Below are 288,358 nucleotides of genomic sequence, written 5' to 3'. Positions count from 1 at the left end.
TTTTTTTGCCATTTTTTAAAGTAATTTTCTTGGTCATTTCTTCATTTGTTGCTCATTGCTATTTTTTTTAAAAAATAAATGAATGAATAAATAAAGCCAATTTGCCCAAGTTTCAAAAAAGTAAAAATAAATAATTTTATTGTATTTACCATTTTTGCTAAGCAACAGTTTTGTATGAAAGGAAATAAAAGCCTGTCCCATAAAGATGCTTGTCCCAAATATAAGCCTGTTGAGGTCAGTGATTTGAGCAATGAATAGCTCAGGCTATTAATTTAAGTTTTATGGTAAAAATATTGATTACTGCTGCTTTAAACATTATATAATATAAATCTTTCCCGGAACAAGCAAGTAAAGCTGACACCACACTAAGCATGTTCATCTACAATTTCTTTATCTCTCTGCCGTCTTACCCATCAGTTTCCCTCCTCCTTCCATCCATTTCATCCATCTTTCCCCCCTCTCCATGTGAGGGCTGTGATTTGCATTCATAACATGCTTAGAGGCTGTTGTAGCTTATGTGTGACACCTGTCGTCTGAGGGAGAAGCTTTTTTTATCCCATCAATCTTCCATATTGGTATGGAAACCACGTTATATCCTCAGTAGGTGCACAGAGCTGATGTATTAAACATACAGTCATTGATTACAGATGGTAAGCCCACATTTCACCAAGATCCCAGTTCAAACCTCTAGCTGGTGTTTTGTGTTGAACAATTAGCTGTATTGTTTATTTTGGTGTACAATGGGCATGGAGAATAGTTGGTTCTGAGTCATCTAGAAGTTTAAAGAAAAAGAAAAAGAAAGAAAGAAAGAAAAAGAAAGAAAGAACAGGAAATGACCCAGGACACTACTCAGAAATTATGTTAAATTAAATCAAATCTTTTTTCCCTAGATGTTTTTCTCTAGCTTTTGTTAAAAAAATCTTGCAATTTGTGGAACATTTCTTTTCACATTGCTCATTTCCTTTTTTGCTTATGTTTTGCAAAACAAAGAAAAGAAAATTCACAGAGCTGTGCCTTAAAAAAATCTGCCTCCAGCGAACATCTAGATTTGACAAACAGCTTCATGTTAAGCCTAAATTAATCTTTACATTGAGCTCTCAGAGTCACAACTGCTTCATGAAAGACACACACTTCAGTATCATGAGAAGTCTACGGTGATAGCAAAGTACTGATGGCACATTATTTATCCCAGAGGCTTTTCTCTTTATCTCTCAAGGAAATGCAGATGATTTGTCCACCAAGGTCATCTCTGATACTCATCTAGCAGCTCTAATCAGCTGTATCAAATGTGCCGGAAAGGCCGACTGAGAACACATTCACAAAAACACACCACAACTTACACACAACTCTTCATTGAGCTTAAAGTACACACACACACATACACAGAAGAAATGAGCTTTGAAACACACACATGGATGCTGCTTGTTAAGAATTTCCAAGTGTGTATTGGATTTCTCCCCAAGTCAGATTGTCTTCATGGATTTTTCCAAAGGTCGCATTTACACCGTGACTGCTGCAGCCCCATGTATTAAAAATCCAGTTTAATAGCATGCCTCAGTTTGTTTACAACTCAGTAAAATATCATTATAGAAAACGTGAAACATAATGAACAAATGTTCATAGATGTTAACATATGCCGGCAGAAAGGCATGCATCTACACTGCAGACAGACATAACCTCCAAGAGATGTCTCCTTTAATGAGACCAGGGGGTACAAAACCCTTTTAGTTAAGGTTTTGGGGATTTTGTGGTCTTGACCTTGCTGTCACTATAAAGGGCTCTGGACAGGATTTGTGTAGCTGGCAGAGCCAATAAACTATTGATAGACTCCATTGTTTTGTTTTTTTCAACACAAAGAAACTTTCTTTGACCTCCACAATCTGCCATTGTCTGGCACTTTCCGTGTGCCAGAGCCAGCCGACTGTACAAGCAGAGGACATCAATGAGAAGTCACACACACACACACACACACACACACACACACACACACACACACACACACAGACACACACACTGAATTCTTAGTATTCTCTAGAGGACAGTGATCGGCCTCACTGTGTCCCTAAGACGCCAGCTAGACCCAAGGAAGCACAAAATGTCCCTTTAACACACTGAAGTCCACTGCCATTAGTCACACTGATAACGCAGGAATATGTGTTAAAGTGCATGATCCGGTCCACAGAGGTTATCTTGAATTAGAAGTGTTTTCATTATCACTGGATACTGGAACTTCTTTGATGAGGTGAAGTACTGTGGAAGCTAAATAAACTCCCAGCAGGGGGGAAGCAGTAGAAATAAACGATCTATTGTCATTAGATGTGCAATATACGATTGTTTTCTTGATTATTTTCTCTACTAAGTCAAGGAACGGTAAAAACTTCTGATCACATTTTCCCAGAAGCCCAGGTTATGTCCTCAGATGAACTGTTTTGTCCAACTTACAAACCAAAACCGAAAGATATTCAATGCCAGTTATATAAAAATAGAAAAAAGCTGCAAATTCTCACATTTGAAAGGCTAGGACTGGGAGATATTTGGCATTTTTGGTGCTGATTAATTTTCTTCTGATCAGCTAATGGAATGATTGACTATTTCCACCCCGATGGCCAGAAACTTGTGTTTTGGGCTGTATTCACATTTGTTTCAAGGAAAACCTGAGGAGATAACTGAAGCAAGACAACATATCCTCATGTATTATCCCCCAAGTATTTGTTTAATATAAAATATTTGTGACATGGTCTGCCCTCAGTTATGTCTTATATTTGTCTAACTGCAAAGACAAAATGAAAAATTAAAGGAATTTAAAAAGAAAAAAGAAAACACGAACAGTATGAGGATATGAATAAATAAAGACTGAGCTGGGGACTAAAGATCTTTAATTAGAACACATACTCGTCTGTTGCTGGAGCTGTCCTCGAGCACAGTTTAAAGATCACCCTACCCTGCCCCAAATTCATAACTTCATAAGGCTAAAATATTTCAGTCTGTCCTGAGATCAGAATGGGAGTTAATTTTACTTTTCATATCCCTCACTGTTGTTAAAATGAAGCCTGTGGGCTGTGTGTCTGCAGTTATTACAAAAATGATTTGATTTCTTCCATGGCATAAAACCAGGCTTCTAACAATCCTTGTGCAATATTTAGACTATTTCTTTGACCATAAAATAGATTCTTTATAGTTAAGCATCAAAACCATGAAAGACCGGGCTTTATCCCTCTTTAACCCTTTGAAACCTAAATGATTTTTCCAAAAAATGGGAGAAAACAAGAAATGACACAAAATAATGATAAGAAATGTATTAAAATTACAAGAAAATTACCTAAAAATTTGCAAAACAGATAAAGAAAGGTAAAAAACAAACAAACGAGACATGACTACAACATAAATTCAAATATATATAATTATGAACACCATTTTCTGGATTTTTTTTTGCTAGTTTTTTGTTAATTTTTTAAATAATATTCTGTCTCTCTTTCCTTTTTCAGGTCATTTTTCTTGTCACCTTTTTCCTAATTTCTTGCAAATCTCAGGACATGTCTTGCTGACTTGCTGATTGCCTGTTTTTAACTGTGTTTTTAAAGTAAAAACAAACCATTGTGCTGCAGTTTAAAGGTTTAAATGCTTGTTAAATGCATCCAAATGCAACACAAGAACGCTGATGTCGATCCAGGTTTCAAAAGGTATGGGAGATACATTTTGTGTCATGCAGCATCACGGCATTAGCATACAGCTGTCTTGAATAACTCTGAAGGTCAGAATAATGGAGTATGTATATCAAGTGTTGAGGATATACATCTTCAAAAAATGTGACAATCTAAAACAATCATTCTATATAAAAACATGACAATACACTGACTTCAGAGTGGAAGAAGTAGCCGTGTAGGCTTTTATGTCGCCGGGGTAAAAGTAAAGGTGGTAAGAATAGCAAGTAGAGTCAAGGTCAAATATGTTATTAAGGCGATGTTGCCTGTGCTAGCGGGATTGAGCCGAGCTGGGGAGGGGGCTTCATCACAGGCAGGACCGCTCAGGAAATTATGTTTCCTTGGGCTCAGAGTTTGCTGATTGTTTCTATATTTAGGAAATTCCTGGGGATCATACAGAGGCAAAGATGTGGGGGAATGTTGTGCTAAAGTCGGAGCACAACAATAACCCCCTCCATCCATTGGACACCTTAGATGTCAAACTAAGATAAGTCATTGTCGCCCTTTCTGTGTCAAACTGTGTCAAAGGTGAGTCTACTCAAGTTTGTGGAAACTTTGTAGGATGTTGATGTAATCTGTTCTTTGTTTGAGAAGGGTGGGATAGAAACGAATAAACCAGATGCTTTTAAGGAGAATATGGGTCTTATTTTGTGGTTTTGGCAGCTCTGTATCCCTAGGAATAATGATCATATAGGACAATTCTGTACCTAATGATTAATGTCCAAGGCCAACATCCAGTAACAACCATTGACTATATAAAAATAATGTACATGACCGCTGTAATGTCACCCATTGGTTTTTGGACATTTTGGCTGTTGCCAGCTTGGATTTTCGGAGTCAAAAGTGACTTGAGGTGACCACACTTGGACGAGAGTCTATAGGGATTGACTCTCTTCTGGAGCAGGCCTCTAGTGGTCATTAAAACAGTGTTTCCCAGCTGGTGGGTGACTTACGAACATGTCAAGTTTGTAAAAAGCACACTTTATTTTGAGGTACAGTGAATTTCCGGCAGTGAGCTTTTACTTTTAAGTGCTGTTTTCTTTTGTAGAGTGAGATAGTTTCTAACACGCCGTGCCTTTACAGCATTTTTTAGACTGTTTTTTAGGCAATATGCACTTCTTTTTTGGTTGCAGTGCTATTCATTTAGCAAGTTTTAAGTTTTTTTCTTAATTCTTGCAATATGTTTTATTTCATTGTGTTCTAAGCCCCTGTGTTGTTTACATGTTGTGAAATAAAATTGACTATGTGGTAATTCCTCTTATGTACAGACCTTGTACTAATGACTAAGGAGAAATTTGTTCACCGTGACTGGATCAGTTGGGAACCACTGCATTTGAACTGACACTTCCACATTCATATTCAGCTCAAGAGATAGCAGCTTGGTGCAAATACAGCAAGTAGTTTACCAAATAAGTAGCTTTGTGGAAAAGGTCTGGAGAAAACTACCAAACAACACCCAAGTTGTAACAAATTAGAATTAGCTATTTAAGTTAAGTAATTTTTATTCATAGTAGTAGTAAGCAATTTGTTTTAGAGCTAAAAAAAAAAGGTCTATATCAGCATTTTAAATGTAGTTACATTAGGTCTAAAAATAGTGCTTCAAAACAGCTGTATTCAGATGTTTACCAGCTTACAGCTTGTGTGTATGTGCACATACAGGCGTGTAAAAAAGCCTGCATATGTAATATTCAGCATCAGTTTGCACAACTCTTGTTTCCCAGTGTCCGCAGCACTGGCTGATCTCCGCTAATGAACAATTTGCTCGGTGAGGTGTGACCACAGGCATTGTGACGGGAGCCACACAGTGGACTACTGATGCAGTGAGCGAGGGAGGTAGAGAGAAACAGAGAGAGAGAGAGAGAGAGAGAGAGAGAGAGAGTGGGAGAGAGAGAGGGAGGGAGGGAGACTGGAACTCAATTCCACACAGACGAACCTCAACTGGCTCAGAAAGACGGTCGCTCCTGCAGCACACACACAAACACACACACTGCTGGCTCTGGATTCATCTTCTTCCATACATCTGTAGGTAAGACACGTTTTCATCTGTGTGTACACAGAGCTCTTCCTCTCTCTCTGCATGTGTGTGTTAATCAGCTGCTCTGCATCTAGGAACAGGGATGTGTGGGTCCAATATGCATGCTGTTACACGCTGAGAAACACACTCTAGCTGCAGCTATAGGTAAACATACACACACATATTGTATTTCCTTTGACACATGTAGGGGGCTTGTGGTTGATCTGGGTGCTTTGATGCTAATTAAAATCAGGATTAAAGAGATCAGAGGGAGTTATTGAGTGTAAATATATAGGCACAGAAGAAATGTTGGCAGGTGTATTTATTTTAGGAGTGTCATCTGAAAAAAAACTGATATATATCATAAGGGTTAACATCTGTAATTTTCATGAGAATCTGGCTTGGATTATGCAATCCATGTTTACAGAACACATGCATGTGTGTGTTTTGATGTTTGCAAACCGGCAAATGCTCCTGCAAGCATGGATTGTGTTTGTGTGTGTGTGTGACTGGCCATTTGCATGTGAGCACAGCACACTCCCACAAGCGGAACAGCGGAGTCCAAAAGGTGCTCAAATCCCAGGGATTAGCAAGACGTCTTTGGCTTCAGCTGTCACCATGGCAAAGGCAGCCGGTGGAACGCCTGCATTTGAGAGCCTCCTTTGTAATCGGCAGGTTCGCCGCATTCATCAGCTTCGGGGCTAACACAAGCATTAGCCCGGCCACAATTAATGTCAGTCTGAAGCATGGGCAATATGTTTCATGAGTGGTCAGAGTGGTGGGTTTAAAGAGGTGGATTATAAGAGGCGTGGAAGTAGTGCGGGGAGTCAAACTAATCTGAGAAAAAGGAAAAATTGACTCAAGTTTTCATTAAGAAATGAAAATCCAGAAAATGTTATTAACAGAGCTCGGGCTTCTGCATGTGGAAACTGGGTTCTTAAAATGGCATGTCAAAGAATCACCCGAGGGAACCCCACCGATTAAGATAGCGAGGCTTTAATCTTGTTTTTAAATAGCATGACTCAGGATGTTGTTTGGTTGTAAAGCCTTCAGGACATACGTAACCTGTTCGAGTCCTGCCTGTGATGCTGCTCATTTGACCAGAGGTGTGTCTATTCCTGGACATCAGGGCGTCTCTCTTTATGGTCAATAATGTCCAGGGACTATTGACTGGAGCTGTTTGCACCATTTCTATCTGGATCTGTCACAAGTGGGAGAACCAACTTGAAAACGATGTCAAATGAGGAATACAGTTACTGAAACAGGAACTGATAAATCAAAAACACTCGTATCTACACAGGTCTGTGTACTTTTTGCATTTTATGCTTAAAGTTTGACATTTTTGGACAATGATTTGCTCTTTGGATTAGGGTTATATGAGAACATCCTTCAGGTAAACATAAGACTACAGCCATTTGCCAATTAACACGTCATTTAGCACATTTTATCTTTATAACTATACTGGGCACTTTTAAACTGTTTTATTATTTTATGATTATTATTTTAGTATTCTTTTGGACTGTGGTTTGTTTTAAGTCTTTTTATTGCTAATATCTATTTTTATAGTAGTTTTTTAGTGTTTTTTTTTTTTTTTTTAGTGTACAGTGTCTTCTCATGATGATATTTATTCTTTGTTTTGCACCTTAGATCTCTCATTCTGCTCTGCACAACAAACGTATGCTGAAATGACAATAAAGCTGAATTCAATTGAATTAGTTTACAATGAAGACTGAAAACAGCTAGCTTGGCCCTGTTCAAAGGTAACAAAGTCTGCCTGCCTGCATCTCTGAACATCACTAATAACACAATATATTGCGTTTATTTAGTATGTACTCAAATAAACAACAGTTTTAGGGACTACCTGAAGGGTACTGCCCACTGGGGATCTCTTTCGAGAACTACAAGGGCTTTTTGTCTCTTTGAATTTGTGCCGGCAATAGGAATGCTAAAGTGACGTACTGTAAGCAAGCCAGTGGTTTGTTTAGCAACGATACTTTTGCTTTGACGAGTCAAATTTTAAACAAAATATATGCTTAGTAAAGTCTGGACTTCACGGTCAATCCATTTGTTTTGGGTTTTATTTCCATCTTTTTTTTGTTACAAGCAGAATTTACTGTTGTCTTTTGTTTACACGGCTAATAGAGTTTTAAAAATTACAGTTGCTGGTGCTGCATTGGCTATGTTCGACCAATCAATGTGATGTGGACACAAAAAGAGGTGCTCTTTGAAATTTGAAACATTTCCTCCGTTTGGAAAATGCCCAAGATTGTAAAAACGAGTTCTTGGCTGGAAGCCGTAACTTCCCAGAGACAATGATACAGAGCCAGCTCGCTGTTTCAACCTGTTTCAAGTCTTTATGCTAAGCGAAGCTAACCAGCTGCTGTATGTAGCTCAAATTTACCAAACAGATATGATGGAGGTACAACTTATTTTATATATCTTTCAGCAAGAGAGCAAAAAAAATGTTTTTATCCTAAAATTTGAACTTTAAAATTTGTTTGCATTAAAATGGACAACTTATGTCTGTGTCTTCGTATTAATCAACAAACTGAGCGGTAGCAGCGCATAAAATATACAGGCATACCATAAAAACATGGTACTCTAGAATACTAATAACATGAGTGATTCATTTTAATGTACAGTATTGATATAGCATATCATATCCAATCAATATTTATTGATATTAGTATTGTGGTGTTGTAAATAACGATAAAGTGAATCAACCGTAAAATGAATGCTGAAACATGGAAGGAGATAAATAAGGTCATAAACAGCAAACGGGTCTTTATGTGTGTGTCGAATGAAGACATAAATCATCTAAAACTGTAGTTTTTTTTCTTGGTTGTTTACCTTCTTTCTCAGACTGTCACAAGAATTTGCCACGATAACGACAACAGATTGATATATGGAAAGTCAGACTCTCGTTCGCTACGTTAAGCTCCCTTACGCTTTATAAAGCCCTTCAAATGTACTGCTTTATGCAGAATAAATCCCTGCTGGCTTAAAGGGGCCAGTCAGATTGAATCTGTGCAGTATTGACATCCCGGCGTGGCGTCAAAGTCAGGAGAGGACAACAGGAAAAAGCCATATGTTGACTCCTTAGATGGGAGATGGGACCTGCGTGGTGTTAAAAGCCTGCATTTGAAAACGCAGAACACAGCAGCACGTGGGAGGATGCACATGTAAATAACAAGGCATATAACCATGGAAATAATAGTAGGAACTAGTGCTTGTAAATAATATGCACGCCCACACAGCGGACTCAGAAAACTGTCACCCACAACAGTAGCCATTTGCAGGGAGGTAAATTACTCCATTATCCTGCACTGTGGCATTGATCCACACGCCTTCCCGTGCTCATAGCAAGTTTGTTAAGTAGTAATGACACGGGTTGCAGTCAATTCGTCTCCATTTGTGACTCCCCCTCAGTGCAGAGCCTCTCCATTTCAATCAGGAGACACACAAACACCTCTAATTCAGTCTTTTTATCTTTCCCTCTCCTTTCTACTCCTCTTCATCCCTCGTGTCACCAAAGTGACCTTGACGTGATCACAGAGGGGCTTGTAATTCTGTCATATTGGCGTCAGATTTATTTAGAATAGAGCATTTTCCCTACAAACTGGCCCCTTCCACATGGGCTAGGAGACATTTTTTTAAAAATCAAGTCCTCAATAGGACATCTCCTGCCTATAAGGCTCTGGGGGCGACCAAAAGTTGGACAGACTATTCAGATAGAAGACACACAACCTTAAAGAATAAAAATAATATTATAAGAGCTACTACAACATAAATACCATATGGAAACTGCAGTTGTAACAACAAAAACTTTTAGCCCAAACTTCATACCAACAACTACAAAATGAAACAATAACCTGGTTGACCCTGCTGCACTCTCCCTGCTGACCAATTCTGCAGTTCCCTATCGGAGCCCTGATCCTGCTTTAGCGCCGGCGGATGGGAGGGACACTCCCCCTGACGTTATTATTATTATCATTATTATTATTATTTTATTATTATTATTATTATTAGTAGTAGTAGTAGTAGTATTGTGATGTGATTATTATTTTATTTTTTTGCATAAACAATGTCACTTTTGGTTAACAAGCCAAATTATTCCAACAACAGTAATAATAATAATAGTAATAATCACCATTATCATCACAATCATAATTATATGAATCATCACCATCATAAATAAACAAAGATTCTTTTTTAACTTATTATTATTATCATTATTTATTTATATATATATATATATATATATATATATATATTTTGTTTGTAACAAAGTAAAGGCGAGATTAATATAAGTCTACTTTTTTTCTGATAGAGCCTTTCTAGATAAACTGTCCAGAGGGCAGGGTATAGGCCTACACACACACGAACGAACAAACACACACACACACACATACACACACACACACACACACACACACACACACACACACACACACACACACACACACACACACACACACACACACACACACAAACCTACCCAATCTTTGTTACCCCCTGACTAAACTTAATTTGTTGGCCTGTATCTAGTTTTATATTCATCGTTCTTGTTGTCTTTGTGTTGTTTTGTGTTTTATTTTGTCTTGCAATTAAAAAAAGAATAAAGCGTTTTCCACAGAGAAATACGTTAGAGCAGGTTGGGGGCTGACTAACATCAAGAATGGCTGATGGAGAAGCGAGCGAGCGGGGGCTTCTTAGACTTAATTGAAAGACAAGAGTCTGTTTACAGAGTTAATAAAAGAGGCTCCGGCAACAAACCAAAATGAGCATCAGGGAGGCTGCAGCACAGTTTACGCTCCTGGACTACAAATGCCACAACTGAATGTCAATATAGTGTCTTTGTCTCTCTCTCCCTCTTTCTCCTCTATCGCCCTTGTCTTTTGCACTCTGCCCTTCTCTCCTGCCTCTCCGTCTCTGCTCCATTGAGCACGCTACAGTGGCAGGGCCCGTCTTTGTCAGGAGCAGCAAGACAAAACGCCAGCAAAATAATAGCAGGGACTTGTAAATTCCCCACAGACACTTTTTATAGTTCCTTTCCACTCGCTCTGTTGCCTGTCAAGCCAGACAATGCCTTCGCTAACAGGCATGTATTTGATGTGGTGACAAGAAAGTTAAAGGCCCACTGTGGAGTGAGAGTAAAGCACAAGCTGTGGTGTGGTTTTTGATTTATTAGTGGCGACTGTTGAAGATAATTTGTTTGCTCGGTGGTTGTTAAAAAATGCAATTGGTTAATGGAGTGCTCGAGAGGCTAAACAAGCTCTGCATTGCTTACAAAAAGTGTTTTGTTTACAGTGCTTAACGATATTCAGAGTTCATTTGTGATTCACGGCTCTCAACATGGAGGTGGCTGCGTTGGCGACTAACAACTAATGCTAACAGTATAAACAGTGCTAACAATAACAACAGTGCTGAAAGAGCTTACAGTGTGAACCAAAGGGAAACCGGAGGGTGGATGCTACATGTCTACAGTAACTCAATTCTAATATCAGAGGTAACCGCTGTGTGAGTGCAGAGCAGAGCGGTGGCTAGACACACAAACTGCAGGAATGGATGGTAATAGTCAGAAATTCAAGAAGGAGCGGGCATTTGGAATAATAAAAAACCATCTACCACAACAACAAACATAGAAGCTCAAACTACAACACACACAGAGGGAGCGTGGTATCATCTTTTCTCAGGATGCTTTTCTCATTATTATGCAATTATTATGGAGAGTCTTAGTGTTTTGGGCTTTTGGGCTGCAGCTTTGAAGTTTTGAGTCACTCTTATTGATCTCACTGTCCTGTTTCAGCTGCAGTGGGCAGCTATTCTGAGCAAAAAGCTTTTGTAAACCCACTGTACACTACCAACCCGGCAACAAAACGGCACACAGACACAGTTAGTGACTTGCTGATGAACATAGTGGAGCATTTAGCAGCTAAACCTCAAAAGATACACTCAGAAGGAGGGAGTTTTTGACCTAAATTCAGGTGACTAGAAAAATGACTACAAAATAAGCTAATAATACAACTAATTGTTGACAAGTTCATTTTATTCACCCAAAGGTTGCCAAAAAAACCCATCCACTTATTGCAGGTTGTAGAGCAACATTACAGTGTACTGGGAGCTACAGTGGGATCTAGGAATAATGTGTAATGTGTAAATGTCCATGTTAGATCAACTAAAAACATTCCCCTTTGGGGCTTTAAAAATGGTAGATAATTGCAATGTGGTGATCAATCCGAGGCTGCAGTGAATTCAGCTATGTTTTCTGGAGGTGGAAAATTGAAACGATCTATCTTCAAGCATCTAAAGCCGTCTGCATGTGTGCCATGACAAGATGAGTCAGCCATCAACAAAATACCATCTGCTATGCTACTTGAGTCAAATCAAACAAAGTAAGACTGGAAAAGTCTTCTGCTTGCCTCAGTGATTGGAAAGAACGGGAGGGCGAACACTCAACTCTGCCTAAAACTGCTCCTGTGGTGCAAGATATAAGGAGATACTGTGCCTGTGAAAATATTTTTGATTGAGTGGTTTTAAAATCGTAAACTTTAAAACACGCTGGAAGATATACTGAAGTGAAGTAAGCGTTTTGTGCGCTACACGAGTTTCCTTTTATCATGAAACTGAGCCACAGTGAAGTGAAATGTGAGAATGTTAGCCAAAATAAATTATACATATCCCCTACTGTCTAAATAATTGATCAGCTATGCATCAAATCAACAAAAAGGCAATCAAGGATGGAAGATAATTTGCCCCAAGCTTCAAAACTAATTAAAACGTCTCTATACTGAATAATAAAGTTTTCAACAATACATCTTTCTCTTTCTCTTTCGTGGCAGCATTATTGGCCTTTATGTGAGCATTTAGAAATAGCTGATAAAATAACTTGAAGAAGGCAACAAAGTGTGCATGCGTGGGTGTGTGTTGCTACTACAGAACAGTAAATGTGGGCGAGCAAGTACACAATTGCGCTAACATGCAGTCAGATCCGAAGTCATCTACAATCACATCTCTGCATGCATGAAATGTGACCGTGTGTGGGCTGGCTGGTGCACGCCGGAGCTCACAGGCATCTATAAACAACCTCACTTCATTGGAAACTGATTTTCACACCGCTCAGTCAAAATGCTAAAACTAGAGAGTGTGTGGGAAGCTCTATGTTTGACCTCCCACCAGTAGTCAGTCTTCAAATCTCTGCATCTGAGTGAGTATATAGGCTGGTTTCATCCCTTCAGGTGGGAACGGAGGGGGAGACGGCAGGCAAAGTCCCTGCTCTCCTGATCAGTGAGAGCAAGTCTGAGACTCACATGGCAGTGGCTAATTGATTTTGAGTGTGGGCACGAAAGAAAAAAGCAAAAACTTGAGAGAATAGACAGATGATCAGGTCACCAGAAGAAAAGGTTTGCGTCACACTGCAAACCATGGAAATGTTACATTTGTTTGTTTCATGTGTATCATATCAACATTTCCAAAGAGACGTAATTCTGATTACATGTATATTAAGGAATGACAGATTATCGGCCTGGCTGATTATGGGAGCTTCTTCTGTATCTGCGTTTTATTTTAATTATGAAAATTACAACACTCAATCAGTACCAGTTGATTTTTGTGCCACAAAACCTGGATGTTTTTCAGCGACACCGCGATTTTGACATCAAATTTGGGTGTTTTTGGGTGTTTTTTAGAAACACTTCACCGTGTTTTCTGCAGCAACTTCTCCACCAAACCTGGGTGTTTTTTTTTTTTTTGTAACACATCACAGAATTTCCAGCAAAAATTGTGTGCCCAATAATAATGCAATGTTAACCAGAGAACATAAAGTTTTAATGTATCTGCTACATAATAATGAGCAAATTTATATTTCCATGGTCTGCAAAAACATGCGGTGCCAACATTTGTTCTGATGATTAGGAAAAGACAGAAGATTAAGGAAAAAAGTAGGCTGTAAATAGATTTGTCAAAGAAAAGAACAGGCTGACAAAGAAGAGAAGGTGTGAAATAACACTCATGAAGAGAATGAAAGCATGGTAGAGAAGCTGGAAAGATCTTTACTGTGATAGCGGATTTCTGTGAATATTGATGGGTTTTTTTTCTCTCCCACACAAACCCACAGATCGTCCTTGCTCTGCTTTAAAGAACAAATAAATCTGAGATTGAAAGGGAGCAAGGCCAAAGCTGGGGGGGAGTTAAGTACAGCTAAAGCATACAGGTTGTTGTTCACAGGGGAAATTCTTTTGGTGCTCCAGTCTTTTCACTGAGGCAACAGGCTAGTGACTTTGAACCACTCGGCGCTCCACAAAAGAAAAAGAGGTCCCTCCATTCTTATGTTGGGCCCTAATTCTTCACGAGCCTCCCCCAACCCTCCTCACACACATTATGTCTTGACCAAATAGAGTACACATGGATCGGAGTTCTTTACGTTCTGTAATTGGTCAGCCCATGTAGCTGCCCAACCGCTGCGACACAGCATGCATGTCAGCAACAGCGTGACATAAATACTGACCACCACATCTAACGGGACACCACTAATTGTGGGGTGTCCATAATACTTAAGTTCTTGTTGTGATTTGTGGCGGCTGACATATTTTTTTAGCCTGCTAACTTCAGCAGACACTTGTAATGGGTGGCATAGTTTCTATACTTGATTCACGGTCTGGAAAAACAGCTAAAAAGCAGGTCACACTGTGAGAAACTGACCCTCTCCTTCCAAAAAAGTTTGTTGAAAAGAAAAACCAACAGATGCAAATTCCATCAAGTTTTCGTCAACTCAAATTTAGCCGACCGAGAGAGTGGATGAAAAGTGTGTCACTTTGTGTCCTGTGTGCTCTTGTCTTTTAGGCCATTTTGCCAGAGAGCCCTGCCAAACCCGCCCCAGGGAGCAGGAGAATGGAGAACAACATGTGACCGATCCGTGCGCCACCGTCGACAGCATGCTTCGCCTCCTCCAGACCTTGGCTCTCTGCTTCTGGTGTTTTTTACTACTTCACAGGCAGGCTGTGGCTGACGAAGAGGCGCTCTGGGGACCGACGCCACCAAGAGAAAACACACCTGAAAACAGAAGAAGCTCTTACTGGTGGACCCCGTCTCTGCCAAAGCTCCCTTCGCTTCCCTCGCTATCGCTCGGTATCCTGTTTTATGGGAGCTCGGACGAGAAGGAAGTGGCTGCTGCTTTGACCACAACAGCTAAAGGGTTGATAGAACCAATCAATCGTTTGCAAGAACACTCGGGTTCAGGGGAAGAGAGCATTACTGAAGTTTCTGAACCACCCACTGCTTTGACTCAGGGGCTCGTAGCCAGCGTGACGACGATAAGAACAGCATCACTTCCCACAGCGACATCAGATTCTCCACACAGCAGCGCAGCACAGAGCGACAATGATACTCTTGTTTCAGACTCCTACACTCCCACAAGCAGAAACACTCTGTTCGCCAACAGTCCCACCAGCACAAGCACTCCTGAACAAAACGCAACACATACCCACCCACCGAGGGGCACCGCAGGAGCAGACGGGCCTAGCACGGGTGCCACTACACAACACCTCCCGGAGGAACACGCTGCTAACGAGGAAGCTTTTACAGCAAAGATTTCTTTGACGATAGCACCAGAAACTACAGTTCCCACTGCCTTGACATTGGCCGCAGCCCAAACCACAACAACAACACCAGGACTGGTAAAGACCACTCTGATCAGCAGACACACTCGCCCAACGTCCTCACAAACCACGTTCGGCAGAAAACCACCAGACTCGACTATTACCCTCCATGCTGGAGAGGCCACAATCACAGCAACTCACCCCACTCAGAGTGACCCGGGCTTCTCCGAGGCCAGGTCAGGGCCCGTGGAGGAACAGCCGGGGGGAATCACCACTGCCATGGAGTTCGATCGCAAAGGAGTGCTGGAATCCATAACGAGCACAACTCAAAGGGTTAACTTTCCAATAACAAGAGGTAAGCAAAGTAGAAGCAATCAATAGTGGTTGGATTGACGCTATAGATGTGATCAATCATGTGCCGGCAGGTCTGAAGGGTTCAATAGACGGCTGTCAAAAGGCTGCAGACAGTTCGGCTCGATCGATGATATTTCCGACATTATGAGCGGTCAACGGTCTGATATTAGCATAAATCCTCATCTTGTTAAAAGCCTTTCAACACTCATTAAGAACAAGTTGGGAGTGATTGAAATGAAGGGCTATGTGTTGAAATTTCTGTTCACCTTGCTCAGAAAGTTTATCTTAAACCTTTGAAATCTGAGCAAATTGGATTTTTTCTTTCAAGTACATGGGAGGAAGGTAATGAGCAACTTCACAAGAAATGGCCAAAAAGCTGCAATAAAGAAAATTACAAGACACATATTTTCTCTAAGAATTAAAAATGTAATTTTCTGGATATTGTCCCTAGGCTTTTGATCATATCTACTCGTAATATCCCAGCAAAGCTAATTTTTGCTCTCTTTTTTGCCCCATAGAATCTAAAAATATCTGCAATTTACTTTGGGTTTTAGTTTGATTTTGCCATTTTTACACCCTATTTTCTCTAGAACACACAAGATTGAACCTGCAAATGTTGTCACAAGATAGAACAGATATTCAAAGGTTTAATTTCAGTCACAACTAAATTTTGGTGGTAAACCTTTGTAGGGCTGTAATAATCCACTAGATAAATACAACATGACAGCTTTTAGAAACTGGACTTGCTCCACAATACAAACCATCTAAAACAGAATGAAACATCTTTATTGCATTTCCAATGCTTCCTTCCCACATATTATGAACCAAAATACTCCCATGACACAGAGAAGATGGAATAAAGCATCAAATTCTGTTCAAATTCTGTACAATCTGCTGTGGATAGTTAAAAAGCTTTTTGAGTGATGTGCTGTCATTATTGTTGTTATTGCATAATTCAATTTTATTGCTTAAGTTAATTTTGCATTTTGCAATTGCTGCCAGTGAGTAATTGGTAAAAAGCAACAACTTAACTATCCCTTTAACAGTCTATAATGAGTTTTCAATCAGCAATTCCTCTCCAACATTGCATAAGCCATTACCTCAGTGAATGGAAGGAAAGAGTATTAGATTGAATGCTGTGCGATGGGGGTTTTGCTTCCACAGAGCATGAAAAGGGAAAAATGATGAGCTAAAACTGCTTCTGGTAGCCAGTAGGCTTCAAGAGACTTTGACTCGACATTGAGGCAATAGCTCCGTCTTCAAGGCCCATCCCCCAACTCTGATGGCAGACTGGTGTCTGTATTCTTAATGAGACTTCAGAGGAAGGTCCTCGTCCAGGTACAGACACATTCATCATGTTGGGTCAAAGGTCGGGCCAGAAAATGATGAGCTGATTATTCTCAGCCAGGGAGGTTCAGTCTCCATCTGATAAAAGCATGATTGTTTGGTTGATGTATTCACACAGCAGTATGTGTAATATGTTGGACATAATGATATTCTGCAAGTGCATATTGATTAGCTTTTATAATTAAATGCTGCCATTCCAATACATGTGTATTAATATCGGTACAAATACAAGTACTTTTTTTTTTATTTGAAATTTTAATTAGTCCAGAGATAATTGCACAAATTATTATGCAAAAACAATAACAGAGCAATTAAAATTGTAACACTTTTTACAATAATCTTTTTGGTCTTAAAAATCCTTATTGTACTAACACCAAAATACTATTTATGCTCACATATTTTTTTTTTTTTTTTACATTTGTTAACATTTTTAATACAAGTTTTCTAATCCTTCTTACACCTGTTCCATATATTTCCCTCTTAATATACACTGTATATCTTTTTAAATGTTAGTACTTGCCCTTTGTTTTTAAAAAATGCTGACTTATATCAGATTTTTATAGCTTTCTGTTACTTTACTCTTAGCAGTAGCTGCTCTTGAGATTCAGTCATACAGTGTGATTTCATCTTTTCCTGTGAAAGTGTGTCAAGATGTTACAGAAAAATAGGTGTTAAAAGTCTCTTTTTCTATTATGATTCATCCTACCTGTAGTGCTATTTATCAGCCTAGATATATATTTTGGCGTGAGCTGCCGAGTGTCAGAGACGTCTGCCTTCTCTCCAGTATAATGGAAGTAAATGGCACTCAGCTTGTGGTGCTCAAAACACCAAAAAAAAAATATATTTTTAAAACTCAACAGCAATGTCTCTTTCCAGAAATAATGACCCAGTTACTCAAGATAATCTATAGGCCTTGTTGTGAGCAGTTTCATGTAGGAACTGCTTTCTCAATATAGATTAATATATAACACTACAGGTAAGAGAAAAAAACACTTTTTTTGTAAATTTGGGGATGAGCTAACCCTTAATGCTCCTCTCTGTTAGGTGTGATAAGATTAAAATCGACCAAATTGACCTTGAGATCAGATTGTTTCATCAACTGAGGTCAAAAATGGACTTTGAGATTAGGATTTTAGATACTTATAGATAACAATGTATCCCGCACAATGTCAAAAAGTGCATCAACAGTTCCCTATTTGGATATGAAGGCTGAACGTGATTTTTTTGGGGGGGTTTTGAAGGCAACTATTGCAGATTTTGTTATTTCCCACACTGCTTTGTGCTGCTTCCATTCAAACTAGTCATGTTGTGTTTTGTCTGCAGTGCCCTGGGTGTTGTGTCTGCACTTGTTCGGCTGTGCATCGTGTGTCCGCATACAGAAAAGAAAGGGGCCTTGGCCCCGGTGGGGAGGGCTGCTGTGACCGTGTATCAGTATTCCAAGCGCACACTCAGCGAAACCACCTCCTCCCCACTGGGACCATCCGCTCGCCAGTCGCTGTTCGTGGATGCTGAACATGCTTCTTGCCATTTTGCCCCCCCTCCCCCTCCCAAACCTGCTCCCCTCCTCCTTTTGCAATCTTTTTGCCTCTGTACAAACACAAATCCCTGTCACTTTTTTCTCATGGACAGACATGTCAGCTGTGGCAGCTTTGAAGGGTGAAAATATCCTGACAGGGATCAGAGAAGCTTCTAGTCATCCATGGAGAAATGAAAAACAATATTTTTGCACCCTAGCAGTGCTTGGTGCGGTATTGCAACAGAGTCCAGCTGTGTTTAACCCTTTGGAACCTGAGCAAATTGGCTTGATTTCTTTGAAAAACAAGGGAAGCAGGTAACGAGCAATGAAAGAACAAATGACCCAAAACTAGCAAGAAATTAAAAACAAAACAAAAAAAGAAAATAATCTGGAAGAAGTGCTTAAAAATTTGAATTCTAATATTTTTTTAACATAATATTAAATATCTTATTATAGTAGTTATAAATTTCCATGGCATTTTTTTTTATCCTGTAGACATTTTTCCCTAGCATTTAAAAAATAATTTTCTAAATCTACTCATTTCTTGCACTTTGTAGAAGTCTAACCCTTTAACATCTGAGCAAATTGGCTTGATTTCTTTCAAATGACCAAAAAATAGTACAAGAAAATTACCTGAAAATTAGTTTAAAAAGAAGAAAAAGGGAAAAAAAGTGATTAAAAATTATAATAATCGTGAAACATAATGTTAAGTATGTAATTATCATAAATATAAATATATCCATTTTCCCTAGACATTATTCCCTTGCTTTTTCAAAACATTTTTCTTAATCTACTAATTTCTTGCAGTTTGTGGAGCGTTTCTTACCAATATCCTCATTGCCTTTGTTTCCCATGTTTTTGAAAGAAATTGCACAAATCTGCTCAAAGTTCAAAGGTTTAAATGCTTGTGAAAGGCGACTAAAAGCAGCATGTGCCAGGTTTCAAAGGGTTAAAAGATGACACCTTGACAAAGGACACGGGAGGAGACTTAAAGATAAATTTAAACATAGCACCTGAACATTATCATACATTATGCCACTCTATCTGTGTGCTGTAATGTATTTTTAAGCTTCACCGCGGCTGGAGGTGTGGAACATGAATGAGCGGGTTCTCATTGATCGAGAGAGCGTTTGCTTTGTGGCGTTGCCCTTGAGGAGGCTTTCAGGTATAAAAAAAAGCTCTGCATCTGTGTCAAATCCTCGACTAAGGGACACTCCGACATCCGATAGCAAGGGCAATTATGAGAAGAGAGAGCAGGAGAGGAAGGGATGAGATGTGGGGGCTGAAAATATAGTTTTGTTAAATGATCCCAGATAGCCACTGCTGCAAATTTTCCTGTAAAAGGTTTTTCTTCATCCTGCTCCTTCCTTCCCCTCCTCCCACCTTTTCCATTTCTGTACGCTTCACTAATAGGCGTCGCGACACCAGACCCTCAACACACTCCATTAATACCTGCGAGGATATATTGTCTCTGTGATCCCAGTGCTACCAAACAGCTAAAGCTAAAGCCATTGACAGATTAATTGATTAAGGAAATGGATTTTAAATGCAGAGCATGTGACATGAATATCTAATGCTACTATATAGAAAAGGGGCTTTAACATTTTGAAACCTGAGAAACTGGTTTGATTTCTTTTAAAAACCTGAGAAGGCAATGGTCAACTTAGCTAGAAATGGCCCTAAAATTAGCAAAAAAATAGTATGAACATTACAAGAAAATTACCTGAAAATAAGTACAATTAAATAACAGACTACCTTAAAAATTGGTTAAAATATATTTATATGTATATATATATATATATATATATATATATATATATATATATATATATATATTTTTTTTTTTTTTTATTTTATTTCCTTGTCACATTTTACTAGTTTCTTGCAATTTGTGGGACATTTCTTGCCAAGTTGTCCATTACCATTGTTATTGAAAAAAGGGTTTCAAAGGGTTAAACAGCTTGTAAAAGTCATCTGACTGCGGCACAAAACTAGTGCAGATCCTGGTTTCAAAGGGTTAATGCAAATCGAAAACTGTGCTGACTTTAATATTATGTTAATCTTCCCATAATGACTCCTTTAACCCAGAAAGAGTTCACCAATTTTAAAAAACTGCATGGATTAGGCCTGTTTGCTTTCAGGATTTTAGAACCACAGCTCTCTGTGGCTCGCAAATATGCAATTAAAGAACAATCTGGATTATTTCTCACCTTCATTCAGACTTATTTCAAAAGTAAGAGACTGAAAAGCTTAGTAACTGTCTTAAGAAAGGGCCAAATTTGAAACAACGTGATGCAATTTTGTGCAAGTACATTTCAGATGAGCTATCTCAGTCATAATGTCCTATTTTTATGCATCTGATTATGCGACTCTCTGCTGCACTGCTATCCAACCCGCTCCCTTTCTGTCTTATCACTCTGAGCTCAGTGTGTTAGTTACAAGCCTGTGTATTCTTTCACAAACTCACTCGGGGGCTTACGGAGATAAAGCAGAGTGTAATGGAGTGCAGCATCATCTTTTGTTTATTATTTCTGGAAGCTGGAGATAATGAGGAGAAACACTAGACACTGTGAATAACTGCTACGTCAAACTGGCCATCAATGCCGCAAAGATTTTGCCCACTGTGGGCGCTACTTTAAATTCAATTTAGGCTATATCACTGGATGAAACCTAAATGAGAGAAACATCCCGTTACAGCCTGAAGAGGGAAGGATTGTTCTGTGAAACACAATGGGTACAACATTTTACTTTAAGGTCAGACCAATAGGAATGATACATGCACTAATTAGGTGACCAAGAATGATGCAGCCAGCCCCATCGGTAGGAAAACTGTTAGCATTTTATATTTCTGCAAACCATGGATACCTAACGTTTTTACGCTATTATGTAGCTGACAGAATTAAGATTTATTTGCATGAAACAACAGAAATACAATAATAAAAGAAGATACGTTTGTGCAGGTGAGATTAAGAAACCCCTCAGGGCTTCAGAGGAACTTTACCTCAAGAAATAAATACAGGCGTCGTGTAATCTAGAGAAGTTAGTTAGAGTTAGTTTGTTAGAGAAGTTAAACAAAATCAATAAATAAACAAACATAGAGCAAGCAATGCAAATTGCAAAACCAACAGCTATTATTAATACAAACGTTTTGACTTGTTGAGAATATGAAACATGAGCTATGGTTCATGTATGGTTATGTTTAGGCACAAAAATCACTTGGCTATGGTTAGGAAAAGATCATGTTTTGGATTAAAATACATGATCAGGGAGGCACTGTCCAGCAGGAGACACAGTAATGTATTGGTAAAAAAACAACTGCTTTTCTTGCCGCTGTCCTGGGAGGAAATGCAGCAATGTCCCATTAAAAACAACTGCTTCTTATTGCACTATTCTGGCAAAAAATTAAGTAATGACTTGGGAAACACGCAACCACTTTTGTGGTACTATCCTCGGTGAAAACACACCGGCAGACTGCTAAAAACACCCACAATTGGTGGCCAAAAACCTGCAGGAATGCAGTGATGACCTGGCAAAACACAATGGCTTTTTCAAGGCACAAACCCAGCTGGAAACACAGCAACGGGTCCTTGAAAACACCCATGATTGGTGGTTAAAAATCCGCTGTAAATGCAGTGAAGACTATGTTTTGTCGTTTGTTAGTCTCAAACAAGCAGTCTGGTGTCATGCCGTCCACCATCCCCTCAACCTTTCAGTGACAATGTCAGTTCATGTACTACGTCACCTTGGAGATGATGATATATGTACAAAATGTACGAAGCCGACATTTTTTCCGGCGACTGGGATGATTCAGCAGATGTGCAGTGCTGCTCAATTAGTAAAATCTCTCTCATCTCTTTTTGCTTTCATTTTGCCGTGTCAGCATAGTCTCTGTAAACAGCCGGTCATCAGTAATTTTGCTTGTGATGTGCTAAAGAGATGAAGACCACTGTTTGTACTGTGTGTGTGTGTGTGTGCGTGTGTGTGTGTGTGTGTGTGCAGCTGATCTCGTTAGATGTTTTAATTGAATCAGATCTGAGATGCTGCAGTGATCGGGCTCAGATGTTCAGTGTCTCCTTACAATTCACTCGACACGCTGAACAAACACCTTGACTGCAAAAACTTAACACTTGTGACAACAAAAAAGATTGAGGAAACTGGCTTTTTTTCCAGTTAAAAAATTTAAAGCAGCTGACAAGTGAATATATGAATCTTAACTTTTGAGCAAACTACAAAAAAATCTGCAAGCTAGTCATTTTTTGTTCCCCAACTGAGAACTGAATGTCTTTCTCAAATTTATGTGCAAACTGAAACTTAAAGATACCCTGTGGAGTTTTCTTGTAAACTGTAATTGTTCAAAGTTTTGCCCAGGGCTCAATGGTGGCCCCTTAGAAACATTTTGTGGAACCTCCTCAATGTGATTTAAAATGCATGCACTATATTTTAAACATCCAGTGTCAGGCTAGGACAGACAAACTGTAGAAAGATACTGGCTGCGTGGCAACTACTGGCACCTTGCAAGTGTTAAATGTTGACATTGGTTTTGTTGTGCTGCGTTCAGATGCCTTTCAAGCATTAAGATCTATGGGAGATGAGAAAATTGGTTTTTTTTTCTGAGAAAAAAGCAAAAAAAAAAGTAGGAGGTGAAAAAAGGGGGGAAAAATCCAGAAATATATTTGGAATTCTCATGATTATAATTGAAATTGTATTACAAAAATATATATTTGCTTATTTTCAGGTAATTTTTGTATTTCTTGACAATTTTGGTGGTCAGTTCTTGTTAAGTAGCTAATTGCCTTCTTTCATTGATTTTTGTTGCTGTTTTTTTTAAAGAAATCAAGCCAATTTGCTGAGGTTTCAAAGAGTTAATTTGGTGCTCAAAGAATTCAGTGTTATACTATAATACTATGAGAACAATCACAAATCCTACAACAAATTCTTGGATAAAGTGTTTCAATGAGACTCATTTGCCCCCATTTCATTTGTCAGTTTTCAAAAATCTTACGAAAAGTAGTGAAGGTGTAACACTATCGATCAGCTAAGTAGAGTGAAACTGTGGAGTGTGTATTGCGAACTGCATTCTCGCGTGCAGAAAAAAAGGTCAAAAACTCCACTGGGAGCCTTTAAAAGCTCAAGTTTTGCATCTGTGAAAGGCTGCAAACTAACAATGCACAAAACAATAAATCTGTCAATTGTTATATCTTTGTATACTGGTATGTAGCTCAAAATATAACAAACCTGTGGTGTGTCATGTGCGCATGTCAGTATTTTTTTCTCATCACTCTTTCCTCTTTTGTCTGAGACGTCTCCAGCTGTGTGCGGGTCGACGGTGCAATAAAGCAGATTTCACTTTGGAGACTTTTAAAACTTACAATTAACTCGGGTGCTGTGAGCATGACCTAGATTATACTATACGATAGTGACTCGCATCGCCTCGTAGCTGTTTTATTTTCTAACTCATTATTCCTCCCACTAGCCTTATGCCTCAGCATCTTTTATTAATATGAATTCTGAAGCTATAAACTCGCAGTGTACCTGCTATCCCCGGCTTCATCACCGAGTCGGCTCATCTGTTTCTCCCAACAGATTCACTCGCTGAATATTGTCCCAAATCTCAGCTGGTCCATCATTCATTTATAACTGCCGCGCTGTGCTGTAAAACATACAAACGCTGTGCAGAGGGCTGAGTGTGAACACATATTTTGAGAGTGAACCAAAGGGAAAATAGAATAATAATTACTTTCTCATTCTCTCCGTCTCTTTCTCTCTGTGCTCTTTATGGTCTGGATGTCGGACCAGGACGTAACACACACTCACAAACATGCACACACACTGTAAAATCAGACAAGCTGATCTGACTTAAAACAATCTTGGAAACTGACTGCCTCAAAAAAATGAGTAAAAAATAAAAACTAATCTTAATCCTAAAAAATAACTAAATTCTCATTGATTTTAACTTTGTATCTAGTAAAGCAGATTAGTCTGACTTAACTTGATCATCACAAAGTGTTTTGCAGATGATGAAGTGACGAAATCTGCGAGATCTGTTTAGTTAAGTTTAATAAAAAATACAAATATGACTGACCAGTTGCCAACCTGCAGAACACAGATATACAGCACAGTATACTTAACCCTAACTTAGACACGTTGATTAAATTAAACTTGGCATTTTTAAGTTACATTAACTTAAGTAAATATATAGCTACATTTTTAGTACACCTAATAATTAAATATTTAGTACACATAAATAAAGATTAAGCTGCATTTGATTACATTTTTCAAGGCAATAGTTTTCTAGATTTTTAAAGTATAACCCCCTTGTAATTTTTTCAGTGTTTATAGCATTTAAAAATACAAACAAAAGACAACATGGATCAAGATTAATATTTAATTAACTTGCACTTTTCAAGGCAATTGGTTTCCTAGATTTTTTAAAGTAAAATCAACTTTTCAGATTTTACAGTGCACACATCAGGATGTCAATGTAATTAGACTACAGAGGGCCAGACTACTGCTATGGATGACTGGCTACAACTAAGTGGGCAATAGACTGTCCTATTTGACAGAACTGGGTTAAGACATATAGTCCTTCCATGTCCTGCTGTCTCAGATGTGCTGCGAGCAGAGAACAGAGAGGGTTAAACTTTCTTTACGCAGGCACCAGATTTGCTAATCTGTTTTTCCCAGACTATTTGGAGCTACAATGTCCTTTATATCGCACTTCTGATTGCTTTGAGATCACCCAGAGGTTAAATTGCGTGTGTCTTCCCAGAGCTGCCAGGCAAAGAGGATAAGGAGGCTGAGGAAGGTGTGGCTCCTCCAGCAGACAGCGATGGCGACACCAGGCTGGCAGACGTTTCCACGCCGTCCACTAAGCTTCTAACTGCGTCCCTGCCACACAGCACAGGTGAGCAAACAAATCCCTTGAGGTGTAAACAAACATTTGAAAATCCCATCCATTTTAAGCATGTGTTTGTGCGAGAAAACTGCTCTCTGGACTACTAAAAGGACTGCAGGCTGTTTGTTTCATGAGCCGTCCCGTCGCTGTTTCAATTTCTGTCAATCTGTCAGAGGACTGGGAGAAACAGTTACCCTGCATCCTTTGCCTGGAGTCACTAATTGCTTCCAACGGGAGGAGAAAACTGCTCATTCAAGCTGTGATTTTTGGAGAACTCCAGAGAACAGAAGAGGCAAGGAACGATGCCACTCGATAAACAAATACGTCTCTCAGATAGATAATCATTGATCCAGTGACTACAGCTGCACACACACACACACACACACACACACACACACACACACACACACACACACACACAAGCATTGATTAAATGTCAGCCAACGACAGCAGAGTATTTTAGAATAAATAGTTGCTGAACACGTCGTCCTGTTTCTGAATCTATTCATTAAAGCAGGCTGTCAAGTTGCTCTGATTATAGATGTCTGATTTAGTAACAGATAGAAATCAAACAAACAAAAACATTAGAAGGGGTTATCTCAAGCTCCGAAAAGTGAAGCCAATGCAAAGTACCTTAAACCTGCTGTCCTCCTAATGGCCATCAGGGGGCGACTCCACTAGTTCTTAAAAGAAGTCTGACTATATTGAACTGAATGCAATAATGGCCAACTTTTCACTTTTTTTTTTAACCTCAGAACACATTTTTCTCAATGAGTTCATGGTCTCAATCCTTACCTCCAAGTCGTCTTGGATTAAGCGTCATGTTTATACAGTAAATTACAGTCCCATCTAAAAAAAACAGACAACAAAGCAAGGTATGATTTAGGGCGTGGCTACTTTGTGACTGACAGCTCACTACCATGGCAACCTGTCATTCATGACAGAGGCAACCAGGTGAACCTCAAGATATTTTAAGGTACTTTGTCACCATATTTCGATCCCTAACCCTAAACCTAAACTATGTACCTTTACATTAACTATGTAACTTCATGCTTACTACGTAAGGTGACAGCGCCTTTCGTGGGGCATTAATTTGTTAGATATCATATGAACTGCATTGGTTGTGGGATTGAATCAAAATAAATGACTGTTTATGAAAATGAACTGGCTCTTCAATAAACCAATTTTGCTGTTCACTGCTTTTAGTGTTTTGGCAACAATTGAAAAGAACAATAAGCTACACAACAAGCATTATTTTGCTGCAGGGACAATACAAGAAAGTAGGATCAATCCATTGTTGGCTTTTGGGCTCCTTAAGGGAGTTATTGACAAAGAGAAAATATCAGATATCACCAGACATACCCCTAAGCAAAATTTTTAAAAACACTGCTAAATCTGGTATAATATCAATCTAAAGATTCTTATGGCATTTAGTATATTATAGCTTATTAATCCATCAGAATTAACTTGACTTCTGGTAAAATATGCTTATTAAAAGACTCACTTTGAGCCCAGTTCACAGGAGCAGCTGTAACCCACATTACCTCGCCCAGAATAGCAGTTGTTGTCAAGTGATTTTCAAAAATAGAGCTGTCAAATGTGCCACTCGCTGATGATGGGGCGCTACAGGGCTCTCTATCTTGGTGTGTCACAAGTGAGTGAGTGAGTGAAACAATAGTCTGTCTGCCTGCCATCTGAATGTGTCCTGCCTAAAGCAAAAAATCTGCTGTTGCTGCACATAAACAAATTTATGGTTTTCATACAAGCCCTGCCATTTGCTTTAATGGACCCACAGCAGGTGATTTAGCATGAAGTGCAAGTGTTTGGGAAACAGATAAACCCTCAGCCTCGCACTCCCCAACACACACAACGGGCTCCTCCTCAGTATGCATGATCTAACTTCTCTACATGCTCCGGCTAAATTGCTTTTACGAAGGTGAGCCAAATTGAAAATGAAGGCAATCAGATGAAAACTACACAGCGCTCTCACTTTCATGATGCAGAATCAACACACAGCCAATTAAAAATGAGCGCGTGAGGTTGTTGCCCGTTTAACACCAGAAGAATCCTTCACCTTTATTAGCACGGCTGGTCTGCAGATTAAGGTGCCTGAGGTGAGACCTTTTGAGATTTACTAGCAAAAGCCAAAGAAATTAGGACATAAATAAAGCCCCTGTGCACTAATGGTGCCTCCACTGAGACCTAAATGAAACCACTGCTCGCAATAAATGATCTCAGAAGCAAGTCGTGCAATGTGGGTTTGCTGATTTTCAGAAAATCAGTGTTCGTTTATCTTTTCAGACTGTGCTATTGGTCTGTTAATAATTAAAAGAATCATCTTAAGACAGCTCTGGGAGCCTGAGTTCTTTTGATTTATACTGAATGTTACATCAAATATTCCCACTAATCGTCACTAATCAGCCGCAGGCCTTATGAAAGAAGGGCTAAAAGTAAGATATTGCCAAATATAACATTTTAAGCCATGCTGTCATAGCCTAGCATGCTACAAATGGAAGTGCAAGTCATCTTTGGGTTGGTTGGTCCACCATTATGCACCAAAGTGAAATATCTCGACAACTAGAGGATGGATTGATAAAACATTTTATGAAGACATTCATGTTTCCCAGAGGATGAACCCTACTGACTTTAATGAAACCCTGACACGTCCCATAGCACAATAATCCAGTGGCACCTCAAAAAGGGTGGCCAAAGGGGGCCATGGCAATAATGGCAGAAATAATCCAAAATAACTGGAGGCAGACATTACTGTCTTAAAGAGGCTGAGGTGCACATATTTCTTAACCTTACATGAACAGCATTAAGTCTCTTTTGGTAGTTTTTGGTCGACCAACTCCTGAGGGAAATATCTGTTTTTATTAGCTGCTAAATGCTTCGCGATGTTGACCGGCTAATCACTAATTGTGTCTGTCTGTGGAATTTATATTTTAAGTCTTTAAAGGATTACACTTAGACATTTTAATTAGTTAAAATGACCCCTCAGTTGCTGTCCACACAGGCAGCTTGATTTTAGTCCGTCTGTCTACTGCAGATGTGTCTACTTCCCCGAGCATGGGAGGCTTGTTCCCACAGGAATGTGTCAGATGACCGAGCGGCATGCAGTGGAACGTAACGCTCTGATCCATCCTTGTACTGTAGCCACCACATACCAAACCCTGTCCAGGCTGCTCAGGCTGGCCCGGCAGCTCAGATGTGACATTTATCGACATGAGCGAGGCAGCAAAACATGGCATTAATTCAATACCCGTCACGTTTTCCACTCGGCCTAACTGGCATCCAAATCATCACCATCGCCCTGGAAAGTAAACAAATGGACGGACAAGTCATTGGAACAACACTGTACTGAACTCCACCCACTTTATCAGCGGCCCCCACATTCAGAGCGCCTGCAGCTGTGTGTTTGTTTTACACTCCGGCCACATTTCCCACACTGCTACTTTCTGTTGTGATAGGATGACATTGTCAGTGTAGTCACAGCGCAGGTTTATTAACTTTCAACAAGATTAAATTTAACTCCAAGTTTCATCAAAATGACACCGGAGTATTAATGACACGGCTTTCATGCATTCTGGACTTCAGTGTGGAGTGGACACATTATTATGTCAGCGTAGTGCTACAAGTAATGATTATTGTTATCATTGATTAATCTGTCGATTATAAGCCACGCCTGTGACACAGCCCCAGGGACGGCGATGTTGGTCAGTTGGTGAGTCAACCACTATGTTCTGCACTAAAATGACATTTGTTACAGACATTCATGGTTCCCAGAGGATGAATCCTAATGAATTTGATGATCCGCTGACTTTTTTGTTAATGCACCTTGAGGTTGGCATTTGTGTTTCTTAACTATTTGATGTTTTGTTATGAAATTGTGTCCACGTTTTCTTTTTGGTTTAACAGTGCTGTGTATTTAATTCTAATTAGCAAATATTAAAATGTTAACACATTAAATTAAGATAGTGAACATGCTAAATGTTGCCGGCAAAATATCCTAACTAAATAGTGCTGAACTCAAAGCAATATAACTAAGAAAATTGTTAATTTGTAATGGAGAACCAACACATATTGGGTATTTTTGCTTTGTAAATAACTTAAAAACATCCTTTCGTTTAATTTGATTAATAAAAATTGTTTCCAGAGTGTTTCAAATAAAAAATAAAAAAGCATAGTTAAAGTTCTAGTGTGTAGGATTTAGTGGCATCTAGTGGTGATATTGTAGATCGCCATGTGGGAATACTTTGGTGGCAGATGCAGAAATACAAACGGCCCTATCTACAGCTTGTGTTTAGTTTGTCTGTTCTGGGCTACTGTAAAACAACATGGTGGGCTCTGTGGAAAATGACTTGCTCTGCATGTCAATAAATATGGCTCATTCTAAGGTAGCAAAAACAAAAGGTTAATTAATTTCACATGATTATACACTAGTGAAAACATAGTTATGAATATTATATTCCACTTGTGCTATTTTTTCCCCCACAATCCTACACACTGGACCTTTAATGCTCCAGACACCTCAGATGTGATTCTAAATCGACCACTGTGTTTATAATTCAGTCATTCCCTCCTGGCAGATTAAACATCAATATGGAACAGGATGTTTAGTCCAGTTGCTAAACAGACTTAATGTCTGCACTGCTTGTACTTTCCTGGCAGAACAGCAGCAGTGTGTGAATGTGTGGCACATGTACTGACTGATGTTCACACATCTGGCTAATTCTCTTGCCTGCCACATTTGCTCTTAACAATATCATCCAGTGCGACGCTGAAGGCTCATTATGAGAGTAATGCACAAGGGAGCCATCTTAACAGCATTTCACTTTTTGCTATCGAAGATTCACTAGGGTTTAATTAAAAAAAAACAGCCCATCAGTGCAAAAACAAAGCCTTCCAAAAACTCATCCATCCTTGTTTTTTCTCTTGGTGACGACGCGATTAAGCTTCTACAGACAGCGCAGGATGTCTGAGATAAATCTGCTGTGTCGTGCTACAGTAAAAGACGCACATGCATCTGGCAGTGTGGTCATATTTCCTCGAGCTTGACGTTTTCATCAGAGCCTGGCACAGTGATTCAGCTCTGGGGTCTGGAGACGAATGAGGAAAAATGATAAAGACTTTGTCAACAACACGCAGACAGCAGGGCAATGCTGAAGCTTATTCTAAAGCACTTGTGAAAATCCGCCACCACTCTGAAGGATCTGCGGTAGAAAAAAAGAGCAGGGCTTTGTTCACCAGGGGTGCTTGACTACACCAAGTGTCAACATTACAAACAAATGCAAATACACCGGTAGACACTGCAACACGAGCACACATAAGAGAGATTGCGCTATGACAAACAACAGAGTCCCTTTTTCATGCTGCCTTTACATTTTTACACAGAACGAAATGACGGTGGCATCATGCCACTCCAGCGTGCTATTATAGATAGCATGCCAGCATCATGGAATTAAAAGAGGCGTGAACAGGGCTCAAGGTTTCATGCAGAGATGGAGACAGATGGAGTCTTCTGTCCACTCTGTTCATTTTGTCTGTTTATGTGCATGTTTTCTTCAGACAAAACGGAGCATAACCACCTGAGATTGTGGGGGAAGTTTAGCGTAGTTCAACAAAAATACGACTGTAGGAGATGACAAGGAAATGTAAACAATGGCGAAACAGAACAAGTATATAATATAAATAATACATAATATTATGATTGTTGTGTTCATTATTCTTTTAAGTTTGTATTTAATTAGTTCTTTTGATGCTAGAAAATTGAGTTTTCTGTCATAATTGACAGCTGTGCGTGCTCACAGTTGGTCAGAGATGTGTACTGGCAGGAGCTCTGGATTGCTACTATGCAGACTCTAGCTGCAAATTATGTCACCAGCACAAAATGGACACGTTTTAAATCTTTATATAAAGTTGCAATTGTACCTTCTATACAGAACAGTGAAGCGGCATAACAGTGCGATATTCCTGCCTTGAACAGGCAGTGTACAAACGGTTATGGACACAAACTGCACAAGAAAGACATTAGCATAAATCCAAGTGAAAGGGCTTCAGGCTGTTTGCATCCCAGTATCACCACTGTAATGTTTAAGTTCTAAAAGCAGACACACACACTGTCAACAATTTCCCCATAGAGCTGCAGACCTACACATGTTAAACATAATGGAAGCAGCAGCTGCCATGCATTGGATCCATACAACTCCGGGGAGAAAGCAGCAGAAGCAAAAAACATCAAACATGAGAAGAGACCTGTAAAAATCAGGGCAGTCTACAAGAACAGAAAACTGTCCCAGTTTAAAAATAACAAACCCACCTATGGGAGTTTCCCCCTTTTTGAAGGCGGGTGTTGAAAGGAAATCATAAACAAAAGAGCAAATTAACGGACCAGGACAGGGTGGGATGGGAAACGCAAGAATACAACCCATAAAAGTACATTAAAAGGCAGATGAGAAAGACTTGAAACAAAAATTCTACGCCACACAGATTCCACTTTTAGTTTTACATCGGAAACGAATTAGACATCTTCAACCTATACGCAAACATTTAGGGGTTTTGCGGTGCTGGTGTCTGCATATTTAAGTTCTCAAACCGGCGTGTAACATTACCACCCCATGTAATGTATTCCCCAGGCATCACTGAACATATTTAAACCCCTTTTTCCCCACTGTTTTATGACTTTTTGGCTCTATTTACCACCATTTTTCACAAGAAATAAGTCTCTAATCTCACAGAAATTATGGCAAAATAATTAATGGGCGCACACTTCACTAAACCTGCCTGCTGTGTGATTTACTGTGCTGTCAGTTTATCAAGTTCATTTGTCCCCGCTGTCTCTGTGGTCCATTATAGCACCTGGCTCTTTATGGAGGAGTGATTGTCTCTAATCTGCAGCAAAATGACTGATGAGCCTGTGCGTGCAAATGACGGAGATGCAGTTCTCTTCTGCTGCATTTGACTACCTTTTCCAGGGCTGTGCGCTGCCATTATTAAGTCTCAGTGTGTTCTCTTCTGTGGTGGAAAGATAGTATGTGCGTGGCGGTAGTTATGTTTTATGGAAAAGAAGGTCTATTACGTGAAGCGCAGTGATGTGGAGACGAAGAAGCTGAACAAATGTTTGTCTTTTTGTCCATCTGTGAGGCATTATGCTGCATGAAGTAACTTGTCCCATTCAAGCCAGTAATTGAACTACAGAAACATGTACAGGCGCAGATGAGCTTTGCAGGCGTCTCCTTAATGTTCACGCAAACACATATACACATGGTTACTCCTTAATTTCCAAAGCTAAACCATTTCCTTCGCAGTGCTAAAACACGTCTAACACAATCATAATTAACTGCATGGAAACTCCAGATGGCTTACGTAATGCGAGAGAAAACTGGCTATGTGGTTCTGAGTGGGCTGATCTCTATCGCGTGTGCGCTCACACACACACACACACACACACACACACACACACACACACACACACACACACACACACACACACACACACACACACACACACACACACACACACACACACACATCTCTGATTTGGGCCCAGCTCAATTTGAAGTTGCCTTCCTACAAGCTTTTAAACAGGATTAGCACATTAGGAGGAAAGCTCGCTTTTACCATCATGGATCTGTGCCAATTTGTTCTCTGGCTTAGATAGTTTGAACGTTGCTTAAATGCTTCTGTGTGTTCTCATGAGTGGACGATTTGTATGCTTTTAAGTTAATTAAAAGTGGATGTTTACAGCTGTTACAAGTTTTTGGATTTTCTTGTTCTCTTTTCAATGATTCATTCAAATATTAATCTTGTTTTTCCTAAAAACTATTTAAAGCAAATTTAATCTGACTGAATTTATACTTTCTTTCCAGGCATTCCACCAGAAACGACCCATGGTCCTCTGTACACTGAAGACTGGATGTCTGACCTGGGGCACAGCGACGTCACCTTCCTTCCAGACTGCAATCAAGAACACTTGGGGATCTGCAACCTCTCCGACATCTGGGAACCCACAACTATCTCGGACGTCAGGCCCACACAAAACACCACTGCCACAAACCAATCCGTGAACCCCTTCCTGATCCCGGCTCCCCCCATGTTAGTGCCGCTGTACACCGACTGGAACAGTGCCATGGCGGCTTGGGGCCTGGCCTGGGAAGCGCATGTTTACGGTGCTGGTTGCGTCTTTGCGATGCTAACGATAGCATCTGCGCTCAATCTGCTCTGCTTGCCTCTACGATGCCCATCTGGATGTGGCTACTTTGCCCTGGTCAGCTTGTTTCTACTTGCTGCTGGTTGCACCAGGTCTTTCTCGCTCCTGTACGATGCTTACGGTCACCAGGACCGCCTGCCCTCCACAGAGGCTTCGCTGATGCTCTATGAAGCACCGTTTCCCTGCTTGACTGCGGCTTTCGGCCTAGTTTTCCTTCTACTCTCCATGCGCTCAAGAATGCAGCTCTCCTACTCAGCGTTCCAGAGACCCTGTTTCCTGGCCTGCCTGGTTGTCCTGCACTTTGGTGCTGCATTTGGACCGGTGACACTGCTGAAGCTCTACCAGCAAAAGCCTCCCCTTTGCCTCTTTCTTTCACTCATCTCCCGTGGAGCCTTCGTAGCACTGGCCACATTTCTCTCAGCTGCCTATTTTGTGTTCTACATCTACGTGCGGGCAGACTCAAAGCACATCTACCACCTGAACAACACGTCTCCAACACCTGCTGAACGCTACAACCGCTGCCCCTTTGCTGAGAGCCGGGACTGGGACCGTGCAGCTGTTACTGTTTGTGTTTCAGCATTGTTTTGTTTAGCATGCGCAGGACTGCAGTTATATGCAATGCTGAATGCCATGGGTGTTGCAGGAGGAGAGGAGGTCTTCCATCCTTGGCCCTGGTGGGCGTTTCAGTTCAGCTGCAGACTGTGTGAGCTTGGGGTTTGTCTCACCTTAGCCTTGGTGGTCGCACAACCAGTCTACTGCTCTGACCACCTTCCAGATGCAGGGAGCTGCTGGACTGAGCTGTTGGCAACCAAGTCGCCCATCCTGCCTGGGAGCTACCAGTGGAGCCTGAGCCAGCAAGAGAAGCTTGCAATCGTGGATACAGTTGGGCTTGGAGAGACGGAGAGCCTTCCTCTTTACACACTGGTGGATGAGAGGCTTGGTAGCAGTTTGAACGGCTTGGACCTCCTCTACCACAGCAACCGGGCCTTGGCATACCGAGACCTAGATCTGGATTTGGACTTGCAGGGTTCTGAAAAACCTAAAGATGGAGGAGGCGAAGAGCCCTCAGGTGGATCCTCGTTTACCAGCGACTCTACCACAGACCTGCGGCCACCATCACCCATCAACCTGCGCCGCAGCATCGATGAGGCACTCTTCAGTGAGGCCCTCTTTCCCATGAGCCTCTTTAGCCCAACTCGGCCTATTCGCTGCAGTGATCTATCAATAAACAACCACTGTGCACTTCAAAGCAATGGCTTCTGTGATCCCCTTACAAGTGAACCTGGACTTTATCGGACCTCTTCCTGCGTGGAGATGGCCTCTCTACCCCAGCCCCCTTGCACTCAAACTCAAGGTGACTCTGTTGCACCACCATCTCCCTCTCTGTCCTCTTCTTCCAGTAATTCATCTGCTGAACGTTGGAGAGGCAGCTCCTCCTCCTGTTCCCTCTATCGAGAGTCTTTCGGAGGCTCCTCGCTGGTCCTCTGCCCAAGCCCAGAGAGACATGCTCAGCAGCTTCTCCAGCAAGGAGGTACAGGCCACGCCGACCCACAGAGGCACTATCAAACACTGGGTGCTGCCTCACAAGAGAGCCTGGACCTGGATATGTCATCCGAGGCAGACCGATCCGTGCAGGAGGAGTTCATCAGTGTTTGCAGACAAATCGATGCTTTAAGCATCTGCAGCGAGACTATTGATTTATAAAAGGACAGTCTGGTCAAACAAGGGTTGCACAGAGGACTTAAGAAGGATGTCAGAAGGGTGACTGTCTTGGGTTTTGGTTGTGCACGGTAGCTTTTGTGCAAAAGACCTTTAGCTGCCAACAAAGTTTTTGCAAGTTTGATGAGCTTTCTCATGTGGTCATTAGTGAATGTCTGAGGGTCTAAGTGCCAAGAATGTCAAAAGCCAAAAGGTAATTTGTAACTTTTACATGTTTGATAAAGGCTGGTGAAGTTTGATACAGTCAAAAGAGTAGTAACATTTTACTGAGTGGAAATAAGAATTTATTTGTACAAATGTTTTTATTGCATTCCAACATTCCAATAGTTAGTACTGTGACTAAAATTAAGCACTTATTAAATACTACTGAAGTCATATGCTTTCAAATTCAGCAAAATATCACTGTCATTAAATCTCATGTTGGAGAAATGGGATTAAAATTAAGACTTTCAAACTATAAACACTCCATAGCAACATGCTACACATCTCACTTGCAGTTATGGTGCAGCAGTGCCCCCTACTGGTGAAATGCACACTATGTTACCTTAATGTCCTACATTTATCATCAATGGACTGTGCTTCTAGATACACTGACAGCATCTTCTATGACCGGCTTACTAATTTATTTATGTTCAATCATAACTTGCTGAACAATTTGTTTAATAAAGTTTGTTTTATAACGTTTGGCTTCTTTTACTTGAGGTTCTGCAGGTCATGGGAAGATTATGATACAATAGACTTCAGCACCTCTCCTACATAGACACAAGACACACAGACTTTGTGGTGTGTCTGGCTCTTATTTGGTTGCTATTTTTTCATTGGGGTCATTATGCATATTTTTGTGTGTTTTTCTTTTTGTCTCTGTATGGTCATCAGTCTCCTTGTGGTTATTTTCTGTCTTTATTGGTCATTTTGTGTGTCTTTGTGGTTGATTTGCCACTTTTTATACTTATTTTTGCATCTCTTATTTTTGCACTCTTTTCCAACAACATGGCACAGGATACCCCTACAGTCTTTGTTCCTAACTTTAAAACAAAACCATTTCAACCAAAAATAAATTGGCTTGGGAACGAAAAAGTTAGTTCCCAGCTGGAACCAACCAGGTTTTCCTTGATCAGAAGTGTGAACCTTGACAGCATCAGTGGGCATGTAATATTCCATAAGGTTGGAAAAAGAGGATGAAGAGAGCAAATATCAGTAATACCACAACAGAAGTCCCCAGGTAATCGATGTTGGGGGGGGGGGGTCAATAAGACAATAGTCCATACACAGTTTGATTTATTTATTTCGTTTTTCCAATACTGAAAGCAAAAGCGAACTTTCCTTTGTTGAGTGTTTTACTGTAAACATGTTCTGAAGTGATATTCCTCAAAAATCCCTAATGGATTAATTCAATACTGAGTCTTTTCAATCCATCTAAAAAGCCCTTGTTTATTGTTTTGGTTGTTGGTTGCAGCTACCACTTTGTTATTTCAAAGCAGCTACAGTCGCCAGAACAAAGCTGAAATCATACAAAAGTGCAACTCTTTAAAAAAAAAAAAAGAAAGACAGAAAAGGAAAAAAAGAAAAAGTAAACCTTATACCTCACTTACCATGACAGGTTTGTGCTTTTTAGATGGACTTACAGGACTCTGTATTTTACAAATAAGACATAAAAACCTGAATTCTCTCTTTAGATGGGAAACTGAAAACAAGCAGCAGTCATTTCCAACGGGATATAGGTATATATTTCTCCATATATTTTCCATGTACATTTTTTTGCAATTAAGTCTAATTGCAAAGCTATTGTTAGTCAAGTGAACCCTGTGCAGGGTAAAGTACATTAGCACGTTAGAGAAAGCAACTCAACTCTTACAATCTGAGGCATTTTATTTAAAAATAAAAATTAAAAAAAAAATACATCTGGCCAAACGGACATCCATTATGAAAATGTTAGAAAAGCCTACTTCTAAATAAGCTGAATGATAACAAACACAGCTGTTTGAAAGTAAGAAAAAAGAGGCGAGAGGGTGTGTAGCACTACGCTTTTTCACTGAGCTGTCGTGTTCAGCATTTATCCATCTGCATTTCAAGGCATATCTCTGGTAAAAATAAATCAAAAATAAAACAAACCTATCACAGAGAACCTATGCTGCACTGTGAGAACGCAGGAACGGACAAGAAACGAGGGTAACGAGCGACTTCTTGCGCAAATTTTGGTTTTGAAATTACAAAAGAAAAGTGTCCAAAGAAGTGTAAAGACACTTGGCAGTATGTATGCAATTACAACAAAGCAGAATATAAATACAGCCAGGTTCGGCTTCGTGAAAAAACAAACATGCATATCAAAAACACTTCATGCTCAGTTCAAAGCCCCCCGAGACTATACAGGTTTAATATAAAGTTTGCTTTTATCTAAAAGTATTCAAATTTCGGCCAGAGAAATAGTCCTTATTACGAGCTATTTCTGATTTTTATAGATTTTAGGTCTTTCAAACATACCTGATCTTCAGCTTTTGGTCCCTTCCATGCTCAACATATGAACAATATGTAGTGAGATGGGACACTGATTGTTTGTCAAGATGTCGTTGAAGGGGGAAATAAATGTCCACAGCCGTAAAGACTGTGGGACTGGGTCCTGTCTACTGATTGTAGGGGAGAATGAAAAGCAGACAGGATACTTGTCTCGTACCTCAGGATCCGTACTAAAGAAAGTAAACAGTTTGCGTTAAAATATAAGCAAAGTAGCTTATACTTGTAATAATGCAAAAAAAAGTAAGAATGCCAGAATACACCGACACACTGCACATATAGAAGTGCTTTCTCTGCACGTACAAGTGTGTTAAAGAGCTGGGATGTGAGAGGCTTCAGACAGGGAGCGTGCTGGTAAGCGTGGATCCCACCAGAGCCAGATAAGATGCTGATGTGATCCGCACCACGGCTGTTTTAGACTCACTAACATTTACAGGACAAATAAACACAGTGCACCTTCACTTTGTTTGTCCCGAGACACATTTTAAACTACATCACACAGGCGCACACACGCTACCCTTAATTCGCCAAACACGCACGCGTTCATTCACTATCAGCACACATGCTAAATTGGGATCAGCTGCATACTCAAGATACAGGTGTGTATGCTGTTCGGAAAACCCTGATGCGCCGCTTCTTGAGTGCAAAAATCCCAGGTGTCAGTTTGAAGATTCTCACGTTGCTACTACGCCTCTTTCCTCCCAGGAGCAGCTGGCTGGGATCAGAGAAAGAGGGAGTAACGGTGGAATACGACGGAGGAGAGGGCAGAGAGGGCGTAGTGGGTGGTGCGTATTTTTAGCAGAAGTGGCGATTTTTAACATTTGGTCACTGTTAGATTGGGTATGTCACGTGCACCGATGGTCTGCGATCCATCCCCCCCGCTCAGTAAAGCCGCTTCTCGTAACTGTGGAGGCAGAGAAAGATCGGAGAGAAATCAGCGCCTGATTGGATGTAAATAAAAGTATTGCTGCTCAACTGCGCTTACTGCCACTCGCTTTATTTCAGCAAACTGCATCAACTGGTTCAACATGTTTTCTGAATGCAATCGGCAGAAAACTGCTAAATTGCATTTGCACAAGAGTCGCTATGGAACATGCGGGTACAAAATCAAAAAGCTTGCTGTTCGTCAAGCTAATAATAAAAATAATATTAGCAAAACATAGCAAGACTCTGTTCTGTATTGTCCCTTCTTCCATGCAGCTAAAAAGCAGGTATATTTTCCACTGCAGCATTTGCTGATGCCAACACCTAACAGGAAGTACAGTAGTGTTGGTGCCAGGCTGTTTCTCAGCAATGCTGAAATCATTTGAAGAGTCAACAAAGAAACCACAGTTCCCATTCCTGCTTGTGGGACTGCGGGATCACAAAACCTGCTCTCACTGTAGAGACAGCCTCCACAATTCATTCAAACTTTCATTTAAAAAGGAGACTGCGAAAAATGGGACACTGCAACAAACTTTGTGCATGATCCCTACAGAGGACAAAGTAAAGCCTCATATCTATGTCCAGTAAACAAAACGGATTACGTTTTGTTTTCACACAGGATAATGTGCTCTTGTACTTATAAGCAGTACAGGGTTTTGTGTGGTTTTTTTTTGTACTTACGAGTGAAGTCCATGGACTCCTCCCTCGACCTGTGCAGACATGGTCCTCTTTTCAAACTTCAGCTCTCCAGAGTACATCATGTAGCTGAGAAAGACAGAGGAAAGTAAAAAATAACAAAAGTTGGAAACACACGCCGGCTCTGTATTATACGTTTCTCTTTAACCGCGTTTCTGCCAAATACTTTCAGTACAGTAACCTTAGAACGGGTGCAACATAAGCTGCGGATCATTTCGGCGTTTCCATTAGAGGAGGCCGACAGGACTAATTTTGGGATCAGTGTGCTAGGTACCTCACCAAAAAGATGATGAAAAACATGACAGTATGGAGCGGTTCCATTGGTGCCATCAAAAACTTTTGAAAATGAAAACACAAAAATAACTGTTCTAATAACTGTGCTACCAAATGACCCGGACTGCTTGGTGGAAACGAACATCGAGAAAGTAAAATATAATACGCATCAAAGTTAAAGGGTGACTACACCCATTTTCAAATCCACACATGCCGTTCCAAAGCCAAACACTTATGTGCCACATTTCAAATTTGTGATGCCATAAGGTCTGAAGTGTGGAGCTGCTCTGTAGGCAATAAATTGGGAAAAATGTCCTACATGACACTGGGGCACCCAGGGGAATGCACTGAATATATGAGTACTTTTTCTGCCCAAGAACTGAGAACACTGTAATAAAATAAAGCTAATTTTAAAACAAACACTCCCATTCACTTACTACAGAGCAGCTCCAGACTTCATATCCTATGATGACGCAAGTTTGAGTCTTACTTCTCTTGTTTTAGCTTTAAAAAGACAGTGGCTCATGTCCCCTAGGTACTGAACGAACTTTCCTTGGCTGTGACACAACATGTCAGAATTATTCATTTATACTGTGTTCCCCTTTAACCTGTGTATCATCACCGGTAATTTACATGCTACTTACCGGAGAACAGACAGACTCTTTGCCCCGATGTCCTGGCAGCCATGCTGGATACCAGCTATCAGGTAAGGGACGAACTTGTGGATGGAGCCCTTGTCCTGGACCGAGCCTGACACACCCTGGGCTACCTTCACGTTGTCGCCCTCACTGTGGAAAAGACATAACTCAATATTTCTCCAACATTATTTGGAATTTGTTTTTCACTACTTTTAGCCTCCCACATACCTAAAATAGCGTTTCTGGCTGCTGGTGCTCTTCTCCATAGCGTCCAGCGAGCCCATGCCACGGTACTTCTTCAGCCGCACACCGTCTGAGAAGAAGTACTCCCCTGGAGCCTCAGTGGTCGCCGCTAGCAATGAGCCCATCATAACTGGAGTGGTAGACACAAAAAGTTGTCTATGTTCTTTGATGAACGAATCTCGCATCACTGATGCGATGATTTTTCTGGTGATTTTGAGATAAGGCCTAACGTTCTCTGGGCCATAGTCTGTGAAATCTCACCCGTCGATGCTCCCAGAGACAGAGCCTTCACCACATGGCCCACAGTCTGAATGCCTCCGTCAGCGATGACTGGCACGCCGAAGCGCCTGGCGTACTCTGCTACCTTGTACACCGAGGTCCCCTGGGGTCGCCCGCATGCCATGACTACAAGGTAGAAAAACAAATCTAACATCACTGCCATGGCAACAGATCAGACCTTGGAACAAACACTAATCAGTTTGTGAAATAAAAAGCAGCAACCGTTTTATTTTTTTGGCCTTTTTGCTGCGACACATCTGTACTGTTCTTGTCGGTGAACGTGACCCAGTCTGAGCATGAGAGGCCAGTCCCCATGGCAACCCAGAATGGGGCCTTGGCAGATCACCATGACAACTAGGAGGGTCTCGGGATATTTTGTTCCGTTAGCAACTGATAGCCTTTTTCTTCTCACTGTAGCTCACAGGAAGAATAAGAACAGGTACAGCTAAAACTGATCTGATGAAGATGAAGTATGCTTCTTTAGCCCGTATCATTCTTTTCAATATATTTCAGGTCGTTTTTTTTTTTGTATTAACTTATTCATTACTAACGAAACATCTCCACATAATTCCGTTTTTGCATTTCTGGTGCTCTTACACTGAAAAAATATGTTATAATTTGGTTCAAGAGATGCATGCACAGGTTGAGGTAGCTTTCTGATTTGTTTATGATTTATTTTAACCGTGTTGTATCACATGTATGATTTTGTTTTCCGTGTTCTTTAGAAGAAAACCTAATAAAAAGCAAACAGCAACAACAGAAAAAGAAAAACAAGGCTGCATACCTTCCTGTGTGATGCAGATGGAGCCACAGCCCATGCCGACTCTCAGCGCGTCGACACCAGTATCGATCAGGTTCTTGGCCTGGGCTGCTGTAACCACTGTAGCGATGGGGAAAACAACAAAAGTAGTCAGGAAATATGTGCAGAATATTATATTTTGTCAAAATTATAAGAAAGCTTTACAGATGGCTGTGAGTACAAAATCAAAGTCTGTTGACCAACATTTTATTCCCACTGATATGTTCATTTTTAAAGGTATTGCATGTAGGATTTTTCTAGAACCAGTGCATAGACTCGTACAAAAGTAATTTCTTTCAATCATCACTTCAGACTAACTTAGTGGTGTGTTACCATGTATTTATCTGCCCTGACGTTCAAGACATTTATGGGTGTCTACCCCGACAGCACTCTGGTGAGGTCAGCGCTTTATAAAAAGGCAGCAATAAGTGCCAAGACCCACAGCACCCTAAAAAATGCAACTTTAGCAAGGCAAAAGACCATGAAAAGTGATCTGGATTTGGCTTTTACTTTCACTTTTGCTGTGACAGACATGTTTAGAAACAGTAACAGACAATCCTGTTATGTATAACTTTCTGCTGTTGAGGCAACAACAGGAAACAAGCGTTTCTTCTTTTTTCTAACTCACCATTTCCTCCCACCACTTGCAAGTCTGGATACTTCTGTTTAATATAATTTATCATGTTGATCTGATACACCGAGTTGCCTTGCGAAGAGTCCTGAAAAAGCAAAAAATATTCATGAGTTAGAACAATGCACTGGACCTGAGGATTCAGAAATACAGGCTGAAGAATACATACAGTGTGCATATTATAAACACGGTTCTTACATATATTCCATTTAAAAATCCACACTTTTCCAAAATTCAAATTTTCAGACTTTAATAGATTTTTCAGACCACATCTGACATGTGAGTACAAATAGCTGCATGTTTTTTAGGTAAATTATGCAATTTATTTTTAAAATTCAAATACTGATATGTATGTTGCACTCTGAATAAGTATTCTATCATGTTTTTTTATAAAGCTTTTATGAATAAGAACTAAAATTGAGATGGAAAAAAAGGTAAGAATTTTATTTTCATGGCATTAAGCTGCTCTGGCCCACACTCTCTCACCACAACTGGAAACTTTTGGACTGTGCTGGCTGCCAGCAAAATCATTCTTTGTATGATTAATTTATTTTTTTTAGAAGTTCTGAATTTATGGTAGAAAACAGAATAGAGCAACAGTCTGGAGACATTTTTTCCATACTTATCCAGACCTGGACATAACTAAATTATAATTTCATACTTTTCCACACCACGGAGGAACCCTGTATACAGGAAACATTATTTTCTTCATATTTTAAATTAAGACAACCCTTTAACATCTGTGTTTGACGTTCATTTCCAGATGTGAGTGTGTGTATATACTTCACTATATTAAAACACAATGTTTCCAGTAACGTTCCACCATATTTGTGCCATGGTTCTGTTATTTTACATTGTCCCCGAGTATGAGTTGTAATGCTCTGTCCTTCTGTTGGTCTTGCATAACACCTCTTCCACACTTCCTCTTAATCGGTTAAACTTATCAAGAACACAGTGTATTTTTAGGAACTTCTCCTAAAACAATGCCCTAACTTTGCTCTAAGTCGTCTCTCACATTTATGGCCGCCTCACACCAGTGATAAGATGTTCACTGGCCACGATTCAACTACAAAAACACCCACCAGTACGACAACATCCACTCCGGCCTGCACCAACAGGTCCAGTCTGTATTTGTCGTCCTCCCTGGTTCCGATGGCAGCGCCGCACAGCAGCTGTTTGCGTGAGTCTTTGGAGGCCAGAGGATAGTCCCTGTTCTTCTTCAGATCCGTCCTGGCGATAATGGCCACCAGCTCGTCGTTATTATTAACAATGGGAAGCTTGCCTGGTTACAGAGAAAGGGAGGTTATTAAATGACATTTAAATGACCAAAATCAGAAAAGAAAAGTAGAAAAAGCTGCTGTCACACATCAACTTTTACTCACCTTTTTTACTGCGCTGCAGAATATCATTGGCTTCTTTGAGTGTAACACCAGCTGGAGCCACCACCAATTCATCCCTCTTTGTCATGGCCTTGGAGATGATTGCATCATTTCAGTGTAAAAACAATTCAATAAATGATGCCAATACAAACATTTTAAACCATAAAAATGCACACCTCCTCCAGAGGTTTGCCGTGGTCTTTCTCGGAGAGGAAGTCGATATCTCGGGAGGTGACGATGCCCACCAGTTTGCTGCCCATTTTGCCCGTCTCCGTGATAGGAATACCAGAGAAGCCATGTCTTACTTTGGCCTCAAACACATCCCCGACTGTGTGGCGCGGACTCATCACAACAGGGTCTGTGATGAAACCCTGCTCAAACCTCTGGAAACAAAGAGAAAGCAAACAGAATTATAATAACTTTTATCATTTTCTCTTTCTTTGTGCAAAGCTAGCCTGACATCGCCGGGCCAAATCGCAAATGAGTTAAGTCTGAAACCTCTCAGTTCATTTTTGATTTCCAAATGTCGTTACCGATGGCCTTTTAATAAAATCCCCACGGATACAACAGGGAAGACCTGCAGCTTATCTAAAAGACAAAACGTGATGTAGCGCTAAATAAAGGACAAATGTAAACATATCACCGCAGGGAGATCAGCTTTGACGGTGTAGCATCAATACGCCTGTGAGCGAGTGAAAATAACAGAAAGTTCCCCACCAGCTGCAGCTAGGTCTCCAGCTAACTGGAGAGTTTGAACAAGGTATGGTGGGATGTTCAGGGCAGTGTTCCTGCAGCCTAAGGGAAGTTAGATTTAACGCTTTTTAAGACGTCTGTTTATGCCATTTGGAATGAAATTTAATTTGACACCAACCAAATTGGATTTAAAAAAGAATGATCCAACACCAATAATCAAACATGAATAGGAATTTAAATTGTCAGTCATCGCCTTAAACACATCCCATATTGGGTAAATGGTTATAATCAGCCCGAAGCACACAAGGCCACCTGGAAATCTCTCTGAATGAGAGGGGGACCAGACGCATCTGCCTGAGCAAATAAAACAAAAACCTACAGATCCGTCTGGTTCCTACGGTAACGCAAAACAGCAAAAGCAGCGCAAAACCAAACACCACACACAAGAAGACACACAATAGTAAATACACATTAATATGTAAAAACAATAACAAACAAAACAAACACACAGAAAAAAACAGACTGAAGACAATTACCATAACCTATATAGGGACAAAACGAAACAAGAAAGGTCAATGGTACAGTTCATGTAAGAGCTCAGTTAGGCTGGTTGACGTATTTTAGTCCTTTTGGTGTGTATGCAACTTTGTACAGGCACATGAATGTGTAATGGTGATGACAACAGAGACAGAGATAGAGTAACATGCACGACACAGAAGATATTTCTTTGTACATATGAGTTAAAATCACAGTTTACCTTGACCTTGCGCACTTCGTTGGCTTGGAACTCTGGCGTGCAGTTGTGGTGAATGATGCCGATGCCTCCCATAAGCTGGCACATTCAAAAACAAGAGCCATTTTAGAATGAAGCAGTAAATTCAAATCTGTGCTTTTTCATTTCAGCAGTTTTGGCAGAGCAGTGTCTCACCGCCATAGCGATGGCCATCGCTGACTCTGTGACAGTGTCCATGGGGGAGGAGATGAGAGGGGTCTTCAGTGTGATTTTCCTGGTGAGTGCTGATGTCAGGTCCTGAGACACAAAAAGAGGAGAACAAACATGTTGGTGTCTTCATGAAGTTTGTTATTTTGCACATGAGCCAGCAGGGGGCAGACTGAACTAGGCAGATTCAGGACAGAGGACTTGTGTCCTCAACCGGTTCATGTCTTTAAAATTGCTTCACTGACACCAAATGACATGGCCTCATTGTTGTCCTGTCACTTTAAGTTACTGGTTCTTTAATTTTTTAATTTAATGTACATTAAAGATTTTTAAATATGTTTTTATCCAGGGTGTCTGCAGGTACTTGAATTCAATGATTTCTAAGACCTTTTCAAGGTCATTTTTAACCAAATTCAAGACTGTTTTTTGGACAAATCGTTGTTTTCTTACTCAGACATTGCAGGTAAGTATAAAAGTACGTAGTATATATGCAGTAGAGGTTGGTTTTATGTAGGAATATGTTAATTTGAATGTGTTGGGCTCATCTACATTTTGCCAACAGGAAACTGCAAATATAAAGTAAAAAGACTGCAGTTCAGTGATAGATTTAAAGATTTCTAACATCAGATCTAACATGTTTGTTGTTTTATTCCAGTGATGCTTTAAAGTGCCATTATCTCAGAATTTTGTGTCAAGATACTTTTTTGATCTATTGTGCTTTTGAATTACTGATAAAAAAAAATCGAATCAAATGTCTGTGGCAACTGACACATCTCAATTTCAAATTCAAGACCTTTAATGAATTTTACAGCCCAATATTTATAAAATTGAATTTAAAGGTTCAGTGTGTAGCATTTAGTAGCATCTGGTGGTGAGGTTACAAAAATGAAACTTCTTTGTGTGCAAAAATGCAAATGGCCCCAGACAGAGTCAGTTTTCTGTGTTTCCATACTGAGCTACGATACGTCGCACTCTGTGAAAGAGGACTCGCTACGTATGTGGATCTGATCGGCTCATTCTAAGGTAACAAAAACACAATGATTCTTATTTTCAGGTGATCATACACAAATAAAAACATAGTTATGAATATCATGTATCAATTTCTGCCAATAGATGCCCCTAAATCTTCCACACTGGACCTTTAAGACTTTTTAAGGGTCTGCAGGCTCCTTATTGCCAAGTGTCAAGTGTTGGTCGGTGATATGAGACGTCTGCAAACAAATTAAAATGCATTTCCCATCAAAAGCAGTCTGTCCTCTCAGGGACGGAAACCTGACACTGGAAAAATGGAAATGAGCCGTACCACTTCATCTCCCAAAGCCACATTCAACTATGACATCTCACGGGTTCCCACACCAGCTTTTGTTATCTTCAGCTGTGTGAGTGAAAACAACGACATTTTTTGCACATGGGAAAACCACCAAATGAGCTCTATGGTGTCCAAGCTTTGACTGCTTATCTGTGACAGACATAAACTACGGGAGGCTTTTCTCAGGAGTTCACGGTGAAGGCAGGAGAAATCACCTAACACCACTTCTCCATTTAGAGAGCTCTACCGCACTAACCTGCTAAATTCAACTGAGAGTTAGGAGAACATGTCAAGAACATCACGGCCCCAAAGAATTTCCCACAATAGCTCAACGCACACGCAGCCCCTTCTTAATGTTTCCACACCTTACGCAGCTCTCAAAAGCTAAAAAAAGTATCATATTACTAATTTCAGCACGATCTACTGGGACACTGTGAGAAGAACATGATTCAACGTTGTGACTGAAGCCAAATGTGGAAGCATTTGTGTTATTCACGCTTGAATAGGCTCAGTGTCCAGTGGAAAACTAGGGCAAGACAAAGACCCTGTAGGGACGAACTTGCCCATGACAACATGGCGAGGCGGACAAACATCTCGCGCAGCAGCCGGAGCTCTCTGTAAGTCTGAAGGAAAAGACTGGAGATATTAATTAAATTAAAATCTGCTGAGATGGACAAAGCAGAAAAGCGGGATTTCATCTAAAGCCCGGAGATTAACTCCACCGTCATCTGCTGAGAGAGGCGGATGAGCGGCCGAGCGGGCACAAATGTAAACACAAGGGTGAGGGAGCAGTCAGTGGGTGACCACATCAGGCAAAAATAGCAGGGCGGCAGGGAGGGAAGCCATGATGCAGACGTTTTTTATAAAATGGGCAAAAACAAGAGTACTTTTGTGAGAGCTGCCATTATAAAACAACGCTGAGGTCTGGAGTAGAGAGGTTTGTTTTAAAAAAATGAAAGTGACTCCTCTGTAATAACGCTGATGGTTTAGGAAGTGGCTCTGCCAAACACGGTCTGTCTGCTGACACGGCTACATTATCACGAGGGGCGTGGAAGAGACTGAAGAAGTGATTGGCTGCTCCTTTCAAATACCCACAAAAATCTCCTTTAAGATGTGACACATACTTGCAACAATCTTCAGAAACTTCAAGATCTCACACCACCTTTTGTATTCTCATACATGTACTTCACACATGGGTGTACTCACCACGTCGTCTGAGGTAAAGTCGATGAACCCGGGTAATATCAGGAAGTCACTGAAAGACATAAACAAAATGTAAAAGAATAAAGTAACTGCCGAATTAATCTATAATATGCCAGTCATTGCGTATTAATTAGTGTGTCCATTAAGTGTGTTGCTGAAACATATTTTTTTTCCACAATGAAAAGAACCTCAGTTTTTTCTTTAAGCTGTTGCTAAGAAAAAATGTGCAACGCCTGATCAAGTTTAAGACCGACTTAACATTAAAAAACACAAGATAAGGATGATAGCTTAAGTATTCGAAGAAATATCCTAAGGGCATTGACCAGTTGCGTTAAACATTAAGCTTTCTTTGGAAGTATGACACTTATGGCTCAATTTCTCCTTAGCTGAAGGACTTAGTTAAGGGCATTGCATAGAGTCCCTTAAAAGAGTCCCTTACTAAATTTCCCTCCGGGGATCAATAAAGTCGTCTAAGTCTAAAAAGTCTAAAAAAAAAGTCTAAGTCTAAAAAAAGTCTAAAAAGTTTCCTTCTATAGGGAAAAATGCTAATTAAAACAGTTTGTTTGTGTGCATTTACACTTGAGATGCCTTTCGTGCAACAGTTTTACAAATGTTAAGGGATTCCTTAATTATATACCAAGAAAAGAAGAAAACCTTAAATATTATAGTTAACAATTTCAGGAAAGCTTCAAGGAGAAAGTTTTAAATTAAGGTGTTTTGTGCAACCAATCTCTTGATCTCTTTCTACTCACATCCTTTTGTATAATAATTTCAACTAGGTCAAAGCCACAGTTCAGAGCCTGCAACGTATTGTTGGATCCTCTTTTGTGTCTCCCTTTGCTTCCCAGAATATTGCTAAGTGCCGCAGTGGCTGAGCACAGACACTGAGTACAGCTGGGTGCGTCCTGTACTTGGTAAAAAGCTACAGTTGATCTCTTTCAGCTCTTGGACTGTACAAACACAAAGAGAGGTAGAATGGGATGAGTGGGAGTGCGAGAGCTAGACGCAGGAATGGAGTTTGTTTTTCTACCAGAGTCTGTATGTATTTTGTGGTTTTTTGCAGATGGGTGTGAAAACAGAGCAGGAGGGGACAGAGGGAGAGATGGGAGGAATAAGGGAGACTTTGTACGCCGTGTGGATGTTGGAGGGGGAGCTACAGAGCGAGGGGATGTGAAAAAGGTTGATCTCTGCTGCCTACAGTGCTGGTGAAGGAAAAGTTAGAAACAGTCGCACAAGATGGGACCCCGCAAGGGAGGAGCCTTGTTTGTTTGTTTCCCCTCATTTTAGAACCCAAACACCCACAAACTTCATCATGAGGACAAGCAGGAAGTCCAGGAAAACATCTGCTAGCATTTAGCAGCCACCACAAACCTCAGCTGTGGAATACAGCCTGCAAAGACCGACTCTGGGTCAGCGCTACAGCAGAACTCATTGAGCTGGATTTTAATCTGAAAGACAACACTGGCTGGCTTTATTATGGTTTTAATTTCAATGTTCGATGTAGACAAAATGCACAATGCTGAGCGGGAGTGTTTCAAAATACAACCGTAACTGATATTTCCATGCTTGGGCATAAAAGAGAATCATCGCACACCCAAAAAACCATCAAAAGCAGCCGAGGGCATGGCAGCGAGTGTTTTGGAAATGTAGCAGCAGGTTTAAAAGGGGTGAATCTAAATGAGTAACATCTGTGCGTGTGACTCACTTTGATTTCACCGGTTTGTGTGACGAGACGCTGACAGAGGACTATTATTAAACGAGAGTCAGGATTTGCTACAGAAGCTCTGTCAGGAGTATTACAACAATCAGAAATATGTGTTTTTATGACAGCCCTACGTTTGAGGTAAACAACTGCGGTTCAAATTTAATTAGGATTCAAAAGGAGTCAGTGTGAGTTTGCCAAGTGTTTTGCCTATAAGGCATTAAAAATTTGAGACAGATTGTACTAGAGTCTGTAATTGGTGAATGCTCTAAAAATAATTTTAAATCCAAAAGCCCACAAATGTTACTGCAAAGCATATAGTTTTGTAGTATATGAAGTAGAATTACAAGGTTGAGCTGACGCTCTTATGTGTCTGGTCTTGTGTAAATGGCAGTGACCCAGTATTTAACAGCCTGGGGCTTGTGAGGGAGAGACGTATAGCCAGGCACGCCTTAACTTGATTTTTAATTTGATTACAGAGTTTTTTGCAAATCTATTTCAGTGTCTACACGTATGAGGTACAGTCCTTCACTTTGCCTTATAATGTAAAACTAGCAGCTAAGAACTCTTAGCATTTGCACACCTTGGTCAGGCTGTCTCAGGTATCACACACTCACATTGGAGAGCTTTCTAAGACATTTTTGAGAAAAAATCAACAAGGGATGCACCATATTTGATTTTGCTGACGTCATGGTGATTTTTTTCGAATTTATATTGGTCGATTGATGATGCCAGAACATGCAGATGTGTTTTTCCACCAAACTGCAGAGAATATCAAGTCTCTCCTATTACTACTTTAACCCTGGTTATATAACAAAACTTTAAATTCATCCCACTTTAACAGGCTTGGCTGATGCTGTCCCTAAGACAATCCCGACTTTAATCCAAACCAGGAAAAATTGCACCTATTAAAATACATTTTAAGACTTTATAAGGCCCTTCAGACACCACATTGGGCAAAAACACTGGTGCACCTTCACTTTCTGGGCTGTTTCCGGGGTAGCTGACAGAATAATTGAGTTTGAAAGTAGCTTTTATTGAAAGAACATGTTCACAATCACGCCCAGGACATGATCTATGTGCCTCGGTAAAGGTCACAATACTGCAGGAAGCCGTTTCTCTCTGACAATGCCGATTTGGTCTTCCTGTATCTCAAATTCTCTGGGTGGCTTACTTCCTTTTCCATAAAAACAAAAATAAACTTGTACCTTTACCTGTGATAGGAATGCATAAATGCTGACTGATTAAGATTTGTATCACAGATATACAGGGAAAGTGATCAAAAATTCTGAATTAGCTTCAAAGGAATTTAGCAACACAAGGAGAAACCCTTCCACTATTATCTGTCACACTTGAGTTGTAAGGGGTGAGACAGAGAACAAAGGGCTTAAAAAAGCTTGATGTAGAACCTTTTTATACGTTCACTTGGATTCATCCTGCAGTCCACATGATGCTAATTCAGGGCATCATGTGCATAAACCTTCCTTTGGTCGTGATGCACTTCATTACAATGTGCAAAGGTTGCGCAATCACGCGCGGACACACTTAAACATCATTATGTTTTCTATTCAATTAGCTTCTGTAAAGCAGGAGCAGCGTGATCACGGCAAAGAATTGGTGGATTTTCAACTGTTAAAACTTTGCGACTTGGATTACTTAAAGGAACAGTGTGTAAGATTGAAGACATCTACTGCAATTCAGTTGCAGAACACTTCTTTTCGTAATTAAAGATTACATCATGCCAATAAAGCCATTTGAATTAAATACAAGGAAAATCAGTTCAGTCAAATGCATGACGACTTCAAATAAAAAGCATTTCTCTCGATTTTTAACAGCACAGTTTCAGAACAGTTTGAAGATGACTGTTTTACTCACTTGTAAGTCAACCCATCTCCTTTAGAGCATAGCTCTTCGGCCGTATGACCATCGGAGTCAACGCACTGTTGGTCAGATCTGCTGGTTCAAAATGTGTTGGCCATTACAAAGCACTGCTGGGTACACTTCACCCACCTCTGCGCGCAGGTGAGGTTTTAAAATCATTCAGGAGACCTTACTTTGAATTCATTTAATTACTTTACTGAGATGTTGTCGGAAAATCAAATCAAAAGTTTGTGATGCAGGGAAAACTCACTTGTATGTGAGGCCGTCTCCGATCGAGAAGAGCTGCTGAGCCGAGAGTCCATCCTCAGGGACGTAGCCGGTACCACCGCTGATTAAGTAATCCGCCATGCTGCCAAATGATAAGGAGAGACAATCAGCTAACTGTGCAGCCCACATAAAGATGTGTATCTAAAGACAGCAAAAGGATGCTCTGCAGGAACACTAGACATCCACTTTGCAGGCAGAGCTTTAGTGACCTTCTCATAGGAAGACATAACCATAGCAACATCAACATCCCCCCAGTTAGACTCAGGTCAGTGCGCCTGCGTGGCAGCTGCAAGATGCAAGGCTTCCTCTGTTTGCAAAAACAAGCCATTAATTACCTGGTAGTAAACTTGCAACAATGTTTGACACATTTAATAGAGGCATTGTTTTTATGACTGCTGTGTGACATACCATGAGGTATCCTCACACAAATAACCATACATGTATGTCACAATATAAACACCACTGTAAGTGAGTGCTGAGCAAATTTCTGTCTCTACATCTGCATTATTTATACCGTTACTATTTTAATGCGCACTAGGTAAACGACAACAGTGCAGCAGACCCCACGTGACCGCGTGTGAAAGCAAATATGGCCGGGTGACCCACTAACATTTATTCGAGCCACTCTGGCAAGCACCGCACGATTTTAAAAGGTAATAGTAAAAGCATATTGATTAAAATACTGCCCAAAGAACAACACGATGTCCTCAAAATGTCTTGTTGTCTAGACTCGAGCGGTGAGGTCTGGCCGGGTGACCTACATTACGTTATCACTAGCTAGCAAACATTAGCGGCTCGCAATGCACACCCACAATATTATGCTGCTTGGGACCTATCTTTGTTGTTTACACAGTATGGACGCAACATCCTTGCTAGCTACGCGTTGCAATATTACCCATGCTAGCATCCATGTTTGCCATTCACATCTCTCACCTCAGACGCCCTTGTTAACCATACAGTGTTTTGGAAAGTGACACATCTACTACGCAGCACTGGAGTCAATAAAATCTCGTTTTTACGATTGGTTTATATTTCTAGTCATCGCCCATTACGGTCGAGCAGATGCAATAAAAGCTAGAATTTTATTATAATGAGTGGTATTTTAAGAGTTCAGTGCACGCCGAATTGGAGAATGGCTCTTTCTATAAATGATACGATATTTAATATTTTCTAGCTCTTGTAAAACCCTTTTGAAAATAGGGGCGAAACTATTTTGGTAGAATTTTGAATTGAGTTTGGTCCTGTCTTTAGACATAACGCACTTCAGCCCTAAGGAATGTGTGTGCTAGCAGGTTGACATAACTATATCAAAAAATGCACGGACTGACGTTATATCTGTCATTTTCAGAAATACAAAGCAGATGATTTATAACATTAAATTACTTTGAATTCACTTAAAATAAACGGCAATAGTAACGTTAGCCTGCCGTTATAATTAATTAACATAACCAGGTTTATAACATGGCGCAAGTATCCGTTAACGTCGTCACAACTAGATATTATACTTTCGCTTGTACTGATATAAAGGAGAGGATAATACATCGTTTTTGGGAGTTATCCAGCGCAAAATTGCCTGAAATGTTAGCAAAACGTTAGCCGGAGGATTAGACACACCGGCTTAACAACTAGCTTGCAACGTGGCTAACAAACATCCAGTGATGTAAATGAAAAATTAACAAGAGGGAGTTGAGTAAGTTGAGTAAAACATTAGTTTACATTTGCAACAAAAATGTTACGTTGCCGTAAGGACAAACGTTACCTCGTTTATCTCATTTAACCAAATGTCGTCGATGCAATTTGATATTATCTAATATTATATTAATATTAGCATAAATAAGTGGGTAAACTATGTCCCATTTGAGCTACTTAACTGTCCCAACTGGTGCTAATATGTTAATAATCCACTAATGTGCATGAAAGTGAACTTTTGCCACACCAGACATGAGTCCAGACTAACGTTACGTTACACTTGCAGACATGTGGGAGCAGCCGTTAGCATTTAGCATTAGCGGCTTGGTTATTTTTTGTCTTTGCCAACGGAAAACGCTACCCAGATATTAAAATAAGCCTTTCTACCATTGCATAAGTATTCGCGTGGTTTAAAATATGAAGCTCCGGAGCTAACATACACTCGAGCATCTTTTTCACCGAGTCAGCTAGCTAACCTTTTTGCGGCTGATGCCCACGTTGACCACGGGGACGCAACTTTCCAGCTGTGGATCTGCAGGAGTGAGGCTGAAAAAAGGCGATGATGGAGGCAGTCTTCCGTCTGCCACGAAGAACAAACTCGATGAAAAAAGCTGGTCGTGGCTCTAAGGTGTTAAAGAAGTACTGTGTGTCTGTAAAGTGAATCAGAAGTGATTGCCTGTCGCTGCAGACAGTGCGTGTTGGTGTTACGTACAGGCGGCAGCGTCACATCCCCTCTCCTCCTCACAGAGGCGTGTTCTGCGTTTAGCTGCTGCTGAGGAAGCAGGACCGACGACTGGCACCAGAAGGGTTAAAAATGCCACGAGAGTGTTTCACGTGAAACTTTTGCTGCAAAAATGCCGGCAGACCAGTTTATGAGACTACTCAAGTTCAGTCAAATGATCCATTCTGAGACACCTTTGGGGGTTACAGCAAAAAAAGGTCGAAAGTTAATATTTAGGCTACTTTTACTCAGGTTTGATTGTTTACATAATGCTTCTTTAACCTTCCACTACATTTAAAGTAAGGTTTTATTGTTTTTATTCCACTGCACATAGAATACTCTTTAGTAGTAGCTTTTCATGTTGTGCATTTATCTACTAGCCTGGTCTTCATGTTATTCAGTACTATGCATTATCTTACACTTTCCAACAGTATAAGTAATCAAAAGAAGTTCAGACTGAAGCACTTTTAAAATTATGCTTATCACATTGTTTACAGGATGAGGACCCCCCCACACACACACACACCTATTGTAATATTTATATTATTATTATTACTATAATAATAAGAATAATAATAATAATGATAATAATGACTCCCACCAACTGGACTTACACAAAAAGTACAATTTTTACTTTTAAGTCCAATTATCCTCTATGTGCAATTTGTGTATATATTGTTCGCACATATTATATATATATAGAAATATATAGAACTAGAAATATATATATATATATATATATATATATATATATATATATATATATATATTTCTAGTTGTTGGCACCTTGTAACTTTATGTTACTATTTTGCACCTTGTTTTCTTATTTACTTGGCACCTTGGTTTTGTGTGTGTGTGTGTGTGTGTGTGTGGGGGGGGGTATTGTTCAATACTTTTACTTTTACTTTTAATGGAGTACTTTTGTACTGGTATTGCTAACTTTACTAAAGTCTACTATTTAGTATTTCATTGTCCTTTGGCAGTTTCAGTTCTTCTTTCACTTGGTTTAGTATTGTTGGTAAAATCCACTTTTAGTATAATCACAAAGAGTCAGAGAAGTGAATAGTGACAGTGTATGGGCATAACTTTAAACACTTTGAAATATTACATTGTGTGACTAAGCAGCTCTCTCAGATATTGTCAAATGTGTATGGGCGCACTGATTACCTTCCCCAAACTGAAAACTGTCATGCCTTAATTTCCCTCGACTTTAAAAAATGTCCTGCTGAATTTTAGCAGCCCTCTCTGAACTCTGGTCACATGTAAGTCATCCTTACTGCATTAAGTGTACTGAAAAGCCAGTGCTGATCACATTTTATTTACATGAGAACAATTGGAGGAAGTGCACGGATGAGCTGCACATTGAGGAACAAAAAATCTTGATGTGGATCAAATTCACTGTCTCTAGTTTCCCTAATAGCTTATATTTAAAAATATATACATGTCATATATAGCATAAACATGGATATAACAAACAAACTAGACTTTCTGCCTCACGTTTATGAATGTAAACCAGTCAAAGTGCACTCATAGTTTGCATCCATGTGAATGAAAACATGAATGTTCTCACCCTTGGCACAGAAGATAAACAATCAGCATAATTTCAAGGTGGACATGCAAACTTTGTACATATTTGTCTAAACAAATGTCTCCCCTTCTGATTCTGAGTTATGGCGTTATGAAATGGCTGGAAAAGTGTTTTTTTATAGAACATTTTAATGCCATAATGAAGCTGACCTTTGACCTTTTGCATTTAAAGTGTCATCACTTCATCATTTTATTCTATTAGACATTTGTGTGAAATCTTTTCACGTTTAGCATATGAACTATAGCCAAAAATACATTTTGTGAGTTCACAGTGACCTTGACCTTTGACACTCAACCACCAAATTCAAATAGTTTTTTTCTTTAGTTCATGTGGACGTTTGTGCCAAATATGAGAAAATTCCCTTCCCCCTCCCCCTTCCCTTCATAAGAATTTGACAGACAGGGTCACAGTGAACTTTTACCACCAAATTCTTATCAGTTCAGATAATTAGTTAATGAGTCCAAATGAATGTTTGTGCCAAATTTGAAGAAATTCAATGAAGGTTTTCTTGAGATATTGCATTCACAAGATGGAGACGGACAAGGTCACAGTGACCTATGACCACCAAAATCTAATCACCTCATCACTGAGTCCATGTGGACATTTGTGCAAAATTTGAAGAAATTTCCTCAAGGTGTGCTTGAGCTACTGCAGTCACAAGAGCGGGGGAAAAAAAAGTACATAAAAAACAAGTCCAACCAGTATGAGAGGGAGGAGTTCTAGTTAGGGCTATACCAGGAACACAGGGTCACTGAGGAGAATAAAAACACATCTTGTAAAGCTTTATTCATGAGGGACTGTTAAATTGAATGAATATAGTTTGATTTGCTGAAAAGTAGTCTTTTATGAAGAAATCTAAAAGCTAGACTTCCTGTTATGCTATGCAGGAAATAAGTGTTGGTCAGTCATGTCAATCTTTGTCAAAGAGAGGTAACATGAAATTGTCCATACAGGTCACGTGCACATTCACATAACTCGACAGAACGTCAGCATGCTGCGCTCGTCATCGAGCTGTCATCGCATAAATTGTTGGCGCGAGTTGCAGACAGACAATCATTTTTGCTTTATTGCAACTAAAAATATGACTGTCACTTTCTTTTATCGCCTCTTCTGCAGCGTTATGGAGCAGAAGATCAGAGTAAAACTGTTTCACCGCCAATAAAGGTTTTGTATTGTCTGCTGACAAAAAAAGGAGGGACAGATTTGTTACACTGACTTTCACCCTCTGAAACGTTGATCGACATCAGTTTTCTTGTGCTGCGTTCAGACGCCTTTCACAAGCTTTTACATTTCGAAATCTAACCAAATTGGTTCGAATTCTTTCAAAAACATGGGGAAAAGGCAATAAGCAACTTGTCATGAAATGTCTTTGCAAAATGCAAAAAAAAATAGTGAAAGGTGACAAGAAATTTACTTGAAACTTCCCTTTTAAAAAAAGAGAATTAACAAATAACTAGGAACAATATCAATTTTCTTTTTTTGTGCAAATTTCAGGTGAATTCCTTGTAACTTTTCACCTTTTATTGAGCTAATTTTCCAGTCATTTTGTTAAGTTGCTCATTGCCTTCTTTCCATGTTTTCATAGAAATCAAGCCAGTTTTCTCAGGTTTCAAAGGGTTAACTAAAAGCTGTTGTTACATAAATTACATGCAATTAACTATTCATGGGGCTGGCATTTCCAATATATTGATTATTCCTTGCAGAGACGTTTCACTGATTACATCTCAGATAGTGAATACAATAGAGAACCACATGGTCTTCCCTGTAACCTAATATGCTTCACACTTGTCTCTTGTTCTATATTAATCTTAGGTCGGTCTGCCAAGGTAAGGGAAGGGGGGGTCTATTTCAAACTCTGCATTTGTGTCAAATTAAATGTAGGTCATTTCAGATATGGGTCAGTGGTTCCTTTATGTACTGTAGCTATTCTGAGCGGTTGATTCAGTCTTGTTTATCCCCCCTGCAGCATGCTGCTCACTCCTGCCTTGATGTTGCATCACAGAATTGTCTGTGTGCACAAGGGGCAGGGGAGCAATGTTAAAAATAGCACCTGACAACTCAAGATAAGCCGTTTTCTGTTGTTTTAGCATCTACTCATAAGCCATAAATATGATCTACATGGCCTTCAAACAAGTCAAAAATGAAGCCCAAAGCTAGGGGTTTAACCCCAAGGGCATTTGCAAACTAAATGATACATGTAAACTGACCCGACGGCATGCAATTCATTTACATGTGCAGCCTTGTGAAGGCGCAGCCAGTGAAAGCAGAGCATGATAGCCAGAAGAAATCACATTGTCGTGTTATTTCACATTAGATATTGTCATGAAAGGTTGAAATTGTTGTATGTATTTAGTTTGCACTTCCTTCAAGAATCGATACTAATCATCAAGTTGTAAATTCTGGATAAACGTTTTCTAGAAATCTTTTGTTGCCAAGTAACTTTGTGCCTACAAGGAAATTGAACTGGTGATGATTTGGTGTATAACATTAAAAAACAGTGCCAAAATATAAAGACGTAATATAAAATAAAATGAAAATAAAATAGGATATGAAAAAATAAAACATATGTATATATTAGAAAATATGTAGATATTAAAGTGAGTGTTTTTAAATGTAGACAGTTGTGCGCTATTTTAACATGTCAGGAGTGTCTCATTTTAGAAATGTTTTTGCAGGATTCTGCAGGAAGCAAGTTTGCAATTAAAAAAGCTACAAAAAAACATGTATGACGTGTTCTTTGAAATAAAAGAGACATATTTTCACCTAAATACTATTTGAGTTGCACCTAAACGTTCATTCACCACACACTGTCTCAGCAACTCACCTCTCTGGGCCTAGACCGGCCTGGATGCGCGTGGCACTGTATCGCTGGGCCGCAGTTTCATGTGAGGTTTGCCGCACATAAAGTTCACCTTGCCGGGTTGAAACGCCAGACTGTGGGAGCTGAGTGTCTCCGACAATTCTCCGATAATCCACCTCCTGGCTCTCCCCAGCTCCGAAGTTCTCAAAACTATACCCCTCCATGGTCCGTCCAAGGTCAAGCTCTGAATCCAGTGGGCCCTTGTTGTACAGCTTGCTTGCTTTTAAATAGAGTCTAAAAAGTTAGTAAGAGTATCCAGCAGCTGAAAAGTTACATCTTTATCAAACTGGAGACTTCTTGGCACCCTTGAACTTCATAATCCAAGTTTGGATTAAAAGTTACAATTTACAAAACAAATGCAAACTCTGCTTTTGTTTCTAAATATTCTTCTCTGGATTCCAGTGTCTGCTCTTTTTACTCTGGTTGCCTTCTAGACCAGATATGAAGCATCCCACAGAGAGAAAAACAGAAAAAAAATAAAGACCAGTGTCAGGCTACTCCGTCTGCCCCTGCACAGGATGCACCTGCTTACAAAAAGGCACCAGCCACCTCTAGGCGTGTCAATAGAGGGCGTCACCTAGGAGATTCTCCCACTGAGAGGGTGTCACCGTGGAAATGATGCCAGCAGCAGCAGCAGAGCGTTGTTGTGGAAAGGCTGTTGATGTCTTCGAAATCTTGGAGTATTTCTTCTCTGTCATGAAGGCTAATGGAAGGGGGAAAGCCGAGCCTTGTACTGTACTCTCATGTAGGAGAAAGTAGTCATCGCCCTGAGCGTTTCTCTCCTTGTTGAATGGAGTGCCGTCCTGCTGAGTGCTCCATGAAGCTCTCTCTACGTCTTGCTCCCTCTCTATGTATGGGTTAATCCTGCTTTCTATCGGTGGCACCACGTCACTTTCACAAAGAGGATTTCAGAATTAAAATGGATAGGACAGCTCTGCAAAGAGAGCAACACGTTTTTACGGATCACCGCCGTGGTGTGTTGTTTTTATTTGTCTCAGTGAGCTCCACTAAAACCAAACAGCAAACATTTCTTTATGTTTTGTGTTGCTTGTCATTCTTAGTGCAGGCCTCATGGAAAATTTTGGTTTCCAATCCAGAGCAAAACTGGGGCTACACAAAATGAGTATGTATAAAAATAAGCTCTGGCAAAACTAAAAAAAAGTGGCCCGAGGTTAAACCCACAAGCTAACACAACATGTTTTTGTACCTTGACGCTGCTGAGTGGAGCTTGCACCAAAGAGTCAGTGTTACACAGCCACTCTCAAGCATTTTCAATAGAATCCACCCTATGTGCTGCATGTATGTTTTCACATGCAGCACCACCCTTTCACGTGTCAAATTGCAGTGTTCGGGATGCATGTGTTGACTGATCTATCGTTCTTTTGGTTTTGTATAAAGCTTGTGCACAGTTTAGCCAGCAGAAAGGATTCCCCTCCACACAAGTGTACTGTCACTCTTCTCAATGGGATCACCTCCAGGTGACGGTGACAGTTGGTGAGACGTTAAGATGGAAAATCCTCTTAGCCCTTCCTCTGAGGTTTCCCAGTCAGAGCTCACATACATCTTCAACACATGGTAACGGAAACCCCTCACCCACACAATGAAGACAACGAATCAGGAAATGACTTTTGAGGCCAAAGATACATTCTGAATATATACCATTGCTGCTGTTGTACCTAAAATGGAAAGTGCAGCCAAAAATCAAACACACATTTTTTCTCCTAACTGTAGAGTTTTTAATCCAGATTGTTTAAGTGTGAGTTGCTGAGTGCTGGAAATATTAGCCATAGAGATGTCTGCCTTCTCTCCAAAATACTGAAATGAGATGGCACTTGGCTTGTGGTGTTCAAAGTGTCAAAAAATACATTTAAAAACTCAACAGCAATATCTCTAGCAGTATGGTCTGCAGTATTAGGTGTCAGTTTCTTCAGTAGCTTGGAAGCTGTTTGTGTCAAAAGTTAAACAGTCCAACATTGTTTAATAAAACAAGGTAGTAGGTGAATTACAGCACTTACGTGAAAAACTGACGTTAAGAGGTAAAACCTCTTGAGCTTGTGTTTACTTACAGTCAGTATGTTTACATACTAGTCCGACTAAAACTTGACTTTCAAAATACAAATAAACATATGTTAGTCTGACTGAAATCGAATTGAATTTCCCAAAGTCGGATCTACACACCTAGATAATGTAGTCAGGGGTTGATTTACTCTTTAATGTTTATGCCTCAACTGGATTTGCACTGGCCTACCCAAGCCAGGCTTTGACACAGAAGTCGAACAGCATTAATTTGTGGAAGAAAGACGGGAAAAACACAGAAGTCAAAGAAGGGAAGAAAACGAAACAAGACGAAGGTATTAACAAAAAGTTGTATGCGCAAAATGTACAGTGCTGGGAAGTTATCGATTTTTCATTTTATGACATACAAACAGTTTCCTGTTTGCTAACTTGTTTGGTTTGTGTCGTAAAAGGTCAACCAGAAGACGGTCCAGTAGCAACTAGCTGAAAGGGGGCATATTGCCACCTACTGTGGCAGAGTCGGACATACTTCCATCAATAAATCGACCCCCCCCCCCCAATTATACAGCCTAACCGAGCTGCAATGGTGGCTCGCCTTAACCGTGCATGTAAATGTACTAAATCATAATGAATAACTGTAACTGTAGTGTGCTTCATTACTAAAAGGGGCCACAGAAGGGTAACAACATGCCATGAGAACCTCTGGTCACATACTGTTGATTGTGTTTTATTATGTTTTGGGGTTTTTTTTTCTTTTCTTTTCTTGACTGTTGTGTGCTAAAATGTATGTCTGGTAGACTGCAAAACTGAATTGCCCTTTGGGATAAATAAAGTTTTCTGAATATGAATCTGAATCTTGGGTAAAAAGACAATAGTTCCTATATGGAAGTGCTCACAATGAGATCTGTGTATTGTCTTGAGTAACTGAGTTATGATTTCTGGAGAGAGACATTGCTTTTTAGCTTTTAAATTTATTATTTATGTATTCATTTTTTGGTGCTTTAAGCACCACAAGCCGAGTGCCATCTAGTTCTATTATATTAAAGAGAAGGCAAACATCTCAACAGCCGACATCTCTAACACTTAACATCTCACACCAAAACTGATTGATAAACAGCCCTGCAGGTAAGAGAAAAGATATTTATTTTTGACTTGGGGGTGAACTGCACCTTAAAATCCTGCTATCTATGCCATTAAAGGTTTTGTGTTTCATGCGCTAACTGAAAAAAAAGGGAGCACAGTCTTAATTTCACATGTGCACGTCCTCAGGACGTCTCTCCACTCATTCGATTACATTCATCATGATGGACGTCATGTGCAGAGTGTGGACACTCATTGACTGGCTGAGGCAAATCAGAGTCATATGATTCAACACAAGGACAACAATTCCTGAGAAGAGAGTGCTCCTTGTGTGTGAATGACTACATCAGATGATCTGAATCTACAGAGGAGTTGTAACTGATTTGACATGACAAGACTTTGATACATCACAGAATTTCACTTTCTGCAGTGAAAGTGACATTTTGACAGCGTTAGTTTACTGTAATTGCTCAGGTCTTCTCGGGATGCTAAAAAAAAAATGCTGTAGCCTAGACAGAAGTAGCAGCTGTATAGTTTTGCAGTATGTGGAGAAACAGTAACAATATTCCACCAATTTTACACATTAAGATCAATTTACTAACCACGGAAAGTACTACGCAGCCTGTAAAAACAGTTGTGTGATGTATTCTGTGGTGGTGGTGAGAGCTTTCTAAAGCCAGAGAAAGTAAAAAGACTGCCTGAGAAACAAACAAAAAACACCGGGGGCAAAAATTTGCAGTTGGTCCACTGCCACCTAACATCCCCTGTGAATGTGCATGTGCCCTGTCACATGCACATTCACCATTACGTGCAAAGCTCACTAAAGACTATGACTTCATTATATTCCCAAAGACCAACCACTACTCCAGTGTGTGTGGCTATTTGATTAAACACAATATATATATATCGACTAAATGTGCGCAAATTAAAATAGTAAACATTTACAATTACATTAACAACAACAACAACAACTCTTAAAGAGGAATGGCTTAACTCAGTTTCACAAGCGGGATTAAATCCAAATTCCTGCTTCTGTATGGTGCATGCACAATTGTGCATACGAGCCAGGTTAACTCTGATTCTCTGCCTGAGACAACAGATTACTGAATTAACAAGAAAGAGAAGAAAGAGAAAACATTTCAGCCTAGCTCACTGTCACACTGTCTTGGCTTATTGGGACACTCGAATACAGCAAGTCATTGTTCAAAAATGACCTGTTTTCTGGGAAAAGCTCTATTATGATACTGTGTAATATTATAAGACTAAATACAATACTGAACTTCAGTAATGTAAGTCTTGACTCTGAAGCCTTGAGCCTGTTTTGAGCTCTTATCTGTCATACACTGACATCTAGTGGACGCATTGTTTTATTGCCCCAAACAGCATCATTATGTTCTGAGTAAGGGATTCTTTAAATGCAGTTTCTTATTATTCTGCACAAATGTACTGTAATTATCAACTCTATCCTTTCAGAGAGAAAATATGTTTCAAACCAGTGCATAGAAACTGTAAAACGCTCTAAGTGACTAATGTGCAGTGTTAATTACTTACTCATTCTGACATATAAATCACCATAATGTGCTCATTTCTTCACTCTCAATGACTTCACAAGAGTTGCGTGGATGATTGATGACTTCCTGTGATTCGTAGTCTTGTGCTCTCTCTCTGTCCCATTGTTCGCCTGTTTTACTGCCTCTACAAACCTGTCAGTGAACATATAGCTTGTACTAATAGCGTCTGATTAATTCTAATGAAATATACCTTTGTTTTTCCATGTGACTCGGCTATTTAAGGTCAAGGAAAGAAACACAAAAGGATTTAATGCCTGTGTGCAGATGAGTAATCTGAACTGTTGGCTGCTTGTCAACTTCTGGCAGTGAAAACTGCAGAGTAGTCCCAGACGCTCAAAGCTGATTACACAACTCCACAGGAAATCATAAGACTTGATTCTCTGTAAAGAAACCATACAGACCGAAGTATCAAGAAATCCACTGAGGCGAATATTTGGAAGAATCTGTGCACGGTTGTGTGAGTGAAATGTTGCAGCAGCTTTTTTGACTCATCTTACAGTAATGTCTTGAAAGTTTAGATCATGCCAAGTTTTGAGACAAAAAAAGATTGAAGTGGGCTGCTACTGCTTAGTCATACTCTGATTTTTAGGACTCAGCCCTTCATCCGTGTGGATATACTTCCAGTAAACCATGCTGGAGTTTCCTCAGAGACAGTGTCAAGCCTCCGAGGAAGTGAAATCATGACTATGATTTATATGAAAAAAATAGAACAGCTGTGCTCTGCTGGTTTTTCTGAATGTGGGAATTTTCCAGAGTAAATGTCTGGAATCTCCACTCTGCCTTGTGAGTATAGTGGAAATTCCTAGATTTTAAATATTTTTGTGATAAAATACAGTTTCTAACAAGTTTACACAATACAAATCCCGGGAACAGGTCTGAGCGAGCCCTTCAAGGTGTGTGTGTGTGTGTGTGTGTGTGTGTGTGATGGAAGTGGAATACAGATGAAGCACCTCGCTTCATGCTCACTCACTCTTTGGCTGTGAGTCACTGAGAACATGCTCCAGCTGCATTACTCAACAGTTAATTTATTTTAAATGTCAACCTAACCTTTAAACAAGGGCCTCGCTGTCTTATAATCACATGCAAATACGAGTGAAAACATCTATTTCATAAGAAATTTTCATGCTTTAATCCACTTTAGTGGAACATATTAAAAAATATATTTTGTATTATGGTTTGTTACGTAATGTATATCATGAGATAGCCTACATGCCCCAAGGTTTTAATTGAAACCCAAGTAAAATATTTTGATTCCTTTCAAAAACACTGGAAGAAGGCAATAAGCAACAAAGGAAATTACTCCCAAATGAGCAAGATATTAGTAAAAAAAAAGACCCGAAAACTACTGAAAATAACAATTTTTAAAAAAAGAATAAAAAAAGAAAATGATCAGGAAAACCGCTTAAAAATATAATAATTCTGTAACATAATTTTACATATTTAATTATGGTAATTAGCTATAAATGTAGTTTTTTCCTGGCTTTTTTTCTTTTTTTCCCCTCAACAAATTGATCAATGCAACAGTTAACTGAATGCTGCGACAATGCTACACTGTAGTGAACAAATATGAGATGCTCACTTCCACTTCAGCCTACAGAAAAAGCACAAAATATCAACCCTAAGTTGAAGCAATTTTCCTATTTTGCACAATGAAATAATATTACATACACTGAAAAGCATTGTGTTTTATGTCTCCATCGATGTCAATCTATGTACAACACTATGTCCATTTCACTACGCTTTTTTTATTACTAATATTATTTTTATCGTCTTTTATTGCATTTTTTCTTAGATTTTCTAAAACTTCTTTCACTTACTACTTTAACTGCTTTTTTAAACTAACCTTTTGTATACACATTTTGTTCTTGCCTTTTTGTTTGACTGTTCTAAACCTTCCTCTGTTTAATGTTTGTTGATTTTTATTTTTATTATTCTCTGAGTTCATACCTTTGCTTTGTTTGTCAAAGCACTTTGTAAACAACTGTTTTTAAAGGTGATATAAAAATAAAGTTCTCCTTCTTCTTCTTATTATTATTATCATTATTATTACATTAAAGAGTTGAAAGAATATTGCACCTGTGAATAATGGCACAAAGGATTGCTGTAGTGGAAATACTGCACCAAATATTGCAGTTAAGACTGTTAAGACATATCGCTTTTCAGCCAAATTTCTTGTTTTTATATTGGGATATGGAAAAAACATCCAATATCGTGCATCCCTAGTCCCAAAACCTATTATCCCACATTACCTGACTTGACTCTCAAACAGTACCCTGCTTGGGTTCATATCTTAAACATGAACTCCAACCTCAAACAAACAAGTGTCTCTTTCCCAGTAGTCTTCATCAATGACTCTACCCAAGTAAAAACCAAAAACAAACAAAAAAAAAACACAAACTAAGAGCTTATGAGAGAAATGAAATTATGAAACCTCATTAAAGTGTGCAATGAGCGTAACAAAGTCAGGGGAAAGTCTCGAGCTCTCCAGGAAATCGCTCGCCGCGGCTGAAAAGCGTGATGTCACCGCTGCGCATTATAACGAAGCGGCGCAGCGGCGCAGACGGACGCAGACGGACGCAGACAGCAGCTCACTGCTCTCAGCGACGGTCCGGTGAAGACTGTCTCCGCGAATTAACAAGAAAATAATCATCATTGACGGTCAAATAACAGCGGGACTCTGCTGAGGCTGTTTGTTACACAGCAACGAGAGAGAGGAGGAAAGAAACGCCGCCGATCAGTCGAGCCTCTGGTAAGTTATTTTACAAAGTGACTTTAGTGGTTTAAAGGGCGAGTATTCTCGCTTTGTGGTGTTGTGTTTTATCGTGTACAAAGCCATGTGCTCTATCGGGCGGCACTTCTGCATTTTAGTGTCGTTTGTGCAGAACTGTGGGGTTTAGTAGCTTTTATTTTGAAGGAGAAAGAAAATAGAGCTTCAGGGGTGAAAGCCAAATAAAGACGGGAAATGAAAATAATCGCGTGCATCACTTTGACATGCTTGAGTATTTTCTACTTTCCTCGAATCAATTTCGGCGTCAAAATAAATAAAAAAATAAAATAAAACCGTTTTTTTTTTTGCTTATCTCTTACCTAAACTTGGTTCTTCCTGTTGGTGAAGTTTGATAATTATTACTTCCTTGCAGACAAGCTTTCTCCAAACAGAAGTCCTTTCTACCTGATCCTCTGTGCCTAATCCTGCACCAAATGCAATGTGCACCGCAATAATTCATTTAACATGTATACTGTAGTTTGAGATTGGCCAAAAGTATTGTCCAAAAATGTATTTGTGCATGTAAGAACTCAGAAAATGTGCAAAAACATTTTTACTTGTGTTCCTCCCAGTAAAAATATATTCTTCTATCCATTAAAGGAACAGTGTGTAGAATTTAGTGGTCTCTGGCAGTGAGGATTTCAGATTGCTGCTAACTGAAACTTCTGCCGCTTCATTCAGTGTTCATTGTTTAGGAGGTTTTTAGCAAGAGTCGAATTATCTGCAGAGATCTCTTTCTCACCAAAACAAACAGACCAGGTAATTAAAAGCAGTTAATACGCTGAATAAAGCATTTTTACTTCACAAATTAGTGTTTTTGTTTAATGCTGTTTGGTATGTTAAAGAGACCGGCACCTGCTAATGTGTTCTCAACTTATTCCCTAATAACTTCAGATCCAGACTTTCAGGAGGTTTTTTGGTGTAAGCCGAATTATCCACAAAGGTCTTAACAGATCCAGTGATTTAAGTCGATAAAACCACTGAAAAAAGCAGTTTCTTGTTAAAGTTAAAGTTATTTCTGACGCTGCTCATTGCATGGACGAGTATTCGCTCCCTTTGTGGATGTAAATAACTCATTCTAACGCCATAAAAACACAACCATTCTTATTTTAAGGGGATAATACACTAAAGTAAACATACTTGATATTTTATATTTAATTTTTGACAATATATCCCCTTATATCCTACAAACTAGCAAACATATCCAAAAATCAGCTTATATCTTTAAGAACAAATATTTAACTGTGACTAGTTTTTAAAACTGATCTTTTTCTTTCGCAGCCTCTCGTCCTGAACCACAGGAACCATGGTGCCTGCAGTCCTGAAACTGTATTTTATTGGAACGGCTCTGAGCGTCCTCGCAGTCATTTACGGAATAGTAGACTCCTTTGGCGGTTTGATGTATGTCCAGGACCATCACTACATTTTGGACCTGAACCAGCAAACGCAGATCCCCTCGAGCGACCACAAGAGAGGATCAGCGGTGACTAAAAACATCGGCTCATGAGGGAAACATCTGGTTTACACAGAAATGGCAGCTGGATGAATGAACTGGCTACTGTGGGAACTAATCAACAGTGACTCTTTATCATCACTGGAAATAACAACAGTCCTGGTTCCATAGTTGAGCCTGGACGTCATTGTAATGTCTAACTTGCTGGACGTGTTCTGCACTGGACAGTTTGTTGACACTGATGCAGGATCCCACTGCGTGTGTTTGTGTTTGATCCACTTTAGATCATCTGCTGTCAAACACTGTAGCAGTTAGCAACTACACACCTGATGAGAAATGTAACAGCACTACTGAACTCTGATTTGCACTAAAAATGTTTTGTCTTTTTAATATGTATATTTTGATTTTTTTTCTTTTCTTTAAATAAAAGGAAGTTAAAGCCTAAAGTGTTGCAATGGGTACTACTAAGTATTCATACAGCAGCGTCTTCCAAGAAACAGAAGTCACACGGTGTTCGTTCACTGGAGAGTCAGGCTGACTCAAAAGGATCAGCTGTAGTGGAAAAATACAGAAACCATTTCAGAAGTAATTGAGCCTTGCATTATTGCTTAACCCTTTAAACCCTGAGCTAGCTGATTTGATTTCTTTATAAAAACATGGGGAGAAGGCAACAAGCAACTTAACAAGACATGGCCTAAAAAAAGAAAATTATCTGGAAAAATAGGCAAAAAAAAATTACCTTAACAGGACTAAAAATACAAAAATATTTGTATTTATTTTATATATTTTATTTTTTTCTGCAACATATTTTTAAATAAAAAAAATATTATGAATATAGTTTTCTGGACATTTTCCCCTATTTTTGGATTTAAAAACAGAATCCTCCCCTCTTTTTAAAACGTTTTTTTGTGGTAATTTTCTTGTCACCTTTTACAAATTTCTTGCCAAGTTACTCATTGCCTTTTTCCTCCGTTTTTTTGAAAGAAATCACATCAATTTGCTAATGTTTCAACTGGTCAAATAGCTCGTAAAAGGCACCCAAACAAAGCAAAAGAAAATTGATGTTGAATCCAGTTTTCAAAAGGTAAAGTGCTGCCAAAGACTCAAATAAAACAAGTAAAACGTGGTCTTTTTTGTCTGAATAGAATAAAGACATGATCCTTTCCACAAACTACTATATAGTTCAATGCATGGGTGCAAGAAATACAGCAGTGAAACTAGTCCGGTCATTCCAGTTTTATTTGTTTTGATGTAACCGATATCAACAATATAGCTCTTCAAAACAAAAACAGAGAGCTTGCTCAAACTTCCAGTGTTTGGCAGTTGTTCAACAGGAGTACTGATTACAGTCTGGATGGTAGCTGCGCTCACTGACTACACTGTTTTAACAATGAATCACGAATACGATGAATACGGGTCAAAAGAATTCATGAACGCTTCGTACTGACATTTTTTTGAGATTTATTTACTCTCTGTTTCCTCAGACAATTCAAACACTGTGAAAACTACTACAAAAATAAATAGTTTTAAAAACACACAATCTCACTCTGGTGTTTATCATTAAGCAGCCCAATTAGCACAACAAGAAATGTGCTGAAATAAAACAAAATGACCAAAAAATGCTCCACCAATGTCCATGGCAGACACATCAACAACATCATACACAAATAAAGGAATAATTACCGTGTGCGCCTTTAGGACCACGCATAGAGTATTGTTACTCTGGAATTGTTTGTTTGTCGTCTGCAGCCATGTTGCTCTTACCCACAATGCTACTGACCTACGACCTCAGCACACGACATCACATTTCCCACAATGCACACTGGCACGGTGCTACTCTCTGCATAAAGACCTTAAATTTTAAGCCAAAACATTGTTTGTAACAAACTTTTTTTTCAAACACATCAATAAAACTGTCTCTGAGACAGTTACACTGGTCCATGTGAAAGGGATTGCTCAAAAAGATGAAGACACGCAATTATTTGATATCTGGCCATGCAACTGATTCGCCACAAAAGACGTTGCCTTTTTACATTTCTGCAAACCAGTCATATGTTACATTTGTATGTTAGTACAGCAGATATGTTGAAACTTTATGTAAGTACTACGTCATGGTTAGAGAATGTTTTGGCTTAAAATATCTGGTTTGGTGGCGCTATCCTGGCAGGAAAGCAGCGATGTCGTAGTAAAAAAACTTTTTATTGGCATTATTTTTAGCAGGAAATGAAGTGATGTTCTGTAAAAAAAACAAAAAAAAAAAACACAACTGCTTTTCATTGTCATTATCACATAGCATCCATGATCCCCTCCATCTCTCACTGACAAATTCAGCTTATATATTCTATCACTTTAGAAACGTTCATATGATATTTATATAACGTCCAAATGTAACGCAATCATGGTTTGCAAAAATGTGCTTTGGCATTTGGCATTGGGCTCTGTTGTGCAATTTATCCACTTTTAGCTCATTAGTGTTATGGGATCAGTCTCACGGCTCTCGCCAGAATCAGATATTTTTCTCATGAATCGAAAGAGACATAAAAACAGCACATTCATCTGATAGAGTTGTTTGCCTCAAACAAATCTTTACCACAGAATCTTAAAGTTAAATTGTCTGAATCACAGCTGAGGTGCAGCAGCGGAGTTCCCCTCACTGATGACTGAAAGTGAGCTGTGAAATACATCATGACATTTCCTGTTTAAAAGCTCATTAAAAGACCTTGAATTCCCCAGAAATGAACACAATGTGCAACCTGAATCTGCAACAGACTGAATTTACAACCAAAAAGAAGACAATGACAAGCAGCGCAGCAGCTTTATGAACAGCAATGTCTTACTGATGTAAGAGAAGACAAGGTAAGCTTTCAGCGTTGCAACAGCACAAGACGGAATGACTTAGAAATTAAAAGCAGTGAAAAATAAAATGAATAAAAAAGTATTAGTACATATATATATATATATATATATATATATATATATATATATATAAACTATAGTTAAGCACATAGACTCAGAATTATAATGCAAGCAGTGCACAAACAGTCCCCTTAGTAGTTTATTTTGCAATACCGCCTCAAGCAAAGCGACATGTGGTGTGATAACCAGCAGAGTAGTTTACATGGAGTCAAATGACACATCCTATTTTCAGTCACATTATGTTCCATCTGCCCATTTCATTTGTTAAAATGTTTGTGTTTCTTTATATTGTGACAGCACTGTAGGTAACACAAACTTGCGTTTGGGTAAAAAAAAAATCATGAATTCTCATTAAAAATACTCGCTTTTGTCGCCACAAATACAGATGGAAATGTCTCAAATTCTGGCTCTAAAATACTTGTTTTGTAGGTACAAACAAACTTTTGGTAAAAATACCCTCTTCTGGGGCGTTGGCGGCTCAGTGGATAGAGCGGGCGCCCCATGTACAGAGGCTGAGTCCTCGCCACAGTGGTCGCAGGTTTGAGTTTGACTTTGCTGCATGACTTCCCCTCTCTCTCCCCCTTTCACACGCACACGTCCTATCAAATAAAGCCGAAAAAAGCCCCAAAATATCTTGAAAATAGATAAATAAATAAATAAACACCCTCTATTATCACGACAAATACAGCTGGAAATATCCTGAACTCTTGCAAAAAATACATGCTTCTGTCAGTGAAAAATGGCTCAAAATGTCCCAAACTCTCGTTAAAAACTTCTTTTGTCCCTACAAAGTAATCAGAGACTGCAAATCTTTGGACTAAATGATTTGAATCAGAACAAATGATGTGTAATTTCCCCATCTATCATCACATGAGCAGAAACATGACCCAAATGAATGCTAATGTTGCGTTATATCTGCCTGGTGTGTAAATAGTACCATGTTTTTCACATTAAATAACAAAATCCGCTGCTTGTTGTTGCCTTCACGGCAGTCTCTCTGCTTGGTTTGCTCTGCTGTTGCTGTGTGTTTTCTGTCTCTAAGCCTGCAGGGCAGCTTTAGCAACAGTCAGCACACCTGGAGCCAGTGTGTCCCATGTTCACAGGCCGCAGCAACAGCCAGCCCATTACACACACCGCTGTGTTGTGGGTTTTTGTGCAAATTTCTGTGGTTTTACGGCACAAGACCTATGCAGACCACTTCAACAACAACCTGGACTCATTCAGTCTCTACACTACTCACTTTGAAGATTGCTTTTGTTTTTATATGCTTTTGATTAAGTCCAAGAGTCGGTATAACACCAAAAACAACTCATAAGCGTTTTCCAGTTGAAAGCCCTTATTGGCAGGATGACAGTGTTTGTCAGTGCCTTCCAAAACTGTAACGTATGACTCGTCAAGAAATATTTCATCAGACTGTTTTTGAAAAGTCACAAGCCTGTTAGAAAGTGAGGGCATTATGGGAAGAGTAGGATTCAGCATTTTTTGAGGTTGACCCATATGGGCAATATGTCAGGTCTTTGCAGGCTTGTTTTGGGGTTTTAGTGCCCTCAAGTTGTCAAAAACAAAAAACAGCAGGGCTTTAGCAGCCATTAAGCCCTCTGCAGTGGACATGTTTCTTTGTTTTGTTTCTAATTTTCCATCTACCCCAAGGGCGGGCATGTGTACCAGCTTGCTTTTAGGTTTTTTTTCTGTTGGTTACAGTGGTAAGGATAGCACTTACGCACACAACAGCAGTCATTGGGTCATTGGAGGTGAGTCATTGACAAGGCAGTGTTTTATGTCTTGAAATGATGTAAAAAAACAACCTTGAGTTCTCAGAAGTTAATACTTGCCTGATTTGACCTCTTCTCCTTTATGTGTGCTTCCCCTTCCTCTACACAGCATGTAGCCAATACAGCCAATTGGTTTTAATTATGTGTTTTGTATCTTTTGGGATCTCATGTACTTTTTCAGGAATTAAACATCTGGATGAGATTAAAATGTATAAAATGTAAACATGAGCTGAAGGACAAAGAAACCAGATCAAAAAACAAAATCTGAGGATATTTTTTCTTGCTGTTCTCTTCAAACTGTTCAATAAAACATTTTCAGTTGCTATCTCACCACCAAATATATTATATTACAGTGTACAAGTGTTAAATAAAAGATGTAAACCCAACATTTGTCCTATTCATTTTCCATGGAAATTTGGAAAAGGGGCCCCTGGTGGCCACTCATATTGCCAAATTTCTGCAATGTCAGCTGTAAACCCCTTAAACATCCAAGACCACAATGACACACAGAAAGACCACAAAGGGATTCAAATGAACTGCAAAGAGACACAAAATGACTCCAAAATGGGCAAAACAACCACAGAGCGACCAATAAAGACACAAATTGACCACAAAGACATTAAACCACAAAAAGATGCATGCAACTGCAAAGAGGTGCAAAACACCCACAAAGAGTCTCAAAAAGATACGAAATGACAACGAAGACAAAAAGATGCATAGCGATTACAAAGAGATGCACAACAACCACAAAGTGACAAAAATGACCTCAAAGAGACACAAAATGACTACAAAGAGACACACAAATTGACCTCAAAGAGACAAAAAGGATGCATACTACAAAGAGATGCAAAACAACCACAGACACACACAAAATGACCCCAAAGACACACACAATGAAAAGAAGACAAGAAGCACAAAACAACCACAAAGAAACATGTGTAACAACTACAAAGAGATACAAAACAACCACAAAATGACTTCAAAGAAGCACAAAACAACTACAGAGACAAAAAACAATCATACAAAGACACAAAACAACCCAAACGGGACAAAAAAACAATAACATAGACACACAAAACACAAAAAAGCCACCCCAAAGTCTGCATTTCGAAACAAAAGACAAAACAAACAAACAAACAAAAAACAAACAATCGAATTATAACAAAAGCCATCACAAGCAGTTTTGCAGTTTTGGGGGGTCTGGGTGGACTTCCTTGCCTGGAGCCCCCCAGACTCTAGGACTGCCACTGGTCACAGCTGTTTTGCAAGATCAGTCTGCAGCAAAATAGCTGTACTCCATCCGCGGTACATCGCTGTGTGTCTTCACATTTATTGGTAAGAGCTGTCTTGAAACACACATGTAACATGAAAAAATAATAAAACGAAAACATACATTCATGGTGCGTAAAAGCGCAAACGCTATCCTGAGACACTTTGGCACCTGACTGAGAGCTGGAGTCATGAAAGGTGAATACATGACGTCCTCTTGCGTTTAGACGAGCCCACTGCAAATAAAACACGGAGAAAACTCTCCTGTGTTGCTGCATTATCGCCTTTCACCGTCGCAAAAACGTGCCCATGCCGGCTATTACGCGTCATGCTCTGCACCATACATCACAAGATTCCCACATTTTCCTTTCTTGCATTGGTTGCAAACAGCCACAAGGTGCTTTTCCATCACTTGAAATGTAAATCCTCCCAGCAGCTCAGGTCACCTGGATGCGGGCAGAAACACCTGCTGGTGGAGGACGCACCACTTCACACAGCACTTTTTTATGTTAAGCACCGTCCGAGCACGTCCCACCCCCATTTGCTCTCAGAGCTCAATAGAGTGAGTATCGGCAGGCATCTCGGTCACTAAGGCACTTATTGTTAGTGAGATCTACTTATTTTCGATATGATCTGGAGACTCGTGGTCCTCAGTGGGGTTTACCTTCTTCTTCTGGGTGCTGAAGGGAGCAGGACGGTGACTTTCCACCGGACTCAGCAGGATGGGAGCCAGAGCAGAGCACGCGCGCGTCCCAGGAGGGATACGAGCAGCTCCTCTGGCACCTCCAGGCCTGTTCATGGTCCTCCCTTCACCTCCTGCCGGACCCCCCTCACCCCCCTCGAGCACAAGGTTCTGGATTATAACACACATGAGGTGAGCTTTGTTGAACAGGTAGGAGCGTCTTTATAAATGGTCAGTTATGAGTTTTATTACACATAAAAATGATTTCAGAACAGATAAACTGGTTTCTTGTACGAGAAGTCATATTTTTCCTACTTTATCTTTTTCTAGGTACATTTCTTAAAAACAGGCTACAAAAAAGGTGAAACTACAACACCAAAAATAGTTTTAACCATGATTATGATAATAAATGACATTTTTGCAAACTGGTGATGTAGTTAGCATTGTGGTTATCAGTTGCTGAACTTTTTGGTCATATTTATCAGCCTGTTAACCCAGTTGGGCAAGAAGTGCATGTAAAATCCCCTAAAAAAGATTGGGCATTCTGCAAAACATAAAGATGGAGTGTAATGATTTTCAGCTCCTTCTTTGACCTTTATTTAATTGAATACAATACAAAGACAAGATATCTTATGTTCAAACTGATTAACTTTATCTATTAATTTTTAAATAATAAAAAAATATGTACTTATTCTGAATTTGAAAGCCTGCAACATGTTCCAAAAAGTTGGGACACTGGTATATTCCCCATTGTGTTACATCTGTTCTTTTAACAACGCTCAGTAAGCGTTTGGGAACTGAGGACAATAATTTTTGAAGTTTTGAAAGTGAAATTCTCTTCCATTCTTGTTTGATATCACGACTTCAGTTGCCCAACAGTTTGGAGTCTCTGTTGTTGTATTTTGTGCACCATAATGTGCCACAAATTTTTAGTTTGAATGAGACTGCAGGCAGTCAGTCTAGTACCTGCACTCTTTTACTATGAAGCCACGCTGTTGTAACACGTGCAGAATATGGCTTGGCATTGTCTTGCTGGAATAAGCAGAGATGCCCTAAAAAGACGTCATGTGGAAGGCGGCATATGTTGCTCCAAAGCCTGTGTGTAACTTTCATCATTCGCGCACCCCTCAGTATTTAAAATATGTGCATTTTTCTCATTTACACTATAAATTGGTGCAGAAAAATCACTTAAAAAAATAAACACAATGCAGAAAATGACAGAAAATGTCTGATGCTCAAAATGTTCTGGCTGAGGACCCCCAAGCCCCTTGTTTCAAATGTGTCCCCCTCCCCAAATATTGAAATTAAACACCCTTGGTCACATGTGTGAGTATCTCTCTCTCTCTTTCTCCTAGACAGGGTTTAACGGTGATGATGGCTCCTATGTCATTCTCACATGGGTGGGCGATGGGACCGGGGTGAGTATCTTACTACAGCACCACAAGATCACATCTCTCTCATCAACACAATATGCTTTCTACGTGCGTCTTCAGAGCATCATGTTTATGTTTATGTTTTATTCAGACTTAATAACCTGAGGCGGTGCATGCAGTTTCTTTATACCAAAATATTGTATTTTTTTGTTTTTTCCCAGGTCGTCCTAGTGCTGTCAACGTTTAGTGCTCCAATAGATTCTTTTCTAGAAGGCGGCTCCTCACGACTCTATCGAAGGTACATTTTGATTTATAACCAGAAATAAACACAAGCACGCACTCATTTCACCCTGAGGAGAAACATATTTTTCTTTCCTCTCTCCCCAGCACGGATTATGCAAAATCCTTCCATGATATTTCCCATCGGATCAACAACACCTTCATAAGGGAGGAGTTTGGAGTCAGTGTTGGACCAGGAAGCTCTGTGAGTTCAGCAGGAGGGCAGCGTGTAGTGAGTTAGCAGTGCGGGTTTGGGGAAGCATGTTGCATGTTGCTTCCCAGTAAAAAGTGTGTGATGTTGCCTCACAAAAAGTGTGAAGACATCTCTCATGTTGCTCAGCTGACTGATCAACTCAAGCCACATCTTCACTGTCTTGTGGCTGACATTTTCAAAAAATACCGCCTTAAATGCATTAACCACCAGAAACAGCATCATTAAACTAGAAAATATCCCAAAAATTTTTGGTGCTTGCTCCTGTGCCAAGACCTTAATATTGCAATGCAAATGTTTAATATGACAGCAGTGTTAAAAAATGGAAAATATTTTTTTATCTTAAATTGAAGTTGATATTTCTGCACAGATCCAGAAAGAGTGAAGCTTTTTGCTGCTAAATGTGCAGAAACATGCAATGTAATGTTTGTGCTTTTTTTTTGTTAACTTATGTTTCATAAACCGTTCATCAACTTTGCCAACCGTGTGGGATTAAGGGGGATATATTGGCAGTAATGCCATATAATATTCATAACTATGTTTTCAATCATGTATAATCACCTGAAACTAAGGATAGTTTTGCCTTTGTTTTGCCGTTTATATCTACATGTGGATGTGGGTCCTCTTCGCCATGTTATTTCTATATGAGTCCAGAATGGACAAATTAAAACATGGCTCTAGAAAAGGCCATTAGGATTTTTGCGTTTTTTTAATGTTTTTTTGCGTCGGTCACCGTAGTTCTCCTACACGTTTGGCACATGGAAAAACTTTCAGTTGATTGATATCTGTACCTCACTGCTAGCTGCCACTAAATCCTTCACACTGGATCTTTAATTAACAGGTGATACTGACAGCAGACATCCCGGTGGTGGACCACCCAGGCGGGATCATCTTCACCTCCACGGACGCCGGGGCGACCTTCAAGTTCATCCAACTGCCCTTCCACCTGGCTCAGCCAATCACGTACCACTTCCTTAACCCTGACTATCTTGTGGCTCTCAGCATCGATGTGAGTCTCACTGCTTAAAATGTTTCTCTTACTTTTTTGATTTTCTTTCACACGTAGACACACATCCAGCACACACCTTAAAGTAAAGGTAAACATTCCTCTGTTCCTTCCTGACTGGCAGGGCGGTCTGTGGCTCTCTCTGGACTTTGGCGCCAAGTGGACAAAAGTTCATGATGGAGTGCATTCTTTCTCATGGTGAGAATAAACAGGAAACAAAACCACACACTGAATCCCAGAACATCTAACAGAAAGCACATGTTCGATAAAACATATTTTGTAAAGCTGGAGAACAGTATTACCATTTTACTTGAAAGTCATCTTATTTTTTGTGACTTTTTAAAATCTTCCTCAGGGGAGCCAGCATCAATTTGTTCTTCAGCTACAGTCGAACAGACACAGGTAATATGAAACGCACTGTCATCAGTTTTAACCTCTGTGGTGCTGAATAAAGATAGCATGCCCCTAAACACAAACCTCAAATCCCAGAATTTTGTTCCATTATGTATGTTAAAAAGGGCTGCAAGAAAATAATTCTAAATAAATCTGACAATAAACATACAATATGTAATTGTCTGCTAATTTTCTCTCAATCAAAACAATAACAACAGATGATACAATGCTGTTATTCAGTTGCTCCCTGTTAGAATTCCCTCTACGTGAATTGTTCAGCAGGTTTTCACCAGGAGCCGAATTATACGCAGAAGTCTCTTCTTATCCAAAACAAACAGACGAGGAGATTTATTCAGATTAAAACTGAGTAAAGCAGTTTCATGTTAAAAATCAGTGTTTCTACAATGTTGTTTGGCTAATCGCAGAGGGGCTGCTCGCCCAACTCCTGCTAATGTGTGCCAACTTTTTTCTCTGATTACTTAAGATCCAGACATTCAGAAAGATTTATCGGAGAGCCGAATTATCTGCAGATGTCTCTTCTGTTGCAAAGCAATGGACCTGGTGATTTAAAACTGTAAGAAAGACTAAATAAATCAGCTTCACGTTAAAAATCAGTGTTTCTCCTATGTTGTTTGGCATGGCAGGGACTAGAGCTGAACAAACGTTTGCTCATATCAACTCCTTTCTGCAACAGGCCGAAATAAAAAAATAAAAGTGTGACTGCAGTTTACACAAACTAAAACACAATAAAATTGGGTAAAATGTCATAAGAATAAGGAAGATATTGCAGGGGGGATTCAATGGCATTAATTACACATAGAACAACTTAAAGTTTGAGTTTGTTGCCCCTAATTTTCCGACACCTACGTCTCTGACCAGAGGGGAGCACGTCAAACTTAAAAGATGCAGCAGCTAAAATACAAGGCTTAAAATCAGAAGGAAAAATCAATCAATTAAGAGTCCTTAATATCTCATATTCCTGTCACCTGTCTCCTTTTCATCACAGTTGAGGCAGATGAGCGGGGGGATTTAGTGCTGAAGAGGACCAAAGATCTGGGGAAGACCTTCACCATAATCCACGAGGACGTTTACAGCTTTGGCTACATAGGAGCCTTTCTCTTCTTCTCTGTGATGGAGGATTCGGTAAGCCTCTGTTTTACATGACGGACCAATAATGTTAAACTAATACATGAAAATGAGAAGAACACGCAATAACAACACCGTGATGAACTGTTTTGCTCCCAGAGATCCCCGCGTGTCATGTATTTCTCATCAGACCAAGGAGATACTTTCAGTCGAGCACTGCTCCCCTCTGCCTCCACGGAGCAGGTGAGAAACACATATTTAACTGATAGCTTGGTATTGATGAAACACATATTATCAAAAACTGTCTAGTACCAAAGTTAAAATGTAGTGTCTGTCATTTTTAGAAGGTGGTTTGTGGAGTCAGCATCAAGTGGCCGTCAGGGGTCGATACCAATACCAATACAGATACAGATACAGATACAGCTTATTAGTACTTTATGAGACCGATAACCAATATTTGGAACCGATATGCATTTACAATAAAAATATAAATATTTCTTTCAAAATTTAGAATTTGGAATATAAAATTCCAACACAAAACTTGGTTTTAATGCTTTTAGCAAATGTTTAATCAAAATGAACCTTTCAACAACATATACAGCAAGTTCCCTGCAACCTTTTTGCAAATTTAAATTAAAAAAAAAAGAATGAATAAAAACATCTCCCTGATGTTTTACAAAGTAAAAGTTCCTCCCATGTTGACACTTTCTTTGCATATATTGCAGACTGCCTTCCCTGGTGTTGGTTGAGCGTAATACTCAAACCTTGATGCAAACACACGCAAACCAACGATCTGTCGACCCCTAATTATGACTTAAAACTGCTCGCAACAAGGTCTCTGGAAAGAGACATTGCTGTTGAATTTTAGGTGCTTTGAGTACCACAAGCTAAGTGTCATGTAGTTGCATTATATAGGAGAAATGCAGAAATCTCTATGGTCGATATCTATGGAAAAATGTGTATTTTTGATTTCGGGTTGAACTGACCCTTTAAATATGAGTATCCCCTTTGTCACATGTTTCTGTCACACTGTGACTCAGATTATAAACTCATATTTTTGAAGGCATGATAGAAGTTTGTTGTCCTTATGTCAAAACATCGATGGCAACATTTCCTTTTTCAACACCGACTGAACACACATCTGTTCTGGCGACATACCCACCCACATACACACCTTGTTGACAGCACAAACACACACTCTCTCTCACGACGATTAGACAAGCTTTATAGCAAAGATTAAATTAGTCATCACAAAGTTTGTTTATTTTTTGAAGTTAATTTTTTTTATTGCAATTCCAGACTTTCTCACCCACGTGTCTTCTCTATCTCTTGATATATGTGTGTGTTTGCAGTTCTACTCCATCCTGGACGGAGATGAAGATATGCTCTTCATGCACGTTGACAACCCAGGAGGTGATACACAAAAACACACACAGAGTCAATATTTTCCACTCTGAAGACATATTAGAAAACTACCTTAAAAACAAACTTGACACCTATTTGCCCATGTGGCGAGGACAGCATGACAGAATTTATAGCTCTCTCAGCCCCTTTTGCTGTAATGGAAAAGCTAAACCGTAACTGGTTTCACAAGTTCTCAGCGCTGCTGACAAATCATTCAGTCATACTGAGAGTGTTTGTGCATACGAGTCCAGCTGCCCGGTCTTTGTTCCTTTCTCTCCCTCCCTCCCCCCTCCAGTTTCTCTTTCTCATTCACATCTATTTCTGTATCCTCACACATTATTATTTTTTTTCCCTGGCGAGTGCTCCAGTTAGTGCTGTGTGGGTTAGTTGATGGGACTTTTGTACTGCTGAGATAAATAGGGGAGATATGGGGGAGAGAGGGGCTTTATCTTTTGTTGGCTGGAGGGAAGGAGATTTAGTTTACACTGCAAAAGCTGACAAACATATCTTGGGATCAGGGTGTAGCACAAGCACACACACACACACACACACACACACACACACACACACACACACACACACACACACACACACACAAACGCGAAACGTAAACCATCACCTCTCTGGGCTGAGCTTGTCCTTCATGGCTTTAGCTTACACGTGTGTGTGTGTGCGTGTGTGAGCTTCACACAGTAAAAATTTGATTGATGATGACTTGTTGTTATTATGCTGATGTTGAAAGGTTTGTGTCAGCGTTGCATCACTTGTTCCCAGGTGCTGATTCTCTTTGAAGGTGATGCGCGGAAATTATGATGATGGAAGCCCAAAAGGAAAAATGACTTTTTGTAGTTGTTATTTCTCAAATACATGTTAAAAAAAGCAAAACAAGTAATGAATATTAAAATCCTCTTTGCACTAGAAAGGAGGTTGCCTTTATTAGCACCGTTTGCACGTCTATGTGTACCTGTTGAAAAGCACGTGCAGACGATCCCACCTCACTCTCTGAGTCATAGATACGCTCTGCGTGTTTCAGACAGTCATTGACTTTAGAAGAGTAATCGTGGCGGTCTGTGGTGAGTGGCTAAAATTGTCTTTGTGTCCTTGTGTCTTTGTGTCGTCCTGTTGTCTGGTGTTTCACCACAGACACCTTCTTTGGGACCATGTACACGTCGGATGATCGCGGTATCTTGTTCTCCAAATCTCTGGAGCGCCACCTGTTTGACGGGCAGAGGAAGAGCGATTTCACCAACATAACGTCACTGAGAGGAGTCTACCTCACTAATAAACTAGACGAGGGTAGGGCTTTACTGTGTAATTGTAGCACTTTTTGCTAAATTTCTACCACTGCAATGAGTGTACATTGAACCTTTGTTTTCTGGACGATATGCTTCTTTATCATGATGAACGTGGGCACTGTAGTTTATTTCATATCTATTCAATATGTAAGATTCTGCTGCCATAAACACTCACAAATGTGCATTATTCCACCGCTGAAAATAGTTCCAAACAAAAGCACTCTACGAATGTTTGAGTTATTTTGCTAAAAACTAAAGTGCCCAGCAGTTTCAGGAGATTACTAAGCCTTTTTTTAAAGATTTGCACATTGTTTATTTCTGTCTTTTAATGGGATTTTTGGGCAATAAATAACAGAACATCAGCCTAAGCCTTTGTATCCACATAGCCACTGTGCCATCCAGCCATTTGGTCATCTTCATTTTGATAAAACACCAAGGTATGACTTTAATGATGCATTTCGTTGCAGATGGCCGTATAAGATCCGTCATTTCATTTAACAGAGGTGGGAAGTGGAGACCACTTAAGAAACCTGAGAATGTGCAATGTGGAGAGCAAGTCAAGAACGTATGTTATATTTGGAAAAATCTAATCCCAGTCTGCACATGCACACTTACGTTATACTCTACAAGTAAGTCTGTGTTTACTAAAACATCATTTGTGTATTTTTTAATCAGTGCAACCTTCATATTCATGGAGAGCACAGTCGCAACATTCGCATCGTTCCCATGCTGGCTCTGTCTGAACCAACTGCTATCGGTTTGGTTATTGCACATGGTAAGAGAATGACAATGTACCCATATTTACTTCTGAAATAATATCAAAATTTAGATGTATACCGTTATCCTTTACACCTTTAAAAATGTATTTTCCTGTATTTTCTATATTTTTCATAAATTGTCTTAAATCTCATGTAATGATGACTTAAACGTGATCTCTCTGTTCCAGGTACTGTTGGTGACTCTCTGTCATCGTCGCAGCACCCAGACGTGTTTGTCTCTTCAGACGGGGGTTATACCTGGAGGGGGACACTGAGGGGTCCTCACCACTACAGCATATTGGACTCTGGGGGCCTCATTGTGGCCGTGGAGGCCCAGTGGGAGGGACAAGTCAAGACTATCAAGTACTGAGCCGATATTTTTACTTCATGCACAATGTAACTTTAGTATTACTTGGAATGTTCTTGTATTATTATACAATACTTTTGCTCCCGTTTCTCATCACCAGGTTCTCCACAGACGAGGGTCAGTGCTGGAAGTCCTATAACTTCACCGAGCAGCCCTTCTTCTTTGCAGGCCTGGCTTCTGAGCCGGGGACCAAGGCCTTGAACGTGAGCGTGTGGGGCTTCAGGCCTGAGGATGACGGCCAGCCCATGTGGGTTGCCGTCACCATTGATTTCCAGAGCCTCATTACAAGAGAGTGTAAGTCAACAGATTGTAATTCTGTCTACTACCAAATCATTTCTTCCGCGGGCCTGTTAGCACCTGGTGATGCGTGTTTCTTCAAATTTGGCACAAACGTCCACTTTGCTTCAACAATGAACTGATTAGATTCTGGTGGTCGAAAGTCAGGGTCATTGGGACCTTGCATCCGTCTCATTCTCGTGATATCAATATCTCAAGAGCAATGAATTTCTTGAAATTTGTCACAAATGTTCCTTTGGACTTAACAATGAAGTGATTAGAGTTTGGTTGTCAAAGGTTAAAGTTCAAGGTCATAACTCATGACTTAATACAGTAGTAAAGACAAAATTTCACACAAATGTTATAGGATACAATGATAGTGTCCAAAATTTCAAAGGTCAGCTTCACTGTGACATCATAATGTAAACAACTGTTTTTTGAAGCCAAAACAGTGGTTGTCGTTGCAGATTTTAAGGTAAAGTGACGGTTACTGTTTTGTGTTTGCAGTGCTAATCTTTGTTGTGATGTGACAGCACATTTGCTTGACAAGTACAACATGACAGCAATAGGAAACTTGGATTTGGTCTCATCTCCTGTGTGGGGCTTAAATTTCGGGGAAATGGCCACACTTTGGTTTGTAATGTTAAATAGCAATTATATTGGCTTACCAACTGGAAACCCACTAGATGGAGGATGACACCAAACTAGATTTTTAACAATATTGAGCTGTTTTCTTTTTGGTCATCAGGTAACGATCAGGACTATGAGGAGTGGTTGGCTCATGCTACAGATGGAGGGGACTCACAGAGAAACGGCTGTCTTTTGGGTGTCAAAGAGACGTACAGGAGGCTAAAGAAAGACTCAGTGTGCAGAAATGGGCGAGGCTTTGTGGTGAGCAAGAAGCAAAGTCCCTGCTCCTGCACCAGAGAAGATTACTTATGGTACGTGAAATTCTTTTTCCCTAGCTATGTAGATTTTATGCCAAATTCAAGTCCCATATTGTAAAACTTGGCCTCTTAAGCAGTATTATCAACACTTGTTGTTGCTGTAGTTGGTAACTTTTATTAAATTCATTTGTCGTATTTGATGAAACTATCACTATATCCTAACAACAGTACATGACACACATAATCTGTAAAAGAAAATTTAAAAATCAAGTTCTTCGCATTTCAATTGTCCACCCACAAACGTCCACTTGGACTCAGCAATGAACTATTAGATTTTGGTGGTCAAAGGTCAAGGTCATTGTGATCCGAATTATCTCATTCTTGTGATATTTCAAGTATATCAAGGGATATTTTAAAAACACCTTGAGGGAATTTCTTCAAATTTGGCACAAACTTTCCGTTGGACTCAACAATGAACTATTAGATTTTGGCAGCTCAACACTGACCCACAGCCGACGGTCGGTTTGGTGTGTCAGGGCCTTAAGCATGGAAAATATTCTCGTGCGTAGCCTCAACCTCTGTCCTTTCCAACAGCGACTACGGTTTCTACAGTGATGTGAACACCTCCGAGTGTGTGAGACAACCCAGCGCTGCAAATAAAACCCTGGAGCTCTGTCTGAATGGAGAAGAGGACGAGCTCCTGACTGCAGGGTAATTACAGCCACTCCTTTTTTAAAATGCAGACACACACACCTGCTGTGCATGCTCACACACTTCTGACTCTTCCTGTAGGTACCGTAAGCTGCCGAGTGATCGGTGTGAGGGAGGATTCAACCCTCAGCATGCAGTGCAGACAGTCATCAGACCCTGTGGGGTTAAACCCAGTCCAGGTCCTCCTGCCAGGTCCTCCTTTCCAGTCACACACTTTGACACACCGGTTAGTAGATTTTATAGTTTCTCTTATTTGTGTGTCAGCGTGTACGTCCATATAACAGCTGTTGTGTGTAATTTACAGCGAGAGAGGCTGGTGTTGATTCTGGTGTGTGCAGGAGCAGGAGTCATCGTCCTGTTAGCTGTTGTTTCGGCCGTCTTAGCTGTCAAGAGGGTGGTTTACAGAGACAGGTGAGCTACACACACACACACACACACACACACACACACACACACACACACACACACAACTGTGCCACATTCACATTTTCCCACTATCATGTAATTCCTGTAAAAGTTATGAAATTAGAGAAACTGTTTTCCAGGCCTGGAAATGGTTTGGAATTGATATGTGTAATGTTTTGGTAAAGTTTGAATATACATGTTTTGGCTTTTGTCTTAAACACGTTCCCTGAAGTACGCTCCTAATGTTACTAATTTAAAATCTAGTGCCGCAGTGCATAATCGTTCAAATGCTGTTCACGTATCACATGGTACTAATTGTTGTGTGCAGCTTGTTGGCGGCGGCATTGTTTAACATGCAAGTCAAGTTTGCACGCCTTAGCTGCTTGCTCATCCTCAAATGCCTGAGAAGTGCATGTTTAATAATGTACAAACGACCAGCATAATACATACCAAGAGAGGAGACCCATGCTGTGCTGGATGGGGGCTCTGTGCCAAAAAATTTTAGTGCTCAGTCTCCACATTTGGAAATGCACCCCATTTCAAACTGCTTGTTGTCTCAGCAGGGTGTTTTAAACAGCTTAAAGTCAGTGAAATTGAGTAAAATATTATGTATAGAGTAGGGAAATGTTGTGTCTCATTTTAATGCACCCAATAGTAGCTGATCAGTCTGGTTTGATGTCGCCCTCTACAGGTCACCGACATATCGTTTCTCCAACCTCCGGATTCAAGATGATGATAACGGCATGACAACTGATCTTGAAAGCGCCACCAGCAGCAATGGCACAGCCTGTCAGCAGGACTCAGATGATGTAATAATCACTTTTGTCATTGCATTACATTTGAAGATAATGTTTTGAGGTAAAAATGTATTTAAAATTGAGTGAATTACATGTTTACTAATGCTTTGTGTTGTTGTTTCGCTAGGATCTTATTGAATGACACAAGACACACACCTTTATGGATACAATTAATGTCCAAGATTGACACCAGCTGTGCTGAAAAAGACTGCCAACGGCATTTTGTTGGACTTAAACGTAAATATTTTGATGGGACGTCCTTCATGTCAAGTTTGGACGATCTGAAGGACAAGCATGAGAATGTCTTAATTTATTGACCTTGCTTATTTTTACTGCTTTACTCTGATTTGTACAGTGTTTTTATTGAGTTTGAATTTCACTTTGTGTTGCACCACCTTTTTACTTTCTGTTAATCGTGAAAACAAACAAAAAAACATGCTTTTTTTTTAAAAAAAAAAAAAAAGAGACAAAACAAAAACTACAGAATATTATGTGTTTGTTACAGTTTAAAATATGCAATGATCGGAATATAACCACAATAACCAAAGCTACTGTCCAGCAGAGGACACTGGTGGCGCTGTAACGCCTCACATTTGTTTCGAAGTCAACAGAGAAGAAGAAAAAGGAGGAAGTCAGTGTGACGGAAACAAAGATGAATTCATAAGAGCATGTCTCACTCCTACGAAAAAAAAAAAAAAAAATCCCCATACAGCATGATGGTTCATAAATGGCATAAAATATAAAGAGAGCAAGCCACACTACTTTGTAATGGTTTTACCTGTCTTTTATGTCATTATGCACATTTTTGTGATTTTGTGTCTTTTTGAAGTCAGTCTGTCTGTTTGAGGTAATTGTCTTTTTTAGGTTGTTTTGTATCTCTTTGTAGTCATCTTGTGGCTCTTTTTGGTTTTGTGCCCATTTTTGTAGTTATTTAGTGTCTATTTACGATTGTTTTGTCTTTATTTGTAATTAATTTGTGTTTCTTTGTAATTCATTTGCATCTTTTTGTGATCATTTTGACTCCCCTTCTTGTTAGTATGTGGTAGTTTAAGTGACATTTTGCAGGTGAAGGCCTGGGGAGTCCCTGACACTTTGGGCCTGTGGCCCTCTAGGCCTGTACAATATTCCATACATGTTTCTAGGAATCTTTTTGGCTTAGATTTAACTTGGAGTTAATAACTGCCCTTCTGTAAACTTCTGAATGTTTTTTTTTCCACAGTTGTATCCTATATTAGAAAATGTGGTCATACATTTAAAATTGGCTTCATTCTGAAAGCAAAAATAATTTTAACAATAAATTGGGATTATAGTTGAGGACAAAGAAACTGATAATTTTATATGTGATATATTTCATGCACAGGTGCACTGGTTTAGACCCCTAAATACTTAGAACGTGCATAATTTGTCAAAAAATAAAAAATACAAAAGTTGCAGAGGACTTCACAAAATTTAAGACATTTACATTAGAAAATGATGAAGAAAAGGCACAAATTGGTGCATAAACATTTAGAATGCAATATGTTAAAAAGAACCCTACGCCCTTGCACAGATGTAAATATAAAACTACAAAACGAGGTTGAATAAAATATTCCAACTATTTATTGAATGCGACAATGTTGGACATGTGTGGTTTTCATTTATTTATGTTTTATTATTTTATTTTTACAGTTTTGTTGATGGTCTTGTCTATATAAATGTAATCTCTTAACAAATCTTTTTTTTTTTTTTTTACAAGGGTTTGTACTTCATTTATCAGGGTAGTGGTGTGGTTGGGGTTTGACTTTATTTTTCTATTTTTTTTTTATCTATATTTTTTTCTATTTTTCTTTTCTTTTTTTGACCATACATGAAACTACTAATATTTTTCCTGGAGCCTCCCTGAGCAACTTGTGGAAAAATACATGAGCCATGTTTTCTTCAGCATGTTTGAATCATATGTCAGTTTGAGTGTTTCTGTCTGATTTTGAATTTGTGTTCGGGGGTCCATGGGAGGGGCCACAGGTGGAAAGGCGGCACAAAGGACAGGTTTTAGTCACCCTGCCCATTTAGGAACTCTTTTTCGCAGTCCAGTGAGGATGCACTTGGGCTGGTTAGCTTAGGTATGGTTGTATGCGCCTCCCCAAAACTTAAAAAAAACAACAAAAAAACCCACAAGTCACTCCCCAGTGCTTAAGAAATTATTTCACATGCCTCCCCCTTTTTGTACCACCCCTCTAATAAATAACAAACAGTCCCTTATGATCTTGTCTTCATTCATGGTCATGATTTGACCTGTAGGCTATAAATGTGTTATTACATGCAAAGATTAATTTTTTTTATATAACTTCTTTTTTGTTTCTTGCTAGTTGGACTCTGTGCTACAAAACAATAATACTACAAAAACGAAACAAAAATAAACCAATCCAGCAACAACAACGAAATTACAGGTCTGCCCCCTTTGTGGTATTTGTTTCTTCGACAGAGTGACGCATCTGTCTGCGTCGTTTCCCCCTCACGATCTTAGCTGTCATTACACGAATCACTGTTATCGCTTTATAAAGCGCGAGACAACCGGGGCCAGCGCCGTTACCGTGGCGATTGAACAGGTAAGCAAAGGTGTTAACATCCATCCATTGGATAATATCTTAACATTACTTCCATATTATTATTATTATTGTTATCATCGCTGGAGTTTTTACGGTGTCAGTTTGCAAAACGTAGGCAGTAAAGAGGAAGTTACACAGCAGACGAGTCAACGTAACGTCAGTTTAAACGCTACAGTTGACGCCAGTTAGCTTTACATGTAGCTTCAATGCTAAATACAGCATGAAACAGTCAACTAAAGCTGTGCGACAGCGTTATAAGCGCTTACTGCATTGTAATAACTACTCGAGTGAAGCTAAAGAGACTTCAAAATGCCCAAAATAACTTTGTGTGGCATTATCCGTGTGTCTAATTTCAACTATTAGCAGCCAAACAGCTAAAGTTACCGCTGTTGCTGTCATTAACCCCATGTTTACCTCCTGCAGGGTCACACATTTACAGTTAGAAATGAAAATAAAATACTCTGTGTTGTCACTACAGGTTGTTGGCTGTGGATAAAGTAGCCGGAGCGTCGCGATGATGTTCAGGGCTGGCGGTAAGTGTAAAGGCTTTGCGTTACACAACAGTAACACAGTGGTAATATATTGCGTGATGTTATCTTAAATGTTTATTTAAATGTCTATTTGTCACCTTTTCAGGTGTTTTGAAGCTAGCAGCGCTCATCTTTGCATTCCTCTTGGCTGTTTTTCTGGCTTTTCAGCTGCTGGAGATCAACCTGGATTTCAAACTAGGAAGTGTGATTTGTGAGTTTTATTTCTTGCACTCGTCACTGTGTATGGAGGACAAAAAAGAACAAAAAAGTCAATAAATAAATTTATGAGTAAATAAGTAAATACAGGAAGAAACAATAGAATGAATAAATGTTTAAATAAATACAGAAATATGAAAAAAGCATAAATAAAGAAATAAATCAGTAACCCACAGACACACAAATGCAGAAAAAAATAAATGTAGCTGTACAAAATGTAGCAATTAATTCAGGATATTCATTTATATATATATGTTTACTTATGCATTATGCATACTTACACCAATTTAGTTGTTTTAACATTTATTTTTTCATTCAGTTTTTCATTTATTTAGACATTTATAAATTTAATTCTGTATATATTTATGTATTTATTTATATGTTGTTTTATTTAAATGTTTATTTATGTATTAATGCTTATGTTTTTCCATATTTTTTATGTACTCCAGTATTTATTTGTTCATTCCTGTATTTATATATTCACAATTATGTATTTTCGTATGCTTTACACATTTATTTTTGTATTTATGAAGTTGCAGCTGCAGCTGTATAAAGAGAGTGGGAGAGTATCATTTGTAAGGGAAACCTGACACGTGTGTAAATTAGTTATTGTGAAGGAGCATTTTGGAGTAATGATAGTTGCCCTTTTGTGGCCTGAAGGTTGTGTTCACATTACCGAAACCAAATATGCTTATTCTCTACTTTTTGTAGAGGTACAACATATTTGCTCAGGGTATTGGATTTTTCCCACAAAGGTGCATTTAAACAAGCAACATTGAGATGTCCACAGAAAATCTCCTGAAACTTTTTTTCTTGCTTTACAGCACAATCTATGCCGGCGAATGAAGGCTGTAAGTATGCTTTAATTATTGTTATTTCATTGTTTTTTTCCTCAGTGACTGAAACCATTGATACTCTTTTTTCTTTTTTAAAACTCGCTATACCAGTCGACACAAGAGTGGTGATAATGAGCTTGTCACACAGACAATAGAAACACAGTTGAAGGTTTGTGTGAAGCTCGGTGTTGGAATTTAGAGTGTAAATAGATTGCTCTGGGTAGAGTTCAGGTCGAATCGTTTTTGTTCTGTGTGTGCACCTGTTTGTGAATAAGCTCATGTGATTGGACCACGTCGCCTGATACTGTGCTACGTACTTCTTGTCATGTAAATGGAGTTTTCTGTTCACAGCGACAAAGCCAGTCAGGTACAAGTGTGGGCTGTCTAAATCATGTCCGGTTGGACACTTCGCCTTCAAGATGGCGAGCGGAGCGGCCAGTGTGGTGGGGCCCAGAATCTGCCTGGAGGACAAATTGTAAGTGATGTGGCATCTCAAAATCTTTGTGACCACAGGGGCACATATTTTCATTAATGCTGTTCACCTTTTTGATGTCGCAGCTTTGTGGCTGATGCGGGACGCCGAGATGTTACTACACAAACCTGTTACGTTAGCTTGTCAACTCTGTTGTGTTTTATTTGTTTTAATTAGTTGCTTTTGCGATGTGATGTTGTTTATATAGATGTAGATTAACATGTAAACAAAACTCATTGAAGCAGTGTAGTTCATCAAGAGATGCAGCGTCTTTAATCGCCTGGAAAAACGTGAGGTCGGGCGCTCTTGTGCAAACTTTGTGCCATTTTTTGGTAGGTTGCGCTAGATGTTTCTATGCGACCAAAATCAGCATTTTATCATGGCCTACAACAGGAATCCTGAGTTAGGCGCTGATTTTTTAATTTGTTATTTTCTTAAGTTTGTATTAGGCCAAAACTATTGTTCATAGGGCAGATGTAAAGCTTTGGGTGGAATAAAATAATCAGCGTCCTCATGTTAACTTTAGACTGATACTAATGAAAGAAAGGAAAGACATCTGCTGCCTGTTATTGGTTGTTCTTACATTTACTGGGTAGCACTTTACTTTAAGTCCTCCTTCAAAGCATTTATAGGCATTAACATTTAGCTAATGGTTTATAAACACTATAATGCAGCTATAAGGACTTTTTAAGTGTTTATTAATGTTCAGTAGTTGTCAACAACGATTACTTCTTCTGTGAACACCTGTGCTTTACTGTATGGTCATTAACTGTTTTTACAGCAGTCAGTCAAAGGGGATGTTATAATTGTTAACAAATATATTACATATACTTTATGGTGATTTAAAACAATTTTTAAAAAATGTTTATACATGTTAAATTAAGAACTTAAACTAAAGTGTGGGCTTACATATCGATACAACTCACTAGGAAGTGTTTTAATGTAATGATAATAATAATAAAATAGATAATAACTTTATTTGTATGGCAACTATCCAAACAAAGTTACTAAGTGCATCCAAAAGCGCATAAGAATATAAAAAGAAATACACAATTGCAGTAAATAAAACACTGTTAAGAGCATGTGAAAATATCAAGCTGGTCATCCCATCAACGTCCTCCTTTGTCTGTTTCCAGTTTGATGAGCAGCGTGAAGAACAATGTTGGGAGAGGCATCAACATCGCCCTGGTTAATGGTAACGTTATCATAACTACTCTGTTTTAAAACCAAAATATTTTATTCCTGGAGGTGAAACTACATTTAATCACTAATATTGTGAACTTGTGGGTAATATAAGTTTTGCATGTTGTTGTTAATTAATGGAATTAAAAACTATACATTTCCTTCACAGGGAGAACAGGGGAAGTTGTCAAGACAGACTTTTATGATATGTGGGCAGGAGGTGAGTATAATTCAGAATATTTTGTGTTTTTCTTCTTAAAAACACACATACATTGTGTTAACGGTGTGTAACTGTGTGCAGATGTGGTTCCCCTCATTAAATTCCTGAAAGAAATCGAAGAAGGGACTATTGTGATGATGGCGTCATTTGATGATCCCTCGACAAAGTAAGAACTTTTTCCACAATATGCCCTCAGTTAATGACACACCGATACATATTTGCTGCATGAAATAACATCTGTATTTGCTCTTTAGACTCAACGATGAAGCCAGGAAGATCATCGCTGATCTGGGAAGCTCAGCTGTCAGTAATTTGGGCTTCCGGGATAACTGGATCTTTGTCGGAGGAAAAGGCATCAAGACCAAGAGTCCATTTGAGCAGGTAACAAATGTTTACAAATGTTTACATGTTTACATCTACTCCTTCACATGAAGTATTGAAGTATTGCACAGTTTGTAAGGAACAGAAACAACAGTATCTGTGTCCGTCTGGAAAATTAATTTTACAGTCAGTCTCACATTTATGGAGGCCCTGAGGGGCAAGTGAGATTTTCTTTTTTCTGGTGATCCATTTCCAAGTTCCAAAAAAAAAAATTTTCATGTGTAAATTTTTTTCTTTTTGCAAGATTTTTTTTTCACTTGTTTTTGCAAGAAAAATTGTTTTGGGCGAGAAAAATATTTTTTTTTTTTGCGAGAATTTTATTTATTTATTTATTTTTTAGAGGAAAAAGGTTTTTCTATGTGAGGAAGATTTTTTTTCTGCATGTGTGGAATCCATTGAAAAAAAAATTCAATAAGGCTCATTTTTTTGTTTTTTTTCTCACAATTTTTTTTCACTTCATTATTTGCCTGAAATCAGACAAAATTTTAAATTCGTTACACTTTATTTCCATCTTCAGTCTGACTTTCGTTCCACTATAATCAATTTTCACGGGGGAGGGGGGATTTAAATTTCCCTATCCACTCATAGAAATCAATGCATTCACCTGAATCTTATGTCATTTTTAAGTTTACTCTGATGTTTAGCAATAGCAAAAATACCGGTTTTCGAGGGTTTTAAGGGTGGAGTGAAGTGAAGGAAAACAAACTACAATAATGGGCAATTTTGGGTCACCTCTTGACAGCAGCTTGAGAGCTGCCTGTGGCTCTGATCTGTTATTGCTACGGCAAATTTCTTTTCTGTAGTTGACAAAATAACATAGCACTAACGTGTGGATGTAGAAAAAACGTGTTTACTATCCTTCATTTCCTCCCCTCGTTCTGTCTCTCCCGTCATGTTCGCCAGCTCGCTGAAATTATGTGAAGAGAGTTTGAATCTGAATCTTTTTTTATTTATATGGGAAAAGTCATAGAAAGTTTTCAAATTTTGTCCATGAAAATGAGTGAGGACCCTGTAAATGCAGCACAAATTTAGCCGAGCTGACAGAGGCAGCTGGAAGCGTGCACACCTGATGTCATCTCATAGATTATGATCGTGTTAGATAAACAGCCCAACCCTGTTCACGTCACTTTTTGGTTGTTATCATTTTTACTTCCTGTAAGAATGGCACAGCCTGCCTCTCAGGCCTCTCCCACCAGGATACTGTTCTACATCACATATAACGCAGGATACTATGTGATTTCATATTGAACACCATGTGTGTGTGTTTCCATCCTCAGCATATAAAAAACAGCGCAGACACCAACAAATTTGACGGATGGCCCGAGGTTTTGGAGATGGAAGGCTGCGTCCCACAGAGGCAGGACTGATCTGAGATCTCGCTGAACACCCAAACTCCTCATCCTAAACAACTTTTCCTCCTGACATTCCTGCCTTCCTGAGACTTCTTGGTAGTTACACTTGTTTGGGCTGAGAAATGTCTTTTTTTTTTTTTTTTACAGCTCTCACTCCCTTGTTTTAAATTTACAGAGTAAAACAAAATCTCTCCAGATGTGAGAGGAAAGAGGAGCCATTATGAAGCAGAGCAGGAAGTAGATTCTCTCACATTTCCTGTGTTGGACACCAAGACATAGATGCTTCTTGGGGCTTGTAATTGGAAGTAGAAGGTAGAGCGCACTGATTAAAAGGGACCTTTGATTATCGGCATATCAATACACTTTCTATCTGTACGGCCCGCAGATTTAAGCTGTGATTGCACTATTGCAGTTGGAAATGGAAGTCATAGCCCAGATTTATTTGGGAAGGGAAAAGTTTCCATTCCCTGTTTCCTGCCTTAATCCCAATTATCCTTATTCCTGTTTTGTTTTTTTTATTATCAACATGACTGTGTGATTCCGTTTGTTCATTTCAGAGTTTATTTTGAGAAAATTATTATGAACAGGTTTGGAAGACGCTTCTGATCCTGATATTGTAACCAAATGTACCAAATTCACTGTGAAAATCTGTAAATATTTGTTTAGAGGAGGATTTCAGAATTCAAAGATCCTAATTTAATGAACATTGTATTAATATAATTTCTTAAATGATATTAGTGATGCGTGTGAGTGGATTAAAAAGCATTTTGTTATATCTTTTGTGCTGAGTGATATTTGTACTGCGACGTAGTTCTTGTCACTGTGTGCACTGCACGCTCAGTATCAGTACCAGCCATGGTGTTAATCATTAGCTTGTTAAACACACACTTTCAAAGAAGTTATTGTCCGTTAGCTTATTGGCCTTAGGCAGGTGCATTTCTTGTGGTTAAGTAAAAGGAAACATGCACAAAAATTTAATTTGTAATGATACTTCTGCACACCACCTGTGACCGCCCGTCTCGATTTCAGTTCACAGTTTCTATGGAAGTCTAAAAACAGTTATTATTTTGCTTTTAAGAAGCTACTCTTTTAGGTGAACAGGGTTCCCACAGTCATGACAAACATGGAACACGTTCATTAGGCCTGGGAAAGTCATGGAATAAGTTAAAATTATGAATGTCATTTATTGTCAGATTTGCTCATTGCCTTCTTCCCATATTCTTTTCAAAGAAATCAAGCCAATATGCTTAAAGAGTTAAATAAACCAATAAACAAAACCACTTTATAAAGCCTGCAGCTGTTAGGTGATAGTGAGACAAATAAACCTCTTGCATGCAAACACTACTACATGTTTTTTTTAAATATTCCCTCCAGTCAGGTTTTAAAAAGCACAAAATTCTCCTAAAACTGAACAGCAAAAGACAGCACTCAAGTCTCAGAAGAGACCAGAGACCAGAGTTTCTGTCTGACATCTGCTAACATGAGGTCTGCATTTGATTGGGGGAAGATCAGAATTCCCAGAGTGTGTGTTTCCTCGCCTCTTTAAGCTCTCAGAAAGGGCGTTGTCACATCCTGACTGACCCAGAGGGGAAATGCACCAAGCTGCTCTCAATTCTTAGTCAGGATTTTGTCCCCACACCCTGCACAACAGGTGATCTGAATTACCCTCCAGTCAGCTCAGGGCAACTGTGACATCCAGCTAAAATGAACTGAAAAAAGAGAAATGACAGCAAATACGAAAATACTAAATAACAATACTAATATGTTTTGCATCTTAGAGCATCAACTGTTTCACAACAACACAAAACCTTTAGTCAAAAGCCAAAACCATAATACAAACACTACAAAACACATTAAACACTACGAAAAGTGGATGCAGTGCGACAAATTAATTACTCTTAAAATAAAGTATTTGATCCTGGTACACTGAGGCTACTTAGGAGCCAAAACCACAAAAGATGTATTACCATCACTGTAAGAGGCTAAACAACAATGAAGTGTTTGTGTCTTGCTCCTGTTGCGAAATGTCACTCAAATTAACACATACTGGCCAGAGAGAGATTGAAAATAACTAAAAAGAGAGATACAAAGGAACTGCAAAGAGACGCAAAGTAAAAACAAAAAGCACAAAACACCTACAAAGAGACAAAAAAATGACAAAAAAAAGGTACAAAGTTACACCAAAGAGACACAAGATGTCTCCAAAGAGACACAAAACGACTGAGAAAGACACAATATTACCACGAACAGACACAAATGCAAAAATTTGCTCTACGAGATACAAAATGACCAAAGAAGACACAAAATGACCTCAAAGAGACACAAAACAACTACAAAGAGACACAAAATGACCAAAAAAGACAAAAAAAATACCTGTAAGAGACACAAAACAACCAAAAAAGACACAGAATTGGCACAAAGATACATAAAATGACTACAAAGAGACAATAGATAACTGAGGACACAAAATTACCTCAAAGAGACAAAACAGCTACAAAGAGACCAAACATATTCAAAAAAGACACAAAATTACCTCAAAGAAATACAAAACAACAACAAAGACACACAAAACGACCAAAAAAGACCCAAAATAACCTTAAAGAGACACAAGATTATCGCAAAGAGACACAAAACCCACAAAAGAACACATTATGACTGCAAAGTAATGTAAAACAATGACACAAAAAGAGGCTAAACCACTATAAAGTTTGAGTGTGTGTGTTGCTCCTATGTAGGAGAGGTGATGGGGGGCCTTTTTTCATATTTGTGCCCAGGGCCCGACTGTCTGATAATCCGCCCTTGCTGCTACAAAAGTTAATGGATATTTTGCACAATTTCTTACTTTTCCAGCTCTTCTGCAGACATTATTAATCAGCGACTTAACAATTAATGCAACTGGAGCATGAACTGCATACGCACCAGCTTCCCTCCCCTCATCGCATTACCCTCCCAGCGTTCTCTGCTTGTTTTAATAAGCTTCAAACGAAAATCCCAATGGCTCATTTCCAATGCATCTCGATTATGCTGACATATTGTGCAAGAAAGTGATATTTTGTAGCAACAGCTGCTGTTTTTAGAATTGCAGTCTTTGAGTTGATAAGCAGAGGGCGCCATTGACCTATTCAACTTTGTGTGCTGTGGTTTGTAGTACAGTATGTGCAGTATTTGTTGTGCTATGGTCATACAGTAGATTATATGTCAGTGGCCTGTCTTCCATTGAAATCTGTGAACAACATTATGGCCTGCTTAGGTTCTGCGGGGGATTTTAGCAGCATGTCATGGGTGTGAAATCAGCAAAAATGTGGCTTCTATTGAATCAGAATTTAGTGTAATTTAAAGTAACATTTGATGTCAACCTAATGCATAATTTATATGGCAGACATGATTAAAATACAGGCTGTGTGTGATTGGTGAGCATGTAAATGTGCAAGATTTGATGCAGAGTTTGTTTACAGTTTGTACATTTAACTGGTTCTGCCACTGTAACAGGATGAACTCGACCTACGCATCAACCTCACATGATGTTATGGAAATTTTCCGTCCTCCTACTCAAAGCATAATGCGATACCTTGTAGTTTCTATTTATCTGCACACATGCACTTTTATTCTTTGAAACCTGAGCAAATAGGCCTAATTAAAAAAAAATGGAAAGAAGTTACAAGTTACAAGAAAATTACCTGAAATCTAGCAACAAAAAAAGACGCCCAAAAAGGGTAAAAACAAAAACAAAACCCCCAAATAATAAAAACAAATAAATAAATAACATAAACATTAATAATAATAATAATACAATTTGTGTTGTCACATTTACCCCTATATTTTAAAATTATGTTAATTGTTATCTTCTAATATTTTCTCCCTCTAAACAAAATTTTAAGTCATTTAATTTCTTGCATTTTAAAGGACACTTTTGCCAAGTTGCTCATCACCTTTTTAATCATGCTTTCAAAAAAATTCAAACCAATTTGCTCAGCTTTTAAACGGGTGTGAAAGACGTGTGAGTGCAGAACAAGAAAACTGATGTTGCTTCAGGTTTCAAAGGGTTAACCAGTCTTGCTCGTCACACATTCATGTATGTTGCGCATGACTCCTCTCATGGTCTGCCAGCGGAGTGACCGTCCCCTCACAGAGCTCTTTCTTATTCCCACTAAATGAAAAAATGCCGCTCTGATCTCATCTGAGCCCCATGCACGACATCCCTCTGACATCTCATATCCCCGTGTGTGTTTGCGTCAAGGGGAGCAATTGTTTGGCAGCTGTTCCAGCGCTTACATTGTTTATGCTTCACAGTATAGATTCTTGCATGTATGGGCCTTGCATATGAAGTCATGTTATTGTCTGAGTTGCCCTCAAAAGTTGTTCGGCGTTCGTGTAGGCTGAACCTCCTCTGAGCGGCCCCGTGTTTCCGTGCTGAGAGATGAGGTGTGGGAGTGAATCGTCTCCGGCTCGCTTTATGTAAGACACGCTATATGATACATTATGTATGAACATATCTCCCATATAAACCTCTAATGATGAGACATCTCGCGGGAGCCGGAGGGCAAAGCTGCATAAACACAGGAGGAATATGAGGATAACATGCTCTCACGAAACACCAGTTGTTGTATAGACCATGTTCTTTTCTTTCTCCCCCCCCTCTGCATGCTTCCCAAAATAAATCTGTCTGCTAAACAAAAGCGCTCCCCTTTCAAAGAAGCTCAACTTTCCTATTCCCGGCCGCCTCAGAAAGACCTCTGACCCCTCACCTCTGCCCTTTCAACCCAAGCCACTCTTTGCTCCAAAACAAGCTTCAAAACAACTTCACTCGCCAAGAACCTTTAAATGCATTTCCTGTTAACTTTGTTGCCCAAACAGTCACGGCCTTAATTACATGGCACAGCTAACCATGTCTCTCACAGTGACTGTAAAGCAAATAATATCACCCGCACTGCTGACCATGTACACACATCTACATCCAACACCTGCCTCCATGTCCTCTATCCTGTGAGTCAGCTGACCAAAAATCCCTCAGTGTGTGCTGACCTTTTCAAAACACACACTTCTCTGTGCACAACTCACACACTTAACTCCGAAGAGGCACTTTATCTGTTTCTGCACCTCAAAATTTAAACTGACCTAAATGACTTTTCAAGCAGTTTCACTGCTGCAGATAAATTTACAATGTCTGAATAAAATTTTGACAGTATTGCACGCTCATAAAACTCAGTCTGAGCAGTCTGAAGTTAGTCTTTTCCCTATTTTGATGTTCCGATTAAATCAACCCCAGCTTCTTATTGACAAAATGTCACTCAAATGAACAAAAACTAACCAGATTCAAATGACCACGAAGAGATGCAAAACAACCACAACTACTACTTTTGCATCTGTGCCCAGGGGCACAAAAACACAAAAACAAGTCTTGGTTCTCTTGTTTTGTGGAAAAGAGGAAGAAACTGGTGGAGTTATGGAGTAAACATGAGTCTGTGTTTAATTTCTTGTATATCTGATCCACCAACATGCACTTAATTTCCTGAGAAATCTTTATTTTGTAATGGTCAGCCTCTCATTTTCACAGTCTCCTACTGCTAAAATAGAGCATGTAACCAGTGGAGGCTGGTGGTCAGTTGAGTACATCCAAAATGTAAAGTTCGTACACAAATACAATTTATCTTTATATATTATATTGATGCTGAATTGACAAGAATACTCCTGACATATGCGATCTTTCATCTTGAGTGTTTAGACTTAAAGGTTTTTGTGGATGTGAAGATTTCTTAAAATGTCATATATTTTAAATGGAGTTTGGTGTAATACTTTCCACCAGTAAACTGGATGGGAATAATCTCAAAGGAAATCTAGTTGTAGTCTTGTAAATAGTAACCCTGCAAGATCTATGTAAAATCTCAGTGAATAAAAACTAATTGTTTTTAGATGTGAGAAGGTGTCACACTTTTATCTTTTTAAAGTCTTTTAAAAGTCTTACAGTGTATAACAGGCATTGCACCAGTGAAACACCCAAAACTTACGGCATATCATGACCACTGGTGGTCAGAGGTTATATTACCGCAGACTGTGCTCCTACATATTTGTTTTTGCAATATACTTTCTGTCCAGCAGAGACAGAGCGGAGCACGAAGCTGCTTCTTCACTTCAGTCACTGAGTGAGGAGGAAACTTCTTATGCTGTTGCACTGAATTACAAGGTGGAAAACACTGTTTTTACACATAAACATGACTTGTAGTGCTGAGTCAGTCTGTGCAAACAATTTTATATACATGTGGCTGTGGACTGGGCTTTGCCAAATGTGAAAATAATAAACACTTAACATTACATGTCGGCTATTAGGTGGACGGTTTTGTCCACAGCCTGGGAGGACTTTCAGTTTTGACGAATGGCAGCTGTAAGTCTAAAAAATATGTCTGATACAGATATAGACTTTATTATATTCATGTTGCACCCTTAAGGATAACTCAGAAACTGGGCCCAGGTTGAAAAATACCACTTTTTTTGTGTCTAAATGACAAATAGAAACAACAATTTAAAAAATTGGTCCAGTCTTCAGCGAGAGCGCTGCAGCTGAGAAAGAGGTTGCAATGTAACCATTCTGGGCATGTTTGTGCTGTCCATTTAGGTACACTAAAAGTGCTTGTTTTTTCCCACTGACAGGCTCAGATTGCTATTTTAGGCATCTGACAAAATTAAGAAGAATCCTACTGATATAGATGTTTCTGGTAAAGAGGGCCACCCTTTTTGTTAGCAAAACCAGCCCAGAAACAGCTATCAAAAATACCAGACTCCATGTAGCAATTTTATCATTGTGAAACACACTTCATTCAAAGGCGACAGAAACAAGTTAAAACTCACAAACGGCATATTGGTTTGTCTTTTAACTGTTCAGACAATCACCAGCTCTGGTTTGGTTGAATTAAACCCTTAATTCACCCAGTTATATGTAAAATATGCGGGCTCCATACATGCTTAAATGACTGTTTATTTAAATAGAGTCTGGTGACTTTTTAAGAAGATTCTTGTGAGTTTTTTTTTTCTTTAAACTTTGTGAAAATGTGTCTTCACAATCCTCAGTTTCCCTCTTATATCCACTCAGGCCATATGTAACTGTACTGGATCAGGGCTCCTGCTTTCCCAACATAAACATGTTTTTTTGTGAGTTCCTATATCGTCTGTTGGCTGTAACCACTCCCCCTAATCTGTCTCTTATCTGATACTGAACCCAAAACACAGCCCAACCCTCTTGTTTACACCCATCTCTGCGCATTAGCCCTTTGCCTTCCTCAACACTTTTCCCATAGCTGTTTCTTTCAGGTTCCTAAACCACCTAAAATTAATTTTAGTCACTTATAGCCTGTTATCATACATTTTTTCCTCATTGGGGCTTTACAATGAGCGTCCAAGGACCCAAACAGCCTCTATCCTTAGACCCTTCAAACTCTTCTATATTGAAAACTCGAAAATGTGATAAAGCTAGAGTGGATAGTGCCAGTTGTAAATAAAAAAATAACAATATTCGACATTGTAGGTCCCAGAAATGACCAGTAAATCTAAAGTTTACCTGGTTGAGGGTCAAGAAGGCAGGCAGTTAATTAAGATGCCAGAACAGATATTGTCAGAGATGAGATCTTAAAATGTATGAGAAAAGAAACTAACTGGGAATTAAGATATACATATTGCACTGTAGAATTTGCAGAAGTAGCTGGAGATTAGGAAGTAATTTTGCACTTAATTTAATCTATTTTTCTGCCCCCCCCAAAAAAATCTAAAAATCATGAGCCATAAATGGTGAGCACCCAACAGATGGCTGCTTTGGAGTAAGTTTGGCTACTGTGTCACAAAGACATCTAGGATTGTGTTTATTGTTTCCGATTAAGCGACAGAAATATGCTGCCTTGGCAGCCGACAGAGCAGCTTGTAACTCAATACACAAAACCTTCAGTTTTCATTTCTGCCATTTGTGTTCGAATCTCATGCAGGCCTGCCATCATTTAGACCTGTTTGACCACTTTGTTTTGGTAGAAAAATGTGCAGCTGAATCCAGCAGACTGGATAGGACTGTGTTTTAGAAAAATTGTCAACATGGCCTGTCAGTGCAGTGAAGGGAGCCCAAGCAACCACCAGCAGGGCTAGAAAATGAAGCCAGCACAGAAAGTAGCCGACCTAAAACTGCAGCTCCTCTAATGGCCTCTAGAGGCTGGCTCCATAAACAATCCCTCAAAACACCGATGAACTTAACAGCAGAAATAAACATGTTTAGAGCCTGACACAAAAACAGTTTTGCTCTCTATTTCTAATTTCCCCTGTCATGACAACTGTTCAGGGGGTGCATTTTTATGCAACTCAGCTCTTTACATAATAAAGGGCATGGCCACCTTGAGTGACAGGTAGGTACCATCTGTTGACAACGATGTAACCACGGCGTAACTCCAGATTCACAGAGTATAGGCGCAATTTCAGTGTGTTTTCAGTTCAAAAAAAGTTTTGCCGAAAAAAGTTTTTTTAAGCATTTGTACTAAAAGACTCCTTGAAGGAGTTGCATGTTCAGTTTTTACATGAAGTAGAAACAGCTAGTATTAGGGTTAGCTCCACCGTTTTTGACGAAATATGGTCACTTCTGGCTCCAAAAATCCAACATTGTGACAGCAAAAATGCCAAACTCTAGGCTTCTATTCTGGGGGTACATAAAGCAGGTGATGTCATGGTGGCTACCTCCAGTAGGCCCATTTTATACAATTTAAGAAGAAACCAGGACCACAAACCGTCATAACACGGTTCGTGAGTTTGCATCGGTTGATAACTAGAGGTTCAGTAAGTTTGGAGCTAAGCTAGTAGGTGTTGTAGGTCATCTTCTTTTGCAGCTGCTATTCTATGCATTAAACCAATGAGTACACAGTAAAACTATAATCAAATAAAACACAGAAGAGGATCTGACCACTTGTGTGGATTTATTGCAGAATTGATAGGTGACGGTGAAGCTGGGTTTGCTGGCTGGATGGAAAGAAAGAAGATTGTTAAGAAAATAAAAAAGTTGCAAGTCTGTTTTGATATGGACTTTGCACACAGAGAGTAATAAAGCAAATAAGTAGAAGAGTGTAGATTTAGGAGAGTGAAGAGATAAAGAAAATTAGGCAGCTTTGCAAAGACGCAGCAAACCCTTCCCCCCTCGATCTCAGCAGTGACCTCACTAACCTTGTTTTCCACCACCACCAATCCCATAATTGCCTCTCTGACACACACGCACGCACGCGCGCGCGCATGCACACACACACACACACACACACACACACATACACACACACACACACACACACACATATCCAGACAGCTGTGTTTACACTCAATGGGTCTGTGGGAACTTCCTGCTGACCTCAGCACAGACTGACAAACACCACGCAGGCTGCAGACCCTGAACTGGATCAATAGCTGATCATATGGATCTTTTCACACAATCACAATATTTCTAAGTGGACAGACACAATCAATTGTGCATGGCAGTATATCTCTGAAGTGCCTCACAGACATTTTCTTTGTTGTTATGACGGCACACGTGTTGTTTTTCTCACCAAGATTTTTTCTAGAAATCCTTAAAACTCAGTGAGTTTATACACTTTGACATGCTGAGCACTGAAGCAGCACTAACCTTTTCACCCTAATAGTTAACATGGCTCATAACACAAATACACAACATGGCCCCTCTGGTCTGTAAAACAAAGGTCTCATTCACAGTCGACATTCTGACTTTCTGCTACTTCGAGCTCAGGGTCGGGAAGTTGAGGTGGATCAGATCACTGCAAAGACATTGAAAAAACACGTCCAGCTGGACCAACTCCCTCATCTTTTCATTTATTTTAAAATGCAAACTTGTTCTATTGCCCTCATTCAGAGGATCATTTGTGACATGGTAAAAGCTGGAGCTTTTTCATATCGTGTAGAAATCAGTGTCAGCTGTGTTCTATTTAAGATCAAGTTTTTCTCCTTAATGTTTGTAACAGTGTTTAAGCAATTGAGCTGTGGGTGTTCAGCCAGATGAACTGTATATATACGATGTTGTTTAATTACATGTCAGAGCATAATGAATGGTCTTTGTTGTGGCCTAATTGTGGGACCTCTGCGTAAAAAGAACTGTTGACTTTTAGTGGTAGGGCATCCCTCGTGATTACATTTGGGAAAAAGCTCATTTTCAGACCTTTTCTTTTACAGTATAAACCCCAGTTTGTAAGCCGTGCATTCAGACATCGGAGCATATAAAAGCTGTCTGGCAGGGTCCTGTTAATGTGGCTGATGGACTTTCACTCTTGTGACCACAAAATCTGCTTCATTCATTATGCAACAGTGCGTCTACAGTCACAGACAACACCCTCCTCTGCTTTCCCTGATCGAGCACTATCACTCTGTGAGCGGTGATTTCTTCTCAGAGTAACGCACGGTGCTGTAGGGCATCTTGCACTTGCCCTTCCAATGACTATCTTGATTGCGTCACCAGTATTAAGTGGCTGAAATGATAATATACATTAATGTTCTGTTTATTCTAATAGCCTATAAAGGAAATAGGGTGAGAGATTAACTTCATGAAGGAGAGTTGGGTGACTTTTTGTCTGTCAACAACCCCACTGAAGTCAAAAAGTAGAGTTACTGCTCAGACCAAATCAATGACTTAAACACCAGTTATTACACTGTTATATATATATATACATATATATATATATATATATATATGTGCCATAACAAGTATTGGAATGATTACATGCTTACTCACACTGTCATAACATCGCCAGCTGGTATCGAGAAAGCAGTGAGAGCAGAAAATCACACTATATTTTTGTGGCAAGCCCATGCAGCCTTTCCCCATAAATACAGCCACCTCATAAATTTCACTGCATCAATTTGCATCTCGCATGCCCTTCGCATCACAACACATACTTAAGAATAGCATACCATAAAAACGGATGCAGATATAAACAGCAACACTCAGAGCCGCTTGGATGTCATTCCAGTGAGCCACTGCTGTCACAGTGCACTGGAGCCAAGAAATGCATTTCTTCACAGTTTCAGAGCTGACTGTATGGCCTTAGGCGAGGTAAAAATGAAAGTGTTTTTTGGTGCTGGCCCTAAACGGTAAATAATTGTCCTAATGACTGAGTTGTCCAACACTTTCAAATTAAAGGGGACCTATTTTTCCTTAGTTTCTGTAATATATAATGTTACCGTGTCAGATGTTCACATTAAATGTGGCCAAAGTTTCAAATAATGAGGTTAACGCTGTGAAAGTTATCTCTGAGCAACAATCTCAGGCTACATAGTACCACACTTAACAAAAAGTGATGATTTACCTCAGAGAAAGTGAAATTTAACTTGGTTTCACATCGGACACAAACACTGGTCTCACGGGTAGTTTCCTGTGTTTGTTAGAACCATGCCATCCCAACTGTGATGCATTACTTTGCATAGGTACGTACCTACGAACAGTGCATGCATGAGAGCAGTCTAACAGCATGTCTCAGACAGAGGGTGGATACAGGTGCTCTGGCACTGACAGTATGAGGAAAATAGTGTTTTTTAACATTAAAGCATGTTAACATGTACCAGCGGAGACCCAAAATACAAGCATGAACCTGATAATATGAACAATGAGTCCCCTTTTAGTCAAAAATGTTTTTTAAATGCCCAACAAGAAAGCATACACATGAACTTCAAAACCAAACAACGATACAACAAAATTATTACAGCTTAGTAAAGTAAATGATAGTTCAACTAAATCAGGGAAAATAAGGATGCAGATAACACGAGCTACGCTTTCAAGAAGATTTGAAGAATAAAAACAAAGTCAATTCTTTATTAGCTACTTTTCCAGCATTTCGTTGGACCTTTTTTCCAGAAATGTGTTGTTATTTACTGACTCTTATGACCTTAACTGCAGTGAGATCGGTGGAATATATTTTCTGCATGCTCACCAGTGGCATTGCATCATAAAAGGTATACTGCATGTTAACTGTCATGATTGGCACAGGAAATAACAAGAATGAAAAACTGCTCAGCCATAGATAAGAGCTGGTGGTTTAAAGATGAAAACACCCTACAGAGTTAGTCTGCATGCATGTACAGCTGGATATTGTTCAACTTTGCACCAGTTTCTGCACAAGCAGCCTTGCATGCAACCTCAGAAACACAACCATGTGGACTACGAAGGAGATGTGTGCAGGGGAGACCCCAGACGAGGGTGGGGTCCTTCTCCACGGCCCTGCTCTGTGGTTTTATTGTAAACGATGTGTTGATGATGTCCATATGTGGAGAGAGAGGTAGTATATTGTCCATTGTAGGTTTGAAACATCCTTGAAACATAATCAGCATATTGAATGATGGATAATTGGTAAGTTTGACTCTTTTTCAAATATGTTGTAAATGTAAAACAAGTCAGCCGATTTTTCATTTAAAGCCACCCTTAAAACTTAACATTTAAACTCATTTACACCAAATTTGAGAGTGATGTCCACTCTGTACAATGATGTGTAGATTCCCATCACAACCGTGGAAAATCATCTTCTCTGAGGGCTTGTAAAAATGTGAAATCTCGCTGCACTGCTTTTGACATGGTTTTCTCTGAAGTGTGGTAACTCATACCTTGTGACCATCTTCGTCAGCTCTGTACCGAGTTCAACAAGAAACTATTTTGAATTCATAACTTCGAAAACAATAAACTTCTAACATTTTAAAGGCTACATAACTTGCATTGCATAAGAACCTAAGAATTTGAGCCTCGAGTCAGAACTGTGTACAACTTTGTTAGGTTGTTATTATCACGTAATTCTTTACTATATTTCAGGGCGGAGGTACTTTCATTCTCTTTTGCCCTTTAAAAATGTTTTTAGGAGTTAAAATACGATATAGATAGATAGAGTGCAGATCTCTGCCAGGTGGCCGCCCAAACTGATCGTGACCACGCTAGAAAATGTTGCGCACTTCTCAGAGGCATCCAAGAAGCTAAGAAAAAAAATGTGCTTCGTGTATTTTTTGGGAAGCCCCAGTGTATTTTACAGAGTATATCTATTTCTCCTGCTAACAGTCACTGTATGGGAAATACAGATAAATGTAATAATGAGGATCAATGTATTTTTAATCACGAAAATACAGCCACAAATCTTCGATCAATTTAATTCATAACTTGACTTTTAGCAGAACAAATGGGAAATGACAACAGTAAAGTTAAAAAAACAGACAAAGACAGAATCAATTTAACTACTTTGCATGTGTATGTATATATATATATATATATATAGATAGATAGATAGATAGATAGATAGATAGATAGATAATGTGGTGTTGCTCCCATGGCAGTTTTATTTTGTTCAAAGCAATTTTCTAGTAGACAAAATTAAATTTCCACACAAGAGCTGTTTTGACTGGAAGCCCCCTTAGAGTTGAGAGCAGACTGAGCAAACAAAGTCAACTAATGGCAGCCATGCTGCTTTACCATTTGTGTGTGCATACTTTGAGATCCTGCCAAGCCAACTGTATACGCTGCAGGTGACGGTATTTCACAGTTTCCTCCTGCTGTACAAACGCTGGGCTGTCTGCCGTGTGTTTTTACTTCCATAAAAAGGATGCAGGTGTGTGGGGTTAGCCTGCACCTTCACCTCATGGTATACCCCAATATACACACACCTACGGACACACACAACTCCTCTGAGGGTTGTGTTGCCTCACACTCCCAGGTGAATCCTGGTAAAAATAACTTCAGGCTGTTCTTTCAGCCTCGAGGGCATTTGGAGTGTCAACAGAGCTTCACACCTCCATCACTCAAAAAAAAAAAAAAAACAGCTCTCAAAAACAAGAAAAAAAAAGCCATAAAATAGGAGTAATATTATTATTATAATATTATTATAATATATTATTTAAACAGGCAAAAGTGTTCCCCAACAGAACAGGACAATTTCACTTGTAAAGGTTTTTCAAATTTAAGAATAATATTTGGACTCAATGAACCCACAAGTACCTAAAAACTTGTGCGGCCAGACAAAAAACAAAAGGCATTTATTAAGGTACAAAGAAAAGATTTAAGAATTAATGTGAAGGAAAATGTGCTTACATTTAGCAAATGCTGGCGCCACCTTTTTCAAATAAGGGTATACGTTCAGGAATTATATCTTCAAACCAGACTAGTGACACTAAAACCATCCCAAAAGGCCAAAAAAAAGCCTGAAACAAGTGAAATGCTCAAACATATAAACAGCCCCATATCTTGTTATGAAAAAACAAGCATAAATTGCCTTGATTTAAGAAATTTAACAGATTTCACTTTTTGCAGCGTAGCCTAGAGTTGTTTTTATCGCATGGGTTTGTATCTAAGTGCATGCAAAAACACACTCATTCACACACTTGTGCACGCTTTGTTTTGCAAAATGATTTTCACATGCTCATGGAACTGAAAGTCAAATAAGTTGCAGAACTTGCAGTCTTGTTTAAAAACGGAGCAGTCGACCTCATATATCTGCACGGTGTGTGTCTGTGTGTGTATCTGCACTCCAGGTGAAGCTTTCATTTGTCAGATGTTTTGGAGCAACACTGCGATGTTGAGGTCACTGAACCCTCAGAGGGTGTTGCAATCTCGCTCCTCAGGTGACCAATGAGAAACCAGAAATACCTGGTGATAGAGGAGCAGGAGGAGGGGCCGCAACACTCGGCCGAGCAAAACAACTTGTTATTGTGTGTGTCAGAATGTGTGCCAGAGGGTGTGGTGAAGGAAGGGGCGGTTGTTAACAGGATTGATAAGGTGATTGGACAGTTGATGGGGGCACGTCAAACTGGTGCCAAATGTTTTTCATGAATGTGTTTTTTGTTTTTTTTTCTACATATATGTGTCAACCCGTGTTTGGTTTCATTGTCTGCACGATTGCTTGATATCCACCACCACAGGGCCATATGTGTTTCATTTCAGCACCAACACAATCCCTCTCAGATCATTTTTCATAACATCTCTGATCTCTCGCCCCTCGCCGTGTTACATGAGCCGGGTGGAAACACGGCACCATTTGGCCCAAAGCTGTCCAAATATGGCCCGCAGCCCATTTGGTCACGCCTGCCCATAGCCTTGAAGGCTAAAAAAAATCATTCATCATGTTTCTAATTCAATCACTAGCAATTTCATTAGCACAACAGAGACAGACAACGACGGTTCTCATTTTCACTGCTCTGTCTTTTCAAACCATCCAAGTGTTTTCCAATGGCGAATGTAATTACCAGCAGCACATCTTGTGCTAAATGCTAATAGCAGCCACGGACAAAACCCCCTCTGTCTCCATTGGCCAGGCACGGGGAATGTTTTGTGCATCACAGAATCAACTCATTTAGGCTCTATTTGCCTTTATTATGTGACCTCAATATCAAGCCTATCATTTTCTCAGCCATTGTTCGAAACCCCCTCGCCGCCGTTTCTCCCGCTCTCTCCCTCCTCCAGTAATCTGCGTCAGTTTGGTGATAATTATAGCTTACTGGAAGAGATGTGGCTGGCTCTGAGCGCTGTCCCTCGGGTAGGAAGAAACAGCAGGAAACATGAGGAGACTTCCATTTTTTCCTGTCTCCTTTGGGAGACAGGACTGTGTGGGTGACTTTAGGTTGCAAACAATACAGCTGCTGCTTTTCTCTCCTCTGATTTTCACTCCCTGCCAAAAAAAGTGGGCTGCAGGGGTGGAAACCTGCTGCTGTCATAATGTTATCCCCTTTCTTCCTTCTCACTCCAGTAGTGAGACATTAACATCAACACAGTCTCACCCCCAACTTGCCAAATAGCGACACCTGATCAGTGGCCCTACATGTCAAACTATGACACTCTAGGTACTTCTCCAGTGTCAGTTTTGGACGTTCAGGGGCGGCTTGTCAATTTACGCTAACTTCATGCATTCTGGGTTTTCACAGGAAATGTACAGTTTCTGCATGTAAATGCATACAGTCTCTTTTCACATTCAATAAACTTAGAACAGGATAAGAAAACTTCCTTAGGTTCAGGCAACTAAAGAACATGATTAGGTTTGAAAAAATCATCATGGTTTGGCTTTTAAATAGTACATTTCTTAATGGCATAAACACTACGTTGTTATTAAAACTGACATTTGGTTTCACATGGGACACAAACACCTGGTGAAAGTCCGTAGTCTTTTTGACCCATCCACCTCCTCTCCTACACGCCCTACGAGGACTTCCTTACTCTTTGTACCACAGTAGCTGCTTAAAATGTCAAAAAATGCTTCTGGCTGATGCATCTCATATTGACGCTAAAGGGTGCTTCAGTGCATCAGTATCTGATGCCAGAGTCTTATAGAGAAGAATTGAGAATTGTCAAATTGAGAAGTTCGTTGTTCATATACTTTTTCCATGGACAATATTGAGCGTAGCCACAGTGATGTTTCAAAGACTTGATTTTGGCATTCTGACTCTCACCATCTTGGATTTTCAGAGCCAGAAATGACCATATTTGGCTGAGAGGGTGGAGTTAACCATTAGGGTTAATCAGCAGCTAGCTTGGTTAATGTGGTGCATTTACATTCTTTAGTTAACTGTGATAATGCTAATGCTAACTTCTGTTTGGAAAAAAAATAAAAGCTTTAAAGCCTTAAAACAAAATGCACATACTATAAAAACTGAACTAAATTGATACACATTAGGCCACAGACCCCCATTTGATAAGATTTCACTTCAGAGACCTTAATCTGAAAAGATTTTGATTGTTAAATTTGAGACCAAAACTTTATATTTGTCAACTATAACCATGGAGGAAATGAAACCAATAATCATAATAGTCAATCTTATGACACTTAAACACTTTATAAATCAATTAGAGGAAATAAACAATTCCCCATTTTCTAGGCACCTCCCAGGAACTCCCTTAAGGACTGGTACTGGAAACCCTTTCTTAGTGTCTTTTGGTACAAACTACAACGACTTTTTTCCGCAACCAAAGTGTTACAATTAACTTTGGTGAACTAAAACCACATTGAAATAGCCAATCTGGGGTTTAACCATATTTACGTTACCCCAAATTGTCGACTTGATGGGCATTTTAACATGGCAGTCATGGGGATTGACTCTGTTTTGGAGCCAGGCTCAAGTGGCCATTAGAGGAACTGCAGTTTTTGGCACTTTTGTGTTGGCTTCATTTTTCAGCTCTTGAGGTTTCCACTTCTCTCTCTCTCTCTCTCACACACACACACACATATACAAAATAACTAACTGCCCACTTGCCTACTGCGAGGGAGCACTGATAATGGTTTCCAATATCTCTCTGAGTGTGTGTGTGTGTGTGTGTGTGTGCCTCTTCAGACTGGGTGAACGTCTGCAGCACGTCAGTCTCTGAGGTTCTCAATGGTCTGATCCTGTTACACTAATGGCTGCAGTCTTGCCATCCTTTAATGGCAGCTCACCAGGGACAGATGGATGACACAGGAGAGAATGAGACGAACACACACTTGCACACAAGCATGTCGCAGGCGTACACACAGTGTATACACACAAATTGTATGAAGCAACAAAGGAACACATCTCCATTACTGAAGACTGTTACTAAGAGGGGCATTTAATCGTAGAGATAACATGTCTTTTACCAAACAAGGTCTGGCGGTTTAAAATCCCTCTTCATATCTTCCTGCCCTCATCGTGCAGGACCACTTAAGACTAAGACAATTTAAGACTGTGGATTTCTACAAATGGTACCTTCACTACTGAACAATATATACCAGTGCTTCCCAACTGGTCCAGTCAATGGGTGCAGATTTCTCCTTGTCATTAGATCAAGGTCCGCACGAGAAAGTAACACATATTCCACTTTATTTCACAACTTAATAATAATACGTGGGCTTAAAACAGAATTGAATAAAATATACTGCAAGAATTAAGTACAATTAGTCAAAACCAGGGGCTACGACATGAGGACATTTGAGGCTTAGACCGGACCTCTTCTGGGAAAAAAAACAAAAATCACCAAAACTTTTTAAAGAAAATATGCCTTCCAAACCGTGTTATTTTATGCATTTTTTACTTTATTTTAATTTTTTTTGTGATTTTTAAAAACTTTTGGCGATTTATTTATTTATTTTTTAAATTTTTTCTTTAAACGTTTTTTGTAGCGATTTGTTATCCGTAAAGTTTTTTTTTTTTAATTTCTTTTTCTCTAAAAATTTTGCAGAATTTTTTTTGTTATTTTAAAATTTTGGATTATTGAAGTATACATGCCTTTTCAATTTGTGATTGTCCTTGAACACATCACGTGGGACAATCACTTCATGCCTCTCACTCTACAGAAGGAGACTGTGCTTCAAAATAAAAACTGTGTACTTAAAATTCACTCTATTTCAAATTTTTCACAAACATGACATGGTCACAAGTCATTTAGAATAGACCCACTAGTTAAGAACCACTGGTAACATATATATTACAGTATATTCCTAGTTTTAAAACATTAGGATCTCCTTTTATTTTGATTAAGATCTCCTTCTTTTAACCACAGAATCCACTTGAAGTGAAGATGCAGATAATGCAGAGCATATATACTCCTTATATAAGAGTGTTTTCCTAATGTTTTGCACAATGTGCTCTCTTGGTTGCAGTTGTACACTTCCCCTATATCCCTATTTATAGCTCTTTTTGCCTTAGAGGAAGAGAAGTACATTGTTGTTGTTTATTTGTACAAGACTCCAAATGCTCACATACAGTATTCCTGTCATAAGGGAGCGGCTGTAGCCTAGAGGTTAAAGAATGGGGGATTATGGTTAGAAATATACTGGCTGGTATCCAAGGATGAGCTTGGGAAGAAATAATGGTCTTCATTCCTTCAGTAAATAATCTTAAAATCCACTTGGATAACACATATAATCCCCAACTGCTTAATTGCAAACACTAGTCTACCAAATTTCTTCTTTCTTTTCTTACTCTTAAATGTAAAAAACACCCTCCAGGCTAAGAACCGTGTCCAGTTTAATTGTTGACAGTAAACTCTGACCTATGACCCGTGTTGTTAGACAGAAGGCGCTCCTCCCTTGGTGATAGAGAAACCATTGAGTTGTGTTTTGCAAATGTTGACATAGGTAAGAGTTTTAACACAGAGCCTGCAGAGAGGGGAACGGCTCCACTGTGGTCATAAAACACAGCTCACACTGAAGAGAGGCCTACCAGCACTTGGGCTAATACATTTTTGGTATTTGGTTGGTTTTGTGTGTGTCCCAGACTGTGAGTAGGTGTTTCTCCACCGAGAAGTTGCAGCACATATGAAAATGCACTGCAGCACGTCTATAGGAGTAGCCCCATGTCCGAGCCTTTGCCTGCTAAGGAGCGGAGTTTATCAGGTGTCAGCGAGCCAGAACTGCATGATTACGAGCCGTATAAAAAGCCCAGACTCAGCTTCCTCGGCAGGAGCTCATTGTTACTGCGCTCAGATCTTGGCTCACAGCATTACAGCAGACTTCACAGGAACAAGTCAGGAACAGAAGACAACAGAAAGTAACAGAATATGACGCAAAGAAATCAGGAAAAAAACTGGCATGTCTCCCAGAATTTGCATTTATGAACTAATTTGTTTTGCCAGTAATGCTAGCAGCTTGAGACTACATTATCTACTTCTAGCATAACATACGTGAATCTCAGACAGAGCTTTAATTTCACTGTGGGAAATGTATGTGCCAGGTTTTCCATAAGTAAGAAGAATGCCTGGAATAAAAACAGGCTCCCAGGTATGCTCTTCAGCTTTCAGTCCAATTTTTCCCAGAGGCCAACTGTGAGACTGCAGTGAAAAAAATCAATTGCACCCCAAAAAGCATTTCCCCAAAGACCACTATAATAAGAAAGATGTCTATAAAACTATTGGTGGGACACCTTGAACTGCAAACAAGGTGTATTATGAATTTTTGATCCATCGAGGAGATATATTTGTTAAAATTTCCTTTTGTGATTGAATTACATGTGACTAGATACTCCTCGACATTGGTGTGATATACGGGTCATTTTTTTAAGACATGGTTGCAGAAAAAATGTTTGTATTTGTATTCCTCTGCGAAGCTCGGCCACGATTATGACATTGTTTCCTCCATGTGAATTACTTTAACTTTCTTTTCCCATCAGCATATTTTCAATAGATGCCAACACCTTGTTCTGTGCTTTGACGGTAAAAAAAAAAATCACAATACTGCAAGTTTCCTGGAAATATGAAACATCTGCAGCAGTGAGTCATAACATATTGAGCCAGTTATTTCATCTGAATTGTCATGCCAAAGAAGGTGACCTTTTAAAGAGCACAATCACTCTAAAAAGGTGATACACACACGGACAAATGGTGGCGGACGAGCAGCTGCGGCATGCAGTGATTGTTACCTTTGACCGGACCGAGCGTGCTTTCTAATTCTGAACCTCTTCACAGTCTAAAGTGTGGATGGCCACAAAAGGTCTGGTTTGTTTATCGGCTCCAAGTTTCCATTTCTAAACAGATACGCCTTCGCCGTCAGCCCACTTAAGCTCATCCAGGAGTCTTAAACACAGATCCTATATCTGTCTGTCACTCACTCAACACACACATTATTTGAAACCCCGACGCCATCACAGCTGTGGCGTGTCGAAAGGCCTCCTGCTAATCCAGCTCCATTGCTGATCATCTTCTTTTATCCCTGTGACACTTTCCAAAACACCCCACACCTCTCTCATGAGCCCATTCATAATTAACCCTTCGTCATCACACGTATGTCCTTTTGAGAGGCATCAGCTTGAGTGTTGCTTTGTAGATCAAGTTCTGCACGTCATATTTGCGTCTTTCATAGCCTCCACTTCACACAGTGTGTAACGGGTGGGGTGGGTGCTGGAAGAACAAACAGTGTATCTAATTTGTTTAGGGAAAATGGCCTGGCCTTCTGAGCAGATAGTGTTTATTTTGTGTGAGCTGTGGAAAAGTGCAGGTGGATTATTCTCACTCTTTGATCCGAGTCTAGACATGAGCGGTCACACTCCAGCGCACATAGACTGAATGTGCGAGACAGTATGTAATGTACTGATAGCAAGCTATTAATGCATTGCTTTGTGTGTCAGTCACATGACGCCAGTTTAAGCTCACAAAACATGTAGCCACTATCTTAAAGAGGCTGTAGAGTTTTGACCCAAAGGAATCCATTGAAGGGGGGCTAAATAACTCTCCTGTAACGGTTTACTGTGATTTTACAGTGGACCCAAGAGTAAGGGGGAAAAGGGGGGTAAAAAAAAAGTTAACTGAGTTTTGAAAAAAAAAAAAAAAATTCAGAAAAATATGAAAAAACAGACAGAATCCATACCACCACATCTCCAGAAATATGCTATATTTTGGCGAGGGAAAAACTGCCGTGGTCATTCTTACAGGGTTGTCTCTCTTCACAAGATATCTGTATGATGATTATGCTTCTATAGGTACGATCTCATTTTCCCTCCTAATGCTAGCCCCACGCAGTTATGGGCAAAAACCATGAAGCTTCTGGCATGCAGTACAAATATTTCTGCATACACCAATATTTCACATATGTTACTCTCCATAACAGCCGTTTTATTGTAGTGAGACCATTTTTTAAAATGGACCTCACTGTATAAAATGACCTAAAGTGGATGATCACAGCCTCGTGAAACTTTACAACCACAAACAAATTAAATTCTTACAAAAATCTATCTTCAAATGTTAAAAGTTTTTCGAACCAAATGACAGCATGTAATTTTCTGCTGTGTTCCTTAACATCTTGATGTCTTAATGTGGTATTTTGGAGGGATTTTTGACCACTTTTAATCAATTTTTGAGTAGTAAAAAGTGCTTAAATTGAGCAAAAAAACCCAAAAAACTGTGTAACAAATGGCATCAACCTCAAAATTGCTGAAACAATTTATGAAACATCACTGATCATGGGAATGGCCATGATACTGCCATCATAATGTTCTAACACCCCTATACACACTGAACATACAAAGTCTGATCAAAACAATGTTTTGTTTTACAGATTTATGACAAGAAAACTTGTCACACAGTGCTGAGGTGCATCTTAAATTAATCTCCAGGTTCTGTTCTTTCAGATGATGTGAACCACTTCCATGATTATACACCACTAATCTGCTATCTCCCCCTAAAAAAAGACACAAATGGGTTTATGATGGGTCTCGGAGGGTTAACGGAAGACAAAGTGACAATCTCTGTGTTTTATTAATGCAGTTTGTGGGAAGAGTTCAGCTTGAAATAATAGCTTTTGGTTGTTGTTTATACTCTGCTTTTTATCTTCTTCTTCTCAACCAGCCCCCATTCACATTCTCTGCCTGTAATGAAATTGCTCTCTTTCATTCATCAACTCCAGAGTCCCGGAGAGTAATGGTAACGAGGTAATGGGTGATGTCTGCTTCTCCTTCCCATGCCTTTCCCAACACTCCCCCGTTATCCATCTTCCTCCTCCCTGCCTCCTATTACACACCAGTCACTGCCTCTTTAATGGAGTGAATCGCACTGCTGTTAATTACCTTCTTTGCCATTTTTGTCCTCTTTCACTCTTTGCAGACTTTAACAGATAAAGCTGTTTTATGGAGGTTTGTATTTTTTTCCTCATTCATGTAACCACAACAGGTCTTTCACTTGTGAAGCTGCTGCCAGGAATCTATATCCTTTCAACAGGGACTTGATATCAATATAATAAAATATAAATACAGGTATTTGTAAATACTGGCTTACATTTTCTTCTTTTGCTTGATGAATTGCAACTTGTGGGAGCATTATCGCAAACATTTGATATATGATATGCCAAAATATATGCTTGCTATAGGCTTGTTTGTTCACTTGACCTCTTCTATATTTATTCATCAATTTATTCATTTGACTAAAAACCTGTTTGCTGTTCGAGTTGTCCTGTCAACAGATTTCTCAGATGTATCGTTTATAATGGTGGTCTATGGCTTTTTGGGTCACAGGAGATTGTTTCACAACAATACAGCGAGCGGCAACCAGGAAACATTCAAATCAAAGCTCTTCTAAACTTTAAAAATGTTATCAGACTAAATCGATAAAATCCCAACAGTGAAATGAGTTTCACTGGAGTTGTGAAAAACACATTTTTTAATGTGTTCCATACATTTTTTTAACGTATTTTTTGTTTTGGGGGTAATCCAAAAAAAAAAATCACCCTTGACTTCTTCATCTTGATCATCCATATCTTGCACACACAGCACTGCGTCACTGAGGACATGACGAAAGGCGAAGCAAAGAAGCATTGTAAGACTTCTGGATGCTTCTGCATCTATTTAACAGCTGTAACATTTGAATTTGGAAGAAGCTGCATGGTTCCATTCGTTTTTATGAAGCGATGTTAAGTGCAGCCTGGATGTTTTTTCCTTGGCATAAATGAGAACAAGAACAACTGCTACTGGCTGCAAACGACTCCAAGTTGAAGTCACAGTACATCGATGGCAGCCATCGCGGGGACAAAATGAGGCTTCGAGGAAAAGGTCTGGCTCAGAGGTTTATAACATTGTCAGTCCGTGCTCATTACACTGAATTTTATATTCCCAAAGTAAGCATAGAAATACACAAAAGGCTTTTGTGGAGCCTCTGTGTTTAGCTGAGGTGTTTTTTCCAAATAAAGGAATTAGTATAGAAAATAAGGTACTTTATTATACATCAAAATTTAATCAAGTGCTGATCTAAAAGAGGAATCCACTTATTCAGCACATAATCACTGGAAAAAAACAGTCCTCATATAGACGCAAAAACACTAAAAATATTCAGTACTTTGTATGCAACACGTTTCTCAAAAGATACTTCCCATCCCCCTGAAAAAGCCTCCTGGGTTTCTCTCTTTTTTGGTCCTGAACAGTATCTTTAGGGGACAAATGCAAATATGATCCATAAGGCATTGTGTGGCAAAGAAAGACACAACACACCCAATCACAGACAATGCATTTGACTGACACGCTGTTCTCGTACGATCATGTTTCAGCCGCTTTCATAACCAAAGATGTTAAGCTATGAGGCGTTTCGTATTCTAATGTATGTAAAACCTTTCGGGTTCTTACAGAGAGCGTCCTTGCAGCAAGGTGAGGAAGTGTAAATTGTGTTACGGTGCGTCTGTATGAAATCATGCTATTATTGAGATTGGAGCGGGGGGTGCAATCATGGGGCTGATTGCCAAGTGGAAGTGAAGAGGGGCGCAGATTGATCACAAATGAAATTTTCGACATATGTGTTGAGAGCAGGGAGAGCTGTTCTGAATAAGTCCAATCAGGTTATGCTGACCCGATCGCTCATTTCTCCATTTGTAAGTGTGATTTCTGAAATGTGTGCATGTGCACGTGGGCTTTGTGGGTGTAAGAGCAAGTGTAAGTGTTATTTCTGGACACACCAGTTCAATTTCCTGTTTCAACATGTCATTATTTGTGGCATAATGAAAGGTGTTGTAAAGCTTGAGTGCTCTTTCTGGTTCCTAATCCCAAGAAACCTCAATGTACGCTGAAAAAAGTGCACACATTTGTCTCAAGGATCCTTTATAAATCCATCAATTAATGATGTTAAATGTTAGTTTCTCAAAATAATTGTGTGTGGACCAATGAAAAAAGCAATGTAACATAAGACAACATCTTCTGAATGAGTAAATCATTAAACTACAGGTTCTAAAAGTAACTACATTAATCAAATATCACAAACCCATTAACTAGAAAATATTACAATTAAATCACACCATAATATCACCATTGGGCAGCACATTTTCACAATAAAATGATTTTTCTTTCTTTGTATAAAATTGAAAAATAAAACCAATTTTAACCTCCAAACTTCAAATTTTCACTGGATATCATTTTGAAAACTTTCTTTTAAATGACCAGAGGGGAGTCTTCTGGTCTCCTAGCTAGGGGGACGGGACAAAAACACGTTTCACACCCAACTCGTCAAACTCAGATGCTTGTTAGTGGCCCTGCAAGTCAAAATATGATGTGTAAGCTACCCCTTCTGGGTCAATTTTGGATAGTGTATAAATTTACTAACATGCATGGTCTCTTCTTAAAATAAACTTGGCATCCAACGCATACTGACCAAGCATCAGTATCTGACAAATTTGGAGTGAGACCAGGGTGCATTAAAAGAATCACGAGACAGACCGTCTTGATTAACAAGATACAAAAGAGAGATAATCCTTTTTTCCCTTCTGGCTTTGTGATTTATTGTCTTCTCTGTCATTTGTAAAATGTGAAACTCCTTATGAGGTTCATCTGCCAATTTCTACATAAGAAACATAGAGAATCTTTCTTATTGTTCTTCCTTTCCTATTTATTACCAGTTTTAATTACTTTTTGTTTGTGTGTTTTATTTATTATATTCTAGTTTTGTGTGTGTGTTACATTTCTGTCTGGAATGCTTGGGAGAGTTTGGGACGGGTGGATAAGGAAGGTTTTGTTTTATTTCTCTGTCTAAACACACTCAAAAAAGTGGAAAACTATTTTGGAAGCCAGATTTGTACTTTGCATCTGTCATTTGAGTAATACTTGTTTCCAGTGAAATATATGGAAAAAATCCCCTTTTCCACCGAACTTTTCACTAATCTTTTAGTGGCCGTTCTCTAAAAGAAACCATCTGAGAAAGTTACATGTATGAGGGGAAATCACTGGTGGAACTGCTCATAATTTGCTGACATGATGAACATGTAAGGATGTATAAGTAGATTTTTTGTCATTTTAAAGGGTCATAAAGGACGGGAAGCGCTGCTTTAAAGTCCCCCAAAGACGGAAAACCCCTCTGGTACATATGATGTATTTTCTCTTCCTCTTTTCTTTTGTTCCTCACTCTATACATTAACCCCGTTCCTCCCGGGCTCTGTCTAATTAGTGGTCAGATTAATAGCGTGGGTAACAGACGAAGCACAGTCCCATATCAGCCTCCCTGTGTTGTCATTTCGCACTCTAAAAGGCCCTTGAGGAGGCTCTTGCAAAGCTTATCTAAAGTATGAGAGGATGGTTGCATATACTTATCAAAGTATGAACTTTTCCATTTCGTAAGCATAAAAAAAAAACTGACTTGGCCTAGTTGTTTTCATCTCCAGAGCAATCGCAGTGAGGCAGTCAAAACAGAAGTAGCTTCCTCTTTCAGGGAAATGTGGGGATTTTTGTTTCAGTGATCCCTGCTATGGTTTGTGGTATAAATGCATTTATAGAAAGCAGAGGGGAGTTTGGGTAACGCGGGATGTAGACAGAAAAGGGAAACAGAAATAACAGAAGTTGATTTGCAGCACCACACAATGACAAAATAACACCTTATTGACGGACATAAGCTCATATTCTTTTACTTCTAGTAACAAACACATATTATTACCTCTCGCTAAGATCTTGTTTTTTCTCTGACAGTAAACTTGTGCAAGAGGAAAATGTTTTTGGCAGCCAAACAGTAACACGCAGCATTCTGCTGATTTCTCTTCACAGCGCAAAGGTCGGTCAGTGTGCAACAGATGTTTAAAGGCCAAATCACAAGTGGCTGTGAGCGTCCCGGTTCTGAATGAGCTCCTGTGTTCCTCCTCCGTGTCTGTCGTCAGCTGAATTTGGATCAGCTCACATGTGGACCAGCAGCCTGTTTAACATCAGACAAACAGATTCACAAATTTACTTTTAAGCCGGCTTTGTTGTCGCATCCTGACAGTGCGCTTGTTGTTTGTGGCGAACAATTAGAAATGGTCAATTGTTCAAATTTATGTGAACGCCTTGAGGCTTTCTCCGTGAACACACCTTAACTTTGCTTTGTTTCAGCACGCAGGATGATTGAAGCACGGCCCTGTTTCTCCTGTCCTCACACAGAGGTTGAAAACAGCACTAAAGCGAGATAAAGGCTGAGAAATCACCAACACGTGAGTTGGTGTACTTTCATGTGATTTAGGAGAACTGCATAAGTGAAACTTCCATCGTAGAGTTGTCTATGGCTCTCAGGGCCTAAAGGTCATGTAGCCACTGATTTAGGAATAGAGGCAGAACCAGTTTGGGACAATATGGCCTCCAGGCTTACAGCTGCTCATCACCAGATGCTTGGCATCTCACATTTTAAGCTTTATAAACAATAATTTCATCATATGGGAGAAAGCGGCAAGCAGCTATGTTTGGCTGAGTGAAATCTGTCAGAGCATCAAACTAAGTTACACAGTACAACTTAATTATCAACAGTCTTCATTTATTTATTCATTTCAGTTTACAAAACTGTGACTAAATATGTTTATCACTGGCCTTTTTTTTTTCCATGACTAAGACGAGACGAAGGGGCGGCGCTGACATCATTAAACACTAAGTGCGACTACATCAACGTGCAATAAACATAGTCCTTTGCTGCACGTAACATGTCTGTTCACAATGAGCACAGTCAGAAGGAATCAGAGTAACTTAAATATAACAGTAAAAGAAATGAGAAGCAGGAATTATGCACATTACAACATATTCCCTATTTGGACGGATTCCTGAAGAGACCAGACACTTTCTGCAAAGCTGCATCCTTAAATCAGTCAACCAAAAAACAGGATGAGGCTGACTAAATATGATAAAAAAAACAGGACGTTTTACCAACAGGACATTTTTCTTAGCCCTGTGTCAAGACATTTGACACAGGGCTAAGACCAAAATAATTAAAAAAATTCTGACAGAATGATCAATCGCTCTTGAATGGCGTGTTTAAACTTTAAAGTTCCAGTGAAGGCGTGAGTCACGTTTGTTTCAGGATTGAAGCCACTCCTCGAGGAGGTTACACACTACTCAAGCTCAATTAACTGACCCAAGAGCTCTGCCCTTTTATAAACCTTACCTTTGTGGTTGCATTTAGTAATAGCTTACGTATTTGTGCTGCCAAACAATAACCTGCAGGCTGCGGGTTGTTTTCTATGTCATCATATTAACCCTTTAACTCCTGGACTGACTTAAGTTTTCTTGTGCTGCATTCAGACACATTTATTCATGTTACAATGAATAAATATATATATATATTTTTATTATTATTATTTATTTATTTTATTGTTCATTTATCTATTTTTTCTAGCAATTTTCACAGTTATTTTCTTGTTGGTTTATTTTTTTCTTACTTTTGTTGATGCTAATTTAAAGGAAATTTTCTTGAAACTTTTTTACTCATTTTTTGCTCATTTTCGGGCCATATTTTGTTTTAGTTGCTCATTTTCTTCCTCTTGTGTTTTTGAAAAAAATATGCCAATTTCCTCAGGTTTCAAAGGGCTAAAAACCAACACACAAAAACTGATCCACATCTGTGAGAGGGTTGAATATGAGCATACATGTTAACAGTCATGTTAGCACTCTCACAAGCAGCCTATCAAAAAAAAGAGAATTCACAGCAGAACACACGTACACAGACACACACTCGTACAAAAGCAGGATCCATAGGAGGCATTCAGCTTCTGGTTCTCCAGTCAGAGGACCTACCAGGCTGCACGGCTCATTACAGCTCCTTAGCCCTGTAATTATAAATCCCCTGACAACCCATCCACACAAAGCCTTTCATTAGCATACAGAAGCACAGGAAAGTATGAGTTCATCACTGTCCGGAGATTTCCATCAGGCTTCCTCTGGAGTTTTAAATTTGCACATGCAAAAAAAAGGCCTGTTTGTTGACAGTGCAGCCAAAAGGGGAAGTTAGGACTGGTTCAGATCTGTTCTGTTTGAAGTGTTTACATATCACATGCCTGTGCAGGGGCTGCTCGAGTGTTTCTGCATGTTTATGTGTGTGTGTGTGTGTGTTGCAGCAAGAGGGGGCAAGACTGATTCGGTTGGAGAAGGAGATGTAATCAGCGTAGGCAAATGCTACAGTCTGAGAGGACTGTTTACGCTTATCAGCCACACACACAAATACACAATCCATTTTGCACACACCCATACAGACACACATTCAAACACACACTTGGTCGTCATTAGCGCGGGGATTATCGGACGAAGTTGTTATGGTACACACAGGGCACTTTGGCAGATAAGAAACTGAAGTAGTGCCAGCAAATCCACACATCATCTGCTGTCATCATTCTGTCTTTGTTGAGTTACAGACGAGTTCTTGGTGAAACCGTCAAATGTGAGTGGTTTTTTTTTTCTCCCTTGGGCTGTTTTGTTCCACAGCATGCCCCAAAGACATGCAAACACAGCAGATACTATCTCTCACTCACTGTGGATCCTCATGTGACTCCATTATTTGCATCCCAAACAGTCGGCCATTTTGTGACAGTGGTGTGGATTACAGCTTGACCTCATTCAAATGTTTGCTGTGTTTTTTTTAAGGAGCTGAGAGCACTAGCGCTGTAGCTAACATTAGATAATCAAGCATTTCACTTCACAAAGGCAGGACTATCATACAGTTTGTATACCTGCATCGAGCAGGAACTATGCAGGCAGAACTGATGTGTTTTCACAAATAAACAGCAAATAAGAAAATGGAGCGGTTACCTAACAGCAGACGTTTCCTGTTGGTAGCAGACGTCCACATCAACGAGGCGTAAATTTGACAGTGACGACAGCCGCTTTCAGGATTGGCGGAAACAGTTTGTCTCATTTGTTTTTTTCTTTTGATGAATTACATATTTGATGCGAGAAGCAGCTAGCCCCCAAGTAATTTTTACATTTACATTTTACTAATATGGCCCCCGTTCCAAAAACGTTTGGACACTCCTGCTCTAGGAAATAGGTCAGTCTGTGGTCCACCACTTTGGACCGGAGGAAAATATTCCAACAACGTCCAAATTTTGTGGATTGTCATGCGGTTCGTTGCAAACATTCATTGTTACTTCTCTCAGTTTTTCAATGGCGCCATCAGCAGGTCAAACTTTCCGCTTGTCCTACACAGCACTAGAAATAAAGATGTCAACTCGAGCCAAATGGGTTTTTTTTGGCTTGTCCCCATAGAAGACCCCTTTTTTGATTCCTGCTATTCTTTGACAGGTTGCCAGCAGTGCAGCCAATAATTTAAGTAAAAGAAGAAAAAAAAACCCGTTGGGAACCTGTCATATGTAAACAGGTTAACTGGTGACAGAAATTAAAGGAGCATTCTAGTAGGTAGTAAACATGACCCCGTCTCAACTTTTTTGGAATTTGTTGTAGCTATCAAATTCAGAATGAGTGTATATTTATAAAAAACAAAGTTTATACGTTGTAACATTAAATGTATTGTCTTTTTATTGTATTCAATTGAATTTAGGCCAAAAGGGATTTGAAAATCATTTGACTCTGTTTACACAGCTTCTTACCCTTTTTGGAATTGGGCTTGTGCAATACACATGTTAGTACAGTGCTGTGTGAAGTGGCAACACGTTACACGTCTGGGGGCCACCCCTTAAAAGTTTAGGGCCAGCCTTGTTCATGTTACAGGTGTTCACATACTAATGTTTTTATTTAGCATGTGGTAAATTTTCTCTCTTTTTCTTCGATCCATTGAACAATTTTGCTCTCTGGTGTGAAATGAGCATCATGTGACCCTGAAGTGTGGCTATAGACTTTCACTCTTATTCCGTCTATGTTTTGTTTTCTGTCTGCCAGCTTCCCCATTTAAAACTTATTGTGTTGGATCACGAGACGAGCCGCGTATTGCCCATGCTTTTCCCACGTGCCCACGCTGTTCCCTCTCTGTGCCAGTCTTGTTTGGCACTGCGTTGTTTCTCTCCAGGGATATAAGAGGCCCATTGAACTGACGAGGCCTCTGCAGATAGTTCTGCGGGGGTCGGGACAGCTTGCTAATAACAAGCCGCCTATTATGACTCTGAGACAGATGCAGGTTGTGGTGTAGTATGTTTGCTGGAAAGTGATAGTAGGCTCGTTTGTGTGCATGCAAGAGTTGTTGTGGAGATTCATGAAATGACCTTTGTTGATTATGTCTGTGATGCAGGTCAATGGAGTCTCTGCCCGCCCCTACTCACTGGACTTTTTGACCTCGTGCTTTGTGAGAGGCTCCTTTTAGAGCCACTGGCCTGTGGAGAGGGCGGCCCAGGAGGGGTTTGTGTGTGTGTATTGCCCTGCTGAGAGAATGAATGATGTCACCGATCCCTGTAGTACAATCGGCCCCGTTGATGTCTCCTGGCAGACTGAGAAGAAAGGCGGTATTCATTGTCCCGCCCTGTGGCTACACTACACTGTTATTGAACACTCTGGTCAGCACCCAGGATTAAGATACACTACAAACTGTATTTATCTCTTCATAGCAGCAGACAATGCTGAATTAACCTGAGAGGAATACAATCCCTTAGTAGGGCAGTAAAGCAGGTCATTAACTATCATGAACCATCATGGAACACCTGTATTCACTCTCTGTCTGAAACGCTCAGTTTTAGCACCTGTTTCTTTCTTCCCCTTCCGAAAAAAGCCAAGACAGCTCTTGTCGGTCAGCGTTTATTTTTCACACTGCATCATTCAGAACCGTCTGAAACCGGAGGTTTTTGCCCCCAAGGATTATTTTTACATTATCATTTGAATTTCAATTAATATGAGCATTGTAACTTTATGAAAATAAGGAAAATCAAAAAAGGTTCCCTTTAAGTTACTCAACTGAATAAATAAGCTGCCGTTACCCAGAAGGGGAAACATCTAATCAGATTCATATTAGGAGAACTTTGTCCCCGAGGGGATATTGGGAGAGGATACAGTTGCTCAAATAGGCATGAAGAAATTATAAGAACATAAAAATAGAAATGCATGTATACAAGACAAGAAGTGTATTACTCTACAATATATTACACAACATATGCATATGAATATATAGAAAAATAGAAAGAATATAAAAATATAAGAAGATTTGGTGAGACATAGAACTATTCGCACAAGAAATATGATAAATATGTAAAAATATGCAAATCCTACTAGAAGTGTGCAAAATATAATAGTGACACTAGAATAGGTAAAAAATAAAATTTAGATTGTATTGAGTATGGTACAGGTGAAATATTGCACTGCTTATTGCAAAAAAATCTAAAAGGACTTCAAGTCAGTAATAGCTGTTGAAATAGTAGAGCACTACACAGCTGAAAATAAATACAAAGATAAATAAATACATAAATAAAAAATAAGGAGGGTAAAAAAATTACATATTGAAGAAATTTAGCTTCTGTAAATAATAAACAAATAAAAAATGTAAATAACAGCTAATTAAAAAAGGTCGCTCAACTGTTTTTTGCAAAAACAAACAATTGCAACAAAAAAAAACAAAAAAACAAACACATCTGACATCCTCTTACATAGCGACTGGCTTCTATCATCACGTGATACCTGAAGCTAATGAGAACGGCCTGAGGGGAGGTTTGTCCCCAGGTACCCCGTGTTTACTCCGTAAAAGCTACCATCAACATACCGCATCACACTAAACTGATTTATGGGCTGTAACATAGTGGCCACTTGTGTGCAAACACACCAGTGTGCATAAATCAGGTTTGTGTGTTTATGTATGCTACTCCATGTACGTCGGCATGTGTTTGTGGTCAAGGAGACCGACTCGCTGTGAAGGACGTTTTTGCTTCCAAACGGCTGTCCTATGTGTAATTAGGCTTGATGAGGTGTGACACATTCTGCATTATACTGTGAAAGGTCATATGGAACAAGGTAAAGCAACAAACCCGATGACCTCTGTGCATCAGGAATAACAACACACACAGGATAGACACGTACGCAGGGCAGTTTTATACCACTGAAGTCTTCAGCTGGTCTTTCATGGCAGGTCATGGCCACCTCCTATCACCTCTATTACTGCAAATCCCATATTCCTCGAACCAGACCCCCCTTTATCCCTGTAGCTAAGAGACGCTGGGTGACATTGGGATGTGGTTAGTTGTGGATCTGACTAATCTCTGGGCATTTTGACCCTATGGCCAGCCTCCAGTCGTGACTTCATTGTCAAAATCCTCCATAGATTCACTTTATCCGCTCCCGCATAGTTACATAAGTGCATAAATCCCAAGCAAGTGTGCCTTGACACTGCACACCAACACACATTTAAAATGCAAATACAGCACATGGTGTATGAGCAAGCCCTTGTGAAATTTATGAACACACTGAAAACCTCCGCACACACTTTATGGATAGATTTCTTTCCAGTTTTGGCTGGGCATGGTCATTTATGAGGCAATATAATCATCATAACATTCCTCTCCCTCACTCTCTTACTCCCTCCGCTCTCTTTTCTTTTATCAGAGTTCAGACCAGCCCATCAAATATTCAACATAATGACCAGCTGTACACTTTTCTCTGTTTATTTCTGATTTTTTCCCCCCATTATGTTTTTGTGAACATTTTTATAGCTGATTTGTGACTGCAAGTATGATTCTGTCTAAAGGTAAACAAGACAAAGAGTCTAAAGGAACAGCTCTGTGAGGCCGTACTCAGCACAGTGCTGCTAAATTACAACCATAAGCAAAGCAACATACATGCAATGACAATGCTAACATGCTGATGTTTAGTAAGTGTAGTGCTCACTATGTTGAACATTTTAGTTTTGGGTCCATCTTCTAGGAAGCATCGATATTTTGCACCAAATGTCTTTTGACTACCCTTAGAGGTGTTTCCATAGGTGTTTGTGGCACCAAACCTCAGTTTTTTTGTTCTTTTTAGCAGGACAGCTGAACCTGGGCGATTTTCACCGACACAATGTGGCATTTCCCAGCAGCTTTAGAGCCACCGGACATGGATGCTTTAGGCCGAAACATGATCTTTTTCTAGTTTCAACATATCAGCTACAAAAAAACACAAGAATGTAACAAATCCCAGATCTGAAAAAATGTTAAATACATTTTTTTCTCTGATGATTGGGTTTCTTAGGGACAGGCTCATGCATTTATATCTTCGAGCAGACAAAATAAATTGACCAAAAATGTTGGGCTTTGTTGTTCAAAGGAAATATTTTGCTGATTTTGCAGAAATAGAACTTCTAAACAAGTGATGTCATTAGCTTTTTCTACACAGGCTGTACTGAAAGAGGCCCGAGCGATAGCCTTGCTAAACATAAATACTCCATTAGAATTAGAATCTCGAATACCACATGGTTTGACCATTTGGTGAATTTTACACTGCTAAAAATGACTTAATGTGCATATACTTTTTTTGATCTGGCTTATTTAGTTGGCGACCTGCAGGCCACATTTGTCCCAGAAACAACCTTGGAGTGGCTCAGCATTCAGAAATCTCAGAAATGACAAAATATGTAAACTAAAAAAAGTGTTTGAAAGTAGCTAATGAGTGAGACGTCTTACTTCCTCCTCATCTCTGATCTCTGTTGAGAATACACATGTGACACAGTTCCCACAATGCTTAGTAGCTTTTCAAAACATCTGGGCTGCAGGCGAACAGTCAAAAAGTATATCCTATGTTTTTTTTCTAAGGACTTTTCCTTGACCTTGATGGAAAACATCATGAAGTGAGCTGTGCGTTTGTATGTGTGTAAGGGAGTTACTGGTAGAGAGAGATAGTGTGTTATTGCTTACTGTCATTGCTACTTGTTATGGCTCTGTGCATTGACAGCCAGTTTTTTTCTTTGTAAATTTGTGACGAAAAATATTTATTAGTGAAGCAATAAACACTGATATTTTAACAACATTCATTTGCATTTGTTTAAAATTTGTCAAGCTGTATCAAAAGCTTAAAAAAGGGTTTAAATAGGCTTCTGAAAATGTTTGCTGGTTTTAAAATCTGGCCCTCCTGACTCTGAGTAGCTCTGTCTCCCATCACAGTTTGCACTATTTGAGCAGGAAGGCAAAGCTGACTGGCTCCAAGATCTAAATGTTTACAATGAGCGTACACAACCGCAAAACCCTATAAACACACAATAATTATAATAAGCATATTCACGTATGCCAGGACTGACGCAGAGCCGGATGCTCACAATGCATTTGTATCATTCACACACACGTTTTTTTGGCCATTTTTTAAGAGCGATACACAGACAAACAATGAGCTCACATGGATCCTCTCCTCCCACTGGTCCCAGGCTGTTGATAGCTGCCCTCCCTCCTGCCTCCTCTGAAGTATCTAATGGGTTTATCTCTTATTTATAAGACTTGAGGGTCAGCACCAGTGAGACACAGAGAACATTGAGTTCCCATGAGAAGAGAGCTGTGATGAAGTATCTTTTTACTTTCTTATATTTTAATTTTGATGAGCATTTGGTCCTACAGTAAGAGATTGCCTGATGTTGATTTCTATATGGCCACGTAATAACAGCATGTGACAATCCATCAGTATATTGACACTGGCTGACGTACCACGGCTTCTATTAGAGGAGTGCGTAGATGTGTGTGTGGAGGAGAATCAACCCCCCCTTGCTGCCACTCGCTTTCACCCCAGAGGCTCCTGTGGTGTATGATGCTAATAAATTTAGCAGAAATCACATCAGGTTGACTCGCTGCTCCATCGATTGTAAGGATGACATCATCCCCCCTCTCGTCTCGGCCTTTTATTACCCCGAGAGCAAAGTAGGCGAGAGAATCTTTAACGCGGAGAGATCCTCTTTCAGGAGGAGGGGGGTGGTGTCGATGCTTCACCTGTTTTCTCCCTAACACAACCGCGCTCTGAGGGGGATTTTTCTCTGGCATAGAAGTTTCCATATTAGTCTGCTCGAGACAGGGTAGACAATCTATGAGACAATTACATTAGAGCGCCAAGAGCGTGTGGAAAAGCTTCTCACACACTTAGGGCGAGCTAATGAATATGAGCCTGTGGGTGTGTGTTGGAAAAAGATTGGTTAAGGGTGAGCAAGTGTGCAGCTGTGCTTATTTTCAGCCTTATAAATGTTCTTGTTCCATATGAAGTTTTGCAACATATGGACATTTAAAGCTAATTGGTTTGGAGCACTAATGAAAGAAGGGTGTTTTAAAAGGTTGCAGGGGCTTTCTGGCTGCTTGGAGACTTAAAATATTTTCATTGTGCTTTAGACTCGGACTGAAGAACCAATTTTTGTGTCTTTTAATGAAAGAAACTCAATGAAGAACATGCAAAGTAGCCATTAAATGGTAAATCACACAACAGATTGCTCTTGGAAGGGAAGATGCAAGTTAAATTTAGTGTATAGTGAGAATTTACAGCCTGTGATTTTAACAGAAGATTGTATCACCAGTGCTATATTCTCTGTGTGGTTCCTGTTTCATTCTGTGCAGTTGTATTTGTCTTTGTGTGTTTGTTGGGTGACTCATCCAGGAGCAGCTTGCCCTATGCTATTCACATCAATCCTGGGCTCATCTCTTTTCTGTGCCCCCGGGGGAGCTGGTGAGATCTTCTGCCAAACTGGGCACCTGCACTGTGCAGATACTCATCAAAGGTTTGATCGGCAGCATACTCGAAAACCACCTCAGGTTATTGTTGAAGGTGTTGTAAACACCAGCACAAAGAAACATTTTGACTTGCGAAGCATCAGATCATCAGAGTCTTGTTTGATGTTTAGACCAAGACCACTTTCTGAAGGCCTTGGCCTCGTGTGGGACTGGGCCGCATTTTTACTCGATTCTGTCTTGCCTTCAGACATAGAGAACTCTGGATTTTATTCCAAAACCGATCATGACTGTGGGGATATCACTGCCTCCTTAGCTCCAGCCCCTTAGTTTGTTTTGTATTTGTTTGGTTATAGAAAACAAAAAGAAAATTCCCATTCATAAAATTGCAACTCGTCAATTGTTGCGACTCTGTCAGTGGACTGCATCTACATATTATGAGTTAGGTATCCTGCGTCTGTTTACGCTCAGGGATGCCACTACTGTGATGCACATGGTGGGATGACGTGATACATGATTGTGTTTAGGCAACAACAGCACGGATGATTAGGATTAGGGGCAGGGAGGCACATGGTAAGGTGAAGAAAAAAAACATCAGATTCACATTCAGGGAACACTAAACTCCCGTTTCAAAGTCTGGGTTTATGGGACCCATCCACTGCCCCCCCTGCATGCCCTATAGGCGACCTTGCACACTTTATATTTCATCATTACTGGCAGTGTTACAACTTGATGCCATACTGATGCATTTCAAGTGACACCACCTGTGCACGTGTCGGGTGGACGCGGTAGGTGCCATCCAGTCGTCCACCAGTGTATGATAACACGGTGAGTGGTTCTATCCAGCTGCGTTCTCGGCCTTTGTTGTCCAGCGGCGTTTCATGTGGATGTGCAAGGTGACTTTTGGCGTCATGCACTTGCTACGAAAGCACCGACAAAACGGTATTTGACAAGTTCTGAATGCGAACGGGCTGCAGCAACACAAAAGCTTTGAGCAAAGAGCTTTACTCACAACGAAAACAATTACAAAAGCCTCCCAAGGCAGCTAAAAAGTGCTCTGTCTGATCAGGGCCTTAATCTTCTTATTAGTTTTTCTAACCACGCATAAACCCAAAAGCATCACGGTGCTATTTTTGGCTGAAACACCCACTAATAAGACAACTGTCACATAAAGAATTTCAAAACTGCAGTCCTATAATAATTAAGAGTCTTTCATAGTCAAAGTTCTGGTAGACAGTAGCACAAAACAGTTATTTTTAATGGTGAGGAATATGTGTGTGAATCATATTATTGTGTGTCATTGTAACAAGAAGGTAATCCTGTAATTCCTTTGTTCTCACTACCTGAAAACATGTGTGGCTCTACTGCGGTGTGACATGTTTGCACCAATCTGTATGCATAACTATGATTCTTACCCGTGTGCACTCAGGAAAATTGTCTTTCGTGTGTGCGTAGCTGGGTATTTGAAGTGGAAATTCCTTCTATAGGAATCTCCAGAACAGTGTGTATATCTGTGTGTGTTTACCCATACTGAACCTTTAGATTAAAATGCTCTGTTCATTCATCTCTCTGTCATTTCTATCAAATCTAACAAAGACACACAATCCCTCCTCTCGGTCCCTGTGGCTTTCCCACATGTCCGTTGGCGTTCTTATGGTCAATATTTGTGCCTGCCATCTCTCACCGTCCCGTTTATTAATCTCCCGTCCTTTAAAATATATGACATTTAATTATAAATGGATTAAGAATTCAGGTTCTGACTATGGGGTATAGGGGAGGAAACAAAACAGATCGAGGGCATCAAACATAGCGTGACACAAGACGAATGGGGTTTATGTGGGTTGGTTCCATTAAAGCCTAATGCAGACAAATTATGAAGAAAGATTGATTAGCTCTGGTCCGAATAGCAGGAATGGGAATTCAATGGAGCTGGATAATTTCGCAAAAGAGACGCAGCGAGACAAAGGCCTGTGTAGGACAGCCGAGTCCTCTGTGGTAGAATTACAGCCTGGTTTAAATTTGCTGGAGGAGCCTCTGGTAGCAAGAAGCCTCTATCATCTCGTTCTTCTTTTCATTTCCTCCTTTTTTTCTCCCCTTCGCTGATTCAGATGCCGAATTCCCGTTCAAAGTAGGTCAGCGCCCCCTCTCTCTCCCTCTCCTGCCCCATTCTCTCTCAATGTCTCTCTACCTTGCTCCGTCTCTCTGGCACTGTTCCCTATGTAATCCCTATCCAAAGCGAGAGATGAGACTCTGGTTCTTTGATTCTCCTTACTCCGCTTCAAGCTAATTTCTTCTTTCCCTTTGTGACTTTCTTCTCGGTCCTCCTCTTGATGTCTGCTTTGCTTTTCATATCTCCCTGAAACCTTTCTGTCTCAGTCCGTTTTCTCCTCTTTACCCTCTCCTTGGGAAATCCATCACTGTCGCCGCACTCCCCTCCAGAGCTACTGAAATTATACATCAAGGTTGACCCCAGCCTACATCTCTCTGATAGCTCCCGTACAGCAGTTCAGACAGTTTAGCTAATGCGTTTATTAATGGGGCTCTGAAGGACACTTTGACAGTGCAGATGGCTGTAGCAGAGATTGAAAGTTAGATCATTTAGTTATGGGACAATGTTTCTAACCACCAGGCCATCTTGTCATCCAAAGCATAGCTCTATTGTATGTATAATTAGATGAGTCAGGCAACTTTTACAGTGACCAGGGACACGTCAAGGCCAGTGTTGGGCAGCAACACTACAGTAATGTGGTGCAGCAAATCCTTAAAGACAGCTCCTCTGATGGTAGCGCCGTGGTAGTAGAAGTTAACTGGCTGTAGCTTAGTATTTATCATGTGAGTGTGGTGTCAAGTTTCCAATGGCAAAAAGGCAAATATGTATATTACCCAAAATGTCACAACTTTCTTTTAAGGGGACAGTTTTAAGTAGACTTTTCCACAGGAAGTGAAAAACAACAAAACAACAAATGAACAAACGAAAAGAAACAGAATGCAGGTAGATAAAGAGAAGGAGGTGTGCATCTATTAAAATGTTCAGCTCAGCCAAGAAGGATGCCATCAATGTTTACATCTCACGCTGTCGCAAGCACAAGCCTCTCGTCCATGGGTAGATGCACTCTTCCTTCTGTGCAGTGATACACTTGGCAGGTGTAGTTTGCCACAAATAAAAAAGTTCTGACATGCAACAGCTCACAACAAGGTCTGTAGATTATCTTGATCTTATTGATCATGATTTTTGGAAAGAGACATTGCTGTTGCTTTGAGCCTCACAAGCTGAGAGCCATCTAATTTTCAACTCACACCAAAACAATTTTGATGGATAAATAGAGCTTCAGGTAAGAGGAAAAACATGTGTGTTTGATTCTGGGATGAACTGTCCCTTTAAGCTATTTGCATTGAACAAACTGTGCATCTTTAAACTTTCCATCCTGCTTGTGTTTTAAGGTTAAAGGGACATTATGGATTATGACACTTTCTGCTGATAATCAATTAGTCATTAGTCTGTCTGTCTCTCCTCTTCTTTAATTGTTCCACTCAAAGCCCTCTGCAAACACTGGAGGAGGAGAATGTATGTGTAAAAGCATTGCAGGGGGGAAAACCCCCCCGATAATCCATTTTAATTACCAAGAACAAAAGCAAAACAGTCACTTGAAGGTGACGCTGGGATGTTCTTCAAAGGGCCTGTCGCCATGGTAATAGCCGTGGGCAGGACAGACCCCTGTGGCACACATCAGCCTGTTCATGGTGAGCCACTGTCCTGGTCTTAGGAGCGCTTAAGAGCTTCATAGATGCCATCAAATTCTGTCGTTTAAAAATAGCTGCAGGCTGCTGTAGAGATGTACTGTAACTTAGACTACTCAGACGCACACATATCCATAAAGAAATACAAATGCATTTGTTCCATTGTTTGATGACATTTTTTTTCTTCACGGCCCTCTCTTTGATGGTGGGCACAAATTACAGAGTGTTCCCTGAAGGCAGCAGCAACACAAAACTAAGCTTTATCTTTTACAAACACATGCTGTCGTGTCTGTTGCCTGCTGCCACATATGGTTGGATTTTCTTGGCTGGCCAGACTGGTGAATAGGCTGCTACTAATGAAGGGTTGTGTGTCTGTGTGTGTGGTAATGTGTACAGGTGATATCATGCTCCCTTTATTATATGATCCATAAAAGAGCAGGTTTCTGTCCGAGAGTCGTACGCCCATATCATTACATAGAGCAGTTTGAGGAGTCTGTACAGTACTTTATTGTAAAATGTCTTGTAAATGTAAAACTAAAAACAGCTCATTAATGAATACAAATTCCGAGCAATATCATTTTATCAACTATTAAGTTGTATCTTTGTCTTTATTGGGTAATTCCAGACAAACTAAATTATTTTGAATCGCTGGACTGTTGACCCCGGGGGACTGTCCCACAGGTAAACATTCATTGCAGCCAGACGACAGGTTAATGGTTGTTTTTCCAACAAAGTTAAACTCTTTACCACATAATGACTGCAATCATTTTTTTATGTATTATTTTATAACAAGTAATAAATCCAAAGGGGTCAGAAGTACACATGATAAGCTCTTCTCTATGATATGCTTCTCTTTTTTGGGAACACCAAAGACCGAGCTGCTAATAGAGATTAAATGGCTCTAATTATATCACAGTACAGAGAATTTGAGGTTAAAGTGCCAGTAAAGAACTTAATAACGTCTGAATTTCTGTAGCTGGGTTGTCTTGAGGCCTCTACACAATGTCAATATATTTTTTCAATCAGTTTTTGTCATGAGTACTTTCACACAGAATGAAAATATTATGAGGCAAAAACAATGTAATTTGTTTTTGCAACAAGTTAGATTTTTTTGAGCTTTTGTACCACAAATAGAGGTATCAACAAATCACATTGCGCCTGTACTTATGATTATAAAACAATCAAGACGGTGACTTTATTACTACTTTCATCTTTGGCTAAGGGAGTGCATACCAGATCCACTCCTTCTGATCTCAACCTTTCACAATTAAAGCCCTATATACATAAACACTGCTTAACTGTTTACTCAAATTCACATTTTAAAACTGATAATTAAAACTTAATTTTAAATTTTTAAAGTTTTTGATTATGATTGATGAAGACGTGTTAGAAGTCATTGTGTAAATGCTCCATACACACATAGCTGTTAGCGTATAAACACCGTATTACTTCCCCAATTAATTAATTGTTTCAAAATGTCTGATTTTGTAGTTAATTTTGATTTACTGGGCATGCTAGGTGTGGATGAGTGATTAATTTTAATTTTTTGGATGTTTTTTGTTTTGTTTTGTTTTAGAAATCATATGGAGTAACCACTGTCAGACACTCCTACATGCCTAACAACGCCCCTTAACTGTCCTAAAATCATTGTAAACCATGGAATTTTGTGGCTTACGCTTAATTTTGATAACAGGAAACTGCTCTGGGTCCATAGAAAACCAGCAGTGTTGCAAATTCATATTACTGCCACTAAATCTATTTGCATAAAAACCTTTTATTGAAATTGTTGCAACTATTGCAAATACTGAATTGCCACCTCTATAAATCCATTCATCCATTTTTGTGCTATTTGTTTGTCACACCCCTGACGTGTAAAGGCCTTTAAAAGTAACACACAGATTCTTTGTTTACTATTATTTCAATCTTAGTATTAAATAATGTCAAGACATTTATGTTCTTGGTTAATTAGCTGTTCCATAATGAATAACACTGTGAACTCAATGGTTATATTTAAGACATTCCTTTTATAGTCTCTCTAGGGGATTATTTAGGTTACACTTTAGGTTACACTTTAACTCGGCCTTGTGGGAAAATAGATTCAGACTGGAAAATATCTCTCCAGTCAAAGAGGTAGTGTTTTCCAGGGTGAAAATATTTAAACACACTTGATTTCCCACAATCAAAGCACTTCTCGAGTCGAGGCACTGGAATGCTGCTGCCTCAGCCAATTACAATCAGCTGTCCCTCTTTTTCTCCACTTTAATCATCTGCGTCTTGACACACATGCTAAACCACACACACGTGCAACCTCGCGCTGACACAAACACACACTCTTATTAGGGACAGCATGAACTTTTGGCTGTATAATTTTGCTAATTTCAGTAGTGGGCCTAAATTCAAGTCCAGCAACAAACAGTATGCTAATCTTCAAAGAACAGCTTTGTTATAGATGAAGGGGGCATTTTTTTACGCTCCACTAACCTGTTCCTGCCTTTACTTAATACGGCGTGGTCGGAAATACCCTCATAAATACAGAGGGCTCAGCTCTGGCTGGACCAGGAACAAGGAACCCTGTTCTTGTGGGGCGAGGAGGGCTTTAGTCTAGACTGAGGTTGTGTCTGCATGCTGAGGCAGGTGTGTTTATATTGCATATGCAGTAAATGTAACGGTGTGTGTGTGCAAGTGAGATTTTTTACGCAGCAAGTTTACAAATCAAGTTGTTGGAGGCTGCAGAAACTCCACCAACCAATGAACGATAACAAAACCCACTCGATAAGCCACTAAACCGTGGCTAGACGCTCACACGCTCGTGTATTACAGTGCTCAGTCATACCAACACAATAACTACACGGTTACTGAGGGAATCTGGCTCTTAGATCATTGTTTTCCAGAGCAGAAATGGTCATTGAGATAAGTATTAAGGGTATCATCTTCAATAAAACGCACACTTGTGGTGTGTGTCAAACTGTGGAGAGTGTTAATATGATGCTGACTGCGCAGGAAGGGGTCATTTTAAGAGTGTTAAGAGTGTTACATGGGTGTGTTTTGGGCCTTAATCAAAGCTGACCTGATTTTGATCACAGCCTTATGAGATAATTACCCTGAGAGTCTCACAAACCAACCTTCAACCCTGTTTCTAACGACTCTTGGGACAAACACAGATAGAGTGGATAGATACACACAAAAAAACATGCATAAACACATGCTATACAAAGGCAAATACCTACACGGAACATGCACATAAAGTATCACATATACATGTACATTAAACAATAAACTCCAAGCTTAAACATGCGGAAAATCAGCCCACAGCAGAATAAATATTGGTATTTGACATTTCTGCAAATCACAGATGTGTTATATTTGCACTTTATTATGTAGCAGATATGCTGACACTTTCTTAACATTTTAGCATTCATTTACACATATAAAAATGCAAATGCAACCACTTTTAGTTGCACTACCCAGCATTGTCTCTGTAAAAAACAAGTGCTTTTTGTGGTGCTATCCCCGCTGGAAAAACATCAGTGTTCCTAAAAGTGTTGGCTAAAAAGCTGCTGCAAAAAGGGTGACGAGTCACTACAAAGCCACCCGCTCTGTCACCCGCTCGCCTAGGTGTCACGCCATCCACCCTCCCATTTACCTCCAGATGACAAAGTCAGCTCACATACTTCATCATTTTAGAAACAGTGACATGATAATGTGATGTATGACAATGTACAAATGTAATGTACCCAACGTTTGCAGAATCTTACAATGCCAATATTCCCCTTTGGTGACTGGGTTGGTACATGCAATAAAGTGTATAAACATGCAAAATACACACACACACACACACACACAACACAATACACCCAATCATAGCCTACACATGTCCACTGGCTCCCTGTGTCCACTCAGTGCTGTTTTGCTACGGGGTCAGAGATCATCAATTAATGCAAATGATGCTTGTCGACTGGAACAGGACAGAAATATGAACACCGTTCAGACAGCTGCTGTAACAAGAGCAGGGTGGCACGACACTGACTGCCAGGCACCGACCTGGACAGGATACTCTGTGCCAACTGGCCTGTGTTCCCTTTTATTTATAACTTTACTGCCATTTATATTGTTTATGTTATCTGCTAACCATGAGGCTATTATGTCCCCTCTCTGCTCTCCATCTCTGCCTCCATTACAAGGCTACTATTAGACTTTGATTTCACCTTTTTCCTTTGCTGTTCTCCTCTAGAATATGGTTATAAAGCCACTTATGTCCTTGCAATTGTTTTTGCCGCTGTGCATATCACCTTTCACATCTAATGCCCTTTTCGTTTTTTTTGCTATTTAGAATTAGCAACCTTGACATTTAATCATTTCTTTTGTCCACTGACTGCTACTCTTTTCAGATGCATTGCATTAAAACGGAATAAATTACATTAACATGCTGCATCTTTTGTGTTGTATATCTTATCTGATGATCGACCACCAATAACAATAGCAGAGGGTGGCCTGATGGGATACCATCAGCAAATCCTCTCAAAGCGCGAATACGTCTTGCCTCCCAGGGTGCGCAGCATGCCAACGCTTGATCAACAGCCTTGCCGCTGCAAGTAAAGAAGCCAATTAACTTCCTCTGTCACCTTCCAGCTAAGTGGAACCATCGCTGAAGGGTGTACAAATTGCAGCCAGGAATCTAATTTCAGATGAACACACACCTCAGGCCCTCTAGAACAGCAAAAAATCCAATCTGGAGAAACATGATGACTTGCACTTGCTACTCGGTTTTGGCTTGGCCCATCAAAGTGATGCAGGCTGGGCAGCAGCTCACAGGAGAAAGTCTCAACCCAAAGCAGGTACAGTCATTTTAACATTTCGGAAGTTATATATCAAGTGCAGAAGTTGGTCCGTGAAGTGTTTAGCTTAGCATAAAACTTAAACTGCCAGCCCAGCTCCATCAAAACTAAAAAGAAATACCTTCCTGCAACTCTTGTCATTAGCTACCAAGCAAAGCTACTGAACTTAGACAAATAGCTCAACCTTTTTTGTGTCAGGGACCCCTGAATTTATATAAATTAGGTCACAGACCACATTGATAACATTTCAGTAGTTAGATATGATTAATAGCAGAATAGCAGAAGTGAAAACATAATCAGAATAGTCACTCTTATGAGTAAACTGGGCTCACTTCTACAGAAAATTTAAGTGGGTCAGTAAACTATTCACCATTTTTCTACTGACCCCCTGGAACTCTGTCAAGGACCCTCCTGGTTCTGGACCCCTGGTTGCAAACTTTTGACTTACAGAACTCTGTAAATAGTCCTTTGACTTTTGTTCATGGTAGAGTTAAGAGATTTCACAAGCACAGACCACAAGGACAGGACTTGGTGGTTGTTCGACAAGAAATAGCACAAACAAATAATGCTGCTCTTCAAACCACAATTTCTGTTCCTTTAAATGTGTCAAAGCAATAATTTGACAATTTAGGAAATAGTCCATGTTTTAGATAAGATAAACACCATTTCATGTTTTTTATTTATTTCATTTTCTTATTAGGTCTTTAAAAAAAAACACAACGTACAGGTTAGGCTAAAGGGAATGTCATTTGTTTTGCAATTTATGAACCAAATCATTGGACAAGTTACAATTGTTGAGTATCAGAGTTTAAACTCCTAACCTTGATTTTAACATTCTTTTTCTATCTTATTGTTCTTGTCATGTCCCCAGTGCTGGGCAAATGTATATCCTCTTGTTTTTGTTCAGAATTTTTTTCAGCATGTACAGCAAATCCCTCTGCATGAGATCCAGGGTAACTAAAAACTTTTACAACTGTTTGAAGGTGTAATTTTATGTACAAATGTTTCAAAATGTTGAACTATACCTTTAGGACATCCTCACAATATTTACTGCAGAAGAGTTCAGAGGTGATAATTGGTTCTAGCATTTATTTTACTGCATGTTTTTACAATTGCGTTTCCCGCAGCTACATACCATCACTGTCTGACTCTTCAAGGCCGCACTCGCTGTCACCTTGACACAATATCACTTTCTCCTCTGCAGTTGTCTCACTAATTCTGCAATGACACCGGGTCCTTCTCACCATAACACAAACCTCAGCCTCGTCCTCAAAGCGCAAATTGACACGAGTGTGGAAACACACCACACGAGGCTCTCGCCAGCCGGGAAATTACATCACCCCAATATTCTTGTTAATGTTAAGTGGGAGGGAGCGAGGAGGGATGCTGTGACATTCGCACTTCCTCCGCTCATTTCCTCTCTAATCTTGACGGACATTTCCCTCGAGCTCTTTGTCTCTCGATCCAAATTGTCTCTCGATTTGTCACTTTCCGCCACATCACCTTGTTTACATTCTCTCATTTCTCTCCTCGTCCTCACATTCACTCTGTTTTCTACCTCACCGTCGCCCTCTCTGTCTCCGCTACCTGTACCGGCCTCCTGAAAGCCCTGACAGCAGAGACAGAAGCTGCACAGGGCCAATTTCCTGAGTGCTGCTCACCACTGGTACTCATTTAATTACTGCAGAGACAGAGGTGGGAGGTAGGGCCTGTCAGAGCTTAAGCCCAGATCAGTGTGGTCCCTCACAACTCCTGCTGTCCTCAGGGACGGCAGTGGTGGGGCGGTACCTGTCATATTCTATAGCTGCTATATGGGGCCGAGCTGACAACTACAGATTACCTTCCTTTGTTGCAGTCCTGAGAGGCTCGGCAGCCATATGGTCAGAAAAGAGAGAGAATGCCTTTGAGTTTTTCTCTCTTTTAGCCCACTCTCTCATATCTGAACCATTTTTTGTGAGCATCTACTGGGATTAAAATGGTGTGAAAAAGGAAGAGAAATGTGCTTCAATCGTCCCTGATTCGCTCTGGATCTGTGTATTTCTGATTTACTGCAACTGAAACTCTTTTAATTGGATAAATAATCACTTTATTCAGTTTACCTAAACAAAACAACCTATTATAACCTACAATAGGCCCCACATTCAGTTTAATACCAACATTTGGTCTTTGATGTGACACCTTAGCCCGGTCCACTGCAGTTTCAAATGGGTCTATTGTGTTTTTCCTTATTTTCTTTTATAATTGTGCCAGATGTTCATTATCAAGTGCTGCAGTGGATGGGTTTGCATTGGAGTTAGCTGAAAGCCTAGTGCGTGTCATAAAGATGCTAAAGGCTGCCTTTAGTGTCGATATCATACGCCAAGGGGACAGGACAAAGCATCAGCATTTGACAACGTGTGAATGAGAACGGGCTGTGATCCAGGTGTTCCAGTAGAGATAGTAAGTGTGTGTGTATGTGTGTGTGTGTATTCTTTGATAAATAAAGCAAAAAGAAAATTATGAAACCCGAAAATGCGCATAACAGATACTCTTTAAAGAGTTTTTTAAAATTTCAATAGCATATCAATCAGTGTTAGCATTTAGCTTAATGCACCACCATACTGTCCATAACCTAAAGCTAGCATGCCACATAGTTATTTTTACTTGTTATGATGTAGTTTCTGATGAATTTGTGCTTGTACAAAGTTTCCACTGATTTAGACTAAAACAACAAGACAGTGGGGAGATGAGAGTAAGCAAATAAAAAAATGAGAAGAAAGCTTTACACAGACAGAAGCTTATTAAAAAGCAGTTGTGGGGCTTTTTCAGGATTTTTCAATCAACTTTTCGGTCTCAGGGGCCACATGACATTCACGATAATGGCACCACATCCCTTTGTTGAGTCTGTACGTGATGACATTCATTCGCTCTGTTTGGTTTAATTTGTCCTCCCCCAGGAATGCTCGCTGTGACTGTTCCTGTGTGTTTCAGCCAGTCGTTTCTGATGTTTGGATTGAACCCACTGCGAGGATGGGAGCACGATCTGTGGACATCACCATGGCAACTGAGACCACATGTTCTCCCTCCGAAAACACGAAATAACATTGTTTGTTTCCTCTTTTTAAACATAAATACAATAATTTCCAAGCACGCTGATGTTGAGCAGAGGTTTGACGGAGAGACTGAAGCTCCTGCTGGGTCTCTTTTTCTTGTGAACTCTGTAACCTGACATCAGAGTGGCCTGTTTTCCTTAAACATGTCAGGGTTGGATCCAGCCTGTCAAGTCTTCACAGTATCGTGTCTGGGATGTTTCAAGCTTGTTGCTTTGTGAGCCCTGAGAAATTAGACAGGTTGAAGAAACTAAAGAGCCGGTAACGCCTCCTCTGCAGACGTGCACACTCCCACCCAAACCTCAGAGTTCCTGATGGGCCAAGTCCCAGATTTAGCTCAACATGTCCTCACATAACTTACAAACATCCTATCAACTCAGAGCACACTTTAAACTTGGTTTGGAGTTCAGTTCTTCATACACACACACACACATGCTATCGACTTAAAACTGAAGAATATGACAAGATTTTACTTTTTTATCTCCCAGAATCCTCTTATCTCTCCTTTTAGACTCTAAGATCACAGTGCTTTCACGACCACAGACATGAAAGTGAAATTTGAGCTGATTATTCATGTTCACCACCCATTTTAACCTAAGCCGCCACACAGACTAACCAGCGGTCTGGCAGGTCCTCAACATGTCCTGGCATGCCTCCTGTCTCTCAGCCAGAAATAGCCTCAACTTTCATATGATCTGAATGTTTGTCACCAAAATAAGACAGAAGGGTGCAGTACACTGCAGTGTACATTACTGGTAAAGTTAAGACAGCTTGTTTGGCTGTTTTTTTCCCTTTAAAAGGATGAAACTGTATTAATATAAATCAACCTAACAACATGGAGCCATACACAAAGAGAGCCAGAGCTCTCATATTCAGCCCTCTAGTAATTAGCAGGAGCAATCAGGAGGAATGGACTCAACTGTGGCTCAACCTCCTCACATACCTCTGCCACTGTGACTGTCTCCTAAACTGAAACAATGGAAATACATGAAAAAAAACACACACTCACAAAAAAGCCATAAACAGAATGTGAGGGGCATTTTCATCTTTAGAAAAGTAATTTCCTGAATCATTTAGGAATTGTAGTTTGTAGGAAATTGTGGCTTTGACAAACCAGCACAGATGCATATTTCTATGCATGAACACTACAACACGGCATTTAGCTCAACTTGCTGACGTTGCAGGAGCGGCTGCAACTTTAGAGTTCCTGTTAAATCAGGTATATCTCCCTCTTATCATGCTTCCTTGCTGACGCTGGAGCTTTCACTTCCTTGATCCAAGTTAATGTTTGCCTGTCTCAGCTAGCTGGCAAAGACATGGGGGGAATACCGCAATCAATAACTTGCTTTTTTTTCCCCATGTCATTATTTAAAGTGCAGTCCGATATGCTGTGACTGGCAGTCGCTAGTTTACCAGCACAGAAAAGGGTCAAAAAGGTGAAGTGAACATATGCAGCTTTAATTGTATGCTGTCATAATTATAGGTGAGGAAAGCCAACTTCTCACTGTTGTGGTTTTTAGGTGATTGACACGACTGCTCGAAATCGAATTTAAAGTGAAATGCACTGAATGCTATTAATGCACTGATATTTATTTTGTGTATGATCTAGCATTTCATAAATAATCAAGTGTTTGAATTTAATTTTAATCCTGGCACCTTGTGACCCATCTGTCATGGGATTATACAACACCTTTACAAAACATCAGTGCTTACAGTAACAATATAGGTTACAGCCCCTATGCAGGTCATATCAGTCCATGTGATTGTGCCAAAACAAATACAAGTGATTAGAAATCACAGTTGCGTCAGCCACTCCTTACTGATAAAAGGTTTTTGTTCTTTATTCACATCCACTCACTGAACAACTACTTTTATTGTGTGTCACTGATGTCCATCAGCTCACTTGTATCTTTTATTGTTTGTGTCCTTATTTAATTTCACAGAATATAGTTTATTACAGATCTCATTCATCTAATTTTTGCCCTTGTGAAACAAATTCTTATTAATGCTGTGTTCACACTACGAGTGACAATGCGACACTGTGACCAGCTAAATTATTCCTAAGTTGCCATTGAAGCTTTGTTTAAGCACTCTTTAATGTTGTTAGCTTATTATTATTATTATTATTATTACTGTTATAATTACTGTTATTGTTATCATTAAAAGGTGGGATAACTTGAACAGACAGGACAACAGAGTACACAGGGAACAAAATAAACTAGAGGAGGTAAAATATATTCAGTGCAAAGAAAAGTGAACTCCAGAGATGTATAATTGTGTGCCTTAATGGAGGAACTATATCTTGAATTTGTGTGTTTGTGTGCATATGTAGGCTTTTCTACATGTGCTGATGGGAAATATTAGATTATAATGAAATAAAAGAAACATAAAACTATTAATTCAAACAACATTTTTTAAAATATTTTAACAGATCATTGCAGACAGGAAATTTACAATACATGGTATTATTAGGGGAAACATACAAGTGCCGTGCATGCATGACCGATACTACAAGTGTATGAGAGCCTCAACGGACAAACTTGACCTTTGTGACAACAGCAGCACAGATACAACATGGAAAATCCAACAAACTCGAACCTGTGAGTCATAATGAGGTATTTTAGCCCCTGGTCATGACACTGTCTGCTGCATGTTGGAGTCTCTGCCGTGCTTATATCTCTGCAGATCTGAAGCAAAGTGCTTTACACTTTGGGTTCAGCTTGTCTGCACTGATTGCAGTGCCCTGTGAAACTATAGCTTGTGTCATGAATAGCAGCTGGCGATGAAATGACAGCTTGCGTGGGCCCAGACTGGATATGATCCCAAGCTGTTTGAGGCTGTTTAAAGTGTGAGTCATGTTGAGGGGTAGCACCGTCATTGACTTTCGCTCACACATGTATACTCGTGCTTTCTCTCTCTCTTTTGCTCCGTCTGTCTCTTTTTTAGCTCGGAGAGAGGGTGGATCTGGTGTGGCAATGTTTCCTTCAAGTTGAGACACAGTATACTAACGGGAGTCAGTGATAAAACCTGTCTGTTTGCATGTGTTTCTTCTTATCCACCCGAATGATAAGATTATCGTACACTTTCCATGGGTCTTTGAAGTTACACTGAGAGTAATACTGTTATATGGCAGACAGATAGGCTTCCTGAGTACACATGGCAGTAAAAATTGAACATGGCGATTCTGAATATGTTGATTTTGTTGTGCAGCACTTAAGAGATCTTGTGATAAATGTTTTTTCATTTAAAAAAAAAAAAAAAAAAAAGCAAATGAGACTTAAATAAGGTGATTGACGTTAATTTCATATCTGTAAACTGAACATAAAGTAGCAGCCAGTGGATGTATATGGAGAACTGGAGAAAGCTTTGGGAGTGTGACCCGGTTCATTCCTATGAAAAGTTGCTCTGTGTGTATGACGCCTAAAAAGCTTGATTTCTGTGGTATTATATTACCTGGATCTTCTGCATCTTGGGGCCCACAGTGCAAATTCACTAAAGACTTACAGCGGCCGAGCAGTTAACTTCTGGTTTAGCGTTGCGCTATATCTTGAATGGGTGTAAACATGATATAATCTTCTCTTGAATTTCCAAATGTTATTTGACCAAGACCAGGGTTGTGATCCTCAAAAAATGTATATACTGATTTACAGACATATCTTTCACAAATTAAGTAGATGGGAAAAAGTCCTTTTGAGTCTCATGACATCATGTGACGGACCCTGAAGTTGTAATTCCACATTTTACGACAGTGCATGTAAATTGCTATATACATAATATAGCTGTATACTGTCCTGTGTTTGGTTGCTGATGTAGTCCGTTTGTCCCACTGTTTGTTGCAAAATATCGGGGATGAAAATCCCTGCATGACATGAAGCTCACTAATAAACACGACATTGTTTGTTTGGTGTGCTTAATTCATGGCCTCTATACTTTCTTTTCACTGCCTTGTGTACTCAGTAAGCCTATCTGTCTGTCATATAACAGTATTGCCCACAGGAGGTCTATAAGCAGTATAAGCTTATTTCCCAAAATGTCCAACTATTTCCTTCAAATAATTTGTTATCCAATTTTGCTGCCATTGACATTAGAAACCTTGTTTTCTGTGGCCTTAGTTTTACATTGAGCATAAAAGGAACCTGGAAACACAGTTAGTCAAGGTAAATTATGCCAGTGTAAAACATGGCAACAAAATACTTGAAAAACTTTCCTGTCTTACTCACTGTGGAAAGGCAGTCAAATACTACCTTTGTAAGTGCCCAGTTCAGTGAGACTTAAAAATAACAACGTCCCTTCAACCAATCAGACTGAAATATTAACTAAGGGCATAACATATATGATATCATTAAACTGAGCTGAGCTGCAGCACATGGGATGCTATCGTCTAGCTCCTCACACAGCAGAGTTACAGTCAGTATGTGTGGAGACACTGTCCCAGATAAAGTGAGAAGAACATGTATGTAATATTCATCGAAATGTTACATATTTATATCTCACAGAAGCATGCTGCATTCAGACACTGTGCTATGTGGCCTGCTCGGGCTGTCTGTGTCGCTGTGTGTGTGTGTGTGTGTGTGTGTGTGTGTGTGTGTGTGTGTGTGTGTGTATAATGAGTCAGCCGTAGGGCATTGAAACTTGGCCATTTCACCAGGGAAAGTCAGTAAGTCACTGCACGAGACCAGTAACGTGCCACATGCAATATGCCACATACACACCAGCCAGTTGGCATGTGTGCTCCCTCTGCACTAAGCCACACACAGCACATAGCTACAAACTTCACAGAAACGATACAGCCTTTAAATGGGGTTACATCTGTTTAAACAATAAGGCAGAAGACAGAAGAAGTCACAGACTGTGGTGCTAACAAACACTGCCACATCCTGCCAAGAATAAATGGAGATTTTCAAACAATCTTATGGCATGCTCCACTAAAAATCTGTGTTTGAGTATCAAGCCTATGATCATGCTAGCAGCTCTGTGAGACTGCACAGTGCTGCTTTGAGTTAAATGCCAGTGTCAGCAAGTTAACACTTTACAGTCTGAAATCCAAAAAGAGCTTTGAGACCAAAACACTCACCAAAGGCAAAGTGCTCACTTTGTCGATCCATCTATGATCTGACTCTCACCTACAGTCATGAACTTTGGGTAGTGATCAAAAGAATAAGATTGCAAATACAAGTGGCCAAAATAAGTCTACATTGTTAAATGGCTGGTCTCAGTCTTAAGGCTGTGGCACACCAAGCTGACAATCAGCGAATGTCTGAGGCCCTCATCTCTGCAATGTGTCCTGCACCATTGACCCTTGTCGACCGTTGTCTGATACTCTTCAGCAATTCAGCAAGTTCCTCTCACACATGTGCAGGACGTACACATTTGTTAGCCGTCAATTTGGTGTGTTCATGTGCAACTTTTTGGCCGAGACATGGTGACATGAGGCGACACAATGGGGGTCTAGTTCTCATCGATTCGGTGTGTGACAGCCTTTACAGATAGGGTGATGAGGTCAGACATCCACCAATAGCTTGGAATAGAGCCACTGCTTCTTCTCATTGAAAGGGGTCAGTTAAGGCAATTCTGGCATCTGATCTGAATGCATCGTGAGCACCTCCTTTTAGAGGTTTTGTGGGCAAATACAACTTGTACATTCTGGGGTAGACCCAGAACACGGTGGAGGGATTATATATCCTGTCTGGCCTGGGGACACTTTGGGATCCCCAGGAGGAGTTGAAAAATGTGGCTGGCGTGAGGGAAGTAAACCTACAGAGTGATAAATTTCATGGCTAAAAAAGAGTTTGAAAATTTCTAAGCATGTTTTTGTGACTCTGGATTGTCATTTGATTGTATTCTGACTTGAGCTGCAGTACAAACTTTTCAGAGACACCTTTCAAGGTTACAAGCAGTGAGTATTTACTACTCAGTAGATCAGTTTCCAGTGGAGTATTTAAGGGCACCATGTTCAGTGTCTGGATCTAGTTTAGGTGGTACAGGAGAAATAAGTCCTCTATTATTATGCAATGCCTCAAGCTGAACATCCTTATAAGGCAATGCAGGTCATCAGCAAATAAGTTATATACAGCTAAGGTGTATCTTACATCACGGTCTTGCAGTTTGGAGCCCACAGCATTGGAATATGGTATGGTTTGAATGTACAGTAACTGCTGGTAGGATACTTATTATAGTTTGTGAAAAACCAATGAAACTATGACACTCACTCTTTGGGGCTTAGATTTGAAGTTTGAGAATTGGTTTGAATTGACATATTGTCAAATCAAATGATGAATGACATCAAATGAGTTCAGTTTATTACAGTGCTACCTGTGATTAACAAACACATAAAGGTGCTGAAGGGAACATTCAGGAATCAGCTTTCAAAACTGGACTTGACTGGTCTTGGCAGGCCCCTCACTATCTCAAATGTCCTTGCTATAAATACACACAGAGGCATACACACTCACACATGCTATACAGGGTTTATATTGTTAAACTCATGGACTGGTAAAGTGTATGACTTCTCTCTTCTTGTGCGTGGTTTCAAAATACTGAAGGACTGAGTCACTTGGCATGGAGAGCTTCATGTATGAGTGGAAAAGGAACTGAATAATTTGTACATCAATATGGACAGCCACTGACAAGTTTAATCCTTCCAACTAAAAGCCGGTGCACATATTGTTTTGCCAAGCAGGGAACATGAATAACTCAAAAGCTGTAGAGCTGTAAGTGTGAACAAGAATAATGGAATACACTGTAGCTACAGGCGAAAAAAAGACCATATAGTGCTCACTTTAGGGCAGCTTTTCCTGGAGGATTTATCTGGTTTAAACCGAAAATGAATTAAGTAAATACAGAGTTAAGCTGAATCAGATGTAGGGAAAAATACATTACAGTAAAGTACGGGGAAAAATGCACGTTGCTCCATTTTTGCGAACCAGTCAAGGCCAAGCCACAGCACATGGAGCAACAGTCCAGCGGTAAGACAGGCCGGGACAGCTTCCTGCTTGAATCAACGAGACAATCAGCAGCTAGAGCGAGTCAGAGAGAGAGAGAGCAAGAGAGAGAGCATCATGGAAAGTTTGTGGTTTCCTCAGATGAGTCGCTTCCCGGTGACAGAGGATGAAAGTGGGAAGGGCGTACAGAGTTTCTCCAACTTGTTTTTCTGAAAGGTGATTACCCCGTCTGAGCCACACCCAGACACTCACAGCACGGTGACATCACTCAGCCATACACTTAGTATGCCGTTTTACATTCTTGAAGTGACAATCCACATTTTGTTCTGTGCAAGAGCAAGCAATGTTGACTTTGGTGATAAGCACATCACCAGACAGCTGCTCTTTGCTCCCCCAAACAAACAGGAATATGCTGTTCCAGTGAGGACATCATGATGGTAGCTTAAAATGCTGATGCTACGTTTTTTTTATAACTTAAATGTAGTCTTTTATTCTGTACTGTGGAAGAAAAAGTGTTGAGCTTTTACTTTATAGATATGCCACTATGTACAAATACTCCATTAGATCCCACATAAGCATTTATATGGATGCATTTACAACATTTAATCACACAAGTATCAAGAACATTTACTTAAATTAGGATGAGGTAACTTTGACTGAAGAGGGGCCAATGTGGTCAGAAATGGCAATTATAGGATAACAATAAATGCTAAAACATGTAACAGCAAAAGTAAAGAGGAGTCAAAGTCCTGAAACAATGGGCCAATGTAAATTATACCACATCATCTACTTAAAGTTTTGTAATGTTAGTGAAAATAAACCATCATTCCAAATAGAGCCAAAGTCCTTATTAAGCAATGTCTTCTACATCTATCCACAGTTTGCTAACATTAACCACCAATAAAGGGATACGCCATATTGCTTACCATGTAAAAATGGAAAAACTTGCATTTCGTCACCCACCGGTGGCGGCGTTAATTGGTGCAGTGCAGCACAGTGCATTCTTGTAGTAGTAGCTTTTATACTGCTTAGTGCCACAGTCATTTTTCTCTGTTTTCTCTTGTCACGTAGCATGAATTTCATAAGTATTTGTGTCTTTTTACTGCATAGATAGCCCAAAATCTTTCAAACAGTGAAATATTCCTTTTAATGCCATTTAAACAACTTTATTCTTAAGTTTGGTATCGCTAGCGAGCATCATACCAGACCAATAAGAATTTAACATAAAACCTCAGAGGGAATTGACTTGAACTTGTTTATTTTATTGCTTATCCACTTTTTTATTTGAAAGAATAGTTTTATTTCTTTGTGTCAAGTATTTTTGCCCTCATTTTTTAAATGTTATTTAATATTTCCACCAGACTCGAGCACAAGTATAAAGTAGAAAATCAAAACACCAAAAAACTGTAGTTTTCTGGAGCAGTTGCTCCTAATTTTCACTGCTAGCACTCTATAACTGATGGTTGAAGGATTATGAGTTTTCACATTTACGCACAGTTGACGCAAATATGCTATGTGAGTCTAGTAGTGAGAAATACTGAACAAAAAGACACATCTATGTACACTGAATCTGCACTCGGATGATCCTGCCCAAAGAGATAAATATCTGTGGATGTTGAAGGAATGTTATTCAGGTCTCTTTTTCGTGTTTGTTTGTACGAGGAATGCCAGGGGCGTTGTTTTGTCTCTTGTCTGGATGAATACAGCCCATGTTGGTTTAGCTTTGGTTTGACCCGCAAATGATGGCGTCTTTTCCGGTGTGTACCATCATGTACATCCACTCATGCACATACACACCGTGTGTGTTCACCACCATGTTTGGAAAACTCTACCCACGCCAGCGAGCAGCCAAGGTCTCTCTCTTCGTTCCCGACCTGACATTCTTTCCTCCACTGTAGCTCACGTGCGGTTTCAAGATAAAAGCCTCCATTCATTAGTCTGACTGAGGGCCCAACGTAACGACAGGATACCCCACCCTCGGCTGGCAACAACCAGGGCCATATTTTATCCGGTGCTGGTGGCCCTCACATTAAAAACAACCACTTGTGCAGGACATTTTCTACAGCCTGTGTGTGTCTGTTTTAGGTGTCCACAGTCTTTCTTCTGCTCCATATATCAAAAAAGCAGAAAAGTTAGGGGCTTTCCAGGTTTAATTACCCTTCACAAGCTCCCTCTGTTATTGCATGTACTTTCTTTCTCTTTCTCTTTTATCCTGTCTCACTTTTATCTCCCCTGCCGTGCTGCCAAATCTCAACCACACACACCTACACGCTGTCAGTAATGAGGCAGTTGGCTGTTGTGTGTGTGTGGTACAGATGTGTGCTTTGGGGCTTGCTTGCAAATCTCCTGCTTGCTGCTGCACTCCCTGGGGGGAAATCCTGCAGGAGTAATGGGGACAGAAGCTGATTTCCTTCAGCTTCTACTACTGTGTGATGAATCATCTACACACACTGGTGCCAACTTATGTCACCTGAATCCATCGCCTCTAAAACCACACCTGCAGCGATAAATATCTCCGCTGTCTCTCACTATGCCAAAAAGTTGATATTTTACCGTAAACAACAAAAGAAATTTAAAACATGTTTAACTTTTGCTTCAAGGTTACACACATTACGCACATCGGTCTCAACCACTCAATCCAGTATCCAGCCTGACGGTGCACTTCTGGTTCTTTCATTTCTCCTAGTTGCCGTTTAAATCTGGGGTAGGCAGAAATCCTGAAAAAAGCACCAAGAAAAAGGGTAGAATTTGAAAATACACCCTCCTGTCTAATGCCCCTGCCACCAGACGACCACAGTTATATATACATGTACTTCAGACCACAAATGAGACAAAAATTAGCTAGCTTCCTTCAGCTGGTGACTGTAGCAGTTTGATTTCAGCAATTTCCGGCAATTTCGCAGGGGGCTGGTGGCCAGCGGCAGACCAGGTCTAACCTGAGTAATGGCAGCAACAGAAAGTTTGTTGATCCAGCTGGGAGTAGGCTAAGAGCTGTCCAGTTGCCTGGAACTGGATTTGGGTTGCTTTGCACACTGACTGGGGGTCGCTCCCAGCAAAGTGGTCGGTGGTAGCGAAGGACAAACTGTGATTCAAGCTATGGCTCTCTGCTGGGTGCCTTACTTAAACTACCTATTTCCTTGTATAAACAGTAGAATTCTATTTATGCTACTCACGAGCTTCACAGTGATGATAATAGAAATTTTGCAGTTTTTCTAGTCATGTTTTGGCTGTTTTTCACACTATGAAATGGTTTATATTTTTAGAATTTGGTCAGCATCTTTGCTTAAAACATTAAAAAATAACTCCCCAAAGGCAGACACACAAACTGTATATCCTCATATGGCAGCTAAAACTCACTTGGACGCTACACTATACTGGGTCGATGTAAACGGTTGAAGATATTTTACTCTGAGAGGAATGTGGGAGTAATGTGAAAAGTCACATCATACATGTGAAGATCTCGAGAAACACTTAAACTGAAATGAAGTGGAAAATGAAATTCTATTTCAACCAACAAGTGGGAGTATGTGATAGTTTACATCCATTAAACAGAAATGTCCAGGCCTTCTTTAACACACCGAAACTTGCCACTTTTTCAGAAAATAGCATGGCGGTGTGTAACTGTGGGCGAAACTGTGACTATGAATGTGTGTGGTGAAAAGCTGGGAGTTTACACATGTGTGAACTTGTATGTGATTGGAGGATTTTGTTGCACACATGGGAAGACCTCATATGACGGGGAAGTGAGTCAGTATTTGTGGCAGCGGTTATGAAGAGGCCAGTGAAGGGTGAGACATTTTAATTTTGCACACTAGTGCATTAATGCCAAATGTCACAACTGTTGACGGAGGAATTTGAGGAAATCCTATTCTGAAGAAATGTTTGTCATTTTTTAGCATTGGATGGACCAAAACTGAAATTTAGTGATGAATAAACCTTTGAAATGTTCCAATTCTCTTCCAATATCAAAGAATTTAATGTTGTATATCTTTTTATATTGTGACTGATTTTTGTTGAAAATACATATGTACTTTTAAATAAAAAATAACAATGTAATCATCATCTCATTAGAATTTAAAAAATTACAAGTCATGATCATAGACTATATAAATTGATGGACAAAGCTACCTTAACATCACCAATGGATTTGTGGACTGCTGTTTTAAAACTTCAGTTTGGCATTTTGACCATCTACATCATTGTTTGTTTGTTTGTTTTTGTTGGGGGGGGGGTATGGGACTCTAAGTATACAGCAGGTAAAAACTGGAGAGTATTCAAGTCTGTAGCATGAATAAATCACCACAACACTTGTGGTTATTCTGTGTGTTTTTGTGTTTTGGGCACACATGCATATACACACGTCCACATTTCATGTGCATTTGAGGCAGTGGTTGAACCAATCAATGTGGTGCGGGTCCGTTTGATTGCATCATGATTGGAGCACTCAGCAGGTCATCGTGACTGTCTCTGCAACAAACAAAGCACAGCAGCCTGTACTTTTCCACTGATTTTAATGAGCATGTGGGGACCGGACTCTGAAAAGAACACAGGTTTATCTGCTTCCTGGCACAGGGCTGCCTCTTCTGTGTTAGACGGGGTCACACAAGATGTGCTTTTTCAGTTGATCAAGACTCTTCCTGTTTCATATGTGGACAAACACCCACAACACACACTGAGAAAGAGAGAAAAAAAGAACCGCTGAGGTGACAGGATGAACTTAGATAATGTGAACTGTCTTCCTGTCTTCGTCTTAGACAGAAACACGCACCTGTTCTCTAGCCTCTAGCAATAAAACCATAACCATAACCCATATACTGACTATAAACCTGTTGGGCTCAAATGTTGTTTACAAACTGAATTTTATTCCAAACTAAGATTTTGCAGATTAAATTGAAATAGTATTCAGATTTGTGCTGCTTTTAGATGAATAATATCTTTAGGCCTAACTTGTCGCAAGGTAAATATTGGAATTTTTGGCACAGTTTTATTAAACATACATAGAGACATAGTGTCTTTATTTTGTGGTAAAAGACGCTGGGTGCAGCACCTTTTCTCGAGGCGGACGCATTCATTTTCTCTTTTTTGGGAACAACTGAAAAAAAGCAGCTGGCAAAACAAAGAAACCCCACGTAGACAAATGCCCTCACCCTCTATTAATTTGGATTATTGGCACATGAAAGACTGGAGAATTGTTGAAGGGAAAACTGCATTTCGCCAAAATGAAGAATAATGGGGTTCTTCTATCTAAAAAAAAAAGAAGGGCGAAAACATGAAAAAGCTGAAAACAGCTCATGATAACATAAAGTTTTGGAAATACATGGATGTCACAGGGCAGCAACAACAAGGTATGCTAGTGTGATTTTACACTCACTGCCTATTACATGAGTTTCTATTTTGGGGAGCTTTATTGCCTTTATTAGATGCAGTAAAGGGGGTGGGGGGAGTTGGGGGATGGCATGAAACAAAGGCAGCTGGTCAGCATGTTTAACTCCTGCAGGCCACCAAGACGACCTGTTGGAATGTTTTTTTTTGTCATGGAGAGTGGAAAAGGAGGAAGGCTTCTTGCCATTCAAGAAAGTCAAGCTATATCTATGCCTGAACAATTCAATACTTATTTACTTTAACACATATATAAACTGTTTTGTTTTTTTTGATTATATCTACATTGGTATACCAGATTTTATGCAAGCCAAACTGATCTTTTTAGAGCATTACAAACACGAAAGGCAGGTCAAACAAGATATATGAAAACAAAAATCTAATTTTTAAAAGCAAAGAACTTACTAGATAGGTAAAAATAACCGAATAAAAGTATCTACTGAAAAATAAAAGTGCAGGAGTTGCATTAAAGGGGACTTCTTTGCAGCCCTATAGTATGATGTCTGTGTAAAAGTGGTTAATGTAACTGCCTACAAAAAAACCTACATTTTCTGTTAGCCCTATTTCATACTAAATTTCAATAGCCTACACGAGTAAAGTGGCATAGCTTTGAGTTCAGATTCCGACTTCTTCAACCAATATCATGTGATTTTTTTGTGTGTGTGCGCTTTGCTTTTGTTTCCTTTTTTTCCTGCCTCCTTTATTTCCGACAGCCCGTGAAAGCAGCACGGCTTCATGCTGTGTATGCCCCTCTGTTTATTTTCAGAGCGGTGACGCGGCCGCAGCACTCCTCCTATATGTGGCTCGTCAGACGGAGGCCGGGCCGCGGATTGGTCCGCTGTTGTTGCTGTAGCAGCTTGTGACGAAGCCGTGGAGAGGGAGGGGGCGCTATAAAAATCCGCTCCCTCGTACCGAGAGCTTCACTCTGGAGGAGGAAAGTGAGAGCGGAGGGTTGGTCAACGTGGCATCAAGGGACCCCCCAACCCCCCTGTATTTACCAACAACAGGCGTCTGTTTCCCAACACTGTACCGTCCTGGCGCACGGACCCGCTCTGAATAAAAACTCCCCTCTACCTCGAAAAATAAATGCCAAGAGAAACACAAGAGCCAACCGATAAGGACCGCTGCTTGGAAGAAGTGGAGCGAAAGAGTCGGACAAACACGTAGAGAGAAAAAACTAACAAAAGCGCACGGATCGTCGCCGTTGCCTTTCTCAATGCATACCCTTTGTGCCCGGGGAACGATGAAACCAGAGATCAACGCCGCCGTCGGATTTCTGTCGAGATTTCTGCGGGTAAAAGGACACGTAAACGATCGACAGGTCCAAACATTCAGCCAAAGCTTACAGGACATTTTGGCAGGTAAGGAAACCAAAAAATACTCGTAATTACCACTTAATAGCACATCACATGATACACTAAAACCATATGTGTTTAGTTTAGGGTTTGTTTGATCTTTTAATGTCAAAATTCTGGTTTTAATTGGGTTGAGAATGATTCAGAAGAAGGCTTTCTTTGTTCTCGCAAGTATCACTATCAGCGCTCCCAGCGCGCACCACTGTTTGCGCACGTCGGAGATGGATAAAAAACAACCAATTATAAACAAAACGCGCGATCTTAAACAATCTGTCGACGATTGTTTTGAAACATCTGAATATTATTATCACAAAGATAGAAAATAAGACTGTAAACTGGGTTACTTTGTTTAGAAGAAGAGTAGTAGGAGGAGGGGGGGATGGAAAGACTCAAACAAGGAAGTGCGCCTCGGTCGATAAAGCTCTCACAGAACTGAGCAAAACAGCCCCCAGTGATGCTGCTCAATTACGTAATGCATTGGACAAAATGGATTATTAATGAAAACACATCAATTGGCAAACCAGAATTTACTACGCGCCCCATAATGCTAAAAATGTTGAGTTTTTATACCATATCCCTAATAGATAAGAGCACATTATGCGCTTGTTTGCTATAATTGCAAATAAATGCCCTTTGTATATATATATATATATATATATATATATATATATATATAAAAGATTATATTTTTGGTATTTGCATTTTGACCATGTAGTTATACCATAATATTTTTGGTATTTAGTGGTAGTTACACAATAATATACCACATCTCCCATTCATCATAATGTCAGAACATTCTCAATTTATTGTGAATGCAAGCCACGTTTCTTCTCACATATTTTGCAGGAAATTCAGCAGTTAGGTTCTCTAAGTTTTACCTGCTTTGAGTATTTGAAGTGTTTTAGAGAACAGTGCTGTTCGGGGATTGTGTGTCATTTCCTGCTGTAAACACATTCCAGACTCGGAGCTCTAAAGCTGCTATACATCTGCTCGCTCCATGTACTAAGCAGATGACCCACATTTTCCTACATGAGGAGCTCACTCAGAAAACACTCGCAGATTGTTGCTTTAGATCCCTGCACTAACTAGCTGTAGTATTATGATAGTTGGAAGTGAGTATACCTATTTTTCTTATAAGAATTCAACTGATTTCTTTACAGGAGGTCAACAAGAACAATACAGTACCATCTGGTGCCAAAACCAAACTGTAATTCATCATAGGAGGCCTTTTAATTGCCTGTTTTAAATTATGTTGTTTTAAGAGGAGTTGTTGAGGGAAATTTTAAGTTATTTCACTCCAAAAAAATGCCTGTTCGAGCTCAATTCGACGACGGTGTTTGTAAACAAGACAAAAGTTGGAGTTGAATGGAGTCGGCTGCGCGGCCTGTGAGTGGGGGATGGGTTGTTTTTTTCTGGTGGGCGCCTATAGGAAGACATTAAAGGCGGAGGCGGTGTAATCGGGGAGGAAATGGGGGGGGAAATCCACTGGAAACAATGTTACCCTCCCTATATTTAGTGGATATAAACAATAATTATATTAAAGTGAGGTAAATTATATGGTTTAATACATCATTTGCAAGATTCAGGAGATTTTAGAGCATTTTGAAACTGCTGTGGTGTAACTCTCATGTAACGGATTATAACTGAATTACAGAAAAAAGGTCTTATTTTGAGCACGAGGCAGAAACAAAAGTGTTGTATCCTGTGAGGCTCGTTGCTGCCTAACTAGGCCAGCCAGAGCTCTTTTGTGCCTGAAAACATCGCAGTCACTCACTATTGTGTCTGCGTGCTGAAAATATTTGTGCTGATCGAAGGGAAGTTAGTCCCAGTGACCAGATTGAAACCACGATAGTTGCGTAATTGTAGAAAGCAGAGCATCGATTCTCCCTGCTTATCAGCGTGATTTGATGCTCATCCAGAAAACGGCTTCAAATGGAAAAACACCCACCAGCAGAGAGGGCCAAAACAGAATCTCGCTTTTTTTTCAAGTGTCCGAGGTCAGCTAAACAACCCACTTTCGTTAAACTCTTTATGTTAAGCGCACACTCGTCTGCTTATTTTTCCGTTGCCTTCCCCCTCCTCTTCCTCTCGTGTGCCCTCGTTTTTAAGAATAGGCCCTGCTGAGCTGATCCTGCCCCAGCTGCTCTGGGGTTTGAAGGTAGCTGCCTTTGTGGCTCAGTCCGAAGGCTGAAAGATCATCCAGCCTCTTGTGCTCTTTCACCAGTGCCAGCCCCTCCATTAGCTCGGCAGTATACAGCCCTCTGTGATAAGGCACAGAGGAGGGGGGGGGGGGGGGTTATTATCCTGTGGATGCATACAGGTGGCCTCTGGGCCCCTGGCCTGAATGCTGGCCTACTTCACTTACCCTGTTTTTCTTTGGCCACAATGAAGTTAGCATCAATGGGAATTCAGAATGGATGTTTATAAATGAGGGGCAAAAGTTTCTGAACAAAAAAGGAGTTTTAAGTACTTTTTTTATTTGCCAAAAGTGAACTCACAAGGAAAAAGTGAGCTACATTTCACTTCCTCATGCACTCAGTCAACACTAATTTTCCTCTCGTCATCAAAACCACTAAAATGCCCGAAACACACAGAGAGCAGCGTCACTATTTTCACTGCACTTCCAAAAAAACTTCCACACAGATGGAAAAAAAATAAGGTTCTGTCCCTTTAAGAGGTGGAGCCCGGTGTCCCAGATGGCTGGCTGGGACTTCGACACTTTTGGTGTTTTTTTTGTTCGGCCAGTCATGGGAGACTTTGTGACACTGACGACGGCAGCCAGGGGAGGGATTGTGCAATTCAATGGCACTCTTTTTGTCACGTAGGCCCAGGGTGCCGCTTGCCGCCTGTTTATGGCTGCTTATCAGGCCGGTAACAGGTGGTGATGTTTTTCTTTTTTCTTGTACTGCAACTGCACCCTGTACTTTAGTGTAGATAAGAACATTCTGGGATTTTTGTAAGTTATAGACCAAATCTGACAGTTGCAGCTGATTATTCAAAAGTGACACATTCACATAATAACATCATTAAATGAGTTGTAATAATATAAGTAGGTAATGAGCTACAGTTAGTGTTTTTTATTTTTTCATAATATATTTGTTTTGACAAGTCAGATCCTTTCTTGTTTTATAACCACTTAAATTGACTCTTGGCCAAAAACCAATACATGAGATTAAGATCTGCTCCTCTTAATCATTAAGCCTGCTTTTGTTAAACATTTAGAGACAACCCAAACAGTCAAACAGGCACTAATGTTTTTTTTTTTGGGAGATAAAAATTAGCTTACCAATTTTAATTAAAGAATATAACAATGGGATCGATCTCATATTTCTCATAAAATTTTATTTTCTTTTTATGACATCTTTTAAAACACTTTATGTTTAATGAGTCACGTGGACATGTTTAACACAAAGTACAGTCTGTCTGCTTTCTGTTTCGACCTTTGCTCAGTTTCAGTGCACTGCAGATCCCACCTGCATGGCTGTAATAGACGTTTCTAGTGTTTGTGTTTAACAGTGGTGCCCCCTAAGGTGGAGGCCGGGGGCTCATGACCCAGCTAAAATAAGTTTTGGTCCACACTGGCAACAAATAACAGGATATAATATAATCATAATTCAAAGTTGTGTTATAGCTGAACTTTCCCAGTCACAACAAATTAAAAAAAACGCTCACAATTCGGCTTATTACAGTATTATAGCAAAACTAGTTCACTAAAAATCAACAACAATAATTTCACTTCCACTCAAGGTGATTTGACAGTTTGTACAAAGGATCTGGTGGGTGCATATGAAGTGATTTTGCCCACATTACATGTTATTACAAGCAGTCTGATGGTTATCACTCCAGAGCTAAACTTTCTCTCCATCCTCTCTCTTCTCTGTCCCTGCAGAACAATATAAGCACCACTGGTTCCCAGACAGGCCCTGCAAGGGTTCAGGTTACCGATGCATCCGCATCAACCACAAGATGGACCCACTGGTAGGGCAGGCAGGCCAGCGCATCGGCCTGACCATCCAGCAACTCTACCTGCTCCTGCCTAGTGAGCTCACGCTCTGGGTGGACCCCTTCGAGGTGTCCTACCGCATCGGCGAGGACGGCTCCATCTGCGTCCTGTACGAGTCGCAGCCCTGCTCTGTAGGAATGCCGGCAATAGCCACCGCCAGCTCCCCCTCAGGAACCAGCGGGGCGGTGAGCCCCATGGTGGACAGTCACATCAGCTGCAAGGAGGAACTGATGGTGCTGGGCAGAACCAGTCCCTCCAAAGCCTACAATATGATGACTGTGTCCAGTTAAAGGGGCACGCCGTCACCCCGGCCTACTTTTGTTCAGGGTCACGCCGTGGCTGGTCAGATCACGTGGCCAGATCAGGGTGAGCCTTTTTAAAGCTAAGAATATGAAATGAAATAGTGAAAGAAGAAAAAAGAAAAAAAAAAACACAGAGGATGTGGCCTATCGTCCAGGTGATGGAAACCTTGTAGGTTTGATATTTTTTACCCTCTCCCCCCACTTACATCTGTTCTGTTGTGTCATTGGATCAGCTGGGCACTCCGTTTTTTTAGGAGAGGCTTTGTGGAAATGGAACTGTTGGGGCAGCTAAACCAACCAACCAGGAACCCCCGTGGAGACTGGCTCCGCTTACCTACCCCTCAACTGTAAACAACATGGTGATCAGCTCCATCTTTGAGGGGCTATCATTGACTTTGCACTTTCTTACTTGTGGTTACTATGGGTACATGTTCAACACACCAACCTAAATTGTAAGGATTTTTTTATCAGGAGCTACCCCCTTGAATTTCAGAAGTTGTTCAGTTTGTTTTGTTTCCTGGGCGGGGAGGAAGTTGATGTTCAGACTGAGCCTTTCCCACTCCAAGCTCAAGGTAAAAAAACATCCAATGAGAGCATCTCTATTTTCTATAACACCCCCCTTTTTGGACCACAGGGAGTTTTCCTTATCTTGTAGCTGGAACAAAAAAGGCTCTCAACTTCCTCCCCCTTCTACCATCAACACCGAGCCTCAGAAAACCTTCATCTCAATGGCCTGTATGTAAGTGCAAGTGGAATGTGTTGTGACACCTGTGGATACCAGCGTGTCCTGTTGCACTGTCGCCCCTCCCATCACCCATGTATGTGTAGCTTTGCGGGGGGAGGCCCAGGGGACACCTCCTGCCTCCCCCTTTTAATGAATGTTGTTGAAAATCACAATCAAGTTCCTGTGTTGTTAATTTTGCCCCCTTTTCCCTCCCACCACTTTGTCGTCTCCTGCATCACCAAAATTCAAAGTGTAGCAAAAAGGGGGGGCCTATTTTACCCAAAATTTTTGGTCTTTGGTGGCCCTGTTAGACATTGAATGCACTTTGACGTGAGATTGTGTGGGATGTTTTTGTTTAGAAAAAATCGCCTGCATTCCATCCATTCGAATGTCATCTTTTCACGCCGTTTTTATTGCCCTCTTCTAGCCATTTTGTTCATACTGTAGCTCCCACGACGGGATAGACTTGTGTCTATGAAATCGGGAGTGTGCAACTCTGGATTTTTTTTTCTAACACTGTATATGTGAACATTTCAGAGCTGTTGATTTTAGGCAGAGAGTATTTTTGGTGGTATGTTAGAAACATTCTGTCATCCGTTCATATGGCACTGTTCGCTCTGGCAGGATGCAGAGCTAAGCTGTCCCCCGGACACACACAGATGGTGATTTGTGTTGCTGATAGAAAAAAAAAAAGAAAAAAAAAGTTAAAGGTCTGGACTAAGTGATGACTGTGTGAGACTTTGGCCAAAGGGAGGTCTGGAGCACCGACTGTTCAGAGATTAATTTTTAACTTGAATTAAAAAAAAACAAAAAAACAACAAAACAACACTAGGCCTTGTCAGCCTTCTATTTTCATTTCCAAGGTCTTTTCAAAAGGAGACTTATGTGTGCATTGGAGGTGCATTGCCTTACGAAGACCTCATTGTCATGAAGCCATTCGTGGTTTTTAATATCAGGCTTATTATGTGAGCCAGCCTGGTTCATGTGCTGCCCGGACCCTCGTTGAGGTGTCCATATTCCAGCCTGGCAGCTTCAAAATCCTCAGTGCCTCAAGTGCCACATATCACCCCTCAGCTCAGACCTCCTGTTCAGCCAAGCCAGCATGCTGCTAGCTGACCCCCTGTGGATGCAGGTAGACTTAATGTGACACATATCATCATCCATCACCGTGGGGAGCCGGGGAAAGGACGGCGGGGATGCGGAGCTGGTGTGAGAGAGGCAGGGGCCAGGGCCGGACACTTTTTGTCCAGGGCAGCTAAAATCCCTCCAGCCCCCGCCTCTGGACTTATTCAACATCCCCCCAACCAAGTCCTCGACCCATCCTCAGCGGTGATGGATAAAAACAAACCAGCACACGCGCTTTGCGTGCTCAAGCTGCACTAGGGGGGCTAGTGAGAGATGCAGAAACATGGATCAAAGATGAAGAATTGAGGGTACTAGGCCATTGTTTTCATCTCACTGGAATGTGCTGCACTTGATTACTGAGTTTGAGTAGCAACTTTGTTTACATATGAAAGGGTGTGATGGTCTGTCTGACGTACCCCAACTTCACTCCTGGTTGTGGTTGAACGGCAAGCTGGAGCAGATGCCGGGTTGGCTTCGGGCGTCGTTAGCCGCTGGCCAAATCTGTCACGGCAGGCTGGTTCGCCGCTCGTCACCAGACCTATGGGTGTTTAAGCTCCCCTAAGCCTGAGAGGATCATGGGTAATAGAGCTATAGCCTTTGACGCACTGCAACTCCCCCCTAACCCCTCTTCCCCCCCGCTCTCTGCTGATACTCCCTTCAGCAATCTGTGAAAAGCAGTGATTCCATGTCGGCCAGATGGAGAGGAGCACGCTGGGATGGGAGCCCAGCTTTCATGGTGGACACCCATTTTTTTTTAAATCAAGCTGCTCCATTATAGCTTTTTATGTCGTGTGACTTACGAGATTGGTCTATATTTCGGACGCGAGATGATTTTCTCGTCTCACTTTTCTCTCCATGTATTTTACAGTCACACTGGTAGATTTTCTCATCTTTCCACTCTGCCATCCCCGAATTTCCCCCCTTCATCCTCTTTTTAAGATGATTTTTAGTCTGGTGATCTAACCTACTTGTAACAGATTTTTGTTAGAGCCACAAAATGTCAAAAAATCCCCTTCTCAACTGTACTACCACCACCCAAAATGGTTTAAGTCCTCAGTATATTTAAATGGCATCCATTCAGCTTGAGCGCACATAGGTTACAGAATTGTCTTGAGAGTGCTTTTGAGTCGCCAAGAGGTAAAAATAGCACATAAAATGCACTAAATATGTCAAGTTGAAGTTGTGTGACATTTTTTTCGAGACACGAGGAGTCTCTCCTGGAATGTATTGCCAAACTCAGGCCTCGGACATTCAATAAATACCCGTATGGAGAAGTTGTGCATGTTAAGACATGAAACAGGAAGGGAACAGCGGTTTCGTTGTTGTTGTCGTCGTCAAAATTGTCATCGATGAGTTGAATTATTGCCACTTTCACATTTGAGGTGTTTTACATTATTGTAGAATGTATTGTAACTGTACAACATATGGTAGAGTACATAACATTACACATGGGAAGTGCCAATAATTGCTATCCTGAGGTGTTTTTAGATTTATTCCTTTTTGTATTTCATCTTTTAACATGGATAACGCTTTTCGTAAGTGAAGCCATTTGTGATGGGAGTGTTGGCAAGGACCAAAGTTGTTTTGGTAAAAAAAAAATTAGTTTCCATGATCTGTAAGTGTAGACGTATCCTTTTGTTTTTTTTTTCTTTTCAGTTTTTTCCTTTTTTTTTCTATTTACGTACAAAACCAGAAAATAGACAAAAAAATCTGAGCTTACCCAAGAAGAAAAGCTGTCTATCTTGTGATCTCATGTCAGTACATCTTTATCGTGTTCAGTTTCTTTTCCTTGGGTATGTTGTGATGAACTGCTGTAAATTTGTACAGTTCATGTAAATTGATTGTGCGGAAGTTGTACAGATTTCTATATTTTGGAAGAAAAGTTTTTTTTTCTCTGTAATAAAAGATTTCCTATCTTGGCATCATATCCCCTGTGAGCTGTGTCATTATTTACTCAGCATTATTAAATTATGACTTTGTGGATGTAAATCAAACGCACACATTATTAAATTCATTTCAAAGGCTTGTAGTTCCATTTAAAGGTCCAGTGTGTAATATGTAGAGGGATTTAGTGGCATTTGGAGGTGAAGACTGCAGATTGCAACTAGCTTAACTTCTCCCAGTTAGGATTCCTTAAGTGTTTATTGTCACACAAGAGGTTTTTACAGGGAGCCGCAGAGGTCTCTTCCTCTCCAAAACATACAGTCCAAGTGATTAAAATTGGCAAAAACAATGAATAATGTAGTTTCATGATAAAAAGCAGTGTTTCTCCTATATTGGCTTCTTTGAGACGGGCTACTTGCCCAGTGTCTGCTAATGTGTGCTCTTCTTTTTTGATAACTAGCCAAATTATTGCCAGAGGTCTCACTATATCCACAACAGTTGGACCTGATGATTTAAACTAGTAAAATCACTGAACAAAGCAGATACACAGTAAAAATCTGTGTTTTTTTTCTACACTGTTTGGCATTTTGCAGATAGGCTGCTTGCCTAGCAGCTGCTAATGTGTGGTTGGCTTTTTTCTATGATAACTTACGATCCAGACATTCAGGAGGCTTTTAACGAAAGCCGAATTATCTGCAGAGGTCTCTCCTTTCCAAAACAGACGTGCCTGGTGATTTGAAACCAGTGAAAACACCAAATAAAGCAGTTTAATGTAAAAAATCTGTTTTTCCAATACTGCTTTTTGCATAGGGCCTGCTAACTAGTAAGCTAATAATGTTAATATCCTTATCTAGAGCCAGCATTTGGTTTGTCATTTCTGGGCTACTGTAGAAAAATGGCGGTGCAACATGGTGATCTATGTGGAGGAGGACCTGCTCCCTTTAAGATATAAACAGCTTAATCTAATAAAATGAAAACAGGATTTTTTCCTTTCAGATAATTATACACTAAAGAAAATATACTTATCATATTCCATTTCTGCCAATATATTCCTCCTACGCATTGGACCTTTAACGGACTACCCGAAGGAGGATCTCAGACTGTATCTTTTACAGTATGAGCTATACAGACTCTCATGTTGAGGCCCCACTGGAACCAGGATAGGAATTTGACCTCCAAGTCTTTTAGGACTGAGTGAACCATCTGTGCCAAAAGGACTGGAGAGGAGATCAAGTCAGCAATTCTTCTTCATGAACATTTGCTCCTCTCTTTGGACAGTAAACTGCACTTGTGTGTGAAGAGATTTTAGGTCACATTCTATAAACACATTATCCTTCTACACAGCTGACTCTGGCTCATCTGCTACATTTGACTTAAAAAAAGGACTGAGGCTTAGATGGTGCCATAATTTGTGTTTAAACAAACTGAGAAAATCTGCTTCACTTGATGGACTGGATGACTGTCAGTAATGTTGATGCAGCTCCGCATTTTGGAAATAACTGTGGAACATTTCATAAGCCCTGTGCTGCTTTCCCTTAAAAGGTCTGTTGCCGACTCTGATCAGTAAATCCAATCACTTCACATCCAAATGCACATGATGTTTGGGACATCTGGAATAAAACTACATCCTCTGTCCAAATGGAACTGCCAGTGCTTCTACCTCTTCAATTATAGGATGCGACGGATGGTGCCGTTAGCAAGGAATTTGTCAAACTCAAAAAAAAGGGGAAAAAAAGGTGCTAACTCTACCAGGGCACCGATATGCACGTAATGCTACACCCAAACCAGCTGACTCTGCAAAACCCAGAGTCTGGATTAAGACTACAATCCTTCACAGCACTATGAATCCCCCGGGTTGCTTAGCAGCAGGCAGAAAAAGAAAAACATTTGACTCGTTTTGTCTCAGACAAAGGAGGGAACGAGAAGAGCTGGTTTAGCAAGAGCCCAGGGCGTAGGGGGCGGAGGGCACCAAGAGGGAAGGTGACTGGGCCTGAGTTTAGTTTGGCTTTAACTCTCCAAACCTGGGCCTCAGGAGCCGGGGAGTGTGGGTATTGTAGTCTAAATATGACTGTAATCTCTCGTTTTTTATGCTGACAAGCTCCAGTTATTCCAGACACTTTTTGGGGCAAATTCTTTGTGCCACCTACTGCTAAGTTTCCCCGTTCAATCTATGTGAAAGCAGGTCAAAGATTCCCAGGGTGTGCCTTGCTGCACGGCCCAGTGTGGTTTCTTGTGTAGAAAAACATAATCTGGAGGGGAAGTGAATAAAGAACCATCCAACAGTAACACAAAGCACAAGTGATCCAGATTTAACAGGATTTTGCAATCCTCCCCGGACAGGGTTTTGCAATGACTCATTTGAGCAAGATGTTTTGACACATTATTCATCTCTGAAAAATAAGAAGTGTATTGCGGATTTTGGGTGTGCAGAAATGTATCATTTTGGTATTATAAATATTTAATAGCTGTTGGAACGTGTACGGTGATTTTTTTTTCCCCCAACATAAATATAACCCTTAATATTTTTTTACAGGTCCAGTGTGAAGAATTAAGGGGGGATATACTGGCAGAAATTAAATACAATATAACAAGTATGTTGTCTTTACTGTACAATCACCTGAAAATAAGAGTTGCCTCATTTTTGATACCTTAGAGTGATTGTTTTGTATGTACATAGGGAGCAGGTTTTCATCCACATTGTCTGCCTTGTTGTTTCTAAAGTAGCCTAGGACAAACAATCACCAGGTTCATTTGTTCTAAAGAGGAAGAGACCTGTGTGGATAATCTGACTCCTGGTAAAAAAGGAATTCTAACTGGGAGTTCATGCTTGGCACACAAGTGAAGCTTCAGCTGCTTATAATCGTCAATCCTCAGAGCTAGATGCCACTAAATCCTAAACACTACTCCTTTAAAGACTTAATTTATGCTTCATTTCACTGTAAAATTTCCTTAAGGCAGGCTAAATTATGTAAATTAACTTCAATGCAATTTTCTGTGAATTAAAGAACATAAGACATTACCATAAATCTCTTTTACTATGCAAAATCAATTCACTTTATTCAAAATCTATTGCAGCATATGTCAGAATATCACCAAATTGCATTGGAGTTTCAGCTTGGCACTGATGAAACAGCAGTGTAATATTTTCTGCCCTCCCCTCCCACTTACATAGCAACAGAGGTCACCCTGTAGAGATGGTTTGATTAAGTGGAAACTTCTGTAAGGTGTGGCTGATTACCACAGAAAGATATAAAGATATGGCTGTAGTCTGATGATTCACTAATGGAATGATAAACAAAAAGGCCACCTGGTCTGTGTAAAGTTACTGATGTTTATATTCACTTCATCATTTAATATTTACATTTTTTTTGATAAAGCATTAACATGTGCAGTTCCAACGTTGTGTCCTCTGTGGCAACATTTATGTACACTGTGTCTGAACGTTGTGTACAAGCAGTATGTTGCTGTCTGAGAACAAAGGCGCAGTGAGTGACAGCGTGAGCTTGGTGTGTCTGCTAACAGGGGGAGGCAGACATCTGGGACCCGCTTTATTGCCAGCGAGATGACAGGGTAGCCCTCCTGCAGAGTGTGCGTGTGTTTATGCTCCTAACAAAAGCTATGCTGCAGCTGCATAAGTCACACAGCAAATGCGCCTCACACGGTGGGCTTTGTGTGGATTTGGGGCACTTTGCTTCTTCACAAAGTCAGGTGTAGGGGTGAAAAGGGGTCGCCAGGCACCCTCAGCATAACAACAACAATTTGATATAGCGGTTTTATTATAAAATAGTACAAACTTATCAATTTTGTGTGCACGACCATATATTTTATCATGTTCTACTAAAACTCACAGCTATAAAGTGCTCCAGTGTGTTTTTCCACTGAGTTTCCATGTTATTAGTATCCTCGAGAGTATGTATGAGTCATTCAGGAAGCCAAGGACAAGTTGATTCCTCTTTGAAACAGAGATCTGTCCTGCCTGTGCGGGTCTCCAGAGTATATACCACCTATCTGTCTCCCTTCCCTCAGGGCACTATTCATCCTCAGCCCTGACATCTGCTTTGCCCCTTCTGTACAACGCCCTTCCCGCCAGCATCCATACAGGGACAATGAGCGAAATAGAAGACAGTGGGGACAAAGACGTCCAGCTTGGGCCGGTCACGTCACTAATGCCAGGTAGACTGACTGAGAAGGGGTGTGTTTGGTTTAGAGAAAACTGATATACTGTTGAGTTCAAGCTTAAAAAATATCCAATGTTACCTATATGAAACCTCCTATGTGTTTTAAAATGTGAAATGTCTTTATGAGAGTATACATTGTTCCCGCCTTTATTATGGACAATTGTTCTGTACCAATTGTTCTAATATAGCATATATAAGGAAGCTTGTTATGTTAAGTGTAATCTGAAGGTAGTTACTTGCCTTTTATTCAGTGTGAAGGTAGGGTATTTAGGGGGATTTGCCAAAATTGTAACATTTTTCAGTGGATCAGTGGTGTTTTTAAATGGATCCAATAGAGATTAGTTAGATTGATAGATTTAAAAAAAAAACAAAAACATTTTATTGATTGAGAAATGGTAAAATCCACTGAAAGATGTAGCCAGGGACCAGAATTCATTTGTGGAAAAAAAGAGAAAATAGTGCAATATTACAATATGAGGTCTGCGCCCGACAACGATGACATGTGACATTTTTTAGGCAAACAATCTACATGTTTCTTCTATCAAAAAATAAGCAGATGGCTAAACTGGAATTTAGTTCCTCAAACCTGTGAGAATCTAACATGCATTTGCTCTAAAGGACCCAACAATGTGGATGTGGAATATTGGTAATTTTATATCAGAAAAATTGTTTTTAGCTTCATGTGCCACTGAGCAACTTTTATAGAAATTAATAGGATGCCCTGCCTCCAATGTTGCACCCTCCGAGTTGTCATTGTTATAACCAGCGAGAGCCATCATGACTGAAAAGTTGTAACTAATGTTGACAATTTTATTGAGTTGTATGTTACATAATGTATGAAAAAGCTTTTCGGTGGTAGGACATCTGTCAATACTGTATGCCTTCATGAGAGACTGAGAGACTGAGAGAACATGATAAAGTAAGAGCACGTGATTTGATTTGCATGTCTTCACGGTCTATCTTCAGCAGCTTCATAAAGTCGTTTCTCCTTTTTTTTTTAAACAAAAATAGATCATTACTCACTCTCTTTATCTCCCTCTCAGGTTATGTCTGCTCTTTTTCCCCAGATTCCTCTCATATCACTTGTTCACCCCCTTCCTCCATCCCTCCCCTCTCTCATACCCTCTCCACCACCTCGCCCTCCATCTATCTTTATCCCTCCTTCTCCAAGCTGCCGGTGTCACCTATCAGCTCACACTCCCGCAGCACAGGAATTCATTCCAGAGTCTGGCATCGCGCCTTATTGGGGTAAGGTGAGGGGTCTCAGAGGGAATCATGTGATAGAGTGTGTCTCTGTATGGACAGACCCTGCTGTTTTCAATTCTTATATGTGAGTGAGTCTGAGTGAGAATTAAAGCCAAAGTCAAATTGTCCTCAAGTCCTAAAATTTCATTTTCTGACATTGCTAAAGCAATTCAGAGAGAAACATTGGATCACTAAGCTTAGCATTTTGTCACAAACGTCACAAATGGCAAGTCAGTCTCCTTCATATTCTGGGTCAATTTTTTATAGGGACTCAGAAATTATGGTAAAATATTTTGTGCCAAATGACAGCAACACAACATTTTTATTTTGCTGCAGCTCTGATTTGCACTTTTATTCTTTTATCTCCGCTTTGGTCTCCTCAGGGAAATATCTGGCTCATCAGCAGCTCAATAAGAAGTAGATGAGCCTCAAGAGAGTTGAGGGCCATACAACCAAAACTATTAGCTTAAAGATGCTAAAATGTGGGTTCATTGCTACGACTGAGAACTTTGATTTTACACTCACTTGAAGTTTAATGAATTTACAGCAGCTACTCCCACTGTGCAACTTTTTTAGAGGCGCAAACTCAGACTGTCTTTATGTTTTTCAAGTCCGACCCACATAATGTTTCCAGCCAGGAGCAATGATATCAACAAGCTCTGCGCCCTAATGATAAGCTAACAGGCTAACCACCGCCGATGTCTTCATGCATTTGTATTCTCCCACATATGGTTATCTGAAAGTCGGCGGTCAGACATGGAGGCAACATATTCCTGTGGTCGGCCTCTCCCAAACAGCAGGCAAAGCTCTCAACCACTCAGAGGGGGAGAAAGAGAGAAAAAATCCAGCCACCTAAATATAGCATTGGAGCTCAGCAAGAGGCCCCCTGCATGAGGTCTGGCCACACACACACAGAGGTGATAGCATGTTTACATGCACGGTCACACATGCATGAACTGATTTATTTAAACTATGCGTATAAAAGGACAGAGGCACAATCAATCACATGCTCTTCACAGTGGCATTCAAACACACAGATTTGGATCGAAGTGTCAGTTGGAGTAGTGGTCATTGGCGAAGGGACCGCAGCCATCTCACAAACCGCAGAAGACGAGATTCACAGACTCCCAAAACTGTTTTTGACATCAAGCTGCATTACAGAACATAGATGCATTTTTGAATATAGATCTCTAAAAATGATTTCTCAGCTCCGCAGCAGAAAAAAACAACAGTTTTGTGTCTTTTCCTCTACAGCACGTGTTCATTTAAAGCCCCTGCTGCTTGTAAACACGACGCAGCCTGCTAACCTCCAACCACACGCTCAATCTGCTGTGCCTCGCTCGTTTCACTGTACAGGCTGGTGGAGATGCTGGCTTCGTTTCTGGTGGTTTGGTTTAGGTTTCTGAGAAACTGACAGGAAAAAGACAAGAGAACACAACACCTCAGCTGTTTCCTGTTTATTTTGAAGGGACGATGCAATTTGCTCGCGGGAGGCAACGCTGAGAGAAGCTGAGATACAATGCGGAGATAAAGGAGGTGGTTTAGCGGAGGGAATCGAGAAGGATGAGATCAGGAATTAGAGTGAATCAGAGATTAGACACAGGAATAAATTGGGAGAAACCAAGGAGAAATGTAGAGCGCAAGAGGGATAAAATTATGGCAGAAATAAGAGAGAAATATTTAAAAAACAGAGTTGATTGAGTGGAAATATACTGAGAGTGCAAGAAAGAAAACAGCTGACAGAAAGATCTGTGCCTCTTTTTTTCCACCAGCTGTGTGAGAACACACACAAACACACACACACACACACACACACACACACACACTTTGTCAAACGGCTTCAAAACACCCACAGTCGAGACGCAACAGTCGGCAGCATCCATGTGTTAGCGCAAACACACAGGCAGGCGTAAAGTGTACAGAACGCGGTGTGCCAGGGTGAAAATGGGAACAAGATTTAATTATGCACAAATCTACATGAGCATGCACAAAAGCACGTATGCACACATTGGAGTAACTGGCCTTGCAGCTCCACCACAATAAGGAAAAAACACTTTGGAGCTCATGAAAAGACCTGCAGTCAAAACACTCACAGGAACAAACTCACACGCTGATAACATCAATTATTTAATCTCCAAAGTCTGATTTTACTTCTTTACTAGCACAATGCTTAAAATAGAAACAGTTTCCAGAAGTGATGACGGTATCAAACATTACTGAGTTTAACTGGTACACACAGAGGAGGTTTGTGTCTCTGGGTGATACTCTGACTCCTGTGGCAGTGAGATATGGATGATAAAGCAGCAGCAAAACATTTAACGTGTAAAAAACACCCGTGACCTACATAAGACGGGGAGCTTAATGAGTAACTGTAGCCAACTAATTTCCCTACGGGACTAATATGTTACTCATTACACATATAACACTTCATCATGAAAGATACACATCCTGGAATTGGAGAAATAATTAAGGTTATGCGTGGTAATGTTGATTCTGTGAGCACAGGTAGAGCCCTGCTTGAGACTTGATCATTTTTTTCCACTGATGTTTGCAATATGTTTTAGACAATAAGGATGTTCCTTTACCCTTTATTTGCTTAGAGTGATCCACCAAACACTGGTATGATGCATTGTGTCCTTGGCCAAAAGCTGTCCCAATTGGATGCCAAAAACTGCAACGTGGTTATGAGCTTAATAGAATCTGGTATTAACATGTGTCCCAGGTGACTGGATCACAAGTGGACAGTGCTAAATACTACCAAGTAAATGACTACCAAGATGCAATGTGATCCGACCACTTGTCGAGGTGTTCTTGGACACATTAGACCACATATCTTCTGTAGTGTAAACGCTAATGCATCCTGATGCGTCCCCAACAATGACGACATCATCAATGCAAGGTGTGGTGTTGGATGAGTATGCTGCTGAACGCACACTGTGTACATACATTTTAGCAAAAAGGCTGAACAGGCTTGTGTGTGTTGCATCTTATTTTGACGTTGCTTGGATGCCCATGACAGATGTCAAGCTGATGGCAAAGTACGTTCGGACATTAAGTTTAAGGAGGGGCCACCGACTGGAAATGTTACACAGCATTAAAAATGGGAGCGTGTTGGTGTGCAGATCTGTTTGTTTCTACTTTGCCAGATATTTCGTCAAACCAGCACTCACTTCATTGGGCACTGGGATGTGCATGCCTTTTTTTCTGTATCTTTCATTGTTTTTAATGTCCCACATGTCAGCACAACTTCTGTCTCCCTTTGTAGGGTAGCTTCTGCTTCACTAGCCTAGAAACATTTAATGTTTTTTTTCTTATAGACGGTCTCTTTCATCCCAATGATGGCAATGTCAACGACCAGAACTGGGCCAGTTTGTTTGGCCCGATGTGTCGTTCATCCTGACTCTCAGTCAAATCAGGGAACCAAGCACAGCTTGGCTTATTTCTTCCAGCGTACCAAGTTTGGGCCAATGCTGGGCCATGTGATTTTTTAAAAATGGCCCTGTGATGGCAGTGTCCATGGTTGGAATCTGGCCTGTCTATTAAGCACAATTTTGGGGCGTCATTCATCCCATTCTCAGCCGCGCCAGGCAACCTGATGCGGCCCAAGTTATTTCTTTCGGCATGCCGAGTTTGGGCCGATGCTTTGCCAGGATATTTTTGCTACCCGGGATTGGTCTTCAGAAAGCAATCCACAATCAGCAGCTTTGAGTTTCAAATTAATCTGATACATCTCAACATTTGCATTCTAAAGTTAGCAAGACTGCATGGCTGGCACTCCTGTTAACCCACCCGGTCTGTCAACTTTTTGCTGGCCACCGCTGTTTTTCTTTTGTTTTCTTCTGGACTATTGTCTTGTTCCTACTTAAAACAGCCCTACGTGAGACAAAACAAGCTGTGCTGTGGGGGTGAGATGCTTCAGGCATCAGTGAAACAATAAAATTTTACCCAGGAAGTCCATTTTGCATAACAGATCCATGAGTTTGAAAGCTTATTGGTGGTTTGTAATACTCTGACACAGGATATTACCACTCTGGAGAGTTAGCATGGCAAATGGGCAAATCTTTTATCTCTTTGTTAAAATACAGCATTCACTTTACATATTATCCACCAGGAATGTGATTTTGTATGTTTTTTATTGGCCACCTCAGTCTTTTGCGATTTCAAACTGTGTTTCTGGAGAAGTTGGTGTAACTCTTGCAGAGCAACTCTGCGTGTTTTCTGCCTGACCTTCTGTGTTCACAACCTTGCTGAAGAAGCACTCTCAAATGCCTTTATAAAATTTATGAAAATAATCAGTAGCCACCAGCTAGTAGCAGATACCTATGCAGCTTAGAGAATGGATGGATGCTACCCCAGTGTCGTGTTTCAGCTTTTCAGCAAGAAGTCATACAGTATATGAGAAATCACATAGAGCAATGAAAGCCAGTGGAACAGAAGCTAGTGGTGCAGCCTGTGAAATTGCCTATGTGGAGAAAATAACTCTGGATTATCTCACTGTTATATATGGGACAGCATGAAGAAGGATGCAGCGACTGGGTTAAGAGGCGGAAGTTTTAAGTGTGCCATGGGATGCAGATAGAAAGAGGCGTATTTCATGTTGCTGTATACAGTCCATTATCGTATCCTCCTGCTACTTTGGACCTTCAGCAGTGACCGTAAACCATTTGAGGCGCTGCCAGTTCAGAGTCTTTGAGCTTTCCAGATGCACCTGGAGACAGAGGGGGCAGCTGGAGGACACTGGCTGCAAATCAGAGCCTCGAGGAGAGGAAAAGAAAGACAGTGTGGGAATAAAAGATAATAAAGGGAGACAGAAGAGAACCCACGGGGATGGGATATTTTCTCTTTATTCATTTTAACAGTGGGAAATATTGAAAACGCCCACTCTTTTTCCTCATGTGCACCGATGAGTTGAATCCATTATCCCTTATTGATTTCACATTAAAATGATATCATGGGGGGAGAAGGAATAGAAAAAGGCTTGACAGTTGCAGAACTCTGTTCTTCTGCACTCTTCATGCAAATGACCATGAAAAGGAATGCAGAAGTAATTTGGATATAACCCACATAATCAGGAAGGATGCGATCATGTGACCAATGTGCAGGAGTCAAGTAGTAAGTAACGAACAAAAGTCTACATACAAAGCAGGTTAGAGGTGGTGGATGGGTTAAACTAACATGATTTTCGCCAGAAGATTAATGTTTGTGTCCTGTGTGAAACTAAGTGAACTGAAACCTGGATCAACACCAGTTTTTTTGCGCTGTTTTTGGACTCCTTTCACAAATTAAGTCAAAGGTGACAAGAAAATTACCCCACAATTGGTTTTAAAAAGGAAGAAAGGATTAATACTTTCCAAAAAAATGGGCAAAATGTCCAGAAAACTATATTAACCATTATATTTTAAATTATGTTACATAAAGAACATCATATATTTTATTCCAGCACTTTAAGGTCTTTTTTCTCTTTCTTTTTTTTGCTTATTTTTTTCTAATTTTTGGGGCCTTGTCTTGTTAAATTGATGTTTCCTTCTGCCCGTGTTTTTTTTTGAAAGAGCACAAACCAATTTACTCAGGTTTCAAAGGATTAAAGTTGTCATGTCATTAGATTTGGAGCAGGTGGACCCAATTGCAGGTTGATGGTAGACAACTGGAACTCAATCAGTTAAGTATTTGTATCAGGTTGGAGCAGAAACAGTAAACAGAAAATTACATGACTAAAACAAGGATCCAATGAAAACTGAGCTGAAAACCAGGACTTAAATACAAGCTAGTCTAAGGAGGAGATGAAGTGCAGGTGGAGAAAAGGAGCAGAGAAGCTCAGGTGAGGAGAATAAAGTGATTAGGCAGAGGAACAGGCAGGGAGCTGATTGTCTGGACTGAGGGGCAGAGACAGACTAACGAGGCTCATGCAGGGCAGGTGTGCAGATGGCAAAGAGGGAGAGGCAGCACAGAAACACAGGGACACACACAGTAATCAAAAACCCAAAAACCAAGAAAACACAGTCTTCTTCATACTAAGCCAACCAAGTGAAACAAAGACAGACCAACTAATGGAGGCAACTTAAATAGTTCTTAATCTTTGAAACCTCTGTAAATTTACATGTTTGGTTTTTTTTTTAAACATGGAAAGCAGGCAATGAGCTACTTAAGAAACCACCCTAAAATACTAATAATAATAAGCAAGACATTAGTAAAAACAAATAAATACCTGGAATAAATCCAAAAAATAAGAGATGTTCCTTTACTAAACCTTACTTACTTTACTTTATTTCCCTTAACCTAACCTACACCACCATATATTAGGTAGCCTATTTAACTTTACATGAAGTACTTAACTTTACGTTTAGTGCGTAACATGATTACACCATTAATGGGGCAATAATTCGTTAGATATATATGAACTGCTGTAGGAGAATTTGTTGCAGAAGTAAGGGAAAGTGGTAGACAGACAGAGACACAAAGATACAGACAATACACTAGTCACTGGAGAGCTGAGGAGGACACACACACACACACACACACACACACACACAGACTCACACTCTACCACCCCCACTGCAGCTGTTGGGGTGTGCTGGGGGGAAGATATGTGCTACAACCCCTCCGCCTGCACTCGTACCAGTTCTAGTAGGATTTAGTGCAGGCTCGGCTGGAATGGTTTGGACCCATGCCACGCATTCCAGCGCCGCCGTGTGCTCTCTGTTGGCCTACTTGTGTCAGAGGAGGGGAAAGCACGTACAGCACACCCCCCTTCGCATTCACAAGTACACGGTGGAGGGGGAGACCATCTTTATGACACATTATAAAGACACATGAGGGCTAGTCCACATCAAATGCTACCTTAAACTCTACATACTGGTACTAATAATAAAGCACACACAGAGATGAAAGTATGCTGATTTGTGCACATATAGATTTTGCACGCTCTTGAATGAGAGTAAACACAATCTACAATGTGCTCTACTGGTCTGTGTCACTACAGTTTAGAGTGTGTGGGAAGAGGGATTCAACTTAATACCTCTCATAAGGGAAACATCTGCTACCCTTCATATTCAAGCCCTCTTTTTTTAATCTTCCTCCACGTCTCGCCTGCGCTCTCCTCCTCACTCTCTCTCTGTGAAGTTGTTTCTCTCCTACTTTTCTCTCATCTCTTTTCCCTTTCTTCTCTGTCCTCTCAGCATGCCCCCAGCTTTTCAGCTCTTCGATGACTCCCCGCCACAGCTGGGGTTGTTTTTGAACTGTAGAGTGCATCAGCAGCCCAAAACAACTGGGCTGCATTTCTGTGAAAAGCCACTGCACTCCCTATAAAGAAGTGCTGACCTCTCCAAAAAGCAAGTTTCTCTCTCTGGTCTTTCTTGTTTCCCTCTGTCCTTCCTCGAATATTTTTCTATTTTTTACATGACTATTGGTACTGAAATGCACAATGGGCTGAAACAGCTGTGGTTCACATCCTACATCCTGCCATAGCTCACTTTGCCAAAACACAGAAATCCAGGGTGCACCCAAATGACCCAGCAAAAGGACAAAACAGATTTTGGCTTTCTTGGAAATGTCAAAAGCAGGCCACAGAGACCATGTGAGAGGGAGGGCGGAAACAACAAGCTACTAGAGAATTAGACAACAGTTTAACCTTTTAACACATGGATCAACATCAGTTTTCTTGTTCTGCATTCAGGTGCCTTTCACAAGCATTTTAACTTCTGAAACCTGAGAAAACTGTTCTTTAAATTTAAACTATTTTTTTTAAAAAACAGGAAAAAATATGATGAGCAACTTCAAACTTCAAAATGTCCAGAAAACTTTATTTATAATCGTCTTATATATGTACAGAATTTGTTTTAGCATTTTCTTGAGTCATCTCGTTTTTTGTTTTGTTTTGCTTATTTTCAGGTAATTTTCATGTTTTTTTGTTTTGTTTTTTTTCATGCTCATTTAAAAACTTTTCTACTTTTTTCTTCTAACTTCTTTTTTTTTTTTTTTTTTACCAATTTCCAATAACCATTTTGAGGCATTTTTTGTTAAGTTGCCTGTGTTCTACTTCTGTTTTTGACAGAAATGTAGCCAGTTTGCCCAGGTTTTAAAGGGTTAATTTGGTTTAAAAACATTTGCATATTATTTTTGACATAGAAATAACTGTGTGCCTTTGGTAGACATTAAAAACTCCCTCTAACGTCTGTACTTTATTCCTGTTTGTTTCCATTCCCTTCTCTTCCATCTTCCTCTATAAGGATGAAAATGGAATTGTTACACTGTGTAGATCCACCATGTAAACCGCAGTGGCATGCTGGGACATGAAAGCAGTTTAGACTGTGGCTGAATATGCTTGGCCTACTTTTTGATTCCATTAAATTATTGGGTGGGTGGGAGGAGAGGCTGCGCTTTCTTTTAAGTATTAGCAAACTGGATTTCAGAGGGTGTATATGAGCATGTATTTATGTGTTCATGTGTGCATATGAAGGCAGGGATCTATTTTTTACGTGTGCTTGATTACAGGTCTGTGCGCGTGTGTGGAGTAACATAAGATGTATTTATTGTGGGTATGACAATATTAGCAAACATACTTGATTCCAAAACATCCTCATCTTTTACTATCTGATAAACAAACCAAAGAAAAGCATAAAAAAGAATCGAGATGAGTTACTTGAAGCAGTAAAGCCAGTGGCAAAATGTCAGGACAGAGTGAGTGACAGTGACTTGTGGACTCTGAAGCTTCGTTGTTTGATTTTGCTCTTTGTGGCAGTGGCCATTCAGTGTATTTGCATTCTGTGCTCCTTTATTTGCACATTTCCAAAAGTTCTGCCAACATCCATGGCAAATATGCAAATGTAATGCATACACAGGATATGATGCGTGTCAAAATCAGATGAGAAGAATGAGGGGCTTGTTAGCCACTGGCTATCAGCTAACTGATTTTTTTTCCAGAATAAACATCAAGTTTACATTAATTTCTTCTTTGCAAAACACTTGTGTTTATCCTTGCCATCTAACAAAGGCTTTAAATGCATTTCCTTCCTCATAAAACATTTGCAGAGGTGATTTTCTGAGCATTTAAAATCCTGCATTGTTTACATTCATGCTTGCCAGCTTTACAGTCTTTTTCACTGCCTTTGATGGTGGATTGCTGTGCTTCTTTCCAAATTACTGCCACCAATTGATGTGGAATGAGTCCACATAGAACCACAGGAAAATTGTTACTGTTGGGCTAAAACTCCACAGGGTACCTTAATGTTATGTTTACATTCAGAATTAGTCACTAAAACACATTGTTTGTATCCTTGAGGACACAAACGTGGTGCACATTTCCTTCCTCAGCACTTCTCAAGGTCTAAAACTCCACAGGGAAAGTTAGCGGAGCTCTATATGATATTCAGAGTGTATCTGTGATTCAGAGGTTGTCTGCACACAGCTCTCAACATGAAGCTTCCTGAGCCAGCATATGCAACATGTGTCATCTCAGGGAGTGTTTTTTTGTCACACGCAAGAGGCTTTAACAGAACATCTCTAACTTCACGAAAACACATTGGGTCTCACTCATGAAATGTTTATTAAACTGTGAGTAGATTTGCATTTAAAATACCTTAGGAAGGGGGGATCGGAGGGTGGGTTTTGCGATGGCACTGTTATCAGCAGGAACTGCCATGAGCGAAATGCAGAATGGCGGCACCATTTAGCATCAGCTAACCAGTATAGGGGCTTACATGTACCTCTGGCTGGACTGTCTATCACAACAACTAACAGAGAACCTCAGATTACAACACACAGAGGAAGCAGCATGTCATTCTCTGCTCAAGCACCACATTCTCACTCTAAACTCAATGGTGCCGCTCCATCTGGACCCTCCACGTCAACCTATGACATTTTAGGCATCCTTGTGCGTCCCGGGATGCCGTTACGGTGATGTCAGCAAATGCACATGTGGTGGGATGAAGCGGGAATGTAATGTTAAAGTGCTCTACACAAAACTGCCAAACAGATGACACTTAGATATCATAACTAACTGTTGTTATGGAGTATATGAATAACTAACAGCCCAGAGTATCAACATGCTTGAGCACAATTTGGAAGACAACTGTTGTTTTAATCGAAAATATGAATAACAGTAAAACAGGACATGAGCAGTTGGTTTGTGTTGTTTTCCCCATTTTATTATGATTATGACTAAATAACTGGCTGTTGAAGGGAACGTTTTTGTGTTGGGATTTGAGGCTGCATTTGGGCCTGTCTGTCATGGGAGCGATACAACGTGACCAAGAGCATGATTGTCTGCAAATACCTACTGCCTTACGTATTTCACAATGAGCTTGTGTGAGTAAGAGAGAGTTTGTGCACACGTGCCAAGTATCACGTTTGATGTGTTTGTGTGTGCGTGTGTGTGTGTGCGCACACCTCTTTCTCCTGGGAACCTGGAGTCTGCAGCTATCCAAGTGTCTTTAATTTGCCAGCATGGAACAAACGTGCTCAACTAATTTCAGCCACGGTATCCGCAGTAAGGGTGTTTTTACAAGATTCTTTTTTTTTTTTTTTTTCACAGAATTCAATATGGGAGCCAAACAAAGGAAGGCCCACATGGTTCCTGCCAACAACAAAACCTGTTCAAAGAGAAATACTAAACCTTCCTCTCCCGCATCACCAAGGACATCTTTGATGTCATCCAAAACAATGTTTATCTTCCCTCTGTGTACCTCAGCTTTGTGTATGAGTTATCCCCTATACGCTGCACTGATAGGTGTCTGTTGTTCCTGGGTGTATGCTGCAGAGAAGGGAGGAGACGGCAGGCAAATAACACTTCATACAATGTTGTGTGTTTTTATCCAGTAGTCTTGAAACCACTTTAATAAAAAAGAATTTTTAGATATTTTTGTTTTTTTAGTTTGGATCTTTTAGCCAGACACATGCATGTGTATGTTAAATGCCCTCCGTTGTGCTACAGGACGCATGCAGCGAGCTCTACAGTGGTTCTGACTGCTGTTTTATATTGTGGTCATGTGAGCTGCTTTACACTGCAGGTTAAAGGTGGAAATGCCACACTGTTATTCCGCCTTGCCATTCTTTATAAATGGTACAATAATGGGGGTGACAGAGTTTTCTCACTTTTGAGCTGGACGTAGTAACAGCACAGACTCTAAATCTATTTAAAGGGACAGCTGGAATGATGGGACCATGGACAGGATGCGTGTGATGTTTTGACGATGTGTTAAGTGTTAGACTCACCGCCTGGAGATTTAAAAAGCAGCTGATAGCAAGTTAGCAACTAACTAGAGAAGAACAGCTGCTGAAAATGTCTGTAAACTGGAGAAAAAATGAGATCTCCTTATCCTCCGAGCACAGATGAGATCAGCCGTCATATAACAAGGAAAGTGCTACCAATTTCTATGTCAAATGTCCAACATGCAGCTGATGCAGACATTGTAATATATGTCTCTCTATGTTTCTGTGATGCCAATATGCTATCTGAAATCACACACTAGGGTCGCATTATGCCCCAGTTGTTTGGTTCTATATCAAAAAAGCAAAGATAATGTGAAAATGGGACTTCGTAGCGGCCCTATAAACATAATCTCTGTTTAAAAACGAGTGTTGTTTGTGGACACCCAGAGAAACTAGTCCCAACTTGAATTTTCATGCTTGTCTTTCATGGAATAGGTGCTTCATAATCACAATACCCCTTTGATTTTATCAGCTGTTTGAATATGGTTTGTTGTAATTCAACAAGTTATACTGTAAATTATGTTGGTGCATGGTGCCCCCTTTTTTTAAGCTTGAGCACTTGCCACTCTAAAAGTCTCTGCAAAGCCCTGCTATCAACTAATTGATTTTTTTTGAAGCCCAAATTAAAGTTGCTCTGCGCCCAAAACAGCATGCGTATCATCTTGTTTTTCGATCTATGCCTCCAGTGCCAGCAGATGCTTACAATCAGCGTGAGTGTATACATCGCAGACCAGCAGGCAACTGTGCACATATGTGCGTCGTGCATGCAAACAATGCCACCAGTTGCTGTGGGTGGAAGCCCCCTGGTCGTCTGCCAGCATGCGGGGAGGGACTGACCACGGTACAATGGAGGGTGTGAGCCGGCTGAGGGGGGGAGGGAAGCACAGGAGGAGGAGGAGGAGGTGGAGGACGTGGCGAGGCTGAGGGTGGGGGGGTGGGGGTGGGGGTGGGGGTGGTAAGCAGAGATAAAGCCAGACAGATGGGGCAGACAATGAAGCGTAGACACCCACCCTGCATGTCAACAACACCCCCTGGCCTCCTTCAAACTTTAGCTGTTCCTTTATCTCTTAAAGTTTCTTAACATTCTCGCTTTTGTCTTTTTGGCTCCATTTAATATTTTGCCTTTAATACTTTTTTGTGACACAAGAACTTTTTGTTCTCCAAACAAATTAAACTCTCTTCCTCCTTCTGTTTGTTTGCTCCTCCTTTTCCTCTCTCCTTCCTTATTGTTCCCTGATCCTGATAAGAAGAACCCTCCATACAGCTGCAGCAGTGGAGGAAAAAAAAGGAGAGTGAGTGAGGGAATATAGATATGGACAGGCATGGCTGTCACCTGTTGTGCTGAAACCCCCTTGTTTGGAAAGCCGATCCCATCTTTCTCAGGTTTCCACAAACAACCTCAGCTGTCAGGGAGTTGCGGAGCTTTCTGTCTCCTTCCATCCGTCTCTCATTCGTCTCTCACGGCCCGCGATCACAAAGAAAGGTCGGCTTTCATCAGTTTGTTCTCTGTTTAGGCCTCAGTGGCTTTGAACACCTCTTTGGAGAGTGTTTTCGCCCAGACATCTGCACGTATAGGAGTTGCCAGCAGTGCAATTCCAGAATAAAACCCAGAATACTTTTATATGTGTTGCATAATAAAAACTTGCCAGATTGCTTTTATCACCCTGAGATAAGATCAAAAATGTTTGCTATTTGTGTTCAAAAAGGACTACAGGTCAACTTGTACGTGTAAAATTTTATTGGGGTTTATTGTGGTTACTTTATTCAAGTTATGGGTAATCAAAATAATGGTCATGCTTTAATAATTATCCCAAAAGACAATAGTGAAGAATTATTTCCAAAAAAACACCCACAACAATTTGGAGAAGCTCGTAAACATGTGAAATCATCTCAGGGAATGTTCTGCGACACGTGCAGAAGGCTTAAGCAGTATGTTAACATCCATGTGAGAATAAAAAGGTGGGTGCATTACATGTTCTGTATACTCATGCATCTGTGAAAAGGTCACTCACACAGTGTGATTCTTTCAGGATGAGCTGGTGAGGAGACAGGAAGCCCACGCATTATCATTCCACATGAGCATTAAGCCTCATTTCCACCCAGCAGCCCACTTCAGTTCAGTTTGTTCAGTTGTTTTTTGCGTTTCTATTGTCAAAAGTTTGCAGTAGTGCCAATTGCATCGTTTCATTCTGTCCTGCTTTTTCGTCTCTCCTCTGTTGGGTTACTCAGAAAACTGATCCAATACTAAAAGATGGCTCCAGAACAGGCATGTCCAAAGTCCGGCCCAGGGGCCAATCATGGCCCTCAGATTTTAAACAGCTCGTCTTTTAAAATATACTACATGTCTCTTGCCACATAATATTGGTTATTTCAGCAAGACATTGTTTTCTATTTTTTTTCCACCTATGCAGGACTATAATACAGTTAGAGTTTTTAAGTAACAGAGGCAACTGGCCCACAATTTCTTTTTCACATCATCTAATCTGGCCCCCATGTTAAAAAAAAAACTTTGTTGAAACACTTCAGCCCATTTCTCTGTATCATGGGTGAATAGGAAATACAGGCATGGCTATCTGGAAACTACCCAAAAACCTAAAACATTCAGTTTGAAGATACCACAAGAAAGAAAGTATCATGATACATTTAAAGAGAGTGTCTCTGCCCCCTCAGTTTATCTGGAGGAGTTTCCATGTGCTGCATACTCTTTGTAAGGGAATGGAGTGAGGGCCTTTTCACATGTGCAGGCCCAGGGGCCTGTTGTGTCATAATCTGTGTGTCTGTGATAGAAATGCAAAACAGATCTGCTGTTTAGGTACATGTCTGTGCGGGTTATAAACGGTTCTAAAGTTACTATAACCAAAAGTGTTTGGTGCAGCTTTTGCCAATCCCAGTACAAAGAAAGAATGAGGCCTCTATGTATAAATGTGACCCCTGACTTCCAGTTAAATGAGTTAAACCAGTGGGAAAAGCAGCTGTGTCAGTGTCTTTACCATAAAAATAAGGAGAACAGCTGAGGAACAGGAACACTTTTGATACAGAATTTTCAATTAGGGTCAAATATATCTCTTTTTTCTCAATATTTAATTAATAAAATTCTTGTAAACCAAAGGGATCCTGTGTTATTCTACAAAAAACAATCAATAACTTTTACAAGGATCAAAATTGTCAAAATAATTTGACAAAATATTCTTAATTAAAGGTCCACTCAGGTCCATATAGTCATTATTTCCAGGGCTTTTAACCCACTGTCTGTGGAAGGACTTAACTCAAACTACAAACATTAACAATGAAGGCTCTAAGATTCGGCTGTAAGCTCCCCAAAAATTAACCCTAAGTTAAGATGATTTCATCAAGGCAGTTTTCACTTGTTGCAAGAGCATATGTCGCACCTTTTGCGTCATTTCAAGTTGCTGTGTTTGTTCCTTTTATGTCTTGCCATGACAACCGATTGCACATCTCACCTACTGTCACAGTCTAACCGTGCGTTAGACGTGACTCATGTCCAGTCATATCCTGCTGACACCCATGGACAGGCCTGGACCTTCCACTTATTGCAGTGTGTTGCAAAATTCACTGCAATGTGTGAAAGGTCTTATGGTGCATTTAGTTGGTAAAAGTATAGAATATATTTATAGAATTATGCTCTTAAAAGTACTTTCACAGCTGCTGTTTGGTCAGGGAAAATGTGTGTATCTAAATGTATTTGTACATGTGTGTGTAGGCAGATGACTAAACTCTGATACAACTCAAACACCTGTTTACTGTGTCTGTGTGTCTTAGTGTATTTCAGGTGGGTTGCTGACAGCATATGTGTGATGCAACATCTGTATCCTATACCACCTTATGTAATAACAAAGTTTACGATGATGGTGAGGTTACCCAGCATGCCCTGAAATGGCCTCTCCCACAGCAACAGGTGTTGGTGTGTGTGACGATGTGTATGACTCAAGTATCTGGACTCTCTTTTCATCTGTTCTCATAATTTACTGCCACCGGAATAGAGCCAATGGTAAAACAAGGGCGACCATATATGGAAACATGGCATTTCTAAAAAAATCTCATTTAGATTTAGATTTAGATTTAGTAAAATTGTATTTATTTCTATTGTGCATTGGAGTGCTTGGAAATACTATGAACCAAAATGTATTTAATCTGTCTTTTTTTTCCACTATTTTTTGCTGGACTGCAGAAAGTGAGGCCAGCCCTATTAAGGCAAAGGTTTGTCCATAAGTGAGAGATGATGTCACCGTTTGACAGAGTGAGTGATGACTTGAGTGCTGGCGTTTCTCTATTGTTTGTTGCTCCTTCCAGCAGTTTATGACTGCCATTCATTCATCTGCTAGCCACTAGGCTGATTTACACAATGGGAAATGTCATAGGCTGATGCTAATAATGTTAGCATGTCGTATTTATTGGGAAAATGTGTCTTGCAAAAGACAATTGGCCTTTGAACCTTGTGAGTTATATTTGAATGGAATTTTGTATTTTTGTTTAATGCTGTTGCTATTAAGCCACATTTCATGTGTGTTGTAGGTGTGTTAGTTGAATCAATCAAACTTTACTGCATGTCACAGAAACTCAGTGGCATAGAAACCCCACCGCCAACAAGCGTTTTGGCAGTGTGACTGAAAAACAATCCAGATGTACCATCACACAAGCTTAAATCATTCTAAATGCTCACAACTGCATCAGCCACTTATGTAGGCTACAGCATAGGCTTTGTGTAGCGCCTATGAGTTTGCCTTTACATAACTGGCTGAGACTGATGAGGGGAGGATTATGTTAAATCAAGCAAAAAGCAGTATGATCAGTGGGTAAAGCTTCAGATAAAGCCCTTCTGGTGTTTGAAAATAAACTTTTCTTTCTCTAAGTGTACAGTGAGATCTAGTCAAACTGTGTTACAGTGGAAGAGGTAAAGAAAATACAGCTTATACCTGAACCTCTCATTTATTTATCTGCTCCACTTGCCATTTGTTTCAGATCTTTTTTGGCTTCAGGATATGGAGTGCAATATTGAAAACCTTTATTGCAGTTGTGCGAAAAAAGAAAAATGTCATTATTTCTGTAATATAGATCAATGTTATTTCAGTATTCGAGTCAATACTTAGCGAGATGAGATGTGAGGTGAGGCTTTGCAGAGAAGTTGTCGAGCCTGTTTGGAGCATTTATGGAGAGTTTTTTTTTTTCTTTACAGCTAATAGTGCAGTAGGAGCGCTACAAATCAATCCTGACAGCGAAGCAGGGCACTCCCTGGAATGAAAAAGGCAAATAACCAGAGGGGAGGAGAGACAGTCTGTGTTTCTTTGCATGTGTGTGTGTTCAATTCAGCAACAGGGAGGTTTCCTGGAAGTATGGGAAGCTAATGTGACCTCACCAACTATAGATCCGATCTATCAGGTGACACACATACACACACAAATTCCTTCTCATTCTTCCTCAGTAATCAGCGTGCTTCCCACTCCATAATCAGCACTTAATGATAGCTTTAAAGTGTGTGTTTGTGCGACAGATATTGTGCGACTGATCCAATAATTCAGCAGCTTCTCCACTCTCTCTCCCCCACTATCTGTGTGTACTTATGGAGCCATTACTTGCAATCACAGATCACCTATAATCGCTGACCATTCGTCGCCGCAATTTCTTCCGCCACGGCATTTTTCTTCTCTCAGACAAATCTCAGGGTGATTATCTGTCATTACAGCCCAATTTCAAAAAAGAAGAAATATGCATCAGGGTAGATATAGCAGCGGAGAGGCGGAATGACGATGAAGCGAGAGGCCCAATTAGTCACTGAGGTCAAGGAAACTTTGCTTTCTTGTTGTTTATCAAGCAAAAGGGGAGGAGGAGGAGGAAGAGGGTGAACAGCTCTCTCCCGTCATCTCGCTTTCAAAGGAAAGTCTGCCAGGTAACAGCGGACCAATCAGAAGGCTGAGCTTTAGGTGTCAAGAAGTCAGGAGATCAATAAGAAGGCAGACACATGAACCGCATAAATGCACATGTATCCACAGCAGGGATATTCAACCTGCTTTGTTTGGGGGCCACTTTTTTAAAATGACAAGCGGCCAGCAGCCTCATACCTGTTTCTAAGATTTTTCTAGGATTTTAGAAGATTTCTAGGATTTCAGGACATTTTTATAAGGCCATTTTTTATGATTTTGAGACGCTTCTCAGATTTTAGGGAATCTCTAGAATAATAAAATGTAAAATGTACTATTTAGTACATATCTAGGATTTCATGTTTCTATGACTTAACGACATTTGTAGGATTTCAGGACATTTGTAGGATTTTAGGATATTAGGGGCTTACTTAGGACCTCTGTCTGGAGGTGTGGGGGATCCTCCACTGGCCCTTTTTGAATAAACAAACTCTATTTTGATGCTCTCTATGCACTCTGGCACCTTATGTACACTAAAAGTATAAAGAACATTTTCCAGTGTGAATCACTTTATTCTTATTGTGAATTAGAGGATGGTTGGGGGGCACCTGACACCCTATTAGGGTGCCAAATTTGGCCTGCGGGCTGTAAATTGAATATCACTGGTGTACAGTATGAAACACACTATATGAACTACAGTCCGATTTTTAAATGTCTATTTTGTAAAGTAAATATACAAATATGTCAAATATATACATCGTGGTAAAAAGGAAAACAAAACAAGCTAACAACTTCATCATTTCAATTGTGAATTAGAAAATAGTGGGGGGGCAGATTTTGCCAGTGGGCTGTAAGTTGAGTATCACTGATGTAGAGCTTCTCTGTGCAAACGTCTACAGTTAGAACTCCAACAGATGCGTCACTGACTAATTAAATGGTGTTAATGCAGATGTGACTGAACAGGTGCTGCTAAAAGAGGATTAAGAAGCAAGATTTGTGTGTGTGCATGTGTGTGTGACTCAGTGGTAATGCAACCTTGTCCTGAGCTCTAGCCATGGCAGGAAAACAGACTTGCTGAAAAGAATTGTAGGAAGTGCACAATACATTCCCCACAGACACACACAGATATGGTGTGAGAGGATTATACACACACACACAGTCCCTACGTATACACAAGCTAAACACAAGCCACTCACAAGGCTCTGTATGCCTATGACAACTTGAATCATCTCGCTTGTCAGTCACACACTGAAAACACATGCAAACACACATTAAATGTAAAAACGGTAGTTCTATCCATCCAAAGTAAGCCACTGCAATGCCCATCACTCAAGGGCGTCACAGCAGGAGAGCTTTCAATGAAAAGTGCTGCGCAATTACCAGAAAAGAAATAGCCTCCATAGCTGGCGTCCACTTCTGTGGTCCTGTGCGGCACCGGCTCCCCAGACACACTGAAGGGTCATTATCGGTGCATGAATGGAGATGACGCCACCTGCAGCCACTGCGAGCTGAAATACCCTCCCAGTCACCTCTGCGAAGGGATGGTTGCATCACCCGGTGAACGGGAACATTACTGGCTATATTTACCGTCACTAATGGACAGGATATTAGATGTTCTGTTCTGTGGAAAACTGGCCAATTTGTGATGGGTTCATTGTGTTCAGAGGTGGACGTTTTTAAACACTGGTGGTAATTTAATGCAGGAGACAATGTAGGAAACAAATTAATAATAAGTATTGATGAGTTAACTATCATAATTATCCTGTTGATTGTTGAAAAGAAGTGTTCAGTGAAATATTTGGACAATATTATATATTTTCACAAGTTTTGTCTCAGCTAGTTTGCTCCGTGGTTGGTTATGTCAAGCCTGGTTTCATTCTCAGGGCATCAAAATATGTGTTTGGGTATAGATTTGACTTTTTTTTGTACTATAATGTAAATAAGGCGCCTGAGTGCATAAAAGGCATCACAATAGAGCTTGTGAAACGTTCCAGGGAGAATCTCCTGAACCCACCAACAAAGATCCTAAGACTCAAATCCTACAAATGCTCCAGCATACATTTGACCTGTGTTGAACTGCTGCAACTGGCCCCTGGCCCACTTGCAAAAGTGGCCTCATGGCAAAGCAAGTTTAGTGTCCTTGCAAAAAAATGTAGTAGCATATAAAGAGCTCAAACAATGCTGAGGTCAGGAGAGGATATGAATGTGTCCAACAAGTACAAGACTTTTACTCAAGAGACCAGTGTTTGTGTTATGAATGAAACTAAAAGTCAAGTCACCTAAAATTTCTTTTGTCACGCCAATCACATTATTTTTCTAACTTGTTCTGTTGCCTAGCTAGCTAGCTTCAAGATACAACAGAAAATGTTTCTACCCAAGAGTCAAAATACAAGTAGGAATGCAGCCACTTTGTAAAGTTGAGTTGGCGATCATTTGAATATTCTTTTAGCATCATTGTCAGGTCAAAATTTTGTTTTTGTTTTGCTGTTCTTTTTGTTTAGTGCTAATCTGCAAATGCTTAGGTAAGATGGTGAACATGGCAAGGCGGTTAGATAAATTAAGTATTTCATTTTGCTTCAACAGTGCCCCCATCCCCTGAAAATATTGATAAAAATGTAAAGAAAATTACATTTGTTATTCTACGACTGGCAACCATGCCACACTGTCTGAAATAATCATCAGCAAATGTAATCATTATCTTAAATAAATTTATCAAATTGCCAATTTTGTTAACCAATTTTTGTGTTCACATTTTGTGTAATATTTATATAATAGATTTCATATTGTGTATTTGTATAGAATACTGTATACTTTTAATATAAAATATGAGGGAAAATTTGTTTTTTTTTTTTTCCAGGGAGGTGGACCCCCCCCCCTCCCAAAGCTGACTCCGTGGCTATGGCCTTGGTAAGCATTGTGCTAAATGTCAGCATGTTAGCATTGCTGACGTTGGCTTTTAGCTCAAAGCACCACTGCACCTAAGAAACCTCACAGAGCTAATGTTTGTTATAATGTTTGACAGCGCAGTTTACCGTACATTTATAGTTGTTCATGTTCACCATTCTGCTGTTGTATTGACATTGCTATGGACAAAATGAATAGATAATTTTCAGTAAAACAAAATACAGGAAAACAGCATGAACACTGGGTTCCTTTATTATAATCTACCAAGCATGAAAGATGAGAAAAACAGAAGCAGATGCTATTTTATACTCTCTAACCTCTCCCACATCCAACTCATTTGAGCTTTTTTAATTATGGCCGGCTCCACAGACTTGAATGTTGCTGATGAGACACGTGATGTTAATGCAAGAAGTGCTTTTTTTTCCAGTTTGGCTTCAGACACGGGCTTTTCAGTCTGTCAAAGAGAGAAGTTAACAAAGAGCAGCATAACAACAACAACAAAAGAGAAAGAGAAGAAATACTGTGAGGGAGGATACCAACACCTGCGTTTCTGCGCCTTTGGAAAGTACCCCCTCCTACACACACGCACACACACACACACAGATGAACACACACTCCTGTGAGGAAAAGTGTTATGTTCTTTCACTTTCATCACCATAGATACCCAGTAGAAGTCCTCCAAAGAGCCCTCGCAACCCACAAAGTAGCCAAATCCTTGCCATTCTGCCTAACCGCCGGCAACAATACATACACTTGTTTGGCCGATTCGTTTTGTAGGTCTCCTTTGTGTATTAGGATGGAGAGAGAGAGGCGGGGTGAGGCAGGCTACGAAGGGGTCTGGGGGTGTTTTCTATGCCGGTTTTGGACACTTTCTCGGGGCAGCGTGGGCAAAAAGACGGAGGGGCACATCTGAAGCTCAGCCAGAAAGAAGCCTGAAGCGACAGCCAGTGTGTGTTTGTGTGTCTACACATCTCTCTGGTGTCTGTACCTGTTTGTTTGGGTTGATAATCAGAGCCTGTTCTTTTATTTTTCCCCTTTTTTTCTTCTCTAACTCCATGTCTTTCTCTCTTTGGCCTGACCTATAATCCCCTATCCTTCAATACCCCACTGGCCCTTTGTCCCAGATGCCACAAACTGAATAACACACACACACACACACACACACACACACACACACACAGACACACACACTCACGGCCTTGCAGCCTGCTCCATTGTCCTGCCACTGTTGGCCTAAGTCCTAATGCCGCATTGGACTCATGCCCATGTAAACAAGCGCCCTGTCCGTCTGTCTGTCTGCATCTCTTTTGCATCTATTCACGTCACTGTGATCACTCTTTTCACTTTATTATGCTGCTCTCCATCTCTCCTCCTCCTCCATCTTTATGTCAGACTCTTCTCCCACTCCTCTCTCCGTTCACGCTGTTGTACTCTCTAAGCCGCGCTGAGCAATTAGTTAATGTACCCTCCACCCCAGGGGTGATTCTGGCACGGCCAACCCTGACCGAGTGCTGGTGTGCGTCTGAGAGTGTGTGTGGCTTTGGCACCACGGCTGAGTGGGGTTGCTGGGCTAACGGCGGCCCATCCAGAATGTTTTTGGCACCGGCGACGTTTTGGACAGCCCTCACCTCTTCTCTCTGCGCATCCACTCAACCATAGTCAGCCCTCAGTCTGGGGCTCAACAAAACAGCCTTTTAATTACCATGGGGAAAGACCCAAACGTTAAGAGATCAATTTATTCCAGTGATACACATTTTTGCTTGTACAGATTGATCGTTTTGTGCTTTTCTACTGGCCTGTTGTAAAGCTTCATTGCCCAGCCTATTTATTTTTGGCTTCCAGTGGTTATGTAGTCGTGTTGAAATATTTAAAACCCATTTCAAAAACAAATGTATGATCAGACCAGATTCATAACCGCAGCGATAAAGACCAGAGTGCTGTGTACACAGTTGAAGCTTTTCTCTAATTCAGGGATTAAAATCATCTTATGGGCCATTTCAACATGAGTTATAAACAGATTATATTTTGGAAAGTAACACGCAGAGACCGGCTGTAGATGTGCAGACTAATCACACTGTAGTCTGTATGTAAACTTTTTAACTTGATATACTAAAAGTGGCTTTGCTAAGTGTATGCACTGCATTTCATTCATAGAATCATTGATGTTTCTTGATGGTCATAGCTCTGTTGCTTTGCTTGCTCGTTTTGTATGTATATTGTTATCTTCTTTGTCTAAATTGTATATATACTACTGCTACTGATGCATGGGACATAAATCTCCTCATCTCCTCTTTTGATCCTCTGGAGGTTTCTTGCAATTAAAGTGTTTCCTTATCTAAATCGAGGGTCTAAAAAAGCACATCACTCGAGAATAGAGGGCTATCTTGGTAGTAAGTTTACCAACGTTAATATCACAACACAAATATGTGTTGTCTGGTGGACAGAATTGTACAATGCCAAAACTTCTGATTGGGTTGTTATACAATGTTCTTTCAAAAGCTAAATGATTGCTTGCTTTTTTATTGTGTTTCCAAAAGCATTGAGTGCTACATCCTTAAAAAATAAAAAAAATGCAAATCCCAGTTGAGCCGACTCTTCATGCTGCATTTTAATCTCAGCCCTGCTTTAGTGCCTTTCAAGCCATGCTTGGCCCTGTGAGGGTGTAAAAGGGCAGGCAGGCGCATTGCTGGACACCTCTGTACTTTTCCAAAGGCCTTGAAGGACGCCCAGCATGTATATCCACTCAGTACAAACAACAAAGGGAATGGCTGCGTCACAAAGGGACACCAGCATGGATGAGATGGAGCTCGGTGCACTGCGGGGAGTGGAGATGCTTGCGAGTGTGTCTCTGTGCACATGATTTATTGTCAGCTGAATCCCATTAACAGGCATTAGACCAATAAGAGCATCCTAGGGTTATTGGATGTAACCATTTCAGTGTATCTCCTGCTTAATAAGTGCAATAACAAAGTTCTGCCTGTGGCTCTGCTGTTTACTACATGGGCTTTAACCTCTTTTTTCTGTTGTTGCAGTGCAGCATTAGGTCATGGCTGTGCACAATACATGCAGACAGTTAATGGCCAATGGCGAGGTCAAGTAAGGGGATACAGCACTTGTGTGTGTGTTTCTGTGTGTGTGTGTGTGTGTGTGTGCATAACGATTAGCGTGTGCACATTTGTCTGAAATGTAATGCAACTGGGCATAGCCAGAAGGACAAAAGACGAGACAACAGCTCGACCTATTCACCTCCCCACCCCCATACACACACACACACACACACAAATACGCAGAAAATGTTTACTTGCCAATGCCTACCTAATTCCTCCATTTCATAAAAAAAGAGCAATCTGGATGTTCATGCCCTGAAAACAGTGATGTGTATTCCAGCCCCACGCTGTGTAATTACATTTGTGCAGACAGACAGAGGGATGATTCTGATAGGACAGTAATATTTATATATTTCTGTTGTTATTCTCCTGCCCCATAGAGAGATGACCCACTTCCAGCTCGGTCTGTATGTCTGTCTGAGCACACTTGGATGGGTTGTGGTAGCGTTGAGCTCAAAACGGATATTTGTTTTGTATTTGTGATTGTCGAGACGCATAAATCCAGACACTGCCAGTCTCCTTGTTAGTGGGATTCTCTTCTCACCTTTTGCAAAACATTCTGCACTGCTGTTGCTTTTCTGTGTAAGTCTGTGGGTGTTTACTGCAGATTTGCCAATTTGTAAAAAGCAGCGCACCTCTGAATTTTTCAATATTAAATGTGAAAAAGACTAAATCTATTAGGTTATCCCAATCTTAAATGTTAGGAGTCATTGTTTTATCCGCAGTGTCTTCATTATGCTTTATTTTGTAATGAAAAAATACATTTAAAGTCTATGCTATACCTCAATCACTAGAAGAAAATGATTGTTGGCATTCTATATTTATGCAAACCACGAATATGTTACATTTACATTTTTCATCATTGTTATCACATCAATGTTTCTTAAAAGACATAAAATGTAAGCTGACTTTGATATTGGATGGCATGTAACCTGGGCAGGACGCCAGCCAAGCTGCACACCACTGTTTGAGACCAACAAACGACACCAAGTGTGTTTTGGCAAGTCATTGAGTGCTTTACATAAACATAAACCTGTTTATGATCAGTATTTTGGATTATTCTGTTTATATGTTTGATCATTTGAACACCATATTCTGTTTATGAGAATTTTAAATATGCTAGCTGGAATGTAAACATCATATCTCGAATATGATTATATAGTTTATGATTATTATTAACAAGATAAGCAGCATTAACATGTTATTCACGTCCATGTAACCACAGTCGTTGTGTTTCCAGCAGCTTTTCAGCCCCATAAATGTTGGTGGTTTTTTTTGTAATGTAATGTATCTTTGGTTGACAGAAAACATACAATGATGATGTGTCTGGTAACTTTCTAATATAGTAGCCATCTAAACAGTAAGCCCTGAAAAAATATATGCGCTAGTGTCCTGTTCTGTTGCTTTGCAGTGACCCATTTCTGCCAATAATCTGGTTAAATTTTGATCTCATCCATTGAGATTGTGAGGGGTTGGCACACTCATCTCTAACAAAAAGAAATCGGCACTCATTATCAGACCATGTACCTGGTCTGTATGTACATGTACTTGTGTGTATTTCTGTCTGTATATGTATGATTGTAAAAGGACAGCTGGCTTGTGTGGCAGCAGTGCTAACCATTAGGAATGAATAAACAGCCCAGTGCACAGCAGACAGGACACACATTCACTTCCAAGAAGTTTCAGCTTGTTTCTAAGGAAAACAGAATTGTGACTACGGCAAAAACCTGCAAGCACATCAGTCTCCTGACAAAAGTGTTGTTATTTTGATACATGGCACTGTGATCATCTTGTTTTTCTCTCAAGCGCTCAGCGTCATGGGGGCTACAGCACTGCAAAAGCTGCTGTTCTTATTGTTTTCCTGTGGTATAACATTATCTAGAAAAACCTCATCTATTTGATTAACTTTAGTTTTTCAGTTTCATTGCATGCGGCAGCTGAAAAAGTAGCAATGCCATATGGAATAAATATTGGAAACACAGTAAATGTGCATATTAGGAAAAGAAATACCCATCTCTCAGGGATGGGTATTGCAATATCATGGAACTATCACTATCACTGCCCTTCTGTGCAGAGCACACTGACCTGATGCAGAAAAAAATGAATGGTGGCTTCAAAATCACATATTTAATTGTCTTTACGAGCTTACATTGAGTAAGAGGCACTATCACCATATTGTGAGTGCATGTGTATGAATGTAAATCCTATGACCCTAGATGCCTTGCATCATGCAAACGTGTGTCATTGTGTGTGTGTTTGTTATCTTTTCCTCCGTCCGTGCCGATGTGGCATCTGCTGTGGTCCAGGAGGTGACAGAGAGGTAGCAGCAACCTGAGCCAGGCTGGCTGACGGCAGTTTCTGTGTCCATATGCCCGCTCTGAGGACACACACTCTCCTGGCAGGACACACTCCCACACACTGGACGCTTCGTTACCTCACAGACACACACATACACACAAACTGCAGTCAAACACTCATAAACAAACACTCAAGCTGCACCACGTGTGTGGTGCCACATCATCTGAGCAGGAGTGTGAAGGGAACGAAAGGGTAGCGGAGGTAGCGGTGTGTGCGCTGCCAAATGACCACATAATGGACTGTTCCGGGACCATCCAACCTGCCGACCATATGGGCTCAACACATCAGTGGAGCGAAGGACCCAACACACACACATACGAGAGCATATAAGTACCCACAGACACATGTGTATGGATGAGGGGATGGAAACCGTATAGAACATGTTATATAAGCATAAAGTAATAGTCCTGTAACTGTAATAACACTGTTTTCATTTGTTTTAATGCAATTACATCTGGTTATATTCTACATTTTTGTTATTGTCAACAAGAATCAAAAGACCTCAATAAACAATTAATATATCCTACTATACTGTCTGTATATCAAAGGTCTGTTTAGCTTATCCTATGTGTGAGACCTCCTTGACCAAAAAGTGTTCACATGTGAGACCTGTAGTTTTTTGAGTGAACTCAGCATACACCTTCATAGTGCCATGAATATTTATAGAGCACCAAATGTGTATTAATTCACAGTAGAAATATTGCCCATCACTATATATACTCATTTTAGAGTGACATTTGTTAATTAGTACGCTGACTTTTTTTAATGAAAAGGCTAAAACACTATTTTTGTAATTGTCCATTTTTATAACATTTGTTGACAATAACAAAAAAAGTAATATCTGTAGCCTTATCCTGTAAGTATTTACATCAATAGGCTCATAGGCTTTTTGACGAGGGAACCAGGGCGACACTAACTTCTGCGTCAGCCTACAGAAACACATCCATGAGGCACTATATTCTGTATATGTTGTCAGCAACGTGTAAAGGGGACTTTCTGAGGCTTAAAAAACTGCTCTTCCTGAACTTTTCAAAATGACTTGGACTAACAATGCATGATCAAGTCTTGCAGTTCTTTACGCCAGCTGAACAAGTTCTTCTTGAGTGTTATTTTCTAGATGCACATTACAGCAGAAACAGGTGTTCCACCAATGTCCTTTCATCGCTGACAGCCTTTGTTCTGCGGGTGGTATCATCTGTGGAGGGAGAGTTGCATCTCCCGGTGATGTATTTCATCAGCTCCAGCTGTATCGGACACTCTCCATTGGTGTGGAAATGAGGGTCGTCAAGTCGCCAAGTAGCTCCTTCATCCATATTAGAGAAACAGAGAGGAGGGGGGCTGCTCATCTATTCTGGCTCAGGTGTGAGAGTGTGTGTGTGTTTGTTTGTGTGTGTGTGTTTCAGAGAGCACAAAGCATGAAGTTTTTCCCCCGAAGTCCCACTATGAGGATGGATGGCCCCATTATGAAGGGTTTTAACCCCTGACTGAGAGATTGAACCATCACAGTGCAAAATTGCCATAGAGATACAGGAAAATACTTGTCATTGGTGCAGAAATTGCGTTTTGGTGAGATGGAACACCCATTTCAAATGCTATCACTCTATTAAAAAGTCATTAGTGGCAGTTATTATAAATATGTCAGAAGACTCCCGGTTGTGGTTATGTTAAAGCAAAAAAAAATCAATCAGTTATGTGTAGATAATTATCATGTTTTTGCTTATAAAAACACGATTGGTGGCACAAAATGCAGCAACAGGCCATTAAAAAGCCTCGAGAGTTGCTGAAAACACCCATGTTTGGGGGCAAAAAATGCTGGAAAAGCCTCAGCGTGTCGATAAAGAAACACCTTTGCTTTCCAGCAAAAAACGCTGCTAGAAGCGCAGCTATGTGATACTGAAAAACACCCATGTTTGGGGACCAAATTCTGTTGGACACACCTTGAGGTGTTACTGAAAAACATGCACATTTGGGGTCACAAATGACACAGGAAATACCACAATGTGTTGCTGAAAAATACCCATGTCTGGGGACACAATTCCACCAAAACGTCACAGTATGATGGTAAACAACACATTTGGGGGCACACATACTGCTGAAAGTCTTGCAGTGTGATGCTGAAAATACCCACATTTGGGAGCACAAACTCTGTTGGACACACCTTGACGTTTTGCCGAAAAACACCCATTTTTGGTTGCACATACAGCACTGGAAAGGCCACAATGTGTTGCTAAAAACACCCTTGTTTGGGAACACAAACACCATTTGAAATGCCGCTGTGTCACCCAAGACACCCTCAAGGAGAGGCACAAATGCCCCTGGAAACAAGCAACAGGACGCAAAATAAACCCCACATTTGGGGGCATAAACACCACTGGAAACAACTTGGTGTGCCTCTAAAAAACAACATTTGACAGCACAAACGCAGCTGGAAATATTATGATGTGTCGCTAAAAAGACAGACATTGCCTTCCCTATAGTGTAGCTAGAAATATATATTTATCAGCAGGTCCACCACTTAAGTCAAGACTGAAATATCTCAGTACCATTGAATGGATAGGATTTAAGTTTTAAATGGTTTCTTTCATTGTTTGGGAACCATAAATGTGAGAGACAACTGTGTCAAAATGTAATGTTTTCTGGACTTGCCATGTGATGGGGAGCAGTCTGCAGGCAAAAGAACCTAAATAGTTACACTTTATTTAAGGTTTGAGCAGGAGAAACTGAAGATCACACAACATAAGATGAAGTGCAGATGGAGAAAAGGGGCGGAGAAGCTCAGGTGAGGGAAATGAAGTGATCAGGCAGAGGCAAAACCGAGGAGCAGGGAAAGACTAATAAGGCTAATGCAGGGCAGGTGTGTAGATGGCAGCACAGGAGCACAGCAAAAAGAAACCCAAAAACCACAATCATCTGTACATAAAATTTGAGAAAATTACTTATATAAAATAAAATCTTTAATAAAATAAAATAAATAAATCAAGTAAAACAAACAAAACAAGACATGGAAAAAGCCTTTAGAAATTTCTAATAATTCTGCAACATAATTTAAAATATGAAATTATGATTATTAATAATAGTTTTTACCAAGCTTTATCTTGCTGCTGTTGTTTTTTTATTTCTAAGTCTACAAATTTCTTGCAATTTGAGGAACATTTCTTTCCAACTTGCTCACTGCCTTTTTTTCCATGTTTTTAAAAGAAATCAAATCAATTTGCACAGGGTTCAAAGTTTTAAATACATGTGAAAAACTTCTGAAAGCAACACAGTAAAAGTGATGTTGATCCAAGTGTTAAAGGGTTAATTATAAACTGACCAAGTGAAAATGAGTATTTTACAGATATTCAGTCCAATCCTCCCAAATGTTTGAAGGCATCAGGACAAAGTAGACTGTGACAAAAAGGAAAACAGCACTTCTACTTAATATTTGCCCACTTCCTGTTGACAAAATTTCTACTCTAAAACCTGTGCTGATTTTTCCTTATGTGACTTTCTGCTGCAATCCGTCCTCCATTTAAGGAACTGGCAAGTTGCTGCAAACACAAATAGTCTGGTTAAATTTTGCAGTTGGAGATTAAATGAGTGCATTTATTTGCAGGAGGATCTCCTAATCCTTAAACCTGATTGGTTTAACATTTTTGTTTTGGTGATGTTAGCAGCAGCTCCTTTGTCTTCAGATCCCTCATGTTCGAGACCAAACTGCCCCAAAAACCTTAGTTTTTCTTCAGAGAACAGAACCTTTTTTCAGCACTTCTGAACTCTTTCAGCACAAATACACAACCCTACAGGACCGAATGCTTCTGGCAGAGAGCTGTTAGCAGTAATGTTTGCGCATGTCAAATGTGATACACCGCTTGTGCACTATTTGTATGCTGATGCCTTTGACGTTCAACCCTATTTTCAGCCCATTTACATACTGCTCGAATTCCTCTGACTGTCAAAAAGTGCTGAGGTTCACAAATAGAAACAAGAGATGGAATTTAAATCTCCTCTATACATAATCAGAAAGCGGAGCCAAGTGTGCACAGTCTCAGCGGTTGGATCTAGTTTGTTGTCTTTGTGCGCTGACAAGGCTCCGGCAAGCAGGCAAAACAAAAATCCTTCAAGCGAAGCAAAAAATAAATTCTGTGGAAGGAAGTAGAAAGGCGGATGATGGAATATCATAAATACGCAGTGATTCTGTGTCGCCTTTCAATAATGGATGCAGCTGGGTGGCGACTTCAATTTTGGGCTTTCCTTTTGATACAGGTAGAGACATGTTCTGGATATTCATGGTTTGTGCTCGTGAGCAGCTGTGCACACTTGTGACCTTGTCTATCTGCTGGCATGTCTGTGTCCACACTATGAGGCCCTCTCCACCTATAGAGATATAAATCTTTCATAAGCACCTCGCCTCGGCACATATAGCAGCACCATCCCGCCACACGCCACACACGTGAGCCATAACATTTTATCTTAATGGCACATATGATTGATGATGAGTGCATCCTTTAATTACTCCGTCCTCCTATAATTACTCTATCCCACTGGTTATCTCTCACATAAATCTCTAAGCATGTTGTGCCTAATGCAAGGAGACAGTGGAACAGAGGGAATACACTCCAGTTGGCACAGGGAAAGAAATAAGGGAGCTCTAGAATAGTGTACTAATTTAGTGGAACATGTCCTATGGGTTTAAACTGTATGTATCAAATCTGAGTCCGGGGTTAACAAAACCCTACCTCACACAAGCAAAAAATAGAAGAATACAACCGCTTAATGGACCTTGTTGTACATTTTTCTTTTTTTCTCAGCTGCTTATTCCAGGGTCAAGGATGAAGGCTGCCCCTCACTTTTACAGCTGGCATAGACAAGACATTGTTGAAGTGCTTAAAAAAAGGGGGGAAAAAAGAAATTTGAACAAGTCTCCAACAGTTAAAACTTTGGAGCGGGGAAGGACTACCGAGGCTGATGCAGGGCAGGTGAGTAGATGGGAAGTGAGGGAAAGGCAGCACAGGAACAGGGTAAACAGAAACTCCCAAACCACAATCATCTTTTTAGAAAATTATAGAAAATGACTTGAAAATAATAAAAGAAGGATGATAAATGAATGAGATAATTCATTAAAATAAAATAAAATAAAATAACTGAAGTAAAACAAACACACAGGGTAAACAAACCCCCTTCCTCAAACAAGCAAAAAATAATGTTCCCATAATAATGTTCGCATGTGGATTTCTGCAAATCATGGGAATATTATATTTGTATGTTTTATACGTGTCATCAACATTTTGAAAGTGACATAGTATAGGAGCTGTTTTTGGTAACCTTACATTTCCCCAATTGCTTTATTAAATCTGGGTGTTTTTTATTGAACCTGAATGATGTTAGCAGAACAACGCAGCATTTTCTAGCAGTGTTTGCTGCACCAAACCTTGGTGTTTTTTACTGACCCTGGGTGTTTAGCAGCACATTGCTGGGCGTTTCCCAGAGGCGTCTGTGGCACTGACGTGACTGTTTTTTGCCAAAGCACACTGTGGCGTAATCCAGAATTTTTTGTTACACTAAACCTGTTTTTTTTGTTTTGTATTTAGTGTCACAACGCCAGAGGCATTTTTGTTACCAAACCTTGTTTTTCACTGATCTATCCAGGCTTTTCCAATGAGTTTTGTGCAACATATCTGTGTTTACAAGGTGAGCATTTTCTTTGCCAGCTGTGTTGCATAAACAGCCATTGCTCCAAGGGGGGGAAAGCAGGGCCTTGTGACTCACATAAACAGAAGCGGATGAGTGCCTTAAGCTAAAAGCCACTTTTCAAGGTTTAATGGCTGACTGAAACAAAAAGGTGCAGACACACCCTCTCAGGTGGGCTTTTTCATGTGCTAATAATTATGCCTTAAAGCATTGACAGAGGATGACGCCGGTATCAGATGCATTTACAGCTGAAGAACGTGACGCTCATTAGGGATTGTATTTTTTCTAACAGAGTAAACAGAACATTGACATATTATCACCTTACAAATGGTCTCTGCCACCTCCTGAGGGAAATAAATGGCTCATCAGATGCTGAATGCTCTACTTTGTTAAACCAGCTATAGGCTGTGTCTGGTCATAGGCGGGGAGCATATAGTGATTTTATCTGTTCTTTTGCCAAAAACGATTGCATCTAAATGTGGTTGATTAGAGCTGCAAGACTGATGACTGTTGACACTTACAACAAGCGACCCCCTTCACATTATTCATAGAAATTTAATCCATTTTTAATGCAGAAATATTGATTGGAGCAGCTCTCTCCTCCACTCAAAAATGTGTTTTTCTTTTGTTTGTGTCCTCCTTGTGACCTGTATCTGTGCAGCTTTTGTCACTATGAAGGTGTTTTCACATTCCTCTCCTGAGTGGGACAATTTTTGTGCACTTCCCTTAATTCTGAGATTCAAACTGGGCAAGCTAGATTAGGTAGCATTAGCATTGGGAAAAGTTTAGTTAAAGTAAATATGGTAGAGTGTGCAGTTTTTTGGATGTAAATTGGACTCTGGAGCTTCCTTCCACCACAACTTTATTATATAAAATATTATTGTATGTTTCACAACTGTTAATACTGTGTGAGATGCTAACCACACTTAGCATTCTGATATGTCTGCTAGTCGCCGATTTTATGGTTCACAACAGACACCTCATCTGAGTCTGACTATTTCACACCGTGACGTGTCACTAGAGAAGCAATTCTCTTGGACACGTTTTTCTGGCGTTTTTTGAGCGTGCATAAAACTTTAAATATTTTCAACTTTTCTGCTCAAGGCGCTGAGTTGCACCACTCATCCAGCTGTTTTTACAAATGCTTTTCTGAGGCGTTTTTGGAGCAGTTTGCCCCTAGCATGATGCGTCTTGATGTGATCGGCCCCTAACGTTGATGTTATCTATCTTGTTGCGTGCTGCTTTGTTACCATTCAGCCTGGTGCGAGCAGCACTGGAGAAAGTGGAAAGGGACAGCAAAACCTTCTGCAAGCAGCAGAGGAGGGCAAACCGAGGTTAACCAGGGGGATACTGTCCTCACATGAGTGCAGTGCAGAGTGAGGAGAATGAGCTAGCCAGGAGGATACACACATGCACTAATATGCACGGACAGTCAGACCTGCATACTACAACAAACCACAGAGAAGCTCGTATTACAGAGGTAGCTTCTTTGCTCAAGATTACTCCACTATGTCTTTACATACCAAATAGTGGTTTGCTGCTATATTAATGCTCTGAATATATAGAACTTTTAATTTTTTTTTGAAAAAATACCTTAAATTGAGCAATATGAGCACTCAGTGAGGTGTTGCAAGCCTGTTCAGCTCTCTATTGTCTCTCTGCATAATGCTTAGCTGTTATTTATGGTTTGAAGAAAGTGCTCCTGCCTTCAGCATTATGTAATGGCAGACTCGAGTGGAGGCTGCCATTTGATAGACTTATGTAAACAGCTCTCCTGCCGTTCTCTGGGTGACTCATTCCTGCTCAAACCTGCGCTTTGTGGGTGGCTGCTTGTTATTTAGTGTGTTCTTATGTCATGATTGCACCGGCGACCTCGGATGACGATCACGACAAACGTACAATCATTGCACAGCCATGTCACCACAACATGGCAAACATTCACATGCACACACAGACAGAAACCCTTGACCTTTGACATCTGGTGTAATTGGTTTTTCAGGGGAGGTAGAGTATCGAGATAAAGTGAAGAGCGAGGCAAGGCCACCTTAAATTCCCTTTTGATACACATCACTCCTCAATAAAAGACAAACAGAACATGTTTGTGCATTTGTCCTTCAGCCCGGGCTTATGTAAGACTGTCTTCAAGCTGAGGAGACCATGTTCTCATTTATAGGGAAGAGATGTGACTATTATAGGATGTATGGTGGGTGTACAGCCTGTTAAGCTGCTCCCAACTGGCCAAAATAACACATTTAATGCAGGTTTATTTCTCATTATCATGAAATGGTTTAAAGGCTGTAACTCTGGCTAATATATGTACATTATGTAATTTTCTGCAGTTAGGGGTCTCTTAATTAAAACAAAGACAGAGCAATGCCTTCATTGCAGTCAGTTCCTCCAGTGTTCATTATTAAGCAGGTTTTTACTGGGAGCCGAATTATCCATATAAAGGTCTTGTCTACAAAACAAATGGACCAGATGATTAAAAGTGGTAAAAACACAGAATAAAGCCACTCCACATTAAAAATCAGTGTTTCCCCTAAGCTGTTCAGCACACCAGGGGCTGAAACCAAGCTGCTGCTAATGTTCGCTCTGCTTGTTTCTCTGACAACTCAAAATTCAGATGCTCAGGGAGTTTTTACTGGGAGCCGAATCATGTGCAGAGATCTCCTCCTCTCCAAAATAAATGGACCCTGTTATTCAAACTGGTAAAAACACAAAATAAAGGCATTTCAGTATAAAAATCAGTGTTTCTCCAATTCTGTTTGGCATGGCAGGGGATGGAGCCGATCTGCCACAAACATTTGCTCAACTTCTTTGTCTGATAACTTAAAATCAAGATGTCGATGACTTGAATCCTTCCTTGAAACGTATCGTTAAAACAACAAAGATCTAAAAAGTGTATTGTGTAAATGTAGCTTACAACTCGACAAAAAGTCAACACATAACAACCAATTGCAAGCAACCAAACCCTGACGTGTGAGCAAAGAGGACATGATGCCACAGAAAGCCGACGTTGACCTTGCCTCAAATGGATATAGAAAAATATAGCAGTGTTCAAAATGTCAAAATTATATTTTCATTATGGAAAAGTTTGGGATAATAGAAATACTTACCCCAACAAAATATATAACATTGGTCAAGTTGGAGAAAGATTAGATAGTAAAGATGGCAGATTAATTGCATTGCAAACCCAGCTGTATGAATACGTAATTCCCTTTTAAGTCCTTGTTCAACAATTATTATTATGTTACGGATAAGTAATGAATTTTATCTTTGTTGTCAAAAGTCACAAAATGATCATGCATCCATCTTACACCCTGATTTCCCATCATGTTAGCAGCCATTTTGTAGATGCTGCTGTTTATATGGGCTAGACAAGCCCCAGATGTCACTGTTGTGCAATTGTGTTTAATTGCTTTAATTATCATCTGCCACACAAGCGCACACTTTTATATACTGTAAACACACTGCCGCTGATTAGTTCTGGTTCATCCATATTACTGAGACCTAATGGATTTTCTCGTCCTCTTTAATCTCTCTCTGCATGAACACACACACACACACACACACACACACACACACACACACACACACACACACACACCATCACCTAAAGTGTGTATCTGACAGCCTTGCGATTACAGCACATTGCATCAGGCTGCTGTTTATGCCGCGCTCTGCAATTCATAGACATCTCCTCTCTCTTTCTCTCTCTCTCTTTGCCACCCTGTTACTGAATCGCTCCACACATTCGCCAACACTCAGCCTGTCAGATGATATCAGCAGTTAAAGGCCACTTTCGCCTCAGAGAAATCGAAGACATAACATGTATGTTTTGTGGGAAAGTGCTCTGGGGAATTGGACCTAGCAGAGGAATTAAGCTTAGATTATACATGCCGTCTTTAATATGCAGCCAGTTTATGTGATGCTTACTGAAGCAGAGAGATCCATCAAAATGACAACAAGTCTGATAGAGTGATTGATACGATAAAAAAGTGCAGATGAAGGTCAGGAAACAATGTCAGATTGCCAAATAATGACAGTTTACCAGATCAGGTTGTCAGTGTTTTACAGATATTGAATGCAGGTAGCATTTGAAAGGATTGCTTTTAATTAATTTGCAGATTTCTAATGAGCTTTGTATCGTAACAGTGTGGGTAGTATGTGCAAAGGAAGTGCCAAGATATTCCTGCTCATCTCTGAGTTAAATTTTGCTAGTTCTGGTGCTGCTCGAACTACAGATTGTGCTTCAGTATTTCCATATGCCCGCCACCATGGACACAAAGAGTATAGAAGCGGAAGAAGTTCCCTGTGTGTCGCAATGAGACGCTGAGGGGCATGATATGCAAGTGTCTTTATGTGAAGATCTGAGAAATACAAAGGACTGGAAATGAGCATGCAATCCTGCTTACCTGCAGCCCAAGTCACAGATTTGTAAACAGATCTAAAAGACAATGACATTGTTGAGATAGACTGTACTTACTTTACAGTTTGTCTAATTGATCTAAAAGATATAACATTTTGTGAATTTCTCTTAAAACCTAAAAATATCTCTATAAGTGAAGGGGAAAATTAGTTCTGTGTTTGCCTACAGTTTGTCCCTTACCCTGAAGTGGTGAGCGGACAGACAGACGGAGAAAACAGAGTAGTAGTGGCTGATCATTGTATTATTCATGCTTATGGAATGGCCCCGAGCTCAGTCCATATGTTAAGCTAGACCATGCAGCACAGTAATAGGTTAAGTTAGGCATAATAAAGAAGCAAAACAAGCAGCACCCATCTCACATGGCAATCTGAGAAAGTCTCTCCAGATGCACCTGCACCTAAACAAGTGCAGTCAGACACAGGAAACCATGTGCACACTCCTCTTTCACTGTCAGCCACAATTCAGCAGCACTCGCTGTCTTACATCACCACATCCCACTCATGTTCGTCTTTTTTTCCCCCCATTTTTCCCCTCCTTCACTCCACTGAGCTTTTGAAGCACTTTCCCTTTTCATCCCTCCTCCTCTCCGAGCCCTAAAAGGTTGATCTGTGACTGAGCTTGTTGCGTCTTTTATCGGCGTCTCGCAGCAGCCTGGGGACAAAGGGCAGCTGAAATGCCACAATGTCTCTATATTATGCCCATGTGCAGATGCAAACGCATGAAAGGAAGACTGACATTTCAATCATTCGCGCTGAAAAGCTGAAATACAGTAGAGGATGGATGGAGGCAGACGAGGGGGATGAGGACAGAGGAGAGGGGGGAGGAGGATGGGGCTCGTTTTGTAATTGATTATGCTAAATCCCGAGGTAAAGGAGAGGCTAGACAGCGGATAACCAGGAGAGAGACAGAAATCTCTGTGGAGTGTTTCACTGAGTCTTTATCTGTCCTTGATTTGTTTCTCTTTGCTGTTTTTCCACACACAAAAAACAAGTTTCCTCACAATTTCAGCATCTTTCAGTGTGCAACTTTAATCATTCCTTTGTGCACTTCAGATACAATCCCATCTCAGCCATAAGGGCAAAGGTCAGTTAGCCTCCACCTTTTAAATCCACTGTATTTGTGTGTTTGTGTATATGTGTGTGTACGTGACAGTGTGCGTTAATCCTGTATCTGTATCTACTAATCTGTCTCTACTGTCTGTCTGATCCCTGACTCCCCGCACATCTAATCTCACCATCCTTCTGCCCACCAAACACTCTGCCACTGTGTGTGTGTTTGTTTTCTGGATTAATATGTCAAAATATGGTTCAGAGCAATCAGATCTATATACTAAATGAGGAGTATTTCAGCCATTCATAATGGATATTTTTTAATCAACCACTTCCAGCCCAGTTGTTCCCTTTAAATGGTGAAACTGGGACGCTTTTAAGTCACAAATCAATGCACCACTGAGCCTCTAAGGACGTTTCACCATTACTGTACCTCATCATCACCAGTGGCCTCTCTCTCATTGGGAACTTATTCTTAAGTATGTTTTATACCATGAAGGACACCTTTAAAAATCGATGATACTGTCTTGCCTGAAAGAAAGTCTTGAGTACTTTAATAGTATTTTGTACATATTGAAACCCAGCAAAATAAGAGATCCTTTCTGTATTTACCTATGTTTGCACATGACATTAAGATGCCCTTTTGGTGATTTGATCACAAGTCTTTAGCACTAAATTCAAGTGTAAACGACCACCGTGATGCACTGTAATCCAATCATCAATCAAACCACTTGCTGAGGAGTCGGGTATGCATTTCTCTTTTGTAGTGTAGACACTAATGCACCTGACAAGGGTTTTGTAATGAATGCAGGACATGGTGGTTGTTTTTGTGACAGAGCACTAACACTTAATAACTTCATCCAATTTACGGTGAGTTGGAGGAAGTATCATGTGACTGTTCTTTATTTTGCGTATAGATAGAGAGAAGTTGAATTCTGCTGATATCTCTAAACATAACGAGCAAGCAGCTAGCAGGAGTGCACTGTAACAAATTTCACCATAAAATTATTTCAAACTATTGGCAGCTGTAGTTGCCAGCATCCTACAGTTATTTAACAGTGTCACTCCCTTAAATTTCATTAACAGTATATTACTGTTCAATTTATTAAAATATTCTATAACGTGAGATTTAAAGTTTTGACAACTAAAGTCCATGGAGGAATCATGCATGTGTATGCAAAAGGTTGTGCATATCCATCGGGTTAATACTGAGACATTTCACTGGATAACTGAAGCCTGACTTGCTAGTGGTGGCAGAAACAAAGTCAAGCAATCATTCAGTTATTAGGGTTCATCCTTAGGGAACCATGAACATTTGTAATACATTTCAGGGTAATCACATACAAAAATACTGATCACGTTATGTATGTAAACATATACGCATTTTAAATCCATGATAAAAACATGCTTTGCGATATATATGCAATTAAAGTTCTGCCAATCCATTGGGTAAATATTGAGATATTTCACTGGATAACTTAAGACTTTGACCTACTGATGGCAGCAGATAAAAAATCACTCATTATAGGAATCATCCTCTGGGAGCCATGAATATCATTAAAAAACATCTAATGACAGTACATCCAACAGCTTTGAAGATATTCCATTCTAGACCAAGGTGGGGGACTGACTGACCAACATTACGAACCCTCGAGCCAAAAAAAATTCTACTGACCATGAGACTTTAATTGCTTTAAGATGAATTCATAGAACACTAATAAAGAAAAATGACCACAATAGGTCCTTTTTTCCCAGACAAGCAGCATTTCCCATTTCCTCAATGAAACAAAACAGAGATAACAGTTAATGCAAAAATCTTTTCAATTCTGTTTTTCTAGCCAAATTCATTTTCAAGTTGCATTTTCGTTATAAACAAAGACATCGTCTTGCTTTACCCTAATTGGAAGAAGGGGGTATTTTGAATAAATGTGGGACACAAAATCAATGGAGCTTTGATCAAGCCGCTGCTCGAGCTCGACGAATGTTAATGTTACACGACCGGGCCGCTCGCTGCTATGGAAACTAAAGGGCGTCCGAAGGTCGCCTCACTTCAAGGAAGCACTAATACATGCATGCAGTGGGCTGTAGTAGGCCCACCTGGAGATGAAAGGAGGCAAATAGGGGAGGAGATAGAGATGAAGAGGGAGAAAGGAATGATGGGGCAGATGGATGCAGTACGCTCACTCGCACAATATCCCAGGAGAGCTTACAGCATCGCAGACTGTGTTTTTGTGGATTCGCTGAGCGTGTCCTAAAAGACAATCCCATCTTTAGCCTGACTGCACCCACACCTCTGCTCATCCTCTGTCTGGAGCAAAAGAAGATTTGAATATTCTCAGCTCAGCATGCTGGGATTTTGTTGCTTAATCCCGCTACCCGCGGCAGAGAGGCTAGAGACCCCCAGATCAGGGCATGGAGCACAATAAAATGTTAGACTGAGCCAAGAGTTGGATCGCAGAAACCGTTTATCACCTTTTCTGAGGGAAAACAAATACATATCACTAAAAAAAAAATAAAAGTAAAAGTATGGCAGCACTGAAGAAAACACTTCATTTGGTCAAGAAACCCCATTTTGTCTTTAACACACTCAATAAAATGTCTATATATGTGTGTGTGTTGTTTACCTAAAGCCCCTTTGACCCTCTCCATCTCTATCACCATGAATATTGAAGAGCAATAGAAGCACTCTGCCCATTCAATACACTCCAGAAATTTACAGTGGCATGTGCACTTTATGAAGATGTATCGGTCGGCGTCTGTGCCTGCGAGTGTGCGTGTATACGAGCATGTGTACGCTGTTATGCGGCTCATACTGTAGGTGCTGTACCTTTACTGTTATTTATGCATGTATGAGAGCACTGAATCAATCCATCTGCATTATGTCGTGTATAAATGTGATGTAAAATGAAAATGGATCTGACCCTGAGGTCTATTGTCCCAGTGCCGTCTTTACATGCCCTTGACTAAAATGGTTCACTAAATCACAAGCGCAGACACTGTAATGCACCGAGAGAGAGAGACAGAGAGAGAGAGAGAGAGAGAGAGAGAGAGAGAGAGAGAGAAAGAGGAGGGGGAACGTTAAACTGTGTTTCCATCCACTGAGGTCTGTGCAGACACTTCAGATAATATGCTAACTTTGCAATGTTTCCATCAGATGGGCCCGCTTCCTGAATAACCAAAAAAAAAAATGTTGCATTTCAGATTTCATTGGTATTAGGTAAGTAATTGTTTTGCAAGGATAGAAGGTCATTTCTATGACAGTATGCCACACAATTCTAATGAAGCCTTCTACAATGAAACAATACTATTCACTATTCCCTAAATGATAAACATTTTATATTTTACTCTATAGTGCGAAGAAAAACAAGATTTTGGATACTTTTAAGCCATTACTGACTGATGTAGTATAATGTTCATCACAGCATTTCCTAAATGCTATATGCACTCTGGCAGTCACCTTTTCAAACAATTAAGTTAGCACAAATCTGATACATACAGTAATTTGTCTTAAACTGCGTTTTAGAAATGACATGTCTCTGTTACTTGTCGTTGCTTTGCTGCCTTACTAAGTAAGAAACATACAGAAACAAACAAAGACTGTATGAAATAATGGGTGTAGCCACTGTAACATCATCCACTGGTTTGTGCACTGCCATTTTCAAGCCTCAAGTTTGGCATTCTGGCTGTCACCATCTTGGAGCCAGAAGTGACCACGTTTAGCTGAGAGGGTGAAAATTAGGAGAAGCAAGTGATGGATCTGACTCATAGACTGGTGACATCTCATAGAAAGGCCTATCGCCCAAAACGACCTGTCCTTAATCATGTGTAACTTAAAAAATGTAAACGGACAAGTTATATAGAAATTCTCCCCCTGTACATTTGCCATGAATGTTAAAATTACCACCACAACCATGAAATCCACAATTATGATTTCCCCCCATTTAATTTTATGATTTGAAGTACCCAAAGCAATTATGACACTTAATGCCGGAGGGAAAACATTTTTTGCCATTTCTTATCAAATTCAAGAACTTGTGCTATTCTCAAACTATTGGAAAATGTGTCAAGTCTCTGAGCTGGTTATGTGTGCAGACATAACTCAAGGTTGCCTAATGCCTTAAGTCAGAGTGAAGCACCAAAAAAATAAAAAGATTTCGCTGTCATAAAAGCCAAACCTATCCGGATCCCTGAGATGATACAAATCCTGGCCTGCTCTCCTCTTGAGCCTGAAACATCTCCTCAGTCACTTAAGTAAGTTTCCTCTGTCTGTCATATTACGAGGCAGACAACTGGACTGTGACTCCTGCGTCACAGCGGGCCGGATCCAGGTGGAAACAGTAGAGTTTAAGTGGCGTTACCAAGGAGACCGCTCTCCGAGTCTTCAGAGATGAAAATGGAAGATTCCATGCTCTCATGCTGACAGCGCTTCTGTCAAAGCAGCGAGGTGAATACGGAGGTGAGAGGAAACAGGAGGCATGACCAGCTGACCTGGCTGACATTTATGAAATGTCTTCCATGTTATTTTTCAGCTCATCTTTCACTCTAGCTATGTGCTTTGTTAAAACAGATTTACAGAGTGAGTGTTTTATTGTCTTTTAGTTTTGTTTTCCAGGAAGGAGAAATGGAACAGGAGTGATTTGCAGTTTTGAGCTGGAAGAAGGTCACAATAATGGAATAATATTTTTCCACATAATCGTCAGTGGAGAATTTGATCCGTGTTTGGCCGGAAGCAGCTTGCATGAGGCTGGAGTGAAAATGGTAGCGTCATTGAATAATTTACAGTCAGCAATCAAGGACAATTTCAGTCATTCAAAACAGATGTTGAGCTTGCTTGCACTACTATGTACAGTTTGCTCTGAACCTATGCACGTAAACAGAAAATAAATAATATACTGTTACCTAGGAGACACACCTTTTTATAAGTTATACTATGTCAGTTACTGTTTGTAAACACTTTCGCCAACAAAACTGATAGTAAAAGCCAACCACAGATCACTCTCATTTGGCATTTGGCCTATTATATTTGTGTTTTCAGCATTGTGTGTCTCAGATGCCTCCTTTTATGGTCTGGCACCTGGTCGTACACAGAAAATAAAGAGAAAATGAAGGGGTCGCACAGACTTGCACACTTCACTTATCAGCAAGTAGAATCCAAATCATTACCACACACTGACAACATGAAGCTATCCTCATGCTTCACTGAAATATATTCTGCATGCATGATCATACAACTGGCATCACAGTCTGGCACTTCAACATGCAAAGCAGTCTCCTCTTGTCTGCACAAGTGCAATCTAACTCTTATTTACATGCATGCAAGGGTGCACACCCACACAGAAACACACTTTTCTGCCCACATACTGCATAATGATAATAATTTGGTCCCCAAACAAGATTATTCACGCATCTTTCTTTTTCATGCATCCATCCCTTGCTGTCTGCTTGTGTTTCCCTCGATGGCTAAGGAGTGTTTTTGCCAGACGGCCCCTTGTGCTCCTGTTTGCCTGTGACTCGATTTACATTTTGTCAAGGTTTTCTTGGATTTTCTTGCATGTGTAAATATTGCTGGCGAGGTCTGTCTGGCATCGTTGAAATTTTAGAAGCATAGACAAATCATCAGAAGGGGACCTTTTATACTTTTCTGTATATTTTGTGTCTTTTATAGCCTATAGCCTGGTGTTATAATAAAGGATGTTCATTAACATGGCCACAGTTTAAACAGTCAGTCAGTCAGTCATTTTCTGTAACCGCTTGTCCTCGTAAGGGTCGCGGGGGGCTGGAGCCAATCCCAGCTGTCATCGGGCAGAAGGCAGGGTACACCCTGGACAGGTCACAGTTTAAACAGCTAAAGATAAAAAATAATAAAAACTTAAGGCCATTCTGAATGGTTTCCTATGTTTTATTTTTCTACTCTGCCACATGACGCTACATGCTAATGTCAGTTAAACATGTAAATTTGGTTCCCAATTTTACTAATTTTGCATTGGAGCATATTCCTGCTATAACATGTAAGGTTGTGTTTAGAGGTTTTTATTAGTGATTTTCAAGGTAGAAAGTTCTCAAATAGTCATTCCCTAGCTGTAAGTAGGCTACATTGCTAACATACGTGTAGCCACATGCTCAAGTCAATAAAACATGTAAACTTGGTTGCAAAGGTTAATTTCTCCATGATTTAGATCATATTTTTGCTGGAACATGTCTGTTTGTGTTAGAAGCTTTTATTAGTGATTTTTCATGGTAAAAAGTGCCACTACTCACTGTTAAAGTCATTCCCTACATCGCAAACGTGCGTACATATGGCTACACGCTAATATAAGGGAAACGTAATCTTGGTTGCCGATGTTAATTTCTCCCAGATTTCAGATAATTTTCCTGCTGGAACATGTCCGGTTGTGTTAAGAAGCTTTTATTGGTAACTTTTCATGGCAAAAAAATGAAATGACATGAAATGCAGCAGTGCAGAGATGCAGAGACACTGAAGACCTGGTAACACTGACTAATACTGTCCTTTTTGGAGGGAACTTAGATAGACAGGTGCCAAAACAGAGCGTTTCAGACAGGGAGGGTGCATACATGTTTTGCATTACAGTCAGTATGAGGAACTGGAAGTGTTCTTTGAATATTAAAGCATGTAAACATGTTCTAGTAGAAACCCAAAATACAAGTATGAACCTTAAAATTAGGACAATAGGTCCTAAATATTAAAACATGTTTGTTCTGTGGAACTGAATTTGCATTTAAAAAAAAACAAAAAACAGCTTTTTGAGAGCCTTGAAAGCTTAACAGAGAAAAAGGGTTGATGGAAAAAAAATACAGGTCACTGGTGATTTTTAAAAGTCTGAGCATGATGCAAAACCTGCGTAAAAGTATAAGTGTAATATTTCAACTTGTTTAGTCAGTTGCCCCCGCCATGCCCTACATCTGTCAAGTTGCTGAAAACACTATACTTCTGTCCGGGAAGTGAGCCCGCCAAAGTGGGAGAGCAGGAGTGTGTCTGCATAGTAACAAGGCCTGCCAAAGCGTGGGGAATAATGGTGTGTGTGTGTGTGTGTGTATGTGTGATGACTGTCTGGTGTGGAGGCTACAGTCTGCAGGGGGTCTGTTCCTCTTCACTGGGCACAGAGATACAACAAAAACAACCCCTCCAATCAGCCAATCAGACAACATGCTGCGGTGACCACCCATGCCCTGACAATAACCCCACGAACACACACTGATGCCCACGACCACAGAGTGGGGAGGGCACATACACATTCACACAGAGTACAGCATGAAGTGCTAGAGGACACACAGCAGAGACATTCATGACACTATCTGACCTCATTTCAGTGTGAGTGTGTGGAAGTGTGTCTGAAGTGGGGGAGGTTGCAGACAGACATACATTAGTGATGGAGCTGGGTCTGGAGCTCCACGCGACCAACACAATGGCCCGCACGCACACACATTGTAGTCTAAATGGTATTTTATAGTACACACCATCCACCCCCACTCAGGCACGGCAGCATGTGCGATATTGTCACCCCCAGAAAATACAGTGTGAAAAACTCAAGCGCAGCCTGTTATGATGTTTGTCCTTGTGTAAGTCCTTGTTTGCTGCTGTTTCATTCCTCTGGATGTAAGCCATAATGAAATCCCTATGCGGACCACAGGATCCCATCGTCCTCACCCGTCCTTGTCTGCTGGAGCAGAGATGGGAGGATGAGGAGAGGTGTCCCGAGACGGAGAGACAGAAAGACAAATTAATTAGTAATTAAAGACAGTGACTGAAACATATGGGTCTTATGGGTGTTGTGAGAGGACATGCAGACAGAGCAAAAAGGACAACCGAAGTCAAAACTGTCTGTGTGTCATTATGTAGTTTCTATCAGATAATCTTTGTGATGTTTAGAAAAGTTGCATGGAAGGAGGACATTTTTCCAATTTCTATCACATGAAATACAATATTATGCACCTACAGTACACTGTACTGCAGTACAGTACTTTATCGGCCCTGTTACAACCTGGCTCAAAGGCTGCAACAAAGACAGGAGACCAGGTGAGTTAACAAATGTTAAAAACTTATTTATTTACAAAAATAACCAAAAAGAAGTGAATGAATGCGTCACTCCATAATCAGTTGTGTATGCATGTATGGGTGTGTGGAAATATGTGTGATAACCAAAAAGAACAGCAGCTGTGCCAGCGAGGTAAGAGAGACTATTGCAAGTTGGTGTGCTTTTATGTCTTGAACCACACTGGGTCCAGGTGTGGCCCATGAGCCTAACGACGACCCTCTCTGCCTTGACCTGGATCCTGAAAAACAAAGAGCACTGCCAGGAAAACAGGAACACCTAATGGAGCAGAGGGGCCGTCACAACCATTACCACCAGTTCAGTACTGTAAAAATAGAAAACTATATCCTGATAAATAGCAATGAAAATAAAAAGTGACAAAACTGCATCACAGAAATGTCACATGTAAAGTCACACACTCTATCTAGTGCATTTTATTTACCTTTTGCAAATATCTAAGTGTGAAATATGTGCACTCTCAACTCTCTAACTTTGTGTTGCATGTCCTGCCTGTGTTTTAGTGCATATAACCATATTGTTAACCCATAACTGCATCTTTTAACATTTTATTAAGTGTCTACATTATGACTCTTGTATTTTATCTCAGCTTCTGTTTATTGCTATTTCTTGTTGCTATTGCTGCTCTGCATGTTATGCTCAGTGTATGTCGATTCATGTTGCGTGCATGGCTATTTTGTGCTAAAATATTATATGTTGCTGCTGTGATATTGTTTTCTATTGTTGTTCTTCTGTTTCTTGTTGCTTTGCATAGCTTGTGTTCTGTCTAAGGAGTTCCTGTTTGTCACAGGTGTTGCTGTCTTTATGATGTCCTGCTGCTATTATGTGAATTTTATCATTTAACAAGTTTCAAAACATCTTTTCAAAGGACTACAGTTGAAAATTAGTTTGACGACTAACACTAGCACATTTACGGAAATGTTAATAAATGTGTGTTGTCCTTCGCAGAAAATGAAGGTTTTACCACCAAAAACCATTTTAGGTTTAAGCAACAAAACTACTTAGATATATAAATGTCCACCAATGGGCAAAAGAGAGTGCGTCATCGATTTGTAAAAGCCATTAAAGCACTAGAAAAACTTAAAACTTCAGCCTTGAGCCAGTATTTTCAGTGACAAGTCCAGCTTTTACCACATCAATGCCATATTTCCACTGCATCTTAAGGAATTGCTCTACTCCATTCGACTTGCTCTCTTTGGTTTTCTGTTAGCAAAAGTTGTAGATAGTACCTTTTTTGGTAGCACCTCAGTCAAGATTACAAGCGATCTGACTTAATACTAGAAGTTTAAGTTAAAACACTGCAGACCACCGATTAGTCAGAGAAAACCATCGCTAGTGCAATAGGGAACATCTTGCACAAACCTGCAATTTTTAATTAGCCAAGCAAGTAGTGACCCCCATTTTTTATTTTCTCGATCCATATTTCTTAAAAAACTACCCCATACAACTGATGAAGTGCAGATGGTCCTTTGTTTGGTTGCCAATTAAATGATCCATCTGCTGAGAACTAAGTGGAGTACAACTATTACTAAGCACAGCAGAAAAAGAAATAGTGAAAAGAACCTGGTGCCCTAAGTGAGCCGAGTCGAAAGGAGTCGAGCCAAACCATGCAGTGGAAATGAGGCATATGTTTCTATCACTTACTGGTTCTGTGATTCTCCCCCCTCCCTACCGGCTATTCACTTGCTCAAACTTGCACCCAGGGAAGCATAAACACACTGAACAGTTAAACAATTAAGTCCTTCAGGTCCTTCGGCGAAACAGATTGTTTTCCAGTTCAAACAGGATATCCTTATTTGATCTTGCTGAGTCAGACATTGACGCAAGAGGCCATCCAGCACTGACATTTTAGCATTTCTATAATGACCCTCACCTTGGGGCACTTTAAAAAGTGATATAACAGCCTCAATTGTCCAATTGCTTAACCTCGTTGATCCGGCTTGCCATTTGGCGGTTGTACATTGACACATTAATTAAGCCTCTTTCCTGGAAGTGCAGGGCAAAAGGCCAGAAGTTTTACTGACCACAGACTGGAGTATTTTCTAGTGGAGAACATTAGCAAGAGCTTTGCCACACGAGCCAAGAGCTACTATAACATTAACTTTTTCATTACCTACTTTTAAACAAACATGCAGTTAGAGGTGATTACACCATGTCTCCACAGCTGAGACTGACTGTACCTAGTTTTGCAGATATTTGGTCGTAAATGTAAGAGTTTGTTGGAAATCACTGAAGTTATTATATCTTGAGGAGGACATGAAGTAAATGCCTGAACCAAAGTTGTTAGTTTGACATAAAACTTCATGTTGGTGATGGAAATGGCAATCACCAAACCCTGCTGGTACCGAATGTTAATATGATATAAGAAAGATGTTGGACTCTTACATTGCACAGACATTGAATTTTGATTTAAATGGAAATTGTGATGAGGACCAACACAGAAAGATTACTAGCACGTTTAGAAAAAAACGTTGTGAAAATGTATCTAAGATTGATCTACATGGAAAAAGTAGAGTAAAAAAAGGAAGCGTTTCATGAAGCCTAGAGCCAGGCTGAGGCCTTGGGTGGTCCTAAGCAGGATTGTTTGTGGCCCCAAAATAACATAAGCACATACGACCACCTCAGTCCTAACAATGCTAAAAATGATTCTACTGCGTGGCTCGATGACAGGACCATAACCTTTATGGTAATTTCTGCTGGTGAGCATTTGTGACTCATAAATATGTAACACTAGACACAGCTTCTTCTTAAAGGTCCAGTGTGTAGGAATTTTTGGGGACATATTAGAAGAAATGGTGTACAGTATAATTAGTATTTTTTCTTAAACATTTTTACATCTCCATAGGGAGTGGGTCCTCGTCCATGTAGTGCACCATGTTTCTACAGAAGGCCATCTTAGTCAGCAGCCCTTCATGAGCTGAACAGCATTAGAGCATTAGACAAACACTCTTTTTCAATGTGAAATGGCTTTATTTAGTGTTTTACTAGTTTAAATAACCGGGTCAGTTTGTTTTAGAGGGGAAGTGACCTTGGTGGATAATTCGGCCCACTCTAAAAACTTAGCGGCCCATCTGCAACAAGCCAAAAAGCGTAGGAGAAACACTGATTTGTGACATGAAACTGTTTTATTCAGTGTTTCTACCTAGTGTTTTTTTAAGAGGTAGAGACCTTTATGGATAATTCTGCTATCAGTAAAAACCTTCTGAACAATGAACACTGAAGGAATTCTAACTGCTAGTTCAAGCTTGCCACATGGAAGAAGTTTCAGCTGGTTGCAATCTGCAATCCTCTAAATCCCATACACTGCTCCTTTAAACAACCTTGTGTCTGTTCATGGACTAAGGTGGAGGTAGTAGCTCGACATGCCTCATACCTTGTTGCCATAGTAGCATTGTTCTTCCAAGGTCAAAGCCGTGACCCTTGAAATGCTTCAGTGGAGCCTGCTGCAGAGGTGCAAATGAACTTCAGGGCCCTGCCAGTGTGAGTGTGTGGTACCACAGGAGAGAGGATGAGGGGAGAACGAGAGGAGGTTGAGAAGGAGAACAGGAAAGGGGAAGTGCAGCAGGGACTTATGGTGAAGTCACCACAGGGGAAGAAGGATAGAGGATGGAGATAATGAGTGAGGAGGCAGGGGAAAAAGTAGGAAGCAGTGAATGACAAGCAAAATGAGGACAAGATGGGGCGAGCAATCAAACTGTTGGAAATATAAGCGGATGGGAAATTGGTAGAGGCGAGCAGGAGCCACTGAACAGATTAATGGAAAGAAGGTCACGGGTTGCAATTGTATACGAACATGAAAATCAAATGTGAAGAAAAAAAAAAATCAGGATGCGGGAAAAATTGGTGCAGCAAGACAGAAGGGGCGGGGGGGTTATCCCAAATCTTGAGGATTAGTTCCACACATTCACGGCATCCGTAGTCACGGCGGCACCCGGGGCTGGTGCGGGATGGCATTTGCATTCATTGATTAGGTCTGACTCCTCCTGTCGTATTTCAGAACTTCTCGGGTCTGTTTTGCTACTTGCATGTCTTCCTTTTCTTGTCTCATTCCAAAAAGTAAAGGGGGGATTACTTTAGAAAGGCCCATGAGACAGTACTTCTATGACAGAGTGAGTTTCACGAGTCAAAACTCTGATGAAAATAAGTTACTTGAGAAACCTCTGCTTTCCATTAGTGTATACTCAGAGCTGACCTACAGATCAATAAATGTAGGTGTATCGTAGCTGTAGATCAAAGGAAAACTGCATTAATGCTACATTCAGTTTTGTACTTCAAGGTCATGATTTCCCCAAGAAATCCATAATCTTTTAAAAAGCCTTTAAAATGTATTTCTATGGGGCACCTGGTGGCTTAGTAGATAGAGCAGGCACCCCATGTATAGAGGTTGAGTCCTCACCGCAGCGGCCGCAGGTTCAATTCCAGCCTCGGCCCTTTGCTGCATGTTACCCCCTCTCTCTCTCCCCCTTTAACACTCGTGCTGTCCTATCAATTAAAGGCAAAAACGCCCCAAAAAATATCTTTAAAAAAAAAAGTATTTCTATTAACACACATCTTGAAAAATAAAAACACACACTTGGACTCTCATTTTCACTTACACATAGTGATGTAAGTCATTAAATACTAATAAATAGCTGGACAGTAAACACAAATGTAGTGAAAATAATTGCATGTGGCACACAAATAAGGGGAACTCAAGGTCATTTTTGCATTCAACTCTTAAGTGTGTATTTATAATTTTCTGATGTACATATCCCAAATTTCATAGTTTTTTGGTGTACCAGGAAAGACCTTTTGGGCAATGAAAACACTCCACTTCATGTACATTACAGAGTAAATTACATTGTAAAGTGTCACTCTATTATCTGCTACCAACTCCATTACATCAAGATTCAGGGGGTTGATCATCTTATTTGGCGGCTTCCCCGTGATTTTAATGGAGCGTAAATATCAATTTGGTTTCTCTGTGTTCAGTAGAAAATCTGGTTTGGCAGGCCAGGCTCCCAGGTGATGCTGTGAAGCCTGTTTTCATAGTGGCAAAATAGTGTAACACCATTACGTGATGCCCCGTGGCCCCAATGTACAGAGGCTACATCCTTACTGCAATTTGCTGCATGTCATGCCCTCTCGCTCTCTCTCATGCTTAAGCTGTCCTATTTAATAAAGGCAAAAAGCCCGAAAACTAATCTAAAGAAAAAAAACAATACTTTTGTGTTGTTGCTGTCACTTATGTTAATATTCAGTATTTACATTGGATTGGCTGCCTTCAAAACCACTACTTTATTTTTCATTTTCTAGTTCTACATGTGTAGAAAAAAAAGATGGGATGTCTGTTTTGGCTGCTGACTAATTACTTTTGAGTTTGAGTAAGTAATTATATTACCTATCGAATAATTACCTATGAAGTATCTATAATGAATGGTTTCAGTATCATTTTTTAATTAACTTGCCCGACAATGAAAGTCAATGAGAGGAAACTTTGTTGTGACCTCCAGTACAGTTGCAAGTCTTTACGTCAGTACCCTAAGCATTGCCTCATGCTAAATTCAGCCATTTACATAATTAAATAGGGGAGAGGTGGAAAATGGAAGGGAATTATAGAGAAGAGCAGAAATACTCCTCAGAAATGTGCTCAGTTCTGCTAAAGTTAGAGCAAAAACTGTGCTAAAACCTTCTTAGATTGAAAGCCCCGGAAAAACCAGGCAGAACATCGTGTCTCCATTGGAAAAGGAAGATAATCAATAATCAAAAGCCATCAGAAATCCCTCGACTTCATGCTGTAAAATATATCATCTGCTCTATGCTGGATTCTTAAAATCTAGTCCAAGGTTTCATATGCTTGACACAATAAATTTGGATGAATTGGCGCCTACCTGGTTTAATTTGTTTTTAAGGTTTTACCTCTAATCCCCTCAGCTAAATCTTTCTGGTACAAACAACCTGGACTGTGCCAAGTTTGAGGGCCGGTTGAGCAAGACGGCAGCTGATTACAGCAGCAGATTGTGTTTGGTTTGCTGAACAATAGGCCTGTACCACTCGGGCAAATTATTTATTTCTCATCGGAACTTCAAGGCAGTAGACACAATGTTAGCTTTGTGGAGAGTCAAAATATGGTTGACTCTTGTTATTGAGACGGCTTTGTGTGAAATCAGTTAAACATGCACTGTTACCCCGGGAATGCCTTGTCCAAAAGACTTGAAATAAACATGGAACTGTTTGTTTTGAAAGTGCAGAAAAAATATCAAAGAAATGAAGTGAGGAGAAGCACAGGGGTCAGTCTGAGCGCAGCATCATCCCATTGCTTCCCTCTCTGTTGTTTGACTTTATACTACAAATAGGGATTTTCTAGCCTATTCACCTTCAGTTTAATAAAAATTGTCAATTTTCGAGTGGGATAACCAGCTATTTTTCACAGTTGGATGGCATGTGAAAAGTCACACAACAGCCAAAACATATCCCTTGTCTCGTCTCTATGTGGTTAACAAGCCAACAAGGTCTTTACACAATAGGGGCGTGATGAATAAACAACACCAATGCCAGTACAATATGTTTTTATGTCTCTGCACCGGTGATAGCTATGAGGCTCAAAGTAAGTATAAGCTTCTACAAGCATTTAACAATGTTGTGCTGATCAGTGGGTCATTTCATGCTGCATTTCTATTGGTTGATTAGCAGACGTAGGTGGTAACAGCAATGACACGGTGAGATTCTCATCCCAAATTTTTGACACTCTCACTGTGTGACGTAGGACCCGCGTTTTAGAGCCACGACCAAAGATATTGCCACGTTTCTCTCCCAATGGTCATCTTTCATCTGGGACAGCCCAAAAATCATACAGTGTATACCGGGCTTAAGGGCCTTCACTTTGTGTGTCATAGGGTGCAAATGTGCCACATGTGGAATATCTTATTTGAAGAACATTTAAGATGCCTGTATTAAGCCTCAGTGCTCTCATTTCATGCCAGCCAGTAGATCCATTAGCCACACAGAGGTGGTGATGTGACTCAGACTATTTAGATCACACTGTAATTTGAGTTTTCTATAATAGTTTTATATTCAGAGAGTGTGAATAAGGCCTTGTCTCTCTTGTGATGTGCTACTGTCATCTTCATAGAGACTAGGGTGGATGTGACGCCACTCCATCCAACTGTTACTGTTACTTTCTGTTAGCTTTAGTACATAGGAAAAAATCTGTTTGATACCATCATTTTGTTAACTCGCTCCACCACATCCCATGCACAAATCCAGAGCGAGACATGAAAACATAACATCAGCGGGGGTCCAGTAAACCTATTATTCTGCCAAGCAGAGTCATGTGGCTGCAGATCGGGGCGGGTCAATGCCTCTCAAAGGTGGTGGTCCTGGACAGATCACCATGGCAACCGCCTGACAGTGGTTACATAACAGCCGTTCAAGCCCATTCTATCCCACTGAGGTTTAACAATGTTGTCAAAAAGGAGGGTCGTACTGTTTTTACTGTGGAATTGTTCAAGGAAGTGGGCTGCATTTAACTTTCCCTCACTGCTGTATGTTTAATCCAAATGCTGCTTTATCCTGTACGAAAAAAAACCCAAACTATGCTTCTTTATAATCTCATTTTTCACAATAAGATAATTTTATATAAATTGCGTTCTTTATGCTGAGTGCACCGAGCTCCTGTGGTATGGTGTGTGTGTTTAAAAATCCATGAAGGGGTGTCTCTCCTCATTACACACTCTGTACCATGAGATGTCTCCAGCTTCTTGCTTCATAAAACATGGAACAGTACGCCCATTAAATGTTTAGGATGTATAGAAACATGTTGTTTGTCATTCTAGCTGACTAAAATATAAGTATAAAGTATAAAATATATATATATAAAGCCACCTGAAGTCTGTATATGTGGGCTTTCATGTGTCAAATTTGTAGTTTTAATTGTTATGTTTAAGAAACAGTGTGTAAGGGTGATTTATAGGCAACTTGCAGATAGGACTGCAGATTGCAACCAGTTAAAATTTCTCCAGGTTAGGATTCCTTCAGTGTTTATTTTTTAGGAGGTTTAAACCGGGAGCCGAAGTATCCACAAAGGTCGCCTCCTCTCCAAACCAAATGGAACAGGTGATTTAAAGAGGTAAACCTCTTTTGTTTTAAGTTGTTTCATACTAAAAATCAGTGTCATTGAGATGCTGTTTCGCATGTCGGAGATGACCCGCTAGCCCAGAATCTGCTTTTTCCACTGATGATCTAAGATTTGGATGTTCAGAAGATTTTCAAAATGAGGCAAATTTAGTCTAAATCTAGAGTTAGTGTTTTGTTTGTCTGCTTTGGGCTACTGTAGAAACATGGCAGTGCAACATGGCCAACTCGAGAACCCACTCCCTGATATAAATGGCTCATTCTGGGGGTTACACAAACACAACAACAAGGTGTTTATACACTAAAGAAAACATACTTATTATTTTCCATTTCTGCAAATATATACTCTTTCATCCTACGCACTGGACCTTTAAAATTACATTAATCTTGTGTCATTGTTCACTATTTTTCTTTGTTTTTCCCTCATGTTCCCTTGAGCTCTCTTTTCTCTTTTAGGGCATTGAAATGTGTTTATGCAACACTTTTCTCATCACAGCATTTCCATACTCCGCCTGTATGAAATATTTACTGACAGAATCCAAGAGATTTGTCAGGAGAGATCTGAAAACTCCCGCAATGACAGGCCGGGAATGTGTTTTGACACAAACTTGGACTGAAAGCTACTCAGTCTATCATCAGCTGCTGTGGGGATGTAATCAGATTGGCTACCTGAGAGCATGCTGCGTGGTAATGACCTCAAATCACTCAGTATGTTTTCATGAAAGCAATCACTGGGATTCTGCTCCCTCTTTTATCTAAGGAGATAAAATGTGCACGTGTCTGCTTGCGTCTTTGGTTCTATTAAGCGTGGGTTTGTGTATATGTTTTTGTCAACAGCCCTCTCCCCTCCTATTTGCACCAAACATGGCAGAATCTTTTTGTCAATTCCAGATGTCATGGCAACAGCATGACAGTAGCCTCAAGCCCAATCGGCAGTCGTCACTGATGAGGTAAATATACTATACTGCACTAAGAGATGTCAGCAGACATCACACACACACATTTTAACACTATGAAAAGACAATTCTCCTGGTGGTAACGAGTCGTTGACATGCTTTCTGAAAAAAGATGCACCGTCTGATTTTCAGACAGGAAACAGAGCAAAGGCTGCCTTTATGGTGTGGCACAAACCTGTGCAGAGGCAGGTGACACAGGTTGCCCGCAGAGAGAGCGGAGACAGAAATAGAGAGAAAGGGTGTGACATAAAAGCCTCACAGATGCATCCATGGATTATTTAAAACGTTAAACCCTCCCCACTTGTGAAACAACAGCAGGCAGTTTGCAAACCTGCTCAGATCCTTTCTGAGATGAACCAGCGTATAGTGAAAATTTCTAAAAGCACTGGATTGGAATATGGGAATACTTCATTGATAATATATTAAAAAGCAGTAACAGATAACATCTAAGCCTCGGGCGAAGACAAGACAAGAAAAGACAGACAGCTGGTGAGATTTGTGAGGTTTTCTCAAGCGTGGTTCTGCGCCTCGGCGGCCGTGTCTCCAGAAAAATTCACAGTCGGCTCTCTGCAGACAGTCACATCCACCTTAACATGTTAATGAAGCTGCAACTGCAAAAGGTCAAAAATTTGAAAATCAAATGTCACACAAAAAAAACTTCAACTGGCTGCAATCCAGTTTTAAAACTGTTGTTTGAATTGGTACACTGACACATACACACTAAGACACAGACATCTGGTGGTTAACTGTGCCTGTGGAACATGGTAACCTACTGCTGGGCTGGTTGTGTAATCTGTAATTGGGCACAGACCCAAGAGGACAGAGTGCCTATTTGTGCCTGTGGGTTTATGCATATGTATGTCAGATAAGCTCACAGGGTCAATTAAGTTTTTGTTATATATAAATATTCATATACAAAAATAAGTTTTTCTGTTCTTTATCAATTTCACTGAAAAATATTAATTTTGAAAAGAAATGTGTTGATGTCCGTTCAGGATTTTGCCGGCCTTTTTATATTAGTGATTGTTGCAGCCTAAAATGCCTGATTTCCAGGCTTTTTTTTTGGAAAATTGTGATGCATGTTGCAGTGTTAATAGGCATTTTTTACAATTAAATTGTGGGGGCAAGTAAAAATTGCAAAAAAAAATTGTTGGGATGCTATCTTGGATTTAGGGTGTATTAATATGTGCATTAAGTCAGTATATCTCCATTATGTTAGAAATAGTTTGATCATTTTGTTAGTCAGTCCAAAACTGGACTTAAAATGCATGTAAACATGTCCAACAGCAGCTAGCTGGAAGGAGGCATATTGCCACCTATTATGGTTGAGTCGGACATACTTGCATCAATAAATAGATTCTCTCCCAGTGCATGTATACTGGGACAAGGACAGTAGTCCAGTTCAATGGCCTAATCGAGCTACAACCATCGCTCAACTTAACTTTGCACGTAAACGTACTGTTTCCCACAGAATAAGAATCTATTTGTAATGATGGTGGCTGCAACAGCTGATCACCGCTGAAACGACTCGACTGTTGTCAAACATGAAAATAACCACTGGGTTTGTTGCTTAGCTACAGAAAATATTGTAGAGATGATGACAGGTTGGACCTGACAACAAGGTGGAACAGTTACTTTAAGTAATAAATTAGTATCTTGTATGATAATACTACTGCCCACTGACATGGTTTTAAAGCTATTGTTATCCAATTATTGCTCTCCAAATGTCTTAAAATGCACAGATTTAGTTCCTGGAACTCAACATTTTTTTTTAGGGAGCATGCCCTTGCATGCTTGGTTTTTGAACCTCAGTGTTTCTGAAACCCTGCATAAGGCCGTCTTCCTGGAAATGTATAATGACTGGTGAATGGGCTGGTTTGCAACATCACCAGAGAGAGAGAGAGATAATGCTGGCCTGTCTTTGTATCAGTGTAGTTGAAGTGACTGATGACCTTCATGTGGATTATCAGAAGTTTTCAAATATGCAGGAAGTTTCCCACGGCTGGTTGGCCAGTCAGTCCCAGTACTTGTATATAATGCGGAGGAAGAGGCCACCCTACGTGTCTATGTTTATCATATGTATATAATATTAGACTCTCCCTGCATCTTTCAAGCATTAGATAAATTATTCTTTGCACCCAACGTCTGCTATTCTTGTTAAAAAAAAGTGTTGTCTCTGGAGCTGGTGGAACAAACAATGCATGATTAAAGAGACCCTCTAATAATGAAAGCCACAGCGCCATACAATATTATCTATTATCTAGAGTGCGGTTACATATGCTGTTTATACAGCAGACCAACACTAATGTTCCAGCGCTTAGTCAATGAAGTCTGCCAGTGTTAATCTATCACTTCTGCTCTTTGTTTTCTGTTTATCACAAGTTACGTGATTGCAGAGACGTAGAGACGCAGAGACACACACACACATACACTGCAAACTGCTTGTGTGCCCCATTCTGTGTCTTTTAGCCATTACTCTCCCTTGTTGTTACTCTCTCTCTCTCTCTCTCTCTCTCTCTCTCTCTCTCTCTCTCTCTCTCTCTCTCTCTCTCTCACACACACACACACACACACACACACACACACACACTCACACACACACACACAGAGAGAGGATCCAGATAGAAGGACAGGATGTTCTGGCTCTGTCTTGATTTATTACATGTTTTAATGTAGTGTCTTTGAGGCCGCACATACTGTGAAAGCCAACCAGACAGAACAAACCTGTTTCTTTTTATCCTGCCACCCACCTCTTATTTTCCTGTTTTGAGGCAGTGCAAGTGTGCATGTTTGTGTGGGATGGTTAGGATGCACCTGTTGCAGCCCGCAGGACTTAGAAAGACAATGAAAGTGCCTGTAATTTATGAGCTTGACATAAATATAGCTATTAATAGAGGCTATTGTGTTGAATGTCATATTTTTAGATAGGCATGTTCTGTCTTGTTTTGATGTAAAGTTTAAGTTAAATTCTCACAAAATCAAAATAACTGATACATTACTGGATAATATATATATACCATTCATGACGGTAATTGTTTTTTCAGCAATAGCCATTCAATGTTATGGATTCAAAAATTTGACTTTACCACCTGTCTATTGCCATTTGTTGGCAATACTGTTGTGCCATTATGAAGAAAAATGTATAAAGGGTGAAAATTTAAAAGAGGAATGAAACTCTTGTGTTTCTTTTGGAATTTTGCATTTTATTGTGAAGCAGTTGCATCAAAATGCACCAACAAAACAAGACAAAAGATATTTGGGGGATTTCCATGAGTATATTGTCATTTTTTTGAGGGAGTAATGGAACTACTTCACATTACTGTTGCACTGCAACCACTTTCCTCAATGTCTGATGTGATCTGTAGCGCTTTTTGTATGGTTTTGTTGGTTGATTAAATGTTGTTTTAAATTTTTGTATTTATGTGTATTTATGTGTAACACTTGACATCATGGGCTATAACATAATTGACTCTGCTCAGAACGACATTACTCAAATAGTTGTTCGCTGTAATGTTAATGTTTAAAATCTCACATAGAACCTTTAAATTAAAAATATTATCAGTTAGTTAGGTAAAAATTTATTGTAACGTAGAGAAAAAGGTATGTCGGTTCATCATTTATTCTGAACGACTTTTCAGATTACTTCCCAGAAAGTTTTCCTCGATTTACTCTTCAAACAAGACAATCTTTAATTAAAAAGTTATTTGAGTTCCACCAAATGGGTGTGCTCAACCCTCCCACTCACGCATACACACAAACACACACACACTTGAGTGATTCACAGTGAAATTTTGCTCAGATGAAAGTTGTGGAGTGCACACACACACACACACACACACACGATATCTTCCCGCACGCAGCAGCTGGAATAGCAAGAGGCCTTGCTGATGCACTCTGCTCTGCCATATTCTGTGATCCATGTCAGACACACACACACACACACACACACACACACACACACACACACACACACACACACACACACACACACACACACACACACACACACACACACACACACACACACATACCTCTCCAAACACCCAGAGATTGTTTATTCCCATATCTCTGCACTTTGCATATGCAAATAGACCCTAAAGGAGCTTTTCGCTTGGTGAATTAGTCACTAAGTAACCAGAGATAACAGCTAAATTTCCATATACAATTCAAAAATCTCTCCCTCTATACGTTCAGACAATTCTCTTTTAAGAGGATTTTCACAATTTGTCAACATGTTTGCATCACAATTCCACATGGCAGGTTACAACATCAAATAATCCCCTTGTTAAGAATGAATCCGCATGAAAGATTATTTTATTGTGCTTCTGGTGGAATGTTATGACTGATATGAAAGATGGTGAACGAATATAATCTGAAGTTATTAAGCTTTCAGTAGAGTGTTTGTACTAAAAGGAAAGAATACCGATTACTCGTACTGGCGTTGGTTTCTGATTTATAGATGTGTTTTATGACATTTGTATGTTCTGCGCCATCCATTATAGAGCACGCGACAATACAAATTCCTTTATGAAATTATTGTTTTCAGTGTGTGAGAGGCCATTTGGGAAAAAAAAGACTACATAGTGTGAAATCCATGAGAAAAGACACAAAAAACATTGAAATATCTTTGGTACTGTCATGCTCACAATTTGTTTAGCTGTCTGTTTAGCTGAAATTTTGTTCCACAGTGTCTTTAACCACATGCTGCTGTTTTACAGAGAAGCACAGAGGAGCTGGATCTTGAGGAAAACCAGATTTAAATGAGAATGGTATTGTGCAATCATGTGAATCCCTAACACAAGGGAAATCTATAAAAATCATAATGTGAAAATGATATTTCAGTCAGGAGAGAGATCCATAGACAGACTGCCTTAAAGAGTTATTAAGTTCATATTTTCTATAGAGTGTGCATAAAAGAAAAATAATAGAAGAGATATATGATGAGTCTTTTTCTTTGAGCTCATTCTGTAACACTGTTATTATAAGGGGGAGGTTATGGCCAAGAATAAGATGAAGTCGAGACATTATTGGTGGTGAAAGAGTAAAGCTGGATGGATGTGATGCGAAACGGCACTCCTGAGGAGATCACTGGAAGGACCCAATAGACAGCTGCTGATGATATGTGAATAAGATGGAGGTAGAGGAGGTTTTTAAAGTTTGACCACATTGAGATGATTTGTTCACAGAGGTCACGGCCACATCTGAATGGCTGAAGTGAAAAATTAATGAAAGGCTTCCAAATGAGCTGAAAATGGCAGAGGCTAAATCTAAAAATAGAGAAATCATAAGAATAGTATTCCTGATTAAAGATGTTGCATTGATGATTATGTCCACATTCATGTGGAGCTTACAAATTTAAATATATGTTTAGGCCTCTAAAGAACCTGTTACAATTATATAAGACAGAAGAAACAAGCATAGGGTCACATACAAAACAATTCTTATAGGTGACCCATTTAGATGCTTACATATTAATTTGTTATCTATTTCAGTCTGTCTGACTTTACTGACACTGTGACCGATTATACACAGAGGCAAATGGAAAACTAACAGGTTATTATCTCTGCTAGGCCTGAGCCTGGAGGAGGCCGTGCGTTTGGTTGTGTTGTATGATTTTGTGTGTGTGTCCAAAGCTAATCTCACAAACTACTGGACCAGTCAGCCTTGCATTTTGTTTACATATTTATGACTGTATGATCAAGGAACTCAAGGTTGCAAGGTTTCATAATTGTTAAAAAACCTGTTCTATCTACTGTTTCATACTGTCATTGACTGCTGACTCCTCACCTCTTTTAATTGGTTGGTAGAAGCTTTAGAGAAATCAGTCTGACTAAAATGACAAGCCATCACTTATATTTAATTTCCAACAAATATAAAATGTGAACTATAGAAACTTTCACCTTAAATAGCAAAGCATTGGCCTCTACAGCTTGTGGAATAACTTTGAGTGTGTACATAAATGAATGACTCTGAAGGCAAAGCCCACATTCCCAACAGTGTTTGTTAACTCTGCTTTTAAAGTCCAATACAACACTTTAAATCTCCAGCCTCTTTGAAGAAGCATTCGTGTATGAGCCTTGATCACAGCCAATTTCACAAATCACACAGACTCTGCTGTACACCAGAGTTTTAACTCTGACAGTAATTGGCTGAGATTTGCTCTAAAACTATCTGGTAAACAAGGCCTCCTTCTCTGAGGATCAGAAGGTTGATGCACACTGCATAAGCAGAGAACTGAACATGCACGACAATAAATATGCAACCTCTCTAACGAAAAAATGTATTTTAGATTTATTTTCATTAGGATCAGCATTAGCTTCCATCAAAGTGACCACTCGAGTTCATGTGCACAAGAGGTAGAGCTGTTTAATTTACATACATCCACAGTTACACACACACTCCTCATTATTTTGAACGTGCCATTTCTCTGTCTAATTATAGAAAAATACATTGCCCTTTAATGTCTATTGCCTGCAGAGGTTTGCAGGATCCGGCAGACTGAAGAGGGAAAATCCAGCCCCTGAGCAGCCAGGGAATGTGTCTGCACCACTGAGTCTCCAACCAGGGATGTAAATCACTGTTTAAGTCGGGATCATTTTCACTAAACCACTCATCATCCACTTCTACAGAGGGCTGCGTTCAAAGATAATGACGAGAAAGGATACAAATGGCTGGAAGATGCTATGAGAAACACTATTAAGAAAATTGGAGAAGGATGGTTTTATGCTCTGGAATGTTAGGTGCATCTCTGTGTGGTTGAATGAGTGAGCAATTTTACATTTAAGGCTTTTCAAGCAGATGTTTTTAGACTCGTCATATACTAGAATCTGTTTTTTTTGGTCCTGTTGTAACCCAAAGCCTCCAGTATGTTTTACTTGTAGCAGAAATTATGGAATCTCTTAAGGATGGGTCGCCATTTCAGGCTGGGTTTCTTAACTAGCGTGCTATGCACTTTCCCATTTTAAATATACAGCCATGTGTGCTAGCCAGCTATTTAAACCTTTGAAAACCTAAGCAGATTGACTTGATTTCTTTTAAAACATGGAAAAAAGGGGTGACAAGCCTCTTTATAAGAAATGGCCCAAATTTTTTCAAGAAATTAGTAAAAAGGAATTTCTTGACAATAAAAAAAGAAAGATAAAAGAAAAATCTCAAGAAAATGCTAAAAATATATAATTTAATTTATTTTAAACATTTTCTTTTTGTAAACTATTTTTATACATAGAATTCAGAGAATAATGAATACATTTTTTCTGGACATTTTCCCTTGTTTTTTAGTAATATCTTCTAATCTTATATGCTCTCTTCAGCAAATGGTTAGTTCAATGTCTGTGCTAAAACAGTGATGGACACCATCCCACACCAGGCTGATAAACTGTTCCAACAAATCTTTTGCTGCTGCTGTCAAAGGAGCATCTCTCCTCACTGAAAATTCAGTTAAGCGCCTGCACAGTTAACATGGGCTAACATATGTAGCAGCGTTATAACATCCAATGCCAAACGGTCCCAACAAACTCACATCAACACTGAAATGGCTCTGGTGTTGCACCAGTTCATAACTGTAAGATTAGCCATATGATGGCAACAGTTAGCCCTGTCACTGACAGTGCGCAGCTGGGTGGACTTTCACAACTGTCCCCTGAGCAGAGCTCACACTCCTGCAGTAGCCACATCTCAAACACTGCTGGAGTTGAGTGCACTGTATTCAGAGATGCTACCAAAATATTTGCATATTTACACTATGGATATCAAATGAAGTACCCCATTGGTATTGGGATACTTTTTAAGGTACAAGTAGTACTGGCATGATACTTTTTAAAACACTACCCAGCCCTATACTGACCACTTCCTGTTGATCCAGTACATTAGATAAGATTTAGTGTTTTATTTACTTGGACGTATTTACAGAAACGTGTGTGAACATAATTCTGGCAGCAATTTCGTTGTCACCTCAGCGTAATTATGAATGCAGTTTAGTAATATACGAATGTAATTTATCAGAGACAGGGTTGCTAGAGTGTGGTGTGGTCTCTCCACCCACAAAGCTGCCGTTTTACCCTTTGTATGTGACTGTGAGCACACGCGTGGGCTTTTAATGTGCATCAATTAGCAGTGTTTGATAAGTGATGCTGCACACGTCAGAGCACTTTTCCTATCAAGTGTCACATTTTGAACAGCAGCAATTTCTCACCTGCGTGTTCATTCACCCGTAACACACAGCTATTCAGTCTCTTTATTTCAAAGTCTCTGCATGAGCTCTTCTAAAAGCTTTTCTGTCTGCTGTGGAAAAGTGAATAAAGCGGGTGGAAAATGAGGGACGCGTGTGAACAGAGACATCAGTGGTTCTGTGTTATTAGCAGGATTGGGAGAAGAAAAATAAGACCAACGGAGAGATCACATAGCTAATGAAAGTTCTGCTGGAGCCGCCGGTGCTTCGGAAACCAGTCACTGAACCATCTGCTAATAATATTGCTTTCATCTAGAGCTGCCCATTCAGAAGCATTAAGACAGACGCTGAAACCCCTGCACACGAACATGCATGGAAAACACTTCGTGTGCAAATGTATATTCAAAAAGATCATGTTCCTTTTCTCCCTCATTCACCTACTCGCTCTTAATTATTCAAAAGCACACAAGCACCTTCTTCCGAATTGAAACCATCTGCCGGAGTTCACGAGTCTGCATAACACATCCACCATGTAAGAAAAAGGTATCACGGTCACTATGGCAACATGTTCCCATGCACCAAACAAAACAAGTCTACATTTGAGAGTTGCCATGTTGCTCCCACTCCTGCCAGATAAGACGGAATCAGCCTAAATGCTTTGTTTCTGTTGTGAGAAGAAGATTCTCAAAAATCTACTCCACGCCAACTAATCTAAGGAAACGACAGGTGTGATCATTCAGAAAGATGTGAATTTTGCACAGGTTTTGTGTCCCTGCCTGTGTGTGTGACTTCATATAATCCTGTCTAATTTCCATAAAGCGGAGATGGGTGGCGCAGACATGGTAATCCAGGACTGGACTCTGGATTATGTTGGGATTGTCTGGGCAGCGCAGTGGGAGCAGACTGAAGCTGTTTTCTCACACATGTAATCTCTGGGGATCAGTATTGATTAGAATTGCGATTGGTCAGTTTGGGTAAACTCCCCTTGGGTTTTTGTGTACACAGTGAGGGGAGTTTTGGGGTTGATGTCCTCTGGATACCCCTGAGAGTCTTTATCACACATATGCAGTTTGAAAAAACAAACTGCCTAAAACTATGCCAACTACTAATTTATTCTGGTACAAACTGTGCCTGCACAACCACACAGGTACAGCACAACCCCTTAAGGTTTTTAGAACAAGTGTGCTGCCTTTATAAACAAACAAAATCATAGAGGTACATGGATCAGATTCTTAAAAACCTGGATAATTTATAAATTGTGTATACACACACCCACTGTGTGGTTTCTTCCACTGGAGCCTTCTGGCAGGGGTAAACTGTTCTATAATTTTTCAATATGAATCTATAATTCATTATTTTGGTCACACAACTTAAAATTATTTCGTAGTGACTGATGATATTTAACTACAAAGTTTAAAGGGGACCTATTTCACTCATTTTGGGTTTCTCATAGAGCATGTTTACATGCTTTAATGTTCTAAAACATGTTATTTTTCTCATACTTTCTGTGCTGTAGCACCTGTATACACACGCTGTTTTAGCACCTGTCTCTTTAAGACCCCCTCCTGAGCCCAGTCGGCTCTGATTTTCAGGTGCTCTATATCTTGGTGTCTCTGCACCTTCATTGCAGTTGTGGAATGACAGCACTTTTTATTGTGAAAAATCACCAATAAAACCAAAATCTTCACATCCTGACATGCTCCAGCAAGAATATGATTGGTAATCAGGGAGAAATATACACATTGCCAACCAATTTTACATGTTACCCTGACGTTAGCATGTAGCTACATGAAGCAGTGTAGGCTACACGATGTAAACAGTGGCATGCCTGGAGCAAGTACATATAAAGAAATCCACTGTAGAAAAAAGAAATGTTGGAAACATGGCATTCACATTGATCGCAGGGATTACTTTTACAGACTTTTATCTCATTATTTGAAACTGTGGTCACATTTATAGTGTTAAAATGATGGAAAAGCATAATCGTCCCATTGAAGTTATAGTAAGTGATAGTGCCCTGTTGATAAACTTTTTGTGAAAAAACTTTGAATCAACATGGACTGTATAAAATAATGGATGTAGCCACTGTGACATCGTACATTGGTTTTGAAGCCTTGAGTTTGGCATTTTGGCTGCAACCATCTTGTTTTTTTGAAGCCAGAACTGGCCACATTTAGGGAAGAGGCTGGAGCGGAGGAGGAGATCTGTCAGAGAGGCTGAGACACTATTGACAGACAGCCTGTCACTCAAAGTGGCCTCTCTCTTAATTATGTATAACTTTAAACCTTAATGTAAACAGGTGAGTTACATAAAAATTACCCCCCATACATGAATGTTCAACATGTATATTTCTGTGGCCTCAAGTGGCACTTCGGCGTTGCTATCATTTTTCAGCCACGGAGGTTGTTGCTTCAACACGAACACTGTCTGTTCTTGTGAGTTCATGCCATTTTTCCAAAAGTTGCCTTTCTGTGACAATACATTTTTTAGTTTACAGAATTTTTCACAATTTAAATGTCTACAAACAGTGAACCACTGTACTCACTGATGATGCTCTTGGCTCCTTGGCCTCAGTGCAGGAACATCATCAAAACACTGGCAGAAAGGAAGCAAGAAGCAACAGCAGCACTGGCCACACAGCAGACAGCAGTCCCTGATGAACACCAACATTTCTAGTTTTTACAGCAGCTTGCCAGCACTTGTCTCCCTCCTCAACAGCTGTGGTGACTTTACAGTTAGGGCCAGTTGGAGCCTAAGGCTGGTGGAGCTGCCATTTCAAAGAGAGACAGCTCATCAAGATGGATGACAACTGCTGGAGTGTGTCCTTGTGGCAGAGCAGAACCACAAAATGCTTTAACTTGATGCAAGAAGTTGGTGTTAATGACTAAATGTAAATGTCATAATGTATTAAGAATGAAATAATAGTTAATCCTTACAGCCTGAATTAAATTGTAATTGCCCCTGTGCTGAAAAGCTCACATTGAGCTACGTTCAATCCATTTCATTTACTATAAGCAGGGAAGGAATTGAAGGATTTTCAGCTGTTGCCCTGCAGGCCTGAGGTTTCATTAGTCTGCAATCATACGCTGACAAGTGGGGTAAATTTTACTTTACCTCAATGTGAAAATTACTTGCCACAGGCAAACTGCCTAATAAAATATCATCCCTGCGTGTGAAAGGGAATATTTTAGTTTACTCATCTTTATCCATGTCAGAGCATGTCAGCTGTGTACAAAACAGATGATATTGCACCAGGACCTTTTCTAACAACTTATTGTAATCACATAATTAGTAAATAACTCCATTACAGTAGAATTATACAGATATTTTTTACCTTATTTCTCAGATAACAGAATCCACGAATCTAATGTTTAATCTGTTAATTCTTTCTAAATTTAAGATAACATCTTTACATTGTGTTTTGCCCAAACAATGGCCACAGCCCTAAAGAGGTCAATTTACAATAAAATTAAATTTTCACATTTAAGCAGATCAGAGCAGTAAAAGCCTGTTTTTTTTGACAGACTGCTGACTTAAACAGTATAACAATTTTTTTTTATTATTTTTAATTTAATTTTATTATTTATTATTTTAATTTTTATTTATTCATTAAAGAATTTACTCATTTTTTATTATATCCTTCTTTATGCAAAGCATCTCTGAGGACTCTGAAAGTGTTACATAAGTCCAATGTATTATTTTTTTAAATTGTTGCACATCAACTAATCAGTTAATCTGCTAACCTCTTCAGCTCTACTTACAAAATAAAATGTCATCATGCATACTGTAGGGCTAGGTTAAAAAATAAATAAATTCAGATACGTATTGGTCTTGATTAGAATCATCCGATATTCATTCAGGGGTTGATCTTTTAATATATACCTTTCCCCATAGATATGTGACCTTTAACCCCGTTAGTCTTGTGTAGCCAGCCTTTTGTTCTTCTCACAACAAGATCTGGACATGTGAGAGCCTAGTGAACCTCAGTTCAATCAAAACATGCTCGAAGCTGCTCCACTAAAGGCACCACCAAGCCTAAAGGCAGCTGTCTGGTTGTATTAAAATCAATGAAGACAGATAAGAGCTAGAAGAAAGCAAAGCCGTGTAAGACTGACAAAATTGAGGTGAGATATTGTGGAAATACCACAAAAGTAGTCATTTTGTGAGAGGGCGGTGACGGGAGGCTCGATTGGTGATGAAAGCAAGCTTCAGCTACCAGCATCAGCCAATAGCAATAATGCAGTCTCTAACTTTCAACCTTTACAGTGCAGTCATTATGCATATTTGTACACAATATGTAGAATTTTAATACTTTGCACTCAAAGGTCAAGAGTTGGAATCAATGGGGTTTAGTTGCTCTATATTGAAAAGAGACTATATGCCTTAAATTAACAGAAACTGAACATTTCATGTGAAAATGGAAGTTTATTTTGAAAATGCACATTGCAGGTAACAGGCAAAAATTGACACGCCATCCCTGACTGTCCAAACCGATGCCGCACAGGTACCCAGCACACCCTTTCAGGTCAATTCTTAATGTAATCTATAATATTCTAAATAATGCGCCAGAATAAAGAAGTCCTTACAGTTACAATTTCCAGCATTAGTTCTTCTGGGAATCTCTTCCATATCCAAGCAAAAATGTTACTGTAACAAAAATATCAAATTGAAATCTAACAGGAATCAGTGGCCTCATCCAGCTGTACTCTGCTGTTGCTCATTTGTACAGAAAATTTAGGCCACTTACAAAACCTGTGTGGCAGATTGTTAGATAGCGTTTGTACTATGAGCTGGGTGAACTGTGTCAGCTGTATCATCACACTGTGGTGTCACCGCTGGTTATCATACACACTGACTCAGAGTCGCCCACCACTTTGCTGTGTCAGCATATCGGCATATATTTTACACTGTGACAAATAATGGTGCTACTTACTCTGCTGATGTTTACGTGCATGCGTGTGGGTTGCGTGTTAGTGTCTAATCTGCAATTACGAGAGTGTTTGCACATGTTTTTTTAAGGTAAGCAGTAATGCAGTTTATAGCCTTCTTTGTTGCCGCATCACACAGGCCACCTTGCTCCTTCTGTTTGTTTGTGTATTCGTGGGTCTTCTTGTTTTTCGGGAGAAACTGCTATTGAGACTTGAAGTGTGACCTCCAGGGGAGAGACAAGCCGTGTGTCGTGTTCTCACAAAGATCTGCAGGCTGCTTTGATTGGTAATTACAGGATGTATCTGAGCATGGAGCTCACCAACTTGTCTGCAAAACACACCATAAAGATGTGCATGCAGTATACTGCACTCCCACAGAGGATGCATTAAGGTGAAACAGGCTACTGAAACTTGTTTATCAGTTAAAACAGTCCCCCAACCATTTTCTCTTTCGCGTTTTCCGACCTCACATCTAGCAACCGCATGCGTCACATCTACTGTAAAACAAACACCTATTATCCTCAAGAGATGTGACTCAAATCCTCCAGTAAGCCCACTCAAAGCCCTGGAAACGCAGGTTGTGCAGTGGCATGTCTCAGCCTGCCAAAACACAAAGCAGACGACATCAATAGAGAAAAGTCACCATCTTGTTGTTGCCTCGAGTCGATGTGACTCTGAGGATCCCAAGAAATGTCTGTATGGGTTTTATTTGTGCAAAAACGGCTTCACATCAGGGGTTATGTCTGTTTTTTGCAGCGTATTTTCACGTCTGATTGGTCTCTTTTGTGTTTGTCCTTTGGAAAACTTCCATACAAATGTTATCAGAAATAGCTGCGGGTTTAATAAAGAGGGAAAGATTGTCACAAAATTACAACTTGTTCCCTTTCAGAATTGTTCCATTGTGTTTAAAAAGGTCAAAGCTAACAGGGCAAAATGCTGGTATTTTCCAAAGACAGGATTTGAGAAACATTAAAAGCTTTGCATACAAATCTGTCTGGAGAGCTTTTTTAAAAAGTGCTCCCGTGAAAGTATGATTAGTCTCTATGCGCTGGTTTCTCAATCTTATCACTGCCTGTTGGAAACATGAGCTGAAATCTCTCTTCAACTCCTTGCATGTTTTTCACTGCAAACTTTCTCACACTCCTCTCTGTTCTCTCTCTCACACACTGTTGTGTTTTTCACCCCCATTCACTTCCTCATAGCGTGGCCCTTGCGATTGGTCGAAGGAGGTGGAAAGTTGGCCAATGGGAGGGCAGTTGCCAGGCAGCCCGTGCCTTGTTTGGAGGCAGCTGGAGGCTTGCACAGCTGTTCCATTGAAAAGCAGTGGGACATAATAACAAGGGCCCCTCGCCATCCACAGACAGACAGACAGACACACACACACACACACACACACACACACAAAGACGCACAATGTAGGCTGATTTGGATTTTCTGTATAAAGAAAGTTTTCTGCATTACTTTTTTGTTGGGATCTGTTTCTTAAACATGAAAAGAAATCACATTTACAATTTTCAGCTTTGTTTTCTTATAATTTGCATTCATGGTTTGGTTCTTTGTCTTCCCCAAATTCATGAGTTTCATGCTAGAGCATTAGGTGAGAGGACAAAGAGCATCACTGGGACTTTTTTTCAACTTTTTTTTCTGCTTTTCTCACTTCTTGTTTTTTAATGCAGGGATGGAGGGGAAAAGCCAACAAGATCAGTTCACTATAAACAAGTTTTTACAGCTTGTAACATGCAACAATTGTGTTAACTTTCTTTTAAAGACTTGTAAGTATTGATGTACAGTAAATTCATCAAGAAAATAGTGTCAGATGTATGATGTAGACGTAGATGTAGATGTAGATGTATGTTGTAAGGTTTTGGAAGGAAATAAGATTAGAATCTTCTTTTTTGTTATTTATGCATTGTTTGCCTCACATTTTGGATATTTGTGAACTTTAAAACTACATTAACACCTATCTAACCATGCTATAATCACAGAAAAAGTATCACCTTTAATGTTCAGAAGTTAAGTTAAACTTCTTGTAGTTGCCCGTTTACGCATCTGCAAGGCAAGGCAGCAGATGCAAGACAACACTATATCCATTTTCTCATTAATTCAGAAGAATCTGGTCTGGATATTGTCAGGAGTTTCCCTTTCTAATGTGTCACACAACAGCAGATTGTCTGTGTTGGAAGCGTTCTCACCTACTGGAAATACTTAGATTGGTTGGGGGGGGGGGGTCAGCACGCAGGAGGCAGGACGTTACACCAGAGATACCTAACCAGTTTGAAATTTGGTTTAAAAAACAACAACAACAACAAAAAAACACTTTCATGCTGTCCCTTGAATTTGTCTGATTATTTTAGCTTTGGCCTTTAAGTTTCTGAATTTTCATGTAAATTACCCAAATTTATGTTTGTCCTCTGGTGGTTTCATGCCAGTAGCATGATAGAAATGTCACTCACGTATGAGTTCATTAGAACACTAAACAGATTTTGTATTTGGGAGCTGGCAGGGTTACATCTGTTCAGTTGGACATTCATTTTCCCACATACAGCTACTCCAGGTAATGTCTAGATAAGTTCAAGTTTGCAGCGCATGTGTGAAAAGAGCTTATGATTCATTTAGAGTCGTGTTTCTAGCCATCTATCTCAAGACCAGTATTTACTCTCCTTTTGCTCTGTTTTTCATCTCCACTGACCCCTAAGAGAAATATCCAGCTTTTAATCCTCAAAATGCTCTACTATGTTTGCTGGCCAGTTGCTAACTTTGTCAGTCTGAGTTTTCTTTCTAGTCAGGTTGCATACAGTGATTTTTAAAGCTTTTATTTGAAGAAAAAAAGCCCCAAAATATAGATAAGAGGGCAAGAAAACCAAAACAATGAGCTGAAACATGCTAAAATGCTCCATAGAGCGAAGTAGAACGGCAAATTTGGGTCATAATTCTGTTTGAACTTATCCAGAGTGAAATATCTCACATTGCAAATAGTCAATTGATCCACTAGTTATATGAAATGTTGCTTAGATAAGCTTTTAGTCCTTTCATGACAACATGTCAGTACAGGAGAGGCTGCAGTATGTTAAAGAGCATCAGCTCCCAACGGTTTATTTGTAACACTGTACTGAAAAGAGGAAGCACAAAGGAGAGAAAAAAAAAATCTCTAACTCTGACCTTGTCTATCAGGCCACATCCTTGTTTTGCAGTGTGACAGATTGCTTCATAGCAGTGGAGAATTGTTAACCAAGCCCAATGACCCACATCACCCTGCAAAACACTGTGTGTCCATCTGTCCCGGTGTCCCGCTGAAACAATACAATACCCTATATACATCCTGTACATTTCTCCACCCACATGTTTCACACTTGTTGCTTTTGCAGATTGTAAATGCTGTGTGTAGAAGTACATCTATGTTGGTGTGCAGAAAAAAAGACAAAGAGAGGTTAAAAGCACAGACCAGTTGATTGACTGGGTGTACTGGGCTGACATATGAGTCATCGTGGCATATGGTGAGCCTATGGTAGCTCATAGCATCAATAATCTGCTCAGAGGACACACATTAAGCAACATCATCATTGTGCTCTAAATGGAGATTTCAGCAACACATGAGTCACTCAGGAGGAACAATGGAGTAATTTAAAGGACAAAAGGAGGTGCTCTGCTACAGTGCTGTACTTCTGCTCCTGCTTCATCGCAATATGTGGCGGCCAAATGTCAAAGCTTCCTATAATTGTTACTTTTATGGGAAAACAACCCCAGTGGTTCAGTTGTCTTCCCAATGGGAAACATCAATTGTGAGGATGTTTGGAAAGACTTGGTCATGTGAGCGATCAATGCGCCTCCTGAGTGAGCTCTTCAAAGAAAGGGTCCACGTGGATGGAGAGTCTTCTCTGACCAACAGATAGGAAGATAAAGCAACAAAGAAAAAATATATTTTTCACAGTCACATTCAGTCTTTAGTGAAAAACATAACCTTTATCCATGAGCAGATAATGAGACAATGTGCCCCAGGCACAGAAGGCCCCACCATCTCTCCTACACAGGATCAAGACAGACTTTGAGGCAGTTTTGCCTACTTTTGTTGTTGTGTGTGTGTGTTAGTTGTTGCCATGCATCTTTTTTGTGTCCCTTTGTGGAAGTTCTTTAATAATTTTGTGTGTCTTAGAGGTAATTTTGTATCTTTTTTGGTTGTTTAGTTAGTCTTTGTGGTTGTTTTTCCCTTTTTGTAGTCATGGTGTCTGTATTCATAGTTGTTTTATCTATTTTTGTAGTTGTTTTGTTTATGTTTTCTTATTCATTTTTGTAGTAATTTGGTGCGTCTTTGTTTTTGTATTATCCATATTTGTAGTTTTTGTGTGTATTTTTGGTTGTTTGCCCCTTTTGTAGTCATTTTGTGTTTCTTTGTGGTTGTTTTGCCCCTTTTTTAAATTGTTTTTGTATATTATTTTCTGTGGTGTTTTTGCTTCGTTTTAGTCATTTGTGTCCTTGGGAGAAAATTTTGTGTGTGGTTTTTGGTTGTGGTTTTTATGGTGGTTTTGTGTCTCAATGTGGTAGTTTTGTTGCCCTTTTAGTAGTTATATTGTGTCTCTTTGCAGTTCCTCTCCAGTTCATGTCTTTGTGGTGTTTTTGTGTCTCCTTGTGGCCATTTTGAATCTCTTCCCTAACTGTACATGTTGATTTAAATGACATTTTGCAGGTGGACACTTTGGACTCCTGGTCCTGTACACAGTAGGCCTATTCAGTGATCAGTCCATGCCTTTATCCTCTGATCACTTTTTCCTGTACAAAGTGTATTGCAGTGTTCCTGTTCAGTCTTCCCTGACCTGACCTTGTTTTATCAGCATATCCTAACTGTGGATGTGCTGTTTATGAGGAGCTGGCTGACCTGCAAGCTAGATAAGCTTCATCAACACCAAAAGAAATAACTTTAATGCCAATGTAAGCCTTTGATTTCAAGTGCGCGCTGACTCAGACTTCAAAGGTGTGTTAAAAAAGCCCCAACGCTGGTCCAAACTATGTTTTTCTGATTAGATTCCAATTTCTCCCCTCCTCCCTCTTTTCTCTTTTCTCTACATTCAGTTGCCACGTTGAGTTCACTGACACATAAGACTACTAAAACAAAAACATAGGTTTAATTTGGTGGAGCTATTCCAGGCAGGGTTAAGACAACAGTGTTGTGGGGCCTCTGCTCTTTATGACTCCCGCCCTCCCTGGAGAAAATATTTGGATGGTCTTAGAAAGAAAAGTATGCAAGTATCTATCGTTTAGTCTCACATAAACATAAATTACTTGCCCAAAATCCCTATTTTTTAACTTTAGCACATCTTTACACTAAGACATTGCAGTAAAGTCAAAAGAGCATAGTCAAGAAATTGTAAAAGACATTTTGGATGTTCATTAATGTTCAATCAGTGTCCCAAAAACATTGACCGTCCCAGACAGTACCAAGTCTCCATTCTGCTGCCAAATACCTCTGAACCGGAGCAATCGATGTTTGTTAATGTTTATTTTATCCTCACATGCCTGATAGCAGAACTATTTACATGTAAAGTAACTGGCCCAGTCACCAGAAGGAAATGTTGGTATTCTACATTTCTGCAAACCACAGACACATTACATTTTAAAGTTTCATATGTATTATATTAAAGTTTCCTAGGCTGACTTTGTCATTGGGAGGTAGAGGGGATGATGGATGAATGGCACCTTGGCAAGACGCCTGCCAAGCTGTAGACCGCTGTAGCTTGACTGCAAAAATGGTTGTTTTTTAGAAAGTCATTGCTGCATCTGCCAGAAGCTTTTTAGCCACCAAATGTGGGTGTTTTAAGTAACCCATCACTGTGTTTCCACCAGGGATCGAGCCACAAAAAGTGATTGTTTTGCCAAGATAAACCTGCATTTCCTGATGGGATAATGCTACAGAAAGCTTTTTTTTTAAACCAAGACATTACTTTGTTTCCTGCCAGGAACAGTTCCACAAAAAGCAGTTGTTTTTTACCAAGACATCACTTCATTTCCTGTTGGCATAATGCTGCAAAAAGTGGTTGTTTTTTTAAACGAGGCATTGCTGGATTTCCTGCCAGGATAATGCCAAGAAAAGTGGTTGTTAATTACCAAGATACCACTACCTTTCCTGCCAGGACAGTGAAACGAAAAGTCACGTCTGTTGGCATAGTTCTTCAAATAGAAGTTATTTATGGAGGCATCGCTGCATTTCTTGCTAGAATAGTTCCACAGAGTGTTTGTTTTTTTAACCAAGATATTGCCGTTTCCTACTGGGATAGTGCCACAAAAGGCAGTTGTTTTTTTTTTTTTATCAAGACATCACTACATTTCCTGCCAGGATAGTGCCACAGAAAGTGTTATTTTTTTTACCAGGACATTGCTACATTTTGAGCCAAAAAACAGTTATTTTCTAACCATAGTCAAGTGGTTTTTGTGCCTAAACCTAAATACACATTAGCCACGGGGCTGTTGAGTGCAAAGTTTCAACTCATCCGCCACATAACGTATTTGTGGTTTCCAGAAATGTGCAATGCCAACATTTCTTATGGCGACTGGGTTGAAAGTAAAGAAATTGCAGGGTAGTTTCAGCTGAGAAGCATACATTAGGAATAAGCTCCTATAGGATAGCAGGGGGATGAAAATCCACCTCCACCGTGGGCTGTTTGTCCAGTGAGTCACGCACCGCACACAAATGTGGGTCTGACGCTCTTAGCCAACAAATTGATCACAGTCTGTGACCTTTGCCCTTGTTAACCCCCGCCGCCGCTGTTATACTGCCAGCGGTCAGGCTCCGAGCAGATGGGATAGTTTGGGGGAGGGTTTATTTTTACACAGCCGTGTTGTCACTCAAGCCTTCTCCTTCTACTGTCTGCATTTACACACATTTTACTGCATATTTCTCCGTCCCTCCTGGATTTATGTCCTCAGGCTTCATAATATTGATGTTTGGTGTGTTTACTGTAAATTACATCTTGTGTCCTTCAAAAAAAAAAAAAAACCCAGGGCAAGCTGTGTTGATGTTGCCATCAATTATCTGTCCAATTACCATAACCTACATCGATACACACTGGAAGCCCTGCATATACACACACACACACACACACACACACACACTTACATACCAGCCACTTATATACCCTTTCAAACCAAAACCTCATGCAAATTCCACACTTACCTGCCCGGACCTGAATTTTCGGTGACAAACTCATGACACATACCTCACCTTAGGTTTTGTCTTCACCACTGATATCACCATTTGCCCAGAAAGCCCAGAGGACAGGCTGAGAATAGGTTGTTTTCTAAGATCTAAGAGACAAAAACAGAACTTAAAGAAACAGTTCACCCCAAAATCAAAAATACATATATCATTGCTGTCGGGCACAAAACTCCTATCTCATAATTTGCTATTTTTCAGGAATTAGAAAAAACGCTGTGTTTTTAAAAGGATCCAATGGAGATAGGAAGTTTAGTCACAAGCTTTTTTAATACATTACATTGGTTGAGAAATGGTAAAACCCACAGATAAACATAGAGGAGGACCAATAGAGTTAATTTATGAAAAAAAAAAAGAAAATAGCGAAATGTGGAGATACGAGGTTTGTGCCCAACAATGATGTTTTAACTCTTACCTGTAGTGCTATATATCAATCTAGATTTTTGTTGTGAATTGCTGAGTGTTGGAGATACCAGCCGTAAAGATGTCTACCTTTCAATGAATGAACTAGCTAACAGTATGGCTCAGCCAAGGAGGACGCAATTAATGTTTACATTTTGCACTGTTATGAGTCTGTCCTCCTTGAGTCGATGCATGCTTCCTTCTGTGCAGTGATACATTTGGCAGTTGTTGTTCGGTAGATTTCAGGAAAGAGACATCACTGTTTAGTTTTTCTTTTTTTTAAAAAAAATGTCTTTGTGCTGCTTCATGCACCACAAGCTGAGTCCCATCTAGTTCCATTATATTGGAGAGGAGGCAGCAATCCCAATGTCTGATATCTCCAACACTCAACAGCTCACACCAAAACTATGTAGACTAATAAATACCACTACAGGTAAGAGAAAAAATATATATTATTGATTCTGGGGTGAACCATCCCTTTAAAAATGAACTTTTCGGTCAAAAACCCAAATCCCAGCTTTTAACCACATCTGCAAATACAATTAGAAATCCAATCCTGATTCAAATCTGTGACCTAGTTGGAAAAATGATTATTCTTTGATTGTTTCAAGTGATTTTGGGGCTTTGCCAAAGAATTAGAAAAAAACATACAGGGCAAGGGCAACTGGTGAGACTGGTGGGCAGCTGTCAGGGCATTTGGGCGCACTGGGGAACAATCACTGAACTGTAGAAGTGATTTAGCTAGAGGCTGAAAGTCCAGACAGACAGATTTTATATCATGAGCTTTGTCTGTGAAATGGATTTTTGGAGCTGGAGATGAGGTATCAAAGCCTGAGAGACACATGAAGTGGCTGCTTCATGACAATTGTCAATTGGCAGGTTAAAAAAAAGCAATGTTCTCTTATAATTTTAATCTGAAACAGGGGATGTGTGCCATTATTTGTAGTAATAGGGAAGAAAATGGTAAGAGGCCTGCATACACCGGTATTTTTACCCCAAAACAGGTGCACGTCTAATAAGAAACCGCCCCCACTCTGTTTCTCTCATCATTGCTGGTTTTCACACCCCCTCTCCTTTACATTACGTCACCTACGACAGGAAATGAGATGCCAAAGCTCAAGGTGTTAAGAGACGTCTTCTTATGGGCTTTATTTTAATCAGTATCCTTGTGCCATTCTGTATTCATATGGACGATGTGATTTCTCTTTTCATGGTTCAGGAAAGAAGAATCGATTTGGGCACACAGACAAAACATTAAAATCCATTTACTGTATTTTTCCCATGCAATGTTATGCAATGAGAGGTTCTCTCTGGAAACTTATGCAGTTATTTTTGGGTAAATGCTGCCCATTTGTGGTCTGTAGAGGTACTGCGGTCCAGTTTCTGTCTTGTTACAGTTCAGGGCATGTACAGTAGATGTCAGCATTAAGTGTGTATTTGTGTGTATAGAAAGACAGCTCTCTGTTTTACTGTGTTATTTGGACAAACAAAAAGCATCCGTTTATGATCCAGATTTGTGCGTCTCTGGTTTTTACTCAGTAAAGTTATCCAGATTATTCAATTAACCTGCTTCTTGGATCAAGATCCTGTTTTCATAAATGTTTGAGACAGCTCAGAACAACCTCATCACAACTGCAAAAAATCAGCCTTAGAGACACAACATTGTTTCAGAGAGAAACAAATTGACCTCAAAGAGACACAAAACAATTGTTTTTTGTTTTTTGTTTTTCTAAAGCCCACTATTACAAATTACAATCTGCCTCAAATGGCTTACACCCTCAAATGAACTGAGGAACCTCCCTCCACAAAAAAAAGACCGCAAGGAGGCACCAAATGACTATAAGACAGACACAAAATGATCAAAAAGATACAGAATTGTGTCTGAGACACATAACAACCATAAGTAGGCACCAAATGATGACAAAAGAGACACAAAATGACCCAAAATAAGACAAGAAATGACCACAAGGGGACAAAAAAAAAACTACAAAGGCAGTTCTCTCAAGGTGACAGAAATATACATCAAACTGACACAAAACTGGAGACATAAAATGACCAAAAAGTGACAAAAAAATACATAAAATGTACTCGAACAGACCAAACTACCACATAGTTGGTTGTTTAGCTCCTATTCAAGAGAGGTGGTGAGGCATTTTGCATTTCTGTGCCCAAGGGCCCATTGTTTTATAATCCGCCCTTGATTCTGATCTAAAGCTCTTGGGATAGAAATGTATAAATGCGAGTTAAGTCCGTCTTGATTGCCTGTATTTATATTTGTGATACAGATTCACGTTCCCATACACTACGACAGAATTAGAACATGGGATAGCCCAAAAGGAATGCTTGGCCTCATGTGTGAGCTGACATGATGCAAGATGTAATGAAAACATAACAGAACATTAAAGAACATGATATTCTTGAGACCCAGAGGATTGTTAAAAAAAGAGCATCTGATTGCTGAAGCAAGACATACACTTTTCCTCCCACATAAATACAGATAGTGCAGCTGAGAAGGAAAGAAAACATCTGTTTGAATCCGAGGTGTCACATAATGTAGATAAAGGAATAAATTTGAAAGACCACATGAATGGCTAATCTAAACAATATGATGGACTGAAGAGAAAACAGAAAACTGATTAAAACAATCATCAATCTAACTTCATTGTGTGTGTGTGTGTGTGTGTGTGTGTGTGTGTGTGTGTGTGTGTTTGTGGGAGGGGTTCTTCACTTGGCAATTTGGAGAAATTCCCCACTGGATGCCACTAAATCCCATTTTAGACAACTTCATGTCATGGAAATAGTGTAAAATATTATGCAAAAGCTATGAAAACGTTTTAAAAATTCATTGGTAAAAATGTTTGGGATGCTTGAATAGACTCCAAATAAAGGACAGAATTACTGACATTAATTTTCTCTACAAGTTGCAAAAATCAAAATTAACATTTAATTTTGTTAATTTTTCAGGTAAAAATCATTATGATTTAAATCCTAGCTCTTGAATAAGTGAGTGAAAGTCACCAAAGACCTTTTACCATGTCAAATGTATGACCTAGTTTTCTTCAAAATGGGTTTTCCTTGTTTTAGGGCTTTAAAACCAGAGTAAAACAATTAGAATCAACTAGATGTAATATTTTCTTTTCCATACTAAAATAAGGCAATTGTGGGAAAAACTAATTGAAAGTTAAGGAAAAGAACATAACAAAACACAATCAAATCCCTGCAAGACACACATCTCTGTAAGTCACTCATTAGCATCAGCAGCTCCCAGACTTCCTGACGCACAGCAGATTATTAGCATACGGGTCAAAGGCCAGGCAGTTTCCAAGAGCTGCTTGTCACCCCCCATAATAACCACTGGGATGTTAATGTCTCCCCACAGCGAAGCAAACAGCAGCCACTGTAAAAACCAACCGTCACCTCTGACCCCACTTCCCCTAAGGTTTCCCCTCTTTCCCGCTATTGATCCTTCAGATTCCTCTGACATTGAGGGTAAGTGTGAGAATCCTCTTCCAGATAAAGGCATTTGTGGAGTCATTACCTGCAGCTAACCCACAGTGTGTGTTTGTGTGTGTGTGAAACATCTCCATACAGAGAGGGGCACTGAAACATTAGTCATTTGTGTGGTTCAAAGGTTGCGGCCATTTGTTCTGGACTCTCTCGGTCCACACAAAGAGGCAGGTGTTGGGTCAACTGGATAGATGCAGGAACTCAGCTTTGACATATGAGGAGGCTGCATACATGGCAGGTAAGAAACACTCATAAATCAGTCTGAATAATGTATGTGGAACTTTTTTTTGTTATCCAGGGGTATAGCTTATGCTTTTGTTGGACATTGAATCTACTTTCCACAGATTCCACTGCTGTATGTTTAAAGATAATAATTGCAAATCAGTCTTTTTTTCCCCTTTAGAAAACCTTTGCCCTTGAAACAAATTGAGCTTTGAAGGTGACAAAATACAGATATAGAAATATAAACCAATAAAGCGCTGACATTACATCAAATTAGGATATTTCATGTTGTGTTTTTTGGGGTGAGTATGAACAAATACTCATTTTGTTTGCTAAGAAGTCATTCACAGAAAAAATAACTTTATTTGGTGTGAAGGGCATAGGTTTCATTTCAACACTTCCATATTTTGTCAAAATAAAGTATTTTGCTACTTAAATGTATCAAGTGGTGGGGACAAATGGACATATGCTAGATATTGAGGGTACTTCAGAATTCTGTACACAAAACACATGCATTTATGCTAAAACCTTATCATTTACACTAAACTAAAATTGAAACGTAACTAATGTTCTCTTCAAAGTCAGACTTTTTCTTCTTTTTTTTTTTGGCAAAAATGCATTGATAGTTGGCTGTTAAACACCATACCTTATCAAAACTCAGTGTTTACCGTTTTCCATGAAGGCATTCAAGAAAAAAACATTTCCTTCACAAATTCATTACTTATTCATCACAAATTCATCATTACTAACTGATACACATATGGCCATTTTGTAGTTATGTATTAATTTACATCGCCCTCTGATTTTTTCTTCATGTCTTTTAACAGATAAAATGGATGTGCTCACTCTGCTGCTTGTGTTCCTCACAGTTTCTGGATATTCATATGTATTGCAACCCAGTAAGTATAACATTAGGCCTATTTAACATGTCAAACACCCAACAAAATGTGCTTTAGTGACAGTTTAGACTTAGAATGAAGATACAATCTCTTACTAATTATCACAGTGCTACAAACAACAGGTCATAACACTTCCCTGCTAATTATTTCATGAGCCTTTCAAAAGGAGTGCTAACTGTTGTCAGGCCATTATGTTACTCAAATGCAACTTGATTTGGGTTTTAGCATTGCAATTCTGCATTTTTGACCAATACTTAAATGAACTGTAAGTGTTTGCTCTTTGTTTGTACTGTAGGACTAACAGTTACCGAGGTAGCGGAACTGGACAGAGACCAATCTGATCAGCTGAAAGATCTTTCTATATCAGTAAAGGATAAAGAAAATGCTGGCAAGTCCACTGAAACAAGAAAAACAGAGGATGAGGAACACTGGAGTGAAGGACTGAATCCAGAGGCAAACCTGGAGAATGAGGAAAGGATGCGTCTTGAGACACTGTCTAAGATTTTAAGTAAAGAAACAAAAGGAGAAGAATTCCCTGAAGCTGTGATTAATTCGGATACCGATAAAGAAGTGGAGAGGAGAGAAGACGGACTCAATCTCTTCACAAAATCAGAGCCAGTAAGGGCAATCCTAGCTGGTAACACAAAAACACGGGAAAAAAGTCATCAACTAGATAAACTGGAACAAGAAATAATGGAAGAGGAAAGACAAAGCAAGCTGGTTGCAGGGATTCATCTTCACGAGGAGATTAGAGGAGAAACTGTAAATCCAGAAAATGTGGCAGAGGAAGGGGGACATGGAGAAAAGGAAGCTCACGTGGTAGTTAGCGATCTCACACCTTTAAGCACATCCTCTACTCAACTGAGAGAAGAATCAGTGATTCCTGCCACAACTCAAATTATCACTCAGCCTCAGAAACCTCCCAGTTCTCCTCCTCCTGTTCATCATCATAATGCCCCTTTATCATCCACACAAGTTCCCCTGGTCTCCTCTATGACTTCTTACCACAAAGTTAGTCCTCACCTTCTCCTCCCATCTGTCACTCCTCCTAGTCCCACAACAATCAATTTCATGTCAACAGTACTTCCTGGTGAGGTGAGGTCAATGTTTCTGCTTGAAGACCTCCTCACTGAGGTGTTACAGAATCCTATTCTCAAGCAGAATGATCTGGAAGTAAAGGCTAGCCCAAATTTAGAGGATGTGATGGTCAAAAATATATTTAAACCTGCACGAAAGGAGCCTCAAACCATTGTCGTTCAACCAAAAGAGGCTGAATTTATCACCGAGGTGCAAGTAGCAACGCCAAAAGCCAAAGCAGCAAAGTTTATAAGCAAAGTTGTAAAAGAATTTCAAGCCAAATCCTCTAAACCAAACATGACTCAGCCCACAGGAGAAACCAGAACAGTTAATTTGATGGAAAATGACACCAAACCTACAGAGACGCAAAATAAATCACCTCCTCCTCACCCACAAATGACCAAACCTGCAGCCAGGCCGCGACTGACAACTGCCAAAACACCTTCAACACGGCCAATGAAAAACAACAGAAGTAGTAAAAATAAGACAATTAAGTCCAAAGAAAAGAAAAGGAAAAAGGACAATAAAACGCAAAAGCCATCAGAGAAGAAGAAGGTCATCACACCAACGCACTTTCCTTACTTTAAGGATAACTACTGTCCTCCTGAGTGTGCCTGCTATGGAAGGTAAGGTATTAATAGCACTGAATAATGTAATGTAAAACTTAATACTTCCAGACATAATAATCAACCTGTTCCTCTTCCTAGGGCATCGCAAAATGTCACTCAATTTAATACGAATCACCAAGAAAGACAAATTACTACAAAAAGACACGGAACGACAAAACTACTACAAGACAACAAAGAATTACCAAAAAAAGATGCATAAGTACAGCAAAGAGATGTAAAATCACCACTAAGTCTGTATGTCTTGCTCTCATGTAAAACATATCAGAGGCGAGGTGGTGAGGTTCTTTACATATTTGTGCCCAGGAGCTCATTGTCTCATAATACGCCCATTTCAGTGGCAACGACATAGTACAAAGAGTGAGAAAGTCCAAGTTTGGTTGCATGAAGGGGTGGTGGATGGATTAAACAAACATAGGACTTTCACCCAGGAGACCTGTGTTTGTGTCCTATGTGAAACATAAAGCTTTTTTAAACTACATTTGGCAATTAATGTCACTTTAGTTACGTCACATGACAGTCAATAACCTTCATGAATTACGAAACAAACATAGTAATTTTAATCCAAATCATGATCGTTTTTCTAAACTTAATAAAGTACAGTAGTTTTGTTACCTAAATCTTGTATAGTTTTGGTGTTGAAACCTATGTGTTTCTGTGACGGTGGAAGTTTATTTTGAAAACAGATGCATGTTACAAGAACGAATAGACATGCCATCCCTTAACGTCCAAAACTGACACTAGAGAGGTACCTATAGCATCTTACTTTGAAGTGTGGGGCTACCAACGAGTTGGGAGAGAGAATGTGTTTTAATAATAATTTAAACCTAATAAATTCCAATGTTTATATAATCAGCTATATTATTAAGTTTACTATGTTTTCCAGTTCTGAAATGAACAGTCAAATCATTACTCCGTCTAGACATCCACTGGTTTATATTTTCCCATCTGAGAATTTGCTACTGTTCTGATTTATATATTTTAAATGGAATATTTTGAGATTTAAGCTTGTTGGTCAGAGAAAACTAGCAACTTTCAGACTGCACCATAAGCTCTGGGATCTTACAAAGTGCATTTTTCACCACTTTCTGACATTTTAGAGACTAAACTATTCACCAATAATGAAAGAATCATTAATGGAGTAGTGCGCACTTAATTTTTTTTTTTTTTGCAAGTGTTAGATAAGAGACATTTGCAAAGTAAATATGAAGCTTGGTCAGCTGCTAGCTTTCTTAGCTAAGCACAAAAGACAGAAAACAGTAGTAAAAAAAAAAACAATCTGCCTGTCAGCAGTTCTGCAGCTCACTAAATAACATGTATGTGTTGTTTGTTGAGTCCATAAAATGATCAAAATGTGATGATTATTCATGGAGGCTTTCCAAAACTATTTGCTGGTGTGTGATTGGCATCATTTTAAAGATCAATGTACATGCTGACTCTCACTGTGTCTTGTTTTCCCAGAGTGGTCCAGTGCTCAGACAAAGGTATGGACAAGGTTCCTTACGGTATTCCCTATAATGCTCGCTACATTCTCCTCATGAATAATCGCATCGACATGATCCAGCTGGACCTGCTCAGTGAATATGTCTCCATGGAGTTCCTGGTGTTGAGCAACAATCTGCTCACAGATGGCACCATAGAGGGGGCCTTTGAGGGGATCCCAGCTCTAAAGCGCCTCTACCTGGACAGGAACCTCCTCAACAGCGTGCCAACTGATCTTCCACATTCTCTTGAGGAGCTTCGTTTGGACAATAACGGTGTGAGTGTGATGTCTGAGGCAGCCTGGGCCCGCTGCCCCGGCCTCTTGGTTTTAAGCCTGAGCAACAACAGCCTGGGAAACGGATCTGAATCTCTGCCTGATGCAGTTCTCACTCCACTGTCCAACCTGCGCACTCTGAACCTGGATCACAACCAGTTAACATCAGTTCCTCTGGGGTTACCACTGTCCATCAAGGAGCTCTACCTCAAAGGGAACCTCATTGAGCAATTTCGTAGCGGAGCCTTCAATGGCATATCAGAGCTTGTGGTGTTAGATCTGAGTGCAAACCGAATAACAAACAAAGGTCTTCTCAAGGAGTCTCTTCTTAACACAACCCACTTGGAAAGCCTCAACTTAGAGGGAAACCGACTAAAACAAGTGCCACGACATCTCCCCCGCTCACTTAAAACTCTAAATCTGGAGTCCAACCTCATATCTTCTATAAAGAAAGCAGCTTTCGGCACCTTGAAAAACCTGGAACACCTAGGTTTAGCAAGGAACAAAATCTTCAAAGTGGCACCAGGGGCATTCAAGACAATGCCTGTTCTGCACCAGTTAGACCTGTGCCACAACATCTTACGTCAGGTTCCCAGACAGCTGCCGGAGGCTCTGCACTTGGTCGCGCTCACCCACAACAAGATTCAATCAGTTCCTCGTGATTCTTTCTGCTGGGGCAATAAAAGCACACACCTCAGCGGGCTTGTACGAGTGCAGTTGGAGCAAAATTTAATCGATATGGGGAGGTTGGATGCACAGGCTTTCAGATGCTTACGGGGATTCCAGGTGGTACACTTCTACTGAAACTTCATGATACACTCATGGTGCTTGGACTATTTATGCACAAAATATATGCATTTTAAAGGTACTTACTCCCTTAGTTTGTGAGAACTGCCCATTTCAAATTTTGTGGACATTAGCATTATGATATTTTAACACGTTCTCATGCTAAGTTGTCACATATTGCCACTCTCTCATGGGACTTCCATGTCTATTTACTACACTATAGGCATCCTTCTGCATCAGCTGTTGCTGCTACCAGTGTTGGGATGTCAACAAAAGCACATAGCTGGATTAGTTTAGTTTTAGAAAGCACAAAAATCCCCCTCAATCAGAATAACAAAAGATAGCATTAAACTACCAGAAGAATGCCCTGAGTGTGCATGCAGAGGGAATGCACCAAGCTGCTCTCACTTCCTAATTAGGAGTCAGTTCTCACACCATGTTCAACAGGTGAGCTGAATAAACCTCCAATCAACTCCAGGAATTGTGAGATCCAGCTAAAATAAACTGAAAAAAGAGAAATGACAACAAGTACCAAATAATGGGGAACTGCTACAATCATTCAAGATGATGCTGGCTTGAGATGTTGAAGACATTCGACTTTGGTTGCATAACAACACAACTGCTGCACTTGCTGTGCTCATAATGTGTACAAACATCTAGTATGTGATGGAAGTGACAGTAACCCCAAGAGACAGGTGTTCTTAGTTTGAAAAAAAAAAACATATAAAATGCTAATATATCTTGCAACACAAGATATATTAGTATTTTATATGTTTTTTTAATCCTCCCCAAAATGTTTGCATTGTAGCCTATGCTTCTGTGAACCACTGATATGTTACATGTGTTCATTTTGTAGAAGATACATTGATTTTTTTTCTCATCAACACTGTGGTGAATGTGGGTGTAGTTAGGTTAAAGCATAAACAGGTCATAGGGTTTGGAAAAAGCAGGTTGGTGAAAATTTCCGTTGTGAAAAGCACCTGGTTTTCATGGCACTATCCCAGCAGGAAAATTTAGTGAATAAAAAACAACCATGTTCGATGGATAGAGTGCCATGGGAAAATGCTGCCAAGGGTTGATTAAAAACAAACAAAAAGGATGAGTGTGGGACACTGCTGGGAAACTAAAACGTATTGCATGGGCTGTGCATTTTTGGAGACACTGTACTTCAGAGCAAAGTACAGTGTTTGTTTTGAGGATAACAGGCTGACTTCAGTAAAAAAGGGCTTTCAGTCCAATGGGATATTTTTCTGAGTAATGGGGCAACTGAACTATAGGATTTGGGAACAATGGCACGGCACCCATTTTGTAACCCTTTATCCAAGACCTGTGGTAAATGCAATTGCTATGCCAGAAACCAATAATGAAGCTGACCAACTGATTAAAAATTGTATTTATTATGTGTGAAATCCAATTTATTGTGTGTAACCCACCCAAGTTATTGTTTGGCTCATTTTACGACGTTCATTCTCTTCCCACAAACTGTTTTTTCGCCAAATGGAGAACAATGGATCATTGCACAATCCAACAGGAATAATCTAACCAAGATATCAGTCACGAAATGAATGTGTCCACCAAGCGTCATCTATTATGGACTTAACGGTTGGTTTTCTCATGACCTTTTTCCAAAGCAGGATCTTTAAAAATTTCCATGCAACATTCAATTTCCATTCATTGCACTGACATCTGTAGAGACCAGGATATCACAGACACATTTGTCATCCTTATTTTAGGTCTTTTATCCGTACCTAATGCCCAATAGAGTAGTCAGCTGCTGAAAAGCATTTGACAGAAAATTCAATTTTTCAATCAAATCTTTTTTTTCTTAAAATAGACATGGATTATGTGAAAAGGATGCAGGTTTGGTCTTTATGTTTTTCATGATGAGAATTTCAGATGGTTCAAGAGTTTTCTCTATAGTTCACACGAACAAAATATACAGTACAGGTTGATTGTGATAGATTGTCTCTTTTAAGCACATCTAAAGTGTCTGCAAGATGATTTTCAGGCCACAATAGATTAAATAACTCCCTGAAGAAGTTAGGAAAACCGAAAGCGTCCTATTATTGCATTCTTTGGAAAATTGTTTGCAGTTATATCAGTGAGCCACATTTATATTATTTTTTGGCTATTAAAGACACTTTCTCCTTTTTCATATTATTTCCCTGTGAGCTCATTGATCGTAATCACCCCATATATGTGACTTGACATTTGATTATTGGTGTAAATATATGAAAATATACATGCTGACTGTTATGGATCATCGCTTTCGGGCACATTTCAAATGGATGCAATATGATTTTCATGGAAGGATGGAAATCAATCTGAAAATTGCTTACAGTTATATAAATAGGTTTGCTTCTATGTGTGGTTTAACTTGTAGTTAATGATGTTAAGATTCTAAATTTGATGGGAATCAATGCAGGTTCCATATAACATACAGACATTTGCAAACAAACTCAGCTGTTTGTTGCAAAGTTGGACACTGTTGCTTGAAAAATACACTGTACTTTATTGCTTCTTATTTTGTCAAAGTTTCTAGGATGTGGGCTTGTGGATGTTGGGGCTTTTGGTGCTATTAAAGACCTTTTTATTGACAATATCTTCGTTTTTATTATTTTTCTGTGATCGCATTGATTGCATCAGCCCATATATTCCAACAGTACATTCATATGTGGCTTGATGTTTGGTTGTTGGTGTAAATATTGTGGAATAAAATAAAGATCCCTATAATAATTCATGCAGACACAAGCTCTGCTGTTTGCAAAAGCTGGACAACAGTCACCCATCTGAGTGGCATAATGACTGAATTCTGTGTCTCAGCAGATTGCCTGCTGTTTGGTTCAGAAGGGGTTTAGGGAAAAATCAAGAGGGGGTTTCCTTTATGTTGCTTTTAAAATATTAAAGGGACCACAGACTAAAATAAAAGTCTTGCCTGAAATAATTTGCCTAACATACCCTACAAAATTTTGAGTTTTCCTTTGTTTGTCCCATCTTATTTGGTTGATTTAAAAAATGTGGGAAGAAAAACTATGAGCAATTAGATGCAAAAATGTAAAGCCCCGTAGTCAGTTTTCTCATGCTGATAAATGGACACTGGTCCAAAATGTTCCACTGCAGAGCGTTTTCATAATATTTCCATAAACAAATCAGTCATGGTGGTTGTTGTTTTTACACCGTGTTTGTGTAGCTATGATTCCCCAGGGGGGTTCACATCAGGACAGGAACAACATTAACTTGTCAGGATTTGTGCAATGTCAAATACAGGATATGATTAATGGCAGTTTGGAACAAACAATATCAGATAAATACTGACATTATGATACACATGAGACTGAAAAGCACCTAAAATATCCAGTCAGTGTTGCAAGTTATGCAACTCTTTATGAATCTAGTCCACAGGATAAAATGCTGTTTACATTCCATGATAAAGAGCCATAACAAATTTAAAATCATGATTTCATGAATAAACAAGAAAAATAAGATGTGCCAAGAATATGTATATTTGCTAGTGCAACGTATACCTCCCTTTGTTTTCTCTAACAGAGCTCACATGCAATTACACAGGACAAATGAGCAGAAAATACAGACCTATCCAAAGTCAGATATGTTTGTATATGTCAGAGATGCGGACAAATCCACAAGAATACACATTGCATCTTTGGGGGATCCTATCTTGACATATCTCTGTATAAACAGACAAAATTGGACCCTGAAAAATCCAGAACCGGACACCCATCCATGAAATATTCATAAAATATCCTACAGTGTAATCTGCTTTAGATTTATGTGTTAGATCTTTTCATATATTACCAGCATCTTTGACGTATCCTGTTTCAGATATCTGATATACCCGACGGATATGATTCCATATATTTAACGCATCTCTGGTATTAAATATGCATACAATATCCTGAATTAAAATCTGCTAAAGATCTTTGTCGCATGTTTCATATTTTAACTGCATGTTTGACATATCCTCTATATAGAAGCAAGTATAGAAAGCATAAGACAGTCATGGCACGGCAGCCATACAAGATCATTACAAGAGATAAGTCAGCATGACGGCCGACCAAAAACACATGATGGATTTTAAGTAAAATAAAACACTTTATATATTGTGTGAGAGGCAAGAGAGATGAGCCAGAGATGAAGATAAATAGAGATATAGTTGGAATGATGAGGGAAAGACTTTGTAGGGTGATAAATGGAACGATAGTCATTGCACAGCGGCCGTTAAAGATAACCAAACAGACATGTCAGCACGGCGGCCATGACAGATAATCAAACAGATTGCTCGGCACGGCAGCCAGCCAAAAACACAACACAAACATGAAAAATAAAAATGGCACTTACTTTTTGTAGACCTTGCTGGGCGGCAATAGCTCAGTCTGCAGGGACTTGACCAGAAACTGGAGGATGGTGCCCTTGAGCAAGGCACTGAAGCTCAAACTGCTTGGAGCTCTGCTAGCTCCATCAGTCTAGCATCTCTCTACAACTAATGCATGTCTATAGGCCCTGTGTGTGCATGTGTGCATGTGTGTGTGTGTAATAAATAATAATAACAGAGTGTAATTTTCAATTTTGACAATTATAGTATCATATAGATCTAAACTAATAGATCCAAGCAGATAGACATGGCACGGCGGCCATAACAGATAATCAAACCAACCAAAAATAACACAAACCGCCACCTCAGCATTATAGCTGACTTTTTAGTCAAAGTTATTATTCTTATTCTGTGACAACTTAATATTAGGTGAAGTGTTTCATAAAAATTATATTTATTTTTGGACTTTTTATTTAGAAAACAAAAACTGTTCTTATAATTTTTGCAGTTATGAATGCAAAACTTAATATCTTAATATCTCAAAACTGCAATAATATCTCAAAACTGCTCAGAATGCAGATTAAAAACTCATAATTCTAAGGTGGCAAAATGTAGATGACACTTATGTCTCACGGCAGATAGAGAGAGAGAGGAGATATAGAGAGATAGTCAGGGCATGGCAGCCATAAATAGAAAAAAGGATGAGGAATACAGAGAGATAGGGAGGTAAAAGCAGAAATAAGGGATAGTTACAGAGAAGAGAGATGGATAGTCATGGCACGGCGGCCACAATCATAATCAAACAGACTGGTCGGCACAGCAGCCAACCAAAAACACAACACAGACTTAAAGAAAATAAAAACAGCTCTTACTATTCGTAGATCTAGTATGGCAGCAGTAGGTCAGTCTGGTGTGGGAACCAAAGGGTGCTGGGTTGGAGTCCAGAAGTCCAGCATGGACCATGTTGCGGGGTGTGGACTGGTAGAAAGACAAAGAATAAAGAGATATAGAAGGATAGTCATAGCACAGCGTCCAAAAACACAAAATAGACATAAGGCCCATTCACACAGGACTATTATTACTAAGGGACCTCATGTTATGTCGAAATTACTCCCGCTACATATGTGTTTCATGGAGGGCATTCACACAAGATAAGCAATGGCTGTGTTTTGCCTAAATTTACTGACAAAATAGTACTAAATTAGCAACACAGTAAATGTAAAATCATAAATTCATGTTTGATAATGAGGTTGATTTTTTTTCTCAAAATAAGACAACAGATAAAGAAGTACTTATAAAACATTTATTGATATAACAAACAAAATGTGTCTAGTTAAAACTATGTACAATAAAAAAAGTTATGTATCCCCCCCTATCAAATCAGCTGAACACAAAAACAAAAAAGGGGAATATCAACTAAATAAATATCTAAAAATGTATTAATTAATTAAAAAAAAAACATCCCATTACTTATTTTTTGGGTAGTAGCCTCCACTGCCAGGCCACCGTTACAGGTTACAGGTGAGCTGCCACTGTATGGGAAAGATTTATTTAAGAGATTTTAATAACAATTAATGCCTTATTTTTAGATTTATTAATCGAATACCTTTCAAGACTTTTCTTTCCTGGTGTGCCATGTTATATAGCCTCCTGAATATTTTTTTTTCTTCTTCTTCTTTTTTTTAAGGCAGAATTTATGCAGTGCTTTTGTTTTATTTGATAGCATTAGATTGGGGTCACAATTCGATTCGATTGTTGTAGAACCTTTCTCCCAAGTGTTGGGAATCAGAAATTGAAAAAAATAAACATTGTAGTTATTATAGTTAAAAATGGGCACACTTTTCCAACAAAAGATCCATCATTTTTTGGGGGGTTTTGCAGTTGTTTGTGTATCCCATTATCTGTGGCATTCTGCAAAGCAACTCCTATCTGTGATAATGCAGAGGGCCACATCACACTCCTGACACTTCAGAGAGGGGCCTGATTCCCCTGCCTGCTCTGTCTGCAGTGAACTCAGTTTACAGCCATATGAGGCCCTACTGCTTGTTAGACTGTCTCCTAATTTACCTTTGTGTCATTCCAAATATTATAGGGGCTACCAAAGTTTATTCTAATGCACAAGGCGCTACCAATAACACAGAGCGATAGATACAGTAGGATTAGGCCAGCCCATGGATGTATTAGACCAGCCACAGTGCAGTTTGCTCCAGATGACGTGTAGCATACGTATGCGGATACAAAGCGTCGGACCGTCCTCCGATTGGTGGACAAGACCAAAACAAACCTCTGACCTCTCTCCACAGGAACCATGGGAAACCAACATGGCGTTTAGCATCGACGCTAATGTACTTTTATCATCGAAATGTGGATAAAATATGGACGGAAGACACCCAAGATCTATCATTATGGATTTATTGAACAAAGTCCCGTAAAATCATCCGAATTCCCAGGCTGGATACTGCGGCTTCTAAAAGAGCATCGGAGACATCCATCTGAACGGCACAGCCGACAGCTTTCACTTGCGAAAAAAGTAAGGCGATTCTATATTATACAAATTTTAGAGGGTTAAGAATAGACTACATTTAGTAAATATATTCTATTAACGATGTTTAGGATTTTTAATCGATTCTGAATCGTTAAAAACGAGAATCCAGATTCTTATGTGAATCCATTTTTCCCCACCCCGTGATGTGATATGAGTGATTGTTTGTGTGCTTCTGTCAGTGTCAATCACTTTTTTATTTTTAATTTTAAAACTTATATGGATTTATGGATATATATTGTTGATATTATGACTATTCATGTTTTCCTCAGCCTTCTTGCTCACTAAAATAACCTCCATTAGCTAATATTATTGAGTTAGCTAGAAGTATTAAGTTCACAAACAACGAAACCCCAGTTTTTTGTTCCACCATTCCCCGAAGCTCGTTAGCTAGCTATCTACCGTTAGCTTAACCATGATGCAGCACCGAACCACGCTCATGTCAGTGGTAAAGTTACTAAAAACAGTTGCAAGTTTTCCGAAATATACCAGGTTTCCAAAAGCAGAGAAACAATTTTCATCACAATATAACATTATAGTTTCAAATACATAAGTAATACATCTAAAAGAGAAATAAAAAATAGCCCACTGTAGCAATAATGACGCCGATAATGTTCTGAAATACTCACCAAATGAGAAAAAATCCTTTAGAATGTTAACAGTCCAGAAAGTTCCACGAAGTTAAGGGTCCAGAAAGTTCCATTAAGTTAAGGGTCCACCTGGCTAACGTCCAGAAAGTTAAGGGTCCACCTGGCTAACGTGCAGAAAGTTAAGGGTCCACCTGGCTAACGTGCAGAAAGTTAAGGGTCCACCTGGCTAACGTGCAGAAAGTTAAGGGTCCGCCGAGTTAAGGGTCCAGAAAATTCCAGAACTTTAACGACCGGAACCTGGCGGTCCATAGCATGCGCGTGACGCTATCCCTCTCTCGCTGACATGCGCAGTAGGCGGGGTCAGTCTGAATTACTGGGCTGGTTACATTTGTCCCATTAAAAACACGCACAGACACATCTGGATATAAATGTATAACATTGTAATTGACCTAAAAGGAGCTATAGTGGTCATCCAAAGAACGTCCATAAGCAGTTAGCAGTGTTTCCCATTAACTCATTGAGTGCCATTGACGTATATATGCCATTTAAAAGCCAACGCTTGACTGCCATTGACGTATATATACGTCAAAAAGTGTTTTCGGCGGCTGGCAGAAGGGGGCGCTCTCACGCCCCCTGTGTGTAATTTGGGGGCTGCTGGGATTGGTAGTTGTAGTACAAAAGACGGTAGATCAAAGCGTGAAGTGGAGTAGCCGGATTCAGACGGAGGTGATTCGAAACTACAGAAGCGAAGCTACATCAATTCAATATCGGCATAAAATGTCTCCCAAAAAAACGGGTCAAGTGGCCAGTTTTGCCAGCGGACGCTGGAAGAAACTCTCATGGATCTCGGTCCCCCTCCCCCCATGCTCTTGACTGAGAGTCCGGCGGGGTCCGAGGCGTTTACTTTGAAAAATATAGTGTTCAAAGCAGAATACTGCAGGTAGGAATAATGGAATAGGACTCCGGTTCTATTTTGTGGGTTTTCTCTCTCTGAACTGGGGCCATTATTTCTTGCATTGTGCTGTACTTTGCATATTTACACATTTGACGTTGAAGCTAGCCTTCTTCTTCTTGTTTCTTCTTTCATTTGAGCTATTCGGCGTTTTCAGAGTCTGTACAAAATATTCTGTGGGTCTTGAAAGATGACTCAAAATGGCCAGAAAAGCTGGCACAAGACACTTTCCATTATATATTAGGGCTTGGACTAAATGAGCTAATAATAAAGACTGGCGGTTGCCATTGAGTTGGACTGTTAATTAAGAGCCCTATTAAAACAGCCTTTGGTTATTTATAGCAAAGTAGAGTCTGCGGCGCAGCTGAGCGTCAGACGTATTAAAAGTGAAACGAAACCGTTCATTTTGCTGGGCCTAAAACTCTCTTTCACTTACAGAACTGTGCAAATACCTCCTCTAATCCATCGATCTGATCAGCTGTAAACGTATCAACAGATCAATTATCCAACTCACCTAGTGAGGTGACACAGCCCCGCCCCCCCCGCCATAGATACACTGGGAAACACTGGTGAGTATATTTATATTGTATATTAAAGTATTTAAACAGCAATCAAAATGTTCAGAAAACTTCCACATTTGCTGTATGAGACTGAATTTTCATTGTGTTATCTAAATGAGGACAAAAACAGAAATTCTAAACACAGCCCAATTTTTAACAGCTATTTTTGGGCTACACAAGGACCAAGACCATCTAAACATAGACCAATTTTCAGCTTCTTTTTAGGGGCTAAATTATGACCAAGTATCAATGTATTGTAATTTATTGATTTACTTGTAATTTATTGTATTCCCTTCTGTGAGGCATTTCTAGAAACGCAGTTGACTTTCTGACTTAGTTATGGTACGTAAATGTGTAAGTAATGAGATATCCACTAGATGGCGAGAATGTATAAGAAAATGGTGCTGATGTATGCCACCTCTGTTTTTGAGCTGTAAAATGAGATACAGGAGCTCAAGTTTGGCTCTAAACCCGTTTGCCAAATCAGAATTTGTGGCAATTAAAATGCATATGCTTCAGGAAGTTTATCTTATGGAGGAAAAAGTGGTATATTTAAACACTTGCACCAGACTGGAAAGTCCAGCAATGCAATCACACTCACACATCTGCACACACAGGCATGAGTCATAAGATTTTCAGGGAGAAGTTTTTGCAATAATGTGACTTGACCGCGAGCCTGGAAAACAACATACATAACAAAGGAGAAGTGAAGAATTTTGAAGAAAAGCGGAGAAAATGCATTAGCCCACGTGGAGGTGCTTCTTTTCCCTCTCTCTAATAAGTTCTCTCAGCAACGTGGCACTGCACCCATAGGGCCTGGGAAAGAGGAGCAGGAGGAGGGGGATGAGAGGGAGGGCTGGGAAAAGGCAGGAGGAGGAGGAGGGGGAGTGAAGAAGGGAGAGTGAAGGGGAGGATGGATCCAGGCTCCACTGGCTTAGCGCTTGTCCAGAAGGGAAGAGCTGCGGCAGGGCAGGGAGCTCACCAGCACCTCCCTACGGTCCAGCAGGACCCTGACCCCATATCACAACACCACATGTCTACCTGGATCCACTAGAAACCCTCCTCCCTTCTTTATGTCTCCTTTTTCTCTTTTTTTTTCCCCACTTGCACATTTTCTGCTTTTCACTCAATCACAGTCTGTGTCTCTACCTGTGCACACACAGTCGTCTGGTGCTTGTGCGTAGGAGTCACATACGTAATGATCATGTGGACTGCTCCCTCGACAGAGTCTGAACTCGTTTAAGTAGTTTGGCAGATGGTGAACTTATTTGTGTACCTCTGTATCCTGTGCTGGATGCAGTCTGATATTTAAGCTTATCCTAACAGGAGGTTTGCAGGATTAGTAGTAGTAAGGGCGCTTGCACACTGCAACCCTCTCTCTGAGTCTGTGTTGGTTACACTCTTATGTAAACTTTATTCTCTCTGGGAATTTCATTTTCTGCCTCAAATAAAAAAGAGAAGGCTTTTTTTTTAAATTTCTTTTTCACTCACATGTGACTTACAAGGCTTTGCCATCAGATATATAATGCTCGAGCCAAAACCACAACACCGTTAACCAGCCATCACTCTTCTTCTTGGAAGGAGACGACACTGCTCTTTCGAGTGCATGAAGTGGTAATCCTTGAGCATCTTCTCTTTCTGTTTGACTTGCAGAAAGAGTCTTGCAGTTTTTTAATTGCTTTTCAAACATATTAAAAAGTAAAGCAACAGTTTTTATTCATATATATATATATACAACCCCTCCAATATCCCAATTAATATATTGATAAAATATTTAACATAAGGGCTATGTTACAAAAGGCAACCATGCCATGCCTACTGAGATAATCCTTTGCAAATGTAATAATAAATAAATCTATCAAATTGCCATTATAATAAGTAAATGAAGTGTATATGCAAGTTCTCAAAATCAAACTCATACATCCCTGACATACTTACAAATATATAGGAATATTCCAAACAAAGTCTGATATATTGGGATGCTTTTATCTTCTTTCTTTGTTTTTTCATTGTTTTACAAGTGTGTATATGGCTGCTAAAGTGGTTTTTGGAGTATTTTGCAACTGGCGAATATTCTCACTTTACAGCTGTGCTAACAGTTATGCTAATTCATTGGGGGCAGCTAATGGTTAGTTTGGTCTGAAGTTGAAGTACAAATGATAGCTTAAATAACGTGATACAAACACAAAAGCTCAGAGCAACTCTAAAAGTTCACAGTTCATAAATACATATTTCTAGAATTTAGCTGGTAGACCTGCGGCTTTGCTCACAAATCTCCTTGCCCTCTCCTATTTAGATTAGTCTCTGTACTCACGTTGAGTGTTGGCGCTCTAGATGCACACAGACGGACACATTGTTTGTCCATCTCAGTAATGTCATATGATTTCAACTCGATCTCAACATTAACAGGCTTTGGCAACAAAGCACCGCACGAATTTCCTGCTCAAATTAATAAATTTCCATTTGCGTGGGGCATATTTGCATGTATTAAGCAGCAACCTGAAAAATGAAGCCAAGGCATAGAGCCAAAAACTGCAGTTCATCAAGTGGCCACTTGAGGCTGGCTCTGAAACAGTAAATCTTCATAGACCCCCATGTTAAAATCCCCAACTTTACAGCAGAAATTAACATGTTAACAGCTTAGTACAAAAACGATTTTAAACTCCACAGCTCCAGCCTCTTGCTCAAATATGTTTACTTCTGGCTCCCAAAAAAAACCCCAAATGGCGACAGCAGTCCACAATAGTACAATGGTAGCTTTGTCCCATTATTTTATACAATTTATGGTCTATTGTGTTATTGCACCAATTTGAAAATGTTGCATTGTGTTCTGTGTGAGCATACATCTTCATCAATAGAATTTTTAAAATAAAAAACAGAGGCCATGTAATGCTAAACATACCTTTTGTGTAACAGTACTTAAATAATCCAGCATTTTTATTTAAAATCCTTTAAAATGGTCAGTTCAGCATTTAAGTTTCTAAAATGTATCCCCCTCCAGGGTTGGGTCGCAAAAGGCATACAGAGAAAACCCACTCCCTCTTTAATGTTAAATGAATGATTACAGCCCTGATTTCCCTGTAAAATGAAGTATTCACTCATAAATTTTATTTGTAGTACTGTAGCTGAAAATACCTAATTTTGAGCCCTTTTTGTGATTCTTTTGTTCTGGTGCTGACCACATTCAGTTATTACTGGAATCAGACGAAGCAAAAAGAGAAAAGGAAGGCAGAAAAGAACAGAGGGAACAGGATATTAAACCACACCCTACATGTGAGCCAGCCAGACAAACAGACAGAGCTGTGATGCTATTCAGCTGTCGTTCCACCTCACATATTTATTAAAATCGGAGGCCTCTTTCCCATGATGCATCAGTAGCTGGAAATTTGGTCAATATTTCTCTTGAAAATTGCTAAAAGTTTCACGAGCAGCAGCAAGAATTTTATAGAAAACATATAAATGGGAAGTGGATATGTTTCAATGGTGTTTGTGATTGACAGCATATCATTTGTGGCTGTTCTTTTTCACATACAGTAATTGAAAACAGTTGTAAGAGGCACACAAATGCAATTTTGCTGTGATTTGCTGTTCTGTGTCTCTTTTGCACTTTCACACACTCTTACTGTACTTTGACAACCTCCCATTGACTACTCTCAGCTCAACCCAAAGTTTAAACCCAGCTATCTCATCCAATTTAACCCTTAAACCCCAAATCAAAGCCAGCCTAGTCTTAACTCTAAGCCTGAACTCCAAATTTATGATTGACCACAATGACCTCACTCTCCTCTGAAACTCAAACTTGATCTCAGAAAAGATATAAAAGTCCTTGTGAAGGGTTAAAATGGCTGCTTCAGACCCAGAGCAGAGTGCTATTGCATGTGCGAGAGGGAGGTGGCGCTTGAGTTAGCCGAGAGACGGAGGTGAAGCAGAAGGGAGAGAAGGAACAGAGGGAGGGGAGAATGAGAGGGAGGAGGGGATAGAGAGAGAAACCATGGGAGCCAGAGGGACCTCAAGACACACACACACATATATACAGCCCATCATCTGTTCCTGGTCTGGCCCTGCACCGACAACACACACACACACACATACACACACATGCAGGACAAATGCAGATTTTTCACTAGGTCACGCACATGCATAAATGGTATTCTGGGTATCATCAAATTGTACAGTTTTGCACACACAAATCCACACAAACACACATTTGGAGAAGATATCCAGTGAAGTCTCTCCACTGCCAGTACACACATGTATGCACACACTGTACACATATGCACTCTGATATTCAGGGGCTCCACAAGGGGGCCTCCAGTATGAGTGTTCCTCTCTTCCAGAAAAGCAGCACATCTTGCTCTAAAGAACCAAACAGAGCACATTAGTCTTAGTAGCTTCTCATTAGAATCCTAAAAACACGTGATTCAGCCATAAAAAGAAAAATACATATATAAATATAATAACTGTTACTGTTGCCCTTATAAAAACACAGTGTTATTCAGTTTTTGGAATGCACTATAGAAAATAAATACAGAAATATTTGGCTATGGTGATCTCATAGGGGAATTAAAAGTGATACTGTAGTGTTTCTTTTAAATATTTTTTTATATGGAATGGCTATGGTGTTTCCTCAATAGTATTTCTATGTCTTTTAAGGCACTTTAGGAAATTACTATGGTTATACTATAGAGTTATATACAGCGTCACTTTAGCGTTAAAAATGTGTTTGTGTATTAGGTTGTCAGATGTTGTATATGTGTAAATTGTTACATGTTGATTATTGTTTTTGTAGCATTTATGATTTTATCCACCTGTGGAACTGCAAGACATAGTCCAGAACAGATTTATGGACATTGAAACATGGGGACATTTAATGCATATCATCTTATATATGCTCCATTAGTTTTAAAAGATTTCATTAGTTTTTGGGGCTATATACTTTTTGACTCCACATTTATTTGCAAAAGAAAGGATAAAGGGCACGATTCTTCATGTTTATAAAGTTATTTGTGGAATGATAATATGATAATAGCTTGAGGAGCTGTTTATCAGACCAACAGTTTGTGAAGGTGGGGACAAAAGACCTGAATCCCTGCCTGCTAGGTGTACCACAGGAATCCATTTTGGTCCCTGTGCCGTTTATCATTTACAGTACAAGATGCAAGACTTGTAAAGTGCATCTTTATGCAGATGATACTGCCGTATATTTTGTTGCATGTTTTTTGTTATTTTTCCAGTTAGGACATTATATCTCTCTTCTTGTAATGCACTGCAAGTCACTCTTGATAACATTACGCAAGGTGAAAGGCATAAAAGAAATCAACCTGTTCACACTGTGGAAGGTTTTAAAAATGAGAGGACTACAGAATTAATTAAATCTGATATTGATACTGAATGATACACTCAATCACATACTTGATTCGAAATTAATGCTTTACCTGAACCATTTGGTCATCCCAGACTGGATACAGTAAAATACTGAAAATAGTAAAATAAATTTACATGTAATCAACAGTGAAATATTTTCATTTAAATTGATCTATCTGAAATTATGTAGTCTAAATTCCTCTCTTTAAAAGTTTCAGTTTTCAAGTTGTGCTTGTTTCCATATGTAGGCTAACCCTTAGTGGTTATTCATTCATCAACAAATGAGATCTGAAAATTGCCATATTACATCTGCTCTGGAACTCTGCTCCATACCTAACTACTTAGAGCTCATATATTATCTTTATCTGTAAGGATTTGTCACTTATTTCAAAGAATTGGTGTCTACATTTGAATTCAGCTGTTTGTGTGATTAAATATGCTGAATGTGGAGATCTCGAGCTGCTGTGGTTATATGTAGTCTGTGGTTCTGAGGCCAGTTGGATGTACAGCCAAATTCACAGAAATGTCATTGGGAATGGCTTATGTTATTGAAATGAACATTCAGTTCATATGCAACAGCTCTGGAGGACATTCCTGCAGTCAGCAAGCCAATGGATTGCTTTCTCATAACTTGTGACATCTGTGGAGTTGTGCTGTGATCACGTCGCACATTTTAGAGTGAGCTTTTTTTGCGACTGTCCCAGGGCACACCTGTTTACTAACGACGTAGTTGAATCAGCATCTTCACATGCAACACCTGTCAGGTGCACGAATTATCTTGGAGTGTGCTGCCAAAATTTGAGAAACTTATCTAGTGCATGAAAAGCCTTAGATCTTAAACTTTACCTGTGAAATATGGGAGAGAAAAAAACAAGTATTGTTTAAATTTTTGTTCAGAATAGTTCAGCTCACCAATCTTAGTATAAAAAAAAATCCACCTGAAATGTCTGTCAAGTCTGAACAGACCTCATCTTCTGCTTTTGATTTTGTCGCCTGATCTGTCTGTCAAAGGTTAATCTTTGCTATTGACATCCAGAAAACTCCTGGCTTTACACTTGCAGCCCAGTGAGACTTGAAAACCCCTCAAGCCTTCAGGTGTCCTCCAAACATGAACAAAACCACAGACAGGCTTTATAAGCATTCCACTTGGTGCTTGTAATGCATTTTATAGGGTTCATTAATGGACCAACTTTTAGTAACTCCTATTTAGGAAGAGCATTTTGTTTTCAGAATCCAATAAAGTGTCGTTACTTCTATTTGAGACATTTGAATGAGCCACTTTGTGTTGATCAATTGTTGCTTTGCAAGGCGGTGGTGACTCAGGTGGTCTTGCCCAGCTTGCATTTTTGTCCTCAACCATCTGTCTGCCCCAAGCACAGGACACTCTGAAAACTATAAACCAGGTCACTGCAGGAAGCACTTCCCCTCGGTTCTTCTGCTTCCTGTGTTGGCTATTACCATGGTAACACCTTTAATCAAAGTCTAGACAGGTTAGTATGAGGCAAACCAGGTCAGTTAAAGCAAAACATTGTTCGAAGAGCCTAAAATAGTGGAATAAAGACACAGTAAAGCAGGATTAGTTTTTTTCTTGTGCTTGTCTCCTGAGGATGAGGACCTGAACAAAGGGTTTTCCATGCTAAGCAGCAGACATTACCTAAGCAATCACTCCGCGACTCCCATTTTTACCGATGTCTGTTATGAATGTCAATGAGCAGAAAGTACGGCAGACAAAGCCAGCGGAGTCATTAAAGGGGATGTAGGGAAAGAACTACTAAGAACTCTCCAAGACCACTTGATTATTCTGGACCTCGCTTGCTGCACCACATTACATGACCCAAATTCATTACAGTAGTCAACAAATCACCTGACACCACACATCATTTTCTGTCACCACCAGGCACTGAAACATCTGACATGAGCGCAACTTCCTGTTTTGCCTCTAATTTAACTGCCATAAAGTGAATTAGTAGCACTGGCAACAACAAATTAGAGGTGATTTCTTTCTCTGATCCCAGCGGGTATTACACAGCTTTATTGGGAGCAGAAAGGAAGGGATGTGACGCAGGCGAGAGAAGGTTGGCGAAATAGAGGCGCTCGGGTGGCTGGATGCTTTGAAGAGGCAAGTCTAGACATATGGAGATGCCATACAAAGTGGAGTGGTGTGTATGAGCACACTCTACTGGGAGATTGTCCAAAAGATTGTCATTGCTAATTTATTTCCATCAGTAACTTTAGTGGGACTGACAAAGTTGGCGTTGTGTAAACAAAGACATGACTGACCTGCGAGATCATCCGAATATTAGTTTGACAGCAAAATTAGTCAGCTGCTCTCTTTTGATGAAAAAGTTAATCGCACATGAAAAACACTCAAGTCAAAACAGTGACTGGGGGACATAATGCAATAATTATCTGTATGAATAAATTCATATAACCTGAAGGTAAAAGCTTCACCCATTGCTACATGCTTATGCTAACAAGAACAAGAGTCCCAAGGGTCTACAGCCATGCTGGCACCTCAAAATAGCTTTAAGCTAAATGCAAATGCGAGCATGCTAACATGAACATAGATGAGAGAAGCACATCCAGGTACTTTGCCCTTGTATCACGAACCCACTGCTATTTGGGTGAAAATAAATTTGATTTCATTAAATTCAAATTTGGACGTTTTTAATAATTTAATTGAAAAAGAAGAGCCCTAATCCTATGGCAAATCAGTCAAATGATTATGTCGTTGTCGATCAATGTTTGGCGTCATTAAAATGCTTAAAGGTCCAGCGTGTAGGATTTATTGGAATCTAGTGGTGAGGTAGCAGAACTGTTTGGTTGTTCCATTAAGACTACAACTTGGTAAACTCCATTGAAGAGGACCTACTCTGTATGTAGATATGGGTTATTCTAGGGTTCATGTGATTATAATATAATGAAAACATCATTACAGGGTCCCAGTATCTCACCTAGTAGAGCAAGCACCCCATGAACAGAGGCTGTGTCCTCATTGCCGCGGCCACAGGTTCAATTCTGACCTCGGCCCTTTGCTGTATGTCATTTGCCCTTCACACTAGAGCTGTCCTATCTGAATAAATGTAAAAAGTCCAAAAAATCTTGAACAAAAAATAAAGCAAAGTTAGGAAATTAATATACAATCCCTGAAAACAGATGCCACTTAATCCTACACATTCCCTAAGTCTCCTATTTCAGTCTAATTTATTTTACATTTTGGTTATAATACAAAACATTAGCACCTTCAACATATAATTAATGGTTGTTATTTCCAGTGTCCTGTTTGATAGCCAAGTTCTTTGTTTTCTTCTTAACATTGTAACCTTAGTTGCACAAATTCACTCAAGGTCACAGCAACTTTGATCCCTTTTCAAAGATTCACTGCTCTTGCTGCATCAGCAGGGACTGAAGCAACTCTTGGCAACAACATAATGCACTTAACTCTTCATCAAGCAGAAAAGTTTCCAGAAAGAAGGAGATGGGAGACAGAAAACAGATGTGTCAAAGTTGTGACATGTAGCTTTTACTGACACAAGGCCAGGCCAGTGAGTAATGACCTCAAATGAAACATAGTCATCTACTCGAACAAGTCAACTTTATTTGGTAGAAAGTCGTATTTTATCACATTTTTTCCATTAAAAGGACCAAGAATGTGTGTGACTCAAACTTTTGAGGGCTACCTTTATTTTTAGCATGTTTTCATAATATCACGTTTTATAGAAATACCAGAAAATAAAGACATTGAAAACAAGCGGACTTACTGCATCTCACTTCAGTCATTCGCGTGTGTTAGGTTTAGAAATACCATAGATTAACAACAAAAAAACCACACACACTTTCAGGCATTTATTCCATCAAAAAGGTAATAGACTAACAGTTTTACACCACAAGAGGATTACATCGAAGACACGTAATTAGAATAAAGGCAGTAATTTTACACTGAAATGTCGTGAGAGCGCTTGTGTGGAGGTCAAAGTGACCGATTGTTTTTCTTCTTTAATAACGTCATTAAGTTTAATTCTAACCAATGTGGTTTGAGGTACCAAACTCTAATTGTAACCTTGACCAAAGCTGCTTTATCCCCCTATAAGCTTGGCTGCCAGTTACCCCATTTTATATGACGAACACATAAACATTTGGTGTGGAATCTGTGCTGCTGTCAAATAATCCTTTCATTGTGGCGGAACATAATTTTCTCATTACTCATGTCCACAAATCTGCAACCCAGAGTCAGTGAAGCTCTGGGCCATGAGTCGCTGCTGGTACAAGTGTTCGCTGGACGTTCAAGAGACTTCATTAATCTCTTGCATGGGTCTGGATATGTTTGGTGGGCATTTTTCTTTCTTTCCATTTCAGTCTGTTTCTGATTTACTGGGCGGAGGTGAGCAGCCAAGCAGCTCCCTTGTCTGCCAAAAAAGCGAACGCGACCCTCCCATTTGGGTTGAAAACAACAGGGACGATATGTTAGCTGCCAAAAATTTAAACGAATAGAGCTTTGAGATCTACATATCTTCATTTACCCTCAATCTCATAATTAGATGTCATGAAAACTAAACAATGTATAGTTAACACTGTTGATGATGTACCTGCCAAATGCTACACGCTAGTATGTCCATGTGACGGTTTTATAGTGCGTCACTGCCAAGATCATTATTAACAACACATGAGAGTGGAAAATCTATATGCATCCAAGCCTATAGGGCTTTGGAAAAGTTTTATATTGCATATTCATGAGGCACAACAACACTCCGCTGATTCCTTACAGGTCTGTGGTGGAAATGAATCTCTGACTGCAGCATTATATGCTTGGGATACATTTCAGTTTGTGGTCCTCTACTGTTACCTAACATCAGACACATGTTTTGTAATTGTACCTTCAGTGTTGAGTAAGCTGTTGAATTCGCAAACCATCAAAGGCAGTTTTAACAAGCTACTGTGTGATCAACCTTTATAACAGCTCATTCTCTTACAAAATATTACAAATGAGAAATTGGTTTCAAATTCTTTTTCAGCTGTGAGGAATCAGTTTTCTTTGCGTTATAACGTTCCCTATGTTAACCCTTTGAAACATGAGCAAACCGGACAGATTTTTCAAAAACATAAGAAGTGACCCATGAATTTGGAAGAATTTAGTAAAAAGTACAAGAAAATCACCTGAAAATTAGCAACAGAATTATGCAGATTTTGGAAGCAGCACGCGAAAAGTGACGTCAATCCAGGTTTTATAGCTAAAGCTATCTTGACATTTTGGCTTCTGTGGGTCTGATTTCTAAGATCCACTGTAGATTCTTCTAGAGGTGGAAAAAACCAAAAGCCTATTAAAAAGTAATGCAAATAACCTGAAACCCACTGTGGTTTACTAATTACTGTTGTGGCTCTCCAGTTTTCTTATAAAACCAAATTGTAGTGGAAGAGATAAAAAGTGGAGAAACAGACTAGTTGGAGGAGATTTTTTAAGTATTAGTTTGAAATTCGTACACTAAATATCTACAGCCAACTTAGTTTAACTTGTGTTCGCACAAACACTAGAAGCAGTGCAGCCTGGCTGGCTCTGCCCAAAAGTAATAAAATATATCAATCAGCACATCCCAAAGTTGACTAATACACATGTTATACTTTGTTGTTTAAAGAGGTGTTTTACTGCTGGACAGATGGTCTTTTAACTGGGTTGTCTGTGCAACAGATAGATGCAAATACTTTTTTAATGTTGTGCTACATTATCAGAGCAAAAGCACTGTGGCATTCACTTTTGCTGAAGTAGAAAACCTACAACTACCAGAATGCACTGCGCCATACTGGAGTAATAAACGCTCCTTCACAATAAGGTTTCAAACAATATGTAGTATTAGTTAACAATAAATCCAGCAGTTGTTTACATGTCGTAATCATCAGACTGTTGGATTTCTAAGTTAATCTCGCTCTGCCCTACCATGATAAAATCCACCAATCAGCACCTCTGCAGTTTTTCTTATTAGTATCTCTGTATTATATTGTATCGTTCTTGTTACCTATGCTATGTATCAAAACCAAAGAGATGCCAAGACTCCAATGAGTTAACTAGCTGAGCTAACTGGCCACTAGTGGTAGCTTAATATTTACTGTGAGGGTGGTGTCAATGTTTTAATTTTTAAAAAAAGAAAAAAAATCTAGGTTAGAAAGCAAATAAACACATTGCTCATAAATTTGCAGCTTTGTGAGTTTCTATTTGTTGAAAACAATCTGCAACTTGAGCCAAACAATGTTTCTAATATCTTCAACATTTGGTTTATGCAATGGAAATGATGAGATAGAGACTAAGTTGCTGGCTTGAGGGGAATACTGTTATTTTCCATTTGTATTATAATTTTTTGTTTACGGCTGTTCTGATGATGTTTTCCTCCACCAGCCTCCCGCTGCGTTCGGTACAGCCCCCTTTCCAAATGGATAATAGACAGCAGTTACATGCTGTTGTTCGGATTCAGGAACATTTTGGTCTTGCCTTGATGACGGCTTGTTTATAACCCATTTCCTACGGCCGGTACTACATTTTAGGAAATGCTGAATTTGTGCTGTGATGAGAAATACTGAAGATATTTGACATTTTAAGAAACAACCAGTGCTTCACACAAACATCTGCACTGGCCAGACAGGACTTATCTCTGTTTGAACATTAGGTATTGCTTAATATAACATGTGTCTGTGTGTGTGTGTATGTGTGTGATGTCAACACCTGTTTATCTAGTTATTTGGCAGGTGTGTTTTCACCACAGAAAAAGAGCTCCAAATGGATACTGCCTCATAACATTCAACTGTAATTTCATATTCTGTGAGCAGAAAGGATGTTTTAAGAAAAACTTGGTGACTTCATTCACTCTCTCTTGCCACTTACCAGTATTTTACATACTCTCTCTCCCTAATATCATCACCACATTAGCACTCTTTGCGTCCATAAACACTCACTCAGATGTCCACAGTGGACAAAATCGGACATAACCCAGTCCTTGTTAGGGACGAGTGTCTCTGCTGAGCCGATGATGCCATAGTAGGGTTTGGCTGGTAATGTCTTTCCCAGTCAGACACATTCTGCCTCGGGATGGCCAAATGACACCCGAGAGCTTTGGATCGCCTGGTGAAGACATCACCCGTTTTACAGCCTGAACAGTCTGAATGTTTCCACTCTTATATTCTCACCATATTGTAGAAGAACGTACATCTGTATTGAGTCTAAATAAAACCTGCATTCAAAACATCGCGGTTACATGGGAATATTTCTAAACATATGAAACTCAATAACTCCCTCAATTGTTGGCGAACAGCTGACAATAATTTTATTTGAGGTTTGAGGACATGGAGACTTATACAGATTGGCATTTTCCTATTTAATTCCTACTCCTGTGCCACAGAGAACAAGTTTAATTTTAAATCATCAATCAATCTGTTTCATCTCAGACTTGCTGTCTTTTGATATGTAACCCTGACTCAAGCCAAGCTTTTCAGAATAAATGCCATTCAAGCACTTACAGCATCAACATTCCTTTCAGTCATATCACATATTTGCTCAGCCAATTGCATGATAGCTGTTAAAGCTGAAATGCTGAGACAGATTCATCTGGACTTCAAAACTAATGGGAACATTTGAATAAATGGTGCAGAAATACTGGACACTCCCTTTAGTTAGACTTTGATGGACATAAAATGTGCTGTTACGAAAGAAGTTGCGAAAGAACGTTTGTTTTAGGTGTTTACTGTGACACGAAGCATGTTTTAAAAGTCAAAGGGGTAAAAAAAAATATAATCTAACAGTAAAAGTTATAAAATGACAGTATTTAGGGGTTGTACATGAATGACAGTGATTTCCTCTGGCTTGTGATCTGTATCATAACTGGTCATGAATGAAATTCACACACCGCAACCACATCATATCTCACTGGCGCTTATTTAAAGACCAGTATGCTCATCTTTACCATATGTGCCTTTTTTATTGGCTCTGCAAAAGCCTCTGCATCATGTTTGTTTCTCGTGCTTGTCTGCTGCTGAGTTGCTGCAGCACGTCAAAGTCTTTATTTTTGATATGTGACCTGAGTGATTCTGACAGAATCTGTCCTGTTTAGGTGGATTCCCCACCCTCACAAAATGCTGACTTTGGTGCTTCCTTGTCTTATTGTACATGGTCTGTCATAATGGATTAATGCAACTTCTCAATGGGGTACCATAATTTTAGTCTGGACCATTAGCCATCATGTCCACTGTGCTGACACTTGGGAAAATGCATGTTTGAAGAGACAGAGGAAGTACACCTAATAACTTCATGTAAGAGAATTTATGAGCTGCATTAGAGATATACAAATGTGGACAGGATGTTCTGTATTTTTTCCTGAGTTGGGATTACACTCAATACATTAAATAAGCACAAAAAAATGGCCCCAACCAGACAGAGCATGTTTTGTAGATTGTAAAACATGAAGTGCACCGCATTGCCTTTTTTGTTGAGGTCTGCCTCGATCAGACAGCGCTCTTTTTTCAGCTTTGGCCTTCTTCTTTTTTTTTCTTTTTAACTGTTTACAGAATCACTGGTTAATGAAATTAGAGATTTGTACCCTAACAAGTTTTTAAACCTTTGACCTCTGAACAAAGTGGTTTGAGGCAATGAGTAACTTGTCAAGAAAATTCTATGCAAATTGCAAGAAATTAGTAGATTTAGAAAATTATTGGGAATTATTAGGTGGAAGCACTCAAAAGTTTTTTCCATTTTTTTTTATTTCCCAATTTTGTATTTATTTGTTGTTGTTTTTTGGGCGCTAATTCTCATGTAATTTTCTTGTACTTGTTTTGTTTTTATTTCTCGCTTATTTTCAGTTCTTGAGTTGCTCATTGCCTTTTTCCAGTGTTCAAAAAAAAAAACAGGCCAATGTACCTAGGTTTCAAAGGGTTAAAATCCGCCACACATTCAGGAGTTTTATGATGCCTTTAGTTTATTTGACCTTAACTCTGCTGTTTCAGTGGGATCATGAAGTTGGTTTTCTGTGTGTGTGTGTGTGTGTGTGTGTGTGTGTGTGCCATGTCTGAGTGTTCCTGCCTGGGTTGTACTGATTTTATCACTAACTTGGCAACGCTTTTGCTACATTCGGCTAAAGTCTCAGCAGATCCACTGGAAAATTGTTACCAAACATCTTGAACCATTATACATGGACAGTCAAGCATGTCTTGATCTATTCATAGATCTCCTTCTCGAGAAGCAGGGCACAGTTGCAGTAGCAGAGTAAAAGTAAAAAATTAGCAGATATCATTAAAATATGGAGAAAATGTACTATTTTCTAACTGTTGCTCCCAAAGTCTAAAACAATATCTAAAGTTTTCAAACTTCACTTGAGCCTTTTTCTCCCTCTTGTTCAGACATATCCATACCGAAACAGTTAGATGTGGTATCTGGCCTGCATAGTCCCTCATGAGCCATCACGGTGTCCACACCCTGCACTGGCAGCATGTGTCAGGGCTTTTTGGTGAATAGAAGGTCAACCATCTTTCTTCACCGTGAATCCGAGCCAGATGACTCTTACAAACGCCAGCTTTGATCGAAATTGAACAGAGAGTGCCGGGTAACTCTCTTCAACAGACAAAACACTTCCTTTGTATACATACTACTTTGTATTCCTTTGTATGGAGTCTGATTCCAGACAGACTGACACTAAGACAGACAGATGGCACTGTTTGTGTCCTGAGAAAGGTTCATCCACATTTATCATCATGCTTGCCAGAGGAGTCGCAGTCCAGCTTCCCTTTTTAGCTTTTAAGTTTATTTCTTCAGAGTGTGTGGTAGGAACCTGCAGACTCGTTACTGGACAGTTTGTGAATCTGGAGGAAGAAAGTGAGCAAAAAACACATACAGGAGACACTTGTCTTTGTTATTTGCTCCTTCTGTGAATAAAATGAATATTCTGTGGTTCATTCTTCACAGCACCAGCGACAGAGTGAAATGATGTTTGTGTATTTTGGCTGAGGAGAGGAATCTTCATTTCCTGTGTTTTTTATTCAATATGCATGCTTACTTTTCACTCCCAACTCCTCAGTGACATCATGGCATAACTATGAAGCCATATCCAAACTCACAGAGGAGGAATAAGTCATTGTTTTACAAGATACAAGTAAGTCTCAAGTTTTGTTCTCAAGTCCCAAGTCAAGTCTTAAGTCCTAAACTTTGAGTTTTGAGTCCTAAACAAGTCATAATGTCACTAAATGAAATGTCATCGTAACATCAGAGAAATAAACATGATTATCCAGCCCGTTCTCATTGTAATGTAATCAAATACCGCCACTTTGTCAGTGAATTTGGCGTAGGATACCAACGCCAAAAGCAACCTTTTGTGACAGTATGATACAGTGCTGGGCAGCATCAGTTTATAACACAGCCAAACAAAATCTTTCTTAGTGTTATGATACGGCACTGGTCAGGCATATTGCACAGTTGTATGATTCGCGGACAGGTGGCGCCAGTTGATAATGCAGTCAGACAGAACGTGTCACGTCAATGTGATACACTGCTGGACGGCGTCATATAACTAGTGTGAGAGTCATTTTATGGTGATCAGAAGTGGAAGTGGATGGGTTCAACAAACCCTGAACTTTCAATCGGGAGCCCAGTGTTTGCTTCCCGGATGAATATGGAGCCAAACCATGATGTTTATTCCTAACATAACCACATACCTCTGTTGCCCTAACCTAACCACCCATGCCTTTGAAGCCTAATCATAACCATTGGCTTTTGTTGACGTCGCAGAAATTGTTGCAGCATCCTGGAACATCAACAGCAGTTGCAAGTGGATACCTAGAGCATAACATAAAGTCAACTGACAAAGCAGAGATATATGATGATTAAGGATGAGAATGTTCTGGATGACTATCATTGCTTTTTGTACATTCTTATTTATTTGTTAGAGTTACTCAGCTGTTAAGTTAACATTAGCTAAGCATTAGCTTGCTAACTCTGTTCATATTAGTCTCGACTCACCCTTCTTTGTGCAACTTGAAACCAAATTATCTTTGGTATAGTTTTTCCAACTGGGGCTCAGTAACATAATGTTACAACTTCATGGTTCTGCCCTGCAGTTTGACTGGATGCTGTCAAATTGGCAAAGTGAATAACAAAGTGAATCTGGGGAATTAAGGTGTCAGCTTGCTGGGAATGAATAGCATTAATGTCAGTCGTTAAATCTCAGTTAACACTTTTAAATCTTTGGTCTTGGAGGAAGGTGTGACATATTTTCAAGTGAAAAGTCAAGTTCAAGTGAAGTCATGGATCACTGGTGTTAAAGTCCAAGTCCGAGTTGCAAGTCTTTTTAGATTTTGTTAAGTCTAGTCATTACATTTGTGATTTGAGTCTGACTCGGATGGGAGTCATCTGACTCAAGTCCATACCTCTGTAATCTCTCATACTGCTACTCATGCATCGACGCTCCATGAATTCCACAACTCATGAGGGTAAGAAATGGGAACTGGTGGGAGCCCTCGATATTCCATGTAAATGTATCTCAGGTGGTAAGAGTTTGTACAGTGACACAAGGGAACACTCACCAGAAGATGGAAAGAGCTTTTAAGTGCTTGTAATGTACAAGACACATGTTAAGGTCAACAAAACAGGGATGGATACGGCACCAATTTTTTTGGTGCAGAGGAGAAAGTAAAGCTGCTGTTTGAGGAAGAACAAGGCAAAACAGGAGGGGAAAACAGCAGATGAAGAGAGTGTTGGTGGAGCCAATTAGGTGTTGGCCACATCTGTTCTCTCCCAGACTCTTGATAATTTATCTGTGGTCAATGGCAGACCAGCTTTGCATGGAACGGATGAGATGTGGTCAGACTTTTCTTCAGTGTTCTCATGAAGCTTTCCAAAACGCCGCAGACACTCCAAAACTTTTAAAAAGTCCATGTGTGCTTCAGTGTGAGATGAAATTAAATATTCTTGGAGCAGCCATTCTTCGACCAACTCACTGGCGTTGCAGCAGCCAAGGTATGGCAGAGAATCAGAGGGTCGCAAGCCAATGACTAAGTCTAGGATTTTACTCATCGGGGCAGAGAATTTCGGATCCAGACCTTCTGCCTGACTGGTTGAATCTGGATATTTTAGCATTTAAAAGACCAGCAGGCCAGAGGATCATTCAGTTGCTTTTGGATCGGTCGAAGTTTACTCTAGAGTCTGCCCCCATTCTTTCCACATACTTCACATTTTCACATCCAAGTTTGCGTGGCTTTGCAGGGTCTGTCCTCTTTATAGTCTACTACTGATGGGAAAGATGACCACACAAAAGCAAAGGTGTGGTCATAATGTTTCCAATGAATTGTCTGTATCCACAACCCAGACAGGATTCACTAAAAATGCAGATGGAGGTGTTTATACTTCCTCTACCGAGCAGTAAAAACATGTCTGCAATGCAAAAAATACACTAATGCATGAAGGTTTTTTTCCTCAATTAAATATTTTTGTTTTGCTCTACCATTTTGCAGCCACCCTGTTTCAGATGTCTGCATTATGAGAGGCCTTGAAGAAGTTGAGGTAATGGACGGCAGTGGAGCTGAGTCACAACATCATGTTCTGATTAAAATTCAAGGAAATCCGGAAAGGTGCAAAAGGTGCTTACACCAAAAATGGATTCAGATGCTGCAGGTGTGACAGCATTGAAGTGAAAGATGAAATGAAGGACATAGACACACACTTACTCTTAGCCTAAAAAGCTAAGATATCATCAAGATCCCCAGGAGCAAAGTGTTGTGAATCTTTATCCTGTAATATTATCCTGTAATTTACATGCATGAAAAAAACACAAACTCCTAAAACTTCATAAATCAATACATTTTATATTAATAAAAAGGTTTTCTCTGAACAATGAGCTCATTTTAGGGTCCATGATTTAGTCTCAAGGCTCTCATGAACAGCCTTGTTTCCAGCAGCAGCAGATGGCTGTTTTGGTAAAAACTTTCAGATAAAACCGCAGAATGCTATCAGCTGCTGAACGCTACAGAGTAATGCACTTCAGGTGTGAACAGCCAGAATGAGACATTAGACATTGCGAGCGTCCTCATTGTGGACAAACCGAGAAATGTGACAAGACAAACCATGTTAATTGAGATTGGTCTTGTTCAGAAAATTTTAACTCCTTGAGAGATAGAACATTCATATTTATACCAATATTGCAAAGTGTAAAGGTAGAAGAAAGATTTTTGCAGCTGTGAAAACAAGCTCTTTGGCAAGAGAAATTGCATCACCAGCACTAACTGACGCAAACCAGATAATTTGTGTGTTTGGACACCAGTGTTGTGGTTCACCCCAAATGATTTTTGTCAGCATCACAGCAAAAGTTACAACAACAGCAAAATTTTAATGAAAGTCCCCAAAGTGTAGTTCTTCTTCCACAGATGTGAACTGGGAAAAACAGAACGTACAAACTATAAATATTTGAGCACAAATGAAAATCATAGTCAAGAAAACAAAATGATCCACTGGCGTGAGATGTAAGACATCCAGGTCACCCACTGGGGTGTTTTCCAAAAAATCCTTATATAACATTCCTTCGCTAAAGACAAAAATAGGCATATGTTAAACTTGGCTATAGCATTTTAACACAACATATGGATGAAATATCTGATTTAAATAACATTTAGTATCTGTGAACTGATGAACTGCTGTAAAGTGTTGGAAACTGGTCACCATTTCTCAGTACCTGGCACAAACAGCTGTCCATAAAACCAAGTCAATGCTTGCTAGTTTTTATGGTGGTTGGCTGTTATGCTTTGTAGGCGCAATTGGAAAAGTTCATAAATCAGGCATTTTGCTTTCACCTCGATAAGTGTCTCAGTGCCATGAGATAACAATTGTTCTGTCCTATAATAAAATTTCAAAAATGCTACTGACTCTGTTAGACTTTTCCAATGTTTACTGCAGTTGCATGTCAAATGTTCACATGCACTGATCCTCGTTCACCAGCAATGTACTCAGGCAGTTTTGCCCTCATTGGAGAAATACTCTCAAAAATCAGAAAATAAACATCACTGACAAATAAAATTCTTTCAGTCAAAGTGGAAAATGGCCTTCACTGCTGCACACTTACTGAACTGTAGGAGACGCAGAGTGGGTTATTCCAGGTCCACATTTTTACAGGCGCACTGCCTGCAAAAATGGCTCTGATTACAAAATGTCTTTTCTGTGACTAAAGCCAGTGTTGCTGTCTGCAAGTATTCCAATCATTCTGGTGGAGACATTTTAAAAGTATCATGGAACCGTGATCCAACACCGGAGACGCTTCTCATCACATCAGACAAAAGCAAACATTTCAAGAGATGTGGGTTTAGTCATTAATGGATTTCATCCATTACGACTAGTTCATGCCCATATCAATTTAACAAGATGTGATTTGCTTAATTGGTTGATTCAAAGGAAGAATGCATTCCATTCTGGTCGTGTTGATAAGACTGCATGTGTGGATTGAAGTTCCAGCCCAGCCTTGCAGCGTATTTAGAAGGCACGGATTGTACACCCACTCATTCCCTGCAGCTAAAATTCAAAACGGTTTGAACTAGCACAAAAGTAAGCTGCTAAGACCAGCGAATAACCCAAATAAAAGAGTGAGGTTTGGCTGAATATCGTAAAAGATCCACATAATGATGAGGCAGTTAAAATTCATTTGTTCAAAAGGTTCCTTTTTAAAATTTCTGCTTTAGCAAATATTCCATTCCACATCGCAAAGCTGCTCTTGTTGTTCACAAACCTAATCCCACTTCCACATTTTAAAACTATGCAATCACATTAAACCAGGACTCTAATGCCATAATATTCAGCTGCCATGCAGCTGTGTTTGACTAGGTATTTATAATGAGACTATGTAAAAGATTTTATTAAGTGAAGGCTGCACTGATCAGACATACTGCCTCAGGACTGCACATTAACCCTTATTTGTTCTGATTTTCTCCTTTCTTTCTACAGACTAGGTTTGCAAATCCTCATTTTCTAACCCTTTGAAACCTAGGCGAATTGGCTTGAATTCTTTCAAAACCACAGAAAGAAGTTAAGTTATGAGTTTAAAAAATTACCTGCTGCTTACAAAAAATTAAAGTAAAAGGTATGAAAAAAAGGAAAGTGAGAAACAAAAACAAAAAGGGGAGACAGATAGATACATAAATAGAGAACGTAATCAATTACAACTACAATAATAATGTTAGGTTTTTTGTCATTTATTATTATTATTATTATTTACTTCTAATAATTTCTCAATCTTTCTCTCTTTTTAAACTAGTTTAAGGTCATTTTCTTGTCACTTTTTCCTAATTTATTTCTATTTATGGGTCATCTCTTGCCAAATGGCTCGTTGCCATGTTTTCAAAGAGAAATCAAACCAAACTGCTCATGTTTCAGTGGTTTAAATGTATGTGAAAGGTGTCTAAGCAAAGCACAAGAAATCTGATGTCATTCCAGGCTTTAAAGGGTTAACAACCCATACCCTATCCGCTCAATTTCAAACCATGCAATCACAATTAATCAATGTTTTAATTCTACGAGTCTCACCATCCAGGCAGCTGTGTGTGCCGATTTCGACATATCCTTCTCCTTTATTACAGGGTGTGATGTAAACTTGGCTGGTTGGGAAGTGTTCCCTCTTTCACTGCTTTCCGCCGAGCAGGAGTCTGTCACCATGGAGACAAAAAGTCCTGCCGCTCCTGAATGGCCACGTTTATACCAAAACACCACTTGAGTGAGTATTTCCGTCGCCTGTGTGTCTTTTTTTTTTTTTCTTTCTAGAGCCATGTGGGGCCAACGGGTGAGTGGGGAGGAATAGCGAATGATGGAGTTGCCTCCCTGAAAAGACTTTCTCTGTGTCGGTTATTATGATAATAGGTGATGAACGTTTCCTGGGCTTTACAGTCTTGCTATTCAACTTTCTTGTCATCCACATTCGCAATCAGTCACTGGGACTAATTCAGAGTAAAGCATAATGGAACAAAGAGTCAGATTTGTATCATAGCAGCGTGTCTTCCAAACTATCTCCTGATTATTCACTGTTTTAAAGGAGCAGTGTGTAAGTTTTAGTGGCATCTAGTGGTCATACCTGCAGATTGCAATTAGCTGAAACCTCTCCTGGTTAGAATTCCTGAAGTGTTCATTGTTCGGTTTTTACCATCAGCTGAATTATCCACAGAGGTCTCTTCTTTTTCAAACAAACCAGGTTTACACCAGTAAAAACACTCAGTAAAGCAGTTTCATGTTAAAAATCATTGTTCTTCTGACAAAAAACACAAATGGATCTAAACAGTGTTTGGTTTGTCCACTCAGGGCTACTTTAGAGACATGGCAGTGCAGATATAAATCGCTCATTCTGAGGTTATTATAGGTGATTATACACTAAAGAAAACATATTTATTCGATTATATCCACCTACCCTGCACACCGGACCTTTAAGTCTTTTTTCGGTATCCATTTCAGTGCAGAAATGGATACCAAGGGTCAAGTATCGCATGATTTTATGGCTGCTGATGGGAACAGTGTGGCCTTCGATACTTTGGCTCTCCAGTTAAAAAATTTAACTAGGCCACTAATGGCAGAGGGGCTGGATTTTATTCTGCAGTAATGGTTTATCAGACTGGCAGCCGGGCACTCATCTCACCTCAAACATGAAAAATACCCATTAAAGCTGGCATCCAACCTGCCAAACTCTGTCTGTGTGTGTGTGTGTGTGTGTGTGTGTGTGTGTGTGTGTGTGGCCCCTCGTGACTTTAAGGAAAGGCTGTAAACAGTGAACCAAACTGACGGGATTCCTCAGTGTGATTATCATATGAATAAGCATCGACACACAGCCTCACTTTGATTGGTCCAAATAAGGTCATTTCCCACAGTACCACTGGCCCAGAACCCAATTGTCGGCTTGTCACTGCCATCATTGGTGCCTCTGCTCTGCATTTGTGTGTATAGTGTGTGTGTGTAGGGTCTGTTTTGTCCATCACGGCTGAGACACTGCAGTCAGAGATGGGAATGACAGAGCTCCACTGATGGTAAATTACTTAGTGAGTCTGGGACGGGATTTCTGTGTACAGTCCTGCACTGAGTGCTTTAAAGGCTTCCGTTGGTTTGTCATTGAGAATGACAAGCATATGACAGACTAACAAAACTTTCTTTGCAGAGGAATGTTCCCTATGTGCAGATTTACTATAGAATAATATGTAGGAAACATGTGGTGCAGGTATTTTAATATTTACACAGAAGATTTCTTTTTAAATATAATTTTAAGCATGCTAAATGTTCCTTTTTTTGCATTTTTCCATGAAATGCAACTTAATGAACCCTACTTGGTAACTGGGGACACTATGTTCCATTTGGCTTTACGGTTTCACACATGCAGCAATCCAGAGTCCATCACGTCCCCCTTCACTGGTAAATGGAGCCACATCAAGGCTCCCTTTGCACCGACTCTCTAAATGAAACATCATTTTAGCTCGTTACGCTGAAGTGGGGTTAGCTGACCACAAACGACATGCTGGGTCATTCTCAGTATATGAGAACATGACGAGGATTTTTTCCCACAGTTGGTGACGCTGCGGGTTTCACGGCTGTCTTGTTTCAGTACATTAAAGGGATATTTAACTCCAAAAATCTAGATTGATTTAGAATGAGTTGCCAAATGTTGGAGATATTGGCTGTTAAGATGTCTGCCTTCTCTCTGGCATAATGGAGCTAGTTCTACCTTTTCCTGATTGAATTCAATTCAACACTTTCCTCTCTTACTCTTACAAACAACAAAAAAACAACAGATTTTAACTGATTTATTAATTGATATTATGATTATTTATTATTTTTATTTATTGTGGTCTGTGTAGAATGTCAGTTATCTGTGCTATCACTGACGTATTTTGTACATGTTTTTGTCAAATAGAGCTGTGAAAAAACATCCGGAGACACCAAGTAAAATAACAATAAAAGTGATCTGTTAACCAAAAAAGTAATCAAAACAAATCTGCAGAGTAAGTAGTGTGGGGAGTGAGTGAGTAAAAATGTGCCTTATGGCTGTCGTGCAGTAAAAACAAGGAAAAAAGAAACAAAAGACACAAAACAAAGAGGCTGCTATGTAATATTTGGGCACCTGGCCCAGGTGTGTCCAATGCTGCTGATTGCACTAATCAAGGTCTGCAGCCCTGCAGGGAAACAGCACAGACACAGAAATAAGAACCACAACAAATTCAGAATATAGTCATAGTCTGAATTATAATGAAATATTAGCACGCACACAAACGTAGCCAGTGAATATATGCAGATTTCCTGCAGTGCGGTGATGCAGCTGGTGTATTTCGGTAGAAATAAAATGTTTCCTACATGAAACTGTTAAAAACGAAGTCTGTGCATTATCTTGAGTAACTGGGTCATTATATTTGGAAAGTGACATGGTTGTTGAGGGTTTTTTTTGAGCACCACAAACTGAGGGCCATCTAGTTCCATAATATTTGAGAGAAGGCAGACATTTCTACAGCCAATATTTTCACCACTAGACCACTTACACTTAAACAATCTAGGTTGATAAATAACACTACATGTGAGAAAATAAATATGTCTTTTTGATTATGGGATGAGTTGATATAATATTGGAAGAACATGTCATTAGCCTTCCCTTCAAGTAGTAGCTGCTATAAAAGTATCTTTGAGCAAGGCAATGAGGCTGCACACAGTGCTCGTTAGAATATGTGTAATTATCTCTGTCCAACTCCTCACAAAAGTCGTTGCGGTAAGAGTATACTCAGTAAAATCTATCATTTCAAAACGTTTTATGAATGCGGAAAGAAATCTTTATCAAACTCTATTTTTTCTACTCATTTTCAGCGTTTGAGCAGCTGAAACACTCAAATGGGGCAAGGTGTTTAAACAAGCTGTTTATCGAGACGTCCCCCAAGGCTACATCTTTTATTTGAACCACACCCGTCGCCATGCCTCCATCCATCAAACCTGTCAAGACCTAAAGATATGACCCATAATAGCTTTTTTTACATCAGTATAAGTGTTTTGTCATTAACATTCTCATACATCATTTCACTTTAGGGCATCAATGACTGACTTTAATGACCCTAAAATGATTTTATTTCTGCCCAAACATTTGTAATACACCAGTAGAGACCGTGTTGGTGTGGGAATGCTCCTGTAGTGTCGCGTAAGGTTTAAGTGAGACAGAATGAAAAACGTTACCTTTTTACAGAGAAGAGGTTGTATGAATGGTGGGCAGAGCGCCAGATAATGGAGTGATACAGAGGATGTATAGAGGTGAATCAGAGCGTAGATATAGCCTCAGGCTCTTTTCAGAAAAGTTAGTATGAGTGTGTGTGTTTGCATGTTGAGTGAGGTGCAGGTTAGTCGCCTTACAAAGCATGTCGGCACAGGCAAACCAGCCTGCAGAAGTCCCCTCCATATGTCTGTAGTTTCTGTGTGAAGCAGTGACATATAATCAGCCTTTATGTCTTTAATAGAAGCTGAAACTAATATGTAAGGAAATCAGAATAAAGATACTTTTCATTCAGTTTCATTTATCAGAAGAATGATGAATGGCTTATGCCATAGACATTCGTTATCCCTGACAAATGGCAAGAAACACTTCATAAAATTGTCCATAATATTCATGTCACCCAAAAAGATTTGTGCTTTTTGATACGAAACATGACTTCTGAAAAAGAAAGGGAAAAAACCTACATTTATTGTATGAATATTAGTACACATCAGAATTCTATTCTAATTGCAGCAAACTGCATAAATCCAAAAAGCCAATTTCTCAAAATGTTGTCCATCATTTGTTCAGTATTGATTTTGGGATGTACATCCAAACTATAGACAATTAGAAATGTGCTCTCATAGTAAGTATGCTACAGGATTATTATTATTATTATTATTATTATTATTATTATTATTATTATTATTATTATTATTATTATTATTCATTTGTCAATTTCATCATTGTATAATATTCATTAATTAAAAATATTTATTTTCAGGTTATTGGTATTATTAGATTTCTATTTTATTTTATTGGTAGTATTATTATTATGTTATGTTATATTATTTATTGATTTATTTATTACTACTTCACATGCGCCTCATATCCTCGGACATGTTGAATGAATAGTCCTATAAAGAGTGGAATCATGCCTGTGAGGTTATCCTCGTTATATTTTTTGTCTCAATGGATCATCCTGTAAGTGATTCTTTATACTCTGACAGCCTCTCTGCCAGGTTCCTGTGCTTGTGCTGATTGTATTTTCTCAGACTTAACAAGTGTAATCAGCATCAGTGGACACACCTGGGCCCAGTGTGCTCCATGCACACATAACAGCAGCAGTCAGTCTGAGCGAGCAGAGCTTGTAACCACACCTTTGTGTTGTGTCTTTTGGTTCTTCTTTCTTTGTTTTTACAGCACAGCACCCCTGCAGTATATTTTCTCTCATCCACCCCCTGCTCTACTTATATGTGCAACTTGATAGTGTTATTTTGATTATTTTTAGATAATAAATCATTTTATTGGTTAATTTACCCATGAGTCTCTCTCTTTATGTCCAGCTTAAGAGCCAGGCTGAGGCAATGCAATGAAAAAATTGTCTCGCATTTACTTAAATACTATATTTCTGATATGAAGTACAGTGAGTCTTCTTCAAGGCAAGCTCAAACATCAAAGCATTTTTGTGTCCAGAAAACCACAGCTGTCGGCATTTGATCACTGCGTTGCCCTTTTTGTTTTTGACAAATCCTCTGAGGTCTCCAGCAAATCGATGAGATGCTGAGGTCATAACTTCATATGGAGCCTTTGACCTCTTTCTGAAAAACTCTTTCCTTCTAAGCACGGGTAATAATACCTGCAAACCATTGCACATTTTTTCATTCTCTCTTCCAGACACACACATTAAACTTAAGGCTACCTGAAATCCCACTTTCTAAAAAAGTAAACCCACCCTGCTCCCTTTTTCAAGCTTGATCCCATCATACCTTTCACTGTCCTTCTGAAACTTTTGTCTCTGTGTTCTTTTGTTCTGCAGTGAGATATTAATACCTGAGAACAAAGGTAGCAGGGTAGCTTTAATTAATGTGTTTTGCAATGTGACACTCATGAAGGTGTAATACTTTTATCTGCCTGATAAAGGTCAGACGTCAGTATCAGCTACAAAGACTTCTGCAGGTTAGATCTCCACTATAACTTTCACTAATTTTACCATTTCGGCAGCTAAAAACAAGAATTAGACAAATGCAGAGACAGGAAAAGATAAATATAGATGAACACCAAAGTCCTGTTTCTTAGGTGTTTTTGTAGATGAAACGCAGTGAGGGCATAGACTTCGTTTCAACACTGGAGGGGCAAATAGAAAACAGGGGTTTATTGCTTATTATGTCCATATCTTTCCTCTTGTAATATTGTATTGGCCAACACATTTATCACCCCCACTATGCCGCCCTTTCTTCTTCAGCAACAGTATGTTGTTACATTTTGTAGCTTCAGACAGCCATCCTCCTAACTGTATTATGAAGTAAAAAAATGTATCCACTTTTGACGTTAATTACTTGCAAATTTGTTTATAAAAGTGTCCATGAGACTGAAAGCATGCCTACATTTTTCAACCCCGTCTTACTCCCAGAGTGGTCAGTGACCTTTGGTATGCATTTCATTTTTACATTGTTATGTAGCCCATATGGTCAGTCTTCAACAACGCTCTGCTTAGCATATGATTAGGTAGGAACAACCGCTTTCATGACACTATCCTGGCCAGAAAATTACCAATGTTTGGGCAAAAAAACAACCACTTGTAATGCCTAAAAAGCTGCTCAAAATACAGTGACGAATCCCTAAAAAACACCCCACTAGTAACTAGAAAATTGCTGAAAAAAGAGCCCCGGATTGCAAAAAAAAAAAGAAAAATCCATGTTTGGCGTCTAAAAATCACAGAAAATACAGCAATGACTGATTTTGATATGTATCGGTATTGAACAGTGGTCTGCAGCTGGCGGGGGTCTTGCCTAAGTGGCACACCATCAACCACCATGTATGAAACATGTAAATGTAATGTATTCAGGGTTTGCAGAAATGTAAAATGCAGACTTTTTTTGCGGTAGGCTGGTGTTAAGCCTTTTAACTTTGGCCTTGCATATTCTGTTATTTTTATTGTTCTTTTTTGTTTGCTGTCTTAAATATATTAAACAGAATCAAGTACACTAGACATCTATGCGTCTCCACAACAGCCACGTGTCATAAGCCGCTTCCTCACTCTTTCTTATGGGGCCTGTTTTTAGTATCTGCCAAATATCGAAGGATGCAGACTTTTTTTCTCCTCTCGATCACATATTTGTAAAATATGCCAGGTGTGATCTCATGGTTTGTGTTAGACACCTGCTTTTATCCAGTGCTTCACATCATGCTGTAATCCTCCTGGCCTCTGACCTCTTTCCATGCTAGTATTTTCCTTCCATCTGTGGACTCAATTTGAGCTTCTCTAACTCTTTTAGGGATTACTTGAACCTCAGGCGACAAAATGCACGTTAGCGAAAGTCGCTGTGTTGTACAAAACCCTGAAAAAGTGCTAAAAGCGCTTATCCATCCAAAAGAAGAGTCTTCTTTAGACC

General features: G+C 39.8%; 6 protein-coding genes and 3 long non-coding RNA genes across 18 annotated transcripts; 7 read left to right on the top strand and 2 right to left on the bottom strand.

Annotated features, from left to right (window-relative positions):
* Positions 1-5,576: 5,576 nt before the first annotated feature.
* prrt4b (proline rich transmembrane protein 4b) lies at positions 5,577-36,032 on the top strand. Of its 3 annotated transcripts, none has more exons than XM_042511016.2 (4): positions 5,577-5,727; positions 14,557-15,666; positions 25,298-25,432; positions 33,292-36,032. In XM_042511016.2, exons 2-4 carry the CDS (start codon positions 14,649-14,651, stop codon positions 35,334-35,336), a joined length of 3,198 nt encoding a protein of 1,065 aa, XP_042366950.2. In that variant the 5' UTR covers positions 5,577-5,727; positions 14,557-14,648; the 3' UTR covers positions 35,337-36,032. The 3 variants fall into 3 exon arrangements, with proteins under 3 accessions (XP_042366950.2, XP_042366951.2, XP_042366949.2); XM_042511017.2 differs by having other exon boundaries at positions 5,607-5,723; XM_042511015.2 differs by lacking the exon at positions 5,577-5,727 and adding an exon at positions 6,787-7,015.
* Positions 36,033-36,618: 586 nt separating this feature from the next.
* Positions 36,619-59,370, bottom strand: impdh1b (IMP (inosine 5'-monophosphate) dehydrogenase 1b). 6 transcript variants are annotated; one of them, XM_088072439.1, is made up of 16 exons: positions 58,542-59,370; positions 51,703-51,801; positions 51,447-51,527; positions 47,873-47,921; positions 45,346-45,447; positions 45,175-45,249; positions 43,901-44,107; positions 43,728-43,815; positions 43,428-43,627; positions 42,343-42,433; positions 41,700-41,795; positions 40,898-41,041; positions 40,622-40,766; positions 40,400-40,543; positions 39,468-39,551; positions 36,619-38,766 (listed from the first exon to the last, which is right to left on the bottom strand). In XM_088072439.1, the coding sequence occupies exons 1-16, from the start codon at positions 58,739-58,741 to the stop codon at positions 38,745-38,747; spliced, it is 1,827 nt and encodes a 608-aa protein (XP_087928565.1). In that variant the 5' UTR covers positions 58,742-59,370; the 3' UTR covers positions 36,619-38,744. The 6 variants fall into 6 exon arrangements, with proteins under 6 accessions (XP_087928565.1, XP_087928566.1, XP_087928568.1 ...); XM_088072440.1 differs by having other exon boundaries at positions 51,447-51,524; XM_088072442.1 differs by lacking the exon at positions 58,542-59,370 and adding an exon at positions 53,885-54,150.
* A 6,231-nt stretch (positions 59,371-65,601) lies between these two features.
* Positions 65,602-67,910, top strand: LOC121961534 (uncharacterized). The gene is made up of 2 exons (XR_006107051.2): positions 65,602-65,993; positions 67,293-67,910. It is a non-coding gene; the product is annotated as an uncharacterized LOC121961534 (long non-coding RNA).
* Positions 67,911-73,954: 6,044 nt separating this feature from the next.
* Positions 73,955-86,965, top strand: LOC121961432 (sortilin). Its single transcript, XM_088072675.1, has 21 exons — positions 73,955-74,295; positions 75,459-75,521; positions 75,698-75,774; positions 75,864-75,960; positions 76,808-76,975; positions 77,097-77,170; positions 77,328-77,374; positions 78,372-78,508; positions 78,611-78,694; positions 79,804-79,864; positions 80,999-81,151; positions 81,618-81,715; positions 81,826-81,925; positions 82,097-82,271; positions 82,376-82,569; positions 83,300-83,492; positions 84,033-84,149; positions 84,231-84,375; positions 84,454-84,560; positions 85,246-85,363; positions 85,479-86,965. Exons 1-21 carry the CDS (start codon positions 74,050-74,052, stop codon positions 85,491-85,493), a joined length of 2,469 nt encoding a protein of 822 aa, XP_087928801.1. The 5' UTR covers positions 73,955-74,049; the 3' UTR covers positions 85,494-86,965.
* Positions 86,966-87,836: 871 nt separating this feature from the next.
* Positions 87,837-93,900, top strand: fam3c (FAM3 metabolism regulating signaling molecule C). The gene is made up of 10 exons (XM_042511420.2): positions 87,837-87,936; positions 88,415-88,469; positions 88,573-88,677; positions 89,507-89,533; positions 89,870-89,993; positions 91,127-91,185; positions 91,342-91,392; positions 91,474-91,558; positions 91,647-91,773; positions 93,051-93,900. Exons 2-10 carry the CDS (start codon positions 88,451-88,453, stop codon positions 93,138-93,140), a joined length of 687 nt encoding a protein of 228 aa, XP_042367354.2. The 5' UTR covers positions 87,837-87,936; positions 88,415-88,450; the 3' UTR covers positions 93,141-93,900.
* A 25,596-nt stretch (positions 93,901-119,496) lies between these two features.
* On the bottom strand, positions 119,497-259,213 carry LOC148185864 (uncharacterized). Its single transcript, XR_015775567.1, has 3 exons — positions 258,931-259,213; positions 256,632-256,737; positions 119,497-119,688 (listed from the first exon to the last, which is right to left on the bottom strand). It is a non-coding gene; the product is annotated as an uncharacterized LOC148185864 (long non-coding RNA).
* On the top strand, positions 154,220-162,743 carry btg1 (BTG anti-proliferation factor 1). Its single transcript, XM_042511012.2, has 2 exons — positions 154,220-154,668; positions 158,552-162,743. Exons 1-2 carry the CDS (start codon positions 154,524-154,526, stop codon positions 158,953-158,955), a joined length of 549 nt encoding a protein of 182 aa, XP_042366946.1. The 5' UTR covers positions 154,220-154,523; the 3' UTR covers positions 158,956-162,743.
* On the top strand, positions 247,118-251,447 carry LOC148185865 (uncharacterized). Of its 3 annotated transcripts, none has more exons than XM_088073006.1 (4): positions 247,118-247,184; positions 247,480-247,632; positions 247,699-248,887; positions 250,349-251,447. In XM_088073006.1, the coding sequence occupies exons 1-4, from the start codon at positions 247,118-247,120 to the stop codon at positions 251,445-251,447; spliced, it is 2,508 nt and encodes an 835-aa protein (XP_087929132.1). The 3 variants fall into 3 exon arrangements, with proteins under 3 accessions (XP_087929132.1, XP_087929133.1, XP_087929131.1); XM_088073007.1 differs by having other exon boundaries at positions 247,480-247,665; positions 247,798-248,887; XM_088073005.1 differs by having other exon boundaries at positions 247,480-248,279; positions 248,343-248,887.
* Positions 258,039-278,563, top strand: LOC148185863 (uncharacterized). Its single transcript, XR_015775566.1, has 3 exons — positions 258,039-258,289; positions 260,282-260,412; positions 278,242-278,563. It is a non-coding gene; the product is annotated as an uncharacterized LOC148185863 (long non-coding RNA).
* Positions 278,564-288,358: the final 9,795 nt, after the last annotated feature.

The sequence above is a fragment of the Plectropomus leopardus genome, chromosome 22 (genome assembly GCF_026936395.1).
Source record: "Plectropomus leopardus strain MGB_pleo_1.0 chromosome 22, ASM2693639v1, whole genome shotgun sequence".
In the NCBI taxonomy this organism is placed as follows: domain Eukaryota; kingdom Metazoa; phylum Chordata; class Actinopteri; order Perciformes; family Serranidae; genus Plectropomus; species Plectropomus leopardus.
The sequence above is the reverse complement of the archived record's forward strand: the minus strand, read 5'-3'. Positions and strand labels throughout refer to the sequence as shown.

What these genes read in the sequence shown, in the direction of transcription:
- LOC121961432 (XM_088072675.1), top strand. Translation starts at nt 74,050, where the DNA reads ATGATCTGGAGACTCGTGGTCCTCAGTGGGGTTTACCTTCTTCTTCTG. An exon ending in GTGTTGGACCAGGAAGCTCT is followed by an intron (nt 75,961 to 76,807) that starts GTGAGTTCAGCA and finishes TTTAATTAACAG; the next exon opens with GTGATACTGACAGCAGACAT. An exon ending in TCACACACTTTGACACACCG is followed by an intron (nt 84,376 to 84,453) that starts GTTAGTAGATTT and finishes TGTAATTTACAG; the next exon opens with CGAGAGAGGCTGGTGTTGAT.
- LOC148185865 (XM_088073005.1), top strand. Translation starts at nt 247,118, where the DNA reads ATGGATGTGCTCACTCTGCTGCTTGTGTTCCTCACAGTTTCTGGATAT. An exon ending in TTCATATGTATTGCAACCCA is followed by an intron (nt 247,185 to 247,479) that starts GTAAGTATAACA and finishes TTTGTACTGTAG; the next exon opens with GACTAACAGTTACCGAGGTA. An exon ending in CAACAGTACTTCCTGGTGAG is followed by an intron (nt 248,280 to 248,342) that starts GTGAGGTCAATG and finishes CCTATTCTCAAG; the next exon opens with CAGAATGATCTGGAAGTAAA.
- impdh1b (XM_088072439.1), bottom strand. Translation starts at nt 58,741, where the DNA reads ATGGAGGGGTATAGTTTTGAGAACTTCGGAGCTGGGGAGAGCCAGGAG. An exon ending in TCTGCAGCGCAGTAAAAAAG is followed by an intron (nt 43,628 to 43,727) that starts GTGAGTAAAAGT and finishes CTCTGTAACCAG; the next exon opens with GCAAGCTTCCCATTGTTAAT. An exon ending in GAGTGGATGTTGTCGTACTG is followed by an intron (nt 42,434 to 43,427) that starts GTGGGTGTTTTT and finishes TTGCTTTTTCAG; the next exon opens with GACTCTTCGCAAGGCAACTC.
- btg1 (XM_042511012.2), top strand. Translation starts at nt 154,524, where the DNA reads ATGCATACCCTTTGTGCCCGGGGAACGATGAAACCAGAGATCAACGCC. An exon ending in CTTACAGGACATTTTGGCAG is followed by an intron (nt 154,669 to 158,551) that starts GTAAGGAAACCA and finishes CTGTCCCTGCAG; the next exon opens with AACAATATAAGCACCACTGG.
- prrt4b (XM_042511016.2), top strand. Translation starts at nt 14,649, where the DNA reads ATGCTTCGCCTCCTCCAGACCTTGGCTCTCTGCTTCTGGTGTTTTTTA. An exon ending in TAACTTTCCAATAACAAGAG is followed by an intron (nt 15,667 to 25,297) that starts GTAAGCAAAGTA and finishes GTGTCTTCCCAG; the next exon opens with AGCTGCCAGGCAAAGAGGAT. An exon ending in GTCCCTGCCACACAGCACAG is followed by an intron (nt 25,433 to 33,291) that starts GTGAGCAAACAA and finishes CTTTCTTTCCAG; the next exon opens with GCATTCCACCAGAAACGACC.
- fam3c (XM_042511420.2), top strand. An exon ending in TATGCCGGCGAATGAAGGCT is followed by an intron (nt 89,534 to 89,869) that starts GTAAGTATGCTT and finishes TTCTGTTCACAG; the next exon opens with CGACAAAGCCAGTCAGGTAC. An exon ending in CAACATCGCCCTGGTTAATG is followed by an intron (nt 91,186 to 91,341) that starts GTAACGTTATCA and finishes TTTCCTTCACAG; the next exon opens with GGAGAACAGGGGAAGTTGTC.